At 47.6% G+C, this 274,305-nt stretch overlaps 2 protein-coding genes and 1 pseudogene across 3 annotated transcripts; 1 reads left to right on the forward strand and 2 right to left on the reverse strand.

Annotated features, from left to right (window-relative positions):
* Positions 1 to 84,228: 84,228 nt before the first annotated feature.
* CRTAC1 (cartilage acidic protein 1) lies at positions 84,229 to 213,420 on the forward strand. The gene is made up of 14 exons (XM_003408983.3): positions 84,229 to 84,820; positions 154,906 to 155,102; positions 169,946 to 170,082; positions 176,488 to 176,644; positions 185,944 to 186,078; positions 189,432 to 189,577; positions 192,111 to 192,247; positions 196,691 to 196,773; positions 198,107 to 198,207; positions 198,607 to 198,775; positions 208,491 to 208,636; positions 210,022 to 210,064; positions 212,543 to 212,686; positions 213,137 to 213,420. The coding sequence occupies exons 1-14, from the start codon at positions 84,621 to 84,623 to the stop codon at positions 213,253 to 213,255; spliced, it is 1,914 nt and encodes a 637-aa protein (XP_003409031.3). The 5' UTR covers positions 84,229 to 84,620; the 3' UTR covers positions 213,256 to 213,420.
* Positions 213,421 to 225,117: 11,697 nt separating this feature from the next.
* Positions 225,118 to 226,127, reverse strand: LOC135227858 (uncharacterized; annotated as a pseudogene).
* A 39-nt stretch (positions 226,128 to 226,166) lies between these two features.
* GOLGA7B (golgin A7 family member B) lies at positions 226,167 to 243,365 on the reverse strand. 2 transcript variants are annotated; one of them, XM_064269486.1, is made up of 7 exons: positions 242,948 to 243,365; positions 242,237 to 242,345; positions 241,902 to 242,042; positions 234,680 to 234,805; positions 231,009 to 231,161; positions 230,819 to 230,920; positions 226,167 to 229,608 (listed from the first exon to the last, which is right to left on the reverse strand). In XM_064269486.1, the coding sequence occupies exons 3-7, from the start codon at positions 242,007 to 242,009 to the stop codon at positions 229,498 to 229,500; spliced, it is 600 nt and encodes a 199-aa protein (XP_064125556.1). In that variant the 5' UTR covers positions 242,010 to 242,042; positions 242,237 to 242,345; positions 242,948 to 243,365; the 3' UTR covers positions 226,167 to 229,497. The 2 variants fall into 2 exon arrangements, with proteins under 2 accessions (XP_064125556.1, XP_064125557.1); XM_064269487.1 differs by lacking the exons at positions 241,902 to 242,042; positions 242,237 to 242,345 and having other exon boundaries at positions 227,578 to 229,608.
* Positions 243,366 to 274,305: the final 30,940 nt, after the last annotated feature.

The following is a 274,305-nucleotide window of genomic DNA, read 5'->3' on the forward strand; positions in this document are numbered from 1 at the left end:
CACATCCTATGACCTCAGCTAACCCATCTACTCTCTCGCCTAGACAACGATCAAGGGCACACGTGTCTCTTTAGATCTCACTTTGCTTACATGTGAAATGGAAACTACAGTAATAGTAGCTAATTTATAGAGTTGTTGTAAGGATTGAATGCAACAATTCAGAAAGCTCTTAACCTACAGCCTGGCACATAGCAAGTGATCAATAAATGGTAGCTATTATTAAGCCACTTGGCCAGGGTTAGGAAGGTGGGGAGTGCCCAAAGGAGAGGGGAAGGCCTTACCCTTGTGTTGTGATCCCAGTAGGAACTCTGAGAGTCCATGAAGCCATCTGAGCCCTGAAGTGGTCAGCTGGGGCCCTGGTGTTGGGGCTCTGCCCAGCCGCCCTGCAGTGGCTGGAACACCAACTGTCCTATCAATGACAGCACTGCCGGCAGTTTGGGGTGACCCTGTTGTATAGCCCCATCGATTTTCCCATTATCCTTTAATGCTGCGTATTAAAGGCTTTGCAGATCCACTCTGTTACCTTCCTTCTTTATGATCTCAAGGGCCTGCCCAACTGCTTGGGAGGATTAAATGGCCTGGATGCAGCAAACCTCTCCCCAGGGTGAGACACCTCTTCTTGGGTAGAGCTTAGAAGCCAGGAGCCTTGGATTCCTTCCTGGCATTCTCCTCAGGTCACACACAGACGAACAAGGACCCTGCAGGGAGTGCAGACTGTGCAGCTGGGGCTAACTTATAACCCATGGTCAGCTGAGGACGGATGCCAGCAGAGTTAGGTCCTTGCCCCTCTGCCAGAGGTCTCCTCTGGCCTCACCTGGCCTCAGCCTGGGAGGGCTCTTCTTCTGATCCTGGTTAGTAACTGTCTCTGCTTGATCCTCCCTGCCTGTGATTGCAATCTTGCTTCTGTTTTGCCCATCTGTCTTGCCCACATCTCCAGATCCCCCCACTGACAGTTCCTCCTGGTTGCTCTTTGTGTTCAGCGATTCATTTAGTATTCTAGACCCTAACACATATGCAGCTTCACCAAAAGCTTTATTGGGAACTTAAGTTTGATTTTCTTGTTTATGAAATGGGAATATGAGTTCTTTCATCAGGACCAGGATGAAATGAATTCCACATGGTTCTCTGAGCAAAAACTGCCAGGGGAACAAGCACTGCTGTTATTTTTGAGGTATGACCAAAGATAATGAGGTTGATATTTTGTCCTACAATTCATCTTTGCAAATTAATTCTCTCCCATTCACCTCGAAAAGCAAAACACCAATTCAGAGTTGTGCCTGCAGCCCACTCTTGGTGGGTGTCCCAGTCAGCAAGGCTGCATTCTTTTAGGTAGGTTAGAGCTTTAGATATGGTTACTCAGTGTTAAGTCTGGTGAGCAAACTAAGTGATTAAACAAGGTAATCTTCTCCACCCTCCCATGATATAAAGTAAGGAGATGACTTGACTGTTAAATTGGTACTAAGGGTTATCTCAATGAGTTCTAAAAAATATTTTGGAATAAATGTTGCTTACCAAGGTGACAGCTTTGAAGGGAAATGAACTTACATGATTAAGCTTTGATCTGCTTGTATATTCAGCAGGAATTTTGTGGTGGCAGGTGACGGAAATCCAACTCAAACCAGCTTAATGGGGAAAAAACAATTTATTGGCTCAGTGATTGCAACATCCACCGTTAGGTCAAGTTTCAGGCATCGCTGGACCCAGGAGTTGAAATAATGTCATCAGGACCTGGTCTTTCCCTCAAATTCTCATAAAAAGACCAGATTAAATGGTCTGACAGAGACTAGAAGGACCCCAGAGGTCATAGTCTCCAGACTTTCTGTTAGCCGAAGCCTGAAACCATTCCCAAAGCCAACTCTTTAGACAGGGATTGGACTGGACTATAAGATAGAAAAAGATACTGGTGAGGAGTGAGCTTCTTGGCTCAAGTAGGCACATGAGACTATGTGGGCAGCTTCTGTCTGGAGGGAAGATGAGAAGGCAGAGGGGGACAGAAGCTGGCTGAATGGACACGGGGAAAACAGGGGAGAAGGAGTGCGCTGACTCATTAGGGGGTGAGTGACTAGGAGTACATAACAAGGTGTATATAAATTTTTGTATAAGAGACTGACTTGATTTGTAAACCTTCACTTAAAGCACAGTTAAAAAAAAAAAAAAAAGACCTGGTCTTTCTTGAACTCTTAGCATTTTTTCTCTGCTTTCCTTTCACTCTCAAGCAGGTCCCCTGAACACGGTGACACCCAGCACTTCAAGGTTTACATCATCTCATCTTCAAATCCAATGGAAAGAGGACTTCTCTTTCCCACTTGTTTCAACAAAAGCCCCAGAATAAATCTCACTGGCCTTGGCTTGGGAGGCGCCCTTCACTGAACCAATCACCATGGCCAAGAAGATGGAATTCCCTGAGAGACCAGGCCTGGGTCATATGAACATTCTAGGAACTAGGTTGACTCCATATGGACCAAGAGTTGGAAAGGGGTGGTGTCACAGACAAAAAGTGAGGTGCTGTTAGCAGAGGAAGGACAAATGCTTGTTTGGCAAACAAAACAATGGATATCCACCTGTTTTTGTTTTTTTTTTTTTAATGAATTTCATAGTTACCATATTAAAATGATGGACTCCTGATTTTCTTTTAAATTTTTACTTTATTCTTGTATTACAGTTCATAAAATAAATACAAATGTAGATGCCCCTAAAAAGCAATTATACTTTAGCAAAATAAAAATAAATAAAAATAAACTGCTCTATTCATTTCTGATTGCATCTTTTGGTATCCTTGCACTGAAATGTCTGGAGAGGTTTTCAGGAAGTTCTCAAGATGTGTTGCTCAAGATGCTGGTCAGACACTTCAGATACCCAGGGTCTTGTCTTTGCCCCTTGCCCTGCCTGCACCCACCCCACGCCACCATCTCCTCCATTATTTGGCTTTTGTTTAAGGGCTCCACTCCCTCTCTGTGTTGGTTTGATGGCTTCCAAGGCCTTCTTGAGGATGAGAATGGAGCACTGGGCAAGGCATGGGTTCAGAGCCAGGAAAGGGGTAAGGAGAAGGACTGTGAGCTGATGAGGGTTGAAAAACAAGGCCTCCCCCAACATTATCAGGGCATTTTGTCTCCTGCCAGGAGACCTAGCTTCCACTCCCTCTTGTGCTCAGAGCCTCCTGGGGCAGTCCCCACAATCCCTGGAGAGTCCTTGAGGTGTCACTCCTGGCTATTCAGACCCTGCCTGGGTCCTTTGCCTCTTCCCTCATGCTTTAAAAGCAGCTTCTATTTTTAGGTCCCACTGTAAGGGAGACCCTGGGATTCAGGCCAGGAATCCAGGGAGCTGAGAAAACACAGTCCCAGGGGCTGGATCAGCAGCATAACTGAGTGGATATAACAGCAGCAGCCTTGGCATCAAATAGGTATAAATCTAAGTCTATGATGAATCACTGCAAGGCCCTGATCAAGCTCTCTGCTCCCATGGATATGTAGGGCCTGGGCTTGAGTTGGATTTTCAGGCCTGTCACCCTTTCCACTCAGATACATCCCTCATTCAGCTTTAGAGACCATCAACCCCAAACCCAAATCTGGTCACATCAGTCTTCCACTTAAATCCCTTTAATAACTCTCCCCCATCCAGTAGCAAAGGGTAACCTTCAGAGTTTATAGCACCAACAGAAATAGGTGCTGTAATAGAGTTGGCATTTGAGCAACTCTTGAAGTATGAGTGGGATTTCAGTTAGTGAGCAGAGGGCTCACTGAGATATGAAGTAGGGATGGCTAAGAAGACAGTTTCCCACTGGTGGGGCCAGGCTAAGAGACTTAGACTTCACAGCACAGACCCTGGCAATTGGTGAAGCTTTTCTAACAGAAAAATAATCTGGCTGTGGTATTTAAAATAATTATTCTATGTAGGATGATCCAGGGTAATCCCTGGGTGGCAGGATCAGTTAAGCACTTGACTACTAACAAAAAGGTTGGCAGTTCGAAACCACCCAGAGGCGCCTTGGAAAAAAAGGCCTGTGATCTGCTCCCAAAAGGTCAGAGCCTTGAAAACTCCAAGGTCACCATGGGTCAGAATCAACTCAACGGCAACTGTTTTTTAGGATGCTCCAGAAAGGTAAGAGGCTGGAGGTAGGGAGATCATTTATTTGTTCATTCCACAAGCATTTACTGAGCACCTACTATGTGCCAGGCATTATGCTAGGTCCTGAGGAAAGAGTGGCATACAAAGAAGATTTGGTTCTTGGCCTCCCAGGAAAGAAAAATATTGAAAAGGAAATTATCAATGTGATGTATGACGTGCAGAAGTACAGGTGGGCCTCACCAGGGAATTCTGACCCCGTCTGGGATGGTAGTGATGTTTAAACTGAGACCTAACAAGGAAAACCAGTTATGGTCAGTTGATTATGACTCATAGCAACTCCGTGTGTGTCAAAGTAGAACTGTGCTCCCTAGGGTTCTCAGTGGCTAATTTTTTTTTGGAAACAGCTTGCCAGGCCTTTCTCCCTGGCGTGAACTGAAACTCCTAGCTGTTTGGTTAGCAGCTGAGCACATTAACTGCTTGCACCACCCTTAGAGGATGGGAAGAGGAGGTGCAGGGTGGGAGGAAGAACATTCCCAGAAGAAGGAGCACATGCAAAAGGCTGGAGAGCAGCCCGCCCTCAGAAATTTTTTTTTAATTCGAATATGACTTGAGCTCAGCCTGGAGCGCAATCATGGTAGATGAGGCTGGAGAGGCAAGTCGGGTGGGGAGGCTTGAGCCAGAGTGCCAGTGGGCCATTTAGGAAGTCACTGACATGTCCAGAAGAAAGGTGATGGAGGCCTGAGCCAGGCTGTAGCGGGGGGTGGAGAGGAGTGGGTGGATTCTAAGGCCCTTGTGGAGACAGAGTCTACAGGACCCAGTGGGGAGGAAGATGGAGGAGACGGGATTCTCGGGTTTCTGCTTGGAGATGGCTATAGTAGAACAGACTGAGAAAGCCTCTTTCCCCTTTATCCTTCGTGAAAACCAAATAAGGAGCTCTGGTGGTATAGTGGTTAAGTACTCAGCTGCTAACCAAAAGGTCAGTGGTTCAAACCCACCAGCTGCTCCATGGGAGAAAGATGTGGCAGTTTGCTTCCGTAAAGATTGCAGCCTTGGAAATCCCATGGGGCAGTTCTACTCTGTCCTATAGAGTCACTGTGAGTCAGAATCTATTCAACTGACGAGTTTGGTTTGGTGCTCTGAGCTTTGCCCTTTAACTAAATCATAAGCTTCTTGAAGCCAAATACCAGGTGTTGGTTTGCCCTGACAGGACCTGTCCCGGGACCTTTCAGGTAACAGATGTTCAGTAAATAGCTGCTAAGTGAATGAGTGGCAACCGTTGGAGAAAACATTTGAATTGATCCTAACTGTGGCCAGTCATGGCCAGACCCCACTTCCCCTCCCCTCTCAGCCCTCTTTTCCCTCTTCCCTGTCCCCCACTAATGACAGGCAGAACTCCGGGGGGCAAAGGGGAGATGTGGCTTGTGGGTACAGTGCCACCTGGAATACGTAAAACATGAATTGCGAGTCAAGTGGCCCCTCTCACAGATAATCGATGGCAGCATATCCTGATCGCTTTCATTATTATTATTTTCTTATGCATGTGTGATCGGGAGATTTATTGTTGAGGCTACAGAGGCAAAATCAATTATTCATGTTATAAATTAGAAAATGATTTATGTCTACAGGAGACGGGGCCTCAGTGAGCCGAGCCCATTACAGATAAGCTTTGCTGAAAGGACCAAGATTTATCTGTAAACTTCACAAATTGCAGCTCAACAATCCAGTCCTGTTCTCAACCCCTCCCCCCAGGGCACCCATCCCTCTTTCTGAGTCATTTTGTCTTTCTGTCGTCCACCATCCCCTTGACTCCTATTTCCTTTCCCCTTATCCCCCTAACTTCTCTTTGTTCTTTCCTGCCTTTTTTTGCCTTTGACAAATGCCCAATCGCTTGCTTGTATCTCTTTTAGGGGCAGACACTCTTGAAGCTGCTAAATAAACTTTGTGGTCTCTAAGAATAGTCTGCCCTGTACAGGGAAGAGTTAGGTAACGGGTTGGAAAAGAATTCTCTTCATTCCGTTCATCTGCAAACCTGTCGGGAGGACAGAGGACCGAACCACGCTTCTCTGAGCAGCCGACTTCTGCCTTGGGTAAAAGACAACCATTACACAGCATCTGCGTTCTATCTTTCTAGGGTTCTTCCCAGAGAACACGGTGATGAGAAGCAATGTGAGGAAGTGGAAAGCCCAATGGCTCTGGAGTTAAAGAGACCAGGGACGAGGAGGAGAGGGAGAGAGGGAAAGTTGAGGGGTTTGAATCCTAACTTTGCTATCAATTAATGGTGTGATCTTAGGCAAGTCACTTACATTCTCTGGGCCTCAGTTTCTTTATCTGCAGAATGAGTTTCCAGCATCAGGCCTACCACATGGGATTGTTTAAAGACTGAAAGAATAACAAGGGTGGCAGCCCCAGCCCTGTGCCTTCCAGTGAAGGCATCATGGGCATAAGGAAGAAAGCACTGCCTCAGGAGTCAGAAAACCAGAGTTATAGACTTGCTGTCTCATAAAAGCCTATAACCAGGGCAAGTCAATCTACTCTCTGAGCCTCATTTTCCCCTCCTGTCGAATAGGGGTGATACTTGCCTTGCCTATGTCATGGGATGCTGTATTGAATGAAAGGACGGCTAGAAAGTTGCTTGGGAACTCTGAACCTCTCTACATAATCCCAATAATAATTATGACAGATCTTTACAGTGGTTCTTGTTGGATGATGTTATAGGGGAAAATTGGCAAAAAAGAGATTCGGGTCAGTGGGAGGGCAACCACAGCAGAAGTGCGCTTAAAAATCAGCCTATTCAACAATTGAGTAAATGCACTTTGTGATGCAATGGATCATTTTTATATGGTCTTTCTCACAATGGTCTTGTGATTCCCACCAAATGATTGGGTGAGACTATGCAAATGAGGTGCTTGTGGCCCACCAAGGGGATTGGACAGCTAGCTGATAATGCAAATAAGGTGCATGGTACCCTTGTGAGGATGGGACCATGCAAATAAGGTGTATGGAACCCTAATGAAGGGACTGGTCGGTTTTGCCATCCACTTAGCTTAAAGGGAGATGCGTGGGCAGGGGAGGAGTTGTAACATAAAAGACAAGAGACAGCAGCACAGCAGTGGCAAAACAACAGCAGCTGGAGACTGCCAGAACCAGGAGACTGACACAAGACAGCTGAAGTAGGGGTTGCCAACCCACGGAGCTAGAAGCTTTGTAACACTTGCTCAAGCAGGGCAGAGGTGAGGTTGAGAGGCTAGAGAGAAGCCTGCCGGAAGGCATGACTGAAAAGAAGCTTTCCTGATAGAAGAACTGTATCCTAAGTCATTTCTGATCCTGAGTTGTACCCTGTTACTTCTCTAATAAACTGCTTAATTGTAAGTATGATTCGTGAGTTCTGTGAGACGTTGCAGTGAATTATGGAACCCAAAGACTGGAGAGAGAGTACTGAGGGGAGGGGGAGTAGTCAATGTTAGAGATGACAGAGTGGTAGAGCAGTTTGGAAAAGTTGGACATTTGGGACATCTTTAACCTCCACCTCATAGGAGCCAGCTTTGTGCTGATCCTTACATAAGAAATTATTCATTTACACCTAGGATGCCCTGAAATGGCCCCAAAGTCCCCCAGGGGAACCACACACTTCACCGGGGGCTGTGGCAGCCCTACCAGCCCACTGATGTCTGAGCCCTGCCTCCACCAGCCTCACGGACCCAAGGCTAATCTGATCATGCAGGAATGATCTTGTGTCTGACTTGGTGTAGCAGTGGGAGTGCTGACCCTGGAGATTCTGGCCCTTCCTGAGTACCCACTGAGTGCCAGAGACAGGGGATTCTAGTGGGCAAAGCAGACATGGCAGCTGCCCTCGTGGAGCCTACACTCTAGTAGAGGAGACAGACATGAGACAGCCATACCCACACACATCAATCTGTAAAATACAAACTCGGAAAATTCTATGAAAATGAAGTACAGGATGCTATGAGATCCAGGCAAGGGGGGCTGGATCTAGTCCTGGGAGTCAGGCAAATCACCCATGAGGAAGCGGGTATAATTCATGACCTAAAAGACCAATGGACATGTAGGGCTTAACTAGGTGAAGGGGCAGATGAGGGGAGAGTGCACGAAGTCTCTGCTGGGAAGGGACAAGGAGTTAAAGCATTTGGCAACTGGTTACTGGTTTGGGGAGACAGGCTTGGGTCAGCTTTTGGAGAGAGTCCCAACCTGCCTCCAGCTCCCGTACTGAGAACTGCCTGCTTTTTAGTGATTGTTTTACTGAAGCCCAGGAGCCTGGTCCCAGGGGCATAGCCCTGGCCTTGGAGATTCAGCCCCACATCCTGCCGGGGGACTGAAACCCTGGTACCTAAGGCGTCTTCTCCTTCGATGGGTCCCATGTTGAAAGACAAAGTCCTCTCCTTCTGCCTCCTGGAAGATCAATCACTGGAGACCAGGCACAGGCTCCTTCCTGGCTTCCATAAAACCCACCCAGCACTGCCCCCAGCGCCCTGCACCTTTCCCCAAATCCATGGGAGCCCACCCCCCTGGGTCCTCAGGCCTCAAAGTAATTTTTCTCATCCCTTATTGCTAGTTCCTGAAGTCCTGGCAACTGTTCTTTCAGCTGATGGAAACCCTGTGAAACCCTTGTACCACATGAGATAGTCCTTAAACGCTCTAACCTGGCCCAGGCAAGAACCTCGTCCTCCAGAGCCAGCCTGCAGTGCCTCCTGGGACACGTGAGTCTTCTGATGCGCCCCCTACTGTTGACCAGAAGCCTCAGACTCCACCCAGCTCCCAAGATATTCTCACTGGACAAAGCACCCATTCCGCTTTAATTCTTTCATTTGATTCTCCCAGGACTGGTGTCAGCTATTTCCTTGGAGCATCAGATATTTCCCTCAGAAATTCCACCCACCTTAAACCCAGATAAGATGATCCCACTCTCTGCTTCAAAATTCTAGGGGCCCACCATTGGCCATGCCTGTAAGAAGATTCCAATTTATCAGCATGGCAGAGAAGGCCCTGGAAACAGGGTCCCAGGGCCCCCACCATGTCCTCCACCCTATCTGCCCTCCAGCAGCTCCACTTGCCATTCACTGTTCCCCTTCATGTCTTTCACATGCCCCTTCAACATGACATGCCCTCCCTCACCATCAGAATCCGCCTGTGCAGAGTGGCCCAGTCTAGACATGATCTCCCATGAAGCCCCTGAGGGAAGAAGACAGCACAGCGTAGCAGAGAGAGCCCTGGGCTTGAATCTCAACTTCTCTGCTTGATAACTGTGTGGTCTGACGCAGGACATCATCTCTTCAAGCCTCAGTCTCTTCATATCTTAAATGGGGGAAGCACTACTTCCTCCCAGGTAACTATAGAGTCTAAGTATTTGGGTATGAGTTAAGGCTTGGGGTTCCAACTTGGCTAAGGAGACAGATGAAGACTCAAACCCCGGCAAGGAGACAGGAAGCAGCATTTTTGAACGTGGTTAAGGTCCCTCAGGAGGTCACATAGCACGCATTGGAATAGGGTCTCATTACTAATGTGGATAGATTTCAATGTGCCAGATGAGATGACTCCAGGAAAAGGTATTGTAAGCATTGAGATAGATTGCTCTACCTACCGTGGTTACCATCATCTGTGAATTATCAACGAAGGAAAGAGGGTGCTTTGGAAAGAGAGGAGGTGACAGACACAGACTCATAGCAGGAACCAGCAGCTGCCCCTGGGACACCAGTCGGGCCTGGATCAGGCTAGGAGCTTCAGCGCCTGCTAGAGAGGGAAGTGCAGAAGGTTGAAAAACTAGCTTTGGCAACGCTTGGTTACCTCATCCTGCAGATAAAGTCACCAGGATTGAAAAATGGAACTGACTCCCTCCCTTGCCCTTGTCCTCGGGTGTTCTATGTGTCTGAGCTCTGTCCTTTCACTGCCAAATTATCTTTGCTTCCCCTTGCTCTGAAATGCTCACAGCAAAATGACCCCTGATGAGCTTAGCTGCTAGCCAAAACGTTGGCAGTTCGAATCCACCAGACGCTCCTTGGAAATTCTATGCTGCAGTTCTACTCTGTCCAGTAGGGTTGCTATGAGTCAAAATCGACTCAACGCCAATGGGTTTGGTTTGGTATGGTCTGTATGACCTTGGACAAGTTAACTTAATCTCTCTGAGCCTCAATGTGCTCATCTAAATGGGAAAAATAATATCTACTTTACAGGGTTGTTATACAGATTAAATAAAGTCATGAACATGATTTCTTTAACATAGCGTTTGCCATATTGCAACTGTCAGTAAGTGGTAGCCATTATTATTATGAATAACCCCCCTAGCTGGGCCCTCTAGTTTGATCTCAGACCCACATGAGAAAGTCTGGAATTAAAGTGAGCGGAGAGGAAGAAGAAGGTAGGATTGACACTAGGGAGATCATTAGGACTGAGAGGAAACTAGGTTTGTGTAGGATGTAGTCTCTGCCCAAGAACTTGGGAGCCCTGCTTCAACTCCCATTTGGCATGTCACTGGGTGTGGGGTGGGCATAAGAACAGAACAGGCATCAAGATTTAGCTGCTTGGCCTGAGTAGGGTGCACATGGGGTCTTACAAAGATTCTGGGCTGAGAGCCAGGTTGTGTGTAACTGTAACTGGGCCTGAGTGTTTCCTCTTTAAAAGGGATCTCTAAGCATTTATGCAGATGGAAACCTAGTACAGATGTAATAAATGCTTAATAAATGTTTGTTGAGTGGAAGGAAGGGAGGTGGGAGGGAAGAAGAAGGGAGGAGGGGAGGAGGAGAAAGGCAGACTCTGAGGGAGGAAGCCAGTGGGAGCAGTGCGGGGGTCTAGGCTCTGTACCTGTTCTCTGTCTGTGATACCTGCCAGGTAAGCAGTCTGCATCGGGCCAGTATCATAGTCTGCTCACTCCCCACGAAGCTTAGAGGCCAATAGCTCACCCACTGCCCAGCAGAGCCGAGCCTGGTAAGCCCTGAGGCTCCCTCACCTCCAGCACCCCGCCTCAGGCAGACCAGCATAGGTAGGAGTTAAGAACTCCCAGGCCACTCGCTGCCTCCCTCCTCCTCTGACCCCACACATCTTTTCAGCTGCCATCCCAGCTCCTTGCCTTGCTTCACTGCTCAAGCAGCTCATCAGCTTGCTGTCCCTTGGGCTCTGGAGTCTTCCACGCCTTTGCAGCGTTGGCTCGTTCCACCCTTCTGGAACAGCAGCAATGTCTGAAACCTCCCACACCCACTTGCTTGCTTGTAACTGCCTCTTCCTTTGCCTCCTCCTCTTGATGATTCTCCCCACCTCCTCCACCTTACAAAGGAAGCTTCTCTCACCCTCTGGGTGCTGCCACTGCTTAGTTTTGAATTAAATCAGAGTATCTGGTTCTGTCGTATGTGGGCACTTAGAGGCCCAGAGTCATCTTAGGAAACCTTCCTTCCCATTAAGTCACCTCCAAATTTAGTCATGCTCCTGGCCTAGAAATTCTCCACTCCCAGTGCCTCGCTCCATCCTTCTCCCCCTGCTGGAGCCTACAGATGATGCTTCTATAATCACTGCATTTAGATTACCTCTTCCATATTTTTTTTTCCATATAGACTGCACATAAAACCCAGCACAAATGCCACCACCTGCAGGAAGCCTTCTCAGATCTCTGTCATCAGAATTATTAATCACCCTTCCCTTTGACTACCATAGCCCTTGGCTCACAACACTAGGCACTAGGCACAGGCTGCCTGCAATATAAACAGTCATGTGTCTGCCTCTCTACCCTGCCCCTACTCTAATTTATAAACATGGACCCTCTCGCATTCATCTCTGTATTCTTGGCACCTAGCTTGTTGCCCAGAACATGGAAGGTACTGAAATAATGTTTACCGAGTTGGTTAAATGATGGGCACCCTGGCTTGGCTGGGTTACTAGGCACCCAGCTTCCTTATGAGATGAAAAACTGTGTTGTTAGGAAGGACTTCACTCCAGGTTCACAATGACCTGGGAGTTTTCTGCTCCCACCCTGTGGCCTCCAGGGCACACAGAGAACTGCATGCTGGTGCCATTGTGTGCTTCCAGACTGCGATCAATCTTTTCCTCACAGCAGAACTGATTTCTGGTTTGGAGTCAGCTTATTTTCTACTAGGACCTCTAGATCTTTTTCAGCTGTACATTTATATAGCCACTGAGGACTCCCCACCTCCCACACACCTCTTTATCTGTATCATTTATTTTTTCCTCTTTGGGGAAAGGGTGTTGCTTTGATCCGTTTCTCCATGTTATTATTACCAAGAAATAGTCTAAATTGAACGAGCATTCATCTTTTTCCCTTTTCCTTGTCAATGACACCATCAGGTTAAACTAGTTATTTTTGCCTCTTCCAATTCACTCATTTCCAATAGCCAATCAGTCAGTTCAGTCTTGTGAATGTTTCTGGATTCATCCCTTCCTTTCCATTTCTGAAGTTGCCACTAGTATGATTCAGGCCCTCATCACTTCATATCTGAGGGACAGCCCTCGGACTGCTGGAGCAGGAAGGGACCTTAGAAATCATGGTCCAACTTTCTCGTTTTGGAGATGGGGAAACTGAGGCTCAGATGTGAAGTAACTCCCAGTGTCATACAGAGAGTGAATGCCCCATGAGGGCAGGGGCCACGCCTTTTTATTCAGTGCTGCATCCCCAGTGCCTGGAAAAGTGGCACATAGCATTGTACTCAATAAGGGCAAGGCTTGACTAATAGAACTAGGTTTGGAGCCAGGTCTTCTGACTCCCAGTCCAGTGCTCTTCCCACCCTGGCAGTGTAATGGCCACCCAGCTCATCTTCCACACCCAGCCCATCCTTTGCAATCTAAACTGTGCTCTGAGACCAAACTCTTCTTTGAGGAGATACTCCCCTGCCTCAAAAAAAAAATTTTTTTTTTGAGGCAAGGGAGTAGCTCAAAAGGATCCCTTAAAATGGATCCTTACCCATTGCCTTGTAATGAAACATACTTTCCCTCTTCTCAAATTACATAGGCATTAATTTTTTTTCTTTCAGAAAAAAAGATTGCATTATATACATTGTTGAGGGTGATAGAAAGAAGAGAATATAAAGATGGCCATTGAGAACTTAAATTCGTGAAAATCCAGGCTTGATCTCCTGGCAAGTGGATTGCAAGAGAGAAAACAATGAACTGATTGAACTGGCCGGGTGGGGAGGAGGAGGGGAGGTGTAGAAGGGGCTGGATAGATGGTAAAGGAGCCAGAACGAAGGGAGCCTTAGCCTTGTCGTTGGGAAACCATGGTCAGGAGTCAGGATCTGTCTAGCACTCAGAAACCTCTGATCAAGTACGGAGATGAGGACATCCTTGGCCTTAAGAATGGAAACCAGGAGGTGGCTTCTCACAAATTGGTGCCTCCACTGAGCACTTCCCTGACTCAGGGTCTGAACTATGCTGCTAAAGGAGGACTATCTCCAAGCATCCTGATGTCTTTAGTCAAACATTCAAGACTGGGCCTTCCACCTCCCAGAGGACAGAGTACAAGGTGGTATGGGCAGAGGGCAAAGGCTGCAGAGACTCTGGCTGGTTTCTCCTTGATGTGTGTCCATGGGCAGGGAAGACTCAGAAGTGAATAGTAGTTGATGAATACCCATGGGTTTGGGGGTTTCCAGCTGAAGAGTTTTTGGAGGGCTGTGCTTCTGGGACTGTGGCTTTTGGTGTTTACATCACTGTCCTAGGAAAGACCAGCTCAGCCTAGAAGGGGATATCCCAAAGTCTACCTGGACAGAATCAGGATGTGAGACTCCCACTGGAAAATGGGCAGCAGAAAACCCTCAAAGCAGGGGGCTTGGGAGCCAAAGGACAAGCCCATTCAGGAAAAACAAGTTGGTGGGAAGTAGAACAAGGCAGCAAAGCCAAAGACCTGGGAACAGAGGTTTGGTAGATTGATTGAGCTAATGCCTCCAATAAATGGCCACACCAAATCATGAGCTTTGTGCTGTTATTTTGTGGTCCCACCCACTCTAACACTGAGCTCAGCCATGTAATTGGCTCTGGCTGATGAAATGTTAAAAAATGTGTTTTCAGACAGAGGCTTGAAAGCACATGTGTGTTTCCTTTCTTTGCACGGCTAGACTTGCTGGTCATGGCCTTCTGCTGTGCCATGAGAATATTCCTGGGATGGAGGGTGTGAATCATCTCATTCACTCCAGCCACCCAAGTCATCCCAGTCAAGGCCATCCTAGATCATCTAACAGCTAGCCAGCCTCCCCATAATGTGAAAGAATCCAGCCATAAATAGAAAAACCCAGCCTAAATCATCGACCCACAGCAAGCCAAGTAAATGCTTACTGTTTAAAGCCTCTGAATGTAGGGGTGGTTTGTTCGACCACATTGGTGTGGCCATAGAAAGGTGATAAGAGAAAGACAGTCAGTACCCAAGCACCAGACAACAGTCAGTGATGCAGAGAGCTTAGAATCAGAGGAAGCAGAAACCAGACTGCAGAAGATTGGAGGCCAAAGCAACAGCAAAGCTAGAACCCTGATACCAAGGCAGCTTCCTCCTTACATTGTGTCGCTGATTCTCCCTAAGTCCTGCTCTTCACTTTGCCTTTAACCAAGGTTGTTTGTGCACTTTTTGTATTCCCATACTAGATTATATATGTTTTGACTTATCCATCACTGTCTTTCCCTTTCTCTCTACCTCTTATGGGTGCCAGAGAAGCACAGGTCTAGGGTGTAGTCCTGGCTCCGCCAATACTACCTCTGCGACTTTGAGCAGTTCCCTCCCATTGCTGACGTTCACTTTCATTGTCTCTCAGTTAGAGGTGGGGCCAGATGCCATCAAGTTCCCTCCAGCTTTGATAGTTTAGGATTCCCTGTCATTGGTGAGTCCAGACCTTTAGGACCTTGCAGGCCCTTCCCCTCCCCCTCCACTGTCCAGATGTTTTCCTTGCCTTCCAGTCTGTATGCAGTTTGCTCCAGCTACCCGAGGAATAAAGCGTTAAAAACGTATATGCATTTCTGGTGTCATCTATTATCGGCTTTCCCCCATCATCTATTAGGAAGAAACATTTTCCCTTATCTTTCTCTTGTTCCTAGTGTATTTTAAAGAATGTTTTTCTATTTCCTTTTATGTGTTTTGCAGGTTGCATCTCATTTCTTTCTTTGATTTTTCTTTTCTCAAGCCTATAAATTCTGACTATTTCTTTGTTCTCTTCTTGGCCAGTTGGGCCAAGCTTCCTGTTTTTGCCTTTCCAACTACCAGATCTGTGCCCTGTGCAGCTTTTTATCTGGCCAGTGAGATTTCTCCTTCATCACTTACCAATCTTCTTCATGTTTGAGTTTTTATTTATTTATTATAGGCCTTTAATTAATTCTGTACTCTAGAGAGCGGGCTGACAGTCACAGCTCTGCAACTTAACTAACTGAGTGATCTTGAGCAGGCCACTTAGCATCTTAGAGCCTCAGTTTCCTCACCTGTGAAATAGAGAAGTAATACCTGCCTCTACTACCCACTCCCGTTGCTGTGAAGCTCTGAGGGAAAGATGGTCATTCAGTCTTTGGTAGACTTCAGAGCACTATATAAAGACAGACATTATTGTTTTTGTGGATATGCTTGATCTTCTGTCTTCTAAAGGTGAACTATATGGGCAAAACCAGGGACCAGAACTGCTTTTTGTCCCCAGGAACCCATGAGTGCAGTTCACTTTTCCCACAGCCTCTCCACTTTCCTCTCTGAAGATAAAATTATCTATAACAGCCACTGGCCTGACTGCCCAACTCCTGTAGAAGACTGGGGTATTTGAAAGTTTTGTTTGTCCAGAGTAATTCCCCATCATCTTTCTTCTGGGTCTTGAGGGAGTTCCTCTCTCTCTGCAGGTGGCCCCATTTGCGCTATCGTTCTCATGCTCTGTGTGCCCTTCTCCCCCACAGGGAGGCCAGGCAACTCAGGCTGGCCAATCAGAGTATGGGCATATGACCCAACATGACCAAACAGAATCTCCTATGTGATTTATATATGAAAATCAGGAGAGAGAAGGTACTTTTCTCCTGGTGTTGCTAAGGAGGAAAGGTGATTCTGGGATTCCTGGTAGTCATCTTGCCATCCCATGATGAGAGCCTGTCTTCAGAATTAAGCAAAGAGAATGAGGGCTAGAGAAAGGGACAGAGTCATAATGATATCATGTAATAACCCCCCCCCCTAAGATTCAACCATATCTGAAGTTAGATCCATATCTAGACTTCCTAGTCTTGTGAGCTTTTTGATGAGGCTTATTTGAGTTGGGGAAACTACGACCTTACTGAAAGATCTCTGACGAATACACTTCTCACACCTCAAATAGTTCTGGAGCCTCTCTGCTCCCCATCCCCACCAGTGGGCACTGTCCCAGGGCCAAGGTGACAAGGAGACAGAGGAGGAAGGGTAGCAAAGGAGCTGGTCTTTTCCCTATAAGCTCAACGAGTGAGCTGTGTGCGGAATGGAATGTTCCTTCCTTCCATGGTGGCCTTATGGAGGCATCACGAGAACTTAGAAAGAAACTAGGCTTTGGAGAGAGACAGACAAAAGTCTCCAACATGCGCCACTACTTATAAGGTAGTAAGTAAGCCTTAACCTCTCTTGTCTTGCAGAACTATTTAGGAATAATGTATGTCCAGAACCTGGCTGATAGTAGGCACTCAATAAATGATACCTCTTCTGAAAAGTTTCCTAATCTTTCTGAACTCAACTTTCTAAGCTGAGAGTGTCTTTGTGTTTCCTTTCCTGTTTTTCTTGGAAACCTATGTTAGAATAGTTTCCTGTCATTTCCTCTAAGGTTATCTTCAACTTTAAAATACCCAAAGCCTTTTCCCTTGTATTTGGATGCTGCTTACAGGTAATAGGTCCTCAGTGAATGTTTGTGGGTTGAACAAACCTGTGAACTCTGAACTGGGAAATGCATTCACCTCATTAGAGCTCTACCTTCAGCACCATGGAGCTGTTCACAGTACATTCTGGAACCAGGAAATGGAGCCAGAATTTGGGACTTTTTTTTTTTTTTTTTTTAACTATTTCGAATGTATTATCTCAAAGTAGGCAACAGGGAACTTTCCAAGAATTTATTTATTCTTCTTTCATCCAACAAAACTTTATGCAAGTTGCTATTCAAGGAAGGTACCTATTGTCCTCAAAGAGTCTATAGACACCCAAAAGTAACAATCAAAAAGAAAAAAACTTTCCTCCACAGATCCTAGCACATTTCTAGAGACATATTGTCTGTACCATGGGACTAATAATAAAAAAAAAATCCTACGATATTAAAGTTGGAAAAGTCCTCAGAGATCATTAAACACCACTCTCAGCACTCCATCCCACCCTCCTCACCACAGTTCATTTCTTTGTGGATGAAGAAACCGATGCCCCATGACTTTCCCAAGGCCACACCTCTGGCTCACTATTTGTTCATCAACCAATTCTATGCACCTCTATTCAAGTATGGAGTGCTCAAACTCCTCCTTAGTTTTTCCTTCTGGCCAAGAAGTCTCTGGCACCCCTTGCCGTGCCTCTACATTGCTTTCCTCTGCTCCATCTTCTTTATGGGACTGCCTGTGCTGTACTTCTCCTTGTTCATGTCAAAGCCACGCTGCCACCCCTCCCCCTCTTCGTGTATTCCTGATCTCTCAGAGTAGCCTGGCTGCAGAACTGGCCCAGAATTTCAATAGTGCACATCACATAAAGGCCAGCAGCACATTCAGGAACTCCTGTATGGGGGAAGATGTTTTGCAGATTGCCTCTGGGAAGTCAGGATTCCCCTGCCAGAGCGTACCATCCCCTCCAGATCACCTTTGGATGTAGAGTGTATTCACCATTTTCCTCTCCCTTGTTTAGAGCTGAAAATACCCACATCCCTCTACAGTTGAAGCCATTAAGTGAGAGATGTTATTCAGACATGGGGCATTTATCTGATCCCCAAAAAGAGATACAGGAATTAACTGGTGGGGTCAGACAAATGAGAACGCGGGTAAGATTTTTAAGACCCATTCCAACCCTTTAATTACCCATAGAAATCACCCATTATTCTCCCACTCCGTCACCCAAGGGAGGTATTCTTAGAGAATTTTTATATTAATAATCAACCCCCACCTCCCTATACCCATTTCTATCAGAGGCTTCCTGTAGGAGAGCGGTGCCTAGAGGAGAGGACGCAAAGGAGAGGAGGAGCATGTACATGTCAACTTATCGCTGACTGTCTCCCCCACCAGACTGTAAGCGCTATGAGAATGGAAGCCAAGTTCTGTCTTGTTCATGTTGAATATCCATCACTAAGCACATAGCAAGTGTTCAGTAAATACTTGTTGAATGAGGAAATAAATAAAAACAAAAGAAGAGAGAAACCAAAGAGGCAAGAAGAGGAGAGGCACTTACTTCCCTGCTCACATGTCTCTGTCTTGTAACTAATGGAATGGGATGGATGAGAGGGCAGTCTGTCCTCAGAGGCTTGTCTAAGGGGCCCACGTGCTTCCTCTCCTCACCCAAGGCCGGGGTTGCTTCCTGTGATTTCTCATCCATGGCTGACTTAAGTCCTTGGGGGAAGACACAATGGGCGCTGACTCTCTCTCTCTCCTTATCCTTGTTCAATCATCTGTGACTGCTACAGATGGTGGCCAGGGAGGGCTGCATGTTAGCAGAGGAAGAGGCAGGGAAAAGACCAATTCAGAGAAAGGAGCTGCCTCGGGGCTTCAGATTAAGGTCACTTCTGAGTTCTGAACAGGCAAGATGGGCAAGCCTTTGTTTGGTCTCCCAACACAGGCTAAGCTCTCTTCTTACCTTACAATGCAGGGATCTGGGGACCCAGGTGTTCTGGCCAGTCTGTACCAGTCTATGTGAGCTGCATTACAGCAAGATTCTTATGGGAGGGTCCTGGATGCCAGAAGTTACCTCAGCTTCTTTAGAAATGCCCAGAAGTGCTATAGGTTCTGCTTGCCTTGGCTTGACAATCTAAGCTTCCACTATTTGGCCTTCAAAATACTCTACCAACCTCATGATCCACTATACTCCCTCTACCCCTTACAGCATTTCCTCTATGCCCTCTATAAATTCTCAGGAAATTTGTCTACCAACTCTAAAATTCATATGGAGCAGTTAATGTTCAAGAATAGCCATAACTACTTTGAAAAAGAACAAAGAGACAAGGATTTTCCTATCACATGTCAAGACATATTACAAAGCTATATGAGTTTAAATAATGTCATACTGGCTCAGGTACAAACAAATAGGACAATGAAACAAAAAGTCGAGAAATAGACCCAAGTACTTAAGGAAATTTGGTTTATAAAATAGGTGTTGTTTTTAATTAGTGGGGAAAGGATTGACAATTTGTTAAATGATGTTGGGACAATTAACCATCCATATGGAGAAAAATAAAGTCAGATCCCTATCTCACACCATATGAAATATATTCTAAAGAGGTTAAAGACTTTTAAACAACCTCATTTCACTGTTCACATTTCTTTAAACATAGCATGCACTTCTAACATCTCTCTGCTTTTGTTTATCTTGTTCCTTGCCTATAGTAATACAAATCCTAACTCTGCTTCTCCTCTTCTTCAAACAACTGTCCCCTGAAGGCTCAGACTAAATGCATCTCCACATTGAGGACTTCCTGGCTTACCAATTGGATTGGAAGTTCCTCAAGGACAGGTCCTAGATCACATCTCTTTGTATCTATCCCTAGAACCTAGCAAAGTGCCTTGGAGGTAGAAAGAGCTCTGTTAATATACACTAATGATAATGATTATGGTGATGAGGATGATGAGGGTGGTGATGGTAAAGATGAACAAGCTTAGCTGAATGCCCTGAGATACAGAATGGGTGACTCATGGTTTGCAAATAGAATAATCCTCATCAAGCTTCCTAATTAGGCTGAGAGTTAGGACACCACATTCAGTTCCTTCTCTGACATCTATGTATTAATTCCTGTTTTGGAATCCAGACTTCAGATGTTAATTGTCACTCAAGGTCATCCAAGATCTTCAACCCCCTATACTCAAAAAGTTAAAATGCCACTATTTGAAAATAAGTAGTAGAATCATAGAAATCAGACCAAGAAAAAAAAAAAAAACCTCCCCATTAATCAATTAAGAGGCATTTATTGAGCTTTTTCTATGTGCCATTATCCGCAGAAAATACATAGATCCCAATTCAATACAGCCCATTACAAAGGATATATATTGGTGCCCTGGTAGTGCAGTGGTTAAGAGCTCAGCTGCTAACCAAAGGTCAGCAGTTCAACTCCACCAGCCACTCCTTGGAAACTCTATCGGGCAGTTCTACTCTGCACTATAGGGTCGCTATGAGTCGGAATTGACTCAGCAGCAATGGGTTTGGCTTTTTTATATGCCAAGTGTTAGTTCTGTGACTAAGAACATAGGTTATGAAGTCAGAAATATGTGGGTCTAAATCCTGAGACTGCCAGTTAGTATCACAGTGGCCTTGAGTGAATTATTGTATCTCTCTAAGTCTCTGTTTTTTCATTCGTAAAATGGAGACAATTAAAGTATCTATTTTATAAGATTGTTGGGAAAATCAAGTGGAATCGTATGTGTAAAGCACTTAGCATAATGGCAGAAATGTGGGAAACACTCAATGTGCTATTAGTACACTTCTTTGTTATAGAACAGCAGTTTCCAATCTGTGGGCACTAGACCTAGAAGGGCTCCCAAAATCATTATGAGGGAACCCCAAATCTGCATAGCTACTAAGAAAAATCTACAGAATGAATAAATAATATGCCTCTCACACATAAACCAGACCAAACCTGTTGCTGTTTTAAGTTGATTCCAACTCATAGTGACCCCATGTGTTATAGAGTAGAACTGCTCTATAGGGTTTTCTTGGCTCTAATCTCTACAGAAGCTGATCCCCAGGCTTTTTCTTCCACAGCACTGTTAGGTGAGTTCAAACCATCAACTTTTAGGCTAGTAGTCAAGCACAAACTATTCGCACCACCGTGCCTTACAATCTTTCAAATGGATATAAACACTGCTATAACGGAAAAATAAAAAAGGTGAACTGACATAATACAATAAAGAAATGCCATTGTTCACTTTATCACTTGACATTTTCGCAACTTATGAGCTACCAAATAAAATAGAATTTATACAAAGACAGCATGAAAGGGTTTCCTCCTTCTTCCTTGGGAAACTCAGACACATGCATGAGTGGTGGGCAAATGATTTCAAAAGACAAATCTTGGCAGAAGAGTTTTGAGAGAATATCCTAAAGTTAGAGATTTTAGCTGGGGGTTATGCATTCCTGTCGCCATCTTTCCTTCCCTCTGTAATTGTTCACAGGTGGGAACCAAACAACCAGGGCACTCCCAATATCAGTGCTCAGCACAGGGTGGCTGCACCACTGCTAGTCCTCCAGTTTTCCCACCACTGTCATCCCAGAAAAGAAGAGAAGCCCCGCAACAGAAGCAAGCCCACCTGGGGAAGGTGCTGGTGACCAGAGATCCAAGGAAGGGTTAAAGGGCCATTTCTTAATAGAGCATAAGGGATTCGGAATTCTGAAAGGCAACATTAAGATTGATTTCCCTGCAAAGTGCCTTTTTCGTAAATGCTATCTTTGGGTGTTTAAGTGGATAATCTTTATTTTCAGGAACTTTTCTGAGGGAATAGACTTGGATCTTTTAAATGCTGAAGTTCCATTTATTGAAACGCCTGTTGGTCTCTGGTGACCCAACATTTTGGTTTCCTCTAAAGTTATTTCCAACTTTAGATTTCCCAATAAAAAGAGCCCAGGCTCCTTCTGGGAGGTGGGGCTGAGAGGGCATGCATAGAGAGCAGGAGCAGCCCAGAGAGACTGCAGGCATCTCACAAGGCAAGACCCAGACACAGAGGTCAAGTGCTCAGCCTGCCCAGCCCTCCTCCATACTTCATTCCATTCATACCCACAGAGAGAGTGAGAGTGTGTGTGTGTTTGGGGTTTTGCTTAACATCAGTTCCCAGAATCACAGAATCAACAAGCCACTGAAGCACAGAGAAGACCCTTTCCCAAGACCAAAGAATAAATGTCTTGAACTGGGATTAGAATCCACATATCCTGTTCATTGGTTACATCCTTTGAACCTATCCTGTAGCCCTTTCCCATAGTGTACCATGGGGAGGGGGAGCAAGTATTCAGAGACCCTGAGAGCTGAAGGTAGGAAAAGAAGAGCTATGCTGACTCATTTTCTCCCATGTAACCCGACTGGTGCCAGAGTAAGGACTCGGAGGGATCATAAGGTGGAGAAGGAAGAAGACTGAACAAATTTTCCTATGGGAAGCAGTTAGGAATTCCAAACAGGACTACCATTGTTGGTCCCTGTTCCATCACCCCCAGCAAATTCTGATGCTCAAGCTTATTAAACGTTCAACCTACATCAGCAACAGAAACACCTTTTCCCTGCCTCTGTTCAGGAGCATTCCATCCAGACACAGAGTCTTGAGGACAGACTCAAGGAGTCTGATGATGGAAGAGTAAGTGGCTCCTGGCTCAGAAGTACTTAGATATCAGTTATCCCAAACTGGTTTCAAGTGTAGAGTGATCTCTTCTGATTGGTGTTTGGAAATGATTCAACCAATTGGATTTACTTTGGAAAAGGAGGCATCTGGACACAGGTTGCTCACTGGGGCCATGCGTAATTGTGCAATAACCCAGGATATACTGAGATGTTTCTCAAGTCCACAACTCCCTTCCCCTCAAGTTAGGTCATTTTTGTAAAAGGCAGTGTTGGAGGAGGGGCACCAACAACTTCTGTCATCAAATAAAAAAATTCCAGAAGAATAGTGAAAATGGCAATGTTGCCTCTGCTGTTCCTTCTAGGTCCACCCGCCCTAGAAAGCACCCAGTGTGCTCACACCTGCCTATCCCATTTTGCCTCCTTTGAATGGACTTGACTTCTCTATTAAATGCCAAGCCTGTTCCCAGAATCTGTCCAGCCACATCTCATTTGCCATTTTTTAAAATTTTATTGTGTTTTAGGTAAAAGTTTACAGTGCAAATAAGTTTTTCATCCAAAAAATTTATACACAAATTGTTTTGTGACATTGGTTGTAATTCCCACAATGTGTCATCACTCTCCCCCTTTTCCTTTTCCACCCTAGGTTCTCCAAGTCCATTCATCCAGTTTTCCTGTCCCTTCCTGCCTTCTCGTATTTGCTTTTGGCCAGGTTTTGTCCACTTGGCCTTGTATACATGACTGAACTAAGAAGCACATTCCTCACCTGTGTTATTGTTTGGTTTATAAATCTGTTTAATCTTTGGCTGAAAGGTGGAGTTCAGGAGTGGCTTCGGTTCTGAGTTATCAGGGCGTCTATAGTCTCAGGGGTTCCTCCAGTCTCTGTCAGACCAGTAAGTCTGGTCTTTTTGTGTGTGTGTGTGAATTTGAATTTTGTTCTACATTTTTCTCTGCTGTGTCCAGAACCCTTTATTATGATTGCCATCAGAGTGGTCAGTGGTAGCTGAGCAGTATCTAGTTGTTCTGGGCTCAGGTTGGTGGAGGCTGCAGTTCATGTGGTCCATTCATCCTTTGGACTACTACTTTCTTTGTGTCTTTGGTTTCTTTCATTCTCCTTTGCTCCAGACGGGATGGGATCAATCAATGTATCTTAGATGGACACTCACAAGCTTTTAAGACCCCAGAAGCTACATTTTACTTATGAACTATGTTATGTCAATTGACCTATATTCTCCCAAGACCATGGTTCCCAGCACTCAGCCTCAGTACTTCGGTCACTCGAGGTGTTTGTTTGTGTCTAGGAAGCTCCTGTGACTTTGACTTGGTCAAGTTGTGCTGCCTTCCCCTAAATTCTGTATTGTCTTTCCCTTCACCAAAGTTAACATGTCTACTATCTAGTTAATGATTTCTCCTCCCACCCTTCCCCTCCCTCATAACTATCGAAGATTTTATTTTTCTGTGCATAAGTGTTTTCTTGGGTTTTTATAATAGTGGTCTTATGAACATTTGTCCTTTTGTGATTGACTTATTTCACTCAGCATAATGCCCTCCAGATTTGTCCACGTTGTGAGATTTTTCTGTGGACTCATCATTGTTCTTTATCGTTGCATAGTATTTCGTTGTGTGTATGTACCATGGTTTGCTTATTCGTTCATCTGTTGATGGGCACTTAGGTGTTTCCATCTTTTTGCTTTTGTGATAATGCTGCAATAAACATGGGTGTGCATATGTCTATTTGTGTGATGGCTCTTACTTCTCTAGGATATAGTCCTAGGAGTGAGATTGCTGGATCATATGGTATTTCTATTTCTAGCTTTTTTAGGAGGCACCATATCATTTTCCATAGTGGTTGTACCATTTTATATTCCCACCAGCAGTGCACAAGAGTTCCAATCTCCCTGCAACCTCTCCAACATTTGTTATTTATTTATCTTTTTAGTGCCAGTAATGTTGGGATGAGTAGTATTTCACTGGAGTTTAGATTTGCATTTCTCTAATGGCTAATGATTGCAAGCATTTCCTCACATGTCTGTTGGCTGCCTGAATGTCTTCTATGGTCCATTTGCCAGTTTTGACCTCTATATATGCATTTTTACCTTTCCTGGCTTTCCAGCCCCCATTTGGTTCCACATCTCATCTGTGGATGCTAACTAACGTCCACACCTCCCCCCCCCCCTTGTTGATGATCATTGTGGACACCCTTTCCTGAACCAACCTCTGCTCTCTTCCTCATTCTCATTCTGATACTTTCCCCCAAGTCTCTTACTCAATGACCTAGGAAAGAGGCACATCTACTCAGCTTTCCTCTTCAGTAGGGGAGCAGGAATGGACCATCTTTCTGTTCAGAACACCTTGCTTACAGTGAACTCTCAGGGCCTTTTTCTTTGGCTGCTACAGTTCTACTATGCTAGATACTAAGGATACAAAGATGAAAAAGACAAAATTCCTACTTTTGGGAGCTTACAGTCCGGTGAGAGAGAAAGAGCAGTAAACAAGCAAAATATATCAGTCAAGATTCAGTTTCAAGTGACAAGCTTAAGTCAAATAAAAGGGGAGTAGGGAGAGCTGATTTATTAATTCATTGTATCATATAACTTGAAAGTTTGGGGGGTCATATAATCCAACGAAAAAAAATGGACAAAGGACTTGACTAGCTATTTCTCCAAAGAAGATATATGTGCCAATAAGCGTATGAAAAGATTCTTAACATTATTCATCAGTAGACAAACGCAAATCAAAATCACAATGAGATACTACTTTACACCCACTAGGATGGCTATTATCACAAACAAACAACAAGTGTTGGCAAGAATGTGGAGAAACTGGAACCCTCATCCATTACCGGTGGGAATATAAAATGGTGGTGTCACTGTGGGTGGAAAAGTTTGGTAGTTCCTTAAAAAGTTAAATATAGAATTAGCCCATGACTCAGCAATTCCACTCTGGATATATACCCAAAAGAATTGAAAACAGGGCTCAAGCAGATACTGGTACACCAACGTTCATTGCAGCATTATTCAAAACAGCCAAAAGACAGAAACATCAAAACGTTCAACAACAGATAAGTGGATAAACAAAATGTGGTACAATGGAATATTACTCAGCTGCAAAGAAAAATGAAGTTCTGATGACATGCTACAACATGGATGAACCTTGAAAACATTAGGTTAAGTGAAACAAGCCAGGCATGAAAGGACAAATATTGTATGGTCCCACTTAGATAAAATATCTAGGATAGGCAAATGCATAGAGAAAGTAGATTAGAGGGTGAGGGAAAGAGAATGGGGAGTTGATTCTTAATGGATACAGAGTTTCTGTTCAGGGAGATGAAAAAGTTTTAGAAACAAATAGTGGTGATGGTTTGTAACATTGTGTATGTGATTAATACCACTGAGCTGTACGCTTAAAAATGATTACAACGGCAATTTTTATGTTATGTATATTTTCCCACAAACAAACCAAAAAAAAAAAAAAAGTTGAGGGATCAACTGGCTTCAGGCATGATATAATCTAGGGCCTCAAATGATGTGCTGAGGAATGTCACCCTCTCTCCTCTCCATTCTGCTTTCCTCTGCTTTGGCCTTAATCTCAGCAAGCTCTCTCTACATTATGTCCTCACCCTCAAGCAGATGCTCTAACCTTGCTTCCTACTAGCTTAGCAACTCCCAAGGAAGGAATATAACTCTGTCCCAATAGCTCCAGCACAAGTCTAAGGTAGGCCTCTTATTGGCTTGATTCAAGATTTTTGAACTAATTACCGTGGCCAGGAGAATGCAGTGCTCTGATTGGCTAAGCCTAGGTTACATGCCCACCCAAATTACATGGACTAAGAGTGTGGAAGGATGTTTCTCCAAAGGAAAATCAGGATGCTGCTTCTAAAAAAAAGATGCTGGGCAGAAAAAACAACAAAGGCCTACTCTACAAGCAAACTGTACTTTCTTATCACCTGACCCCTACCAGCTTTTCCAGGCCATCAGCTGGCTGGAAATGACTGAAGTGTTATTGTGCACAGGTGTGTTAATATGTCATCACATATTTGTACACTTGTTCTTTAATGGAAGACCTAATGCCATGCCCTCTCAAATGACTGCTGGTGAAAAAAAATCACACACCCCCACAGCAGATCAGGGGCAGATGGTTTAGGGAAAGAACAGCCTTTGGTTGCCTCTCAAAAACCATACCCCATCTGCAGCTCTTCCTCTGATTCTCAAAGAGCTGACCCTGGCCAATGCCACACTCTACTTACATGTGACACTGTTTTAATCGCATCATTTAAAGGCACATGCAGCTGTTCATACAATAAAGACTGAAGGTTTTCATCACGGGGTGTTTGTGTATTCATGTGCATGCCTCAATCTTACTTCAAGCACAAACAGCCCAGTTTGAGTTGTGAAAAAGACTTCATCATTGGCAGTTTACAAATATACCCCCTCTGTCTTCCACCTACTTCCTTCCACTCTTGAGACTTTGAAAGCATTCCATGGGGATGAAAGGGCAGCCACCACTCTTTGAAAGATTGCCTAGAACAGGGTTAAGCTCTGTGCCATGTTTAAATAAAATCTATAGATTAGCTAATTAAGCCATTTGGCCTACATCAATTGTCACGACTGCCACAACATTAGCAATGTCCTACCAAGGAATGACTCAACACTGTCAAGAATTCAGGAACAGCTAAAAAAAAAATTAAGAGAGGTCTACCTGCCAGCCAAGGATGATTCACTCAACCTGGAAGATAATGGGTTGGCAATAAAAGTCATTGGGCTAAAGGCACGGTGCCCGTGAGGCCATGCTCTCCCCCATCACTGAAACTGAGTACCCTGGAACTTTTTCTATAATCAGGGGCCTCGATGAATCCTGAGACCTGGGCGCTCCCTCTAGGGGATATGCAAAAGAATCACCTTCCTCAGGCAACGCCGAAGAAAACTCTGAGGTGTTGGCATCAGACAGACCTGGGTTTAGTCCTGGCACTACCACTTATTTGCTCTGTGACTATGGGCAAGCTTCGGTCTTCATATTTGTAAAGTAGGGGTAATACTACCAACCTTCCAGATGTGATGACTTCACAACTATTTACTGCATACCGACTTAGTGTCAGACCCTGGGGGGTATATCAGGGGACTAGACACATGGCCCCTGTCTTCATAAAGCTCTAGTTATTTAATTCATGTTATAACGTACACAAAGTAGTTGTCCCATAGAGAAATGGTAGTTATTATTTACTATGAAGAGCTGGGGTTAAGGAATTCCAAAACCTAACCCTTATTTGGGGGGAGGGGTAGTGGTGGTGGCTGGAGATGGAGGAGCATGGGAAAAGACCCCAAAAGGCCTGGGGAAGTGGGCTGAGCTGAAGTTCTTCAACAGAAAATCTGATTTGTTGACAAATCATTAGTAAGAACTGACTTATATAGGAAAAGTCTTCTTCAAGGCTTAGCTGGGCCCATTACAGCCCTCTCAGCCTCCAAACCATCCTGACAGTGACTGATTGTTGTCGTTATTTCACAATGGGGAAGCTATGGCTCAGAGAGGTTAAGTGATTGCTCAGGGTCACACTGCTGGTAAGTGATGGAACCTGGACCAGTACCTGAGTTTGTCCAATGCCAAAGCCTTTGCTATGAGTCCCTGCACCACAGCACCTACCTCTCCAGCTCCTGGGAGGGGAAAGGAAGCCCTCAAACCCTAAGGATGCAGCCCTTTTCCTGAGGTCCACGCAGCTGCTGGTGACACTGAGCCCAAAGTTACTCTGAACAACAGTCATTCTTTTACTCATTTAACAAACATTTATCAAGTGCCGGGTACTGTTTGGGCTTTGGAGATACAACACTGAACAAGATAAACAAAAATCTCTGCCCTCAAGAAACTTATATCCTAGTGGGTCAGAGAAACAATAGACACAATGAACAAGAAAATTATCTGGTACTCTAGAGAGTGATAAGAGCTAGGGAGAAAGCTACAGCAGGGCAGGAGGAGAGGGAATGTTGAGCAGGAAGTTGCAGTTTTAGGTGGGGCGTCCCAGGAAGGCCTCATGGAGAAGGTGGTCACAGAAGTAGCCTGTGAAGATCTAGAGGAAGACCCGGGAAACAGTAACAGTCCACTGAAGGGTGGAATCAGTCTGTGACTCAGCTTTGCACATGCTAACCCAGGCAAGCTTAAGGTAGCATGAGAAATTGTTTCACATACCTCAAACTGCAGGGAGGGAAACTGACCAAGGATCCCAGTGCTGGGCTCTAAAATCCCTTGCCTAGTTTGCACTGAGGCCACGCTCCCACGGGCTGCTCCCCCAGCAGTGGCCCGGGAAGGCAGGGATACAAAGGCAGGCCCATTCCTAGGAGACAATGGCAACAGGCTGACGGGCAACTTTGCATCTAGGACTCACCAGCTCTGCTGAACCCTCTCCTGCTCCCTTCTTCCCTGGGGTCAGATTTGCAGAGCCTTCTCCATCTCCCATGCCAGTTTCTCTCACGCAGGTGTTTCCCCTAATAAGTCCGTGCTCTTTAATCCTGATTTGACCTCTGCTTCTTGGAAGACCCAGACTAAGGCAGGAGTGAAGGCAAAAAAAAGGAAAGGAAGGGAGGGACACAGGGAAGAAGAAAGGAATGGAGGGAGGGAGGGAGGATGGAAGGAAGAAATAAAGAAGGAAAGAAAGAAATGGAAAGGGGAAGACAAATGAAAAGAAAAGAAAAAAAGAGTAGGGTCTCGGTTTCTTGTTGGTTGTGCTCACTGAGCTGACCTCTGGTTATTTTGGGTTGGAGTTTCTCTGCTCTGCAAACTCATCCATTTCTAGGCTTTTGTACTTTCTTTTCCTGATTTGTTTTCATCATTTCCTAGTGGAGCTCCTTTTAAATAAACAGCAACAACAACAACAAAAGCTCAGCGCTAACCTAAGGGCGGAAGGCGCTCATCCATATCTCCTTGCACAGGAGTCTTCATGACAGAAGCAAGGGGAAACCAGGGTCCGGTGGTGATGGCAGCAGTCAGCCCAGTGGGACACTGAGGAAGACATTAACGCTGGGGCCGTCTGAGGTGAGGTGTGGGGGAGGGGAGTATCTATCCCATCCCCCAGACTGGGGTTTCAGCGGTGGTGGGTTGGTTTGGTGTGGGGTATGTCTGGAGGGGAAGAAGGGTGGGCACACAAACATCCTTTTCAGGGTTCAGCAAGGCCTATCCTAGGCTCATTGACTTCAGTTTCCCTATTGGTTTTGAAGCCAAGTAAGTCATTTCCGGCTGTTCTGCAAACATCAGCGCCAGTCAATAGCATCAGAATCGTTTCTTTGCCCCATTTGTTTTCAACAGCCTGCCACTGGCGGTCCCCCACGCTGACTTTCTCCAGTGGCAGCTGTGTTCTTGGGGCTCCCCGTTGGTGTTCAGTAGAGATCCCCAGCCGAGCAGCAAACACAAGTTCAGGCCTTTAATCTCTTGCTCAGAGGGATAAAGCCCCCGGTTCGCCTCCCTGAGCAGATTACAGGCACTTACTGCGCAGGAAGCAGACAGCCTTCCTTTCCTTGTTCTGTCTTGGCTCTTGAGAACAGCATTTTGGGGTTAAGCGGGACCTTAAAAAAATTTTTTTTTTTTTCCCTCACTCACAGGCTGTCTTGAGGACTTGGTAAACCTCGGCAGCTCCAGGGAGGCTAACGGCCAGGTTTCTAGGAGAAAGACACCCAGCCAGAAGAAAAGGGCCAAGCTGCATCCATTCCTTCATGTGAAGGCTCAGAACTCGGCCTGTTCTAGGAAAAAGCTCTGGCCTAGCCAGACATCCTGGATCAAAGCAGATCACTTGAATGCCTGGTCCTGCCCTCACACGGACAGTACCAAGAAGCTCCATTTATGCATTTACCCATTTGTCCACAACTAGTCAACAAATCTTAAAAAAAAAAAAAAAATTTTTTTTTTTTTTTTAAATCTTTTTAAGCCCCTACCATATGCCCAGAAACCCCGGTGGCGTAGTGGTTAAGAGCTATGGCTGCTAACCAAAAAGTGGGCAGTTTGAATCCACCAGGCGCTCCTTGGAAACCCTATGGGGCAGTTCTATTCTGTCCTATAGGGTCGCTATGAGTCGGAATTGACTTGATGGCAACTGGTTTGGTTTTAGGTTTGGTACTATATGCCCAGCACTTGGGGCAGGGGTGGTTCAGTGGTAGAATTCTCCCCTTCCATGCAGGAGACCCTTCCTGGCCAGTACACCTTATATGTAGCCACCACTTACCTGTAAGTGGAGGCTTGCGTGCTGCTATGATACTGAACGGGTTTCAGCGGAGCTTTCAGACTAAGATGGACTATGAAGAAAGCCCTGATGAGCTTCTGGAAATCAGCCAATAAAAACCCTATGGATCACAACAGTCCCATCCACAACCAATCATGGGGATGAGACAGGACTGGGCAGCGTTTGGTTCTGTTGTGCATGGGATCACCATGAGTCAGGAGCTGACTCAAAGGCTGCTAGCAGCCACACAGTATGTCCAGTGCCTCACAGGGAGGACAAGAAGCCCTGCCCCCAATGACTCTGCAGAACAACCGAAGAAAGGGTTGGGTAGACAGCCAACTGGCATTGCTTCTTTATTCAAACTGCAATGGTCTTCAAATCCTGGAAAACAGCCTGGTGAGCAGTGTGACTTGGGGAGGAGGTGTCGTTTGCTTTGCCACTTATGCTTTCCTTTAGGTATTGGTTTACATCCGAGTCTGACCAAGCCAAGCAACAGATTTCAGCCACGATGGGAATTGTTTTCTATGGAGGACCACTGACTTTCTCTCTGACACATACACACACACGCACACACGCACGCACAAATATCAGCCCAGGAAGAAAAGTGATAAGAACGGAAAGCAAATGTATTAAGTGAGGGTATGGGTGGAAGGGGGGTAATTACTCCACTAGAATATAAGCTTCATGTGGGCAGGCAATTTAGATCGCTTTGTTCACTGCTGTATCCCCAGCTCCTGGCACAATGATTGGCACGTAGTAAATGCTCAATAAATATTTATCGACTGAGTGAGTATTAAATAAATTGACAAAGAGAGAGATGTGATTTTAACATTAAGACTAGCAGCTATTCTGTATTATCCATTAAAAACAAAATATTGACATAGGTACTTCTATTTGTGGCTAATAAGAGTGGTCAAAGGAGGAGACACAGGAGGGAAAGTCACCAAGAGGGCAAGTGGGAGGCACTGAAAGGGGAGGAAGAAAGTGCAACCAGTGATTGGGGGAAGGTCCACATTTCTCTCTTGTTTCTCTTGCCCATCTGTGCTCCTTGTTGACTGCATCAGCTGTGCTACCGGAACACTTGCCAAAACCCATCCTCACAAAGACCCCAGATTATTAATATTTCTAGCCTCTAGATCCCCCCAGTGCTAAGGCCACCCAGCCTGGAAGATCAGTGTGTGCAGAGGAAGAGCACTGGACAAGGATAGGGCCCAACCTCAAAACAGCCTACAGGGTAAACATTATTATCGCCACGTTACAGATGGAGAAAACTGAGGCTCAGAGGGATAGGTAAGGTGTCCAAGGTCACATAGCTAGTAAGTGTTAAAATTGGAACTCTAAACCCAGTTCTAGTTTTAGCTCTACCACTACCCATGCAATCCTGGCCAAGCCATTTCACCTATTTCGGCCTCAGTTTCCCCATTTGTAAAAACAAAGCTCATGGAACACCCACCCAGTACAGTTCCCTTCGGATCTGACTTTCCATCAAGACTGTCTCCCACCAGTCGTCCTTTCTGCTGCTGAGACACCCCACATCTCTCTGTAGCTTGGACCCCTCATCCAGCAGACAGTGAGTCCACATTCCCACAACCCATCACCTTCCCCAATCCAAGACAGCCTGATTCCTACAGCTACCACCCCTGCATCAGCTTCCTCTCCTCCACATGCCCTCCTTCCCTGAAACTATTTCCCTTCCCTGTGTGGTACAAACGGTTAATGCGCTCAGCTGTAACCAAAAGGTTGGAGGTTCCAGAGGGTGCCTTGGAAAAAAAAGGACTAGAGATTTACTTCTGAAAAGCAGCCATTAAAAACTCAGTGGAACACAGTTCTCCTCTGACACACACAGAGTTGCTATGAGTCGGAATCAAACCAATAGCAACCGGTTCTCTATTCCTTAAACCTCAGCCACTAGAAAGCGCTTCTTTCTCTGGAAGGATGCTGGCTCAGAGTGAGTGAGGTATCCGGGGAGAGGGTGTGCCCTCCTCGAATGTGCCTGCCTTCCTTTGCCGTCAGAGTTGTCGGCCAGACAGACAGATGTTCAGTCCGTTGTTGCAAATAGTGAGAAGTAGGCAGGAAGGGACAATCTTAGAAATACAGCATAAGCCACCTATTTTTCTTCCTTTTTCACCACCTTTCTTGTACCCCACATTCCAGGACCTAGGGCTTGGTCTTCTCAGCAATGCAACGCAGCATCCATTTACAAGAAGCAGGATAGGATAGAGGGCAGGTACTCACGGAGATGGTAAGACTGCAGCAAGTGGCTGGCAGAGGCAGGAAATGATTGATTGCCAGTGTTGGGAGCTGGCCAGTACACCTGGGTGAATGCGTTGGCAAAACAGATGAGTGTCTTGGCACATCTTCTCCTCCTGGGATTTGGGTCGAGTTCTGGGCTGGAGGACAAAAGGCCTCTTCTGAACCCCTCTGAGGGACAACTGCAGGGGCAGGGAGGGTGCTGGGCGTTGGAGAAGTAGGTAGAGATGTCTTCAGCTACCAGCTGTAGCGGAATCATAGACTGCACTTCGCCTCAGCCAGCTGGGACAGGTAGAGCAACAATGATAATGGCGATGCCTTTTATTGGGCAATGCTCAGCATTTACAAAGCCTCAGCACCTGGGCCTATTTGATTCAGGCAATAATTTTGTACGAAAGTAGATTTTGAGCAGTCTCCATTTTATGCATGAGGAAACTGAGGCCAGATAGCACCATTCAAACCAGGAATACCTAAATTCTGTCCTTGGCCCAGACACCCCTCCTCCCAGCAAGGACCCTGAAGTGGAGATGTGTACAAATGAAGCAGGACCGGGGAAATGGTGATTTCCTCTTAGACGGCATGGTGCAGTGGTTAAGCGCATGGACTCTGGAGCCAGACTTACAGGGTTTGACTCCTCGTACCACCACTTACTAGCTGTGTGACCTTGGGCAGGTCATTTGCTTCCCTCTGTATGCCTCAATTTCCTTCTCTCTTAGATATACCATTGCCCTCGAGTTGATTCCAACTCATAGTGACGCTATAGGACAGAGCAGAACTGTCCTATAGAGTTTCCAAGAAGCAGCTGGTGGATTTAAACTGCTGACCTTTTGTTTAGCAGCCGAGCTCTTAACCAACTGTGCCACCAAGGCTCCTCTCTCTTAGAAGGCAAGGATAATAGCATCTATTTGACAGGTTGTTTGGAGAATGTAATGCATTTAATACCTGCAAAACACTTTGCACTGCACCTGGCAGATAGAAACTACTACATTCTGGTTGCCATTGAGTTGATTCTGACTCATAACGACCACGTGTGTGTCAGGGTAGAGCTGTGCTCCATAGGGTTGTCAGTGGCTGATTTTTTGGAAGTAGGCCACTAGGCCTTTCTTCTGAGGCACCTCTGGGTAAACTCAAACTTCCAACCTTTTGCAGTTGAGTACATTAACCATTTATTTGCACCACTCAGGGATTCCAACTGCTAGGTAATGTTAGCTATTATTGCCACCACTAGCTGAGACTTCAGACTCGTATTCCTGCTGGACTATGTAGGGATACTCTTTCCTGAACTTGTTAGGCTTCAATAGCCTTGTACCAAAGGAGACTGTCTACTCCCCTCAACATCCAAACTTGGGTCTCAGAACATGATGTCTTATGGGATGCAAGGCCACAATAAACCAAAGGAAGAGTGAGAGATCAAGAGAGGGGCCTATCTCAATGCTAAGTCTCCTCCCCAAGACTCCTTAGGTCTGGGAGTAACCCCAAGTCTACCTGCATTAAGGGGAAATGAAAGAGACAAAGAAATAATAGCATCTTCTCAAAAAGGTTGCTGGTGCTGGACCACAATCCAACTTCACCATCCTCAGGGGTGGGAAAGAAAGTGAGGTGGCCAGGATGAAATACTATTCTGGCCTTATCTGAAAAGGGCTCACCCTAACTGTCCTCTGCCTCTTCACCAAGCCTCCATAGTGGCCAGAGTCCCTGAATTAGTCCTTTCCAGCATCTCTCTGTCTTTCTTCCTTCATTTAGGCCTCAATGAAGGGGCATCGGCCACATGGCTAGAGGAGGCAGAACCTGGTTTATAACTCAGACGCTTTAACTCTTGTCCCGACAGCTAGTCCCACTCTGCATGTAAGCTCGGTTGGCCATTGTCCCAAGCATCTCTGAGCCCCTCTTCACCATTGACAAAATGGGAGTCATAATCCTAAATGTGCTCACAGGCTTGCTCAGAATTACCCCGAGAATGGCATGAAAGGCCTTTGCAAATGGGCAAGGCTGTTCAGAGTGAATGAGTAGCTAGCTCAGGCTCTTGTGCAGTGCTTCTAGAAAGATGGGTCTGGGAGGATAGGACCTTGGATTCCTTGGTGCTGGAGAAAGTCCCAAGGGAAATGGACCCATGTCTGAAATTGCCCTAGATGTCCATGGTGCTGATTCTATTCTCTCCACTCTGTAAGGAATTCCATACACCCAGATTTAACAGCAATACTGGGAAGCTATAGTTTTCCCCCAGGGCAGTAATTCTTGACCTTTTGGAGACAATGGACCCTTTTGAAAATATAATTAAAGCTCTGGACTCTCTCCCCAGTAGGTTATGTTGTGTGTGTGTGCTCAAACATTTTGTAAACTATTTCAAAGGGGTCACAGATGCCTTAGTTCTCAGAATAAATTAATACATTGCATTATGGTTTTACCTTCGGTTTCTTGTGAACTTTGTTTGATTGACATGAATCAGACATGCACTTTAAACTCAGCTCAACCATAAGCCTGAGCGCCAGGTCTCCTGGTGTCCTAAAGACTGCATGGAACCCTGTCCCAAGGCACCACCATATCTTTGGGTTTGGTGAGTTTATTTTAGAATAGCAAGGCTTTCCTAAGCTTCCTAAGCAACCTATAAATAATAATTTTTTTTACATTTATCCAGTACTTTACACCTTACAAAATGTTTGTCATTCCCTATCCTCATAATTCTTACATCCATTATATTCATGATGAAAATGAGGCTCAGCAGAGTGAAATGACTTTTGCCCAAGGTCACACAATGAATAATAATAGCTACAGTTTGACTGCAACTACCTGCCAAGTATTTTCGGTATGTTAAAAATCTGATTTCCCCAACACCGTAAGGTAGATATTATTATTATTTCCAGTTGGCAGATGGGAAAATTGGGGCTTGGGACAGCTAAGTAATTTACCCAAATCACACAGCTACAAGTAGCAGAGCTGCGATTTGAACCGAGGACTACCTGAGTGCAGAACCTGTCCTGGTCACGTCAGGGATCCTTGCAATACAAAGTAAACAGTTTTGTAATAACAGGCTGTTTGGATTAACAGAGGAAAGGACTGAAAAGAAGCATACTGGAATAGTGTGAATGTATTGGTGTTTCTCCAACACTGAGCAGGAAAAATGTATATTTAGATGCACTTAACTCATAAGAGCCCACCCAGATCCTGCTCTTTCAGCCAGGCTAAACCATTCCAAACCCTACTCAGCTGACTCCCAAAACAGCAAGCTTTGGGCACACCAGGTACATTTAAGGTAAGAGCCCTGGACCCTCTCAAAACATGCCCACTTTTGCTCCTTGATTTTTTTTTAGCACTTACTTGACATCTGCCCCGTTAGCTTTTCTCTCATGCCGAGCCCCATGCCCACCTCTTGGACTTGATGACGAACTGAACTTTACTTCATTTGAAGCCCTGACCTCTCTCTCAGATGCTGTTTGAGCGCATCCTCTGCCCTTGCTCCTGCCCTGGTCTGGGAGCCCCTGCCTCCCAGCCTTTGACACACTTAATGAAGCCTATTTGATCAGCATCCTTGAGCCAAATCTGTGCTGTCTCCCCTCAAAATCGGATAATAGTTCTCAGATGTTGCATTCTGGCCTAACCACTGGCCTCTTGTGAAGTTGGTTTGGTTGACATGAATCAGGCATGCACTGATTAAACTCAGCTCAACTGCAAAGCCGGGTGCCAGGTGTCCTGGTGTAAACATTCCCGTGCTCTTGCTATGTCTGCCCGAATGCCAGGGGGATGGGAGACATCCAGATCTGCTGGAGTCATTCAGGCATGTACATACCTACCTACACATTTATTGAGCACCGACAGAGTACAGGGCTCTGAGCTATATGCTGTGGGCACTCAAAGAGAACTAATATTTTTTGAGTTCCTACATTGCTGAAGCTCTGGGTTAGATGTTTTTCATATGTTATATTGTCCAATGATTAATACACCATCCTGATGTAAGGTGTGTATATTTCAGAACATTTAGTGACAAGAGACAAAAAAGAAAAGAGGTTCATGGAGGAGATAAAACACATATAACAATTACAATACATGATAAACTATTATATGAAAACTGGGGACCAGACCACCCCCCCAAAAAAAATGAAACAAAACAAACCCATTGCCATCGAGTCAAGCCGATTCCAACTCATAATGACCCTATAGGACAGAGTATAAATGCCCCATAGAGTTGCCAAGGCTGGCACTATTTTACGGATGGAGACTGCCACATCTTTCTCCCTTAGAGCAGCTGTTGACTTCAATGACCGACCTTTCAGTTAGCAGCCAAGCACTTAACCACTGCACCACCAGTGCTCCTTGAATATCTGGGACAGGCAGATAATACTCGCTGCTGGGCAGGGGGGAGATGTACTAACTCTTCAAGTTCAAATGGGCTTCTCTGTATTTTCCATGGTGAATCCCTGTCCTTTCAGTCACTTACACCCTTCCTTTTCTCCACCCCCCATACAGGTAAATATCTTCCCATCACATGTCAGCAGCAATTCCACTCATACAGGCAGCAGATCAGGGCAATGAGATGGACCCAATGCATCTTGACTGTAGTGTGGCATTTGACAAATGCTTTACCTGATGCCCTTGAGGATGTGATGGGGAAATGAGAACTGGGTCAGAGGAGAGGAAGTGGAGTCATAGCTGGATGAGCAAAAACAGTCAAAGAATGTTGATTAGTTTTTCTGTGTCAACCCGAAGGAGGTCTCTAATGGCATGCCGTAGAGCTCTGTCCTTGGCACTGACCTCATTGGTATTGTTACCTGTGACTCAGAAGATGATGTGCAAGGTGTTCTAATCAAGTTTGAAGCAGACACAAAGCTAGGAAGAATAGTCACCACTACAAATGGCAGAATGGAAGTAAGAAATGACCTCAACAGGAAGGAACACAGGGTTGAAACCAACATGATGAAATGTAACAGAGTGAAATGCAAAGTTCTGCATTTAGGTTAAAAATTAATCACATGAGTACCGGATGAGGTAGACCTGGTTTGGCAGCAGACCACATGAAAATGACCATTTACTTGTTATTCTATAAGTTGGCCAACTGTGTTATGTGGTTGATACATGATACGTAAAATGAACACAATCATGGCTATGTTAAGGGAAGTAAGATGTCTCTGGTCTAGATCAAAACATGGCCTCAATAGCTCAGAGTGAATCAGTCCTATCTGGAGTACCATTTTCAACCCTAGGCATTACAGGGTAAGAAGGACATTGAGAAGTTGAAGCACATCCTGAGAATGGCAGCACGATGGTGAAGGGGCTGAAAGTCGTGCCCATAAAGAAAGCGCGAGGGAGTTGGGATACTTTGGTCCAGGAGAAGGGGCAACTCAAGGAGAATGTGAGTGATGCTTCAAACATGTGATGGGCTATCATGTGTAGATTGGAGTAGACTTCTTCGGTGGATACCTCGAGACCAGCCATTCCCAGCCATCTTTATCTGATAGGACATAATGTGACAAATAATGATCATATGCTCAACACATTGCCCTGACAGACTCCTAGCTTTAAACACTCCCCACCCGTATTTATTTGCCAGAAAATAAAGAACTTAACGATAGCTTGTCATGGTCACAGCAATCCAAGTCCCATTAGTCATGATGACTCGTTGGCCTCCAGCAAAAGTCTGGTGGTTGAGGAAATGTCAGAGCTTCTCTTCCTGCTTCCCCACCCAGAGAAGGATGAGTGTTCTACAGACTACCAATTTTGAGAATGTTGCTGGGGCATGTTTCTAGGGGCAGAGTCTCAGTGGAATGGAGAATAAATACATTTACACTGGGCAAATATGCTCTTGGTCCCTTGTACTCTCATCTACGTCTTGCTAGCAAATATGGCCTTTCTTCAAGTTGAACTGTCAGAAACCAAGACTGCAGTATACAATTTGGCATGGAATTTGTCAGAGCAGACCTTTTGTCTAGCTTTGATTCTAGGCTGTCATCATTTGTATAAAAGAGTTCTCCAAGGAGCCCAGCACGGCTCCCTGGCACTCTGCTTTGAGAGTTGGGGTCAGAGTCCTGACAGTAATAATGTATTCCTTTACCTTGCCTTATTCTCTGTGTTCTGTACCTCTGAGGACCTCTCAGAGAAAGGTGGCAGGCTTCACTTACCTGGAGCCCTGACCAAGGATCATACAACTCTCCCCTGTCATCTCCAAAAGTCACGGAACAATTAAGATCTTCCAAGATAGAGAGACCTACCTGTTCAAGACTTTGTTCTAATTTTTTGTGAACTGGGTGACCTTGAGCAGATTACCTAACCTCTATATCTCAGTTTCCTCTTTTGTAAAATGGAGCTAATAATGGTTCCTAACTCCAAGAATTAGTGTAGGTTAGGTGAGATAATACGTGTAACATGCTTAGCACATTGCAGGCCACACAGTGAGCTCTCAATACTAGTATAACGGTTGAAACACCCTTACTGTTCCTTGATCACTGACATCCTGGGCAGAGATAAGACTGGATGTGTGTGCGTGCAGTGCCCATGGGAGGGCAGCAACACCACACCCTCCTCTTCTAACCAACAAATTATCCAGGAAGGCAAGCGAGTAAAAGGGACACTATTTACACTAATCTGTAAAATTTTATTTAAGTAAATAATTTGCAAATTTAGCCATTTTTAGGCTATGTATTACTGGCAGCATGTGTCACAACTGATCCCGGCACACCACTGGGCACTGTGACACCAAAACTGAGAGCCCTTGCTTATAGGCCTGGCTCTCACAATTGTGAGTATGTGTGAGTGTTTGTGTGTGTTTGTGTGTGTGTGTGAGAGAGAGAGAGAGATGCAAATTCCAGGACCCTACTCCTGGAGATTTTGTTTCAGAAGGTTTTGGGTGGCACTGAACCCCCTGCCATGTTTTCTGGAACTTTGAGAAGCACACCTCCAGAAAATAGAATCAAGAGTTATTTATGGAGTTTAAGCTGCCTGTAAAGGGAGGTGCAACAAAAAGAAGAGTTTTCTAAAAAGTAGAACTAACCAATAGTGAGCAGGCTGCCTTGTGGAGCTCTGAGCTCCTGACATGACGGTACTCATTCAAGACTCTACAAAGAACCATAGGTAGAGCAGGTCAGCTGATACCCTGAGGAGAGTGGGTACAAGGCCGCGCCTGCCTCCCTCTCCTAGCCCTGGTAGAAGCTTGTTGAGATGTCCGTTGAACTAGATGTGAGCCTTCGCCCCACCCTGGGGCACAGCGGAGAAGCAGAAATTTGTCCTGGGCAAGCTCCCTTTCTTTTCAATGCTTCCTCCAATTTGAGTGGCAGGAGATAGGTAAAGACTCAAGTTCAAACATTCAGTCTCTGCTAGGCTGTTCCTTGACTGCTCTGGAGAAGGTCTAGAACACTATTTCTCTCAAAGGTGTCTATACCTTAATAAGGGGCCTCTGGATGTAGACAAAAGGTCCCTAGGTGGTGTAAATAGTTTGCACTCAGCTACTAACTGAAAGGTTGGTGGTTTGAACCCACCCAGCGGCACCAGGCAAGAAAGGCCTGGTGATCTGCTTCTGTAAAGATTATAGCCAAGAAAGCCCGATGGAGCAATTCTACTCTGTAACACGTGGAGTCTCCATGAGTCGGAATCGACTTGATGGCAATTGGTTTGGTGTGGATTTTTTTAATATTGACCAGACTCCAAGAACTAGCAATTAGGAGTTGGTGGTCACTTTACTATTGTCTTAGTTATCTAGTGCTGCCATTACAGAAGTGCCACAAGTGATGGCTTTAATAAACAGAAATTTATTTTCTCCCATTTTAGGAGGCTAGAAGTCTGAACTCAAGGTGTTGGCTCTAGGGGAAAGCTTTGTGTCTCTGATGGCTCTAGAGGAAGGTCCTTGTCTCTTTGAGTTTTACACCTGGGCAATCTTCATGTGGTTTGTCATCTCTCTTTCCCCATCTCTACTTCTTTCACTTGCTTGTTTAATCTTGTTTATATTTCAAAAGAGATTGACTTAAAACACACCCTACACTAATCTTGCCTCATTAACATAACAAAGAAGAAACTCATCCCCCAATGGGATTATAACTACAGGCATAAGAGGTTAGTATTTACAACACATATTTTGGAGGGTGTCTTAGGCTGAGTTCTCTAGAGAAGCAAAACCAGCAAATCATATACATATATAGAAAGAGAGAGGGATTTATATCAAGGAAGTGCCTCACCCAGTTTTTAGAGGCTGTAACATCCTAAGTCCGTGGGGCAGGAAAGAGGCTTCTCCTGACTCACATAGCTGCAGGAGCTGGCAAACCCAAGATCAGCAGGCCGGAGAGCAGAGCTGCTGCTCACAGGCTGTGAAGACCTAAGAATCCCAAAATTGGCAGGCAAGACTGCAGGTAAGCTACTAGCTCAATTCCCAAGAACCAGAGGTCAGGTGAACAGGAGCCAGCTGCAGGATCTGGAACCAACAAAAGCCCCAGCAAGGCAAGCAGAAAAAGCCAGGTGGCAGAGGGCAGAGAGATGAAGGCTGAGGGGGCTGGTGAGCCACCACAGGTCCTGCCCCCACCAGTACCATAGCAGATCCCATTATGGGGGCGATCACGTATCAAATCTCAACAGGGAAGTAATCACAATATTATACAACCGCCAAAATACCGAGAACCGTGGTCCAGCCAAGTTGACACACCATCTTAACCATCACCCTTAATCCAAACCCACTGCAGTCAAGTCGATTCCACCTCCTAGCAACCCTAGAGGGCAGAGTAGAACTGTCCCATAGAGTTTCCAAGGAGCAAGTGGTGGATTCTAACTGCTGACCTTTTTTAGTTAGCGGCTGTAGCACTCAACCACTATGCCACCAGGGTTTCCATTAACCATCACAGGGGGACACAACTATCATAACACAACTATCTTACCACAACTTTGCACTCCAGTATTTACACATTCTCACTGCTGGTGAAAATGAAGTGGATGGTTGTAAGTGGGGTAGATCATATAAAAAAATATATATAATGTATCATTTTTAAATTTCAGTAGCCACATCAAAAGTTGGAAAAAGAAATACTTAATGTTCATTTTAATAACTATTTTATTTGACTCAATATATCCAAAATATTTCCATTTTAACATGTAATCAATGTAAAAAACTACTAATGAGCTATTTTACATTCTGGCTCCCTTTCTCTCCCTCTCTGCCTTTTTAGTACCAAGTCTTTGAAATCCAGTATATAACTTATACTGGCAGCACATCTCAGTTCAGACTGGTCACATTCCAAGGGCTCAACAACCACATGTGGCAAGGGGCCACATTATTGGACAATGAAGTTCTAGATCCTAAACTACCCTAAAAACCTCCTAGCCCTTCTACTTAGTACACATGACCTCAGGCAAGTTAACTTTTCTTTATCTGGCTCTCCTCCTATGTAAATGGTGGTGATAACATTAGTGTCACCACCGTGGAGTTGTCAGGAAGGTTCAACGCATTAACATGTTTAAAGCACTTACAATAGTGGTTGGCACACAGCAAGTGCTCAGAAATTCAACCTTCCCAGCTCTGTCAAGTAGGAAGGGCCAGAGTCGTCACTGCTTTTTATAGAAAAGACATGAACATTGATTAAGCACCTACAATATGCCAGGCTCAGACTTAGAGACTTCTTGACCTCACTAAATTCCCCAATTACCCAGAGAATGAAGGATTATTACCACGTTTTACTGTCAGAGCTCAGAGAGGTCATCTAACTTGTCCAAGACCACACAGCATGTAAATGGCAGATCAGGGATTCAAACTTGGGTCTCCTGACTCCAAAACCCTGTTCTTTTCACTGAACTATGTGGCCTGAGATGGAAGGAGGTGACCCCAGTTCTCAGAGCAGGTAGGGGCAGCTCAGGGCCTTGAGCTGCCACATGTCTCCTCCAGTGCTCTTACCCCTTCACCAAGCTTTCCCCCTAAAGGCAGAGTTTGTGGTACCTTAAACAGGAGGAAGCAGATATTTGGGGGGAAGGAGATTCTTTCAAATTTCATATCTTTAGGTGGTTCCCCATGTTTGCCGTGAAAACTGGGTCTTTGCCCCTGAGCCGAAGGTACAGAGAGAGGGGGGAGATGTGAGTTATTTAAGCTTATCTAAAACACTTTAGAACATTAGAACCTAGTTCCTGCCCTGGTTCTACTCAGCTTCTTTGTCCTTGAGTCCTCAACACTTTGGAAGAAGGAACCGGGCTCTCTGACCAGAATGACACAGCAAAAGGATGTGCCCAAGAGTCTCTCCCTGGCTGCCCCTTTGCCTTGGACACTCCAGCTCCCCAGCCTGAAGGTGAGAGGTGAGCAGAGAAAAAGCAACTAAAAGAAAAGCAGGAGACCCAAGAACTAGGATCCAGTTACAGAAAGAAAGGGGGGAAAAAAAGAGGTACTGAGAAGGATTGAGAACGACAATGCAGCAAAAAGGGCTTTTAGTGATAATTAATAATTAATATTCTAATGATGTCCTGGAGACAGGAAGAGGCCAGCTCAGGGCTCTGGGCATGACTGGGGTGACAGCGACCTCCAGGACTACCAGCAGTCTGAGCGTCATTAACCTTCATGAGCCCCCACAGCTGTGGACTTCGTTACAGAAGGCCACCCCTTTGCTGAGATGGCCTTTTGTCATAGTGAATCCAGGAGAAGAGAGAGGTTGGGGCAGCTGGTGGAAATAGCCTACAGGTATGAGAGGGCTCTAGAGAATTTGTTTTCAAGGTTTACAGATTCAGCTCCACGAAACCCAGGTATCTGGCTTTTCCTTGGCCAAGGCAGGCAGCCAAGGGAAGGGATGTTCAGAGACATAGAACATTCCTAGGGAGCGGCAAGGTGCTGGGGACCAAAGGAATGCGGGAAAGTGGTGAAAGGGAACAAAGGCAGGAGACGCCTGTGGACTAGAAGCTGCTCCAAGGACAGTAGAGGGACTGGTTCCGCGGTTGCCATGGTGATGGTCAGAGTGATAGTGGCCATTGAAAGACTAGTATTAGGCTCTGAGGTGGCCAGCCATTCCAGTTTGTCCAGGCCCGAGGGGTTTCCCAGGATGCAAGATGTTCAGTGTTAAAACCAGGGCAGTCCTGGGCAAAATCAGGATTATTGGCCACCCTCATTCGTAGCCATTGAATCAATTCCAACTCAAAGCAGCCCTATAGGACAGTGTAGAACTGCTCCATAGGGTTTCCTAGCCTGTAATCTTTACGGAAGCAGGCTGCCACGCTTTCTCCTGGTAGGTTCAAACCACAGACCTTTCAATTAGCAGTCAAGCACTTAACCACTGTGCCACCAGGGCTCCTTGAATTATGGTGTTGGTGAAGAATATTGAATATACCATGGACTGCCAGAAGAACAAACCAATCTGTCTTGGAAGAAGTACAGACAGAATGCTCCTTAGAAGTGTACTTTGGCCCAAATTCTCATAAAAAGACCATACTTAATGGTCTCACTGAGACTAGAGGAATCCTGGCAGTCATGGTCCCCAAACCTTCTGTTGGCCCAGGACAGGAACCATTCCCGAAGACAACTCATCAGACATGGAAGGGACTGGACAGTGGGTAGGAGAGAGATGCTGATGAAGAGTGAGCTATTTGTATCAGGTGGACACTTGAGACTGTGTTGGCACCTCCTGTCTGGAGGGCGGATGGGAGGATAGAGAGAGTTGGAAGCTGGCAAAATTGTCACGAAAGGAGAGACTGGAAGGGCTGACTCATTAGGGGGAGAGCAAGTGGGAGTATGGAGTAAGGTGTATATAAGCTTATATGTGACAGTCTGACTTGATTTGTAAACGTTTACTTGAAGCTCAATAAAAGTTAAAAAAAAAAAAAAGTGTACTTTGGGCATTTTTATTAGGAAGGACGAATCCCTGGAGAAGGACATCATGCTTTGTAAAGTAGAGGGTCAGTGAAAAACAGGAAGACCCTCAATAAGACGAATTGACACAGTGGCTGCACGACGGGCTGAAGAATAGCAACCAAGATGAGAAGGCAGAGGGGACAGGAGCTGGTTGAATGGACACTGGAAATACAGGGTAGAGGGGAGGAGCGTGCTGTCACATTATAGGGAGAGCAACTAGGGTCACATAACAACATGTGTATAAAGTTTTGTATGAGAAACTAACTTAAACTATAAACTTTCACTTAAAGCGCAGTTTAAAAAAAACAAGAATAGCAACCATTGTGAGGACCGGGCAGTGTTTCGCTCTGTTACACATAAGGTCTCTCTGAGTCGGACCTGACTCAATAGCACCTAACAACAACTTAGTAGTAGTGGCAGCAGTGGTAATAATAGTAGTGGCTGCAATCTAATAATTGGCTAATGTTTTAATATTCTATCTGCTTTATATTTATATGCTCATTCACTTTTAAGCTGCCTCGTTTCCAAAGGGTAGGGGATGATATAAGCCCTTAAACACATGCAGTGCTTTATGGATACAAAGCATTTTTGCAAACACATCTGCCCCCACCACCTTGAGCCAGCAACTTGGCCTGCCAAACCCAAACCTGGCCCATTTTACTCCAAAGGCCAGGGTGGACACAGCCAGCTCGAGGGAACCCTCTCCCGCCAAAGGCCCTTCAACCCTGGGGAGCGCTGGCTGCCTCATTGTGCGCCAAGCATATGCCCAAGGCCCCACCCCATGGAACTTCTAATGCCTTCAAGCCAAGATGGGGCCTCAGCTTTGGCAGCCTTAATAAACTCCCCAGGGGATTCGGAGAAAGAACAGTGCTCAGAGTCTATCTGCGGCTAGTTATGTTTATTTTACTTTTTATAAATTTTTATTTTGGTATAAGGTTAAACTTACAGAAAAGTTTCAAGAACTGTAAAAAAAAAAAACAAAAACCTTATATTCTCTTAACCCAGATTCACCAGCTGTTCACATTTTGCCCGTTTGCCTTATAATTTTCTCTCATTTATTTTTATCGGAGGAGCCCTCATGGTGCAGAGGTTAAGCGGACAGCTGCTAACCAAAAGGTCTGTAGCTCAAATCCACCAGCCACTCGGTGAGAGAAAGATGTGACAGTCTGCTTCAGTAAAGACTACAGGCTTGGAAACCCTATGAGGCAGTTCTACTTTGTCCCATGGGGTCACTAAGAGTCAGAATCAACTCGACAGCAATGGTTTTTTTTGGGGGGGTAGGTATTTTTATCTGGAAGTAAACCAGAAATTAAGCTTTATTACTGCGCGTTATACAGACTACAGGAGGACATACATAATTTGTAAGTAAATGCATACATATATTGAGAGACGTATTTTGGCAGCTCCATCACCGCTTACTGACAGATGTGTTATCATAACTTCTGGTGGCAAAGCTCAGTGGTCACCTGGGGCTCAGCTGGAGAGGCTGGCTGGAGGGGGGCACAAGAAAGCTTTTTAGGGTGATAGAAATGTTCTATATCCTAATTGTGGGGATGGTTACACAAATACATAAATGTGTCAAAACTCATCTAACTAAATGTACACTTAAATACATGTTAGTTTATACATACTTCAATAAAGTTAATTAAAAAATTATTTCCAAAATTTTTCATCACCCCAAACAGAAACTCTATACCCATTAAGCACTAACTCCCCTTAGTCCCCTCCCCCTGGTATCCACTAATCTACTTTCCGTCTCTATGAATTTACCTACTCTACATATTGCCTGTGAGTGGGATCGTTCATCATCTGCCCTTTTGTGGCTGATTTATTTCACTTAGCGTAATGTTTTCAAAGTCCATCCATGTTGTAGCATGTATCAGAACTTCATTTATATTTACGGCCAAATAATTTCTGTTGTATTCATATACCACATTCTGTATCCATTCCTCTGTTGATGGACCCTTGGTTTGTTTCAATAAAGTCCATTTTTTCAACCATAATAATAATTTTCAACCATAATCTCCATTTTGAAGGACCCAGCAGAGAAAAATTGATGCCTAGAGACACATGGATTTTATGTCCTTAGTTATCATACACTTACATCACATACCGTAGGCTTGTGTAAGTGCTATCACGGCTCCCGTTCTACAGAACAGGAATAGAAGGAATAGCTAGTTGCCCAGAAAGTCCTTGGGTAGCGCAAATGGTTAACGACCAGCCAGTGCACAGAGCAAAGCCGAGTGTCCTTGGGGTGTCTCCACTGAGCTCCCACACCACTGGGCTTTCCTCCATCACCGACACTCACTGGGCCTGCACCTTTCATCTCTGGCGCTTTCCAATTACCCAGTTTTAGGAACTGTCCAGCGGTGCCTTTCAGCCTAGAGCTTGAGACGGAGTGGTTGTCTGAGCCACTCTGTCTGTCCCTGTGAAATATTAACAGAATATAAAATATCAGTGTGAGATTTCCTGAAGTTCTATATTTTGGGAGCCGGGCTGGATTCCTCGTGATCCGCGTCCTTCCTGTAAGTCGGGGCTCTGTGGCGGAAGTGCACTGGGCCAGGTTTCAGGAGACAGGATTCAAACACAGACTTTGCTATGACTTGCTGTGTGATGTATGGCAAGTTACTTCCCTTCTCTGAGTCTCAGTTTTCTAACCTATAATTACAGGAGGTTGGACCAGACCAGAGGGTCTTGGCCTATGGATCCCCATGAAGTCTATAAAAGAGCTTCAAATGTTCTTGGAATCCCCCAGAATTTATATGCAAAATGCTTCATGTATATGGGTGGGTAGAGGGGCTTATAGACTTCATCCGATTTTCAAAGGGATTCACTATCTCTAAAATTTTAAAATCACTTGCCTGCCAAAGTCCTTTCCAGTTCTGAAATGCTGGGATTTCATGTCTTAACCTAAGTCTTTGTACTGCAAACAGCCTGGAAGCTTCACTTACAGAAAATATCAAAGGAGACCCAGGACATTAGTGACAGAGCCAGGACTCACATGAGAGTGTCTTGATTCTTAATTCAGTCTTTTCATTCACTCACTCATTTATTCATTCAACACATATCCATTATAATACATTCGTATTACTCAGTGATAACTTTTGACCAAGAGTCCTACATGTGCCCAGAGCCTCTACAATGCCCCAGGGCCTAACATCACATCTGGTACCTAGTAGGCACTCAGTAAATATGTGATGAATGACATAGTGAACAGAGGAATTGACTAGGTGCCGGGAGTAGGAAAATGAAGGAGAAAAGACTGAACCCCAAATCCGAAGACCCGAATTTTAGCCTCAGTTTGGCCACAAAGCCTCTTTCCTTTCTGGCCTCTCTTTTTCTATCTGTAAAATGAGGAGGCCGGACTAGCTAAGATCTAAGGCCCCTTCGGGGTTTAAGTTTCCAGGATGTCAAGGCTCTATCCCTGGCCATTCAGATGGGATTATGGGAAAAAGCAGGGCTAAGCCCTCCCCTCCCCACCCCCGTCCCACCTCCAGGGAGGTCTCTAGCCCACTGTATTAATCATCTATTGCTCTATAGCAAATTACCCTAAAATTTAGCAGCTTTACATAGCAAATGTTATTATCTCACATAGTTTCTGAGGGAGTGACTTAGCTGAGTAATTCTAGCTCAGGGTCTCCCATAAGTTTGTAATTAAGATGTAAGCCAGGGCTGAAGTCATCTGAAGGCTCAACTGGGGCTGGACGTTCCCTTTCCAGGCTCTCTTGCATGGCTGGAGGTCTCAGATCCTTGCCACGTGGGTGTCTCCACAGGGCTGCTTATGACATGGCAGCTGGCTTCCCCCAGAGCGAGTGATCCAAGAGAAAATAAAGAGTAACCAAGACAAAAGCTCCAATGTCTTTTTATCTAGAAAGTAACATACTATCGCTTCTGTTGTATTTTTTGTTTATACAGATCAATGCTGGAATAGCATAGGAGAGGACAGTACAAGGTGTGAGTATCAGGAGGTAGGGATCACTGGGGCCCCCATTTAGGCAGGGCCAATGCTCATCACTTTTCTGGGTGGGTCTTGGTAGGTAGAGTTTGCACATGAGCAACCAGTCATCAGTGGAATGCCCTGCCTGCTCCTTTCCAAAACAAGCCTAGGAACTCTGCAAAGCGACTCGCTGAAGCCCCACTGCCTGGCACAATCCTGCAAAGGCTGAAGGCAGAGTGGCACAGGAAGCTCAGAGAGACCATTCTAAATTACCCAACAAAATCTCAATTAACCAGAACCAAGTGAGCTGGGGCCCTCGCTTAATCAGATTTTTTTTTATATTCAGCTGCTTTACACTGATAAATTTAAATAATGTGACAAATAGCAGGCAAATACATTGCTACTAAAGACTTAACCCCATCAAAGGTCCATATTTATACGCTTGCCTGCCCTCTGCATCTAAAGTATTGTGAGATCTTGAAAGATCCGGAATTATCAATGACTGAACCATTACCTTTATTTTGCTTGCTAAGGCAGGGAAATGGAATCATACATTTGAGAAAGTTTTCTTTTTTTAAAATCAACATTCCTAACAAAGCAGCCTTGCTGCTGAACTTTCATCTAATTAGGAAATTAAATTAACCAGACCATTTCACATCCTCAGTAAATGGGATTGAATTTCTTGCAGCGACTTAGACGCCGCTCTCCATTTCCCTGACATATCTGGCACTTCCCCACCTCCTGCTTTCCATTCCTCCCTCATTCTGGAATTCTTGCAGAGCCTGGAGTTGGAGTCAGGAGATGTGGGTTCCAGCCCCTGTTCTGTCACCGACACCTAGGGCACCTGGCTTCTCTAAGCTCCTTTTTCCTCATTTACAAAAGGAGGAGGTTGAAATACATGATTCTTCAGGTCTCTTTCACTGATAACATTCTAGAACTCTTTACATTGGCCATTCCTCTACCCCCTCTGCTTATTGAAATCCAACTGCTTTTTCAGCATCCAGGCCAAACGCTATCACCACCATGGCGCTTCCCTTATCTCTATGAACTGTTGCCATCGAGTCAACTCTGACTCATGTTGACCCTATAGGACAGAATAGGACTGTCTCCTAGGGTTTCCAAGGAGCAGCTGGTGGATTCAAACTGCTGACCTTTTGGTCAGTAGCTGAATGCTTAGCCACTGCACCACCAGGGCTCCCCTTATCTCTATGGGTGGAAGTAATTTCTCTCTTCTCTATGGTACCACAACTAAGTTCATAGAAGGTAACACATTATCTAACATGTTGGGTATAATATATGGGCGCATTTTGTGTCTCCTGCCAGATTTTAAGCTGTTTGAGGACAGAAGCCTTGTGATGGTTAAGGTTGTGTGTCAACATGCCTGGGCCATGACTCCCAGTCGTCTGGCAGTCATATGATGTTGTGATCACTTCCTCAGTGAGATATTATAGAATGCGATCACCTCCATGATGGGATCTGCAGTAAGTAGCCGGTCAGTTGGAAGGGAGTTTCTTTGGGCATGTGGCCTGCATCGAATATAAGTGGACATTCTGGCAAGCCTGGTGGGATTTTCCTCGCTCTGGATGCTGCAGCTGGCTCCTGTTCGTCTGACCTCTGGTTCTTAGGACTTGAGCTAGCAGCTTACCTGCCGTCTTGCTTGCCGATCGTCAGATTTGTCCATCTTCAGAGCCTGTGGGCAAGAGCCCTGCTGTCTGACCTGCCAATCTTGGGTTCACCAGCCCCTGCGGCTACGTGAATCAGGAGAAGCCTCTATCTTGACCTACAGACTTGGGACTTTTCAGACTCTACAACCACGCGAGCCATTTCCTTGATATAAATCTCTATATATACTTCTATGCTTTACTGAGTTTGCTTCTCTAGAGAACTCAGCTCAAGACAGGCCTGGTCCTGCTCATATTAATATCCCTTAGCACCACACTGGTAGGTAGTAGGTGCTCACACCTGTGGTTTGAAGGGGGTCAAGTCTCGTGATTTTGTGGTACATAGATGTATTTGCAGCCCTCAACCAGCAGGGGGAGCACATTTGCTCCTTAAAAGAAGAAGCCAATTTTGAACTATTACACTCTTTGAAGAGCTGATGGATAGATTTACCTCTGAAAGTGAGAGAGACATAAGGGATTGGGATGGGAGCAGGGAGAGGGAGAACCTGTTATTTGTGACTAAGAACCCAGTACTTATTCTGCATCTTGGTAAACAGAATAACAACCCAAGAACAGTGAGCACCCTTTGTGATAAATTCTGAGCACTTCCTATCACTAAGGCCAGGAAACCGCATGGAGTTACAGCAGGATTACATTCTTGACTAAACTTGGGGCATTAAATCTACAGTAAATTGGGAGATAGGGAACAGTAACCTCATTTCTTTTCAGGAAATTTAATTATAAAATTCTGTAATGAAATCACACCTTTATTAAAATGGTTTGTCACTGAGAGAGAGTCTCGAAAGGTGAAAAGATGCTGACAGGATAGGTGCTGTGCCTTCGGGTTTTCCAAGAGCCCTCCTTGTGCCACTGCACTCTGTTCAGAGACCAGAAAGAGGAGAAAAGGCATCTACCTTCAGAAAACAGCCCCTTGAAGGGGTTGCCTCTCTCCATCTGTCTGTCCCCATGATCCTGCCCCCACAGAGCCTAGAGTTATGGATAGCTAGAGTTCTACTAGGGAAAGATGTCTGGTGGATAAGGCAGTTTCTCTCTAAAAGGATGGACACCTGCCAGTAATGGGCAGCTTATCAGTCACTCACATCTTAGCTTGAATTACACAATAAGCTATTTCAGTTTCCTAAGAAAGGAATAGGGGCTAGTTTAACCTGAGAATGTTCGGTTTGGCTGCAGATTTGAAGAAACCATTGTTTTGAAGTGTGGGATACTCTTGGGAAAGAAGACTAGAGTAATGACTCCTTGTGGGAGGGCTTTGGGCAGTCAGAGAGGGGGACATGGAACAGAAGAAGCACTAAGAGATAGGTAACTATGCTGAAAACCATGCCAGTAGCAACTACCCCTGGATTTTGAGAACAAAACCCTGCTCCCACCACTGGCCAATGCATCAGACCATGTGCCCCAGTTTTTCATTCAGAAAATATGGCCCCTGGGGTCGCTATCAGTCAGAATCAATTTGACAGCAGTGAGTTTGGTTTGGTTTGGTTTTGGCTTACCTGATGAGTTAAGACTTTCTCCACTGTATAGAAGCACAAACATGTCAACCCTGGCTGTTCAATCTTGGAGCACTTGTTTCACTACCTAGAAACTGAGATCCAGCTTCCTCAACCAGAAAATAGGGAGAGTCCTCTTACTCTTAGGTAACATGCTCGTAAGTATATTACTATGCCTGGTGCACAGTGAGCCCCAAAAAGGAGGTTGATTATTGTGGTGGCGGTGGTTGTCACTGCTGTTGTTAGTGCCTGGCGCATAAGAGGCACTCCAGAAACACTGGAAGTGCCATTACAGAATCGTTCTGTGTCCTGTAACCAAGGTCAGCCAGTGACACAAGGCCCGCTGCTCATTATTTACATCCAGGTCGGCTTTTCACCCACGAGGTGCCTAATTAGGAGCCAGAGCACGCTGTTGAAATAAACCAAGAAATCTGACAACCCCAGCTGAAGCCTCCCTTCCCTGTCACCATGTGGATTGGAGCAGTGCTCCTTAGGAGGTGAGTGCTTCTTCTAGGAATGAGAACTTCCAGAGCACTGGGTAGTGGTGGCTTTTGAGTTACCAGATGCCTTGTGGCAAAGTGGAAAGTGGTTGCATTTCCAGCTCCATCACCTTCCAGCTATTTTACTCCAGGCACGTCATGTAAACTCTTTTCTCCTCCTCACCTGCAAAATGGCAGCCATGCTAGTGAGGCTACTGTGAGGAGTCAAGGTGGTCATGCCTGATTCAGTGCCTAATGAAGAGCAGGAATTCAACGAACATTAGCCTCCTTTCTTGCCAGCCCTTTCTCCTGCCCCGCACCCCCAAGTAAAGGCCTAGAACATCAGAGCTACGGGGGATCTGAAAGACCATCCAGCTCTGTCTTATTTTTCCAGATTACAGAAGAACACACAGCAAGGTAGTGGCCGGCCCTGAGGACAGGTCAGGTTACATGGCTCCTAGTCCAAAGCTCACACCATATACCACTCTGCCACCATATCCCAGTCATGGGCTGCCAGTTCACAGCAAACTTCTCCTGGTTTCATTTAATTCAGATTGTGGCTCTCCTCATTCTCTGAAATGACATCAACAAAGCCTTAATGACCATCAGCCACTGTGGTTTTTCCTTTCTGAGGCCGCTCACGTCTTGGGCTGTAAATGCATCTATACGTATTTGGAGCTTTGCTCATATTTTTGGCAGATCTTAGGGACTGTCCCTGGGCCCGAGCCTGGGCTTCTCCTGAGAAACGCAGAATTCTAAATTCAAATTCAGAACCCAGAGTCTGTTTTCTGGAGCACATCCAATATGGGTGAGTGAGACCAGGCAGTTTATTATCCTGAGATGGTAATCTACCTTTCCAGGTTCTAAATGTGGTGGCAGGAGTAATAAAGTTAGAGAACAGAATAGGTTCCAGGCCTGAATGACCAATTAAACCTCCTTTTAAATGACCAAGAGCAATAGCTGTAAGATACAAGCTAATTACAAGAATTAACAACAACCGCTATCCAAAGAACCCAGACGCTTCAACCGTATCAAATACTGAGGATCAGAAACACAAGCCATCTTACTGCATCCAATATTTTACTGCCTATTAAAGTCCCTGGGGGACACAGTCTGGGATCAGCTGTTAACTTAAAGGTTGGCAGTTCAAATCCATCCAGTGGCTCCGTGGAAGAAAGGCCTGGCAAACTGCTTCTATAAAGATTACACCCAAGAAAAGCCTAATGGAGCAATTCTACTCTATAACACATAGGGTCTCCCTGGGTCAGAATCGACTTCACAGCAATGGGCTTTTTACATGTCAGAATAAACCAAGTCCTGGCTCTGAACTAAGTTCACCTCCAGCTCGTGAGCATACAGGGAAGACGTCAGAGGGGAAGGAAGCAAGGACAACAGGGAGCCTCTGAGTTAAATGGATACAATAGCAGTCTTAGGGCCCTCTCTCTCCTGCCACCTACCAAGCACTAATTCAGCAAACACTGATGGAGCAGCTACTACACAGACACTGTACTAGGTGCTGGGGGTGCTCCCTGCCCCCGTGGATCTGACCTTCTCAGTGGAGAACGCAGACAACAAGCAAGCAAGCAAACAAACAAATAAATAACATAATTTCCAAAAGTGCTAAGACCTGAGAAGGAAATGCGGTAAGTTAGTGGGATAGTGGGGGCTGCCCTTGAGTAGGTGCAACTTGGATGGAGGTTGGAAGAGCATCTTTGAAAAGGGGACCTAGATGAGCTGAGACCTGACTGGTGAGTAACTCCCAAAGGGTTGATTTGAGAGAAGAACATTCCAGGCAGAGGGCCCAGCAAGTGCAAAGAGCAGAGAGAAGGCCAGAGCAGCTGAGCAGAGGCTGTGGGTGAGATGGGCAAGGCAGACAGTGTCCTCACGGTGTACGGTCTCAGGAGACATGATTGGGGGGGCACCATTGAGTCGATTTCAACTCATGGCCACCCCGTGCGTGCCGAGCAGAACTGCCTCATAGGGTCTTCTTGCCTGTAATCTTTACAGAAGCAGATCACCAGATCTTTCTCTTGAAGAGCTGCTAGGTGGGTTCGAACCACCAGCCTTTCAGTTAGCAGCCGATCACTTAGCTGTTGCGCCACCAGGGCTCCTTCTGGAGGCAAAATAAGAGCAGTTAAGTAGAAGCTGAGAGTCCCTGGGTGATGCAAATGGTTAACGCACTGGGCTGCTGACCAAGACGTTAGTGGTTCAAGTCCACCCGGAGGTGCCTGGGAAGAATATCCTGGCAATCTAATTCTGAAAAAATCAGTGATTGAAAACCCCAAGGAGCACAGTTCTACTCTGGCACACATGGGTTGCCATGAATTGGAATCGGCTCAACTGGACGCCAGCTGCTTTTTTTTTTTAATAAAAGCAGGCCTGGGGTCAGATGAACCTGGATTTGAATCCCAGCTTCGGGACTTACTAGTTGCATGACCTTGAACAGGTGACTTAACCTCTGAACCTCAGCTTCCTCACAGGACCTCCCGATGTGGTTAACGTGAGGAATAAATGAGGCAAGCCATTTTAAGTGCCGAACAGGGCACCTGGCACACAGTCAGTAGCCGGTAAGTTCCAACTTCTACTATTACGGACTTATCATTCATTGACTCCCAAGGCCACTGCTCACGTGTCTGGGCCCCAGGCGCTACCACTGAGAAAGCCACCAGGTGGCGGTCTTTCAAGTCTTTCTGGTTCCGTCGGTACCTGATCACAACTGTTCTGTCCTCGTTTTCACTCAACACGAAAGAGCCAATCCTCTAAACACTGGTTGGGGTACAGGGTTACTGGTATAAGGCTATTGTATTCAGGGTATAGTTTCTGATTTCAGCATCAAAATGTAGTGGAAGGAACACCAGGCTTAGAGTCAGATCTGGGTTCTAGACTCCACTCTACCTACAGACCGATCAAGCCTGGCAATGCATTTGGTCATTCTGGGCCTCAATTTCCCCATCTACCTATACCATGATGCCATTATGAGGCTCAAATAAGGTACAGTATGTGGAATGGCCTAGAGGCTGTCCAGAGCGTGCCTGAGTGACAGTCAGGAGTCAGACCTGTGCTCAAATCCCAGCTTTGCACTTACTTGCAGTTTACTTAGTCTCAGGATTTTTTTTTAATCCATAAAATAATAGCATATTAATAACATCAAGGATTAATGCACTCTGCTGCTAACTGAAAGGTTGATTGGAGGTTCAAGTCAACCCAGAGGTACCTTGGAAGAAAGGCCTGGCAATCCACTTCCAAAAAATAGGTAACTGGAAACCCAGTGGAGCATAGTTCTACTCTGACACACATGGCCACAGTCAGAATCAACTCAAGGGCAACTGGTTCTCGGTGCATCGTACGAGAGGCTCGTGGGGATGAGGAAAGCAGTTGAGCCGTGCCTGGCACAGGTAAGTACGCTTCAGGTGTGCTGTGTCACCTGAAGCAGATCGGCTTGTTAACACGGGCCGTGGTGGCTTCGGTTGTGGTGCCTGCTGGGGTACCAGAGAGAAAGAAGAATGTTTGACCAAGGATGAGCTCCTGTAAGACCACGAATAAGAACAGAGAGGGGAGGTCCTCAGGGACACAGGGAGTGAAGGTGCCACTCACCAAGTCTTGGAAACATCTCCTGCCCCACAGTCTCAGACAGAGGTCGCAGGGTGAGGGAAGAGACGCATCAGCTGGTGGTGACATCTCCCCAGCCCCGGTCCATCCTGTACCTCTTTCAGCACGAGGTGGTCTTCCGTTCCCTGCTGTATTGTAAGCTCCTTGAGGGTAGAGACGATCCTATTTATCTTTGTTTCCCCACTGGCCTAACACAGAGCCCACACCTAACAAGCCTGGATGAATGTTTGCTGTAGGACAATCCATTCTGGACCACACAGTGAATTGATCACATCCCAGACGACCCTAGGCTACCCACTGAGCTGGAACTCAGTGCCAGCCCGCCTCGGAATCAGATGCTCTGCCTGTGACCTGGGGGTGTTAGTTCCTCAGTGCTAATGTCCCCATCTGTACACGTGTGCAGATGGTGTCATATCACAGGCTGTGCTTCCTATTGGCCCACGACCTGTCCCTCCTGCCTGGAAGGCTCTTAGAGGGCGGCACTTGTTGGTAAGTGCTGCCTAATTGCTTAATGGCAGGGAGTGGGCGTGAGGAGGAGTCACAGAGACAGAGGAAAGGCAGCAGGTGGGGCATGACAGAATGGGTGCTGCATGCAAAAAGGAACAGCTAGCCCAGCCTTGCCAGATGAGAACAGTGCGGGGAATCACTTCATCTCTCTGTGCCTGTTTCCTCACCTCTCCTAAGGGGAAATAGAAACACCCACTTCTTTGTCATAAAGAACATAGTGCCTGACATAGAAAAAATGCTTGTTGAATAGCCAAATGAGATACTGCATGAGACAATGCTTGGTAAACACTAAAGCTGCCTCGTTAAAATTTTTCTCCTCAAGTGCTCTGAAAGCAGAAGAATGGGTTATCACACCCCTGCCCTGGATGTCAGGGGCCTCACCCAACAGGAGCCTGAAAGGCCTTTGGAAGGCTCATGCTCTGTCTACATATGCAAGCAGAGTTTTTGCATTCCACTCCACCACATATTTAAATTTATTGAAATGAAAATTGTAATTTCGATTTTTTTTACCAGTTAGATTACCTACCATCCCCCCTCTTGCCCCCAGCCCTGAGAAAATATTCTAGTAAAAATGGATACTCTGGGAAGATGTGGCACTTCCATCCAGGATGCCTGTGCCCCTAGTTTACATCCAAGCATCCACGTTTGGGAAGCACTGCGTGAGACGCTCCTCGGGTTGGTTATTTTGTATTTAACATCTGCATCCTGCTTTACTCAGAGAAAATACTTGGCCTCGGTCCATTCGGACCCAGTCAACCGTTGAGGGACCAGAACCAGCTCCTTCCCTCCACAGCCACCCCTTCTCCCCTCTCCCACCTCCTACTATCGCCACCCTCCACCCCTACCCTAGCCAGCAGGCAGGAACTGGAGAGGTCAGACCATAAACAGTCTGCCCAGGCCTCCAGTAAGTTCCCAACAGCCTGTTACAGCTGTACTTGCTGACTGACCTTCTGACCCCCTGCCTCCTGGGGGCCCGCCCTCCCTGCCCAGCTCCAGCCCCAGCCCTGCAGTTGAGGTCTCACCTGCCTCGCCCAGGTGTGCAGCCTGCAGCATCCTGAACCCTCCTCCCTGCTGCCTGTGCCCCAGCCCTAAACTCACAGCCGTCATATCCACACCACACTGGCTCTGGCTCTTAAAGACCTCCAGGGGAGCAGTTTCTACAACCTCTGCAGGAATCTAGTTCTAACATCTCACAACTCTCACCGAGAAGAAAGCCTTCTTTTCACAAAATCTCAATTCCTTTCTGTTGCAATGAGCATGGAGTTGCTTTTATTCTCTGCTAGTTTGAGCTATACTTAAACAACATAATTCCTCATAATTTCCTCCGTGCCGGGTGGAACACTGACGTTGCTTCTGGTCAGCCCTCCTCTGCTGTGTGCAGATCTCCTGCCTCTGAGTGGGGAGCCCAGCACCACAACAGACTCTTCTACCACAAGGCACGGCTGAGCCAGGGTGTCCCTGTGCTCCTTGGGGTGTCTAGAAGTACATTAACTGGCCAGGCATTAAAGATGTTTATGGGGAAATATAAAACCAGGTTTCTATCCTCAAGAACAGCACCATGAAACAAGCAATTACTTACTCAACTCTGTGGACAGTGGGAAAAGCACTGACTTTGGCTCAAGAGACTTAAATTTGCATCCCAGGCCTGCCATTTGTCAGCTGTACCACGCTGGGCAAGCTGTTTTATCCGTCTGAGCCATCACTGTTTGTCTACCTTATAGGGAAGTCTCTGGGTGGCGCAAATGGTCTGCTCTGACTAACTGAAGGGCTGGCGATTCGAACCCACCCAGCGGCACCTTGGAAGAAAGGACTGGCGATCTGCTTCTGTAAAGATTACAGCCAAGAAAACCCTACAGAGCTCTGTTCTACTGTGTAACACATAGGGCCACCATGAGTCAGAATCGACTTGAGGGCAAGGGGTTTGGTTTGTTTTTGGTAGGGGTAAATGTTAGTGAGTTTTAAAAATTCTGTAAAGTGCTATACAAATTAAAGAATGACTATAGGTGATGGTTGGGGGGACCTGTAGATGTGCTATGGTAGGAATAAATGTGTGAGCTGAGGAAGGTCTGAGAGTGAAGAGAAAGGGATGAAAGTGAGTGGCACTTCAAAGGCAGGAGGAGGTTACAGGTTGGGCACAGAGATTGGAGGGAAGAGAAGAGAAGAAAGATAATAGTTATCATTTATGGAACACTCAGTATGTTCCAAGTGCTCTGCTAAGTGCTTTGCATACATTAGCTCATGTTTTCCTTATAAAATCCCTGTAATGAGATTTTATTGTCCTCGTTTTACATAGATATAGGAGCCCCTTGCATCTGGCAGGTCATAACAATACCTCTGGACCTTGCAGCTGAACCTGGGAGAAATCCATTCTGTCTTTAATGGAAGATGGTGTTAGGATGCGGGTAGAGCTTCAGGACAAGTCAGGAAAGAACCAAGAGGGACAGAGATAACAGGGGGCTGGGGGAAGGGACCAGTGCTCAACAAATTCTAGTTTATGAAGTCAGAATGGAGTCCAGAAATCATGTTCCTTGTAAATTTCAAGCATGAATGCCTTCTCCCAGATGCCATCCGTTTTTGTCCACCTATTCCTGTGAGCCTTCTACTTGTATCCTATCCACATTCTGGATAGTCTACCTCCTCGCTTTTCTCTCTCTCATTTTCCTGTGTCCTTCACTCATGTCATGTGTAGGAATCAACTTGACGGCAACTGGGTGGTGGTGTTCACACACATATACCCTGGCTCAGTTATCCTTTCCATCTTCTTTTGTGTCAATGCTTAACTCTTTGTTGATGACAAGAGCTTCACGCTTGGTTTAGACATTCAATACAGACAAAAAACATTCTCCCATCACCTTGTTTTTCCCTCTCCTAACATCCTCCATTCCCTTTCTCTCTTTCCTTGAGTCCTCCCTTTCCTACTCACCTTTCACCCAATTCTCTCTCATCCCTTATGATGAAGCTTGCTGGCAAGGGCACCCCTAGACTAGGAGCTCTCTGGAGTTTGCTGCTGGTAAATTTCTGCTACCCAACTGCTAAAGCTTTCTTCTTGTTTAAACCACTACCATGAGTTCGTGCCTGTCACAAACCTGGCTGGGTTTGCAGTTGGACATGCCAGATCAGGCGGGTTTGGAACCTAAAGCATGTTCAAGAGAGAAACTGAGGACCAAGTTGACAGCTTCTTCTGAGTGCACAGGAAAACACACAGAGGTCACTGGCCACCACGGAATATTCCCCCAAACAGAAAAACCCTCCAACGTCCGAAATATAGGATATACCCATAAAAAACCCACCACTGTTGAGTCAATTCTGACTCATAGCGACGCCATAGGACAAAGTAGAACTGCCCCATATGGTTTCCAAGGAGTGCCTGGTGGCTTTGAACAGCCGGCCTTTTGGTTAGCAGCCCTAGCTTTTAACTACTAGGTCACTGAGGTTTCCATAGGAGATACAGTGGCCATAAAATTGCACAGGTCCACCTTTGTGACAGAATATCTGTTAACCATAAACTGCCCAAAATTTACCTCATGCAAAGAATCCAAGATAAACTTCATGCCAAAGGTCAGCCAATGATTGTTTTCCAGTCTATGTAGTTGTTGCTAGTTGCTGTCAAGTTGATACTGAATCATGGTGGCCCCATGTGTGCAGAGTAGAACCGTACTCCATCGGATTTTCAAGGCTGTGACCTTTCGGAAGCAGATCATCAGGATTTACTTCCGAGGGTCCTTTGGGTGGACTTGAACTACCAACCTTTTGGTTAGCAGTCCAGTGCTTAACCATTTGCGCCACTCTATACTTCCTTCCCTTTCTCCTAAAAAATCCACCGTAAGTAGCCTCAGGTGAACCTTTCTGCTTTTCCGAACAGAAAGGCCTCCCGGTATGCATACAGACTGACGGCTTGAATAACCCTACGCGCTTTCATTCTTCTTGTGCTTCGATTATTTTAACAAGCAAGACCTGACTACCAAGGCAAGGCCAGGATCTGGGAAGGTCCTGGCATCTGGAGGTAGGAGGAAGTCAGGCCAGGTTGGGGGCATGTCAGAGGAAGCTGGCATGATGCAGTTGGTCCAAGAAGGCAGTTGATGTCAGGAATATAAGGCAGCGGATGGTGAAGACTCAATCACAGGGAGGGGAGTAGAGTATCTGCACGGCAGAATCCTAGTCCCTGAGGACCTGGGACATAACGTAGGGTGCTGGGATGGGAAAATGAGGTAGAGATCTATTTACTAGAGCTGAGGGTACCAGACAGGTGCTCTGTGAAAAACAAGAGTCAGGTACTAGCATCTGGGAACAAAGGCAGGTCAGGACCATGGGCAGCGACAAGGCTCACCTTAAGATTCAAGGTGAAGCTTCCCTGCTGTTGACCTCAGGCTACTGGACGCCCCTTACCATGAGGATTGCTGGCTGAGCCCCTCAAGCAAGAATAGAGAGTTGTGCAGTCAGGGGGCCACCGTAAATTTCCCTTTTACTGTCCTCTTCCCTGCATCAGACTCAGCCAGCACCTCAGATTCAAAAGCCACCCCATGACAGTGTGGGAAAACCTCAAAGTATACCCCACATCCAAGCAGATGAGTTCCTGGACCCAGGCCATTTGGGCACAGATTGACGTGATGGTCAGACATCTGCCTGCATCACCACCCCCAGGCTTCTCCCAGCCCTAAGAGGCTCTGGCTTTCTAACTGGGCTTCCTTAGGAGGCCTCCCTTTCCTGGGTCTTCCCGCTGTCTAGGTGAAGGAGTTTGCTTGTACCAAAAACCTGTTGCGGTGGTGTTGATTCTGACTGGTAGCAACCTTGCATTCCCACCTTAAGCCATTCTGAGCTAAGTCTGGCCATCTTGAACATCCCCTTTCTGTGTCTGCTACAGCCCTCCGCTTGAGCCATCCTCCATGGCTTGTGGCTTCTCTAGAAGAGTTTCTGTTCATCTCACCCCTACATGCCTCCCCTCAAAAGGCCACGCTGTAGGCTCCCATTTATTGTTAACACAAGGGCATCTGAAACCCACTACCATTTGATAAATCTGTACTCCGTGGAAAAAAGGGGCTGCAATCTGACCCAGCCTGGTTTGTGAGGGGTCACTCTTTCCCCCATACTCTCTTAAACCCCTCACTTCTTTTGTAGTTACGGGTTCTCCTTTTCTTCTGTTGCTGCTTTTCCACACACTCACAAAACATTAATTTCTTTTGGGACAACCAAGCCTAAAATATCATTGCACAATCCCTTACCTGCAATTCCCAAATCCCCAATTTTCTGAAAATCAAAAGGCTTTTTCTTTTTGTAAGTTTGGTGCCAAAATTCACCTGGTGACAAACCTCACCTAAACTGATGTGGCTACTCCTTGATCCTTCTTTATCCCATTTAGTGTGAACATTGATATATTTCACTGCAGACATATTAATGTGTCTGATTGTGAGAGGCTACCCCAGACCCCACTGGGGATGTTTCAAAACTTATGGTATATATTACCTGTCTCATTTCTGAAACACCTCTGGCTTTAAGGGCTCAGATGTGGGCCTGAGGAACTGTACCAACCTCTCTGTTCTTTTGCAACAGATTTGTTAGAACAGATCCATCTCTGAGATCTCAGGCTTTCTGGCATCTTCTCTCCATCTGGAGAGTAAGAAGACAGCCAAATGGATCAGTGAGGGTCACAAGGAAACCAAGGAGAGCAAATCCTCTGATTTGGAGAAAGAAGGATTAACAAAGTCACTTGGAAATGGAAGGGCATAGGAGGGGAGGGAGTCATCAGTGCTTAGTTCTGAGCAGGGCTGTTTTCTACAGTTTTTGGCTTGCTGTGTGGCCAAAAAACTTGCATAACCTCTCTGAGCCTGAACTAAAGGAGAGAACAAGTTCCGAGAGCTCCTGCTCCAACAGGCTTTGAAGACGAATGAGATAGAATGTCAGAAAATGAGGTTCTATGTAACCTCTCTAGAATTTTATTTTTGAAAAGTAAATGTGTTTCATCAGAATAAATAATCAGCAAACTGCATTTACTGTGTGCTTAATCTGTGTCCAGTTCCATGTTGGGTTCTATAAGACACAAACTCTGAACTTAAGGGTCTTTACACTCCCTGGTTCAAGTGCTCAGCTGTTAACTGGAAGGTCGGCAGTTCTAACCCACCAGCCTGCTCTGTGGGAGAAAGATGTGGCAGTCTGCTTCTGTAAAGATTTACAGCCTTCAAAACTCTATGGGGCAGTTCTACTCTGTCTCATAGAATGACTATGAGTTGGAATTGACTTGATGGCAATGGATTTGAGGGTTTTTTTGTTTTTGTTTTTATTTTAATACTGCCTGAGTGGCACAAATGGTTTGCGCTTGGCTACTGAAAGGTTGGCTGTTTGAATCCACCCAATGGCTCCATGGAAGAAATGCCTGGCAATGTACTTCCATATGATTACAGTCATTGAAAACCCTATGGAACACAGTTCTACTTTGACACACATGGGGTCACCATGAGTCGGAATCGACTCAACGGCAATGGGGTAAACACGTTTTATGCATAAGAAACAATTCAAAAGAAAACAGGACAATACATATAATCGAGTGCTGAAAAGACAAGCTCACTGGCCACAGCAGTTTTGGAAGGTTGTGTGGGAGGTGGGACTTAGTTTGGGTACGAAAAGACGAGAAGACATTTTAGGCAAGAGTCCCAAGTGAGACTGGATGAGGCCTGTGGGAAGAACAATCTAGAGAGAGATTTCTCTAGAGCAGAGAAGGCCAGAGTCAAATTATTGGGAGGAGGGAAGATGAACAAGATGGCAGGGATAAGGAGTGTGTTGAAAATCTGTGCATGCGCCCGGAAGAAGTAATGCGTGGTCTGGGCAGTTTGTGGGGCCAAGGTGTCTACCATGGGATGGGAAGGGCTACAGCTCTGTGTGGACACTGACATGAACTGAGATAGACACGGAGGACACACATTAGGACCCGGACGGCCTGGCCAGCTGGGCTCAGCCTTCACAAGTGTCAAAACCAGATTGCATTCCCTGGAAAACTTCCTGGATAGAATATCTCCATCACTTCCTGAATTTCTCTGTCGTTCCCCAGCACCTCTGGTTTGTTATACCCCTACCTGGCTAGCTGTAGGAAAGTGTGAGATCATTATAGAGTTGTTTTCTGCAGAAAGCCTATTCACATCTGGATGGCTAATGCTGATAATTACCATACTGGTTACTAAATCTGTCAGGTTTAGGTGAGGCAAAGCTCTACAGCTGGGGCTGCTGCTCACAGCTTCGCCAGCAGAGAGAGAGGTGAGAACAAAAATCCAGAAAGGTGTGCTCAGATGCTTGGGATTAAGTGAGACTAGTTAATTACCAGTCATTTGCTGTCTCCTTGACTTGGAGTTTCTGGCTAAGCAATGCTCATGGATCAGACAGAACATGACAACTTGCAACTTAGCTCCACAGCGAGAGGGTGGAGGGGGCCAAGATGCAGAGAGACAAGTGTGGGATGGTCACTCAGGTACCAGGACCATGGGCACATGGCTCAGATGCCCTCCAAACAGGGCAGTGGCATGATCTAGCTGGGGATCAGTCTATTTGCTGAGAGGTGAAGATTATTAACTTGGAGCCCTAGGTTGAGTTTTAAGGGATCAGTGAATCCCCATAATTGCATGTCAACATGGGTGTGAGTATGCAAAGAACCTTTTTTTTTTTTCCTGAGAAGCAAACATGCACCAGCTTCTCAAAAGATTCAGAAGGGCTCTGTGATCCCCACAAAAGGAAGGTGATTATAAACCATTACTCTAGACCCCTAGAGAAACAGGCTGCCATTTGGCAGAGACCTAAGACACTCAGGGTCCCTAATGATCCTGAAATTATACTTAAGAGGTATGTGTGTTTCCTAGAGGAAGGACCCAATAGCTTTTGCCAGATTCTCAAAGGGGTCCACAACCCTCAAAGGGTTAAGAACCCTGAGCTAGATGTTGTTGTGTGCAGTGGAGTCAATTCCGACTCATAGAGACCCCACGTGACAAGTAGACCAGAGTAAACTGCCGCCATAGGATTTTCTTAGCTATAACCTATATGGAAGTAGATTGTCAGGTCTTTCCCTGCCTGGAGCCTCTGGATGGGTTCCAACCATCAGCCTTTGGGATAGCAGCCCAGTGTTTACCCCTTGTGCCACCAGGGCTCCTTCCTGATTTACATTACCCATTGCCATCCAGTCAATTCTGACTCCTAGTGACCCTATAGGACAGAGTAGATCTGCCCCATAGGGTTTCCAAGGCTGTAAATCTTTATGGAAGCAGACTGCCACATCTTTCTCCCTGAGCAATTGGTGGATACCAACCGCCAACATTTGGGTTAGCAGTCTAGAGCTTAACCACTGTGCCAAGGGGCTCAAAAAGTTAGGATGAATACCCGTGCTTAGCTACTTTTTTCTAGAGGAAGATCACAAAGATCTAAAAACAGGGCCCAGAGCAGGTCTTGGTGGTTCTGCTCAAAATTTGGCCTAAAGTCTGGGGTAAGGGGCTGGCTGCCTGGGGCTTTCCATGAAAGAACACCCTGGAGTCATTTTAAGAGTCAAGCACCCAGAAGATACCCTAGTGGGTGATGGTCACAAAGGTGGCAGTAGATGGGAAAACAATTCTAGCCCCCTCCGTCTATGATGGTGTATTGCCCAGGTCTTTCTCTTCCAAAGCCCTGTACCCCAGCTTTCAGAGACCCAAAAGCCTCACTCAGGGAAGCACAAAATTCATTCAACAAATACTTATTGGACGTCTACTACTTGCAAGGCTCTGTTCTTGGCGCAAGATAAGGGACTTGACTTCAGAGCTTGATGGACCTAAAGCAGCTTCTGGCCCCGGACACGGGTATTTTGGGCCATTCTGACCAAGCGCCTTTGTCCCAAGCTTAGCCCCCCCTCCCCCTCCCCCGCCCCTAGTCCAGCGAGGCAGAAGTCACCCCACCCACCGCGGCGGGCTGGGGACGGGGGCGAGAAGCCGGGAAGCAATACCTGTGAGCAGAGCGGTGAGGGAGGCGGGTATACGCGCCAGGCCACAGCAGGTGGATCGGGCTCTGCCCGGGCCCTGCTGGGACCGGGGGGCGAGGCGGGGTGGGGTGGGGGCACTGCACGGGAGACTCTGCCCGCAGCCGCCTCGGCCGCCGAGCTCTGCTGGCTCCCTGCCTTCCCGGGCCGTCGCGGAGCTCTGCTCTCCATACTGAGCAGTCCCGGGGAGGCGCTCAGACACGTCCCCAGGCCAGATAAAGATCGGCTCGGTGCTCGCTCCGCTGCGCGAAATCTCGCCATCAGCGCGGCCCGCGCGGCCGCTCCTGCCCGGCGGGGCGACGCCAGATCGCTATCTGGGGGAACCGAGAAGGCAGTGCCGCTCGGTCCGCCCCCCCCGCGTCCCTGCGCGCAGGGGTGGCCGCGGGGCCCCGGGGCTCGCCGCCCTCCCCTCCCCCTCGCCTCCCTTCCCGAGGGCCCCCGCTCCCGCCGGCCCAGGGCCCCGCGCCTCGCCAGGCGCCCTCTCCCCTCCGCCAGGCCCCGCTGCCTCCTGAAGGTTACGCGACGCAGTGGCGGTGGCGAGGGGCGCCCGCCCTCGCCAGCGCCCACCCCTTGCCCGCCGCGCCGCGTCGCGCCGCCGGGCCAGCCGGGCTGCCGGCTGCTGCCACCGCAACCCCGGCTCCTAAATCAGCGCCGGGGCGCCCCTCCCCCACCCGGCTCCCCCAGCGCCCGGGTCGCGATTGGCCGCACGGGCGCCCCCCGCCCCGGGCCTCGGCTCCAGCCGCCGTGCCATTGGCTGCGGGCCTCCGCCAGCCTTTACATAAGCCCGCGCGCTCGAGTGGAGTTGTATAAAGCGAGCGAGCTGCGTCGGGGCGGGAGGCTCGAGGCCAGCCCGGGACTGGGGCTGGGGGGACAGCGGCGGCGGCAGAGTCGGCGGCGGCGAGCGCCCGCACTCCGGCGCCCCCAGGCTGTGTGGCTGAGCGAGTTTGAAGATGGCTCCGAGGGCAGACCCCGGCGTGAGTACCAGCCCCGGTGCCCCCACCCCCTCAGGCGGAGAAAGTTTCTCCCGCCCTCCGCGCCCCTCCCGAGCCTCCCGCAGGGGCGGCGGGGCTGCCGCCTGGGATCCGGGGAAGACAGGGACAGTGAAGGCGGCGGGGGCTTTGGCCCCAACTTGCCAAGAGTCGCTGGACTCGGCAGGCGCTAAGAGCCTCCCCGGCGGGCTGGGGGAGAGGTGGGCTCGGTTCTGGAAGTGGCCGGGAGGTGGGAGCGGAGGTGTCGGAGCGACAGCCCACAGCTGACAGGGAAGGTGTTGGGGGCGCGCTGGAGGTCAGCTGTTTGGAGAGGGGCACCGGAGCTGGGAGGGGGCGGAGCAGGTGAGGAGGGATGTGTCGGGATGTGTCACCCAGCTAGGCGAGCTCAGCTCCCAGCGGGGAAAGCTACTGGCCTCGGCCGGCCGGATGCCTAAGCTTCCAGGCTGGGGAAGAGCCCCTGAGGGTTGGCGCCTCTTCCCAGGGGAAGCAGAGCTTGCCGGCACAGCGCTGAGTGGCAGAGAGCTCCGGAGCCAGACCCGCGCGGCATAGCTGGTAGCAGCTTTTGCTGGACCGAGGTGTGGTCTTCTCGCTTTCAGCCTGCCTCAGGCGAGCCAGCTCCAGGCGTTGCAGAGGAACCGAGGATCCCCCTCGGCCCCCAGTGGGGGTATATAGAAGCTTCCATGGGGCAGTAGGCCGGGCTTTGGGGGCATGCCCAGCAATGCAGTGCACTTCTTGGCAGTACAGGACTTGGAAACCCTGGTTAGTCCTGCTTCTGCAGAAACTGACTTGCGAATCCAGAGTCATCTCAACCTGGATGGGAGCCTCCCAGAGTGGCTCCTGGGTTTTTTTGTTTGTTTGTTTTGGGGGGGGGCTCCTCTTCCTCTGGGAATGACTAATGAATATCGTTGGGGAGGTGGCCACCTCATGTGGCTTCTGTGCCTCTTAGGAGGTACTTCAATCCTCCAGGCAGAATGCATTCCTGAGTCGCACTTGAGCTGTCGTTTGGGATGGATATAGGACTTCCCAAGTGAAGCCTGTCAGAAAGGAAAGGAAGGAGGCCTCAGGAGAAGGAGATAGCTCATGGTGGTGTCTTGAGTCGGGGGAGAACTCATGTGGGAAGAGAAACGCTATTGATAGGAGATGTTAGGCTGATGACTTGGCCTGGAGATACCCAAGACTGAACTGGAGCTAATTCAAAGTCGCACTACCTCATTCTCAGCCATGGGGAGGAGAGGTGGAAGACGGAAAAGTGGGGACATGGCGGTTGTTCCAATGTGGCACTCAAGGAAGCATTTTCTCCCTCTCTAAACCTGATTAAGAACATCCTTCTGGCAGCAGATCCTAAAGTCAAATTTAGAGGAAACAAAGGGAGCCTAGGATCTTGATGCTGGCACAGTGGGCCCCAAGTAGAATATTGTGGTTTCTAATTGGTACTGATGGGCTCTGGAGAAGGCAGAAGGTGGGGTGGTGGTTACCTGCTCAGCAGCTGCTCACTTGGGGCTATGTCCTTCACCTTTACACCATTCCTGAACATGGGTGAGTGTTTTGAACTCCAAAGGCACATGCTTTGGCCTCCAGATCTTTTATGGGGCTGCCACTCCATAACCCCAAACCAGCTCCATCCTCTGCCTGCACTCAACATTTTTTCTGGTGCATTTCCCAAGACCTTCTCTCCACTGGGAATTTGTGAAGCAGAATACCTGCTCGTTGCGCTTTCTTTCCTTCTCTCCATCTGGGCTGCATCTGGTGTTCTGAACCCTGACGTTTATTTCTTGGTGCCTTGGTATTTGGTGCACAGGGGTGTCCCCTGTGAATGTGTGAACGAATGGCTTGTGTAATTCTAGGGGGTGAAATACCTCATAGAGAGAAGTCCACGAACCAGGAAGACAGATCTATTAAAAAAAAAAAAAAACAGCTTATGAAAGCCTCCTGAAAGCTTTTCTTGTTGCCTGAGGATGTGGTGGAAGCATAAAGGTGAAGCAGACTCCCTGGTGTCCAGTAGGGGGCGCCAAAGGCACCCAGCTCAAGACCATTGACTTCTCACTTATTGCCCTTCCCTGGCCCTGGCAACTTTACACTTTAAGCAAGCTCTGGCCACAGCCCCTAATCCTCACCTTCATGATGGAAGCCCTTCTACCATGTTTCCTGGATTTCAGGTGGTCTTGTGACCTCAGGTGCAATGGGACAGGTGCAGGCACAACTTTCCAAGGAAACAACTGATACACAACTCCACCCCATCTCTGAGGTCATCCCATTGTGCTTGGTGCTGGTGTATACCCTAAACTCATTAAGGGCTCATGGAGTCCAAAAACATTACAGCTACAAGGAAGGAGCCTTGCAGAGCACAGAATCCAAGCACATCCCCTAACACTCACGTGCACACACAATTTACTAAGGCCCTATAAAGGCAAGTATCTTGCCCAAGTCACACAGCAAGCTATCGGTGTGGGACTAGATCCTGGGACCCCAGTTCTCTATTCAGAGCCCTTTCCAAGCCAAGGACCTGCTTCCTCTTGACTATGGAGACGAACATGTGTTTGCTACGCAGTAAACCAAAAAAACCAAACCGGTTGCCGTCGAGTTGATTCCGACTCATAGCGACCCTATAGGACAGAGTAGAACTACCCCATAGAGTTTCCAAGGAGTGCCTGGTGGATTTGAACTCCCGACCTTTTAGTTAGCAGTCGTAGCACTTAACTACTACACCACCAGGGTTTAGTGTACTCATAATTGCGGACTCACCAGACTTTGGTAAATTAATAAATTTAGTAAATTAGAATAAATTTACTTCGGATCAATTATCCAGAGCAAGGAGCAGATGAAATTCTTGTAATTTCCATACACAGGTCATAGAAATTCCTAATTATTCTTTCCCCTTCCTCCACTAGCTTGTCCCATTATTCCAACTGGTGGTCTAGGCAAAAACAATGTAATTCCACTTTTCTGGCCATTATTCAGTGCCCAGTCCCTTGCTGTGGTCTTGCTCCTCATGAACCCAGGCCTGGGGCTCTTCCTTTGCCCCACTAAGGTGTGCTGGAGTGGAGTATCTCTTTCCTGCAGTCACACCTTTGCCACGGGACCTCCCAAAGTCAGACCCTGGGTGAAGCAGAGAGTTTCCAATCAGTGTTTGTCCATTTCTCCCATCTTTGCTGCCTCCAGCTCAAGGTCAGAGTGTTAGGATGTTCTATTTTTGCAAAATCCTTATGTGAGGGCTTCTTGAGTGACCTGGAAGATCCTGCCATTTACATTGCCCTTTCTTTGGTTCTGCAAGTCTGGCCATCGACATATGAGCTGGATTCTGGGAAGGAGGTTGCTGTGTAGTCTGTGTGCTACCCTCTCTGTATTCCTCACCCCACCTGGCTTCTTTGCACACTGCAGGGAGCTCTTTTGGGCTCGCCTTGGAGCCTTGACAGACTAGGCTGGCCCACCCTCATGAGAAACCCAGGAGCTGCCAAGCCAGAATTCTGAGAGGCGGAATTCTTTCTGTCCCTCTAGCTTACCTAAGAGGTGCTTGCTGCCAGGGATGATGCTCATCTCCTCATTTCCGTCAGGCAAACAGACAAGTTGGGTCTTCATCTTCTGGAGTGGAGGAGACTAGATAATATGGACCATCGAAGAGCAAGAGCCCCTTTCTTTAAAGTGGAGTTCCAAGAGGCTGTGCTTGAGATTCTCAGCAATTCCCAGGTTTAGCTAAAGAAATACGCCTGTGTTCTCTAGGCTTGGTCTAGCTCTGGATAAGGCCAGAGAAAAATAATTACATAAAATATAGCTACAGTACAGGATTTCTGGATTTTGTTTGCACATGGAAAAGGGAATAGAATTTGAGAAGCGCCATTAGGTCTGGGAGAGCAAGTCTTCCCATTCATGAGCCCTGCCAGATGGTTGACCCTTACCCTCCGACAGCCCAGTGTCTTGGAAAGGACACAGGGTTTGAATCAAGCCCCCCCCCCAGCTTATTGGCTTAGGGACCTTGGGCTTCACCTCTGCATGCCTCAGTTTCCTCCTGTGCTAAATGGTGATGCTGGCAATCCTTGATGGGGGTAGGGTAATGAAGACCTAGGGAGATACTCTTTAGTGTGTCTCTGGTAAGATGTAGAGGTATTCAGATGGAAAGGGATATTGCTGGCTCACTGGGAACCATGCAGGGTCTTCCTTTTCTCAGCAAGGAAGACTGAGTGTCCAGGTTGGCACATCAACCTCTGCTCGCAGCAACGGCTGGGCTGATGGACAAGCCTTCTTGGAGGGCTCCCTCTTTGCCTTCTTCCCTCGCCCACCTTAGGGTTTTCATTTTGGGGTTCTGCCATGCTTGGGAAAAAGAAATTTCACAGGTCCCAGGATAATTCTGAATGTGATGGAAGGCCCTGAGATATTGATTCCTAAGAAAGGATCTTTCTGCTGGGAGAAGGCTTCCTCGGAGCACAGTGATTTAAGAGTGCTGACAAATTCATGCTCACCCAGCCTCCTGCAGGCTGCAGATACAGGCGTCCAGGCCAGCCTGGGCTCTGCAAGGGATTTCTGGGGAGCCTGGCTGGTTGCTTAGGGGACAAAAACCTGTGAACTCTCATTAGGAGGAAGTATGAAATCAATTGGTTCATTATCACACCAAACATACCCTGGACCACTCAGGACATTTTAGAAATGGAAGTAACAAAGGACTGAGAGGTTGTGTTTGAAAAGTGAGCAGAAAGGTGTGAAGGGGTTGGGAAGAAGGAGGGGATAGGAAGACCTTTTTTCCACTGAACCACTCAGGATCTTGATCTTATTGAAGTCCTTGGGCAGTGACTGGAGCAGTGGTTCTCAACTGGGGGTTATTTTGGCCCCAGGGGACACTTGACAATGTCTGGAGACACTTTGGATTGTTACAACTGGGGCAGGGCTGCTACTGGCATCTAGGGAGTGGAGGCCAGGGATGCTGCTAAGCACCCTACAATGCACAGATCAGCCCCCAACAACTGTGCATTACCTGGTCCAAAATGTCAATAGTGTTGGGCTTGAGAAACCCTGGACTAGGGCATAGCAACACAGAATCACTGCATGCTAGAGGTGGGAGGGGTGTGAGGGGTCTTCGCGGCCAACTCTCCCATTCCACAGCTGACTACACTGAGGTCCAGAGAGGTGAAGGAACCAACGGCAGGATCACAGAGCAAACGAGTGGCAGAGCTGGGTCTAGAACTCAGATATGCTGTCTCCTGAGACTGACTTACCCAGACTCCCCCAGAGTAGTTGTGAAGATTAAATGTGAGCTGTGAAAACAGAAAATTACAAACAGACTATTATTAATATCGCTAAGACTATTGCTATTAATATAATTAAGAATTTGGAAGTTTGGAAAGTTCTATTTCTGGCTTTGCCACTGACTCATTGTATAATATTGGGAGAATCATGCCCCCACCCCCATGCATCTGTGTGAGTGCATATGGGGGGAGGGGCGGTATTAGCCAATAATAAGTATATCATAATCATTATCTTCAGAGAAAAATCCAAAGATCTGCCCTCCAAAATCCCTAGATACATTAAAAAAAGAAAGAAAGAAAGACATTTTCCTTGAAAGAAATCATGTTGACTTCATAAGAAGCAAAGCGTTTACTTCTTGGAAAAATTCCAGTACCCTGGCCCTGCAAGTTGGTTCCAGCCCAGGAAATCTGATCAACATCCGGACGAGAAACTGATAGCTCTACAAATGACAAACAACTAGATTTGTCCCCACTCCCTCCGGGAAAGAGAGACGATGACTTCTCCTCCATCCTTTCTTGCTCAGCCCTCTTGGCACAGCGAAGTTCTGCAAGGAACTGCAATGAGGAATGGGAAGGTGTGTCATTAATTAGTAAAACCTTGTTTACTTAACAGACATATTCTTAAAGATCTCTTCCAAGGGACGTTTTGACATATTACTTTAATTAGCCACAGAAGAATCCTGAATCCGGAGTGCAGAATGACCCTTCTTCTTGTTTTCAGTTATTCTTATCTTTGTTTGCACCCGAAAGTATGGTGACAAGGTCACAAGATCATTGCTGGGCTCAGAGAGTGTGCCATCAACTGGAAGTGGTACTACAGGACTTCATTGTCCCTCACTTAAGCCTGTTCCTACCTGGAGGGCAGGTGCCTCCATCCTCATCCCCATCCCGCCCTGCTTTGATGAGTATCTTAAGGAGCTACCAAGTCATGTGAATCCCGAAGTGGCTCTAAGGAGAGGGGACAGGCTTGGGAGCCCGAATTTCCCCTCCTAGATGGACAGAGATGCTCTTGTAGGATTGGTGGGAACAATCTTCCTATTCAATCTCTCTTGATGTTATTCGGGAGTCCCTGGGGGATGCGAGTGGTTAGGTGCTGGCTACTAACTGAAAGGAAGGTGATTCTAATCCACCCAGAGGCACCTTGGAAGAAAGCCCTGGTGATCTGCTTCCAGAACATCAGAGCCATTGAAGACCCTGTGAGGCGCAGTTCTACTCCGCACACATGGTGTCGCCATGATCTGAAATCATCTTGGTGACAACTGGTTTGGTTTTCTTCATTGGTGTTGTTTGTATGAGGCCCATTGCTGGTCTGTCCTGCTGGTGCTCAGGATTGGGAAGTAGAAGGTCATTTGAAGTACCTCTCAGGGGACTGAGGTTACATCCCTTCTTCCTGGCCATGAGGGGGCATCGTGACATATATTCTCATTCCTGGTCCTGCCAGGAACTTCCTGCGTATCCTAAGGTGGGTCCCCTAGGCTCTGGAGGCCTCCTTGTTAGTCCGTGTGATCAGAGGAGTTAGACAGACAGGCCCTTTCTAGTGCCAGCAGTGTCTATGTCTAAGTGATGTAATATTCTTCTGTACCCTGGGCTCTAAGAGCAAACTCTTTCTTGGAAATCATAATCATGCACCTTTCATCTGGCAAGTTATGTATATCCAAAGAGGCTTTTGCAGGTGGGGAAATAGACGGAGAAATCCTGCCTTGTAAGCAGCATGGGAGGAGGCACTGTGTCTTTTGTTTTTAACCATATATTCAGTGCCTAGCACAATGCTGAGGAGCCCTGGTGATGCAGTGGTTAAGAGCTATGGCTGCTAACCAAAAGGTCGGCAGTTCAAATCCACCACCTGCTCCTTGGAAACACTATGGGGCAGTTCTACTCTGTCGTACAGGGTTGCTATGAGTCGGACCTGACTTAATGGCAGTGGGTAGCACAATGCTTGCTCAATAGGTGCTCAGTGAGTGAACGGATGATTAGATAAGTGCAGGTGGCCATTCTGGGCAGAGGCAGTCCTCCGTATTAAAATGCAACTCCAGGAGTCCCTGGGTGGATCAAGCGGTTAAAGCGCTCAACTACTAGCCAGAAGGTTGGTGGTTTGAACCCATCCAGAGGCACCTTGGAAGACGGGCCTGGCAATCTGCTTCCAAAAGGTCACAGCCTTGAAAACCTCATGGAGCAGCTCTACTTCGCACATCTGGGGTCACCAGGAGTTGGAATTGACTCAATGGCAACTAACCACAACAAACAGAATTAAAAGTCCAGAAAAATAAAGTGCCTCTCCAAAGTGGTCTCAGTTAGTGAGGCCAGCTTTTCTTCTAGCTCCTTCTTCCCAAAGCTGGCACTTGGTAGCACCAGGGCTGTGTGAACCTCCAAAGATCCCCACCGATCGAGCAGGGCTCGAGGACCCGAGGCAAGGTCTGCCCCGTGAGATGGTGGCCAGCTCTGAGCCTTGAGCAAGGTCAGGCTTCTGAGCCTCATCGCCACCTTCTGACTGCTCCTCACTCCCCTCCTCTCCCCTTCCCACTGGCTGACTAACGCAGGAAGCTCGGTGCAGGTTTACCTTGTTTAAACTGATAGACTAGATGAAAACCTGAATTTCCACCCAAGACAAACTAAGGAGTGAATCATTGCTTCACAAAAAAGATTCTCCAGAGGATGTTTTTAAGTAGCAAGGTCCACTAATACACTTAATGTGATTTAGAGGGAAAAAAAATCTCATCCACAGACTCTTACACCTGGACGAGATTTTAGAGGTCATCCAGTGCCCCTCCACAGCCCGCCCCAGATGTTCAAATCTCCCCTGTGATACTCTCCTTCCTGCACTTTGCTGCCCAAACAAGCTTCTAAAATGCAAGTCTGATCATGACTTCAAAACATCTGCAACAATGGGACTCCGGGCTCCTTACCTTGGCTTCGCAGGCTCTGCAAGCCCCGACTGCTGCTTCCACGCAAAACTGTATCTCCAGCCTTCTGTGCCCCCTCCTCTCTCCCCACAGCCCAGACCCCAGACCCTGCACTCCAGCGGGGCGACACCTGCATTCCCCACGTGCACCGAGCTGTTGTCACATCTATGCCTTTGATCCGTAGATGCCTGTCACATGGAATGCCACTCCACTCCCATTGGAATGCCACTACCATTTTAATCCTGAATCACCAGCTCCTGAGAGCCTTTCCTGCCTGCCCACTGCCCACCCCCGCCCCCCCCATGAGGCAGTCCCTCCCTCCTATGGGATCCATCTGGACTTTGTACCTGTTGCTATTCTGAACTTATCCCACTCTATCGTATGCCTCACCGCTGGAAGATGGTAAGCTCCTTGAGGGCAGGGACCATGCCTTAGTCATCATTTCTAACGTGGTCCCTGAGTATTCAACGTTTAAAGAATAAATGTGTATATTAAGGCGTACTGAGGGATTCTGCATTTGGGAAGCAGTATTTAAAGCATCAGAGAACACCACTAGGCTCCCTAGACAAATTAGTAATAGAAGCAAGCCAATTCCTCAAAGTGTTGAAGTTCAGTGCACTCCATTCAATATCTGGCAACTACTCCTGGACGGAGAGTGCCTTCTGAGGTGTACTAATTCATTCCCGAACATTTATTAGTGGTAGCAGTAGTGTAGTTGTTGTTGCCATTACCTACCATTTATGGACTTTTATGTGCACTGTGCTTAGCACTTCACATGCATTATCTCATCTCATCCTCACAACAACCCAGGCAGTGTCAGTTCCCATTTTACAATCTGAGCAGTTTGTAATCCTTATTAAGGACCTGGAAACCCTGATGGCATAGTGGGTAAGTGCTACAGCTGCTAACCAAAAGGCTGGTGGTTCAGATCCACCAAACACTCCTTGGAAACTCTATGGGGCAGCTCTACTCTGTCCTACAGGGTTGCTATGAGTCGGAATCGACTTGATGGTAACGGGTTTTTGGTTTGGTGCCTTGCACATGGAAACCCTGGTGGCGTAGTGGTTAAGAGCTGCGTCTGCTAACCAAAAGGTTGATAGTTCGAATCTACCAGGCGCTCCTCGGAAACCTGATGGGGCAGTTCTACTCTGTCTTATAGGGTCACTATGAGTTGGAATCAACTCGAAGGCAGTGGATTTGTTTGTTTGTGCCTTTCACATAAGGCTAGGAAACTCCATTTGTCCTCTCACTTTCACAGCCACCATTTCATTAGCCCTGCAGTCTCTGTGGCACATCCTAGCCTGGGTGTGCTACAAAAACCCTGAGTTTTTGTCTGCCTTTTTCTGGAGCAGGACCAAGCCTCCTCTCTGTCTGCAAAGGAAGAGTGCAGCTGCAGGCAGGTACTCAAGTCCACTCCAGCTAGCGGGAAGGAGGAGGAAGCCTTATATTTCTTGGTGCTGGGGAAGATCCATAGGACATGGCGGCCTTCAGGGGGCAGAGTGGGGAGGCAGTGTGGAAGGTCTGAGGTTTGTCCAGAGGACCAGGACAGGGGACAGGGTAGAAAAACACAGATAACTGAGGCCTTAGGATGTGGGCACCGCGAGGGCAAGGACTTTGTCTATTTTGTTCTCACAGTGCCCAGAACAGCGCCTGCCATAAAGTAGGTACATAAGAAATATATTGAATGGATGAATGGCAGCCTCCAGCATTCTCTCTCACTTGGCCACAATATTCACCTCCTTATTGGCCTCCCTGCTTCCAGCCCAGCCCTTCCGGGGCCTCCTCCATACCATCCATACCACTCTGCTGCAGGTTCTCACCAACACACCACTTCCACCCTGTCATTCCCTAGCCCTTTTGGCTCCATTACTCGTGAAGGCCTCCGTGGTCTTCTCCAGGTTCGTTAGCAGCACCCCTCCCCACCATCTCTCCTACCCTCGTCTCATGTTCCCATGTGCAGATCCTCACCCTGCTACTCAAACCTGCACTTCCCTCTGACTCGACTTGCACATGAATCCCCTCAGACTAGAGCATTCTGCACCTTGTCTCTCTGGCTAGCTCACCGCTACCTCTCCCTTAGGCCTTCCCCACCTTCCCAGGCAGAGGTGGTTCTGACCTCTACTCACTTTAAGACAAGTTTGGTGTATTGAGAGAAGCTGGCTGGTGTAGTGTCTAAGAACACCAATTCTGGGGCCAGTTTGCTTAAGGGCAAATCCTGGCTCCACCATGCACTAGCTGTGTGACCTTAGACAAGTTACTTAACCTCTCTGTGTCTTAGTTTCTTCATCTCTAAAGTAGGGAGAATAGTAGTACCTTTCTCACCTAAAGTCAGCCAGTGAAAACCTTATGGATCACAATGATCCAACCCACAACCCATCATAGGGAAACAGGAGGAGAGGAGCATGAGTGCTCCCCTGACACACAGCCTGGGGAAAAAGGGAGCAGGGCTTTAAATAGAAGGTTCTAGAAGGGCAGGTTGGGATGAAGGCTGAGTCCCCTGACCTTTGTAGTTCTCCGCTCTCTGTTTTTATTGCTCTCTTCTTCCTGATTCTCCGTGTCTAGCTAACTTCTTAGCATCCTCCAAAGTTCAGCTAAAGCACCTTGCCTCCAGGAAGCATTCCCCTGCGCCACACCTCCCCACTGCTGCGTTCCTTCCTTGACAGCACCCCACACCCACATGACCAATGTTGAGTAGCTTTCTCCCTGTGGCCTCCACCAGGCAGGACACACCCCAGCACCTAACACAATTTCAGGCTCATGGTGAGTCTGCTGCAGGAAGTGGTGTTGTGGGTGGATGTTCCAGGGCAGGTTCTGTTAGCTTTTCTCTAACTTGCTTTAGTGCCAGGGGCTCTTTTGTAGGTTTCTTGTAAAGCCAGCGGCCCAGCCCAAAGGGGGCAGAGTGTCTCCAAAGCTGCCTCTCTTGTGTCTCTGCTGTCCTGCAAGGGCCTGTACTCTCAATATCTGAAGTATTTAAGCCCCTTGCCTTTGTGAGAACTTGGGGCAGTGTCCTTGGCTCTTGCAGTAATTGCTGAAGAACTTCGTGCCCTGAAAATTGCCCTGGAAGCCTCTCCCGACAGCTACCTGACCCCACACTGGAGAATACAGGTTGCTTGGTTACCAGTTTTTAGACCCAATTCAGGAAAGTCCCGAGGCCACAGAAAACTGAGTTTGGCCATAGCCAATGTCTAAAGACTAACCTAAGTACTGTTCTGTGTGAAAGGAAGGGGAACAAGGAGTGCTGCCTCCTGCCTGGCCCAGAGAGAGGTGCCTACTGTAGCTGTTTAACCCTTGCAACCTCAGCGGGTCATATTATCCTCATGTTACAGACAAGAACACTGAAGACCAGTAAGGTTAAGGAGCATGTCCAAGGTCAGAAGCTAGTGTAGGGTAGAGTTGAGATCCAAAGTCAGGTCCCTGACTCCAAGCTTTGGGTTTTAGTCTTGTTTTTGTTTTTTTCCTTCTCTCTCTTTATCCTGCTGAGGACTGTTCAAAAAGTTCACGTGTAGAGCTTTTTTTTTTTTTTTGGATTTAACAAAGAGAACTTTATTTTCTCACAATGTAGTAGGCTACAAGTCCAAATTCAGGGCACCAGCTCCAGGGGAAGGCTATCGCTCTCTGTCGGCTCTGGAGGAAGGTCCTTGTCATCAGTCTTCCACTGGTCTGGGAACATCTCAGTGCAGGAACCTCATGTCCAAAGGATGTGTCCTGCTCCCAGTGCTGTTTCCTTGGTAGTATGAGGTTCCCCACAGAGCATTTTTGAGAAATTATTATTATTGGAAACGCTGGTGGCGTAGTGATTAAGAGCTACAGCTGCTAACCAAAAGGTCAGCCGTTTGAATCCACCAGGCACACCTTGGAAACTCTATGGGGCAGTTCTACTCTGTCTTATAGGGTTGCTATGAGTCTGAAATCAACTTGACGGCAACAGGTTTGGTTTTTGGTTTGGCTTGACCCCCTCCCTCTTTAGGAGTAGCTCACATTCCTTGTTGAGGCACCTGGCACTGTGGTCATGCACCCCTCTGCCCATGCCCACCTTTGATATTTAGTCTCACCTCTTCTGTGCTGCTCTGCCCCTGGATCCCCTGCCATTGCACTTACATGAATGTTACACCTTCTTTGATTTTCTGGCTGCTCTCCTTCCTGCTGGGAGAACTCCTTGAGGGGAAGGACCAGGTTTTATTCATCTTTGTATTCTTAGAACCCACCATACCTCTTGTATATACTAGTACATATTCCTGTATAGAGTACTCTAAGTACTACTCCTGCCTGTGAGCACTGTTCACAGTACTATAGTACACAGTAGGTGCTCGATACACAAGCATTCAGGAAAACGAAAAGCTTAGCTCAACTAACTTTTCCATTCTATTTTTAACTTTTCTACATGCTCTCCCAAAAGATTCAGATGCTCACTATGGGGTGACAGAAGGTCTCCCGACCCAGCCACATAAAATGTGAGGCCGCTCCGGAGCCCACTGCCCTTCTGATTCAGGTGGAATCAGCCTGCTGTACTTTATTCCTCAAACTTTTTATCTCCCCTCTTTGACCCTCTCTGGCCAAATAGATTTTCTTTGTATACTCCAACAAGCTGGTGATGAATTTCAGTAGTAGAAACATTTTCACTTCAAATCGAATTGCACTTTACACTTCTATCTGGGGACTAGGAGTCTGGGGCAGTGGTTCTCAACCTAGACTGCCCATTAAAATAATTTAGATCCTTCTAAAAATACACAGCACCTAGGCCCCACCCCAGACCAATTAAGTCAGAAATAGGGGATGGGGCCTAAGCAGCAGTATACTCCTAAAAATTCCCTAGATGATTTCATTGGGCAGCTAATGTTTAGAACCACTGGTTTAGAGCCTTGTTACTAAAAGTGCAGCCTATAGACCAGCAGCCTTGGCATCACCTGGGAGCTTGTCAGAAACGCGAATCTCAGGCCTCACCTCAGACCTACTGAATCAGAGCTCTGCATTTTTAACAAGATCTCCAGGTGACTCGTAAGCATAATGCAGTTTGAGATGCCTTGCTTTAGGTAAAGAACAGTTTTTAACTAACTGTGTGACAAGTTGCAAGCAGTTTCTGCTGATTCACGTTATCGTTCAGACATATTCCTTCATTTATTCATTCACCAAATATTTATTGAGCTCCTACTAGGTACCAGGTCCAGGTACCATGATGGTTTCTGAAAACACATTGGGTTGCATCTCTACCTCAGCTGGAAACTTCCTGCCATGCCGGTTCTCTCTAGGCTCTGCCTTTTCATGGCACCTATCTCTTGTCTCCTTGACCTGACCTCCCTCCAGCTCTAACCCTTCCCCTCTTCTCACTTTTTTGCAAAGATTACAGTCAAAATCTCTCTTTGTCACTCTATCAATTATGATAATTTGACCTCGAGCTGAAGATGACATGTACTTTGAGTGTATAATGCTAAACTGAGCCCCGAGAAGCCCTGGGGAATGCATAGCCCTTGGTTGATTTCAGAGCCCTGATGACACTATGGTTAAGCACTTGGCTGCTAACCAAAATGCTGGCAATTCAAATCCACCCAGGAACTCTATGGGAGAAAGACCTGGTGGTCTGCTCCTATAAAGATTATAGCCAAGGCAACCCTATGGGGTAGTTCTCCTCTGTCACATGGGGTCGCTATGAATCAGGACCAATGTGACAGCACCCAACAACAACAACAAAATTGATTTCAGCCCCTTAGATCTAGAGCAGAAGGAGGAGGTTCTTGAACCAATTTCATACATTCATTGTGGTATACAGCCTGGTTCCATGACCCCGGGAGCCCTGGCTAGAGCCTTGCTATTCAATGCATAGTTTATGAACCCATAGCAGCAGCACACTGGGGAGCTTGTTAGAAATATAGAATTAAAAAAAAAAAAAGACTGGGTTGTTTTTGGGTACCACAGATCTAGTGAATCAGAATCTGCCTTTTAACAAGACCCCCGAGTGATTCATACACATTAAAGTTTGAGAGGGACAGAAACACTGGTATAGAACAGTGTTTCTCAAATGTTGCAACATATTAGAGTCACTTGGAGAGCTTGTAAAAATCCGACGCCCAGCCGGCGTCCTATACCAATTAAATCGGAATATCTGGGATGAGACCCAGGCATCAGTACTTTTTTTAAACCCCTGGTGATTCTAGGTCCCTGGGTGGCACAAATGGTTTGCACTTGACTAGGAGCCCTGGTGGCACAGTGCTTAAGAGCTCGGTTGCTAACCAAAAGGTTACCAGTCAAATCCACCAGCTGCTCCTTGGAAACTCTATGGGGCAGTTCTACTCTGTCCTGTAGGGTCGCTATGAGTTGGATTTGACTCAATGACAACGGGTTTGGTTTGGCTTCCACTAACCTAAACGTTGGTGGCACAAACCCACTCAGCAGTGCCACAGATCTGTTTCCGTAAAGACGGCATCCAAGAAAACCCAATGGAGCAGTTCTATTCTGTAACACATGGGGTCACCATCAGTCAGAATCAACTGGCAGATTTCTGGTGTAGCCACTGTAATCAGATTTGAGCAGTGTTTCTAATCTTTGATGTGCCTTCTAATCACCGGAAATCTTGCTAAAATGCACATTCTACTTTATTAGGTCAGGGGCAGAGCCTTGGATGCTGCATTTCTAACAAGCTCCCAGATGATGCCGATGCCCTCTCTCACCACCAGCCCCACCCCAGGGGAGACTATCCACTGGTCTGCCCAGAGTCTTGGGGGGTGGATCGAAGGGGACACTCCCGCGCTCCCGTGCAAGTATAAGGGGGTGCCAGACGAGGTGCAGAATGACATCCCAAGGTGCCACAAATATGAAAGGTGCCTCACTGAGGCAGCTGGACAAGAGGGGGGAAGGCGTTTCTGTTGGCATGCCACGCGCTACCAACTTCTATTCATCTTGAAATTGGGGTGGTGGGCGCAATTTAGAGATTGCCCCTTGGCACTGCTACTCTCCCTACACCTCTAGGTCTGCCCGTGCCGGTTGAAATCGGGTTCGACGCTAATGATGGCTTTTTCCTCTCTGGCCGTGGCCTTGTGAGAGAAGTGCTATAGAACTCTGCTGAAAAGCCATTTTGTTCAAAATGTGTTTAATATGCTCAGAAAGGAAAATGACACAGGTTAGTCTGGGGTTTATAGATGGAGCTTGGGGAGGGGGGAACTGCTGAAGGTTTGCTTCTAAAGAAAATCCTTTAATCCATCATAGAATTTTAAAGCTGGAAGGACCTTTAAAGATCTCCTCCCAGTCCCTCATTTTAGAGAAGAAAGCTGGGACCCAATGAGGTTGTGACTTGTTCAAGGTCACCAAGCAAAATAGAGGTCAGACCATAGGTGCATTATTTCTTTTTCATCTTGCTTCAGGTTATTTATCGGGAAATGGATAACAGAGTAGCTACTTCTTTCATATGGCTCCTTTAATTAAAAGTTCTACCTTGCAGAGAAAAAGTAAAACTCAACAGGCGGGGTCAAGGCTTTTGCCCCCCGTGGCCTTCATTAGAAAATTTCTACTAGTTAGACACCTATTAGCCTAATAGAGCCTGCCTCCCTGGTGCCAGTGACCCAAGTTACAGGCATGGTGTCTGAAACGAACTAGCTTCTAGAAGGCATGCCCAGTGCCACTTTTCTCTTCCGTGCCCATGGCCGGCATTGTAAGCTGATCACAGCAGTCCTTTCCAGCCACTGCCAAGCAGTCGGATTTGGCTCTCAAGTTGAAACTATTTGCTGTCCCTACAGTAGAGATTATGCCTTAAAGATCCATCCCTTTTGAGCTAGAGGTCCAGTGACCTTCAGATCCATGCTACATTGCAGCATGTCCACACCAGTTATTAAATACTCTTCAGCTTCCCATTTCTCCCCAGCTGCTCATTCTCCAGTTGTGAGGTCCCCTTTATCCAGTATAACTTGCTGCCTGCCAGTTGCAGAGCTCCCAGAGTGATGCATTCGCCTTTGGCGATTAAGACCACCCAGTAGAAGATGCTGTCTTGTTCAGATGTCTCAGTCATTTCGAATGTCCTCGCTCTAACAGTACAACACCCAACATGTGCCCCATGCTACAAGAGCCTCCTTCCCAGGGATGGCTCTCCGTGGGTAGTTTCTGCCATGCAGTTGGAGCCCTGGCTCTGCATCTCTCCCTGGGAAGCTGGCTGCCTCTCCCACAAGGCATTAGGGAAACCTCGGAATCATATTTGGCTCCCAAGGTGGTGTCGGGCTCTCCATTTTGGTCACCGGGTCCTTGAACTGGAGCAGGCTCATTTGCTGGCAGGAATGTCTGTCTCCATATGAGGAGACAGTCTTCATATCTTCTTTGCTCTTCCCTTAAGACATCAGTCTCACTCAGCCTTGCTCTTGACTGCCAGACGCATTGGCAAGCCAGCAGGAAAAGTTCCATCAGGAAGAGATTTGCTACTTTCTGAAGGCAAGAAGGTGCTGCTTTCCCTGCTGGGACTGAGCCCAGGCAGCCCCTGTGGGACTCGTTCCAGCAGAGCATCTAGAATGCTCTGTGGGTTTCAATTCCTGGTGTGCGGGCACAGGCTCAGGGTGGTCATTTGTAGTATTTTAAGTGTCTCCCTCAGAGAGGGCAGAGGCCTCCCACCTCCTTGGCCATTCTCCTCTGTCTGTTGGGTATGTGCCACTGGCTTCCGTGGCCCCAGGCTGGTTGGCAACACCCTGAGTTATGTTAGAGACATAATAATGAATTATACAATGGATTGTACATAATTAATTTATAATAAAACACACACACAATGGTTTAATTTCTCCAAGTGAATGATGCACTGCTCGCCAGATCCTGCTGGAATGGGGCCCCTAACTGACTGCTGCCTGGTCTGGAGGTGATGGCTGGCTGCCCTGGGAAGGGACGTTGGCTCAAAGAAGCTGCCAGGTCACAGATTCCCTCCAGGCTCCTTCTGGGGTGTGTTCCCCCAGAAGGACCATCCTTCACAGCCTCACCTTGTGGTTCTAGACTTGGCTATTCATTGGGTCTAGTCCCTACCTCTGGACTGTGTGGAGACCTGCTAGTTTCTTCTTTGTCCCAAAGTACGGAAGGGGCCTTCTTTTTCCTGGTATGTAATATGGAAAATGCCTCAAGTCTATTGTCTCCCTCTATGCGGATTAACAAGACATTTATTTACTGGGACTTACAAGAATGGTGATAGGTCCCTGCCTATACATTTTTTCAAGAAACCGTTGACCATGGTCTTCTCCCCCATAACTTAGTAATTATGGTCTACATTCATGTGGAGACTGAGGATCTCCTGCGCATTCAATAAGTTGCTCTTCTAATAATAGTTTTCGTTTACTGAGCACCTACTGTGTGCCAAACACTGAGCCAAGTTCTTTACATATGTTATCTTATCCCAGATAATAGCCCTACAAAGTATGTATTTCCCAAACTAGCTAGTGAAGACACTGAGACTTGGAAACATCATATACCTCCCTGGAGTGGCTAGAATTCCTTCCTAAGTTTGTCTGGCTTCAGTGCCTTGTGTTTGTACTGCACCATTCTTTCCTTCATTCACTAAGTATGTATTGAGCGCCTGTTACGTGCCAGACGCTGTTCTTGCCTTGGTCTGATCAGTGAACAAATCAGACAAAGATTCTTGCCTTCACAGAGCTTACGACCTAGCAGAGGGAGACAGACAATAAATAATAAGGAAATTATACAGTACATTATAAGGTGATAGGTGCTAAGAAGAAGAAAATGCAGACCAGGGTAAGGGTGATTATGAGTGATGGGTACAGGCGGTAGTTTTAAAGGGGATGGTCAAGGCAGGTGTCGTGGAAGAGTGGCAGGCCAGGCCCCTGGGTGTCACAGGGTTTGCACTTGCTTGAGAACTGAAAATCCACCCAGCAGTGCTGCGGAAGAAAAGCCTGGTGATCTACTTCTATAAGATTACAACAGTTGGAACCCTCTACAGCACAGTTCTACACTGAGGCACACTGAGTCACCATGAGTTGGAATCAACTCCATGGCAGCAGGCTTGGGTTTGGTTTAGGAATTGCCAAGCTCTCTGTGAACGGGGGAGAAAGGCACCACTGGGCTGACCCGGAGTAGATTTCCCTGGGGCCGCTTTGGCTATGGGGCCTTCCAGTAACGCTTATTAACTTTGGTTTCAGATGTTGGGGATGTCACTCTTCCTTCTGCTGCTGGGGCTTCTGCCCCCCACGGAGGGATCCCAGCGGGCTGAACCCATGTTCACTGCGGTCACCAACTCGGTTCTGCCCCCTGACTATGACAGCAACCCCACCCAGCTCAACTATGGTGTAGCAGTTACTGATGTGGACCATGACGGGGACTTTGAGATCGTCGTGGCGGGGTAAGTGGCTCCCACTCTGAGTTGGACAAATGTATTAGTCAGCTTTTGCTGCAACAAGGCTTATAACAAATAACTCCAAAACCCGCGGACTTAGGACCACACACTGAGTTTTCGTTCATAGGCCTGTGGTCATCTGTGGCTCAGATGCAACCTGGCTGGGCTCAGCTGGGGTTCTGGCTTACTCTGTCCTGCCTTTTGCCAAAGCAGCGAGTTGGATGGAAGGCAGTTTGAAGGAAGGATGATTGACTCATAGGCTTTCCAGGGAGAAATTTTGAATGCTCTGCCTCAAGGCACCCTCTTCTCTTCTTATTTAAGCCCCCTTAGTTATGTATATGTTATGTATAAGTCGGAATCGACTCAACAGCAACAGTTCAGGTTAGTTATGTAAGTATTACTTCTTACCAGTGGGGTCTAGATTTTCTAAGTAGGAGGAGCTTATAGGGTGACAGTCATGACAGACGGGGATGCGCAGAGCTGCGTTCACATAGCACTTTACATAAAACTATAAAACAGTACTTGTCCTTTTAAAAGAAGGAAGATGGAAATTAAGAGAGAGAGCTAAACCTCTAAACCACACCTTGGTACCCACCATTCCTTTCTGTCCTAAGAAGCAACATTGTATAGCAAGAAAAAGCATAAGATTTGGAGTCCAAATGTCTTTAGTTCATGCCTTAGCTCTACAACTACCTAGTTAACGTGACCTTGAGTAGGTTACTTACTGAGATTCAGTTACATCATCTGTACAAAGGTGTACGGCTGTAATGCCCTATTGTCCTGAAGCTTCAGTAGGCGATTGCATGCCAGCCACTATTGATAATTCTTATTATCGAGCACTAACCTGGAGCCCTGGTGGTGCAGTGGTTAAAAGCTACAGTTGCTAACCAAAAGGTCGGCAGTTCGGCAGTTCGAATCCACCAGCCACTCCATGGAAACCCTGTGTGGCAGTTCTGCTCTGTCCTATAGGGTCACTGTGAGTTGATATTGACTTGATGGCAATGTTTTTTTTTTTTTTAAGTATGTGCCAGGCACTGTGCTAAGCCTTTCACATGCATCATCTTATTTAATCCTCTTTCTTTTTAAATATGTATAGTTTTTTTTCTTTAAATTTTATTTATCTTGTTGATATTGTTGAGAATATACACAGCAAAACATACACTGATTCAACAGTTACTACATGTACCATTTAGTGACACAGAGTACATTCTCCGAGTTGTGCAACGATTCTTACCCTTATTTAGTCCTCTTGACAACACTATGGAGTAAGTATAGTATCATCCACGTTTACAGACAGGGAAATTGGGATTCAGAGATGCTAAGTGACTTGTCCAATGTCAAGTACATAGTAAGTGAATGAGTCAAGATCAAACCCCAAGGCTTCCTAACTCTAGAGTTTCTGCCGAACTACACTGTACAAAGTTTAGTGATCACTTCAAAATCAATCAATCAATAACAGCACCATGGGGCCAGTCAGCCTCATTCTGGGAGGCCTGTGCTTTTTTGGGAGCTCTGAGCAAAGTAATGGCAGGTAACATTATTTGTAGCAGTTGCAAGTGACAGTAGAAAGCATTTTGGACTTTGAATTTGAAAGACCTGGTTTTAATATGTCCCACTCAAAAATTGTGAACCTTGTGCAAGTTATTTAACTATGCAGACCCAGTTTCTGCCAAGACAGTCTCTTACAGTTTACTTTTAAGATTTTTGTTATCATTTTGTGCCTTTCCCTGGCATCTCTCTCAAAAGCATGCTGAAGTAGCAGTCATGAGCTGCATTGCCCTCCTCTTGGCTCAGCTTTCAGCTGCAAAGATCAGAGCTGAGAGAGAAGGGCTTGCCCCCAGAAATGGTCCTGACCTGGGGCTATTTGGGAATAGGCAATATTCTGTTTTCTGTGTCTCCCTGTTCTTTCCAGGTCAAAGGGAGTGACTGACAGCCCAGACAGACCCATTATCTGAGGTCAGTTGTCCGGGTACCGTGTCTAAACACGGGCATGGCAGGTCTCCAGCCCACCCATCCTTTGACGCCAGGGAACTGTCAGCTTCTTTCTCTCTGAGTGCTTCCTTTTCAATGAAGTTCTTTTTCTCTCTCTTCCAGAGAACTCACGAAATTTGTTGCTGTGTCCTCTAGGGTAGGGAATGTAGACGAAATAGACCATCCTCTTTGTAGTCATCTTGCAGCAGGTGTGTATATCTTATCTAACTTGTTGCTTACTGAGGATCCTGCAGGACTCTGGAATCACCCTTTGGAAACAAGAGTCAGACCACCCTGGGTCTTGACCCTGGATTAACCATTTGGAAAGACCCCTTTCTCTTCTCCGAGGGAAGAGCTGAACCAGGTAGCCGCTGTCTGAAAAAGTTTGGGCTGCCGGACATTATTCTGAAAAACGCTAGTGCTCACCCTCAGCAAAGAGTAAGAGTCATGCAGAAGGCAGGGTGGCAAAATTGGGCAGCCTCTCAGCTCCAGGTCAAGCTTTTTGGCTGTTGTGAAGCATTGTGAATTCTCAGAGTGTCAGAAAGACACATTCTAATTTAAGTACCAAAATACACTCCAAAGGCAAATATAGCTTTTTGTTGTCTTCGTCTTAGGATGATTTGTCACTGTCTTCTCCCTTTAGCTGGATAACCAAGAGTTGACTATACAGACATATTTAAGTCATGACCTTTGGAGGTCATTTGGTTTACCCTTGCCTTCCAGTAAGACCACACCTATACTGTTTGAGGAGCTGTAGTGGTGCAGTGGTTAAGAGCTACAGCTGCTAACCAGAAGATCTGTAGTTTGAATCCACCAGCTGCTCCTTGGAAACCTATGGGACAGTTCTACTATGTCTTTAGGGTTGCTATGAGTTGAAATCAACTCAACAACAACAGGTTTGGGGTTTTTTTGGTTATACTCTTTGAGAGTTCCACTTATTTAGAGGCTTACAAAAGAACGTGTGCAATCTTTTTGTAATCCAGCTCAATGGTTAATTATATGAAGAACCTATTCGATTAATCGAATGCTCTATGTTAGAGCTTAATACACCCATTTTCATTTAGTTTTTGTTTTGCTATTGCCTTTGAAATTATAAACCAAGTGGTCACCATCCTTTCCAATAATGACAGCTAGGATCGCTGTCCTGCCTTTCATCCCATGTGAGTGCCTTCGCACCTTTTCTGATTTTGACTCTTAACTCTATTTCATCCCCTCTGCACCCATCATGGAGTCCCTGAGTAGCCCAGACAGTTAAACACTCGAAGACTAGCTGAAAGGTTGGTAATTCCAACCTACACACAGGCACCTTGGAAGACAGACCCTTGCGATCTGCTTCTGAAACATCACGGCCTTGAAAATCCTGTGGAGCAGTTCTACTCTGCACACATGGGGGCCACCGTGAACTGTACTTAACTCGAAGGCAACTAACACCACCACCACCACGCGTCATATTTAACTCTGTTTCCTTCTGTGATTGTTGACTCTCCGTTTAAGAATCTTGTAGCAGGAGTTGAATTTTTTTTTAATTGAATTTGAATGTCTTTATCTGGTGCACCAGTGGTCCAACTCCTGACAGGCCTCCCTTCCTGTTATGTTATAGACCTGTCCATTATCTGGCCTGTGAAGACATTTACATTTGTAACCCCTGGTATAATGCCAGCCGTTCCGTTTATAAGGTGCCCTGTACTTGAACTTGTCTTTAGGTTTGTTGACCTTGTACCACATCTGACTCTAGCCTTGTTGTTTTGAGTATTTACTGTTTGAATAGGTTTGTTTTGTTTTGCTTTTTTGGTATCCTCATTCTGGGTATCGATGGCATTGATTTTGAGCATGTTGCGGGTGAGTTTGTGTTGTGTTTCAGATTCTTGAGTTAATTGTGATGGAAGGCGTGTGCGTGCATCTGACTGGGAGGAGCGGCAAATGACCGCCCTTTATTCTGCAGGGGTGGGGAGGGAATGGTCAGGCTGGTGCCTCTGTGCCTCCGCATATGGAGGGTTTATCTGTTAACTGGCAGGTGCGTGATTGCAGACTGCCCACAGCCTCCTCCCTGCAGGGTGAGGGGAGAATTTGATCACTCCTGGAGATGTCTGCGCACGCATAGACCGTTGAAGTCTTTAGGACTGGTTCCCTGGGTAAAGAGAAAGCCCAGTGGCCTCCCCTTTTCTCAGTGGAGCGAAATACCCAATCTATAGTCTCATGTAGTCTGGAAAGGAATTCTTGTTTCTGTCAATCTTGTACGATTCCTTTAGAGCAGCTTTTGTTTCCTGGGATATTCCCAGAGGCCTAAGATAACCCCGCTACCCTCTCAGTCTCCAACAGGAGATGTGCTCAAATGGAAAGACCGTAGTGGTTGTAAAGTTGAAATCCATGATTTAGATCAGTTTTTCTACACAAAGAGCATTCATTTGATAAAACCTTAACACATTCTTCACACTTGGAAGGGTTTCATTTAAAGGGATGCTATGTATTGTCAAGCAGTGACTTGTTTATTTTTCTTAATTTTGCAACTATATTGGGAAACTCTCTTTTTAATTTACTAAAATTAATTGGATTATTTAAAAGGCAAACCATATTCAATTACCAGATTAATCATGATCATATAGGAGATATTTTTGCTTGTATAAATAGTAACAACACTGATAAAGAATGAGATATTTACCTATGGTTAGCCAAAGCAGCACTTACGCATTTTATTATAAGCTATGTGTACCACATAGATATAGACATATACAGTAGATATAAGTAGATATAAGGTCCCTAGGTGGCGCAAACGGTTTGCACTCAACTGCTAACCTGAAGGTTGGCAGTTTGAACACTCCCAGTGGAACTGCGGAGGAGAAGGCCTGGTGATCTGCTTCTGTTAAAATTATAGCCAAGGAAACCCTATGGAGCATTTCTGCCCTGTAACACATGGGTTGCCATGAATCAGAATAAACTTGATGGCAACAAATAACAACAACAACAAATAGATAGCTATATGTAGTGTACATATAAATATATTTAAAAGTATGTGGTATATATAACTACGTGCATACACACACACATGCTTTTAACAAAATAGGAATAAATATTTTTGAACTTTCAGCATGAACTGTTGCTTTGTAAAATACATTTAATAGATTCAGTCATTGATTTTGACATTAACTTAAAATGTTAGATTATCCATTCAGTTTCTAGCCCTCTTGTTTTCACAAAAATGTATTTTACTTTGAATTACACTTAAATTTTTATTGCAAAAAAAGTATGCAATATAGATGAAGTGAAAACCTGTCTTTACTAACTCTCCACCTCTACTTTAAGCCCATCCTAGTCCCCTCCCAGAACACACACACGAACACACGCAGGTGGTTGTTGTTGTGGCACCGCCGAATTGGTTCCAACTAATAGTGACCCTACGTACAACAGAACGAAACACTGCCCAGTCCTGTGCCATGCTTTTTAACATATATATATATATATATATGTATGTATGTATGTATGTATGTATGTATGTATGTATGTATGTATACCCTGTAAACCCGCTGCTCTCAAGTCGATTCTGGTTCATAGCAACCCTATAGGACAGAGTAGAAGCTTCCCTGTAGAGCTCCATATATGTATATATATGTGTGTGTGTTGTTGCTAGGTGCTGTCATGTCAGTTCCAATTCATAGTGACCCCATGTGCAACAGAATGAAACACTGCCCAGTCCTACATCATCTTCACATTGGTTGTTATGTTTGAACCTATTTTTGCAGCCACTGTGTCAGTCCATCTTGTTGAGGGTGCTCCTTTTTTCACTGACCCTCCACTTTACCAAGCATGATGTCCTTCTCCAGGTTCTGATCCCTCCTCATAACATGTCCAAAGTACAGAGACAAAGTCTCACCATCCTTGCTTCCAAGGAGCACTGTGGATGTATTTCTTCCAAGACAGACTTGTTCGTCCTTCTGGCGTAGTATATTTAGCATTCTTTGGTGACACCATAATTCAAAGACATCAGTTCTTCGTCAGTCTTCCTTAGTCACTGTCCAGCTTTCACATGCATTTGAGGCAATTTTATGTATACGTATTTTTTTACAAGACTACATACTTTGTAAATAAATAAACATGTGTATATTATATATTTATTTACAAAATACATAGTCTTTTGAGGACTCAAACTGATACATATTGTTCCAAAACTTCCTTTTTTTGCTTAATAATATGTTCATTGTTCAAATGTATAGATCTAGCTTATTAAAAAAAAAGGTTGCGTAGTATGGATGTACCATATTCATTTTGACATCCCTCAGGATTGAATCTGTTTCTAATCGCTGACCATTGCAAACAAGACTGGAGCACACATTCTTATACACACATGCAAATATTTCTCTCAGATAACTACCAAGAAGCGGAAATGCTGGGTCAAGGATAGGTACATTGTAAATCTTAGTAGATATTGCTAAGTTGTCTCTAATCTCAATCTCCTACTCGTTCATAGCTGAGAAATAAAAGCTAAGCTCGTGATTATTCCATTCAACAGCTCTTCGAGCACCTACTACAGGTCCAGCCACATGTGCTCCAGGGGCTGACGTTTATCAATTTATATTTAACAATTCCAAGGCAGAAAAAGGGGCTTACTCTGTACCTGCAAAAGAAGCTGCTGCTGTTAAAAACTGGCTTGAGGAACTTCAGTACTTTCTGATTCAAACTGCTAAAAGACTTCCTCTAAAGCCTCCCCTGCAAAAACATGTATTTCTAAAATAGGTCACCCTTAACCCTGAGATTCATTGTCGTCGGTATCCTGGAAGAATGATTGCGAGGTGCCAGGTCTTCTGCTGTGGTTAAGCATGGACTGTCCCTGATTTTGAATACTAATAAGGCCTGAGTCGGAGCTGGAGCTAGGACTTTTTAACCCATTCTTATAGCTTTTCTAAAAAGGCTACTCAGGCATTCAGCAATGCGTGCCAGGTTTGCCAGAGATGTCCCATGGGTCCATAGCTGCATCTGTTTCTCCTTCTCCCCAGCCCTGTGCAAACCCTACCCTGGCCCCCAAATCAAGACCCTCCTGACCAGCTTAGAGGTGATTACCCTAGTCACACACGCATACACACACACACACCAAATCAAGACCCTCCTGACCAACTTAGAGGTGATTACCCCAGCCACACACACACAAACACATACACACACACACAATCAAAACCCCCCTGACCAGCTTAGAGGTGATTGATTACACTAGTCTTATACACACACACACAGACACACACACCAAGGCTGTAAGTAGGTATGGTAGGCAGAATAATGTCCCCCAAAGATGTCCACATCTTAATTTCAGGAGCCTATGAGTTTGTTACCTTACGTGGCAAAAGGGACTTTGCGGATGTGATTAAGTTAGGGACCTTGAAGTTGGGCACATGAGCCTGGATTATCCAGGTGAATCTAATGTAATCACAAGGGTCCTTTAAAAGTGCAAAGAGGTAGGCAGAAGAAGAGGCCAGAGGGATGCGATCTGAGAAGGACTCAACCCGCCATTACTAGCTTTGAGGATGGAGAAAGGGGCTGTGAGCCAAGGACCATGGGCAGCCTCTAGAAGGGAGAAAAGTAAGGAAGCAGATTCACCCATGGAGTGTCTAGAAGGCAGTGCAGCCCTGCCGACACCTTCATTTTAGCCCAGTGAGATCAACGTCAGGCTTATAACATGCATAACTGTAAGATAATAAATTTATTTCTTTTAGTCTACTAAGTTTGTAGTAATTCTGTTACAGCAGCAACAAGAAACTAATACAGTCGTTAGGAAGGATAGCCACTACCTCAGAGAGTTTTAACAGTATTATGTTTATAATTTCACAACAATAAAAGAAACATACCCACAACAAAAGTTATTCTTTAAAAGAACATATTTAAAATAAATACACCACCAGTAAAAGTATTATTTTTTAATCAGTATCAATCCCTGTCATAGGAACATGTACCGTTTTGGAAACAATCCCTACAAGCATGCTTTATTCCTTGGTGACCACCCAAATTAATTCACCCTGCACTGCACTGTCTGATACTGTATGCAGTGGGGTGATTGGAGGGGGGTGGAGTTCAGAGTTTTAAACGTCTCGCTGTCCTTGGTAGGGACAAACATACCCACACTGTCTGAGGATCAGCATCACCAGGGAGATGCAAGCATTCCAAGAGGTTGGAGATGGTAGGAGCACCTCTGCCTGGGAATCACAGAAACTTTGGAGATGGCATTTGCCTTGAATGGAGAGGCAGGAGGTGGACGTTTTAACAAGGGGGCAGTGGCTCTCCAAGTTGAAGATAGCTTTCAGCTTATTTGAATTTTTTTATTATTTGGTTTTAACAAAAAACGATTTTCACAAAGTAGTGAAAAGTATTTATAAAAAGCCATTCAAAAATAGTAATATAATTAAGACACTAAAATTGCCTCTGCTGAAAAAGGCAAAGCTACTTTTAGTAGCCTGAATTCCACATCCATTCAGAAGATAGATGTATGCCCTGTCTCCGGCGATTCTCCCTAAAGCGTCTCTTCTCCCCAGTTTTTAGAGCGGTAGGCTGGCCTGAAGGCCCTGTTTGTCCTGTGGGCCCCACTCTATTCTCCCAAAGGCCTGGGCACCTAACTGGCTGAGCTGAGAGCGGCCCTCCCCCTTCGTCCAGCACGTGGGCCTGCCCCAGAAGCACGCCTGAGCCAAGAGACTGGCCGTTCGTTGCCCTTCTCTCTGGTACCATGTGCTTTTCTGTTTCCAGAATCACTTCTGCTCTGGGGGCAGATCTGACCCAGCCTCTCTCTCTAGCGTTTTTTCCTCACAAACCCCTTCTCCTCCCCAGCCCTACTTATTTGATGAGCTGGGTAGTTTAATCATGTTGTTACAAGGAGGCTACGGTCACTGCTTAATTTTTCCTCTGGGGAAGAGGTTGCTCTTGAGGTGCAGGTATTGAGAAAAACACACAAGAATGTGAAGAAGCTAAAAACAAATATTCCCCACTTCAGAGTTTTACCATAATTTCTCCTTGATTACTTTCACCTGTTTGCAGACTACTAGCAAGGGGTGGAGAGCAGAAGCCAAGTGTGTCTCATATTCTACTTCTCTCATTTTAACCATCACTGCAGTCCATATATGTTGTATTTGATTCTAAGTCACATGTTTCTTTACATGTTTACATCACTAAAATCGGGATGTGACTTATATTTGGCACCTTGCATTTAATCAGCAGAGTTTTTTCTTTCCTAGTGATATGTAAAATAATGGTGAGTCTTACCACCAATGATACCTTAGATTTGATGAAAACACGGTAAGAAGTATTGTTCCCATTTTGCAGATGAGGAAACTGAGGCCTAATGATACTGCTTAGGCTCATAAAAAAAAAAAAAAAGAGATAGCAAAATGTAGAAGTGTTATTCTGCTTATGCCCACTAAGTTAGGTTTGTTAATTGGGTAGTTCAAATCAGAATCATTTTTTAATTTTCATGCTTGGCCTATTAATAACTGTGAGGCTTATTTTGAAATCTCCTTCTGTGGTGGTGGATTTGTCCATTTCTTCCTGTGAGTCTGTCAATTATTGTTTTATGTGTATTGAGGCTAATTTATTAGGTGTAACTTTAGAATTCTTATATTTCCCTGGAGAATGGAACCATTATCATTATGAAGTGAACTTTTTCATCCCTGATTATGCTGTTGGTCTGATATTATTATAGCTATTCCAGATTTCTTTTGGCTAGTGTTTGCCAGGTATATACTTTTACTTTGAAATTTTCAAAGCCCTTATGTTTTGCATGTGTGTCTTGTATGCAGCATACACATGGCTTAAGTTTTTCCAACTGTCTGAACATGTCTGTCCTTTTACTGATGAATTTAGTCCACTGACATTTAATGGGAACATTGATATGTTGAAATTTGTTTCCATTGTGTTACTTTTTCAATTTCTATATTTTCAATGTTTTGTTTTTTTTTTTTTAATTGAGGATTTTGAGGGATGGAGGGGAGGAAATTTTCTTTGTTCTAAATCCCATTTTTTTTGGCCTCTACTAATTTGGAATTTATGCCCTCTATTTCTGTTCTTTTGGAGCCCTGGTTGCACAGTGGTTAAAGAGCTTGGCTGCTAACCAAAAGGTTGGCAGTTCCAATCCACCAGCCACTCCTTGGAAACCCTATGAGGCAGTTCTACTCTGTCCTGTAGAGTTGGTATAAGTCACAATCAACTCAATGGCAATGGATATTTCTGTTCTTTTAGTGGTTTTCTTTTGAAATTTTATGATACATTTTTAACTTAACAAACTCCAGAATTATCTTAACCCTCCCCAAATCTATTGAGAGCCCAGACTTCTGTTTCTATCTGTATAAGACTAGATCCTCTAAAAAGCCCTTGCACTATAAAACAAGTAGATCCAAGTTAAAACATATTTTTAATGCATTACTGGGCTCACAAACTTCAAGGAAATCTCCAAGAACCACCCTCCATGGCCCCTAGAAAAGTAAGCTAAAACTTGACCTGGAACTTGTGAGCAGTAAACAACGGACTGTGAAGAGCATTACTAACCCTGAGCTAGGAGCAAGGTCAGGATGCTGAACCCTAGAATTTTGCATTAATCTAGGACCCTTGGAGAGAACTGCAGTATTCCTAGGTCAGGCAGGCTCCCTGGCCCTCAGCAGAGGTAGATGCAAATCCTCTCTGATACAAAGCTTCTGCAGTTCAGGGCCCCAGTATTCCCACATTTCAAGATCAAGCAAATATGATAAGGAGACAAGTCACCCTCGTTAAGAGACTGAAAAAATGACTAAGAACACATTTCAACCCCCAAAGTCTTCAGGTATTAGAATTGTCAAATACAGCATCTATCTATGTATGCAATGTTTAAAGGAACAAAAGATAAACTCACAAAAATGAGTAAGCAACAAAACATTATCAGAAATTACTAGGGAGATTTGAAAAAGGACCAAATGAAATTCCTAGAAATGAAAAACAATTTTTGGAATATAAACTCAGCAGTTTCGACAAAATTGAAGAGTTAGTAGATTGGATAATAGACCTGAAAAACTATCCAGTATACAGCAGCACAAAGAGACAAGAGATGAAATAATATGAGAAAGGCTAAGAGATTGGAGACGAAAATGAGAAAATCTGGTATGTCTGAGTGGAGCCCCAGAAGGAGAGAATGGAGAGAAGATAACTAGTTAAAAAGATGATGGTTTAAGAAAATGTATTAAAATGTTTTGCATCCCACTTTGGTGAGTGGCGCTTGGGGTCTTAAATGCTAGCAAGCAGCCATCTAAGATGCATCAATTGGTCTCAACCCACGTGAAGCAAAGGAGAATGGAGAACACCAAAGACTCAAGGTAAATATGAGCCCAAGAGACAGAAAGAGCCAAATAAACCAGAGACTACATCAGCCTGAGACCAGAAGAGCTAGATGGTGCCCAGCTACAATGGATGACTGCCCTGACAGGGAACACAACAGAGAATCCCTGATGGAGCAGGAGAACAGTAGGATGCAGACCTCAAATTCTCATAAAAAGACCAGACTTAATGGTCTGACTGAGACTAGAGGGACCCTGGAGATCATGGTCCCCTGACCTTCTGTCAGCAGAAGACTGGAACCATTCCTGAAGCCAACTCTTCAGACAGGGATTGGACTGGACTATAAGACAGAAAATGATTCCGGTGAGGTGTGAGCTTCTTGGCTCAAGTAGACATATTAGCCTATGTGGGCAGCTCCTGTCTGGAGGTGAGATGAGAAGGCAGAGGGGAACAGGAGCTGGTTGAATGGACATGGGGAATATAGGGTGGAGAGGAGGAGTGTGCTGTCTTATTAGGGGGAGAGCAGCTAGGAGTACACAGCAAGGTATATATGAGTTTTTGTATGAGAGACTGACTTGATTTGTAAACTTTCACTTAAAGCACAATAAATAAAATAAAATTAAAAAGTGACTGGTAACTTTTCAAAATTGATGAGAGACATGAGACTACCTACAGTAGTGAAACTACAGAGCCCCAAAGATGAAAAAGACAGAGACAAGAGATCCATCACCTACAAAGGAACGACATGTAGACTGATGATAAATAGACATGTCAACAGCAACAATGACAACCGGAAGACAGAGAAATAATAACTGTCATTTTGGAATTCTGAATGCAGAAAAATGATCTTTCAGGAGTAGAGATACAACAAAGATATTTTCAGATAAACAAATACTGAGTTTACAAGTATCTGGTATTCCATAAAGAAACATCTAAAGGAGGTATATCAGGAAGAAGAAAAAAGGTCTTTCTGAAATGAAAGAAGGAAAGATGAGCAAATAAAATGGTAAAAATATATGCAAATAAAAACAATGCCTTTATATAATAGTAAGAACAATAATAATATATAACTGGTAGGGTTAACAAAGGACAGGATTAAAATATTGGACAAACAGCATGTACCTCAAGAATGCTATTCATTGTTTAAAATATGTTTTATCCTGAATCTACTTGTTTTATAGTGGGCGGGTCCTTCAGAAGCTGTGTCTGTCATACAAATGGAAACAGAAATCCAGAGTTCTCAATAGATTTGGAATCTCTAAGACGCCAAAGCTTGTGTTCTTCCTGCTACCAAGAAGACACAGCAGGGCATATGCACCTAACAGAAGTAGTGCTTAAGAGGTTCTCTTTTCCTCAGCTGTTCAGAAATGGATGCACTCTCTTCCTGCAAAATAGAAAGAGCTCTACAGCATGGGAGATTTGGGCATAGGGTAGAGAAGAAAGGGGTGTGTGTGTGTGTGTGTGTGTGTGTGTGTGTATAGAAGCATGTGCAGTAACCCACGTGCACTTGAGTAGCCAGGCCAGACCCTTGGACTGTGCCTCTCTAGAGGAGCACCAGAGAGAGTCAAGATCAGAGTCTGTTGCCAACATCAATGATACCATCCAAGGTCACTGACTTTTGGCAGTGCCAACCAAGGAAGCATGTGACTGTGCACATGAAAAAGGACTCCCTCCCCCTCAGCAGCTGCCTTACCATGTTGTCGATAGAATAGTTACAGCCATCTGTGGTCAAGGTCAACTGCCCAGTATCTTTTGACATCCCCTCTTGTTGAGTCATTCTGTATGCTGGCCGTGAGTGGGCAATTCAAAGATGAGCAGGCTAATAAGGATTCTCCCAGTGCAGAGATGAGACTGACATCATTATTGAGCCTCCAATCCTGGTTATTCCTGGCTACTAACGCTTTGGAGAGGCAGTGAAATTCCCCCAAATACACCACTAACCAGAAGCTCTGCCTTACTCTGGAGAGCAGCATTGCGTTGGTGGGGTCCTTGGCACAGGATAGGGTGACAGAACCTGCTGTTTGCACCTCCACAACACCTTTACTCATTCTTCTGGGAAGAATACTTCCCGTCCTTTGGAGAGCTGTTCCTTTTCCAATTACAGGGTCCTGTGGGGCTGCCACTAGGGATTAGTCTGGGGTTCCCTATGACCTAATACTGTCCGATCAATGTCTTGATCTGAAGTTTTTCCTCTTGAATCCAATAAGGAAAATTATCCCTTTGTTCTTGGATCATGAGTTATAAGGGTGTATCACACAACTACCACCTGCCCTATCCCCCATCCCATGGAGGAACCTGAGAGAATGAAGATAACATCCAGAAAGAAGAGGAGACAATCCTGGGGACATCAGGGCCCAGTTTCCTGTCCTGAGATCCCCAGAGCTATGGGAATCCTGAAGCTCTCCTTCAATTCTGGGAGCATGCTTTCATACTTCCAGTAAATCTTTTTCTACCCTCTTTTACCTAGAATTACTGTCTCATCTGATACCAAAACAAATGGCTTGTAAATCAGAAGAGGGAAGTCCCTTTTCAGGCCAGAGCAAGCACCCTGTCTGGTGCTGTGCTATAGACCAAAGGAGATACGGAGGCTATCTAGTCAGAAGGAAGATCCTTAAGAATATGTAAGAGCAGCTGATGATCTGTGATCAATATTAGTCTGTGTTTCTGAAGGAGGTTTTGCTAGCTGGATCGGATTTGAAAAGAAACTTGAAGCAAATAAATATCACAATATTATCTAATTAAATAGTAAATGTTCTATAGACACACTTTGATTAATAATTATTTTTTAAATTCTCCTTTCATGTTAGGTTACAGACTCCTAATGGCAGGAACTTTAGCTTTTTCTTCTGTGCATTTACAGTGCCTAGCACATAGTCGATGTCCAATGAATGAATGAAATGAAATGAAATAGGCAGGGGTCTGATGAAGGGATAGAGGCTCTTAGGTAAGGGGGTTAATAAAAATAATAAACATTATATATTCAGAAGTGATTGATCTAAAGACATTAGCTTGATAGCAACCTCACTCAATTCAATAAACAGCTTCTACACACTTACCTATTGTATGCATAGCTGTGTGCTCAACACTTTGGTGGGTACAAGAATATGGCTCCTTTATTCAAGTGATCTTAGCCATGAGAGAGATACAGCATATGTGCGGTAGTAGGAAAGACTGTTACATGTGCTTTAGACACTTGATCCATGATCAACACACTCACCAGGTTCATTTCCCCAGTGAATCCTCCAGTTTCTTATAAACACTCAATTTCATCTGAGGTTGTGGTAATATGGTTTTTTACCCTCTCTGGAATTCCTCTTATGATGTCACAGTGTTTGATCTTCTCTTACTCGTTACAGCCAAGGTCCCTGTGTACATTTCCCTTTCATTAAACCGTAATAATTGTTGACTGAGCAGTCCTAAGAGACCGACAATATCATTGAGTCTCCAGTCCTGGTTACTCCTGGTTACTAACACTTCAGAGAGGCAGTGAATTCCCTAAATTGCACCACTAACCACTTGTACAAATGCCAGCTTTATTTTATGAACATACGTTTTTCTATCACAGACCTTCCCTCCATATCCTTCCCTCCAGGCTAAAGCAGACTATGGAAGAAGGAGAGAGAAAGCTGTCACTTCCCCCAGTCCCCTCCAAATAAGATGGGTTCTAGTTTCTCCAACATCTTTTAAAGTTGTCCCCTCTCCAGTGAAGCTGCGGAAGCACCAGGCTATAGCTGGGTCTGCACATACCCACACCCCACTCCCATCAGCCACTGCTCCACCCGGCTGATCTGAGAGGGCCTTGACTAAGCCACCAAGACCTTTCGGGTTCCTGGACAGCACCAGGGCCATGAACAGGCCCAGAAACTGAACCTCGTCCTTTCTTCTCCTACATCCCCACACGCATTTTGCTTTGACAAATTAGGAAGACTCTGACAAGTATGGCAAGTCTCATTATAAAAGTTTCCTTTTCAGATAATTTATTAATGTCAAAAAGCGGGAGCTAGTGCAATAGTAACATATCTCAAAGATCCCAAGGACGTATCTAAAATCTAAGTCAATCTTTCGAACATACCTAACATTTCATGGAAAAATAAGTCTTTAAAAACTAGGAAGGCAAAAGAAGACAAGTTCATTCTTGGCTCAAAAAGCTGGAAAGCTAAACAAATTTTCAAGGGACCCTGGTAACTTTCTGATATCTATTAGATAATAGTACGTCCTAGGTTGTGTTGAAGACAAATGAGAAAAGGCAAGTATATTCCTTAGCACAGCATCTGGCAGATACTAAGCACTCAAATGTTAGTGTGTGAGGGGTTATTATGTTTTTTTTAATGCCTAAAGGGAAACCCTAGTGGCATAGTGGTTAAGAGTTTGGCTGCAATCCCAAAGGTTGGCAGTTCAAATCCACCCGGCGCTCCTTGGAAACCCAGTGGGCCGTTCTACACTGTCCTATAGGGTCACTATGAGTTGGAATCGACTCAATGGCAATGGCAAAAAAAATGCCTAACGTAACAGGAGCAGTTTACCCAAACCAACTCTTGTATCTCAGAAACCCCAGTATCTCTATCCCTCCTTCAAATCAATGGGAGACATGACACCATGGAACATTTCTTTGTTATTAAATTAGGATTATCCTCTGTTGTTAATTTTTAAAGCAGCCATTTAAACATTTTATATTGTGTCATCTTCAGACATGCAATCCTAAAATAAGTTGTCTTATAAATCAATGTACCACCTAGGAGAAAGTTTATTTACCCCTATTTTTTTTATTATGTTAGTCAGATCTTATTCATTCATTCTACAACAGATTTTTATTAAACTACCATGTGCCAGGCACCTTGCTGAGCCCTGGAGGTTAATGGTGAATGAGAACAACTCCTGCCTTCTCAGAGCTCAGAGCGAATCACTATGCCCCGCGAATTAAAGAAATTCATACTTCGGAAATAATTTCGGCTTCCTCCAACCAAATCTTTTATCAGAATTCTTAATTGGTACCCGCAATGATTTCTCACTCCCACTGTCCATTCTTGCTTAAAGATGCTAATAAGAACTGGAATGATAAAACAATATGGGATAGAAAAGAGGACATGACTTGGGCAGTCCACGAATTAATCAGCCCCTGAATAATCAAGAGGTGATACATAAAATGTAAGTATCATAGTTCATGCCTTCTTAAATAATTAAGCATATTAAAGGAGGGACAAAAAGACCACATTTCAGAAGAAATTAGTAGCCTCAAGGCAGAGGGTGAGCAAGAAAAAGCTCTGTAGTAGCATTTATAAGCCTTTTCTACATTGTGACAAACCAGGCTGGTAGCAGGAAGAGGGATGGTTATATGGATTCTCCCATATATTCTAAAGTAGTGGACGCCTACCTAGGGGTCGCAGAGTTATTAAAGGCAGCAGAGAATCCATCTATGCAGGACATTTTATCAATAGATGCTCAAGTACAGCTACTATTATATGGAGATTTTTTTTTAACCTTAAAAAAGGTATCTTGATACTTGAAAAGAGCTGAAAAACACGGTCTTAAAATATGTGCTCATGTACAATCATGAAAGTGGAGTTAAAAGGAACCAAAAAAAATGGTCATTTAAAGGAGAAGAGAGAGTGAGAAGACTTCAGAGAAGAGGCTGAGAGAGGGAGAGAGAACAGAGGAGTGTGGAAAGGAGAAAAAGAAGAGAGAAGAAATATACACGGAATGTAGGAGGAAAATTATGGAGACAGGTAAACATATGTTTAAACTCCAGCTCCTTCTCTTCCTAGTTGTGTGACCTTAGAACAAGTTCCCTAACCTCTCTGACTTTTGGCTTCCTCATCTGTAAAACAGAGATAATAATACCTGATAATGCCTACTTCATAGCTCTGTGGTAGGGGTTGAATGAGATAATGCACACAGAATGTTTGGTCCTGTATCTGACACATGGTCAGCACTCATATATTAGTGATATCACCACCACCATCATCATCATCATTTCTTACTGCCCTACCTTGTATCTACTCCGTGAGATCTTTCAGAGTCTTACCTGTGAGCAGGTGTCCGGGTGCTACTCTGTGATAATTCTCCAATGAACAGGATGAGTCAAAATTCCTTCGACTGCATTAGAAGCTAACCCCTGCTAACACACACCACTCCCCCGCCCCCATGAGAAAGAGAATCTGTTGGAGGCACACTGGGGTAACTCACGGAACTCAGAGAAAATATGATCAACTGAACCCTGAGAAAGCAGGCACAGGGGCAGCAGGGGGACATCAGTACTGACAGGAACCTGAGACCAAACGCAGCCAGGATCTCTCTCCCTGTCTGTCTGCCTCCCATTCCTGCATCTGCGTCTTGGCCTGCCAGTTTAATTATTTCAGAGCATCTTTCTCTATGGCTCTGGGACTAAAACTGCCAGTAGCTCCTGGGCATATACCATCCAAGCCTAACTACAAGAGAGAAAGCTTCAGTTCCAAGAAAAGGATTCTGGGTGGCCACATACCCATCTCTGTGGTCTAGAGAGGCCATACAGGAAAGGGGGAAGGATTGATCTTCCCAATAAAGGGGATTCTGTTCCTAGATCCAGTGGAGTCCCTGGATAGTGCAGATAGTTAAGCACTGGGCTACTAACTGAAAGGTTGGTGGTTCAAACACACCCAGAGGCACCTTGGAAGAAAGGCCTGGAGATCTACTTCCAAAAGGTCAGAGCCTTGAAAGCCCTGTGAGGAGCAGTTCTACCCTTGACACACCTAGGGTCACTGTGGGTCAAAACGACTCAACTAGGTTTTGGTACCTAGATCTAAGAAGGAAGAATGCTGATCAGACAAACAAATTTTATGAAACAGTCAGTCAGCAAACATTCATTGAGCACCTGCTGTGTGCAAACTCTACTGGGCACTAGAGACCCAGAGGAGAACAAGATGCATATGGTCCCTGCTGTCATGGAGCTGATATTATAATGGGCAGACAAGGAAAAAGCAAAGAAACAAGAAGTTTGAATCTCTCTGGGGAAACAAGGCACACACAGAGACACACGCATGTGCACACATACACGCGACTCTTGGGAAATCTCATAGACCCTTGTGCTGGTGCGCCTTCATCACCATCCCCGGGATTCCAGCACAGACCCCTTCCCTGATTACCCTGCAGTCTCCCAGTTAAACGATCCACCTCAGCACCCATTTGTCTCCCCTTCTAACCCTCAATTTTAGTCCCTTTGAAACCTATTGAGATCCAATGATGCAAAGAGACGCCAGCTAGGTCTCCAAGAAAATTTGCGTGCTTAGAATTAGGAACTAAAAGATAGGGAGGTCTGAAGAAATGCTCTAGATGAACTCCCGTCAGGGAGAAAGGACAAAAGAGAAGAAAGATGAGTAAAATCCAGGTCTCAGGCTGTGATCAGCCATGAGAACCGTGGCTTAGAAAGGAGTTAACCAGGACCTATTCACAAGGCACTCAGGAGCTACTGGGCTCCAACCTCACTCTCTGAAGTGTTAGATTCATGAGGTTATATATTCAGCCATTGTATTTGTGTGTGGATGTGTTTCAAATCTTTTTTCTAAAGTGAATATTTTTAAATTATGTGAATAACCTTGGCAACCCTGTTTTGACATGTTTTCATTTTTTAATATACTGAGAGCCTCGAAAACTGGAAGTGACCCAGACCTCTCTCAGAATCTGGAAGGCTCTGGCATTAGCATTTAATGAGCATCTACTGTGTGCCAAACTCTGTGCTCCACCCTTGTCACACGTTGCCATTCGTAAAGGAGGTGCTGTGGTTTCCAGCTTACAGAGGAGGAAAGTGAGGCTGAGCTGGCAGGTCTCCTGCTGAAGGCCATTGCAGTTAGTCAGGGCACAGCTGGGAGCAGACGATGGCCTCTTTGGCTCCAGGCTCCAAACTCCTTTCCTTCCGGCCTCTGGTTCCCAAATGCTGGTTTCTGGATGGAGTCAGTCTGGGAGGAAGCCGTTTTCACTTTGTAGCCAGAGTCACTAAATAAGGATGATGCAGTTTTTTCATAAAGTTAAACATATTCCATTTTAAAGGACTGCTTATTAAATTCTATAATTTTATCTCTCCTGCCTTTTTTTTTTTTTGGTTAAACTTTTATTTTGTTACGGTGATCATAGATGGCAGTTTTGTGAGTTGTTTTGTTTGTTTGTTTAATGCCCTTAGTTGGCAAAAATAAAACATTGGCAATCCTGTGTGAGAGCTCCAAAGTTTGTGTTCTGAAATTTTATTGTGCCGTGAAATCTGTAAGTCCAGAAAGCACTGCTCTCTTTAAATGTTGGCGTCCCAGAAGGGAAGAGTCGCCCTTCCTGCCACGTGTGGGCGCTGGGCTGGATGGTTTTCATACCTTATCTTTGATAGATCAAGCCCCTAAAGAGAGGCATCACCCTGGTTTTACAGACAGGAAACTGAGGCTTAGAGAGGTGAGGGTCCTTGCCGAGGACCCGGGGCTCAAACCCTCCCCCGCCACACACCTCCACTCTCCCTTGCCTGGTGGCTAACTGCCCTCAGTGCGTTTCCCCCAAGCAGCCCTCCTTCCACTCCTGGGGATTATCTGCAACAGTAGAGTCCCCAGCTGAGGTTACAGCCTCTTCTTCCCTTCCCACTTCCTCCCTCCTACAGCCCAGCCCGTACCCACACACTGGAGCCTTGATAGCCTTCAGAGCCCCCATCCACAGCATTTTAGAAGGCTGAGGCAAGCTTTTGTGATCTCGCATTCTGGCTTGGTAAAACTCCCTAGAGAGCCTCTACAGGTAGGTAGTGAGCTGTGTGCTTCTGTCCCTTACTAGCCAAAGGCACTGAGGTCAAATGAGCTCCCTGGAACTCTCGTTGGTTTACAAGGAGGTCTCTTATTTCCGTGCAGGGCATGCTGGGATGGATGGGTCAGCTGCTGCCCAGAGGGCCTCAGGGCCTGCCTTGCGTGTTAGCAGTGGTCTTGGTGCATGCACATGGCCTCCCTCTGTGTGCAGGGGTTGGAGAGTGGTTTTCCCTCAGGACAGGCTGCTGGCTGGTTTTCTTGGAGTGTGCACATTTTTTCCTCACAGGGGCCTTGGCACTTTGCAGAGACATGTGCACCCCTGGGCTGAGCAAAGGCCATTTTCTCTCAGGCCTCAGGTCATCTGCAGTGACAGAGGCACAGAGCAGTCTCAGTGTGGCTGACAGATGTGACTTGTGCAGACATACATGCAGATGGGAAAAGCACCTGATGTTGTCATTAGGAAGAGGAGAAGAACAGAGCTTGTGCCCTAGACTTGGAAGAGCTTGGAGGGAGAGAAACAGGGTCTGGCACTGCATGGGGAAGATGGATCAGGTGACTTGTGCAGACATACATGCAGATGGGAAAAGCACCTGATGTTGTCATTAGGAAGAGGAGAAGAACAGAGCTTGTGCCCTAGACTCGGAAGAGCTTGGAGGAAGAGAAACAGGGTCTGGCTCTGCATGGGGAAGATGGATCAGGCTATAGGCCAATGTATTTTTAGGAGATAGAAGATAAAGGGAAAGCCTTCATCAGCCTATGGAACTGGAGGTGGCTAACGAGGGCAACATAATTTACAAAGTGAGAAAAATGTTGATAAATAGAGTAAAAGTGAATATTATACAGAGCACTATACGGTACAAACAAAAACAAACCCATTGGTGTCGAGTTGATTTTGACTCATAGCAACATAGGACAGAGTAGAACTGCCCCATATGGTTTCCAAGGAGTGCCTGGTGGATTCGAGCTACCAGCCTTTTGGTTAGCAGCCATAGCCCTTAACCACTATGGCACCAGGGTTTCCACTATATGGTAATGGTAATAATAATAGGAGAGCTTAGTTGTGGTACATATCTGTCATTCTTTGGTGTATAGCATCTACTCCCCCTTCCTAAAAACACCTTTCTTTCTTTGTTGACAACTGTTCTTCCCTTGTGTAGGCAGTTTTGGAGAAATGGTAATCAAGGAATACTGATTCTACAAAACCCGAAGAATCCCTGAAAGGTTTTCCATCAGATGCCAAGGCGTAGAGCCAAGGAGTAGGCATGAGCCCTAAGCGCATCCAATTGCAGTCTCTCCTAGGACTTTCATTTTGGGGCAGAGCAATGCAAGATGGAAGAAGCATTTGGAATGTAATCGTCTTAGCTGCAGCACCTGAGCTAGGCTGTCGGCGGCTTCTGGCTCCTCCTGGAGCTGTCTGTTCCAAGTCTGGTCCTTTGGCCTTCCCTTTCAACCGGCAAGCTCCCCCATAGCCTGTCAATCAAGTTCTTTCTCACTTAAGTTAAGCAGAGTCAGTTTCTGTGAGTTACAACCAAAAAAGGCATCCCCAGCCCGAATTAGAGTTGTCCTCTGTTAGGGATTGAACTGTGTGTCCCCAAAATATGTGTTGTGAATCTCAACCTCTATGCCTGTGGTTATAATCCCATTTGGTAATAGGTTGTCTCTGTTATGTTAATGAGGCAGAATTAGTGTAGGGTGTGTTTTGAGCCAATCTCTTTTGAGATATAAAAGAAATTAAACAAGCAAGTGAAAAAAGCAGAGATAGGGGAGGAGAGATGCCAAGCCACATGATGATTGCCCAGGAGCAGAAGCTCGGAAGAGATAAGGGCCTTCCTCCAGAGGTGACAGAGAGAGAAAGCCTTCTTTTAAAGCTGGTGCTCTGAATTTGGACTTCTAGCCCCTAAACTGTGAGAAAATAAATTTGTTTGTTAAAGCCATCTGCTTGTGGTATTTCTATTATAGCATTACTAGATAACTAAGACATGCTCGTCAGGGTGGCATATTAGAAGGTCATATACCTGGCCCAGTGGTATATGACCACTCAAACAGTGCTGGGCCTCCATATTTGAAATGACCTTGAAAGCCTGTCTCCATACCACACGAGAACATGTGACTTTTTAACCATGCCTCAATTTGGACCCAAAGCAATATTACAAGCTCAATCAGCTGGTTATTCACTGGAGTTGGCTACAAATGCCAAAAAAGCCTCTTGACGGTTCCCAAAAATAAAATCCAGCCTCACAGGATGGGATCTGCCACCATTGTGCTTATTCCAAACAATGTGGCACAGGTTTGAAGAACATTCTCAAGGGAGTCCCCAAAGTGTTAGGAACAATAGCGGTGGCCTTGGGATAATTACCTGGCATCTCTAGACGACTGCTCAAAAAGGGAAGGGATACTTGTTTGGATGAATACATTCTGATATATTTATTAAACAGCCCATCTCATTGTCTAAAAGTCACAGTCCGTGGTGAAGACATGTTTCTAAGCCTGAGAATTAGATCCTTTGGAAAATCTCCTACATGTGGGCTGAGACCCCCAGATAAGGCCATTTAACGATTTTCCCCTTCACATGGAAAGCAGATGTGGTTTAAGACAGTGGCTATTATCTGTTGTTCTTAAACAGGCTTTATGTCTTCTGCCCAAGAATGGCTGCAAATCTAAAGCAAGAGAGCATGTAACATGTCTTTGCAAGACCCTCCCTTAAAGCTCTTGCTTAGGCATCATGCTTCCTTGAGTTTTAAGTTTCTCTTAGATTATGGACAAGCTTACTCCTAAATTTCTTAAAATAAGAATATGCGTGTCTATGTGTGTGTGTGTGTGTGTGTGTGTACAGATGTTTGGATGACACTCTATGGGCCCGAAATTCAAATAGTAGAGTGGGTGAGAACACTCCCTACCTCACCCTACCCCCATCTTGATACAGTCACCTGCTTGTGCCCACAGACAGGCAAGAAGAGTGAATAAATCCTCTGTCATCCACTCCCAACTCTGTCAGATCCTGGCTGCTGAACCTTTCAGACAATTGAAGAATCCCACATTCAGGCAGGGGGCAGGAGAAATGTGGTGGTTCTTGATGTTTCTTTTGATAGGGAAAAAAAGAAGAATCAAACTTCTAGAACTGGCTTCCATCTCTTGGTGTCTTGCAATTTCCATCTCTTTGTGATCAAAAGATCACAGCCCAATAAGGGGAGGGAGAGAAGGAGCTCACCTTTTGGTAAGCTGGAAGACAGTTCTGGATTATTTATTTGTTCTGTAACTCATTTCTGTCAAACATTCTTTTTCTAGCTCTTGTCATAAAAAATTGAAATGCTAGTTTTTCAGTGGATGTCTTGACTTTAACTATCTGTCTGACCTTGGGCAAATTACTTAACCTCCCAGAACCTGTTTTCTTGAGTGTAAGCACAGTGCCTGACACAACATGGTACTCAGCGAGTGTTTGGGTGTGGGCGAGATGGTTCTTAGGTGCTTCCAGCTCTAACTCTCTGTGGGTCTCTTGTTATTCAAGAGAATCTAACAGTGGACTCCCTCTCCATGGTGAACATCACCATTGTCCCTTGGCATATTTCATATTCATTTTGCACTTATTCTCAAAAACATTGTTTGCCATTCTCCTGAGCATGCCCAGTCACCACAGTAGGTATTTGGGGTTTGTCTTAGGAGTCTAGAGTTGAAGGTCCACTGGCTTACCCATTAGAATTGCTGTTGACTTACCATGGCTCAATGCTTCTGGCTTTTGCTTGTCAAAAGTCATTTGTTCATTTACCCTTTGTATTTGAAAATTTTTTCATAGGGAACAACTTCCGAATTTCTTTCAACTCTTAGTGGTAATATATCTTGTCATCCCCATACAGATAAGCTAAACCATAAACTTTGTTTAAGTGTTATATTGCTCTTTGAATTCGTATTTCTCAATTGGCCAGTGCCTGAATTTGCACATTTGAGGTGTTTCTGGGGTTAATATTGCTCTTTTGTGAGATTGATTTACAAAGTGTGTCCCCTAGAGGCTCACCCCTAATCTGAATTGTCAACTGGGGACTTCTAGAGATTGATGACGGGGGATTATGATTGTCTACGTGTAGCTCTTTCATCCAATTTTCTGATGTGTTTTGGTAATGATGTTGACAGTTCTGTGAAGATCTGTTACTGAAATTAAAGCACCAGCAGCAGCAGCAGCATTTTTAAGCTTGATGATTAGATTTGATTAGATCAGAGTGGGTTTTCCTTCTACCTCAGAGTCAGCAGAGATTTACTGTCCACTGGCTGATTTAACTTCACGCTGGAAGATGGTTAGTGACATAACTTACCATCGGAAACAGAAATGTCAAGAAGCGTTAGAACCAAATCCCAACCTTGTTTGACTTTTGTGTTGACCTTGAAGGGGCTGAAAGTGTACACATTATCAAAGATGTCTGCCTGTAGAGGATCATAAATAAAATAAATGTTGACACATTTTGGGGGACATTTGTATTGATGAGCATCTTCCAACAGTAGCTATCATTTGAGAGAGTCAGAGGCTTTCATGAAATCAGATAAGGTAAAAAAGAATAGGATTACAGTTTCTGAATTTTTCTTGCCACTGGCAAGAGGTGAAAGTAGCTGGTTATGAGTCTATATCACTGAAAGCCACAGGGAGATGCTGGAAGGAGACAGCCCATGAGTGCTCCTGCACGGGGGCGTTTTCTATAATGTGATATGTATAAGTTCACTCTGAATATGACTTCTTAAAGTGATCGTAACAAAAGTTTCAACAAAAGAAAAGATGCAAGTGGCCAATATAAAGGACAAAAAAACATACAACTTCACTAAGAATGTTCAAGAGGTAGCATAAAATCAGACTCTAGTTTTCACTTAGAAAACTGGCAAAAATTTAGACAAACGATACTACTCAGTGCTAGCAAAGGTGTGGTGAGATGGATGTTTTTATGAACTACTAGTGCGAGTGCACCCCACGTGTCTGTCACTTTGTCATACTGTGGGGACTGGCGTGTTGCAATGATGCTGGAAGCTGTGCCACTGGTATTCAAATACCAGCAGGGTCACCCATAGTGGACAGGTTCCAGAATAAGAGAGACTAGGAAGAAGGACATGGCGGTCTTCTTCGGAAAAAAATTAGCCATTAAAAACCTTATTTATAGCAGTGGAAGACGTGCCTGATATAGTGCCCGAAGATGGGTCCCTCAGGTTGGAAGGCACTCAAAATATGACACAGTGGCTACCACAATGGGCTCAAGCATAACAACAATTGTGAGGATGGCTCAGGACCAGGCAGTGTTTTGTTCTGTTGTACTAGGGTCGCTGTGAGTCAGAGCCAACTTGATGGCACCTAATAGTGGGAATGCAAACATCTAGAAAGAAATTTGTCAAAAAGTCCTAAAAGCCTTAGAAATACTCATGCCTGGTGACTGTAATTCTACTTCTATAACTCTGTCCTAGGAAAATAATCAGAAATGTGGTCAAAAATTATATGGAAGGCTATTTTTTGTGGCTTTTTATAATAGCAAGAAACTAGACACAGTTTTAATGTCTATTGTCCTAATTTTATAAAACATTTAAATATACGCAGAAAAGGAACTAGAAGGAAATACGCCGAAGTATTAACACTTATTCTAGGTGGATGATATAGAGGTGCATTTTATTTTCTTCTTTATGTCTTTCTGTGTTTTGTCAGATTGCACAAAGCACATTATTTATAATCAGGCAAAAAACTTAATAATCATACCCACAGTATTCATAGGGGTCACCCAAGAATGTTTTCAGCATCTCAGTTTTTCAGGATAAGAACCGGTAGAACAATTAAGTGTTTCTCTGTAGCTAATTTGGAAAATTTTAGCACAAGTCCCATTGGCTCCAGATACCTCGTTTTTTTCCAGCAGCTTGATGATTTCCTGCACCTTGTCAAAAATCAGAGGATTCTGCAGGTTCTTTTGTCTGATATTGCAGGAAAGAGTTGAAAATCTGTTCCTCAATAATTGTCTTAACTGTGAAGGTTTCTGAAATGCTCTTTCCAGAGCTTGGCAACGGCATCATTCTTATTTAGCATCTCTCCATCCAGGAATGACAGGGAAGACAGCAACTACTCCATGTATAGGGAGCTTAAATCTATACATGTTATGAAATGTTGGAGGAATACTAGACACTCTTCATGAGGTCATTTTCCTACCTCTTCTGCATACCAAACTTCTTTGAGCCTCTGCGCTGGCTTATAGATGCCTCTATTTCTCTCCCTCTAAGTTAGTTCAGTGTGCTGGAAATTAAATGCTTTCAACCTCCTAGCTGTGACATAAGGAGGTTGGACTACATGATCTAAGGTGTCTTCCAACTCTAACCTGGTTTGCTTCTATGACACTTGGAGTCAGTTACTTCCTCTATCCCCTCATATATTCTTAAGAACTGATTTGCAACCTTTTGTGGAAGTGAATCTTGGGACTTTCTTACAGGCACTACTGCTGGTAGATTAAAGCATGTCTTTCAGTTGGCACATTATGAAGTTCTCAGAATGAAGAATACAGTATTGGAGGTTCTATAGGCTTAAAAGCAAATGTAGTTACTGAACATTTTGATCAAAGATTCCATAGAAGAATTCTGATCAAGAGGGGGGAAATGCAGAACAGAATTTAAAATTTTCATGGACTTTAGACTTTCTGGAGCCATGGAGGGTGAATGAACCCCAAAACTATTCTCCTGAGATAATCTTTGAACTTTAAACCAAAAATATCCCTTGAAGTCTTCTTAAAACCAAATAATAGTTTAGCTTATCTAGTAAAAAAAGGTCTGTCTTAAGCATTATGCTGTTTTAAGAACTGTCTATATGGGATCAAAGTGACAATAGCAACTTGAAAGATTGGATGGAAACCTTAGGAGGCAGTGAGTTTATGTTAATGAGGTAGGAACAATTCAGAAAAGGAGGGTGAGAATGGTTGCATAACTTGAAGAATGTAATCAGTGTCACTAAATGGTACATGTAGAAACTGTTGAACTGGTGTATGTGTTGCTAGGTATATTCCCAACAAAACAAATAAAATTTAAAGGAAAAAAACCAAATGGTAGACATTGTCTCTTATTTAAAGGGGAAATAGGACTCAAATATTTGCTCAAAACCAAAATAAATGCAAATGCATTGCTAGAAACAGCTTCCCAGAGCCCACCTTACAAGAGAAGAGGGTGGCAAGTAATTTTTATTGCCCACCTACTGTGTGTGTGGCATTGTGCCAAGCACTTTACATGAATCTTCTCATTTACTCCTCAACAATCCTCAGAGATAGATACTATTATTCCCTTCATTTTACAGATGAGAAAACTGAGGTTTAAGAAATTTTCTCGAGGTCAGTTTAAGTTGCAAAGCTAGAACTCAGTTCCATTTGACCAGTTTCCCCCAAGTTTGCTGGGAAGAATCACCTGGAGTATTTGTTAAAAACAGCTCCCCAAGTGAGAATGAAGAAAACCAAAGATACAAGGGAAAGATTAGTCCAAAGGACTAACAGGCCACAACTACCACAGCCTCCACCAGACTGAGTCCAGCACATATAGATGGTGCCCGGCTACTACTACCAACTGCTCTGACAGGGATCACAATAGAGGGCCCCCGAGAGAGCTGGAGAAAAATGTAGAACAAAATTCTAACTCACAAAAAAAGACCAGACTTACTGGCCTGACAGAGACTGGAGAAACCCTGAGAGTATGGCCCCAGGACACCCTTTTAGCTCAGTAATGAAGTCACTTCTGAGGTTCACGCTTCATCCAAAGATTAGACAGGCCCATAAAACAAAACGAGACTAAAGGGGCATAAAAGCCCAGGGGCAAGGATGAGAAGGCAGGAGGCGACAGGAAAGCTGGTAACAGGGAACCCAAGGTGGAGAAGGGAGGGTGTTGACATGTTGTGGGGTTGTTAACCAATATCATAAAACAATATGTGTACTAGCTGTTTCATGAGAAGTTAGTTTGTTCTGTAAACCTTCATCTAAAGTACAGTTAAAAAAAAAAAATTAACCCCCCCACAAAAAAAGACAGTGTCCCAGGTTGCTGGAACTTCCCTGTTGGGGTGGTCTGGAAGAGACTTGGGGATCGGTAGTTTTAATAAGTGCCCCTCTCCGTGATTCTTACCATCAGGCAAGCTTGGGAGAGACAGTGTTTCACAAAACTGCAGTGGTTCTCAGCCCTGGTTGCAAGTTAGAAACACCTGTAGAGGTTTTAAAAAAATACTGGTACCGGGCTCTACCCCAAGACATTCTGAATTAATTGAACTGGGGTAGGGCCGGGGCATCAGTATCTTAAAGCGCTCCACGTGATTCTAAAGTGCAGCCAGGGCTGAGAACCACTGCTCTGCTGCCTTGGTTGCCTAAACTTAAATCAGCCTGACTCAACGCTAAACAAACACTAGTACAAGAAGAATCACTTGGTGCCAACCAACTGTCTCTAACTTCAAGCCCAGCAATCAGAGAGAGTCATATAAAAGCTGAAGAAAGAAAAGCAAATAACCAGCAGGGTGTGACATCAGGCCTCTCATTCGTTCCTTCCCCAGCTCCAGACTGAACACCAAAATCTGATGCCCTTAGGTGCTTCACAGGCCAGAGCACAGGCGAAAAGGGGACTTCTGTTATTCCTTTATCACCATGGTTCTCATTTGTCAGTGTCTATGGGAATCCCCTGGAGGGCCCTAACCCCATAGACTCTGATCCAGTAGGTCTGGGGTGGGGCCTGAGAATTTGCATTTCTAACAAGTGCCCAGGTGGTGCTGATGCTGCTGGTCAGGGGACCATGCTTTGAGGACGACTGCTTTAGCATTTTGGTTGTCACTGAACTCAGCTGCCACATGGGCGTAAGTATGGACCCGGCCCTGCTTCCTGGTCAATGCAAAGCTGTGTTTTGGAGCACAAATTTCTTTGTGAGGAAAGGATCCATACAAATGAGTCAAAGACCATCTCCACCCTGTCATGGGTTCTTACACACATTTCCATACATAAATGTTAATTTATCAAATCATTCAACAAAAGTTATTTAATACCTACTGAATGCCTGGCAGTGTTCTCATAATTAGAAGAATGGTAGACAAGTCAGACCAGGTTCCTGGAGCACACATTCTCATAGGGAACCACCGACCAAACAAAAAATGGGCAAGACCATTTCAGAGAGTGGTAAATGATATGAAGAAAATTAAGTCAGGGTGATGCAGTAGAAAGGTAAGGCTTTAGATGGGAAGGAGAAGGAACACCTTTTTGATGGGAAGAGATTTGAGCTGAGACTTGACTGATAAAAGAAGCCAGTTATGCAAGGACCTGGGGGAAGATCCCCTTTATCAAGAATGTCACAACTGAGATCTTGCAAGAATAATGAAGGGATTACCCATTGCCGTTCGGTCAATTCCGACTCCTAGCGACCCTATAGGAGAGAGTAGAGCTGCCCTATAGGGTTTCCAAGGAATGGCTGGTAGATTCAAACTGCTGACCTTTTGGTTAGCAGCCAAGCTCTTAACCAGTGCACCACCAGGGCTTCTAATGAAGGGATAGAGGAAGTGATTGACTCCAAGACAGGAATTAACTTGGTGCACTTGAAGAATAGAAAGCAAGCGGAGATTGATATGTGTACAATCATCACTTGCACTTACCTAGCACTATAAAGTTCTTCATGTCTGTGGGTGGTGGAAATGGTTTGCGCTCAACTCTATCCTAAAGATTGGCTGTTCAAACGCACCTAGTGGCACCACAGAAGAAAGGCCTGGCGATCTGCTTCTGTAAAGAGTACAGCCAAGAAAACCCTATGGACCATTCTGCTCTGTAACACATGAGGTCACCATGAGTCAGAATCCATTTGATGGCAACGGGTTTTGGTTTGTTTTTTGGTATAAAATTCCTTACCTCGTTGTCTTATTGGAACCTCGTAACATCCCTATGACTGAAGATAGAGAGAGGTAAAGGGATACTCCCAAGGTGACATGGTTAGTAAACAATGGAGCTTAAGTCAGTGCTTTTCAAACTCCAATGTGCACACAAGCCAACTAGGGACCTTGTTAAAATGCAGATTTTCATTCCATAGGTCTGGGGTGAGGCCTGAGATTCTGCATTGCTGACACACTTCCAGGTGATGTTGCTGCTTCTGGTTTGAGAGACATACTTTGAGTGACAAGGTGGTAGATCATCATTAATGTCAATATGGCTATTTAGGCAGAATTGGGCTTGGAGTGAGGATTATTTCATGTTCTGGCTATATAATCAGATGGATTACATCCTCGGAATTAACCTTCCCCTCCCTACCCAGTAATCTAACATCAGAAGTTGAAGTCCTTGCAGACGCTGGTGTAAAATCCTAGAAAGAGGCAGTGCAGACCGCCCCTCCCCTTAGAAGCACCAGAAAGGCTGGCATCCTGGTATAAAATCCCTCCTTTGTCTTAGGCGCAGCCTCTGGGTCAGGCCATACATACTGATGATCACAGCATATTGGTTCCCTGCCACTTTGATTTACACTCATGAGGTGCTCATCAATTCCGATAGAGAACTTGTTGAGTTATTCTAGGTTTTCAATCTTGATAGCAAAAACCAACTCCATAAAGCCAATATTTCTCCCCTTGGATAGCGTAGCTGCCTTCTGGTTCTCCAACTGGCTGGCTAACCAGATCTTTTTCCTATCAGGTCCTCAGAGCTGATTGAAATTCTGTCTACCCCTCCCCAGGGTTCTCCAGTCGCAAATTTGGATTGGTACCCTGGAGAGTCGCCATTAAGATTATCCCAGAAAAAAAAATTAGCATAGATGGTAAACAGCTGGCTTTCTTTTTAACAGCAGGAATGTCATTCATTGCTCTAGCCACTGTTACCTAGAGAGGCAAAAAACTAATAAGACTTGACTGGGGGGACCTTTCACAGCACCCTGCCCCATTGGGTGAGCAGAGAGGTCCTAAAAAAAGACCATGAGCTGCAATTATGACTCCCGGGCCTTGCTCCCGTCTCATTCCTGGAGCTGCTGTTCTCCTCCCTACCACAGCATACCAGACATCACAATTCAGCTCTTGTCATGGTGAGCGCTTGCCAGAGAACTTATAGAACCTGTCACAAAAGATGCCTGAGTGGAGGAGGTCCCTGTATCAATTACCCTGGGCCCTGTGGCTGCCAGGGGCCCACCTGGCCCAGATGTTCAGAACTTACCCATAAATTCCAGGCAGACCTCATACTAATTTGACAGTATACTGCAAGTGAATACCACCTGCTTAGAAATGCTCAGCAAACAACCCTACCTTTCCTGTGATATCTTGAAGGTCCAGCAAAGACTCTGAGGCACTCAGGGAATATCTAGCTCACACATTTTCCTGAGATGATCCCGAGGCCTAAATGAACAAAGACGACTACGCTGGGCTTTATTTGTCTACATTTAATACAACTCAACAAATACTTATTGAGCTGTGTGAAGGAACTTTGCTAATCACTTGAGAAGAAATAAAGACGTATAAGGTACAGTCCCTGCTATCAAGAAGATTGTAACCCATTACAGTTGAGCCAATAGACATATCCGCAGATATCTGACAGGCAAAATAGAATGTCATAAACTCTAAAGTAGAGGCAAGGGGGAAGTGTAGCGGGAGCTGGGTGAGAGAGGACATTCATTCTCACTGGAGAACTCTGGAAAGATTTTGTGGAAGTGTTAGCAATGGAATTGGCTTGCTCATGGAAAAGATAGAATTTCAAGCAGGGGACAAGCATTTTTAGCAAAAAGAACAATCACTCCCATTTGTTAATTAAGCTCTTACCGTGTATCAGACATTATGAGTGCCTTACATGTGTTAGCTTCTTTGATGTTATTAACCCCATGAGGTGGGTACTTACATTATCATCCCTGTGTTACAGGTGAGACGGGAAGCTCAGCAAGGTCAGGTAACCTGCCTCAGGCCAAATGCTAGTGAGTGGGGAGCTGGGATTTGAACCCTGGCAGCCTAGAGCCAGCGCCCACACTGGTAACTACTAAATTCTATTGACTGTGTGTAAGACATTTAGTTTGCTTTTTTTATCACCCTCATTTTTAAATCACTAATCAACTCTGTTGAGCTTTGTTAGAAGCAGAGTAAGCACTGAGGACCCACTAAAGATGCATGTTTATTCCCTCACTATGGGCTTTTGAGCCACCTAATCAGCGAGGCCCTCAAGGAGAGCAAGCTGCAGCCGCTTGCTTTTCTGAGCTCTAGAAAGCCAAGAATGGCTCTCCAGACCGCAGCCTCCCCCACACCCAGTGTCTTTACAGTCCTCAGAGGCCAGCTAAGCCTTTCTCTGGTCCTCTGGGGCTTTGGACTCGGTGTTCGTGGTCCCTTTAGGGACTCTGATGTGAGGTGTAGGGCGGGGACACACTGGGAAGATATTTCCTCTTTCTTCCATGGTTTCATGAGTTGTGACTGTTCACAGCCCCAAGAGGCAAAAGGAGCTGGTTCCTCACCCATCAAGCTCAGGAGCAGCGTCTCCCAAGTGGGAGAGGCTCTTGGCAGGAGGGAAAGCTGTCATTTGAGCAGGGTTTCTGCATGCAGGCGTCCACTCAGTAGGGCATGGTGGAAGGGGCACATAGGTGGGCACCAGAAACCCAGCCAGTGCTCTACCCCCAAGCCTTGCCCACTGGCTGAGAATGTGTGGGTCTGGAGGAAGGGGTATTTTTTGTCACCTGCACAAAGGGTCCATCTAGGACCATGCAAAAGTGATGGGGCCAACAGGTATAACAGAAATGGTGCCACCTGGCCGGAACCGCAGCTCCTCAGGAAGAAGAAATGAAGCTCCCACCTGACCTGGACCAAAGTACTGACAGGGTTAATGCGCTCTCTTCTCCTTGATGCCAAGTGATGTGGAATCTTTCAGCTATTCCCCCCCCAGCCCCCAGCCCCCCACCCTCCTCAAGCAAAGGGAGAAAGAGGTCTGCAAGCTCCCACCCCCGCCCCCTCCACGCTGGAATGGCCTACGTCTCTGTACACAGTCGCTGGGAGATCTGGAGCCTTTGAACCTTCCAGCTGGTAGGCGGGTCAGGAGAGGAGCCGACCGCCTCCCCCAGTCCTGCTCCCTCGCGCGGGGAGCGAGGCGAGCCCATTCCGTCAGCCAGGCCCCAGGTCCCTCTCCGCCCTGGGATTGGTCCAGGAGCATTTTGTGTTAACTGCCGGCGTATAAATTTGTAGACGATCCTGGGGAGCAAATTGGATTCCTTCGCAGGGCCCTTAAGTGCTGCCATTTAACCAGATTTAACAGGAGGCTCTCGGCCCCGCCGCCGCGCCCTCTCTCCCGGGCTGACCCCCCACTGGCACCCTGGAGTCGATCCCGAGCTGCCCGCTGGCCGCGCCCAGGCTCGGTCTCCTCGTCGCTCCCTCGCCTCGCCTCGCCTCGCCTCCGGCTCCCTCCCTCCCGCACGCCACCGCCTTCTCTCTTCCCCTCCAGCCTCTCCCTCCTCCTGTCTGCGCAGTGGCAGCTGCTCCCAGTGCAGCGAGATGCACCAATTCATTCAGCCTCGCAGACTCTTTAAGGTCGTTACTAAATATATCAAGCAGAAGAAAAGGGTCTTTTTTCCTCTCTCTGAGCAGGGAGCATGAATGCCGGCCTTAGGATCCGAGCTCGTCCTCCCTGATCCAAAATGAGAGACCTTCCAGAGCCAGCCCGGGGACCTCAGGCCACCCCTCCCAGGCAGCTGCCCGTCCAGGCAGGGAGGGTGACACCGGGGAGGGAAGGGGGAAGGCGGGGCGGGGAGGTGCATGCCAGGGAAGGCCGGAGAATTAGAGCTCAAATCCATTTTATATCCTGCAAGGAGTTACACAGCTCTGGAGCCTTCGAGAAAACAATCCCCACCAAAGCGATTTCTCCCCCTTTTAATTATTTTTATTTATTTATTTTTTAGCGAAACTGGAAAGTGTTGAAAGGGGCTGACTTGACAGTCCCTGAGATGGAATTCTTTTCAAATGCTCTGAGCACTGTTGTCTCCGATTTGTTCCCTGAGTTGTAAGCAGATGGGCCTTGCTGTTCGGCAGTAACGGATGGTGCCCAAGCTCACGGGAAGCACCAGACTGGGGTGTTGTAATCAGACGAAACGTACAACAAAGTTAGGCTGCGGGTGACACAGCCGCCCGACGCCCGGCGGTCCCGCGCGTCTCTCGGTCCGGGTTTCATGGCAGCTTCTTGCTGGACGCAGCCCTCCCGACTACACACCCACACCCCCTCCCTGGGAGGCTCTGGGACTTTTTCTTCCCTCCTCTTCTGTGTAGGCAGAGCGGCTGAGTTGTGATTTAGAAGAAACGCCTCCTCCCCAAGCAGAAATATCTCCGCACACAGCGTGCAGTGCCCATTCTTTAGAAGTCGGAGGGGCAGGGGCGGGGGCGGGGGCGGGGGCGGGGGCGGGGGCGGGGGCATAAAATATAAGTGGTATTTTATCTTAAAATCAAAAGTAGTGGAGGTCACTCAGAGAATGAGTAGGACAGTCTTTTTTAACCTTTTTTTTTTTTTTTTTTGGACCATGGACTCTTATGAGGCAAGGACTGCTGTTACCCACCCCCCACCCCCACCCTGTAAGATGTGCACATTCCCACAATCACAGAAGTCTGCATACTGTTTTGGGAGGTTCATGAACCCCTACAGCCTGTCCACAGACTGTCTGACCCCCTAGTAAAAACCAAGGGGCCAAAGAGGAAGACCAGGGACACTGGCCTCTTGGTCACTGTCTACAAAGAAGATCCAGTGACAGGCCAGGAAAGAGAAGTCAGATGGAGGAGAACCTCCCAGGAAAGTGAGGGTCATGGCAGCCACAGGCCAAGAGGGGCTCAAGGTGGAGGATGTGGTCCCAGCCGAGTGGATCAGAGAGTTCAGAGAAGGTAAGGATTGAGAAGTGCTCATTAGAATTACAAACCAGCAGGTTGGTGGTGGTGACCTTGGAGAAAAGTTTCAACTGGGAGCGGGGACCAGTTGCCCTCGAGTCAGCTCCCAACATGGCAACTCCATGGCGACCCCATCTGTGTCAGTGTAGAACTGTGCTCCATAGGGTTTTCAGTGGCTGAGTTTTTGGAAGTAGGTGACCAGGCCTTTCTTCTGAGGCACTCTGAGTGGACTCAAACCTCCAACCTTTTGGTTAGCAGCCAAGACCATTTGTACCACCCAGGGAGTGGAGAGGAAGTCACACAATTTCAAGATGTAGCCCAGAGGACAGATGGTGGGAGTGGAAAAGTAGACCCCCTCTTCCAACACCTTGAGCCAGAAGGGGAAGAAGTGGCATCAAGTGCTTTGGAAACGCAGAAGACCAAGTTCATCCTTTCTGGATGGGGCGTTACCAGGAAGTGTTCACAGAGGAGTTGACTTTTGAGATGGGTCAGTGGAAACTAAATAGAAACTTGCCAGGCAGCAAAGGGGGGCAGGCAGAGGAGGGCCTTTCAGACAGAAAGAAGAGCATTCTCCCAGAAATGGAGGCATGGAAGACTGTGTCATGTTACAGAAGCCAGGAGTAGTTTGTTGGTGTGTAGGGTAAGGCCTGGTGGTGCAACAGTTAAGTGCTTGCTGCTAACCCAAAGGCTGGTGGTTCAAACCACCTCCGTGGGAGAAAGACCTGGCAATCTGCTCCTGTACAGATTAAAACAAAAACTAACCCTGTTGCCGATTCCAACTTATAGCAACCCTATAGGACAGAGTACCAAAACCAACCAAGCCTGTTGCTGTCGAGTCAGTTCCAACTCATAGCAGCCTTATAGGACAGAGTAGAACTGCCCCATAGTTTCCAAGGAGCACCTTGTGGATTTGAACTGCCAGCCTTTTGGTTAGCAGCCATAGCTCTTAACCACTACACCACGGGTTTCCATAGGACAGAGTAGAACTGCTGTAATCTTTAGCCTAGAAAGCCCTGTGGGGCAGTTCTCCTCTGTCACATGGGGTCACTATGAGTTGAAATCTACTTGATAGCACTCAGCAGCAAAAGAGTGCGGGGAAGGGTGGGAGGGAGATTAACACTGAAAGTGAGGCAGGAGCCAGAGGGCACGAGGGCAAGAGTTTGTGCTTGACCTATCAGGGAAGGAACGGCCACTGAAGAGAGATTTTTAACATACTTTTTTTTCTCCTGATTCTAAAAGTAATACAAGCTCATTACAGAAAATGTTTTTTTTAAATATGGAAAAATACAAAGAAAAACACACAGACATAATTACTGTTAACATTTTGGCGTATCACTTTTAGTCTTCTTTCTACACACTGTATGTCGTTAAATCTAAGGCACCATGGCTTGAGAGCACGCCGTGACTGTTTGTGCCTCTAAGAATGGGCAGTTACACTTGACATGATGTTTCTTTATCAGAGGGAGTGAGACATATCCCATTTCAGAGAGGTGAAAGTGTGGAAAAAAATCTGTGTCTTGGAACCAATGTATCTTTTTTCAAACTTGAGTTCTCTTCCTGTTTCCAATTTTGTATCTTGCTTCTTTACTCAAAATTATACAAAAGAATTTTCCAGGTTATAGTAGTATTTGTAAAGATAATTTTAACGGCTGCATAATATTCCATTACATAGATAGTCCACAATTTACACAACTATTTATCTAGGAGTCCCTGGGTGGTGCAAACAATTAATGTGCTCGGTGGCTAACTGAAAGGTTGGAGGTTAGAGTACACCCAGGGAGGGGTGCCTTAGAAGAAAGGCCTGGCAATTTACCCAAAAATCAGACACCGAAACCCCTGTGGAACACAGTTCTACTCTGACACACGTGGGATCACCAGGAGTCGGAGTGAACTTGATGGCAACTGGTTATTAGTTCCTCATCTATAGATAATGCAGTAAAACCTATGAAAGCCGGAACCTGTGTAAGGCAGGTTCTGTCAGAGAAACAGAATTCAATTATTTTCTACTAAAAAGAGAGATAAGGAGGCCCGATGACACAATGGCCAAGTGCTCAGCTGCCAACCCAAAGGCTGGCAATTCAAATCCACCAGCTGCTCTGTGGGAGAAAGATGTGGCAGTCTACTTCCATACAGATTACAGCCTTGGAAACCCTATGGGGCAGTTTTACTCAGTCCTATAGGGTTGCCCTGTTGGCGCAGTAGTTAAGAACATGGCTACTAACCAAAAGGTCGGCAGTTTGAATCCATCAGCCACTCCTTGGAAACTTCCTTGGAAGCTGTGAGGGGCAGTTCTACTCAGTCCCATCGGGTCGCTATGAGTCTGAATCAACTTGATGGCAATGGGCTTGTGTACCTCTATGAAAAATAGTGTTCATAAGCTTTTGCTGTATCTCTCTAGAATAGAGTCCTGATCACGGATGGAAAGGCATGAGAACATTTTAGTTCCTTGATACACATTGTCAAATTGTTATCAGTGTGTAAGTGTGTGTGTCAGCATTGGATATTGTTATTTTTTGTTTTTTTGTTTTGGTTACTGTGATAATAGAAAAATAACATGTCATTGTTTTAATTTGCACCTCTTTGAGCATTCCTAATGAAGGTGAACCTTTAAAATCTTCATTAGCCATGTGTGTGTCCTCTTCTGTAAGTTGTCTTTTTGTGTCCTCTGATCATTTTCCTGTTAAAGATGTAGTGTCTTATTTATTACTTCACGTAACCAAACCAAATCCATTGCTATCGAGTCAATTCTGACTAATAGCAACCCTATAAGTAGAACTGCCCCATAGGGTTTCCAAGGTACGACTGGTGTATGCTCCCTGTATTTAGTGATTCATTCAAACAATCACACATATTCTTGGAGTGCCTCAGGCACTGTCTAGGTATTGGAGATACTGATGTGAACCATCAGACAAAACTCCCTGCCCTCAGGGTGTATACATCCTAGTGAAGGAGAAACATATTAAACAAGACGAATAAGTAAAATATAAAATATGTTAAACAAACCAACCAACTAGTTGCTGTCAAGTCTATCCCAACTCTCGGAGACCTCTGTGTGTCAGACTAGAACTGCGTGACATCAGATTTTCAATGGCTGATTTTTTGGAAGTAGATTGCTAGGCCTTCCCTCCAAGACACCTCTAGTGGACTCAAACCACCGCCCTTTTAGTTAGCAGCCGAGTGTGTTAACCATTTGCACCACCCAGGGATTCCATACAGTATGTTAAAACCAAAAAAACCAAACCCACTGCTGTTGAGTTGATTCCAACTCATAGCGACCCTGTAGGACAGAGTAGAACTGCACCATAGAGCTTCCAAGGAGCGCCTGGCGCATTTGAACTGCCGACCTCTTGGTTAGCAGCTGCAGCACTTAACCACTACACCACCAGGGTTTCCTACAATATGTTAGGTAGCAGTAATTGCTAAGGAGAAGGGAGAGAGGAAGTGGTGGAGCCAGTGAAGGGGAAGGCCACAGTAAGAACTAAGTCAAATCCTGAGGGAAATAAGGAAGTGGGCCGTGTGGTTATCTGGGGAAGAGTGTCCCAGGCAAAAGGTAAAGCACATACAAAGGCCCTGAGGCAGGGACAGCAGGGGAACCATCCCAACACTGGCGCAGAGTGAGGAAGGAGAGAGAAGTGGGAAATAAAGGTCCCAGGGTGGTCAGAGCAACAGACAAATAAATGCCAGCTCTGATGGTTGGTCGCTCGGACTTTTTCTTTGTTACGTGAGTGAGAAGACGGCCGTTACAAGCGGGATTTTGAGCAGAGGGATGACGTGATCTGTCTCGCACTTTAAAAGGATCACTCTGATTTCTGTGTTGAGAATAGACTAAAGAGAGGAAAGGAGGGTAGCCGAGAGAACTGTTGGGAAGTTCTTGCAGTAATCCGGATGAAAGATGATGGGGTTAGCAGAAGTGTGAGACATCACCACATTCTGTGTATATTTTAAGGCAGAGCCGATAGGAGTTGCTAATGAATTGGATGTGGGTGTGAGAGGAGTCAAGCAAGACTTCAAGGTTTTGGCCTGAGCACCTGGAAGCCTGGAGTTGAGAAAGGAAAGACAGCAGAAGTAGGCTGAGAGGGGCGATGGGGAGCTCAGTTTTTGACAAGTTAAGTTTGAAATGTCTATTAAACATTCAAGAGCAATGTCAAGTAGGCAGTTGGATATACGAGTGTGGAGTTCAGGGAAGAGGTCTGGGGTGGAGATGTAAATTTAGGAGTTGTCAGCGTAGAGATGGTGTTTAAAGTCCTAATGCTGTGTGAGATCACCAAGAGAGTGAGAATGGATAGAAGATAGAGGAGAGGCGCCAAGGCTGCACTTGGCGCCTCCAGGGTCAGGAGAGATTTTGACCTTTGGCATGATTTTGGCACCCTGTGGGTTACCAGGCTGCGTGCAGGCAGAGATGGGGTACAAAGACATGATCAGATCTGTATTTTGGATCGATGGCTCTGTAGGGTGACCTGTGGTTTATTCCATTTCTCCTGAACGTGGAGCAAATCTGAGAGCTTCCCATCATAGGTCCCCAGCAGGCAATGGTTAATGTCTCAGATTTCCATGGTTACTTTTGACCAAAGATGAGCAGACTCTTTAATCTCGAGAGTCATCATCGACAGGGGGAAGCACACTGGCAGCCCTTTGATATTGACAGGGGAAAATGCAGGCTTGGGAGAAAGAAAAGAGGAGAAAGAGAAAGGAAGGGCAAGGGGCCCAGAGGGAGGCTTAGGGCTGGGTCCCTTTCTGCCAGCTTCTCCTTTAAAGTAGTGATTCTTAAGGGACATGGCACCAGGGGTATGAAAAGACCTGGAGAGCCTTATCAATATGTTTTCCCATGGTCCCCAAACCCCCTAGCCCCAGGAGAGTCTAGAACCCTTTCCTGCCTCAGCATGAACCTGTCCCCATTCCCAATGGAAAGCCATCACACTGGACGTTGAATACACTCTCAGATTGAACCTGGGATGGAATGGCAATGTTTGGCTGAGAAGAACGTTCCGCAGATACATGACTCCTTCCCTGCAGTTCAGGGACACATCAGTATTAAGTGAAGTGACCATATAATTTATTGCCCAGACCAGAGCACTTTGATATTGGAGGAGTGGAGGGTAGAGCTATTAATAATTACCCAGGACAACAAGCATAAACTGGGACTGTCCTAGGCAAACTCTGGTGTTAAGACCACCAGCATAGCTCCAAATGTGGTTTAAAAATTACAATATCAGCATCACCTAGGGGAGATCATTTTAAAAATAAAACCCTAAGCCCATCTCCAGATGTATGAGATCAAAACCTATGGGGACGGGGCTCCTGGTCTGCATTTTTAGTGAGCATCCTTGGTAGAGGAAGTCTCTCTTGTCCTTCATCTCCTTTCTTTCCTTGAGAGGTCTTTCAGATCAGGCTTTGGCAGGAAGTAAGAACTGCTAGTTGGGAAGGAATTCCTCTTTCCTGCAGTAGGGTGACCATCCTAAAACCGAGGTACTACTGCCTTCCTGGGGAACTCAGCCCTTTCCACGTGTTCAGAGCAATCAATCCCTTGTCTCTTTCTCTGGAACTCTGGGCTGCCCCATTTTCCCGGACTAGATCCTCAGACACAGTAGTAAAACATAAAGACTATGCATACCCAGGACTCTTGAAGGGACAGCAGGATTAACTCCTTAAATGTCAACCCCCTGGAAAGTGTCCCTCCCATAAGCCAGCATCATTCCCCTTTCATAATCCATTCTGGCTGTCATTCGTGAATTTAAAACCTTTTTTGAGCCTCATTTATATTTTAAGCTTGTTTTTCCTTCTTTGTGTTGCAAATGCCATAAATTTCTTACCTGTTAAATAGAGTTTCCTTTTTTTGTCCTAAATGCAATGCTGAAACACTAGCTCTTTCTCCTTGCCCGGATCTTAGACTTCTGAAAGCTAGAAGACAATAAATCCTCCTGGGAAGCCATATATACCCTTTCCTTACATGGCATGTCCGTTCCAGCAATCATAGAGTTGGAAGGGACCTTGAACATGGTCAATTTGTAGTTACTTTTCAAATTCCACCCACCAAATCTCCCCTTTCCTTGTAACTGCCCTGTCTGCTTGGATCAGGGCTTTGAACTGGTTCAAACCAGTTCAGCCATGGCTGATGAAGTGAAACCAGAACAGACCTGAATTTTGACAATTTGGGTAATCCAGAATGATAACTGAGATAGCAAAAATTACAGGTCGGAGCCCTGAAATGGGAGACATGGAAGAGCTGTAGTGAGCCCTTTCAGGAGACTGATGAGTGAGATCGGATTATTGGCAGGACTGTAGAGAGCAGCACGCATTCAAAGTGGCGTAATCGGCTGCCATCTTTGAGTGGGGCATCGTTGTTTCCAAGTCTGCTCAAAATCAGAAAGGCAAGAGGTTTGGTTGCTATGCAAAACGTATGCTGCCCTTGTTTTCTAAGAGGGAGATTAGGTTTCTAGCAGGGCTTCAACCTATAATTTTTCCCATTTCAGTTAGCATTCCAGTTCACTCAAATTTTAAAAACTCGTGTCTGTTCCATTTTCACTTCCTTGGCCATGACTGAACTGGAAAGAACCGCTTCAAAGCCCTGGCTTGAATATTTTCAGTGACACAACACTCACTACCTTGAGAGGCAAACAGCTCCAAGGTTACAGAATATTTTTTAGGTTGTTTAAAATTTGGTTTTACCTAGAAATAGAATAATTCATATGGTAATGGATTAGAGTTGGAGACATTAGTATGAACTCATGCTTTGCTTAATGTAGATATAAATGATTACAGATAAAAATAATTATAGACATATATATACATAGATTAGTATACACCCATATATATCCTTGCTCTATCAGCTGAGAGAGCCTAGAAACAACCGACACCCCAGTACCAATGAGCACACCTAGAGCTCAGATCTTGGTTTCTAATACCATTCTCCAATAAAAGGAACCAGGGCTATTTGGAGAAGTGGTTGAGTCTAGGACTGTGGCAGGAAATATACAAGATAAGCTTGGGGCATCTTTAGTATCAGAAAGTAAGGAGGTGTTCAGACAGAACCACAATGGTAGGGGTAGCCCAAAGGGACACAGGAGGCAACTGAAAGAGATCCCAATGGCCAAAGCTGGAGCAACTTTACCAACAGCATAAAGAAAGTAGTATTGGATTATAACACAAAGTGTAAAATAAACATCAATGGGTCCATACTGATATGAATATTTAATTGAATAAATTCCACCCACCAAATCACCCCTTTCCTTGTAGCTGCCCTGTCTGGTTGAATCAGGGTAAATGTGGTAGAACAGACAAATATGCCATGTAGAAGAATTCCAAACAGTGTATAGAAATACTCCATACTCAAGGAGGTGGAACATAACTCCCTACTCCTTATGTGTGGGCAGAGCATAGTGAGTTTCTTTTGATGAGTTCAGTATGGATGGGGGAAAGAAGGAGTAACTTTATAGAGGAGAAACCTGACAGATACTGCCTCAGCCAGGTGGTCAAGGCCAACATCAACAGTGATAAGTCAAGTTGATAGTATGTACCCTTGATACGATGAGATGAGAATGGTACCTTATCTCTGTGGTCTTCCTTCCTAAAAACATATAACCCCAGTCTATTTGTGTGAAAAACATCAGACAAATCCCAATGGAAGGGCATTCTACAAAACACCTGATCAGTACTCCTCAAAACTATCAAGGTCATCAAAAACCAAGGGAAGTCTGAAAAACTGTCACAGCCAAGAGGAGCCTAAAGAGACATGATGACTAAATGTAATGTGATACCTTGGATGGGATCCTGGCACAGAAAAAGCACATTAGGTAAAAACTAAGGAAATCTGAATGAAGAATGGACTTGAGTTAATAACAGTGTATTGATATCGGGGAGCCCTGATGGCACAGTGGTTAAAGCACTCAGTTGCTAATGGAAAGGTCTGCTGTTCAAACCTACCAGCCGCTCCATGGAAAAAAGATGTGGTGGTCTGCTTCTCTAAAGATTTACAGCCTTGGAAACCCTCTGGGGCAATTCTGCTTAGTCCTATAGGGTTGCTATGAGTCGGATTCGACTTGACAGCAATGGGCTTGGTTTGGTTTACTGATATTGGCTTGTGTGATGGCTAAGATTGTGTGTCAACTTGGCTGGGCCATGATTCTCAGTGTTTACATGTGATCACTCCCATGATTGAATCTGCTTTGAGTAGCCAGTCAGTTGAAGGGGAGTTACTTTGCGGGTGTGGCCTGCATACAACTATAAGCAGAAGTTCTGGCTTCTTTGCTTGCTCTGGATCCTGTACTGCCTCCTCTTTGTCTGAACTCCGGCTCTTGGGACTTGAGCTATCAACTTAACTGCAGATCTTGGAATTCGTAGATCTTCACAGCCTGAGAGCAGGGCCCCGGCTCTCCGACCTGCCAGTCTTGGGTTCACCAGCCCCTGTGGCTATGTGAATTGAGAGAAGCATCTATCCTCCTGATACACAGACTTGGGACATTGCAGCATGAGCCATTTCCTTGATATAAACCTCTCTCTATATATATTTATATGCTTTACTGGTTTTGCTTCTCTAGAGAACCTAGCCTAAGACAGCTTGTAATTGTGACATATGTACCATATGTTACATATGTAAGATGTTAATAATAGGGGAAACTGGTTGTAGGGTAAATAGGAACTCTGCAATTTTTCTGTAAATCTAAAACTGTTGTAACTAAAACGTTTATTTAAAAAAAAGGAAATCAGCCTTCCCTGACTACCTGATGGCCTTAGCTCTGTCCTCAGCCTGAATCAATTCAATAATGACTAGCACAGGTCAGCCCTTGATCCCTCCAGGCCACTCTGCAATGGCAGCCATCATACTCACTCTCTCCCTGCCCCATCTGTTTTCTCCTTTCTAAGTCATACGTCTCCATTTTCTTCATCAGATCCTCTGGGTCCTGGTTTCAGTCTCTCACTGATCAGATTCTCCAGACACAGCTCAGCTTGACGACTGCCTGCCCAAGTTAGTTCAGATGCCAAGAACTGAACACAGCACTTTGAGTCTGTCTGCACAGCCAGAGAAGAGCACACCTCCTTCAGTTCATACGCTATATCTCTATTAGTATAGCCCATAGCGACTTCAATGACTTATTTTTCAGGGAATCCACTTCACACTAATATCTCCAACTACACAATTTTTTTTTCCCCAAACCATTTCACTATGATAACATAAGGAATAACTGTCCACAAAGGCAAAGCTTATAAACAAAAGGAAACTCACTTTGGAGATAATGAGTGCTCTGTTGTTGGGAGTATTCAAGTACACTTGGCATCTACAAAGAAAGGAGAGATCTGCTGGGTGGAATCAAAAAAGGATGTTCAATGTACAGTCCCCTGGGCAAGTTATTTAACTGCTCTTGCCCTAGTTGCCGCATCTTCCAAATGAGGATAATAATGGAACCTACTTCACAGGATGTGGAAGAGTAAATGAGTTAATATGTATAAAGTTACTTAGAACAGTTTCTGGCGCACATACAAAAACCAAACCTATTGCCGTCAAGTCAGTTCTGACTCATGGCAACCTCATGTGTTACAGGGTAGAACTGAGCTCCCATAGGGTTTTCTTGGCTGTAATCTTTATAGAAGCAGATATCTAGGCCTTTCTTCCATGGTGCAGCTGGGTGGGTTTGAACCACCAACCTTTTGGTTAGTAGTCGAGTGCAAACGGTTTCTACCACCCATGGACCTTTCTGGCACACAGTGAGCACTATAAAAGTGTTTATTATCACTTTAAGTTACAATTTAATATTTGTTTTGAAGGTGGAGACAGTCTAAAGGGTAAGATTTTCCAGCATCCCATAGTAAATCGCTCCTGACTCACATGTCGCTTTTGGATCCTGGCTCTGACACCAGCACCCTGGCTTCCTCTCCCAGCTTTATGTCATCTACCTATTTCATCAACAGGCCACGAGTGCCCCTCCCGATTCATCTGTGTGAACATTGAATAGAGGGTCAAGCCTGGTGGTGAGTGCGATGGGTTGACAAAGCCAGGTTTCCTACCAGCTGGGCTGGTGCTACTCCAAGTAGAATGAAATACCCTCCATCTCTGGGCGCCAGATCGGTCTTACCACAAATCACAGGGGCGCCTTACACATGCTAATGACCAACTTCCTTTGGTTTTAAAGACCAATCATTTCAGGAACATCAGGGTAAATGATGGGCTCAGTAGCTATCGAAAAAGAAGTTAGAGGTGCTGGCATCTGAACTTAATTAGACTGCTGTGCTCTTTATACGGCCTGATAAGGTCAGGCAAATACATTCAGCGTTAATAACATTATCTGCACTGCCTGGTCGGCGAGCCTTGCCAAAGTCGATACGTCAAGTTTTTGTGGCTCAGAACATGTGTCTTCTCTTCCCACTCAAGCTTGTTTCTTACATGCCAACAGCTGGTGCCACATCTGGAAAGGCTGTTTCTGCTGCGGCTTCTTTTGTCTTATGAGTGTTTTTTGGGACACCCCACCCCACCTCAGTCCTTTTCAGGGAAAAAGGTGTATTCATTCATTTTCTGATGGCCTGTCAAGTGGCAGTCCCTGTGCATTTGCTGGGGGTGGAGGGAAGCCATGTGAATAAGGCGAGCTTGGGATCCAGGGCAGTGGTCCTCAGACTTCAGAGTGCAGAAGAGTCATGGGGGAGGTGCTTATGAAAGAGGCATTTCCAGGCCCAGCTCCAGGTCCACTGGGATTAAGATTAAACAGGTGGGGCATGGCCTGGGGACCTGCATTTCTCACATGCTCCACAGGTGATTCTGATGAAGGTGGTCTGAGGACCACACTGTACAAAATAAAGATCTAGGTTTGTTTTTTTTTTTGACCCTATAAGGCACCTAATGAGCCCTGGTGGTACAATGGTTACAAGCCCAGCTGGTAACAGAAAGGTTGTTGGTTCAAACAGTAGCCACTCCACGAGAGAAAGATGTGGCAGCCTGCTTCTGTAAAGATTCCCCATTGCTGTCGAGTCAATTCTGACTCATAGCAACTCTATAGAACAGGGTAGAACTGCCTCGTAGGGTTTCCAAGGAGCACCTGGTGGATTTGAACTGCTGACCTTTTGGTTAGCAGCCATGAGTCTTAACCACTATGCCACTAGGGTTTCCAAGGCTGTAATCTTTTCGGAAGGAAACCCCAGTGGCGTAGTGGTTAAGAGCCATGGCTGCTAACCAAAAGGTCAGCAGTGGGTTTGGTTTGGTTTATAAGGCACCCACTGTAATGCACGGGCTCCTTAGTATAATTAGCACGGAGTTCATTCTGTCTTGTATGAGGACCAGGTGAGAGTTCACAGAGGCCATGGCATTTTAGCTGGGCATTAGATGACTGGGAGTTCTTCAGGTAGGAGAAGAGGAAAAGGTGTGCCAGAAAGAGGGAACAGCACAAGCAAAGGCCCCGGGACCTGAGAGCACGGAAGAGTACAGAAAGGTCATCGAGGTTCGATTTTTAAAGGAATAATATTTAAGGCTTGGGACTGGCTACCTATATGTCCTCAGGCAAGTTACAGAGCCTGAGCCTCAATTTCCTCATCTGTAAAGGGCAGCTACCAACCTCTACCTCTGAGACGTAAAAAAAAAAAAAAAGAATAATCATCATGATACATGGTGTTTACCAAAGAGCCTGGAGCAATGTTGGTGCTCCATAAATGATAGCTATTAATAAAAACAGTACTAACAAGAAATAGCAACCAGAAAAATACTCTTCTACCTTTCTGAAAAGTTAGAACTTTATATTTTATAGGCCATGAACAGCCATCAAAGTTTTAAAAATAGGAGTCATATTTTACTTAGTCAATCAATATTTATTGTACACCTACTATGTCCTGGGCCGTGCCAGGCACCAATGTTGATTAGGTTTGTGCTCTAGAAAGCTGGTGCTGGTGGCAGGGTGGGGGACAGATTGGAGGCATAAGACCATTAGAAACTGTTGCGATAGCCCAAGCTGTTAGTTCTCAGACTCTAGCCTGTGTTAGAATACTCTGGAGGACTTGTTAAAACACAGATGGCTATGCCTCAGCCTCAGAGTTTCTGATTCAGTAAGTGTAGGGTGAGGTCTGAGAAATTTGCATTTTTAACAAGCTCCCAGATGATGCTGCTGGTTAGGGGGGACCACACTTTGAGAACCCCTGGTCCAGGCAAAAGAAAAGGGCATAAAGATGTAAAAAAAGATGCAAGCACTGACTAGGGATGGTGGATGGAGCCCTGGTAGCGCAGTGGTTAAGCATTCAGCTGCTAACCAAAAGGTTGGCACTTCAAATCCACCAGCCACTTCTTGGGAGAAAGATGTGGCCGTCTGCTTCCATAAACAGTACAGCCCGGGAACCCCATGGGGGCAGATCTACCCTGTCCTGTAGGTTCGCCATAAGTTGGGATCAATTTGATGGCAATGGATTCGGTTTTGGAGGGATGGTGGAGGTGCTGGCTCTAAGCTACATTTTAGGGGTGGAATCTATGGGAGATGGTGACAACAAGGGAACCAGGGACACTGAAGTCACCTCTCTCGGTTTGGCCTCGGGGATGCTTGTCCTGGGTTTTCTATGTACCTTTTGGGTCATGAGATCTTCCAGCTTCGGGGCAGAGAAGGAGCTATTGTCGTGTGGGTCTGGCTTGTGCCTTTGGAACGTTTGGTCCTATTGGCCCAGCTGGGGGTTTTCAGTGTGGTCTTTGCTTTTATCTCAGTCTGTGTTCAGAGGAGAGGCTTTTTTGCTTTCCTATTCCTCTCGGGATGTTGATGCCACCGAGATGTGCAGGGACCGTTCCGCAAGAGTGCCCAAGGTGTGTATTGAATTTCGGTCCCGGATCATTTAATGCGTGGTGACAGAAGGAGCGGATGTTGTTTGGATTCATGGGGAACACTCCGCCTTTTCTATTTTCTGTACTGAAAGACCGCAGAGCTTCACTCAGCAGCCAGCACCTGCATTCCCCGCCAGTAAGAACCTCGTGGCACCAGGAGACTCTGGTCCCCACAGCATTGCCTTAGCACCTTGTGAAACCCAGTGGAAAAGTGGAACATTTGTGCAGGTCTTCAGAGCACCCATTTCATTTAAAGCTTTCCACAACTCGGGTTGTTACTGAATTAAACATCGAAACCAACAACAATCAATAGCCTAATAATATTATGTTCTGAAATGTGTTCTTTAATGATTGTGAAGCTCTTTGAGGATGGAATGGGTGTGTGTGCACTAAACGGTGATCTGCGTTAATTCCTTTACAGCTGCTAGCTTTGAAAAATGGGTCTGGGCGTTTCTTACTGATGCAGAGTGTCCTGTTTTCTGTGGATCAGAAACTTCTCCTCGGTAGCTGGCTGGGATCCCACCCCTCTTGGTCTTGCTCGAGAAGGCTGCTTCTGACTTTCCTTCCTTCTCCCACCTCTCCCTTACCTGGAGTGTTGACTTAGAAACTGGACAGAGACCTAGTCCCAGCCCTTGTGACATGTGGCCCAACCACAGATGGGAAATCGTGAAGAAGAGAAACAACAGGCGTGAATGTGACACATGCGGGAATAGGGATTTTCTTGGTTCTTGAGCACAGTGGTGTTCCAAGGCTTTCTGAAACAAGGTAAAGGCATGGAAACTGTCTTCTGGTAGCCCGTGTTCTAAAAAAGACACCATCAAAGAGCGTAAGCTTAAAGAAGAAACAGTCACTAACTACATATGGAAATTAACCAGTTACCGTTAAAATTAGGTACAAGCCTCAGGTAGGTGCTCATTGTCGGGGAAGGCATGGAATCGATGCACAGGAGCATTGGGGTATTTATGTTTAAATGGAGTTAGAAGTCCCTTCCTTAGCCATCGCCACTCAAAGAGGAGGAAGAACTAGGAAAGAGTACATTTTGGCTTTTGGATTTAGGTTTGTAAGGCCCTAGAGAAGTTAATAGAGGCCAACGGTGGTTCAGTGGTAGAATTCTCACCTTTCATGCTGGAGACCTGAGTTCAATTCCTGGTCAATACATTTCATGCACAACCACCACCCATCTGTCAGTGGTAGGTTGCATGTTGCTCTGATGCTAAACAGGTTTCAGCAGAGCTTCTAGACTAAGACAGACTGGGAAGAAAGGCCTGGCTATCTGCTTCCAAAATCAACCAATGAAAACCCTATGGATCGCAACAGTCCAATCTGCAACCAATTGTGCGATGGTACAAGCCTGGGCAGCATTTCCTTCCATTGTGCATGGGGTTACCATGAGTCAGGGGCGGGCTTGATGGCAACTACTAACAAGAGAAGTTAATCATTTCTCCAAGACCACTGAGTCCCTCCCTGCCTTCCCCTCTGACCCAAGACCCAGACTGATAATTTGTGTCTTCTAATATCATGGACAGTATTTTGATTTTTGAAAAAAATTATATCGAAGAATTTTAAACATGTACAAAAGTAGGCAGGATAGTGTATCTTGATAACAGTGGCTGACTGTGCCTAAACTATTGATACAAACAATGTGGTTTATGCTGAACACCTGCTTCCTTCTGGGAGTCTGGAATTTTGGTATGCGCTATGCCTACGTGACCAGCCCCAATGAAAACTTTGGGCACTGGGCCTCAGATGAGCTTCCCTCGTAGACAGTATTTCACACTTGTTGTCACAACTCATTCTGGAGGAATTAAGTGCATTCTGTGTGGTGCCAGGGGGAGAGGACTCTTGGAAGCTTGCACTTGGTTTCCTTTGGATTTCATCCCATGAGCCTCTTCCCTTTGCTTCTTTTCCTTTGTATCCTTTTGCTGTAATAAATCTTAGCCATGAGTGTGACCAGATGCTGAGTCCTGTGAGTCCTCCTAGTGAATCATCAAACCTAGAGGTGGTCTGGGAACCCCCCATCTGCAGCCATTGGTACTCATTATATCATGTCGTTCTATAACAGTTCTGCACTTATCTACACTGGTAACTCGCAGATCCGGGACTTGAACTCAGGTCTAATCTAAAGGCTCACTTGTTCCATGGAGTCACATAATGCTTATACTCACTGGTAATACAGGTCTCGAGACCTGAACACAGGGTCCTGCTGTTCTCAGATGTCCAGACAGAGCCCCCAGTCTCATCTCATTGTATTCTGGGGTGAGAATAAACCCCCGAACAGACCACCCTGAAGCAGCAGGGGCAGGGGGTCCCTATTTTTTAGGCCCCGTGGAATGTATTCCTGTGAGTTTCATCCCTGTGGATTCTCTCTGCTTCTTTTATGTGTTATCTGCTCCTTGGGAGACCAGCTGGTTGTATTTTCTGGCAATGAAGTGTGGGTAGGAGGGCTTACCAGGGGTCAGGGGCTGTGGCCACAAGCCAATCACCCGTTCTTTTTCCTGTCAGATAAAAAAGGACATGCTTTAGCTCTTCAAGTGTGGTTTAGGGTATAGATCAGAACAGTAGGAGATCGCTGCTTTCTTAAAAGGGTGACTAATTTCTAACATTCCCCACTGCAATCTCCATTAACTGCATGGAAATGTCTTTGAAAAAGAAGAAATTGTCTCCTTTCTCTTGCCGACTGCCAGGTGATGCACCTACCCACTTTCCTGGTCTGAGAGGCACATGAGCCCTGTGCTCTGTGTTTAAACTGTATTCTTCACCTAAGCTGCCTTGGAGCTCAGGGAGCCAGAGTTTTATCATGGAATGATCCTTTTTCTCAGGGAATCTTTTTTCCAGTAGCCCCCACTTTTCTCCTAGGGCTATACCAAGGCCCTTGAAGAGGTTAGGGGAGGCAAAGAAGGAAGAGACGTCCCCCTGTGTAGCCCTAGAGGGTAGTACAGAAACAAGAGGAAGGAGGGCAAAGATATCAGCCCCAGTCCCTCCATCCCCACGCCCATGCCCTCCAAATTCAAGTCAACTTCTGATTGACAAAGGAAGTGGCGCCATCGTCTCCCCCCAAAGATTACAATACGTGTTAACAGATGCCATTGCCACTTCCTGTTTCTAAGCCTCCCATGTAGCATCTCCTCCCTCCACTCAGTATACCGGTGACTTCTCACACACTTTCAGTCCAACCTCCTGGGTGTGGAGGTTCCATTGCAGCCTAATACAATAGACACAGACAATGCCAGGGGACAGTCCCCTTAGTTTCTTCATCAGTCAAATGGGTATAATAACAGTTCCTACCTTATAGAGTTAATGTGCAAATCAAATGAGGTAATTCAGGTGAAGTGCATGTAGTAGGCAGTCAATGAACTGCTGCTTCTGCTGTTGGTAATGTGGCTGCTGGTGTCCTTGTTGATGCTGCTAGGAACAAGCCCACCTTCCCAAGGTCACGATAAAAACACAGGAGTCCCTAAGTGGTACAAATGGTTCACGTGCTCAGCTGCTAACCAAAATATTGGAGGTTTGAGTCCACCCAGAGGTGCCGCGGAAGAAAGGGCTGACGATTTACTTTCCCAAAATCAGCCACTGAAAATCCTATGGAGCATGGTTCTACTCTGACACACGTGGGGTCACCGTGAGTTGGAATCGACTCGATGGCAACCGGTTTGGTTTGGTTTGAATTATCAGTCACTCCCTTTCTCTACCACCCAGTCCTGTGCCTCAGTTCTGTTAGCACTCCCTTCTCATTCTAAGAAGTCCACTAAGACCTCCTACAAGGAGCCGGCCACCGCCAGATGCCCTCTTGTCTTTCCGGAGCGTTGCCTTCTCCCCCCAAAATGGTGCCTCTTCTCTTAAAACCAGTGTCCCACTTCTTGATGTGCACCTTCCAGAGGGCTCTCCCTGCCCTGCTTCCTCCATCTGACAGCATTCCTGTTGCCCTAGCATACCGCTATGCCTCTAGGGAAACAGTCTAAGTCTTTGTTAGCCTTTTGTTCCTTTGGAGAGCCTATAGTTGTGGATCTCTGTGATTTAGAGGAGAGTCAGGCCCAAAACAATGTTTCATTTTTGTTCCTTTGTTTGGGTTTTGGTGGTAAGCTTTTTTTTTTTTTTTTGTGGGTTTTGCACAGTTACCACTGCTACTGAATATAACATTTATTTTTAGTGAGAAGGACAAGATCCTGTCAAAAATAAAGATGCACAAGAGCAAGAGCACTGACCCCAGAGCTGGACAGTGTGCTGGGTTGTGAGCCCAGCCTCCGGAGACTCCCCCAACCCCGGGTGGAACCGCGTGCCACTTTACAACTGAGTGGCCTTCAGCCATGCGCCGGACCTTCTAAGGTTCAATTTCCTCATCTGTAAAAAAGGATGGTAGACTTATTATGTGCGTATAAAGTTCTCAGCCCAGTGCCTGGCATGCAGAAAGCCCTCAACAAATGCTAGGGTGTCATTAGGACACAGCCTAAAATCCACTCTGAACCTGAGGTTACAGCCGGGGTTTTGGAATATATTGCAGAGGTTTGAGTCAGTCAACCTGCTTCTGGAGCTCACCTGTTTCATTCGCTCTGGAAGCAAATGTGATCATTGGCTCTTAACAGAGGCAGGCTGTGGCTCTGGCAATAAGCATAAGCTTCACTTTGCCACTTAGGTGACACCTGATGGTGAACTACGCTGGCCACTGAACCAGCAGTTGCCTACTATAAGGTCGTTCAGAGCCCCACGGATGTTGGTAGATAAATGCTGTGGTTATCAAAGATATCAAGAAAGTCCCACACCTCCCTCTGTGGCCTACCATTGACAAGCATAGTCATCACAGCCTCTTTGGGGCCTCCTTTCAAAGGCAATGACCACCACCTTGAGTTTATCCATGCATATGACGTGGGCCGCTAGCGTGCAGATGGCAGACAGTGCACTCATACACGAGCCAGGAGAGCCGATGTTGAACGTCATGGCCCTGGACTACCAGCCATCACAGAACCCAGCTGACATCAGCCCTCTCCTCCAGAAGCTCTAGTGAGGGAAAAACAGCCCAACCCACCCGTGCTGGATAAACACTTTTACTTGAAGAGGTCCTGTATTGAATACCAAGAGGACTGATCAGTAGAGAAATTCACAAACCAGCGAAGATCACAATGAAAATAATAACTATTCGTGATTGAGTGTTTTTGTAAGCACTGTATAGAATTATCTCATTCAATTCTTACAATAGTCCTTTGAGGCAGAGCTATTGTTTCCATTGGACAGGTGAGAAGCACAATGCTCAGAGAGGATAGGTAGGTAACTTGACCAAGGACACAGAACAAGAGTGGAGAGGAGATTCGAGTCCAGGCTTGTCTGGCTCCAGAGACAGGGTTCCTGGACCTGGGCTTCTGTAAGGCATCGGAGTGCATAGCTACGGCTTTCCCACATCATTTTCTCACTGTCACCCTTTGGAACAACAACGAAAACCATATGCAGCACCCTAACGCAGAAAACATCAGCATGGAACCGCTGTGGTTGAAGGGGGATGGGGACCAGAGCCCTACTTTTCCTCCCCCTTGGGATCCCTGAGGACCCTCTGGGGAACGCTTGGGCTCCATGGGACACAGACCAAAAGCCTCTGGTGAGGCTGAGGAAGCGTGGCCTTCAGAACGTGTTTCTTTCTTTATGAAAGGAAATGCAAATATTGGCCTTGTTGGGCAGATTAAACAAACTTGTAAAGCACCCAGGTACTAATGTTATATCCTAATGGACATCAAGGAACCCTGGTGGCACAACCATTAAGCGCTCAGCTCCTGACAGAAAGGTTGGCGGTTCGAACCCACCCAGTGGCTCTGTGGGAGAAAGACCCGGCTGTCTGCTTCCATATATATTACAGCCTAGAAAACCCTACTCAGTCACATGGGGTATCTCTGAGTATAAATCAACTTGATGGCACCTAACAACACCTTTTGTGGGAAAATAGTGTTAATCCAGGGGGATGTACAGTGGATTGAATGCTGTTCCCCCAAAAGATATGCCCATGTTTTATTCCCCAGAACCTGTGGGGATTACTTTATATGGCAAAAAGATATAATTAAGTTAAGGATCTTGAGAGGAAGAGCTTAGCAGGTATTAAAAGGTGGGCCCTAAATGCAATCACCTATATCTTTAGAAGAAAGAAGCAGAGGGGGTTTTGAGAGAAAGGGATACAGAGTGACCACAGAGGCCGAGGTTGGGGAGATGCAGCCACATGCCAAGGAATGCCTGCAGCCACCAGAAGCTGGAAGAGGCAAGGAACAGATCCCCCCGTGAGCCTCAGGAGGAAGCACAGCCCTGCTGACACCTTGATTTCAGACTTCTGATCTCTAGAATCATAAGGGAATAAATTTCTGTTGTTTTAAGCTACCCAGTTGGTGGTAATTTGTTACACAACCCTAGGGGGCTAACACAGGGGTCGTTGCACCAACATGGCACCAGCCCACGAGCTGTAGAAGGCAAAGGGCACGTGCTAGAATCCTTGGAATAACACATCAGAGGTGCTTGCCTCGTTCTAGGACAATGCCACCAGGCTTTACCAGGAACCTGTTTGCTCTTTCAAGACCCTTTGAAGGGCAGGTCCTCCTGACCACTGTAGATTCCTGCTCAGACTTTCGCTTTCTTCCTAAACCTCGTCTCCAGCAAGCACCACATCACATCAGTTACTCGTAATATCCAGATTGTCATTTCTGACAAAAGGTCTGCATTTATCGTTGAGTCTAATGATCGTGTGGACAGGAGCCTTATTTGTGCTGTCACCATCACACTCTGTCACCATCTACATCCAGGCCGGGGGGACGCTCAAGATGAGCAGTAATGCCTCCTAGACTCTGCTTGTGCTACATCTCCTCTTTCCTCACTTCACTTTAATAATTAGCATCTCCCAGGGAAGCGGAGCTGAGCCAAGTTAGGTCTGTGCTGCCACAAAGCAGCCACGGGGTTTGTGTGGCCTGGGCTCCATCATGGCACTGCCATGTCCCTCAACTGCAGAGACATTCCTCCCAGAGTGACTCCACAGCAGCCGAGCTGTAGAGACTCCTGCTAAGAGCCATCTGGCATTGATTTTTCAGCTCTACTCCCGAGAATTTGCTACAGCCAGGAAGTAAAAGAAGCAGGAACTCTTTTTTTTGGCTACCACACCTGCTGACGGTATCACATGTCAGTTCTACACCCACCGGTATAATTCGGAGAGGGCTTTGCCAAAAGGAATCCCTGGTCTAGTTAAAATAATACATTAGTTCAGAAATAGGAGGAAAACAAGGCATTATGGTTGGGTAGGGAATCTCTGGGTGATGCAAACGATTAATGCACTTGGCTGCTAACTGAAAGGCTGGAGGTTCAAGTCCACCCAGAAGTGCCTAAAAGAAAGGCCCGGTGATTTACTTCCAAAAGATCAGCCATTGAAAACCATGTGGAGCACAGTTCTTTTCTGACACACATGCGATTGCCATGAGTCAGGATCTACTGAATGGCAGCTGGTTTTTTGTTTGTTTTTTGGTTTATGATTGGGTAAAAAGAAACTAGAAGTTAGAGTTAGAGGACCTAAATTCAAGGCCCAGCCCTGCCCTTCCCAGCCGTGTGACTTGGGCACATTACTAACCTCTGGCCTACATTTCTCATTTAAGTTAGGGGGAGAAGGATAAGTAATTACCCTTCACTGGATCGCTGAGAGGATCAAATTGTAAATGTGGGTACGCCATAAAGCGCTATGCAAATCTAGACACTGACAGTGAGGACAAGAGGACAGAAGTGAATGTTTGGTTCCCTTTTGGTTCTATATTTTGAGTCCCAAGATCTAGGACGGGTTAGCCCACTAAAAGGATCGTTGTCGAGGTCCAGCTGGCCTCCTGGCCGATTATTAAGTCTCCAAATCAACAGAGACCTCCGGCTGCATTCCTGTCAAACGTTGCCCCATCTCAGCTTGTCGTACATTGAATTTCAAAAGATGCTGGATGCCTTCCCCTTACCTCTAAAAGAATGTTATGGTTCACGCATCAAAAGGAAAAGAGGAAAGCTCACGTCATCCCTAAGGATTGAGCGCCTGCAGATGCCCACACTTCATCTGACCCCACTTCTGACCTGTGTTTTGGGAATGGACTTGGGCAGAGCTGCCAAGGTATGGACCCTACTGGCCCTGGGAAGATGCAGTGGGCGCCAGGAGGACGGGGAAGAGTTTATAGGAAAAGGCTAATGAAATCAATCGCTGGTTTCCTGTCTGCTCTGAGCAGGGAGCCAGAGTAGTTGAGCCATGGGCAGGGCTCTGCCCAACAGCTGGAAAGAATGTGTTTCCTTGGAGTGGGAATCTACTCCACTCAGAGGAAACAAGAGGACAGAGTGTTCTTCGCCACCTTTAGGGAACATGTGTATTCAAGAATGGGGAAGGGAGATTTGAACGTGTTATGAATTAGCCAATAAGATCCTTCTAGGCATGTATACCACGGCTGGGTCTGTACGCGCTCGACTGTAGCAATGTTGTTATAAACCCCTAAATGGCAGAGACAAGATTCATCCACATCCTTTCAAACTGGACTCAGAACACAGCATGTCAACTGGTACCTAATGGATCTTGATAAGACCGGAAGGAATAGGGGTGGGCCTCACATCTTGGTGAACATAAAAACCATCAGGGAGTTTGTTTAAAATGCTGATCCCTCAGTCTCACGTCTAGAGATTCTGATCCCAGAGTTCTGGGTGGGGCTCAGGAACGTACGTTTTTAACAAGCTTCTCAGGTGTTTCCAATGCAGGTGGTCTACAGGCCCCTCTGAGATATGCTTAATACAGACCAGGCGTCTCAAGCTTTAATGCACACATGCATCACCAGGGTATCTTGTTAAAAGGCAGATTCTAATTCATAAATCTGGGGTAAGCCCCGAGATTTTGCATTTTTTAACACGCTCCATCCCATATTTTGAGTATCAAGACTCTGCTTGCTATGCTTTTCCTGCAGTCAAACAAACCACCTTCAGTGGGCCTTTGATCTAGATGGATGGTTCAAACCATAAAATGTCAGCTTTACCCAATATCTTAAATTATAGTCATGTACCTTTTACTTATTAATAGCTGCAACAATGGACTCAAACATACCAGCGATCATGAAGACGGCACAGGACCGGGCAACGTTTTGTTCTGTTACATGTGAGTTCTCCATGAGTTGGAGCTGACAAGATGGCAACTAACAACCACCATCACCACCTTTTATTTGTAATTTAAAATAACTTTTTATTTTAATTGTCAGTCAAGCGGTTAATTTTTTGTACAGCAAGCACTTTAAAGAAATAAACGTCTAGGTATAATTTGGTGCTTTCTCACTAATCCTGAACATACATTTTCTGTCCCTAAACTTTAATACACATTTTCTGTGATTGCCAGAGTCTGATTACCATTAAAGGATGGCTAAGGGAATCCAAGCCAGCTTGGCAACCAAGACCCCTCTGAGTGTCTTTATAGTTGACAGCTTTATATTTTTTTTAGAGCAAGAGTCTTTTCTAGGACTATTTCCTTCAAATCAAAATGAAGAATTTAATTCATCAGTTAACACTCCATAGCAACTAGAAGGCTTTTTGCTGCTTCTTCCAGCCATTGTTTTTCAAGACACATCCTCCTTAGCTGCAGCGCAAGAGGGAAAAGCAGAAAGAACTTGATTTTCCCACTGGATGGGGTAGGTAGGGTGAGCAGAGGGTCAAGACCAGCAATCAGAATAGCATGTCCACAGGATATGGGGACAATATGTGGAGATCCAGGCAAAGGGAGTCAGTGTCCAACACAGTGTGGCATGTGTGTCCTGCGAGGCACAGGGACTCCAACAGCAACTTGTATTAGACATTCCAAGCTAATCATCATGGAGCGTGGCCATCCACCCAGCTAGAGGCCTGGGCTGGGACTCCAGTTGGACAGAGCCCAAGGCTAGAAGGCCTTTCTCATGTGAAGATGGCCATCTCCTCTCCCCATCAGCTGTGACCAACAAGAGGCCACCTGGTCCTTGTTTTCACATGACAGCCCTGCCTTTGACAGCTAAGACTTCTGAAGCTGCTCTCTGCCCCTCACCAGGGCCCGTGACCTGTGTCTAGTGACCTGTGTCTCCTTGCTTGTCCAGCCCAGACATCAGCCCAGCTGTTTCCCAGTGGCCTTCAGTGTCCAGTACCCCAGTGGACTTACTCACTGCTGGAGAAAACCACAGCCACCTGCTGACCAGGCCCTCAACAGATTCCTGTCATCTCGCTTTACCAGGGCATTCCTGCAGCTCAATGGTCTTGTCATTCAGCTCCTGTCGATTTGGGTAGAAGAGCTAGGGCTCCCCAGGGGGAACCAGTCAGCTGCCTCTGCTGCAGACAACAGCCATATACAGTGTGTGTGTGTGTGTGTGTGTGCGTGCACGCGTGTGTGTATGTGTACACATGAATGTGCAAAGCCAACAGCTGTGTCATGGTTTGCAAGGTCTCGCTTGACCTTGAGGTAGAGCAAATATTATTAGCCCCACTTTATAGATGAGGAAACTGAATTCTAGTGAATATAAGCAGCTGCTTTTATCAAACATTGTGGGAGAGCATAGAAGAATAAAATATAGTCCTGCACTCTGTGGAGCTCACAGTCGGCTGTGCTCAAGGCTACACAGGTAATAATAATAATAATTCATTCTTTCAAAAATGTTTACCGAGTTCTCATTATGTGTCAGGCACTGAGGGTATAACGGGGAAGAAGACAGACAGACTAACTGGTGTTTATTGAGCGTTTTGCTCTGGGCCAAGCACTGCATTAGGTCTTTTACAGGTATTAGCTTAAGCCCCAGCACAACTCTATGGCATAGGAGCAGATGTCAGCACCCTCACTTAACACATGAGAAAACTGAGGCTTGGAAGGGGTGGACGACCTGTCCAAGGGCCCCCACACAGCTAGAGCATTGTAGGGCAGTAATCTGCCCTCAAGTGGTCTGACTTCTGGGCCAAGCACCTTACCACTGAGCAATACTGCCTCTGGCCCTTGATGTTCTGACTCCAAGTCCAGGGTGTTTTCTGCAGCCCCATGTTGCCCCCATAGAACCCACTCAGTCCGCAGAGCAGACACTCCCCAGGCCTGAGGGCAGGCAGTTCCGTTCCCAGATCCTATGACCCAGAAGGCCTGCCCCAGTTTCTGCGGGGCCGGCCTCACCCACCCCCACCCTGAGCATGGTGCCCTGGGGCTGCCCTGCCTGGGCCTGGAGCTCGACCTCGGGCAGTGCCTCTTGTCCAGGTTGGCTCCCTGGGCCCTGCTTCACTTACCTGCTCAGATTTCTCTGCTCCTGGAGTGGAGCTTGTTTTCTCTACATGGACTGACCCCAGTCCCACCACTGCCCTCAACTGCTCACCATCCCCCCAGGCATCCTGACCTCACCCTCAGAGGTCGCTGACCCTGCACCCCATTTACCATGGTAACCGTGGTGTAAGCCTCTCAATTGCTATTCCAACTTCTTTTTCCTTCCTTAGGCCATGACTTCCACACCCAGCAGAGAACTTTACCTCTTACTTACCTATGCAAAGATCAAGGTCTCTGGGCAACATCTTCCTAGTCGCTCCTTTCCACCTTGTCCTTTCTTCTGACCCATTCTAGCACCCTTTCCTCTTCTCTTACTGCAGCCCTAACCCATCTGCCAGTACCTTAGTCGTTGTTCCCCACCTCCTCCTACACATCTCGCCCAGGTATGCTTAGAACCCACTGGCTTTCTTTGGTCTTTTCATTTTGCCCAAAAACATGCACAGGCCTCAGAAATTGGGAAAACTCTCACCTCACCCGTGTCCCCTGGCCAATATCCTGGCATTTCTGTGACCTTTTTGCCCTTGATATGCTGCTACCCCCATCTACTCTCATGTGCCTCCAACCACCTCGCCTCTCTCTAAGGAAACAACTTCCTCGAAGGTGATCTGTGGCTTCCCACTTGCCAGTTGCTTTTTCCAGTCCTTGGTCTTTTGTTTGAACATTTGTTTGCTTGTGTAATTGAGGTGAAATTCACAGAACATAATATTAACCGTTTTAACTACATCAGCCTGAGACCAGAAGGGCTAGATAGTACCCAGCTACAACCGATGACTGCCCTGACAGGGGAACACGACAGAGAATCCCTGATGGAGCAGGAGAGCAGTGGGATGCAGACCTCAGATTCTCGTAAAAAGACCAGACTTAATGGTCTGACTGAGACTGGAAGGACCCCAGAGGTCGTGGTCCCCAGACCTTCTGTTAGCCCAAGACAGAAACCATTCCCAAAGCCAACTCTTTAGACAGGGATTGGACTCTCACACCATTTCTTTTGTTACCACCCAACCAATACATCTCCTTTTGAAATCCTACCTGTCTTTCAAATTATAGATCAAATGCACCTTCTTTGTGAAGACTTCACCCCAGCAGAAGTGATCTGTCCCTCGCCTGGAAGCTTGGGACTCAGGGCCATGCCTTACTTGTCATACTAGACTGGAGGTTTTCTGAGCAGAGGAATTATGTAATATGCCGTGTATCCATTCATTACAGTACCTAGTGGTATTCCTGGCCTACTAGTAAGATCCAGAAGGGTAGAATGAACTAATTAGATGAATAATTGACTTAAGTTTTTTACTCTTAAAGAGAGTGAGGCACCCATTTGGCTACTTGCCCCACCATACCACCCCTGATTTGGTCCACCTCCTCAACCTAAAGAGTGACAGGAAAAATAAATAAAAACACCAAGCTTGTTAGGAGCTTCTAGTTACTTATGGCACAAAGGAAAGAAAGTTTGAGCCGAGATTAAAAATATTTTGTGACCCATCAGTTAAGTGATTTGGCTGAATCCACAGCAAGTTGGTCACAGACTGGGGTTGGAGCTCACCTCTTGTACCCCACACCCCACACTGGTCTTATTGCTGCAACTCTCAGTGCCCGCAGCCTCCCTGGAGCCCAGCTCTGCTCTGGAACACAGGCCTTAGGAGCCAAGAACCAGACTCATTTCCAGAACATAATAAGTCAAATAGTTGTTCCACTTTCTGTGTTTACCTTTCTGTGAGGACGGTGGGGGACCTTGAGTTGTGTCTGGAGGACACAGGGACTCTGATGCCAGAGAAGCACTGTTTTCCATCAGTAGGCCCTGGCAAGTCTGTCTTCAGAATGCCCAGACCCAGATGAGTCACTGTCTATCCAGGGGCTCATCCTTCATCCTTCCTGGCACTTCTCTTCCTGAAAATACGTGGCTCCTGAAATGCTGCTCTCGTTCAGCATGGTACTAGTTAAAGGTGTCAGTCATTGGCTTCCAGCTCCTGGTTCCAGAGATGGACGTGTGACCCAACTAGGCCAGTCAGAGCCTTTCCCTGGGGTTTTTCACATTCGAATGAGGAAAGAGAGCATCTTCTGCTCTAGTGCTGAAGCTGAGATGCAAGGCTAAGAGTGCCTCCATGGTTCAAGTCTTGTGAAGGATGGCGTGAGATAGTGAGGCTAGCAGACAGAGAAAAGAGGAAGAGGGAAGGGGAAACAAAGTCCTGGCAACTTCCTGGTTCATAGCCCTGAGTCTACCCACCTCTACGGCCCAGCTGTGCCCTTGCTGTTCCTGCCAAGTTTGGACAGATGAGTCACTAAAACTCCTTCCACTAGTTCAGGTTGAGTGTTTGTCACTTTCAGTCGAAGAACCCTGATTAGCACAGCCTTCATCTGTCATCTGAATCCGTTCTCTTGACAGTTTATAGAATTTCTTCCTCCCTGCCTTCTTCTTTTCCTGGGAGACATTGAGAAATGGAGTCATGATCTTCATCGTCATCATCATCATCTTCATCATTACCATCTACAACGTCATCATCAACATCATCATCTTTGTCATCATTGTCATCATCAACAGCAACATCCACATCAACAACCATGGCTGAACACCTGCTCTTTCCTGGCATTGTCCAATGTATGGTGAGGAATAGAGCTGCATATGATAGTCTCTGCCTTCTGGGTGCTTCCATGCTCATCAAAATATAAGTGATTCCAAGGGCACAGAGCATGTGCTGAGCACACCTTTTTTAGCACAAGGCATAAATCAGTCAGTCTGCATGGAGTGTGTACAGAACACAGACGCTATCACTGCAGATTATTCTGACCTTTTGGTACCAAACATCCCTTTCTTGAAAAACATCCACCCCTTAGGACAAAAGGTTCTTTTCCTTCATCTTAAAGTTACTTTCTCTAACAGAACACTCTTAGTCTGTGGCTTTTCTTCACCCTGGTCAGCTCCTAATTCAGGATGAAATCTGTTTTGCTTTTTTTTTTTTCTGGGATGCCCTTTCTAACCTTATCCAGTTTACTCCCCCTTAAGGTCCTCTTCCCAGATTTCTTGCCAGGCCCAGAACCTTCCCATTACCAAAGTCTCCATTCCTTTAAACTCATTTCTGGCCTCTGGATACACCCTGTGGATCTCCTGTTTGAATACCTTTCCATGTGTTTTCTGGTCCTGTTTAACTGCAATGGCTTTCAAAGAATTAAATATGTAAGAAGGAAAAAGAACATTATGCACATTTCTAAAGAAATAATCTATGCTCTGTGTCATGCATTCAAAATGGGAAGCATTTAGATATGGCTAGAAAGGAAAGAAGAATGAGGAATAGAAAACAGGGGGTTCTGGAATCTCTGTATTCATTCTTGCCCTTCCGCCCTCAGACTTCACACCAGATCCTCAAATATTCTGAGATCCAAGTCCTAACCCAACTAGATCCAGGCCTCCCTTGAGGAGACCCACTACTGTGAATTCAAATGGCTATGTGTGGTGCAGTGAATTACTTAATATGGCCCTTCTAGCTGTAGTCTTTGTGACTCCCACACAGTGATTGGGTGGGACTCTGCAAAAAAGGTGTATGGCACCCTGTGGGGGTTGGACCATGCAAATAAGGCATATGGAACCCTAAGGAGGGGATTGGTCAGTTTTGCCATCCACTAGGCTTAAAATGAGCCACCCCAGAGGCGGACAGGAGGGACCTCATTATCACCAAGAAAGAAGAGCTAGGACTGGAGTGCATTCTTTGGACCTGGAATTCCTGCTTTGAGAACCTCCTAGAGCCCGGAGACAGAACTGTAGCACCGGCGATGGTGAGAGACAGCAAGAAGTAGCGGCAGAGGCAGCAGAACCAAGAGACCAGCAGGAGATGGCGTGGTGGGCTTTCTGGCCCACGGACGGAAGAGCAGCGCACCTTCAGGCGGGAGGCTCTCTGGCATTGTTGGGTGCCTCTGGGCACTTACTGGTGGAGCTAAAGAGCTTTTTAACACTTGCCTGAGCAGGGCAATGGCTGATCCACCCCAAGAGGCCTGAAGAGCTGAGGGCCAAGTGGTCAAGGGCCAGGGAAAGTCCTGCCTATAGGCACGGCTGAGAAGAGTCTGTCCTGATCGAAGACCTGTATCCTGAGTCATTCCTGATCCTGAATTGTAGCCTGTTACTTCCCTAATAAACCCCGTAATTGTTAGTATTGTCTGTGAGTTCTGTGTGGCTATTGCAATGAATTATCCAACTCAACAGAGAAGTAGAGAGTGCTGTTGGAGGAACAGCCGATGTCAGAATTGGTAAAAAGGTTGGAAAGAGGAGGTATGCCTGACCTCTGCGTCATAGGAATCAGCCTTGGGCTGATGCTGAAGGTGACTCTTCCCCTTGTGAAGTTAGAGGAGGTTAGATGCCTCTGCCATGCTATTTTTTACACCATCCTAGAGGATTCCGCTGATTTATGAATAATCCTTTCTCCTAGTTTCCAGGGGTAAATTCCTCTTCTCCTGAGGTCTGAGATGATACATCATCCTTATCTACTCCCTTTTCCGAAAAGTGTGTGGCTTAAAAATATATTATTTCCCACAATTCTGTGGGTCAGAAGTTTGGGCAGGGCTCAGCTAGGTGGTTCGTTCTTCTGCTCCACGTAACATCAGCTGGTATCATTCACTTGGCTACAATAACCTGTTAGCTGGGCTGGGATGGAAAGTCCAAGAAGGTGTGATAAGGGGCCTGGGTTTCATTCCTGCACATTGGGAAACCACCAAAGGGTTTTTGGCAGGACAGTGCCATGATCTGATTTATGTGTTAGAAAGATGACTCTGGCTACAGTGTGGGGAGTGAGATTGGAGGGAGCAAGTAGGGAAACAGAGGAAGGAGGATCTCTAGCGACAGTGGTAGTCAAGGGAGAAAGAAGAGAAAGGGTTTGAAATATTTTAAGAGGGAGAAATGACAGGATTGGCTGATAAATTAAATGTGAAGAGAAGGGGGAGGAGGAACCAAGGCTGATGCCAGGGTGCTGGCTTCGGTACAGGGGTGCCCGATGGGGAGGGATCAAGCAACCAGTAGTTCCATTTTGGACATATTCCACCTGAGATGACTGTGGGACATGGAAGAGATGTCAGGTAGGCAGTCAGATACACCAGTCTAAGTTCGGCTGGAAATTTGGGTTGGAGAAATAAATCTGGGGTCATCAGTCATGGATATTATCCCCTAGAAAAAGAGGAAAGAGAAGAGGACCCAGAACCAGGCGAGGGGACTCCAACATTAAGAGGGCTAGGGGAGGAGGGAGAACTTGCAAAGGGGAGAAGGAAGGGAAGCCAGAGAGGTAGAGGGAAAACCAGAGGTGGGTGGCTTCTTATGAACCAAGAGGGGAGAGTGTTTTCTCCTAGTTTCCAGGAATAAATTCCTCTTCCCTTGAGGTCTGAGATGATACATCAACCTTGTCTACTTCCTTTTCCAAAAAGTTAGCAGCTTAAAAAAAAAAAAAAGTGATTATTTTTCACAATTCTGTGGGTCAGAAATTTGCGCAGAGTTCAGCTAGGTGGTTAACGTGACGTCAGCTGGTGACTGGGCTACAGTCAGCTTTTGGCTGGTCTGGGCTGGAAAGACCAAGAAAATGTGATAAGGGGGCCTGGGTTTCATTCCAGCACAACAGGAGGCCATCAAAGAGGAAAGCAGTGGGGCCAGGAAATGGTAACAGACAACTGTCCCAGATACAGCTGAGAGGCTGGGGGAGCTGAAGCCAAAAAGGTGTCCCTAGGTGTGGCCACATGAACGTCACTGGTGATAGGGACAAGAACAGCTTTGGTAAATTTGGGGGGCGGAAAGTAGATTGGGTGGGGTAGATGGGTGTGGAGAAAGTGGAGACAGCTTGTGGAGACAACTCTACTGAGAAGTTTGATTATAAAGGGGAAAAAAGAGAGATACCCACAGAGGATGAGAGGTCAAGGGTGGGATTTTAGGGGGTAAGAAATACTAGAATGTGTTTGGAAACTATCAAAAATGATCCGTGGAGAGTGAGAAATTGCTCCTCAGTGTTTTGAGTTTTAAAATAATGATGTGAACTTAAAGTTGTGTAACTCTTCACGGTTTACCAAGTGTTATCACATACACTGTCTCACTTCATTCTCACAGCCACCCTGTGAGGTATGTAGCAGCCCAAGTTACCGATGAGGAAACTTGAATTAAGCATCAAGCTCAAGGTCAGAGTCGGGAAGTGGTGGGTCAGGAGGCCCCCCCACCAGGTTGCTCTCAATCTAACCCCAAGGCCTCCTTCCTGTCCACAGCGGTCCTGTACGGTGGACTGGTACCCGACCTGGCCAGCCCTGGGACATGTATCACCATGGTGTCTCTCAGGCACGTTTTACAATGTCCTCCAACACAATCACCTTTGTCCACTGGCCCATCCTTTGATACTATGAAGTCACAGCAGCTTTTCAGAGATATGGAACCCTGTCCCACATCCTGGCTCTGTCTAACTAAATTTCACAGAGTTCTTCTGCTCCTGAATTTCTAGAAGTGCCTAGCAATCTCTGGCAGGTGTCTGAGAGAGGGAAGTATAACCCCATGGACTGCACATCCAGCTCCCCAGGCCATCACTGTGCCTGGGATTGAACACAGATGCCACGGAGTGGCCGTGGGCAAGTCCCCTAGCCTCTCTGCCTGTTGGTCTCCATATCTGTAAAATGGGGATGTTAATAGGACCTAATTCCTAGGATGAAATGAGATAATGGGTGTAAAGTGCTTAGAGTAGTCCTTGGCACATGGTGAGTGCTCTATTAATGCTACCCAGGGTTGTTTTTCTACCACCCGTCTGTCAGTTTGTTGTACTATGGTGGCTTGTGTGTTGCTGTGATGCTGGAGGCTATGCTACTGATATGTCAGATACCAGCAGGGTCACTCGTGGTAGACAGGTTTCAGTGGCGCCTACAGACTAACACAGACTAGGAAGAAAACCATGGCAATCTGCTTCCAAAAATTAGCCAGTGAAGACTTTATGGCTCACAACAGCATAATGTCTGATATAGTGCTGGAAGATGAGCCTCCTAAGTGGGAAAGCACTATGCAAGGCCACAACAATGGACTTGAACATCCAGTGATCATGAAGGTGGTGCAGAGCCAGGCCACATTTTGTTATGTTGGATGTAGGGTCACTATGAGTTGGAGCCAATTCATGGCAACTAATGACAGCAACATGATTATTTTTATTCGTTTATTCATTCACTCACTAATTCTTGCATTAGATGTAAATGCAAGACAGCGGTTGAACACCAACTCTGTGCCAAGCATTGCTGTAGGCACAGCAAATATGGAGGTGCATCCACATGCTTCCTGGGCCCCAGAAGCATATTTGTTAATGAGGGAAGTGATGCTGGGACACAAACAATTCTGCTCTCGGCAGGAGGAAGAGAGATATAAAGCCCTGTGGGCTTTCAGAGAGAAGGTCACATCTGACTGGGGCAGTCAGTGCAGACTTTGTGGGTAGGCAGGAGGGTGGTTAGTGGGCCAAGATTGCAAGTGGGAAGAGCCTTCCCCAGGGGTGGGCGGCTGCAGCTGAGCAAAGTCACAGAAGCCAAAAAAGGCCAAGGCATAGTCAGGATGGTGAGGAATCAGATGGGAAGGGGGGATTAAGGCTGATTATCCTGGGGGAAAGTGTGAGAGTCTCCAGATGTCAGGCCTGCAAACCCTGTGTAGGACAGCATGGTGGAAGGAAGGGGTGGCAGCCCTGTGCACTGCCCACTGGCCCTCTATCCCTGACCTTGCGCCACAGGTCGTCAAGAGGTCTGATGGAGGAGCCGTCGGTCTGGCTTCATGTCTGTAGGATCTGAGGGGAGGGACAACAGGTTCAGGGTTCATCCCAGGCTGCCATATAGGTTTGGGGCAGCCCCTATGGCACTACTCACTCTATGACAGATGGCAGAATTTGACCCAGCCTAGGAAACTCACCCCCTATTCCCCTTAGGGGACCTTGGAGCCCGCACTCCCCCCCCCACCCCAGTTCATCAAGAAAGGCCATCCAGAGCCTCCTGATCCCCCAGGGCCACCACCCATGGGAACAGGGACATTGTGTACCCCACTCTACCGGTCCAGGGTGAACAAGAAGGTTCAGGGTGAAATGACTGGCCTTTAAGATGTAGGGAGGCCACAATCCCTCACCTCCCACTGGGAGCCAGCTCCAGGGAGTGTTACAGACGTTCCCGGGAGTTCCCAGGGGTGTGGGAGGGGTCCAATGCTGGACTTTATTTGGTGGCTCCTCAGCTATGAGGGGGAGGAGATGCCTACTCTGTCCATCCCAGAAGGTCAGAGTTAGACTCATGGGCCCAGAGACAGAGACCAAGAGGGGCTCTCACAGAGCTGCTCATCCAGTGGCTTTAAACTTTGTCTCTGGAAGAGCTTGTGCAAACATTTTTTGGAATGTGATGCGTCAAATCAAATATATCAGTGTAGACATGCTGTGGTTGAAACTGAGAGGGGAGGGCCCAGAGGCCTCCCTCCACAACCACACCTGGTCCACACCTTTGCAACCCTCTGATTTAGTCCAACTCTCTCACTTTACTGAGGAGAAACAGCGCCTAGAGAAGGGAACTGGCCAGCCCATAGTCACAAAACTAATCTCTGATAGAACCAAGACCCGTAAGAAACAAATGAGATCAAAGATGAAAAAGTGCTTTGTCAACTGTGAAGTGCTGTGGACACGTAGGGTTATCATTATCTCTGCCGATTACATGAAGTTTCAGGCATTTCTCACAGTTGGTACTTTGGGGAAGGCTGCTAGAAACTAATACATAGGACTAAGAGGGTGCTGACATCCTAGGCTGCAGGGAAAGAACACCAGGTTTGGATCCTGGCAATGTGGTTAGAGACCCAGAGCACCACTTCTGAGCTGTGTGACCTTGGACAGCTTGCTTTGCTTCTCTGACCCTCAGTTTCCTTTTCTAGAAAAAACACCTTACCTACCTTCTCTCTGGAATTATGTGGGGCTCAAGTGAGACAATGTATAAGAAAGTGCTTTTAACATGGCACACACTCTACGAATATAGAATCCAAACCCCATATTATAGGGCTGTCGTGATGGTAGTAAACAGAAGACCCGGAGGATTTCAGGACTAGTATTGGGTACTCAGAGGTACTTCCTGTCCCTAAGGGCTAAAGCCAGCTGCTGACAGTGCTGAACCCAGGTCTTCTGTCTCTACTGCCTCAACGCATCTCCACAGGTCACGCCACACTCTCAACACACAGCCCTCAGACACTCTTTGTCAAGGGGTCTAAAGCATGACCTTCCATCACTGGGTGGCTAACTCAGTCTCAGTGATTGCCCATCTTCGCTTTCACACACTGTGGGTGCCAGGAGGCACCCGGCCAGTTGCTCAGCATCCCCTAAACTTCACTGGCTCTGCATCTTGGTGACAGAAGAGAGGGCCAAGTTGGATCTGTTTCAGGAAAGCAAGAAGTGATTTCTCTCAAAGACCTTGGAGAGCTCTTTCCAACCTCCCCCAAGTGTTCTCAGCTGGGCACTCGAGAGGCCAGCAGCAGAACTTCGCTTGGGATATTCGCACCCAGGTCAAGACAAGGGCTGGGGACTCAGTAAAGGGGGTTTAACTGGGTTCCTTGGAGAGCCTGGCAGGCTGGTGGACCCAGGATGGAGAGGAAGCCTTCAGACATTCAGGCTATGCTGTTGGGGGTGACCTGGGGTGCATGGCTTTCCTGTGGGGCCTTCAGGGTGGGAAAGGTGATGGGAAGAAATTGATAGTGGGACACGTAAGCCCCTATGACCCAGACATGACTTCTGAGGCGTCATTCATTCAGTTATTCAACAAATATTTACTGAGAACCTAGTGTGTGCAGACACTGTTCTAGGCACTGGGGAACAGAATAGACAAAAGACTCTACCCTTGTGGAGCTGGCATTCTAGTGGAATCAGACAGACAATGAACAGATAATAAGATAGAGGATTGAACCCTGGTGGTAAAAGCTGCAGAGAGACAGCGGGAATGATGGATGAGGTGTACAGGGTGGTGGTGGTGGTGGTATGTGCCACGGAGTCAGCTCCAACTCATGGTGACCCCATGTACAACAGAGCAAAACATTGCCTGGTCCTGCACCATCATCGCAATCGTTGGTATACTCAAGTCTGTTGTTGTGGCCGCTGTGTGTAATATTTTGAGTACCCTCCAACCTAGAGGGCTCATCTTCCAGCACTATATCAGACAATATTCTGTTGTGATATATAGGGTTTTCATTGGCTAATTTTTAGAAGTGGATCACCAGGCCTTTTTTTCTAGTCTGACTTAGTCTGGAAGTTCTGCTGAAACCTGTCCACCAGAGATGGCATTTAAGTATCTGTGGCATAGCTTCCAGCATCATTGCAACGTGCAAGCCACCACAGTATGACAAACTAACAAACGGGTAGTAGGCAGGGTAGCGGCAGTTGCAAATTTTGGGAGTGTGGGCAGGGAAGTCTTCACTGAGAAGGAACAATTGAGCAGGGCCTGAAGGTCTGGCTGTCTGGACGAACAGCATCCTAAGCAAAGAGAACAGTAAACACAAAGTCCCTGAGACAAGAACAGGCTCCAGGGCTTCAATGAAGCAAGAAGGCCACTGTGGCTGGAAGGGGTGAGAAAAGGGGAGAGTGGTGGGCGATAAGGATTGGCGAGTGTTTTAATCTTTTCTTTTGAGCTTCTTAGAGGGAAGAGGCAAAAAAAATCCAGTAGGTCCACTTGATAACTTTAGCTATGTTCATATTTTCCCGCCTGAGTTCCTAATTTCATACCAACCCGTTAACTGCTGGAACTTTCTATCAGAAGAAGGTCCTTCCAGACCTCAGCAACTAAGGCTTCTGCTCCTCCAGGGCTCCTTCATGCATGGTCTTTTGGGAGAGTGAAAAAGGCCTGAGTTCAAATCCCAGCACATGACAATTACTACTGTATGACCTTGGGAAGGAGACTGTAAGCCTGTTTTCTTGATAAACCTCATCCGTTACTTCAGCTGTAAAATGGGTTGATGATAATACTGTCTCCTACATGAGGGAATTTTTTGCTTTTTTCGGTGAAATCTGTGTAAGGGAGTTGTCTCAGGCTGCCACTCCTCTCCACCACGCCACACCTTATATTGTATCCCATGTGGCCTGGTTGACTTTCACTCTGGGTGGCGTGGATCAGATTCAGGGACACCTATCACACACCCAGAGAGCCCCAAGGTGAGACAGGCAAGGGTCCTCTCAGACAGCTCTGGGGCTGAATTGCCCGTGGTATGTGTGGTAGGACTTGGAGCCCATTGCTCTGGTCGGCTGGCCTCCCCAACATACCCTCCCTCTCCTCCTCCAGGTACAATGGCCCCAACCTGGTTCTGAAGTACGACCGGACCCTGAAGCGGCTGGTGAACATCGCCGTAGATGAGCGCAGCTCACCCTACTATGCACTGCGGGACCGGCAGGGGAACGCCATCGGGGTCACTGCCTGCGACATCGACGGGGATGGCCGAGAGGAGATCTACTTCCTCAACACCAACAATGCCTTCTCGGGTAAGGACCCAGCCTCCGGCCCTCCTCTCGCACCTTTCGCCTTCCTCCTCCCACACCAACAACTGAGGGCAGGACCTTTGGGGACCTGGCCTTGCTCAGACCGTCCCCAGGCAGAGACCCCTGCTGCCTCCAGGACCTCCCGGTCCCCAGCAGATGAGCCCTTTCTTCTCTCGTGCATGAAGCTTGTAGCTCTCATCTCCCAGACCCTGAGCCTGGAGGTGAAGGACGTGGACAGAGGAGACCATTCTCCCCTTAGACTGTGTCCTCTTAGCCCCCAGTCCTCCTAGCCCCACCCCTCCTCTCCATCTGCCTGCTCCTGCCCTGGTTCAAGCACTCGCCACCTCCCACCTGGGTCACTACCAGAGCCCACAGACCAGCCTCAGGATCACCCTCTATGCTGCTTCTAGGGAGGCCTTTCTAACGTGCACTGAAATCTTCCAGTGGCCCCCACACTTACAGGATTTCACCCAAGCTCCTGAGCTGAACTCATTAATTCATTCCCCAAAGTCTTGCTGAGCACCTAGTCTACACCAGACCCTGGGTGAGGTGCTGGGGATACATCTTTGAAGAAGACAGTCCTTGAGTTCATGGAGCCTTCCCTAGACCAGCACTTCTCAAACTGACATGTGCCTAGCAGTCACCTGGGGGCCTTGGTAAATGCAGAGTCTGACTCAGTAGGTCTGGGTGGAGCCCCAGAGCCTGCATTTCTAACCAGCTCCCCGGCTATGATGATGATGCTGGTTTAGGGACCACACTTTGAGTAGTAAGACCCTACTCCCTAAGGAAGGGGTGAGGGAAATGATGCTCAAAAGGCTACATTATAGCAACAATACTAGCCAATACTTAAGTGGCACCTACTATGTGCCAGGCCCTGATCTAAGCACTTGACATTAATTGCCTCATTCAAGTCTCACAACAGCTCTGTTAGGCATGTGCTGGTATATCTCCCTTATAAAAAAAAAAAAAAAAAAATTTTCTCCCTTATAGTTAAGGAAAAAAAAGAAAAACTGAGGCACAAAGAGGTTAAGTAGCTTGCCCAAGGCCACACAGCTTGAATGTCCCAGGATCCAAACCCAGGGGTCTGACTCCAGATCCCTCCTTTTAATCAAGACATTCTATGACCTTTTCAGCGTGGTGTCCCCCGGGCTCGTGGAGAGCCTGGCAGCAAAAGAGGACTCAGTGTTTCTCAATTTGGGGGGCTGTGTTCTTGGGGCTGCAGTTGGAGGTGTGTCCCTGCCCTGGCTCTTCCCATTCCCTCAGGCCTGACCACAACCCACTAGAATGAAGTCCACTTCTGGGTGGGTGGAGGGGGGGTGCTGTAACATCTGTGGGGAGCTCCCAGGCCACAGCATCCACCTAGAGGATACAGGGTCTAATGTCCCTGTAGGGCCAGATTGGATGCGCTCTGGACTTCCCCAGATGGCAGCAGCCTCTTGGGTTGACCCTGGATGAGACCCTGTGGTTCAGACCTGTGCATTCATCATCCTGAGCCCTCTCATCTTCCTGGAGGCAGGTGGTTGCCTAGCTATGGGGACCACCCTCCCCTCCCCACCCCTGCTCCCATGCACTGGCTCTCCCCTGGACCCATAATGTTGTCCCTGCTGGTTGTCAAGATCAAGCCAGGACCCAGCCCCTGGACTGTCCCTGCCAGTTGCATGGATGGGAGGGGAAGAGGTTGGGGCCTGTGCCAGGGGCAGGAGGGGGCAGTGCCACCTGGCTAGCTGCCAGCCTTGTGCAGCCAAGAAACAATGAGCCACAGCCCCGAGTGATGTTTTATGGGTTTTCATCTCATCTTGCCACCAAGTGAGGCCTGAGAGATAGTAATTATCCCTACACAAATATCAGGGCATGATTACCCAGCTGGATTTACTGCCTTCTCCAACCAAGCCGAGATTGGACTAGGACACAATTAATTGATGGGCTGATCAACTCTTTAATGTGGGACAAGGTCAGGAAGGGAGCAGCATCGAGGGATGGCTGTGGAAGGGGTGAGCCCCAAGGAAGATGCTGGAGGTCAGGCAAGCAGCAATGAGGAAAACTGGAGCAGGAGGGTGTTCAAGGTAGGCTTGGCAGGCAAGGTGCCAGAGGAAAGGAACAGACTCCACCCCCCACCCAACTCACCAAGCACAGAGCACTTGGGATGGGTGTCTCTGATGCAGCAGCCCCTCTCACAATCTTTGAGTAGAATGTTCCATTGTGAATTCCAGAGCAGTGGTTCTCAGCCCAGGCTGTGCATTATAATCACCTGGGGAGCCTTGAGTAATCCCCATTCCCGGCCCAATTCAATTAGAATCTCTGGGGACAGGTCCCAGTCATCAGATTTGAAAGCTCCTCAGGGGATTCCCACATACAGTCAAGGTTGAGGGTCACCACCACCACCACAGAGTATGTTAGCTCTGTAGTCAACCCAACTACAGACCCATTCACTGGACAGATATTTATTGAGCACCTACTATATGCCAGTAGGCACTGAGTTTATCTCCGTGAATTAAAGACAAAAATCTTGCCCTCATGAAGCTTATACTCAACATAACCTTGTATTTCTCTAGGCATTTGACTCCCTGTGGGCAAAGTTCCCCCACTGGTCATTTTTAACCCCGCTCTGGCCTCAGCCAGACCTTGAACATGCCAAGAGCTCACTTAGAACTTGCTAAATCAACCCCAGGAAGAAGAGCCATCAGGCCTTCTTGCCAGTAGAGAGAAGACAGGGGAAGCAGGCAAAACGGAGCCCCAGGCAGGGGCTTTGGCTTCCTGAATGGAGGGCACAGTATTTGTCTGGGAGAGGCTGGGGTGAGAACAACACGCCTGGCAGCCTTGGCCCCAGGCCTGCAGCTCCCTGTGACCTTCTATGGGTTTGAGGAATGTCTGTAGGTCTGAGTTAATTTTTCGGTCGAGTGATCCAATTGATTCATCAACGGTGGACGGATGTGAAGCCAAGACAGTTGTGCTGTGTCAGCACTTCCCGTGGGCCAGCTGGCACAGCCGTTGCCACCCTGCCCACCTTGGGGAACCTAAGAGTCTCTCTAGGAGTGGCCAGCCAGCCCAGGCCTGCCCATGGCATTTGGCTGGGCCTCATTTAGCTTGTGCTGAGGTGTTGGAAGGATCTATGGAAAGGCAGCCCTCTCCTCTCCCCCAGCCAGCCTTTGGGATGTAAGCATTGGCATCCCGGGAAGGGGGCTGAAACCCTGCATCCAGAGAAAGATTAACCAATTATCAAGGTACACACAGGCTTAATTGTACTTACTTAATCTGTAGTGCACAATTTCACCTGGTTTTTACCACGTCAAAGATGTGGTGAAACCTATCTGAAGTTATGCACTAAAGATTAGTAAGTAAGCACAATTAAGCCGGTGCATACCTTGCTTACTATAAACTGGTACATACTATGCTTACTGGCTAATCTGCTCCTGCCTGCAGCCTGACAGCTTCCCGTGGGAGTCAGCTTCTATAATCCTGGGGTGCCTTGGGCAAGATTCTTGGCCTTTCTCAATCTCAACTCCCTCGTTGGTAGAACAGTAACAATCACATCAGCTTCATGAACTCAACCCTCCAGTTGCTCCTTAGAGGATGTTCCAAGTTTTCCGTCGCCTGTAGCACCCTTCCTGATGTGAGCCAGGCTGCCTTTCTGACCTCGTTTCTTTCACTCTTTCTCTTGCTTACTATATTCCCACCAGAGGCCTTCATATTTGCCGTTCCCTCTGCCTGAAATGCTTTTCCCACCAATGCTTTCAGGGCTCATTCCTTCCCTTTATTCAGGCTCCTCTTCAGATGAGATCTTCCCTGAAGACCTTACCTAAAATTGTACCCCATCACTCCCTATGGCCTTAACTTGCTTCATTTTTCTTCATAGTACTTGCCACTGTTGGCCGGTATATGTTCATTTATTTGCTCTTCATCTCTTTTACTAGAATCTAAGCTCCATGAAGGTAAAACTTTGTCTTGTCCACAGTTGTATGTCCAGGACCCACAGCATTGCTTGTCACCTCGGAAGCATTTAATAAATACATTTCAGAATGAACAACTGAGATCATGGATAAATACTTATTATGATACCTAGAACGTAATAAGCACTATAGCTGTTGTCATTCTATGGCTAGGAAGAAAGACAGAGCCTTTAGGGTCCTGGGTAGAAGGAACCCAGGCCTCCTCCCAGGCCGTGGGAAAGAGAGACACTAGAAGCAGAAGTTAAACAGTAGCGTGAACAAGACAGCAGCACCCAGTTGGGGTCACCAATCAGGCATGGGCCAGGTATTAAGAACTGTGATTGTTGTTAGTAGCCATTGAGTTGGCTCCAACTAGCGACGACCGTATGTATAACAGAACAAAACATTGCGCAGCCCCAAGCCATCTTTATCATCACTAGCATGTTTGAGTCCATCGTTGTGGCCATTGCATAGCGCCTTCCAAACTAAGGGGCTCATCTTCTACCACTATGTCGGACAGTATTTTGTTGTGATCCATAAGGTTTTTGTTGGCTAATTTTTGAAAGTAGATTGCGAGGCCTTACTTCCTAGCCTATGTTAGTCTGGAAGCTCCACTGACACCTGTCCACCATGGGCGACCCTGCTGGTATTTAAAATACCAGTGCCATAGCTTCCAGCATCACAGCAACACGCAAGTCACCTCGGTACAGCAAACTGATAGACAGGTGGTGGATCAAGGATTGAAAAGTAGGTAAGAAAGAGGGAAAGGAGGAAGATTTACCACAATTCTAAGAAGGCCTGGACCAGAAACCAGCTTATAGCTTAAATGGCCTGGAAAAATACAAGACAGTGTATTTCATGCCACTTAGAGAAAACCAGGTGGGAGAATATGAAGGGCCAAGGGGAGCAAGAGGCAGGTCCTGGCACCTCCCCCCACATCCAGGAACCCAGGACCTTCTGCAGCTTCTGGGCAGAGCCTATCACCCCAAGGGTCCTCCACTGGGCCACCCCTCCTGCTTCCTAGCATGACTCTGAGCTCTCCTGTCCATGGGACCTGGCCTGAGGTACCTACCAGGAGCATGGGTACTGTGAGCCCCACCATCGACCTTGTTTTTATTTCATTTAACTCAATCAAATGATCACGGAAGATCAGTTATGTGCTGGCGCTATTCAAAGAACACTTATGCCTCCCTCCTTCTCTACAAACAGTAGCATACTCTACTCACGATTCTGCTCCTTGCTTTTTTCATTTAACAATAAATTTTGAATATTATTTCATGGTAGAATATAGAGAGCTTTGTCATTCTTTTTATGGCTGTATGATACTCCATTGTATAGATTCGCCATTAATTTAATTGGTTCCCTGTTGGTGAACATTTAGATTGCTTACAATCATTTGATATTATAAACAGTGCCACAAAATTAATAACCTTGTACCACTGGGTTTATCTGTAAGATAAGTTCATAGAAGTGAAATTGCTGCATTGAAGGAATATATATGGGTGGAAAAGTAAAATGGTGCAGCCACTATAGAAAAGTTTGGCAGTTCCTCAAAAAGTTAAATGTAGAACTCCCGTATGACCCAGCAATTCTGCTCCTAGGGATATAGCCAAAAGAATTGAAAGCAGGAACTTAAACAAATACCTGTACATTAATGTTCCTTGCAGCATTATTCACAATTGCCAGAGGTGGAAATAACCAAAGTGTCCATCAACATATGAATGGAAAAACAAAAGAAGGTATATAAATATGATGGAATATTATTCAGCCATAAAGAGAAATGAAATTCTGCTACATGGGTGAACCTTGAAAAATTGTGCTGCATGAAATAAGTCGGCCATAAAAGGACAAATATTGTATGATCTCATACAATATTTATATGAAATATCCATAGAGACCAAAGTTTATTAGTGGTTACCAAGGGCGGGTAGGAGGAGGAGGTGGGGAGGGTATCACTTAAAGGGTACGGAGATTTTAAGGGTGATTTAAAAAAATGGAAATGGATAGTGGTGATGGTTTTACAACATGATGAATGTGATTAATGTCACTGAATTATACACATAAAAATGGTTGAAATGTTTTGTTACATATTTCACCACCATAAAAAGTTTTTAAAAAGCACTGGAAAACTAGAAAAAAAAAAAAGTGCAGTTTTGATACCAAACCAAAACCAAATCCATTGCCGTCAAGTCAATTCCAACTCACAGAAACCCTATAAAACAAGAGTAGAACGGCCCCATAGAGCCTCCAAGGAGCACCTGGTGGATTCAAACTGCTGACATTTTGGTTAGCAGCCGTAGCACTTAACCACTACGCCACCAGGCTTTCCGTGGTTTTAATAAGCATTGCCAACTTGCCTTCATAGGGACGGTACTCATTACTATCGGTCAGCATATACGTGAGGGTGCCTTTCCCAACACTCCGATCAACACAATGAATCCTCGATTGTTTTTTAAATATTTGCCAATCGGATAGGTAAAAAAAAAAAAAATTGACTTGTAAGTATAGTTTTCATTTTCATTTGTTTTTAATGAGCAAGCCTGAGCATATTTTTACGTATTTGAGCCTCTTGTCTGTTCATAGCCTTTGCCCATTTTTCCATTGATTACTGTTTTTTTTATTGATTTGTAGCACCTCTTTATAAATTTGGGAAATTAGCCCTTTGTAATACAAGTCGCAAGTAGTTTTTCCCTTGTTTGTCATTTTTCTTTTGTCTTTGCTCATAGTGGCAATTGCAATGCAGAAAATTTTTATTTTTATGAACTCGAACGTATCAGTCTTTTCTTTAAGGCCTCTGGGCTCAGCCTTGCTCGTTATAAACAGGGGCTTTTGTAACCTCTCAGAGAGGAGGTGCCAGTCCTGTGCCGGAGAGAAGGATGGGGGCTCAGGGCCCACACAGCTAATGAACCATCTGCCCTGGAGAGGAGCACCACTTGTCCAACAGCGCCTTCACCCAGGCCTAGTCCGACTGCACCCAGATACTCTAGATCTCGCCACCCCAGGCGTAATCTGCAGACCACAGCTTTGGCATCAGCTGGGAGCTCGTTAATATGCAGAATCTCAGGCCCCACCTCAGACCTACCGGACCAGAGTCTGCATTTTAACAGGACCTCCAGGAGCTTCCTGTGTCTATAAAGACTGTCCTGAGTCTTGACCCTCTTTTCTGGGTCCCCTAGACCCTAAAGTGGATGCTAGGGTCTCCTAATCCCCCCACAATATTTCCCTTGGATGCGAAGCCCTAATTTTCAGCTCACTCGGTGTGGCTCCATTTGGAGAGATGCGCTCGGGAGCTGCTCAGGCTTCCTGGCCCTCATGAAGAGCAAGGATGGGGCAAGGCTGCCAAAGCAGCAGCATAAAGGGTATGGGGCCCTAGAGGCCATTTCCTCAGTCCTAACACAGCATGGGGGGCAGTGGTGGTTGAGTGGTAGAGTTCTCACCTTCCACGTGGAAGCCCTGGATTTGATTCCTTGCCAGTGCACCTCAGACACAAGCTTGCATGTTGCTATGATGCTGAGGAGGTTCCAGTGGAGCTTCCCGACTAAGATGGACTAGAAAGAAAGGCCTGGCAATCTACTTCCAAAAATCAGCTAATGAAAACCCTATCGGTCACAATGGTCCCATCCACAACCCATCATGGGGATAGTGGAGAACTGGGCAGTGTTCTGTTCCGTTGTGCACGGGGCTGCTATGAGTCAGAAGCCGACTCAATAGCAGCTAATGACAGTAACACAGCACCAGGGTCCTTGGGAGCCCAGGGCTGCTCCCCCTGGCCCCCGCCTCTGCTCTTTAATGCCATGGGAGGAGCTTTGCAGTCAGACAGACCTCAGTTGAAAGCTCAGCTTTTCTGCTTAACGACAGCTGTGCAACCTTAGGGAAATGATTAACCCTTTGAGCTCCAATTTCTCTGTAAACTGAAGAATCTAGCCTCTCGACAAGGCCATGGAGAGGAATAAATGAGCCGATGTGTGTGCAGCACCAGGCAGATGCTAATGGAATTCCCTCTCCACCCGGGACGGAGGAAGGAAGGCTGGGGTCAGGAAGTGAGGGGCAGGGGGAACCTGGGTTCATTCTTTTTAAAAATGTCCTTTGCCTGAACTGGTTCTTTCTTCCCCTGGGATCATGACTGCTTGCTGGTCTTCCACAAGCTAAGTCTTGTAAAGCATATTATACTTAATGTCACACCTGCCTCCTGGGATGTAGCTCTCTGAGGACCTATTGCCTTGCTCTGCAATTCCCTGTCTGCTGCTGCTGCTGCTGCTGTTGATGATGATGATGATGATGTTATTTATTGAACTTATCAAGGGCCAGGCATTGTCCTAAACACTTTTATATACATTATATACATTCATTCAGTCTTCACAACAATCCAATGGATACGTGGCTGTTCTCATTATTCCATTTTACAGATAAGAAAAAGGAAGGTTTGTGACTTGCCCAGGGTCATACCAAGAGGAAGGGATGTTGCTGGCTACCTCCCCAACCCTGCTGCTTGGCAGTAACCTCCTTGCCTTAGGAATGAGGTGGAGGCTGAGCCCTTCACCCCACCTCACACACCAGCTCACCCTTGTCTTTGCCACCAATCCCAGACCACAAGTCAGGTGATACCTTGGGATGGGGCATGCCCTGGAGGAGGAGGCGGCATTCAGGCCCATGACCCTTAGGAAGAGCCCTCAACAACCCAGACTGGTCCTCCCAGTGACTCCAAGGGCCCTCTGGGGGCAGAGCCAGTATGGGGGGATGATGGAATGGTAAAGTGAAGACCATAGTGCAAACAGTTAATTCTGTTAACCAAAAAGGTTGAAGGTTCAAGTCTACCCCGAGGTGCCTCAGAAGAAAGGCCTGGCAACCTACTCAAAAAAATCAGCCATTGAAAACCCTATGGAGCACAGTTCTACTCTGATACATATGGGGTCGCCACGGGTCAGAGTCAGCTCAGCAGCATCCGGTGTACTTGATCGACACTGCTGCCCTCGAAGCTCTAATCTGCGTTGACTCAGGACCTTCACGTTTTCTATTTCTTGGATGATTCCTCCTTCTCTACTCCTTCCTCCTGTACTCCAAATATGGCTGCTCGCCAGCCTCAGTTTCTGGGCCTGGTCTTTTCCCTCTCTCCCCACTTTGCAAGCTGCCACCCTGTGTGGCCAGTAACCTCACAGACATGCTGTCCTGGCCACCTTGCAACTGACTCAAATGCAAACTGCTGAAGCCAAGCTCCCACTGCCTGCTGCCAGCCAGCCCAGTGCCCTGCTTTGGTCACTGTCCCCATGTTGTGGACCACTCCCTTGCTTGGGCTCTCCCCCACACTGCCAGGCCCCCTGCAGTTCCTGCTGCAGCCTCTTGCACCTTCGCTTCCTCCCCACTCCCTGTTGCCACCCTCCATCAAGCCTGCGCTACTACAGCAGGGGCTGCCCACTCCATTTCTCCGTCACTAACCCACCCCTCACTCCACTGCCAGTTAATCTGGGAACACTGTCTTCCCTCCCTGTCATTCCCCATGAGAAGCCACCAATGGCGGCTTCACCCCCAGTCCTGGAATTCCAAGGTCTCTCCACACCGACCCTACTCCCTGCCCTCCCATGTTGGTCCTCTTCCACCTGCGCAAACCCTCCTCTCTACGCAAATGGCACTGCCTGTCTGTGCCATTCTTCCTGCCTGGAGCAGCACCCCTTCCTCTCTGCCAGACTAGGCCATAGGGCTCTGAAGTCAGAACAACCTGAGTTTGAATCTGTCTCTACCATTTACTAGGTCAGTCACCTTGAGCAATTGACTTAGCCTCTCCGACCCTCAGTTTCTCCATCTGTAAAATGGGGCTACACCACCTCTCCAGTGGCAATGGGGAGAATCCCAAGATGATAGTTGTAAAAAAAAAAAAAAAAAAAAGGGCTTCACACAGAGCCTAGCCATGCTAAGTACTCCATAGATAGAAGCCATTGCTATGGCTAGTCTGACCCTTCAAGTCCAGGTACCTCCTCCTTCATGAAGCCCTCCCTGACCACTGCGGCCTCTGTGAGCTCTTCCATCCTGATTTCATGGCATTTCCTGGATGCACATCCTGTCCTGCCCTGCTGGGCTCTGCTTCCTGTGGGATCTTAGGCAAGTCCCTTTATCTCTTGTCCTTTAAGTGCCTCATCTGTAAAATGGGCATGAAATTAGTACCACCTTGTGGGGTCATGGTGAGGACTAACGAGTGAATATATGTGAAGTGCCTGGCACATAGAAAATGCTATAAAAGTGTCGGCTCTAATTAATTTTAATACTAGCCCATGACATCTCCTCTACCGGCTCCTGTGTTGTCAAATGGACTGTAAGCTCCCTGAGTCAGGGTCCGCGACTCCTGCTTCCCTGTGGCCTCCCACAGCACCACGCACAGTGCCTGGCACCCAGCAGGGGCGTGGGGGACACCTGAGCCTCACCCACTGGGCCTTCCATTCTGGCCACCGGGCAGCAGCTAGCATTGGACTCTGACACCTTTGAGGCTCCTTGAATGCCAATATTAAACCATCATCTCGGGGTTCACCCCACAGCCACCCAGTAGCCCCGTTTTACAGATGGAGGAATTGAGGTTCAGACAATTGCTCAAGAAATGGGAGTCCACAGACATACCTATCATAGGGGAAGTGACCTCCAGAGCCTCCCCTCCCCCCCCCCCCGCCCCAATCTCCTTCCTATTCCTCCCAGGCCTCCGCCCTCTAGGACTCTCTCGCAATGACTCAGCCCTCCCTTCTGTTCCTAACAGCCTCTCCTCTCCCCAGGCAGCCGCCCCGACTCAGTGAGGTGCCCCAGGGCAGAGTGCGCTACAAGGAGCCCGAAGGCGGGATCAGGCGCTGACATGGGCCAGGGGCCGGTGCTGGGTGTTCCTTGCCTGTGCTATCAACCCACATAGCTAGCTGTTGACCTGTCTTCCTGACACACCTAGTTACCCAGGTTGCGGCTGCCAGAGCGTTTGCACTTCCTAAGTCACGGGCTCCCATCCCTCCTCTCGCCCGGCCCCGGGCCTCTGCCTGCAGAAGGGCTGCCATTGATTTTACCGTTCCTGTTTCTGATCTACAAGGCTCTGCACCACTGTTGCACATCTCACCTTAATTAGTTTATTCTTCTAGGCAGCCCTGGTCCGCTGGAAGCCTGGAGGCTGGAGGTGGGGAGAGGCCAACAACGTACCACGCCCTAACCCCTCTGGCAGCAAAACCCAGAGCCAGACAGGACCTTTCCACCCTAGGACAGTGCTACCTTTACGGGAAGCTAATAGGTGATCTGCAAAAAGGGCTTCCATGGCTAAGTAAGTTTGGGAAAGGCTGGGCTAAATAAAATTGTTGTTGTTATTAGTTGCCATCAAGTAGGTTCTTACTCGTGGTGACCCCATGTGTTCAGAGTAGAATTGCTCCATAGGGTTTTTAAGGCTGTGACCTTTCAGAAGCAAATCACTGGGCCTGTCTTCCAAAGCACTTCTGGGTGGGTTCAAACCACCAACCTTTTGGCTAGTAGTTGGGTGCTTAACCGTTTACATCACCCAGGGCCTAAATAAAATTAAACCCCGTAAAAAACCCATTGCCATCAAGTCAATTCTGACTCATAGCGACCCTATAGGACAGAGTAGGACTGTCCCATAGGGTTTCCAAGGAGCGGTTGGTAGATTTGAATTGCCAGCCTTTTGGTTAGCAGCTGAGCCCTTAACCACTGCACCACCAGGGCTCCAAATAAAATTATGCAGGTAATTTACTGGAAGACATTTCAAAGCTTTTAATCCTTCGAGAATCCCCATGAGGGAGAAAGTGTGTGCAGTCTTTCTCCAGGCAGCTCACAGAGAGCGGGTCCCACAGAGCACACTTTGTGAAATGCTGCCCTGGGTGAGCAAGAGGAATTGGAGGTGATGAGGTGAGCAGAGGTGTGTAGAGTCATCTGGGCCTGTTTTCTTCCCTTGTCTAATTGAGGCAGGAGCTCAGGGACTTGAGAAGTTTCCCCTGCAGAATCCGAAGGGGCCACCAGATCTCTGCAGAAAACAGGGAAAGCAGCTGCTTTCTTGACCTGGCCCAAGCTTTGGTGGAGTTTAACCGAGGCATTTAAGAAAGGGCCTGGGTTAGCTGGAGTGCAGAATCTAAAGGAGCCCTGGTTTGACAGAGAAGGGCAAGGGTCTCTGTTGGTGAAGGCTGGAGATCTAGAAGTATGTGGGGGCCAAGGGTGCCCTCAGAGACCCTCCAGGCTCCAGGAAACAATGACATGGCAGCCACTTCTCTCCAGTCGCAGCAGCCATCTTGAACAGTGGTAATGATGGTGGCCCCTTCTCTGCAGCCCTGAAATCCAAAAGGCTCTCAGAGCCTCAAGTGCAGTTTTTAAGTTTGTGAGAAACTCAGTTGATGGGAAAACCTGTCCTGAAGCTGACGTGAGCTATTTATAGGCCTTATTTGTACCACTTCGTGTGAATATTCATGTTTCCCTGCAGAAATATTAATGTGTTTAATTACGGGGTGCTGCCCCCACTTCCTGCTGGGGTGTTATGTAATAAACGGTGTGTGCATGGTGTTACCTTTCTTAACTATGAAGGGGAAAAATCTAAATTTCCAAACACATCTGGCCCCGAGGGGCTCAGGTGAGGGCTGCGGGCAGGGGTGGTGTGGAGTGGTGGCAAGCCCTGGGGAGGGTGGGCCTGGCCTGTGGCCGGCTTCATTTGCATCCTCTCACTTAGTTCCCACACAGCACTGGAGGGAGCACAGTTGTTATTCTGGGCTTTCAGATGAGGAAACCAAGGCTTGAGGATAGAGGATAAGTACTAGCAGGAGGCCGCGTGGCTAGCAGGAGTCAGATCTGGGAGAGAGCTGGGCCGTCTGAGTGGGTGCGGTGCTGTGATCCAGGGAGCCTTTTTCTCAGTTTCTCCAGGGAGTGGGACTGCCCCCCATCCCCTGCCGGAGGCACAGCAGCTCAGTGAGGACTCCCTGCTCCTCACGGGCCTGAGCGAAAACCCACCCACACAGACGCCCTGCAGGTCCCTCTTGATTCATGAAGGGCCTTTCCCTCCTGGCCGGGGCCTCTGCTACCCCCAGGAACCCCAGGCAAGGACAGATCTGGCAAGCATCCCCGGGGCCAACTCCAGACAGCCAGGTGATGCCTCTGCCCCCGGGGGTCCCAGTCTCAGGAAGTCCCAGCATGATCAAGCTCATCGGAGACCCTTTTGTCCCCTCCTGGGTATAGCCACCTGAGGGATGGTTTGTACACTGCCCTCACCTCCACACACTCACTTTCACACACACACACTCATTCACTTGTTCACATACTCACTCTTACTTTTACTCACATACTCTCATTTGTACACACTCTTAAGCACGCTGTCACATAGTCACACACTTGCGTTCATGTACTCACACTAACACACAACCTCGCTCTCCTCACACACTCTCATTCCCACATACTCTTTTCACACATTCAAACACACTCACTCTCACACACTCACACACTGTCTCTCACACACAGTCTCTGACACTCACCAAGCCCCTGTAGTGCAGAGCTGATGTCTCTAAAAGGACCTTAGCCAGTATCTCATCTATAAAATGGGAGTAATCATTTTTATCTAATAATAGTTGCCACTTTTGCAGGCTTAATGTATGCCTGGTGCTCTGCTAACCATTTAAAGTGCATCATCTCATTTATTTTTCACAGTAAACTTGAATGTGGTTATTATTTTCACCCCCATTTTACCAATAAGAAAACTGAAGCACAGAAATGCTAAGTAATGTGCCCAAAATCAAACAGCTAGACCCTAGCACTAGAATCTAAATAGAACCTAAATTGGGACTCGGGCTTGTTTTACTCTAAACCCTGCATCCTTAACCACTTTGCCGTGCTGTCTTCCTTCAGTCTAAGCAAGTTGCGTCTCCCCTAGGCCAGCAGAGGGTCAGGTTCAAGGGTTCTGTCCCCAGGTCCACTCCCCTTCAAGCTCACCCTCATCTCCATTTATTTCCTGTGCTGGGCCCTGATGGTAGAGCATGGCCCCTCCTGAAACAGAACACTCTGGATCTCAAGTTAAGAAGAAGTAAACTAAAGGTGAGGGCAGAGGGACTGCTCTGCCTCAGTGGCCACTAGGAAGGCCTTGAGCCCCAGCCGCCAGCCATTCTCCCCCATTTCCCCAGAACAAGACTTCTTAGCCATGGATGAGCTTCAGAAGCCCCAGCCCTCCTGAAGTTACATCTGGCATGTGATATGGTGCAGATGTGCGTCTCCCTGAGCCAAGGGCTCCTTAGCCTCCATCCCATTCTCGAAGAGTCAGGAATCCAAAGGAGGCGGAGACCACCACTTCTCCTGAGAGCAGGAGTCCCCCTGCGCTGCCTGAACCCCTCATCATGCTTCAGGCAAAACAACCCCTGATTCCACCTGAGGGCTGACCCTGCTGCCCTCTCGTTCCCCTGGGAGTGGAAGTGACAGACCTCCTACAGCTCAACTTCCAGCCCCTTCATTGGCCTGGACATAGAGACCTGCCCACCACCCAGGACCATTTGTTCTGAGATCCAAATCAGGCCCTGGGGTCCAGCAGAGAATTTAGGGGGGAGCTGCCTGGGGAAAGAGGCATCCTGGGTTGAGTTTGGATGCGGAAATACTGGCAATCCCAGGATTCTGGGGATTATTTGATTTTGAATTCCAGCTTTTGAGGGTCATCCCAGACATGATAGCAGTAGCATTCTTCCCTAGTTCCTGAAGTCTGGACTGGCCACTTTCCTAAACCTCAGAGTCTCTTCTCTCAACTGAAAACATTTCAGTGCTCCCAGAGAGGACTCTCACCTGGTCTTGAGGTCTTTCTGCAGCAGATGACCCATCCATCTCTGGCCACAGCCACAGGCCCAGCCACCTTGCAGCAGGTAGCACCAGGCATAGCCAGAGGCCGGACATGTGCCCCGGCCCCTGATCCACCAGGCCTCCCTTTCCTCCCCTCTCCAGGAGTGGCCACATACTCTGACAAGCTGTTCAAGTTCCGCAATAACCGGTGGGAAGACATCCTGAGTGATGAGGTCAACGTGGCCCGTGGCGTGGCCAGCCTCTTTGCCGGACGCTCTGTGGCCTGTGTGGACAGGACGGTGAGTGCAGGGGGATCTGGCTGCCTGGGGAGAAGTGGAGGGCGCGCAGCGACGTGAGAGACAGGAGCGGAGCCACCAGACAGACATTCCCTGACAGTGGAGGCTCTCAAGGGCAGAGCTGAAGGCTGCATTGTCTCAGCAGCTTCCATAGTGTCTTACATATAAAACGAAACCAAACCCACTGTCTTCGAGTCAACTCCAACTCACAGCAACCCTATGAGACAGAGTAGAACTGCCCCATAGTGCTTCTAAAGCTGTAAGTCTTTACAAAAGGAAACTGCCACATCTTTCTCCCGAAGAGTGGCTGGCAGGTTCGAACCACCAACCTTATGGTTAGCAGCCAAGTGCTTTAACCACGATGACACCAGGGCTCCTTATCTTGCACACAAACCAAACCCATTGCCGTGGAGTCAATTCCAACTCACAGCGACCCTATAGGACAGAGTAGAACTGTCCCATAGGGTTTCCAAGGAGCCCCTGGTGGATTTGAACTGCCAACCTTTTGGTTAGCAGCTGAGCTCTTAACCACTACACCACCAGGGTTTCCCATCTTGCACGTAGTAGGTACTAAATTCTAACAACCAAGACTTGCAGGATGAGTTACAATATACCAAGCCCTTACACATTTTTCCTTCCATGCGACCCTCCCAACAACCAGTGAGGAAGCAGGCCAGTTGTTGTCATCATTGCATCCATTGGACAGATGAGGGGACTGAGGCCCAACTTGGAGCAGTGACTTACCTGAGGATTAATGGTGTACCTAGGACGTGAATCAGAATCTTCTAGCTCTAAATCCTGTGCACATTCATTCACTTGTTCAACTAACACTTATGTTCTAGGCATTGAGCCATGTGGCCTTCCATAAACGTATATAGAACAAATGAAGGCAATCAAAGGGGTCTGTGGGTGGGTGGGTAGAGGGTGGCCAGACTGTACTCTAGCCCATCAATAGCTTCATCGAATGGTGCCCTACTAGATTACCCTGCACAAGGGTGGCCACCAAAGGGGGGGGGGGCAGGAGAAAGTGGTGTGGGGTGAGAGCAGCTGCAGCCATCTGCCTGAGGGACCGCCGCCCAGGCCCCATCTCAGCAGGCCCAGTCAGAGCCAGGAAGGCTTGCTGGAGAGGTGATTTATCCCTCCTGTCACCTGCTCCCCTGCCACCCACCTCCTTGGCTTTACAAACAGTCATCACTAAATCAGGGACCCAGCTGCTGCCCAGCTTCCAAGGGAGCATCCCTGGGCCCCATTCTAGGGGCAGGGGCAAGGGGGCTGGCTCACTTCAGACTGAGATGGCACCGAGGGGATTGGGGATTCAGCGTGAATCTTCACAACAGGGACCTCCAGGCCTTCAGAGAAGGCAGGTGGCAGGTATAAATATTTATTTCTTAACAAGCTGGTGCTGGGAAGAGAAGCCAAGCTGGGCTGTGAAGCCACATTTAGCCCTGACCTGAATCTGTGCCACCTGGACTCCAGCCTGGTGGGAGGGGATGGGGAGGTGGCTGTGAACAGCCCCAGAAAGCGGGGAGGATCTGGGGGGAACCAGGCCGAGGTCATGGCAGGGGGCCTTTCCTGTCTCCTTCCAACTTCCTGTTTCACTTGTTCAGGACCAAGGTGTCCTACACTCTGCTCAGGTGAGAACTTCCTCTGAGAGCTGGTGGGAGGTGCATGAAGGTTAATCAAAAGGAGACCCGCTTTTTATCCTAGCAAGATCATCTGCACACCCACACGTTTAACCACAGGACAAAGGCACTATGTAAAATCCAAAAAAACAAAAGACAATTTGGCACTACAGCACAGTAGGCAGGCACTTAGCAGCTTGCTCTCGCCCGCCCAGTCCCAGACCTCAGTCTCCTAAGCCTCAGGGAACCAGAAAGAACCCCTACAGTCCATCTGCCACCAGGAGAGGGCTTGCTTTCTGAGTCTAGCCTCCACTTGGCCCTCCCTGGGGCCTGCGAATTGTGGAGGGCAGGGGGCATTCTGGGGTAGGAGCCGGGGAGGTCAAGGCCAGCCCGGAAGTTGAGAGACAGGAATGAATTGTGGTGTAGGAAACAACAGTAGTAACAATAATAACAGCTAACACTTTTTAAACTAACAACATGCCAAGCAATGTGCTAAATGGTTTACATGCATTATTTTACTGAATGACTAATTACCTCATAATAAGTCTATGAGGTAGATGCTATTGTTTCCCCCATTTTACAGATGTGACAATTAAGGCTTTGAGCAGTTAACAACTTGACCTTGGTCATGCAATAAGTGGTAGGCTATAGCCAGGAATTGATCGCAGCCTGCCTGAAAATGAAGCAGAAGCCTTTACCCCTTTGCTACCCTGCCTCTGGGTGAAACGGTATCAGACACAAATTTCTAACAAGTTCTACTACGGCATTCACTCTATTGATCCTCAGCCTCACAGCTCCTACCTGGGGCCTTTCAGTCTGTCTGGTCAGTGGTTCTCAAAGTGTGGTCCCCAGACCGGAAATCATCAGCCTTGTCAGAAATGCAGATTCTCAGACTCCATTCCAGAATGACTGAGTCAGAAACTCTGGGAGTGGGGCCCAGCACCCTGCACTGCAGCAAGCCCTGCAGGTACTTCTGATGCACCCAAAGTTTGAGAGCCACTGCACCAGGTAAATTTCTCCACCCCAGCCACCGCCCATGTGCTCTTCTCCCCCTCTTCCCTTCCAGCCGCTCAGCCTCTGCCCCAGACCTGGAACACCCGCTGCCCTTTACCTTCCGCCGCCTCATCACTCACCCACCTTTCTGGATCCAGCTCAAAGCTGATCTCTTACAAGAAGCGTTCCCTGATCAATAATGATTATACCTCATGTTTGTATAGCATTTTTATCTTTTCAAAGACCTTTCACATATGCTGTTTCATTACATCTTCTCAACAACCCTGCCAGGAAGCAGGGAAAACATGATACCCATTTAACATGTGAGGAGAGGCAGCCTGGAAAGGCTGAGGAACCTGCCCAAGGACAGAGCCAGGTAGGGGCGGAGCCTGGCCTATCACTCGCACTAATACCGCTAGACCAGACGTCCTCAAAGCGTGGTCACCAGACCGGCAGCATCGATTCTCAGGGTCCACCCTAGACCTACTGACACAGAAACTCAGGGAGCAGGGCCCGGCATTTGTGTGTTAATAAGCCCTCCAGGTGATGCTTTGGATGCACAATAAAGTGTGAGAGCTACTGCCCTGGACCCAAAGCTTCAGAAACACCTCCCTTCTGGAATCATCTCACCCTCCCAGAATTATCGTGGTCAAGTTCATATGTGAATATATGCAGTCTTCTACAACTGTAACGTGTTATGTTTGTCAGTTTTATCACCCCCAATAAATTGAAGTAAGGAATTAGGTAGGATGGAATTTTGTAAATATGCTAATTTCCAGCAGAGTGCATTTCAGTCCATTTGGGCTTAATTGCCCATTTGTTGATAAGATTGCTAACAGCTGGTAGGGTCGTGCGTGGTTACAGAGACGGTGCACCTTCCCCTTTGGCCCCATTCATTTGCTTTTCATCCAGTCATTCCACACAATATGCTGAGCTCCTGTGATGGGCAAGAACCTTGCAAAGTCCCCCCACTCCCCAGTCAAGAAGCCGTGTTGTAAAGCAGGGCTTCTCAAACTTTCATTTTGCAGAGGAATCATGTGGGGGCTTCCTGTTAAAATGCAGATTCTGATTCAGTAGCTATGGAGTGGGGCCTGAAATTCTTATTTCTAACATGCTCCAGGTGACGCCAATGCTGCTGGTCCAGGGACCACTTTGAGTAAAGCACAGGTAGCAGGATAGAGTCTCAGACAACCAAAAATGAAGGGATGCAGAACTGGGCTTCAAACCAGTTTGAAACGGTTCAGTCATGGCTGACAAAGCAAAACTGGAAGAGACCTGAATTTTTACAATTTGGGTGATCTGGAACCATAACTGGAATGGGAAATTTTACGGGTCAAAGCCCTGGAATGTGAGACCTGGAAGAGGCATAGTGAGCCCTTTCAGTAGCCTGATGTGTGAGACTGGATTACTGGCAGGACTGTAGAGAGGGACATACATTCAAAGAAGCACAGTCAGCCGCCATCTTTGAGCAGGACATCGCTATTTCCAACTTTACACAAAATCCTAGGGGCAAGAGATTTGGTTGCTATTCAACACGTGTGCTGCCCTTGTTTTCTAAGAAGGAGATTAAGTTTCTACTGTAATTTCTCCCGCTCTGATTGTGGCTCTGGTTCAGCCAAATCTTTAAAATTTGGGTCTGTTCTGGAGTTGCTTCCTTGGCCAGAATTGAATCGTGAAGAACCAGTTCAAAGCCCTGCTACAGGAGCCTTTAGGGAACAGCTCTGCTGCCTCCTCCAGCTTCACCCCTTGACCCTCCCTGTCTTACACTTTACATTCTAGCAACATTGAGTGAACTGGCTGTGGTTTCCCTGTTGTTGTTGTTGTTAGCTGCCATCAAGTTGGCCGCTGACTCATGGCAACCCCATGTACAATGGGATTGGACCATTGTGATCCGTAAGGTTTTCATTGGCTAATTCTCGGAAGTAGATCAGCAAGGCCTTCTTCCTAGTCTGTCTTAGTCCGGAAGCTCCACTGAAACCTGTTCAGCATCACAGCAACATGCAGGCCTCCGCTGACAGATGGGCGGTGGCTCTGCACGAGGTGCATTGGTTGGAAATCCAACCCAGATCTCCTACATGTAAGGCAAGAATTTTACCACTTAACCACCACTGCCCCCATACACCGTTCTGTTTCTCATTTCTGCCTAGAATGTTCTCTCCCCTCTACTTCACCTGCCTGAGAAAAGCTGTTTCTGAACTTGCCATGATTAGAAGCCTCTCTTCTGTGCACCCAGGACATCCTGTACATATTCTCTCCTGTATTTTTTATTGTACTTTAGATGGTTTACAGGACAAACCAGTTTCTCATCTAACACTTAGTACACACATTGTTCTGACATTGGTTAACAACCCCATGACATGTCAGCACTCTCCCTTCTCAACCCTGGGTTCTTCTCTGCCATATTATTGTAGGATTGTTGATGTGTCTGCATCCCCCAGGAGACCCTGAGCTCCCTCTTCCTTGACCTCATCCACCAGACAGGCAGTCTAAAAAAATCAAACCAAATTCATTGCTGGCAAGTCAATTCCAACTCATAGCAACCCCGCAGGAGAGAGTAGAACTGCTCCATAGGGTTTCCAAGGCTGTAACCTTTCTGGAAGCTGACAGCCACATCTTACTCCCGTGGAGCAGCTTGTGAGTTCTCTTTCGGTTAGCAGCCAAGCACTTATCCACTTTGCCACCACCCACCAGGGCTCCTTTGACAGACTCAAGTGACTCTTAATCAGCTTCCACAAAGAAAATATAATAAAGTCAGTGGCCAGGTGGGGCCATTGAATAAGAAACAGAAGCAAACAAAGAGGGCCAAGAAGGAGGGGTGACAGAGCACACTTGTCTTGAGCTCAGCTGTTTCTCTTGCATCGTGTTGTAGTTATGGCTTGCCGGTCGCACTAGACTATAAGCAACCTGTAGACAGGGGATCTGCCCTAAGTGCATTTCTAGCAGAGTGCCATGCACATAGAGCTTAAGAAATATTTACTGTCTGCTTAATTGGAAGGAAGAGAGTAAAAGGATGCAAAGAGCTAGAAAACTGATGTAGAAATTGAGTGAATCTCCTGGGAAAGAGGAGGCATCCATTGAAGAAGTAACACCATTATGATAACAGGCAGAAAAGAATCTTTCATCAGCAGCGTTTTGGACTCGAGAAGAGAACGACCACAGCAAAGAGGAGCTAGTGCCTAGGGCTTCTCTCAGATGCAAAGGGAAAAAAAATACTTGAGACAGTGGTATAAAGGCAGAAGCAATATAATATTTCTTTCTGGGGTTAAGGGAGAAAGAAGTGAATGAAAGGGGGAAGGAAAACCCCTGTGAACCTGTGCCTTCTGTGCTTCCAGAGTAAAGGAATGAAGTGTAGAATGGGAAGGGGGTGGTGGCTCAGGAATTCGCTTGTCATCTTGGCTGGATTGAGCTTGAATGGGAGACAGAGAGACTGAGAATAATGGGAATTGGTAGATCAATCAATCAGCAAATATTTATTGAGCAGCTACCCTGGCTGGCAGCTGGAGAGAGCTCAGCTGGAGGGAGGCACATTAGAAAATTGTCTATAAAAGGATGGTGGTGGGGAGAGGGAGCGATGTGTTCTTCTGGAACAGGATGGAAGGAGAAGCAGGCCTGCTTTGTTGTACAATTCCAGGGAGCATCATTCACATTGTAGCCTTTGTGAAAGCACCTCTGGAGTTAAGCCTGGGAGAAGAACCCAACCCCGTGAAAGAGCTGTGGTCCTGAGACAGGAGGGGGAAGACCAGGACAGACCAGTAAGGAGCCTGCTCACTCACCTCCTTCCCTTCCTCCTCAGGGCTCTGGACGCTACTCTATCTACATCGCCAATTACGCCTATGGTAACGTGGGCCCTGACGCTCTCATTGAAATGGACCCTGAGGCCAGTGACCTTTCCAGGGGCATTCTGGCACTCAGAGACGTGGCTGCTGAGGCTGGGGTCAGCAAATATACAGGTATGCATAGTGGCGCGAGAGGCTGTGAGCTGGAGGGTCTGGGACCCTGCAAGTCCAAGTGTAATCCATCAGAGGCCGCAAGGAGAGGATGGCTTGTGTCCCCAGGGAAGGGAAGAGGTTGATGTTATTCTATCCCATCACCCACAGGAAGCTTCTCCAATGCTGCCTTTCCAAGGGTTGGCAGGTGTGGCCTTGGGGGCCTCAGAAGGGACCATAGGACATAGGGGCCTGCTGGCAAATGGCGTGAGAACCCACACCACCATCTTCTCCCTGGAACCTCTTGCCTCGTTCCCTGCTATAAAACCCAGATGATGGGTGAATAGGTTCTGTAGGAGAAAAGTGACAGGTCACAAAAGCCGAGATTTAAAGCATGCTTTATTGCTAAACAGCAGATGAAATTATTTACTTACACGTAAGTAGCCAGGAATTGAGTCCTAAATCCCTAAGCTTCAGCTGGGCCCTGTCTCAGATAACTGAGCTCAAAGAATTGTGTTCTTGTTCCAAAAGCTCTCCAGCACTTTTTTTGAAGGCACGCTACCCCCAGCGCCCCTCCATACCTTTCTGGATGGAGGACCTATTGTCTGAATCTCTGAGAGGGAGATCTTTCCGGGGAAGGCTGTTTTTCTAATTCCAGCAAGGCTGCTGACTAAACCCTGATAATCTGCCAGTAGACTGCTGATGGCAGAGCAATCCAGTTCCTGTCTGGGGTGCCGGGAACCAGGAAGCTGGAGCCCTGCACAGCAGCTTCTCAAGTGAGCTTCGGCCTAATTCACAACCTACCTGCACTGGGGACAGGTAGATCTCTTGTAGGTTGACCTTTCCAATGTATCCATTCCAACTTGTACTACAGACTTCTAAAGTGGCAGCCAGACCCTCAGGCTGAGAGGACACTTGAAGGGTCATCCCCCTGCCTCTAGACACCTGGGTGGTGGCACATTCTCAAAGTCCTATCCAGAAAGGGTTGTCACTGCCTTCCCTGAGTTTATGCTGCTGTTCAAGAGCCAGCTCTCCACCTCGGTGAAAGGGGGAGATTAATGCTGACCTGTCTGACAGAGTTTGTGGGGATAAATGACTAGACAATAAAATAGTTTGCACAGTTCAAGCCCCATCAAAGTCCTCGAGAGCCAGGCACATGAATGTGCAGCAGAAAGGCTGAGTGTCGGTAATAAACCACGTTTCCCCGGGAAAAGGAGTAAACACTCAGGAGCTTCAGCCTAGATTTGTACAGTCAATTTTTCTGAATAGTTCCCAGTCCTGTGCACGGGGCTGACTTGGCAATTAAGTTCCTTGATCTGCAGGAAAAGGGAGGTGGGCTGGGAGGGATGAAGCACTTGAAAATGCTGAGATGGAAGGGAGGCAAGGGCTGGAGAGAGGGTTATCCACAGAATAGAAGAATTCAGAAGGTTGCGGCTGGGTTTGAGCATGAGCTGGCTATGCTGGCAGAGAGGCTGGCACAGAACTGAGGAGAGGACCAAGAGGAGGCAGCTGAGGAGCACGGATGGGGGTGGGAGCACCAGCCAACTGGGCTGGGCTGTGCTGGAAGGACCGGGCAGCTCAAGAAAGGGACAGCAGCTTCTGTGGAAGCATGGAGACAGGCCGGGGCAGCTGGCATGCCCAGAGGACACATTAGAGCAGCTTTGCAGGTTTCCAGAAGCCGTTTGGCTGACAAGAACCTATTTGGCCCACCAAGTTTACTGTTCTCTCTGCCCGCCTTCTCCAGCCTATCCTCTCCCTACCCACCAAGCCCCCCAACGCTACTCTGCAGCCCCCCTTGTCACTCAGCTAACAACACATGGACATCTGGCTGGAAAACAAGCCGAGTGCGCCCTGAGCCCCAAGAATGGACCCTAAGTGTAAGAGCCACCACACTGAGCCCAGGCTGATTGCTGAGGCTCTGGGCACATGGCCAGTGCTCAGTGCCAGGCCAGTGCCACAGTGCCTGGGAAGAGGGAAGGGAAACAGACAGGGTGAGCTGGCCCTGAGCAGACTGAGAGGAAGCAAGCCATGGCCAGGTGTGCAGTCAGGGATCTGGGGGTCCCCAGGGCTGAGTCACCTACCCACTAGACCAGTAGTCTTTATATAACCCAAGGCTCCCATGTTACACAGGAACAAACTGAGGTCCAGAGAGAAGGGACTTGCCCAAGGTCACACAGGAGGTTTGTAGAGAAACTAGAACTTAGAGCCCCGCGTCCTGATGCCTAAACTGCCACAACCAGCTGACCTTTCTGATGACCTTCAGCTTGAGAATCCTGCTCTGTTCCAGCCTGCAAGACAGGGAGGAGCTGTTGAAGGAGGAAGGGACACGCTGGAAGGCAGCTCCATACATTTGCACCAGGACTTTAATTGCAGTCCTAGATTTTGTGGCTGAAGCAGCTGCTTGGCCCAGGGTGATCAGGGCAGCAGGGGCAGCCCTGGTGACAGCGGAGCAATGGCGCTGGCCTCCGCACGGGCTGTCCGGCTCTGTGGGAGGAGGAGGGGAGTCCGCCTCTCCAGACACTATTGAGTCTGATGGCTGCAGCTGCTCTGCTGGGTCACAGTGCCATCTAGCGGCCAATGCACCCGCTCTCAGGGGACACAAGGGCCCCTGGAGGCATCAGAGCCTCTGGCGCTGAGTTGGGGTAGTGGGAAAACCACTCCCTATCCCCTTGTTCATAAGCATCCTGAGCCCCAGCTTCCCCAGCTGCCCCTCAGCATCTTGGAGGCAGGGTGGCACAGGGAGCAGCCCTGCCTGGAAGTCCTGAGAACTGGGTTCTCGCCCCACAGAGGGTCTGGCATGGAACCCAAGGAGGGGGAATGTGGGACCAATAGGCATGCACTGCCTCTGTGGACCGGGTAGCCCTGGGCACATCTCTCTGCCTCTCTGGGCCCCTTGAACTAGCCGTCCAGCAGAGCAGCTAAGAGTGCAGGGTCTGGAGCCAGACTGCCCAGTGCAGATCCTACCTCCACCAAGCTGTGCCAAAAACCCATTGCCACTGAATTGATTCTGACTCATGGTGACCCCGTGTGTGTCAGAGTAGGACTGTGCTCCGTAGAGTTTTCAATGGCTGTGATCTTATGGAAATAGATTGCCAGGACTTTCTTCCATGGTGCCACTCGGTGGATTCGAACTACCAACCTTTAGGTTAGCAGCCAAGCACAAACTGTTTGCAGCACCTAAGGACCTCTGGTCTGTGCCCCAGTGGGCAATCACTTAACCTCTCTCAGCTTCGGTTTTCTTACCATTAAAATGGGGTGATTTTGAGAATGAAAGGAGATAAACATGTGACATAACTGGCATAGGGCCTGGCATACAGGAAGTGCCCACTGGGTTTAGCAAACATCAACGTGCTGCTCCTCTGAGGCTCTGACAGAGAGGGATAGAGGACCCTCTGCTGGGCACCTGCTGGATGCAGGAGCACTGTGCTCGGACAGGAGGAAGCCCAAAGCAAGCGGAGCCAGCTGTGCCCTGGGGCGTTCTCATGTGTCCAGGCCTGTCCCCATCCCCCCCAGAACCCATCTCACTTCCCTCCTCCTGTCTGACTCTGCCTTCCACCCCTCCCCAGCAACGCTGCATTTGGGCCTCACCCTTTAAGGGAGCATCTGTCCAGGCTGCAAGGTGATGATTAAAGAAGCCTTAAAAGAAATTTAGAAAGAAAATGAAGGTGGATTTATGATGTCGGATGGGGAGTTTTGCTGTTGGCTGGGAGCAGTGTGGAACAAAGCGGAGGGCAGATCTGATTTATAGGAAGTCATTATCGGAGGAGACGGAGATGCTGAAAGCCCAGCTGAGGCCTTCTGGCGGATCCCCACAAGCAGGCTCAGGAGAGGTGACCAGGGGGCGCAGAGTGCGGGCTGTGGAGCCTCCCAGGGTTTGAGGGGGCGCTGGCCTTTTGGTGGGAGCACAGCCAGGTCTGGCAGCTGGGGAGGCTGGAATGACAGACCCTTCAGCCCGGGGCCCAGGACCCCCAGGGAGTGCTTCCACAGGCCTGCCAGGGGCCCCCAAAGCCCCAGCGCAAACAGTGGCATTTTCCTGGGGTGTCAGACACATAAGATGAGTGTCAGGAAGGGACATAATTTTTCTGTTAAAACCAATGCAGATATGTTACAGAATAGGATTGCAATTCTTATGTGCATATTTTTTAGCTAAAATAAGAGATTTTATAGAAGTTCCAAGCCTGTGGCTGGCCACTCTGGGCTACACCCCCAGCCTCTGCCAAGAGGAAACACTGGTAGAAATGTTGAGCAGTGTGCTATGGAGATGGCACTGGCTCTGGTTTGAATTGTGACTGCCACCACCTGCTGGCTGTGATTGCTCTCCCCAAGCCTCAGTTTCCTCACCTAGAAAGTATTGGCGGTAGAGCACATCTTAAGAGTGGTTCTGAGAATGAAATGGGAAGACACATGGGTGATACCTGGTACCCAGGAATGAACAGTTGTTAGCCAGGGGGTCATTCCTGCCTCCTGAAACAGCTTCTGCCAGCCCCTCACAGCTAGAGGTAGGCTTTTAAAGGGCGCCTTCCTTCCTGCACGCCCTCCAGGTGGCCCAGGTTGGAAATCTCCCACCCAGTGAACAATGCAGGAGACTGTCCTCCTACTCACCTCCCCCCACCCCACGCCCTGCAGAGAGGAGGTAGGCAGGCTGGGGGCAGGAATGCCCTTGTCTAACACCTTCCACCCAGGCATTCAGAATCCTGCGCAGCATCTGGACGGTGCCCAGAGGGCTCGGGAGTGGCAACACCAGCACCAACACAATGTGATTCTGTTTAATATTTTTCTGGAAATTTGGGAAGAGACACCCTTTATTCTCAGCAACCCCTTTACCAACATTCACGTGTATACACACACTCACACACAGCCCCCTCCTCTGCCCCCTGTGTCTTCTATCACCTTTGCCCTACTCATTTACAATACCTTGGATGTTCTCGGCAGCCTGCAGGCCTTGGCATTCACCAGAATCCTATTTCTCTCAAGGTCTCAGCAGATTAATCCCATAGGTCCAAGCTCCTCCTTGGCTGATGGGCCTCACCTCAGAGCCTTCCTTGGGTGCAGTGTCGATGGCCCAGGAACCGGCCCCCAAACACGCTTATCCTGTGGTCACCGTGGCGGAGGCACTGAGAGGGAGAGCTGGAAGGAGCCTTGGAGATCTCCTCATTCTCCCACCCATTTTACAGGGAAGGAGACTGAGGCCTGAAGAGAGGCACAAGCCAGGCAGGAAACTAGAGGCTTTTCCTTAGCACCGTGAATCCCTGTGCCTCTTTGTCCGGGGGGCCCTCATTTTGGGGCAGTTCAGCAGCACACCTTTCCCCCGCAATCTCCCTCTCCCTTCTCTCCTCTCCTGCCCCCACTCACCCCCAAGTGTTGGCCTAGACTCTGCCTGGGAGACAGATACCTGTATCTGAACTGGACTTGAGTCTGCACTGCTGAGGTGCCAGGGTTCCGAGGTCTAGGGGTACAGTTCTGGAGAGCAAGTGGGACTGCCCCATAGGGCTGGGACCCAACAGACAGAGAAACCCTGGGTCCAGGCAGGTTGTAAGAGGGAGCACCGGAATGTGGCAGGAGGAAGTGGGGACCCTGGGGAGAAAGGGCATTTTCCCCTGTAATTCCACCTTCCCACCAGCCTGGTGGGCAGAATGAGCCATCTGGGAGGGACAGGCTGGGAGGGGCATTCACACCCCAACAGCAGAACAAGGAGGCCTTTGAAGTTTGAAAGTGCTGGGGAAAAATAAAGGGATATTATTCACCCAGCAGGTGGTAAATAGTCCCAGCTAATGAGTATGTGGCACCTGACATTTTCCAAGGTACCTTCCGAAAACCAGCTCACTTAATATTTACGACAGCCCTGGGAAGGAGGTATTGTTATCATCAGTCTCATGCAATAGGTGAGAAAAGAGAAGCCCAGAAAGGTTTGGTGATGTGCCCAAGGTCACACAGCTTAAACTTGGACATTCTGCTCCCTAGGCCCATGGTCTTTTCCATTCCCAGGGCTGCCCCTCCAGCCTCAACTGGGGAACTGTTCAACTCCAAAAGGAGGTGCTGGCCTCAAAGAGAAAGTCATTAATTGATGCACAGTGTCCCTGTTGGGACAGCCTTCTCCAAGGCTAAAGATGTTCCTAGCTGCCCGCTCCTACCCCCATGTTGTTGTTGTTGGATGCCGTTGAGTCAATTTCAAGTCATAGTGAGTCCATGTGCCAGAATAGAACTGCCCCATAGTGTTTTCTTGGCTCTAATCGTTACAGAATCAGATTGCCAGACCTTTCTCCTGCAGAGCTGCTAGGTAGATTCAAATTGCCAGTCTTTCGGTTAGCAGCCGAGTGCTTCACAGTCACGCCACCAGGGCTCCTTATGATGTGTGCTTAGGAGATGGAGGAGAGGGTAGATGAGATGGAGGAGGACTAGGAGGAGGGTGAAGAGCAGAGGGAGGTAAAGAGCAGAAGGAAGCAGGGAAAGGTCCTGGTAGAAAGTCCTTGCTGAATAACGGGCCTTTGTCCTTGACTGGGAAGGGCGTGGGAGTGTCAGGCTACATTGACGATGGATGGATTTTATTGGTTTCAAGAGGACTTACATGTTCCACGTGGGATCAGAGTATCCCTGGCAGCATCAGTGAAGTGTGCAGACACGTGACTGCCCACCTCAGACCCTAAGTTAGCCCCACATCCTGAGGCTTCAAGGGCCCGTGCTCAAGAGGCCAGCTCCCCGAACGTCAGCACACCTGCTCCCCAACTGTGTAGCAAACTTGCCAAGAAGGAGTTGTGGGTAACATCTCTGTTATGGTCCGGTTTCCATGGCAATAAATTGTCACTAATTAGTAGTGTGGTTACCATGGCAATTTTCTAGTAATTACAGGTTACAAATGGTGCAAGGCTTCAACCCAACCCAATTAGTTAATTAGAAAGATTTAGAAATTTGTCCAAAAGGGAAATAACCTGCTTTGTAGAAAATGAAGGGAATGTGTCACAGCTTGGGGGCCAGAGGCAGAAAGGAAATTGGAGGATGCCGGAGCGGGGGAAAAAGGATGGAGTTGAGTGGCGGCAAGTCCCTGAGCCCCAGTTGGGATTTCCGGGGGCCCAGGCAAGACCAAGGGCTCCTCACTGAGGCCGGCTCCTGGGCTAGTGTCTGGCAGGACCAGGCAGGACAGCTGCCAGCAGCCACTGAGTGGCTCCTTTCTTAATGGGCAGGGGCGGTACCCAGGTTATGGCCCAGCACCCTTCCCTGCTGGCTTTAGGAGTGGCATCTGAAGTCTCCCTGTGACTGTCATAATGAAAAGCAGATGCTGTGTCTTGGATAACACTCCCCAGGAGCCATGAGAGTTCAGTGGCTCCATTTTCACATGGCTTGAACTCTTCTTAAGACCTAATTAGATTATCTGGGAGGAATCTGGGAGGCGTGGGGTCCAGATTGTGTTAACATGGTGCTCAACCAGGAGAGCAATAAGGGTGGTGATGCCAGCTGCCCCCACCCCGTCCCCCCAGCCCTGAACACCAGCTCTGGTGGGCAGACTCCATTTGCTCAGGTGAGAAAGGCCCCATGACCTCCTCCAGGGGCATCTCTCAGACGTCTGCCTGGAGGAGCCTGGTGACCAAAAGAACCGTTCTCAAATTAGCAGAATAGCTTTGGGGAACCTTTGTCCCATCCAGGAGAGCTTGGCCCAACACCAGTCGGGTCTGCAGGCTGCCTGAGCTCTCATTTTCAAACAAATCCAGCTCTTCTGGGGTGCTCTGGTAACTACTCTCATATTGAACAGCACTTTAGAGTAATCCTTTTCAAACTAGATGTGTGTACAAACCACCCAGGAGTCTTCCTATAATGCAGATTCTGATTCAGTAGGGGCCAGAGAGTCTGCATTTCTCACAGCTCCTGCATTTTGTCCACAGACCTGACTTTGAGTAGCAAAGTTGTAGCGTTCGCAAAACCCTTTCACCTCATTTGTTCCTCTGAAAAACTCTGAGGTGGAGGAGGCAGGTCAGATTATCCTCATTGTTCAGATCAGAAAACTGAGGCTCAGAAGGGTAACATAAATTGCCCAAGGACACACAGATTGTAAAAAGCTAAGCTGAGACTAACATCCATGTCCTGGACCTGGTCAAGCTGTTTCCTGCACTGTATTTCCAACGTTTGGGGGTGTGGCCAGGCAAGGCTTTCATGCAGGTTTGTTTTCCTGGGGGTGGGAGGTGGGACCTAGCAAGCAGAGAGGCTTTATTTGAAACCCACCGGCTGGAGGTGGTTTGTTCAAGACATCTTAAGGTTAGACTTCTTGACATGGGTAGCTCCTATTTGCTCTTGGAGACTTCAAGCCCTAATGTAGAAAATGTAGAGCTGGCTTAATTTTGTTCTTTCTTTTTTAAATATACACTTTATTGGATTTTTTTCTTTCAAGCTATAGAAGCAATTCTTGTTGCAACCAACCAAACAATACAAAGACATTCAAAGAAAAGGCCAACCACCACCCCTCCTTCCTGCCCCAAATCCTACCCATCAAGGTAGCCAGTGTTCACAGCAGGGGGTGTGGACTTTCTCACTTTTCTCCAAGCTCGTACAAGCGTGCATAAATATGTATATTCAGAAATATGTATTTTCCTATTTTTTCTAATAAAAAATAGGGTTACATAATGCCATTACTTGGCGAATTGTTTTTTCATTTAGCAGCATGTCACGGGCACTCCTCCCAGTCAATACATATGGATCTGTGCGGTCTTTTTAGTAGCTGCAGAGTGGTCCATCGTATGGATGTACCACAATCCATTCAGCAGCCCACTGTTGATGGACATGCAGGGTGTTCCCAATTGTGTACGACATCAAACAAAGTAAGCAGCCTTGTACCAAGAGTGGTGCTTTTACTCCAGTAGGTCTTTAAAGCAGGAACATCCGCAGTGGTTTTGACCAGCATGTGTGTGACTGGGGCGGGGAGGGGGTGTCAGGGAATCTGCGACATGAACAAAATGGTGTGGGGTGGGTAGAGCTGGGTTGAGGGTTACTGTAATTCAGCCACTTTTCTTAGAGGGGAGGGAAGGCATCTGTGTGGTATCCTCTGAGCCCTCGGGCTTGCTTCGTGCATGGAATCATCGAAGCGTTCCTTGGGCACATGGTGATTTGGTCCTGCTCCTCGCCTGCCTCATCATCAGTATTGACACCCTCCACACAAGTTTATAGAGAATGTGGGCCCAGACTGAGGCTCAGGGAAGCATCAGGAAGGTCGAATTTCTCCCCGAGGCTCTTTGGAAATGTCCCCAGTGCAGCTTCTCCTAGGCCTCAGGGGCAGCCCCAATCTCGGGACAGCCAGGGCTTTGCTTCTGCCCTCACAGTGGATCTGTGTCCTCTTCTAGGGGGCCGGGGAGTCAGTGTGGGCCCCATCCTCAGCAGCAGTGCCTCGGATATCTTCTGTGACAACGAGAATGGGCCCAACTTCCTCTTCCACAATCGTGGTGACGGCACCTTCGTGGATGCCGCGGCCAGTGCTGGTGAGTGAACCTAGCCACTGCCCTGTGCCCTCACACCTGACCCACTGCAGAGGCCAAGAGCTGGCCCTGTCCAGCTCCCCCAGCACGGTCACCCAGGTCATTGCCTGTACCACACAGAGAAGCATTGTTGACTCCCCAAGTTCCACTTCCCCTGTGACTCTAGCCAGGCCACGGGGGATGTTTGCTGCGGTGGGGCAGGGGGGCCTGCAATTCCTGATCATTATCTATTTTCCAGCAACTAGAACTGGCACATATTCCTCTGAGTCCTGCCTACCGTGCTCTCTCAGCATCAATTTCCCCTCCAAGCTGCCTCTCCTTATCTTGGCCCCCCTCCCACATTTACCTAAAACATTCAGTTCAATTCAATAACCATTTGTTGAGCCCCTGCTAAATGCCCGACTGCTGTTTGGAGCTGAGGATGCTGACCTGAATAAGGCCAAGACCCCGCACATAAGGCACTGGCATTCCAGAAGGGGAACAGACATATAAACAAATAGCTATAATAGGAAGTAGGATAAAATCCATGCAAGATAGTGCCCCCAGGCTCTCAGCTCTGCCTCTCCTTCTCCCTTTGTGCTCATCCCTCATCTGCCTCAGGGCCTTTGCACCTGCCATTCCCTCCGCCTGCTCTATCTGCAGACCTTCTACTTACCTTTCATCACTCAGCTCAAGTGTCACCTCTGTACAGCCTCTCCTGATTCACCCTCTGTACGGGCTGGCTGAGCCTGGACTTCCTTCTCCTTGTTCCCACTGCCCCTTACGTGTATGTATGTCTCACTCAGGCTTCTACATTGACAAAACGACTTACCCGTGAGCTCCACAGAGCCGAGGGCCTGTTCTATTCATTCTTAACACAATGCTCAGCACGCAGGGCTCACCCAGTAGTTCTGCTACATTTTCTTAAAGTGTGTAAATGTAATCAAACTATTGATCAGGCTGCCTTCCAACCGCTTCTCCCTACCCATTTCCTCCCCGTCTTGCCAACGAATGGAAGGTTTGATTTTACCTCCTCCTTGGAGGCATTGGGAGGGGCTCTGAGCTCCAGAAGAATAGGTGAGTGGGACCTGGACTCAGATTAAGGTTCTAAAAGCTCGTGCTGACAGGTACCATCGAATCCCTAAGCATATGCCAATCCATTCTCTTTGGTGTAAGAGCACTTACTCCCCTAGCTTTCTGCTCTGGAGTCCCTACTTTGGTGAACCCCTGGCCCAGGACCCCCAGCCAGCACCCATTCCTTGTTTACCCTCTTTACCTTCCCCGGCAAAGCCAAGGTTGGAGGCAGCTCCCCTGTCTGTCCTCCCACTGACTCATCTCCTACTGCTATACTCTGGCCGCAAATTTTCTTACTGCTGAAAAATCATAAAGCGAGGAGAGGGTAGGAAACCTAGAGGATCTGATAAGGTGTTAAAGAGATAGAAGCAGAGGCGAGTGAACAAGTTGGAGCCGGAGAAAGTACCAGGCGGGAGGAGAGAGGAAAGGTGCTAGGCCCGTAATTGAAAGTCAGAATGATTGCAGGGGTTTAACAAGACATGTCAAGAGGGCATTCATCACCCAAACAGGTGCTGCTGTGAAATGCAGCTTGGCACCGATTATTCCTGAGAAAGGGAACCAGCTCCTTGTCAAGGTGCCTCATAGATCGGAGAGAAATGGGCCAACACAGAAGGCCACCGACATTCGGGCTGAGGGGCTCGCTGAGAATGAGCGGGGTATTAATCCTGGAGGTTGCAGGCTGCCCCCCCTGCTTTGCAACCCCTTTCTCTCAATCCTGGGTCTGACTGCATCTTCTCTGCTGCACATTCCTAGATCCTTCCCTCCCCCTAGAGGATGCTCAGCCTCTGAGGTTCTTATAGGCCACGCCTTCTCCCACTCGCACCCTCAGGATACCCATGTGTGCAGCTGGTAAGAGCTCCCTGTGCCCCAGTGTCTGATCCCCACTCTTAATGTATTGTCCTATCACTCACCAGCTCTTAGGGCCTGACAACCAACAGCAGTTTGTCGTCATAAAGAGTCAATGAGGAGCAAGGGGATTTAGAGCCAGTCTCCGCGCCTCTCAGCTCTGTGCTTGGCCTGAGGGAGCATGTCTGCCTGGGGTAGCTGGGGGCACAGGCCATTGCTCTAGGCAGAGCCATCCCCACTTGCCCCCAGGATGGGCTCAGTCCCGGGACACTGGCAGGTGCAGGGATGGCATAGGTGTTACATCAGTCACACAAGCTTCCTCCTGGACCTCAAAAGGCACACTGCTGGTTTCCCTGTCACAGCTGCACTGTTTCCTCTGCCATCACCGACGTCCTCAGTTTGCTTCTGTCAAATTATTTGTGTCTGTTAGTGAGAACTGCGAGGTGACAGCAGACCCTGAGACAGAAGTTGAGTGGACACGGGTGAACACAATGACCAGGCCTGACCTCATAGAGTATAAGGTCTGGTGAGAAAATCTGGCCCTAAACAAGGAAACCACAGGGAACAGAATTGCACTTTGTCATAAAGGCTATGGAGGAAAAGGACAGGAGGCTATCAAGGTGCGGTGAGGCTGTTTGAGCTGAGAACAGAATAACTCACAGCCAGCTAAACAGGAGCTGGGGAGGAACATTCCAGGTGGAGAAAGACCAGTGTGACGAAGGAAAGAGCTTGGTTCATTTGAGGAATGAAAGGGACATTGGGTGACCAGAACACAGTGAGTAAGGAGGAAGGGTGCTGGGTAATGGAGAGGTAAGCTGGGGTGCCATCAGACAAGGCCCATGATCCCCAGTCAGGAATTTGAATTTGTCTCAAGAAAAGAGCACTGGGGGGCCATTGGTCAATTTAAGCAAAAGAATGGCACCATCCAATTAACATCTCCCTAGTGGCAGACAAGGGTGGCTGAAAAGGGCTTTAAAACCTAAAACCGAACCCATTGCCCTCAATTCCGACTCATAGCATGTAGGACAGAGTAGAACTGCCCCATAGGGTTTCCAAGGAGCACCTGGTGAATTCAAACTGCTGACCTTTTCATTAACAGCCAAGCTCTTAACCACTGTGTCACTAGGGCTCTGCAAAGAGTTTTAATCCTCCTGAATTTGTACCAGTTTCCTTCCCCCCACCATGCTACCCCAAAACCTAGCAAAAAACATTGTGGTTGCTGGGCAAACACAGTTAGAGGACAGTCTCTGGTCCCATTTGTGACCAGATGGCCGCTCCCCCTTATACCCTATGGAGAAATGCTGAGACCCTGGCTGCGTCTCCCTCATCTACTCCCAGGAGGGCAGGGACAGTAAAGGGCCACCCTCCACTGTTGCTCTTTGTGGAGCTTGAGCAAGGTGAGTGTTGGTGGAGAGTGCAGGGGACAGTGCCCTGAGGGCTCCTGCTGTTACCTGCAGGTGTGGACGACCCCCACCAGCACGGGCGAGGCGTTGCCCTGGCCGACTTCAACCGTGACGGCAAAGTGGACATCGTCTATGGCAACTGGAACGGCCCCCACCGCCTGTACCTGCAGATGAATGTCCATGGGAAGGTCCGCTTTCGGGTAAGAAGGAGCATCACCCTTTTTCCCTTCCCACACCCAGCTGCTCTCACCCCAGCCCTGCGCCTCCCACCAGGCTGAGAATGGGCTTGTGGCTCTCCAGGGCCCCAGGGGCAGGTAGAGGGTATGTGACAATGAAGGTAACCTCATGGGAGGTGGCAGACTTCACGTGGTCTGCTATAGTGCCTCTAGTGCGTGGAGCAGAAAGAGCCAGTGAGCACAGCAGGGAGACCCTCTCCCACGGTGGGCGGGAGCAGGGTCCTGTGAGGCCTGGGCTTTATCCACTGGATCAAGAGCATCCTTCCTGATGGCTCCTGGAAATCCTGATGCTGTAACCCTGGCCAGAGCTTTCCAAATTGAGGTTCAGGCCAAGGGCATGGTGGTGAGAGAACAAAGGAGCTTGAAGCCACAGAGCTCCCAGCAGCTGTCCTTAAGGCCAAACAGATGGTAGGCAAGGGGCTTTGACCTCAAACCCCTCTCAGTGCCCACTCCCTGAGTTGTCAGTGGGATATAATGCCAACAATCTTTCAGCAAGGCTGTTTGGTGGCAGTAATGGAGGGGTTCAGTATGATGAGCTTGATTTTGGGCTTTCTCAGTGGAGGGCAATGCAGGGCATGGGGCCATTGAAGTTGACCTCAGGGAGTCAAGTGGTTCTGGAAGTACCTAGGTTTTGCCAAAACCCCCTGAGGGATTAAGAAAGCTCCAGCCTTTGCTATTTGGCCTGTGTGACCATGGAGACACCACCGCTATGAGCTCCCTCCCTGGGAGGCAGCCACTTTGGGGTGCTCAGGCCCGGCACTCCCTCCCCATCTCTGGAGCGGGAGGTGCATCTGAGCTCAGGGCAGTGGATCCTGGATGACTTCCATCTTTCTGTGCCTTTTTATTTTAACTTTGTGGTTCTCAGCCAGGGGCAATTTTGCACACACACACACCCCACCAGGGAATATTTGATAATGTCTGGAGACATTTTTGGTTGTCACACAGGGGTAGGGGATCTACCGGCATGTAGTGGGTAAAAACCAGGGATGCTGCTAAACATCCTACAATGCACAGGACAGTCCCACACAACACAGACTTATCCAGCCCAAAATGTCAATAGGAGGGAGGTTGAGGAGCCCTGTTAATCCCCCGAGGGCCCACCCCAGAGCTCACAGGAACAATAATCATAATCATAGATGCCTCATTTATCAAGTGCCTTCCATGTGCCAGGAACCGCGCTAAGTGCCATCCATATATTATCTGGGAAGCCCAGGCATCCAGTGAGGTGACCCCAGGGAGCTCTGTAGGTTTCCATTTTTATAGGATCAATAGAATAGGAACGAGTTAGAGATCCTGAGGTCTCTTTGTTCCCCAGCTCTTAAGGCCCAGCTCAGGCTAGCCAACTGATCAGGCTCTTAATCGGCTTTATTACTGCCCTGATGGGGACAGCCTCTCCCTGGCTCCCCCAGAACAGGCAGCCCACCAGCCATCCAGGGCCAGCCCATTCCTGCAGCAGGAGGCCCAGGGGCAGGGCCAGGCCAAGGGGCAGGAAGGCCCACCCAGAGACACTGACTGTCCCCTTCTCAGCCCTCCGCATGTGGGCCACGGGATTTGGACAGGCTCCTGGGGTCTTTAAGGGACAAGCTCACCTATAATGGGGATATTCTCAGAAAGGACACCCTGCACAGCTCTCCTTTTGTTTTAAAGGCAAACCCCACACCTGGGGTCCTTTGCTGGGTCTGCCCAAAGCCCTGCCAGCACTTTGGGGTCCCAGCTGGGCTATTGTGGGTCCCCTGGACAGGTACATCTGATACTCCAACCTCCCAAAGCAAATGTCTCAAAAAGTAGTGGGCGGAGGCTCCTATAAAAGAACGTAAGGTAACAGAGACAGCAAAAACCACAGCTAAAGGCAGCCATCATCATTTCTAGATTGCCAGATTGCTCAGGTTGCAATAGAAATCTACGTAGCCCCCATCAGTGCCAAGAGTTTTACATATATCACCCCATGCCATCCTCACAGGCTATTATTATCCCCATGTTACTGATGAGGAAAGTGAGATTCCAGTGGCAGAGTAACTGGCCTAAGATCACAGCCAGCCAAATGAGGAGCCTAGATTCAAATGCATAGCACCTGTGCCCCACCAGGCTTCCTGCTCTCAGGGCCCCACTTGTTCGCTATGACAATGGACAATCCCCCTCCCTCTCGAGGACTCAGTTACCTCACCTGTAAAATGGGAACCCTAACGTCTGCCCTACCTCACAGGACTGATGGAAGGGTTAAGTGATTAGGACTAGTGAAGGGCAAAGAACTTCACACTGATGTGATTTGTGACAGTTACACTTACCTCTTTGTTCTCCTACAAGCAGCCTGAGGTACATGTGGTCCTAAACACACCCACCCCAGGCCCCTTGCCATGAGGTGAGAGAGGAGGTGCTGGGTGGGCTCTATGTTTTATCTCTGAGCACACCCCTGTTCCCGGTAGAGGGGACTCCACCCCTTGCTCACACCACTCTCCTCCACGTCCATCCACTGACCAGCAGCCCTCTCTCCCGCCAGGACATCGCCTCACCCAAGTTCTCCATGCCCTCCCCGGTCCGCACAGTCATCGCCGCTGACTTTGACAACGACCAGGAGCTGGAGGTCTTCTTCAATAACATCGCCTACCGCAGCTCCTCAGCCAACCGCCTCTTCCGGTAGATGTTCAGCCTGGCTCCTGCTGTTGTTAACTTTGGCAGCTGGGGGAGGTCGGGGAGGAAGGGTTAGGAATCCAAAGAGGAGGGTTCCAGGGGCCAGGGAGTCAGTACTGAGGTGGAAGGAGGTCCCCTGATGGAGGAACAGAAAGGAGAGGGAGGAGCAGAGACTGGGCTGCAGGGGCACGGAGGGAGAGTCCTGGACAAGGAGCTGGCCTCCTGCTGGGGCAGGGAAACAGGGAAGGAAACATGGTCTGAAGCGCGCCCAGAAGCCAAGATCCACAGGCCATAAATCCACTGCAAACGGGATTACAGTGCCAAATCTGTTTAGGTAAACCCAAATTACGCAAAGTTAAACAGGTTTATTTACTGTGCAACTTCTCAGAACCTTTAAAATGCCCATGAGTATTTTTACCTTCCAAAAGGAAGACAGAGTATTGCAAATGGATTGGATCACAGGACACTTCTTTCAACGATTGTCTCTTGGGATTGACGTTCTGCAAAATATCCTTTGGGGACCACTGGATGAGACAGTGCAGTGATAGACAAGGAAAAGGGCGATATAGAAATGGAAGTCATCTGCAAGCAACTACTGCATCCAGGGAGGAAGGGCTGGGTTTTCTGAGGCAACACTGCATCAGAATCACCCCAAGTGCTTATGCCAAATGCAGAGTCCCAGGGCCCACCTGGGATTTCCTGAACCAGACTGTCAGGGGTCAGGACCAGGAATCTGTGTTTTTAACAAATGCACTAGGCACCAGGTGATTTTTATCTCACTGGTTTGAGAACCTCTGTTGGGGAAAAAACCTCAGGGCCCATGTGGCTTAAGACTTCCCTGTCCCTGGCCTACAACATGCTGATGGGATGGTTTGAGACCAGGTGGGGAGAGGAGGGTGGAGCAGGCACTTTGGAGCCAGGAAATGGGCCTGCTCACCTGCTCAGCTCCCTAAGGCCCCCGCCCCTATTAATAAACTGCGAGAGCTGTGACTCAGTGTGTTTTAAAATATAATTATTAACAGAGCATCAATCCTGACTGGATGTAATCACCCCCTGAAGGCACCAGATTTACTAATTAGGTGCCTTGCAAAAAGCTTATTCACAACTTCCAGATTAATTGCGGAAGATCAATTGCTCGTTAACAGAGACACTGCTTTCCTTCTCTGGCTGATAAAGTGTCACTCGCCAGGACCCCAAGCACCAAGGAGTCTAGTGCTCTTGCCTCTGCATCCTGAGCCCCAGGCACTGCTCCGGCCTCCTTCTACTCAGACACTGCCCACGGTCCCTGGAGCAGGCCTGTTTATAACCTTCGGTCGCCACAGTGTGGGCTGAGAGGACAGGTTCACCACGTGGTTAGTGTGTTGACTTATACACAGCGATGCAGAAGCCACTTCCCAAGTACGTGCTCTGCCCCAAGTCCCTGTGGCAGATGGCTGGGTCCTGGGCAAGTGGTAGAAAGTGAGACAGTGGTCACAGCTGGGGCTGCCACTCCGCTGCAGCTCTAGAAGCCATAACTCCACCTGCCCCACACGGCAAGGGCTTTGCACCTATTGCTGAACAGAACCTCGTGGACTCCTTGGTCCTGGTGCTCCTGGGGCACCCCAAGCACTAGGGACTCAAAGCCTTCATGTGCTTGTGTCTGTAAATCTTTTAATGACACCTAGGGTAACCAGGGAGTCCTAGGATGGTGCAAACGGTAAACACACTCAGCTGCCAACCCAGTGGTTGGAGGTTCCAGTCCATCCAGAGGCACCTTGGAAGAAGAACCTGGTGATCTACTTCTAAAAAATCAGCCTTGAAACCCCTATGAAACACAGTTCTACCCTGACATACATGGGGTCACCATAAGTCGAGGTCAACTCAATGGCAACTAGTTAGGGTAACCAGAGAATTCGTCACCCAAACCAGGACACTTAGGAGAGGGAAAGGGGGCCTATTAATAATAACAGCAGGACAGCAGGCATGAATGGACACCGTCCCAGGCCAACCAGGATGTGGACAGTCACCCCACTTACGCATCTAAACTTCTTCTGATCTGTTCTCATCTCCCCACCTTGTACGCTCCCGATTCCTGCACCCTGGAAAGGTCTCCTGTCTCCCGTACTGCAGAAAAAAAACTAAAAAAGAGTTTGTTTTTTTTTTCAGCAGAGCCAGCTGCTAAACATGCAAATCTGGCTGGCCACACCCTTCTCTCACTTAAAACTCTTTAAAGCTTCCCATAGCCTTCAGATTAAGCCCAAACTCCTTTACATGACCCACAAAAAACAGTTGTCTTCGAGTCAGTCCAGACTCATGGGGACCCCATGTGTGTCAGAGTAGAACTGTGCTCCACGGGGTTTTCCATGGCGGATTTTTCAGCGGTAGATTGCTAGGCCTTTCTTCCAAGGCACCTCTGGGTAGACTTGAACCTCCAACCTTTCAGTTAGCAGCAAAGCAAGTTAACTGCTTATGCCACCCAGGGCCTCCACAAGGCCCTGCTATTGTTCCAGCCTCATCACTCTCCACTTCCCCCTCTACATCTAAGCACCAGACATACTGAACTGCTTTCAGTTCCGGCTGCAGGGCCTGGACCTCACACTGCCCACACTCTCTACCCCTTCATCTGAGGAACTCAGACTCACTCATCATTCTGGCCTCAGTTTAACTGGCCGTTCCTCTCAGAAGCCTTTCCTAATTGCCCAAATCTGGATGAGCCCCCCAGTTCCGTGCTCCCCTCCTGCCCACTCTCCCTGTTGGCCATTAGCACTCTGCGTTGTGATCCCCTGTGAACCTGGCAGCAGCCTTCCAGGACTCTGAGCCCATCCTCCTTGGTGCGCACCATACCACAGGCCCAGCACAGCGCCCAGCACCCAGTATTTGTTGCATAACAAATTACCAGTACCAGTTACCATCAAGTTGATTCTGACTCATGGCAGCCCTGTGGCATCAGAATAGAACCGTGCTCCATAGGGTTTTCAATGGCTGATTTTTTGAGAGTAGGTTTTTTTTTTAGGTCACTAGGCCTTTCTTCCAAAGTGCCTCTGGGTGGACTTGAACCACTAACCTTTCAGTTAGCGGCCGAGCATGTTAACCATTTGCACCACCCAGGGACTCCTGGGTTTTGTCCTTCAGAACTCAAGACTCTCATAACTGCATTGTCACCTGAACCAAGAGGTGTCTCTGCCCAGCTGTGGCAGAGTCTGCAGGACAGGCATGGTCAAAGGAACTGTGGATGTTAGAAGGCCTAGGCTTGCACACCTGCAGCAGGTGTGTGCACACGCAGGCACACTGTCCCAGCTGTACACATGGATATGCTCAGCATAGATGTCCCACATGGACAGAAGACACACTCATGGGCATCAGCTAAACCCTACAGACACCCTGAAGTTCTGCAGTGCTCTCTGCCCTCAAGCCACTGGGACTTCCAGCTCAGGGGATCCCAGCTCAGGGGAACCCAGCCCCATCCTGCAAAGCACTGGCCACATCACAGCCATCTGGTGGTTCTCTACGATTGGAATGTACAACAGCAACCTGCAAAGATGGTAGGGAGCTCCATCACAGCTCCATACATCCAGGGCAGAGCACCCGAGGCTGTGAGAGGATAATGAGAGGGGAAAAGTTAGCGGAGGGGAAGCAGACTCACCACATCATTATCATTAAGCTTGGCATGGAGAAAAGCAGGACTTTTCTGGTGGACTTTTCTGAAGCAAATATTACACAGATTCAGAGTTCAAAACAGACAGGACCCCTGCAACCCAGAGGGATCCCTTACCTCCCTTTTGCCTCTGGAATCCATCCATGCATCCCACAGACATATGATACGCTTGGAGCTTCGGAGAGCCAGGCACTGTGTTAGATGCTGTGGGTGATGCAAAAATGAATAATGCATGGTCGCAGCCTGCAACGAGCTCACAGTCCACCCGGGGAGATAAGAGGCATTCATACAGAGTTTTAACACAAGGTAGAAAGTGATAAAGGCAGAGCAGGAGGGATTGCTTCTAGCAGGACAATGAGAGAGGGCTTGGAGGAAGTGGCATTTGAGCAGAGTTTGAACCCTGGGTAGGACTCAGAACTAGGAAACCTGGGGCCACTTGGAGGAAAGTGAAGGTCAGTTGAAAGGAGTTCTGTCCCCACCCCTTCTCCATCCATCAGCTGCCGTGGCCCAGGCTGTCTATAATTCATCCATTAAAAAAAAAAAAAAAAAAAAAAATTTTTTTTTTAATCCATTAGAGAAGGAAAAATCAATATCCACCAACATAAATTAAAACCTGGGAAGGGAATGATCAGGGGGTAGGCAGGGTCTGTGAGCAGAGTGGCTCCATGGGCATTCAGGAGGCAACCTGGGCACAGCGGGGCCTGAGAATGCTCAGGGGACAGAGGATGGAGCAAGTGGGCCTCCAGGTCCGGGGTGCACTGGAGCCTGGCCGGCATGCTAAGAATCCATGAACAGCCTTGTCTCCTCTCCCGCAGTGTCATTCGCAGGGAACACGGAGACCCCCTTATCGAGGAGCTTAACCCCGGTGACGCCTTGGAGCCTGAGGGCCGGGGCACAGGTGAGGGCTGGGGGCTCTGGCCTGTGCTCCCCCTGCCTCAGCGCTGTCCATGCCCTGGGGTGAGGGTGGGAGGAGTGGGGCGGCCACCCTCACTCCTTCTCCTGTCCCTGCCACCCTGAGGGATAAGGGTAAGAACAGAGATGGGGTCCTCTGAGGGGCTGCTGGGGGCATGGGGACCCATGGGCTTAGCTCTCTGGTGATGCCTTGACAGTGAGGTGGACAGGGGTAGAATGGCTCCTTCTGCTCCCAGGCAGGAAGCCCTGCTGTCTGACCCTTCCATCTGGGCACTCAGCTTGGTGTCAGAGAAAGAGCACTGGACCAGGAGTCACAAGACCCAGTTCTGGCATTGCCTCACTTCCTGGTCTTGGAAAAGTGACTTCATTTTCTGGGCCTTGCTCTCCACATCCATAAAATGGGGATAATTATATCTGCCCTCCTCAGCTCCCTGGGTTGTAGTGAGGCCCAAAAGGAGACCATGTATTTTCAAGCATTTGATAAATTAACAAAAGCTGTGCATATATAACTAAACCCACTGCCGTCAAGTTGATTCTGACTCATAGCAACCCCATAGGGTTTCAAAGGCTGTAAATCTCCATGGAAGCAGACTGCCACATCTTTCTCCCACAGAGCCGCTGGTGGTTTCAAACCTCCAGCCTTTCAGTTAGCAGTCGATTGCTTTAACCACTGTGCCACCAGGGCTCCTTGTGCAAATATAAACCAAAAAAAAAACCAAACCCAGTGCCGTCGAGTCAATTCCAACTCATAGCGACCCTACAGGACAGAGTAGAACTGCCCCATAGAGTTTCCAAGGAGTACCTGGCTGATTCGAACTGCTGACCCTTTGGTTAGCAGTCATAGCACTTAACCACTACACCACCAGGTTTCCATGCAAATATAAGGGGTGGTTTATTATTCAAACCATAATAGAAGGACCAGAAATCTCATGGTCTGATCATTTGCCCCCACCCTCCCTGTGCAAAAGCCTAGGAGGAGGGAAGGGAACTCCTCTTGCAGGCATTCCTGTTAGGAGCCAGAATCAACGAGTACTTGCCAGCTCATTTCATGCTCACAGAGGTTCTAAGAGGTAGGTGATGTTCAGGCATGGAAACTGAGGCACAGAGACTAAGTTTAGTGACTTACCTGAACTCACACAGTTGGAAAGGAGACAGACAGGCTTCCAGCCCCAGGCTCCCTACCCCCACCCCCCAGCACCATCCTGTTTCTCTCAGCCCACCTACCACACTCAGGGCTGTGGACACTGCACCTGGCCAGGAGCCCCCTGTGCCTGTGGGTTTCCTGGCCCGTGGCAGGACTGAAATCCATGTTGTTGCAGGGGGCGTGGTGACAGACTTTGATGGAGACGGGATGCTGGACCTCATCTTGTCACATGGAGAGTCCATGGCTCAGCCGCTGTCCGTCTTCCGGGGGAATCAGGTGTGCTGTCCTAGCCGGAGGTGGATGAGGCAATGGAAATCCCAGGGGATGTGGAAGTGAATAAACTCCCAGAGCACAGGAAAGCTCCGAGAAGGCTGCCTTCCAGGAGGAGCCCTTCACCCCTCTGTCCTTCACTGCCACGTCTCCAAAAACTGGTTTTCCTGAGTCTAGCAACTTTTCCACCCTCCTTTCCCAGGGCCTTGCTTTCCCTCCAGCCCATCTGTCTTTGCTTAGCTCACTTCCCTGCCTGGCTTCCTCTTCCTCTGTCTTTCCTCTGCCCTTCTCTCTTCTTTCTCCTTCGCTCCCTCCTTCCACCACCCCCCCCAGCTCTCCCTCCCTTCCCTCCCCACCTTCCTTGTCCCTACGCTGATGCCGTGTCTACATTTCCCCTCCCTACAGGGCTTCAGCAACAACTGGCTGCGAGTGGTGCCTCGGACCCGGTTTGGGGCCTTCGCCAGGGGGGCTAAGGTCGTGCTCTACACCAAGAGGAGTGGGGCCCACTTGAGGATCATCGACGGGGGCTCCGGCTACCTGTGCGAGATGGAGCCTGTGGCACACTTTGGCTTGGGTGAGTTGGGGGTCTTGGGGGGCAGGGAACTGTTATGGCAACAGGGGTCCTGAAACTGCGTCCACAGTGCTGAGTGGTTCAGGGAGCCGTAGCCTGAGCATCTTCCAAAAAAAAAAAAACCAAACACATTGCCGTCAAGTCGATTCCAACTCATAGCGACCCTATAGGACAGAGTAGAACAGCCCTATAGGGTTTCCAAGGAGCGCCTGGTGGATTCGAACTGCCAATCTTGGTTAGCAGCCGTAGCACTTAACCACTACGTGACCAGGGTTTCCGAGCATCTTCCAGGGACCACTTCATGTGGACACCCACGGCCAACACCAGCAAGCCACTCCCTGCTCTGAGGTAAACCTGAGCTCAAAGTGAGAAAACCAGTTGCCATCGAGTCGACCCTGACTTGTGGCGACCCCATGCTTGTCAGAACAGAACTGTGCTTCACAGGGCTGTCAGTGGCTGATTTTTCAGTAGATCACCAGACCTTTCTTCCAGGGTGCCTCTGGGTGGACTCAAACCTCCAACATTTGGGTTAGCAGCTGAACACATTACCTATTTTTACCACCCAGGGACTCAAGCTCAGTTGTTAAATTAAAGTGTCTCACCAAACCCCTGCTGTTTTCCCTTGGACAGAAAGTTGGGGAAGCCATGTGTTCTCAACGAGAGTGATGTCACCCCCAAGGGGGCAAAACTGACTCTTGGGTGGGGAATGAAAAAATCTTACTCTTTTGTTAATATGTGTAAAAGCACAGATATACATACAGTACATAAACAGATCCACAGTATATCTGTGGTATTAACCACTACACACTTATTAAACCAGACCAAACCAACCCCACTGCTGTCAAGTCGATTCCAACTCATAGTGACCCTATAGGGTTTCCAAGGCTGTAAATCTTTATGGAAGCAGACAGCCACATCTTTCTCCTGCAGAGCAGCTGGTGGCTTTGAACCACTGACCGTTTTGAAGAACAAGAACCTGTAAAGATTATAGCAGTCAGTCACTTTACGCACACACTTATTAGAACAGCTAAAATAGTGACAATAGCAAAATGCCAGCAGGATATGGAGAAACTGGGTCGCTCATACCTTGCTGGTAGGAATGTAAAATGATACAGCCATTCTGGAAAACAGTTTGACAGTTTCTTTAAAAAACAAAAACAAAACTAAACATACAACTGCCATGTGACCCAGCAAATGCACTCCTGAACATTTGTTCTTGTTGCTATTAAGCACCGTCGAGTTGATTGCAACTCATAGCAACTCAGCGTGTCAGAGTGGAACTGCCCCATGGAGTCTTCTAGGCTGTAATCCTTACAGAAACAAATTGCCAGGTCTTTCCTCCCACTGAGCTGCTGGTGGGTTCAAACCACCAACCTTTTAGTTAGCAGACAAGCACTTAACCATTGCACCAGCAGGGCTCCTTCCTAGGTATTTATCTCAGACAAATGAAACTTACGTCCACACAAAAAGCCCTGTACACAAATTGTCATATGTTCATATCAGCTTCATTTTTAATAGCCAGAAACTGAAAACAATGAAAATGCCCCTCGGTAGATGAACAGTTAAACAAACTGTGGTGCCTCCATACCACTGAATAGTACTCAGCAATAAAAAGGAACGAACTATTGGTACACACAACAACTTGGGTGGATCTCAAGGGCATTATGGGTGAAAAAGCCAATGGTGAGGCTGGTGCTGGGGCTGCGTTCTCCTCCCCCACTTCCCATGGGCTGCCCCTGCTATTTTAAGGTGTGCATTATGGTCCTTACTGGGTCCCCTCTCTGGTCAAAATCTGCCTCTGGCAGGAGAACAGATCTGCTTCCTCAACTGGGCAGCTCGCTGGATCACTTGGTGGGACAAGGGCCTCCAGAGCTTCTGCGCCCTGGAGCCTGCCTGCCTCCCATGCTCTGGGTTATGGACGCTGCCCCTGGTTGGGAGCCCCTCATGACTGCCAGTCTCATTGTTTTGCAAAGCCACCAGATTTGTTCTTGATCTGAACGCTGGCTCAGACTGCTCCAAGGGGCCCCCTGCGAGATCCACTCCCAGAAAGGCCCTCCGAAAGCTACTCTTGGAGACAGGCCCTGCGGGTCAGCATGAGCGCCAGGCCTAGGCAGCTCAGCGGATGGCAGGGTCAGCACGCCTGGGACACAGCAAGGGGTGCGTGGGCGCCATTCCTGCAGCTCCAAGGCCTCTTGCAATCCCCAAGTATTCCCTTCACGGAGGGAGCGTGGCACAGGCCTCCCTGATTGGTGGAGAAGCCTGCAGTGGAGCAGGCAGGGACAGAGATGCAGGGATGGAAGGAAAGATTGATCAGAGAAAGCAGGCAGGGAGATAGACAGAGGGAGACAAAGAAAGCCAGAGAGATGTGGGAGAGAATACAGATGGGATGGAGAAGAAATGCTGCCACGCCCCCAGTCTCACAGTCCAGTGAAGGAGGCAGGTCCACATAGTAACTCTGACACAGGCAGATTTGGAGGCCTCACCATCCTGGCCCAGTGGCCATGAGAGGATAAGGTGGGAGAAGTTTCCCCAGGAAATGGGACTACAGCTAGGCCTGGGAAACCAAACCAAAACCAAGACTGTTGCCGTCAAGTCGATTCCGACTCATAGTGACCCTGTAGGACAGAGTAGAACTGCCCCACAGAGTTTCCAAGGAGCGCCTGGTAAATTCAAACTGCCAGCCTTTTAGGTAAGCAGCCATAGCTTTTAACCACTATGCCACCAGGATTTGGAGGAAGGTAGGAATTTAGAAGGCATGGGAGGGAGCTAGGGAGAGCTATATTCAGTGGACCAAGGAATGGAAATGGCCTGGTGGGAGCAGGCCTGAAAAGGAGGCCAGGAACAAGCTGTCCAGGCCTTCAGAGCCAGGCTGGAGAGGGCAGGCGGAACTGAGAGGGGAAGGGGGTTTTGGAGGAAGCCCGGAAGCCACCAGCCGGGGCTGTGCCCTGGAGGGAGGGCAGCATTTGTGATTGTCTTCAGAAGCCCTTATTTTTCTTCTGATTGCAAGAGTAGTACATATTGTTTATAGAAAAATAAGAAAATATAACAGAAATATAAAAAAAGCAAGTAAAAATTGCCCACAGTCTCACCACTGTGTTTGGAATATTAAATACAGAGTAAATATGTCTCCCTTCTCCCTCCCCCCCAACACCATTGATTCATTTATTCAGTATATATTTACTGAGCACCTACTATGTGCTAAACACTAACTAGTCAAAGAGCTTTGCCACTGGTGATCGTACATTCTAGGGGGAAGAGGAGAAACATGTAATACGTCATCACATGGCAAGTAGGTAAATATATCAAATGTTAGAAGGTGGTAAGTGCTATGGAAAAAGCAGGGTAAGGGGATTAGGAACATGGCAGGGAAGGGGCAGGCAGCAATTTAAATACAGGTAGTCCTGACACGCACTGGGTTCTGTCCTACAACACCATCCCAAGTCAGCTCTGACATAAGTCAGTTTTCATTATTATTGCCCTTTATTATCAGTATCTTTATAAATCATAACATTGAACATCTTTGAGTGAACATCCGATAAGGATAACATCAGCAAATGACTTGCCGCGACATTGTATGCAGTACATATTACTAATGATAAGGAAAAAACAAAAAAAACACGGTCATAAGTACACATCAGGGTAACTCAAATACACCGTAAATCGCGGACTACCTGTACAGTGATCTGGGTTGGCCTGTTCCCAGTTCCGTGCTTTTTAATATGCTTTTATTACCTGCATGTATACTCAGGAATACATTTAGATGTATACTATTTGGGATATTTCTTAACCAAAAGTGATTATACTCTTCCTGTCGTTCGGAAACTTGCTTTGTTCTCTTAAAAATACACCCGGGTCACCACTGGCTCTCATTTTTAGTGCTGCACAGTATTGCATTGGGTGGCTGCATTCTCTAGCCTGTTTAGCAAGTCCTCTATCCATGGGCAGTTAGATTGTTTCCAAGTCTGAGCAGTTTGTTTTGTATGTCGGGGTGGGGAAGTGGGGCGTCGGAACATGAACCCTAGACAGGCATGCCAGAGGTTCAGCAGGACTGAGAGGTCAGGTGAGGCCCCGGCCGCCCTGGGCACTCCCGGTCCCCACTGCGGCCTCGTGGCTGCTCCCTATCTCCCTCCCAGAGCCACTCCCTGCCGCCTCCCGACTTTGCAGCAAGGTGTGGTAAGCGTGCACCCATACATGGACACCTACCTGTGTGAGTGTGAACGCGTGTGCCTCTCGGCACACATCACCCTCAGCCTGGCCTTTCCCCACACACACCGCGTCAGGCTCATCCCTGCACCTGCTCGAGAACGCCTCCTAGCGGTGCCTCTGAGCACGCCAACCCTTGTTGGGTCAGCACAATCAGACCCAGAAGGTTCAGACCCCATCCCTCGGGTAGCAGAGCATCCGGCTGCATCGAATCACACAATTAAAACTCAGGGACCTTGAGGGTGCCTTGTCTTCTGGAGGCTTCCTGAGGGCCCCACTATCTTGTGCAGAGCATCTCACCTCCGCCCTGGGCCAGGTTCCTCAGCCCCTGTCCACCTGCCCTGGCCTTTCCCTACTCCCCCGGGGCTGCCCAACCCCCAGGCTCACACATAAACATTTCTGCTTATAGCCCTTGCTGAGGGCCCCCTGCCCCACGACCCCAGTCCCTGCACACCCACCGTTCATCCTGGCTCTCCTTTTCCTAACTGGTTGCAGACTGAGGGAGCTCACTATCAAACCCAGCAAATAAAATCAAGCACCAATAATCTACAGTAATCTACTTGCTCGGCCAGCCGACCCAGGTCTTGACAGCCACCCCCCTTGGCCCCCACCTTCCTTTCAGCTCACTCGTTGCCAGCGACTCAGCTGCCTCCAACCCGGCTTGTGCTCATTTAGGGAAGGAAAATTCAGTGGCCCACATAAAAATTGCTTTATTAAAGTGCAAAAATATTCCACCAACTGGATTCTCACCATCTGTTTTTCTTGTAATTCTTCTGAAAAGCGCAATTCTCTGTGCCTCCTTGGCCTTTGTCCTTTAAAAGCTGCCAGAGCAGACTCGCTACTGCTCTTGACCTCCTGTCTCTGCTGGTTAATATGGGGGTGGGGGCTCCTCTCTTCGAGCCTCCCCCTCCCGCACAGACTTGGCAGATGAGCCAATTTAAAGGCTGCCATCGTACAGTGTCTGGGAGCATATCTTACAGGCAGCCTGGGACAGAGGGAACAGCCGGGCTTGAGAACAAGCAGACCTACTTCCAGTCCTAGCTCAGACATTTTCGAGTCACTTCACCTCACCAAGCCTCAATGTCTGCATCTGGAGAATGGGGATAAAACACCCACCTCGTAGAGTCGTTGCAAGGATTAGAGTCTGCCACACATGTGAAGGCTGCAGAGTACCTCCCCAGTCTCCTCTCCCACCCCCCACCTAATATACCTTCTCATACTCTGCTTCCCCCACTTTCAACTTCTCCTTGATCTTCAAACACACGGTTCATTTCACATACCTCTGACCCTGGGTGTCACAAACAGTTAAGCACTCAACTATTAACTGAAAGGTTGTAGTTCAAACCCACCCAGAGGCACCTTAGAAGAAAGGCCTGGCAGTGTGCTTCCAAAAGGTCACAGCCTTGAAAACCCTGTGGAGCACAGCTCTGCTTTGTAACACATGGGGTCGCCATGAATTGGAATCTACTCAACGGAAGCTGGTTTAGTTTGGTAGCGTGCTGTACTGCCCACCTGGGATGCTCTTTTCTCCCCGTCTCTGCCTCACAGACTCTTATTCCACCTGCAACACCCAAATGAAATGCAATTTTAGCACCCTTCTCTCTCACCAAGTGGTTCCAATGCTATTGCGTGTCTCCAGCTTACGGTAATATGATCGCTTGGTTCATTGCCCCCATGGAACTCAGTTCTTACAGGCTGGGAGGGGATGTCCCATTCACTGCTGAATCCCAGACCCCAGCCCAGTGCTTGGCCTGTGGTAAGGCTGAACATTTGGGCAGGGGTGGGCAGTATAACACAGGGGTATAGCAGATGTGAGCTTTGGGATCAGACAGAACCTCACTGGGTAAAGGTGGGCCTTCACTTCACCTCTCCAGTCTCAGCTTTCTCATCTCTAAAATGGAAATTATAAAAATAGTGCCTTCCTCATAGAGGTGTTGTAAGGATTCAGTGGGCTAACACCTTAAAGCACTAGGTACAGTTTGGGACACATAGTATTCACTAAATGGTCATTATTATTACCAAGGACAGAAAGCCCTTTGAGAACTGCAAGGTGCCTCCATGTCTAAGAGATGCTGGAGGCGGGATGCTGGTGACAATGAGCCAGCTGGTACAGGGCTCACATTCTGGTGAAGACCGGCTGCCCTCCCCAGGATCGTTAGATGTCTAGGCCAACACCTCCATTCTACAGATGAAGAAACCGAGGCCCAGAGGAGTCAGCCAGCTAATCAGTGGCAGAGGACAGACCATCTCCTCTTGAGATGTACTTTCCGGGCTTATTTAGCTAACAACCCTGACAGCTCCCTGGGTCTGGAGGAGGGGAGGAAACAGGACTTGGAATAACAGAGCCTCAAGTGCAGGATGTAAATTTATGATTGTCTATGAATATTCGGCGACTCTTTTGAGTTATTTGTGGCACTTTAGTCAGACTGGAAAATGTATTCATGCAACTGTTCTGTTGGCCTAGGTGAGAAACATTTGCTTTCTTTGTCTCTCTCTTTTTTTTTTTTTTTTCTTTTATGGGATGTTTACTGAATGCGGGCACTGTATACTTTAAAAATGCCAGATTTCTTGGCCCTCATGATACTACTTCCAAAGGGAAAAAAAAATCCATAATTGACACCCTCAGCCCCATCTCTACCCTCCTTTCTCAAAAGGAATTATTGTGGATTGTTGGAGTGGGGCATAGGAATTTAGGAGAAATGTGGCTTATTAAAGCACTATCCAGAAGCAGTGAGACTGCGCCTGGAGGCGAACGTCTGCGTGGGAAGAGCAACTGAACCTGTGTCTCCACCCACCCTCGGAGCCTCTCCCCATTACTGCCCACCACCCCCCAGATCCACAGGGCCAGGGTCTGCTCCCCCTTGAAACTTCCAAGTGTGGCAGCTGGTCCCTGCCTCATTAGCTCACAGCACAGCAGCAGCAAGTCTGGCACGTTCAAACAATGTTTCTCTGGGTGTCAGGAGAGGAAAGCAAAGGGGAGGCAGACACAGCCAGGAACGTGGAGCTGGACAGTGCGCTCACAAGGTGTGACTTCTCTGCAAGCCCCACACTGACATCCTGGGGCTTGGAAAGAAAAGGGAAGCAACAGGGTCCTTCCCAGCACCCTGGCTCCCTCCCCACCAGGCCATCTTAGCCCCCACCCCCAGAGTGGAGCTGTCTACACAGAGAAGTAGGAACCGTCTACACATCCTCCTCTAAATCCAGGAGTGGTTTCCACCTGTCCTAGTCTCCCAGTGCTGCTGTAACACAAATACCACAAGTGGGCAGATTTAAAGGACAGAAATTTATTTTCTCACAGTTCTGGCAGCTAAAAGTCCAAATCAAGATCTCGGCGGTATTGATTCCTTCTTTACTGGTTGCCCTGTGTTCCTCCATTCCTTGGCAATCTGCATGTGGCATCTACCTTCCCCACTCTGTGCTTGCTGTGCTTCACCTTATAACTCAGAGCGATTAGGTTTAGGACACGCCCTCCACTGGTCCTTCACTGATAGGGCTTCGTTAACATAACAGAGAAAACCCTATTCCACACAGGATTACACCCACAGGTATAGGAGTTAGGACTCCAGCACTTATTTTAGGGAGAACACAATTCATTCCATAACCCCAACCCTTTTCTAAAATACGAGAATCCCTTTTTATACATCAAAATAGTTCAGACTACACTCCGCATTAGATAGTAGCTACCATTGTAAACCACTGGTTGATAATAATGACCCCAAAAAACAAAAAACAAACCCATTGCCATGGAGTTGATTCCAACTCATAGCAACCCTGTAAGACAGAGTAGAGCTGCCCCATGGCGTTTCCAAGAAGCGGCTCGTGGATTCGAGCTGCTGACATTTTGGTTAGCAGCTGAACATTTAACCTCCGCTCCATCAGTACCCAAAAGCTAGTATAAATTCAACAGCACTTTAAAGCTTGATTTGTTTTCTAACAGTATCTACGTACATTAGGGAAAAAATAGTACTTACAGGTGGGTGGCATATCCTTTATTCATCCCACGAATGGTGCTCAGGAGTATATGGATCTGTGGACCCTCCTCAGGACCCTGTGCCTGCAGAGCACCAGGCCCATCATGCCCCCAGGGGGTGATAAAGAGGAGGCTGCACCCTCCCATCCCCCTGCACTGAGACCGAGGTCCCAGGCAGAGCACTGACCTGCTTCCCAGGTGACTGCCTGGGAGAATGGTATCTCCCAGCAGGTGAGCCCCCCTCAATCCATCACCATTAGCCTGACCTTGCACAGTGACAGGCCCTGTTTCCTGACGCAGGAGCTGGGGCAGGCTTTGACAATGCCTAAACACCTGACAAATCTTTCCAGCCAGCTTTCTGTCAATGGTGCACACGCTGCTTTAGGAGGACGTACCAATGGATTCACCGCGAACGTTCTCTGAGCGGCTCCAGCATCTGTCGTAAACATCTGAGCTTTGTAGAATGGTCTTTCACCTATGTCCTCCATCTTCCAGTCCTTTGTCACCCCAAGTTTTTATTTAGAGCTCAGCTTCAAGCCTCCTCCTCAGAGATGCTGTTCCTGACCACTTGAATGAACAAGGCCCCCAGAAACCCCACTTCCTCTTTATTTCATGACCCTACTTTTGGTTTCTTTTCAGAGCTTGTCAGTATCTGACTTTCCTAATTTGTTCATCAGCTTGTCTGCCACCCCCCACAAGAGTGGAAGCTCCATGAGAACAGAGACATTCCCAGTGACAAAAGAGAGCCTGGCCCCTAGCAGGGTCTCAGTAAATATGAGTGACATGCCCAAGAGTACACAGCAAGTCAACCACAGGGCTGAAATTTATCCCCAGTACCACCCCCCACCCCACAAAAGCCCTCACGGCACAGTAGTCAAGAGCTACACCAAGCTATGGCTGCTAACCTAAAGGTTGGCAGTTGTAATCCACTACCGCTTCTTGGAAACTCTTTGGGGCAGTTCTGCTCTGTCCTATAAGGTCACTGACTCGACAGCAACAGGTATGCGGTATACCACCCCCACCATGTTTTTTCCAACATATCAGGTAAGTGGCAGAGCCAAGATTTGAACCCAGTACTCCAAAGTAAACCTACTTACCACCAGGCCTTGCCGCCTCCCCCAAATATAGCCTCGTGCTGGTTGGCCTGTCGACTTAGAATGTAAGTTCCAGAGCTGCACTGTCCAAAAAGGTAGCCACTAGTCACATGTGTGGTTAGTTAAATATAAATGAATTAAAATTAAATAAAATTTAAAATTATGTTCCTCACTCACACTAGTCACATTTCAAGTGCTCAGTAGGCCCATGCGGCTAGTGGCTACCGTGTTGGACAGTGCAGATACAGAATATCTCTTCATTGCAGAAAGTTCTGTTGGACACTGCTGCTCTAAAGGGCAAGGACCTTGTCTGTCGTGTTCACCATTTCCCTAGCACTTAGAGCAGCACTCAGTATATTTTATTAAATGGATGACCAAATGAATGACGGTCACTTAGCTGAGAGGCACCTGCTTCTTCTCTGATGCTCACCCTTTCTCCTCCCTCCCACAGGGAAGGATGAAGCCAGCAGTGTGGAGGTAACGTGGCCAGACGGCAAGATGGTGAGCAGGAGTGTGGCCAGTGGGGAAATGAACTCTGTGCTGGAGATCCCCTACCCCCGGGACGAGGACAAATTTCAGGACCCAGCCCCACTGGAGGTGAGGAAAGGCCTCATATCCCTAAAAGCCAGCACTGCCCAGGGCCCCATGGGCTGAAGGTTCCAGGCTCTGCACAGTTAGCCTTTAGAACAATGGAAATCTTAGCAAAGGGCAGGCCTCATAATGATCCCTCCAACACTATCATCCCGCATCTCTTCATTTCCTCACAGAAACCCTAAGGTATTATCGGAAGGGCAAGTTATTTTTGTACCCATTTCACAGAGGAGGAAGCCAAGGCCAAAAAGGGAGCCCACCAAGGCCTGCCAAGGTTGCACAGCCAGTATGAGCAGAGTCAAGAAGTGACCCGAGCCTCCTGCTACCCTCCTGGTTCTTTCCAAGGCCTCCTGTTCCACCGAGGATGGGGCTCAGACCCCATGGCAGGACTTCTGGGGGCTCTCTGAGGAGTGGCTCTGGACCAATATCTGGAGCGTCCTTCTAACTGTGACTTGGTTGGAAATAATAGGAACCCATACAGAAAGAGGAGACTTATAAGCAGGCTGCTAGCATAGCTCACAAATCGCAAGGGAAAGGGCGAGTGAGCTCAAAGGGCAAGGACCTTGTCTGTCATGTTCCCCATTTCCCTAGCACTTAGAGCAGCACTCAGTATATTTTATTAAATGGATGACCAAATGAATGACCTCAGGAGCTCAAGGACCTTTACTGTAGTGCATCAGTGCAGTGGCTGGTGGGGTGGGGGGAACCCTTCCCCAGTGATCATCAGCCCTTCTCATTCATTTCTATGGACAGTTGACTTTTTTGTCTTGTATAAAATGTTATGCTCTAAGTCCTCCAACCTGCCACCAGCCTGCCATCTCTGAGACCCCCATATAGACATTATAGAGCCCCCATAGTATTGGGGTTACCAGGCTCCCAACTCTGTCTCGGCATCAGTGAGTTCAAATCCCAGCCATCAAGCCTTTGTCTCAATCCTCTGTTTGGATGTCCACCCCTTGTCCCAGGAGCCCTGGCCGGAGAGCTGGGTCACAGTGTGGCTTGCAGGGGCCCACCCTGTGAATAGGGTATGGGTAGTGAGCAGACGCCTCAAGCATCCCCTGACCCTCATCACACTTTGCCCGGACTGAGACCCAGCCTCAGCCCCAGGGCCCGGCTACAGGAGAGACAGGCTCTGTTAGGTGTCCCAGCTCTGGCAAGTGGATCCCATGTGCAGGGAAGTGGGCAGGAGTTTGAACCACATCCGTTCTTGGCTTTCCCCAGTCTCCTGTTCTCAGTACAAGGGTAGGGGTCCTGGAAGCGAGGGAGCTCCCCCCAGGCCCAGAGCTAAGAGTACCCCTTATTCTGGGGTCAGGGTGATAGCCGCTCTGTGGCTGTGACTAGGAGGGGATCTTCTCAACTCACAAGTGTCTCTGCTTCTGCCCACCTTGCAGTGTGGCCAAGGATTCTCCCAGCAGGAAAATGGCCATTGCATGGGTAAGTTACCTGCAGGCACCAGGGGCTGGGACAGAGGCCAGGATCTCCTTGGGGAGTGTCAGCTAGAGCCTTGGCAAGGCCCAGGTTGCAGACAAGGGGGTGGAAAGGTGGGAGGGGAGCATGCTGTTTTGTCCCTGGGGCTCCAGATGCCAAGACAGCCACCATGTGACTCAGCAAGGTAGGAGTGATGTTAGCAACCAGCGGGCTGATTCATCACCATCCTGGGCTTGGCAGTGCTTCCTTGTCATGAATGCAGAGAGAATGAGTGTGGCAAGAGGACAGTGCGTACAGGGGGACCTGGCTATTGGGCCTGCCGTCACAGGATGGGCACGCACCCCCACAGAGAGCTGGCGGTTTCAGCCTGGCCAACAGTGGAGCAGCAAGCACAGGGCTGGCAGGCAAGGTTGGATGTCACCAAGGGGCATATGGGTGAAACAGGAAGTGGCATATGGTCACAGTACAGAAGGGAGATCGCAGCCTTGTGCAGTGGACAGAGGGAGCCCGGGGTGGGGTGGAGTGGGGTGCTGCAGTACTACCAGGACAGCAGCTCTGTGAGGGCCCAGTGACCTTCTGGAAGTCCCTAAGGACCTGGGAAGGGAAAGAGCAGCCTTGGAGAGACTCAGCATCCAGGAGACCTTCAGCCGAACGGCTTTCATCCCAGTGACCAGCAGGGAGGGGGCAGGGCAAGGACATCTGCCTTCCTTTAGACCCTCCGGCTCTAGACAGATGGTCAGGGGAGCTTCTGAGGAGTGGCCCTTAGAGCTGAGATCTGAAGGAGGAGAAGGACCCAGGCATGCAGGAACTGAGGGAAGAGCTTTGCTGGCAGAGGGAAGAGCAGGTGCAGGAAAAGGCCTGGTGTGTTAAAGGAGCAGGAAGGAGGCCGTGTCCCTGGAGAGGAGGGAGAAGGGGGCCAGGCCAAGTCCAGGAGGGTCTTGCTGGTGCCAGTAAGAGTCCAGATTCTATTCTTCGGAACATTAGAAGCAAGAGACTGACATGATGTGATTCACATTTTTAAAAGCTCACTCTGACTGCTGAATTACAGAGTGGATTGGAGGGAAGAGTGGAAACCAAGAGACCAGGCAGGAGGCTGCTGCAGCAGTCACTAGGTTTGGTGTCATCCAGTGCAGTAACTCATGGTGTCACCCTCCTCATGAACCTCCTTCTGTACCAGGCCATACAGAATCCTTAATAATATTTATTATCAATTTTAATCATAGAATAATACGTGATATGGTTATAAACAGTTTAAATGTAATACTACTTAGATTATCTGAATACTAACAAGAAAATCGTTTTTGTGAAGTCTTTCTACATTGAATTACATTATTTGTTACATTATTAGTAACTAAGTGAAAGCCTTTATTTTTCTCCTCCTTTTCCTTTAATTACTACGTCGTTCTCAAGAAAAGTTATTGATATAGGTTCACAAATACTAATTACTATAATTTGTAGCTAAAACACCAGAAAGTTTGATGAAATCAGCAACTATAAAAATACTGGCAGCAAGGAAAACAACAATGCATGCTTGTAACGCGTGCAGATAAAACCACTGGATTGGAAGTGTCACTGTAATTGGGTAATAATGACAGCTCTGACAGAGAGCATCAGAAGGTTCAAAAGGTAAATTAGCATAGAGTTTTAGCTTTGTAGGTGTATTGATACATGTAAAGTGGGCTTATGAAAAACGTTTTTGTTCTTATCACTAACTACAGGGATATTTTCATTAAAAATAATAAATTTCTGCTGAAACACTGCACAAAAATTTTATAGACAGTCATTTTGGTGTTATCCCCTCTGACAGTGTCACCTGGTGCAGTCCACACCCCCTGAATTCCGTTAGTGACACCATCGCACTGCAGAAATCCAGGCACGAGAGGGTGATGGCCTGGAATAGGGTTGTGGCCAAGGGGTAAGAAGTGGACAGACCAGAGGTGTACTTCGGAGAGAATTGACAGGACCTGTTGTTTCATTGCATATGGGTTTAAGGAAAGCACAGGACTCAAGGATACCTGGATTTCTGGCTTGAGCAGCTACGTGGATCAAGGTGTCATTCGTTGAGTTAGGGAAGACGGGGGCAGGGGATGGAAGAAGGTTGAGGGCTGTGGGGAGATCCATTTTGGACGAATTAGTTTGAGATACATATTAGACATCCAAGTAGAACTGTCAAGTAAGCCGTTGGATAGACAAGTCTTTGTGGCTGGCAACATGAAGTTTGGAATCATCTGTGTATATCGAATCACCTAGAGAAAGTGTGGTAAAGAGAGAAGACCAATACCAAGCCTGAGGTTCCCAGCATGTAGAGGTCAAGTCTAGGAGGAGCCAACAGAGGGGACTGAAGTGAAGAAACTGAGGCCCAGAGAGATGGGACATGCCCAAGGTCACAGTGTAGGTGGCGCCAGCAGAACCCGAGCTAGAACCCACTGTCCCACCCTCCAGCCTAGTTTGGCGCCCCTGGTGAGTGGCTCCCTCGCCTTTCAGACACCAACGAATGCATCCAGTTCCCATTTGTATGCCCTCGGGACAAGCCTGTGTGTGTCAACACCTATGGAAGCTACAGGTGCCGAACCAACAAGCGGTGCAGTCAGGGCTACGAGCCCAACGAGGACGGCACGGCCTGTGTGGGTGAGTAAGACCCCAGCCACAGTCCAGCAGCAAAGGGAAGTTGCCTTCCATTTTCCATTGGTGAGCCCCAGGTGGGCCCCAGATCCCCAGCCCCGGCCTTTTCCTGGCTGGCTGGGGTCTCCTTAGGCCCACCCTGGGTCTCCAGGGAAGACCATGGCCGAGGCTTGGAGAAGCCCCACCACCACTACCACCACCTGAAGGGCCCCCAGGATACTGAGTCCTGGCCTTAGGCTCCCCCTCTTCTCATTTCTCCCCTTCCCACATTTCCTAAAATAAATGCTACCTAAGGGCAGCCTGTCTTTTTCTACCTGGGATATCGGCTAACTCCTGGTTGTCTGAATTTCTGAATTGGTATTTGTCTTCTTCCTCCCAAACTCCTTCCTCCACCCTAACCTCCCACCCCTTTCTCCTTTTCCCATTTTTTATCTCCCTCCCCCATCCTCTTTGCAGCTCAAGTGGCCTTTTTAGGTGGGTATCCCTCTGCCGCCTTTAGACTCTCTGAACCTCTCTCTCGGGCCTCATATCTTTTTTTAGGCCTTGGACTTTGCCTTCAATTATATGCACTTTAAATCCCATCAATAAAAGAAAAAAAAAAAAAAAAACTAATGACCTTTGTGAAAAACTAAATCTCTGTCCGGTTGCCTGTCTCCAAGCCCGGTAGATCCTGCTGCGTACTCCCTCTGAATGGACAGCAGGGGTGGCCATCTTTGAAAAGGGAAGTTTGGGAGATACTGACTCTTAGTTATTTGTGAAACCATTCTTTGCATGTTTTTTTGAGAAAACAGAAAAGGAAAGTCTCCCCTAAACCCCATCCAGCCTCCTTCACCCCTTCAGAAGAATCAAGATAGACCTGTCTTTTCTGAATCCTCCAGTGTCGTGAGCGTCTTATTTTGCCCTTAACAAAGATGGCTCCCAGGTGGCGCTTGCTCGGTTGATTTAACGATGTATCATGTGCCTGCTAGTTTGGCCTGTGCTGTTTTGCTTTGTGCACCCTCACTCCTTGTGCCAGAGAAAGCCCTATGTGGGTTGGTGATGATGCTGCGAGGGGAAAAGGGTGGCCCTTTGGGACTCATGATAAAAATGTTAAAGTTTGAACTTGCTAAGTCTTCCAGCCTCTTTCCTGGAGAAATTATGCCAATAAACTCTCTGCTGGATATGAGTGCCTAGCTGATGAAAACAAATGCGTCTGGGGCAAGGAGATACTGGTTGGAACACCGCATTAGCTGTGGCTCTTCCACCACGTGGCACTTAGAAAGCAAATCATTATACAGGGAAAATACCAGCCCTGCGCGTGAGCAGTGGTTCGGGTGTAAGTGGCGATGTTCACGTGTGGGGAACCAGGATTTGGATCGGTGAGGGGCATGGGGCGAGCAAGGGGCAGACATGGAGGGAATAGTCTTGGCCTTTTACCTGATAGAGGTCAATTCTCCACTCTGGGCCTCAGTTTCCCTAATCTAAATAATAAGAGAGGTGGGCTGGCTTACCCTAGGAAGGGTCCTCTCCTTTCTAAGTCCCCTTAATATGTGGCTGGACGTAGGCATGGCCAGTCTCACATTACCCAGATTTTTATAAAGAACCTTGCAACTTGGTCTCCCCTGCAATATGCTCGGAAACCTGGAGCCAGCGCACCCTTCGGGAATAATGTAACACCATAGAATACTTTCAAGACCAGCCTTGGTATTTAAAGTTCCCACCTTTGTTATAAATTACAGATCTATTCTTCACGGGGGAAAAAGTTGCCCCAAGATATAATAAAATCACATTTAAGAATGCAGCTAGCCTTTTAAAAACGTATTTAACAACAACAACAAAAAAAAAAAACCTTCCACTTTCTGATGCAATAATAATACTCTAAATAAATCACAAAATATGAATTCATCATAGCGAGTGCTGCTTTTACACTGGGAACAGGAGCCTAAATGAAAAGTTCTAAAATAAAAACAGCTACAATTTCACTGAAAAGCATCGACCAGCTAAAAAATCACTCTACTCTGGGAAGCCCATTCCTGTGTGTCAACGTAGAATTAAAGATCTGAAAGGGCCCCAGGAGTGAGGCTCAGAAAGATGAAGTGATTTGCCCAAGGTCACAGAGCCAGCTGGTCCCCAGGCCGGGGCTGGAACCCTTTGCCACCACACTGTCTTGTCTCTTTTCAGCTGGGTAATAGGCAGCTCTGTCACCATTCAGACTCTAGACACTTGTCATTCTGGAAGCTGCTGTTTTTTTAGAAGTCAGCAATTGGATCTAAGATAGTGAGATAGTAAAACCCCAAACCCACAGAGGCAATGGTTTCAAACACAGCAGTAAAGGATAAGATAACAGTGTCCATTGGTGGGCTACCCACAACAGTACAAGAAATCTGTGGCTGGGACAACTAGTGAGATACCCTGCTGAGACATCAGGAAACTCAATATGACAGCAAACTTCGGAGGATGCCTTATAAGTAATAACCATAAATCCCTGTACATTGAGATTCTTATAACAGGGTATGTGTGTGTCAGTTTATTTGGTGGGTGGGCAAAGTTACAAAGAGGCGTTCAAAATGCCCCCAACTGTGAAGAACACACTATAATTTCCAACTCGAGGGTAAGAAGGCTTTCTATTAGTTTCAGTCATTCATTCGACAAATATTGGTTGAGCACCTACTATGTGCCAGGTACTGAGCCAGGCTCTGGGCATACAATGGTAAGTGAAGGCAACATGGCTGCCACCCCCACTGCCTTCCCTCCAGCCAGATGATGGAGCCAAGAGCGTGGGATGAGAGTGAAATGACGGAGGGGCTTTCTGAAAAGTCTAGCTAAATTCTTGGGCTGCCATCCTAGAATGTAAGCTCTTTGCATTCCTTCATTCATTCATTTATTAAGCAAGCAAGTATTTATTAAGAGTCTACTGTGTGCCAAGCACTAGGTCCCTCCCATGAAGAAGTCAAGTTCTCTGGTCCCAAGATACTTGTGTTGGACGAAATGCAAGCCTACAAGATATAAGGGCAGACAGGCACTGAACCAACTCAACATTGTTGTTGTCATTCTTAGTTGCCATCTAGTGAGCTCTGACTCATGGTGACCCCCACCTACAACAGAACGAAACACTGCCCAGTCCTGTGCCGTTCCCATAATCAGTTACAAATCGGACCACTGTGATTCATAGGATTTTCTTTGGCTGATCTTCAGAAGTAGATTGCCAGGCCTTTCTAGCCTATCTTAGTCTGGAAGACTTTGCTAAAACACCACTGACATGCAGGTGGTGGCTGCAGGTGAGGGGTTTTTGGCCAAGAATCAAACCTAAGTCTTCTGCATGAAAGGCAAGAATTCTAACCACTAAACCACCACTGCCTTCGTAACTCAACGTTGTTGTTGTTAGTTGCTATCGAATCAATTCTGACTCTCGGCGACCCCACATGTGCAGAGTAGAACTGCTCCACAGGGTTTTCAAGTTTGTGACCTTTCGGAAGCAGATTGTCAGGCTGTCTTCTAAGGCCAACCTTTCAGTTAGGAGTCGAGCTCTTAACATTTGCGCCACCCAGGGACTCCAACTCAACATTGCTTGCCTCAATAACAGGGCCTCCCCAGTGGATAAGGAAGTCCAGGCTTTCTGAGCCAAATCCCTCAAGTTCAGCCCACTTATTGGTTTGTCCTATATGAATCGGAATCAATTGGACGGCAGTGGGTATGGTTTTTGGTTTATACCAGCCCACAGATGGGAGGGAACAGAGCTGCACCTGAGCTAGCCAGCCTCGAGATTCAGAACCAAGAAGTGGCTTTCCATCCCCATCTTCTAATACCTTTTCCTCTGATGCCCACAGGGGCTCCAACCTCGTTTTCCCAACCCTTGCCCTCCGTTCTGAGCACAGACAAGTTGGTCTTTTCTGTGTCCTCCAACCCCACTTGGGCACCTGCATCTTTGTTCATTTATACTCAGCTTGAATCTATAACAGAAACAGCAAGTGCCTTCTTGAAAGGGCAAATAATGCAAAAGAATGGAAGGGTTTATGTAAATGGGGGGGCTGGTGCCCCAAATGAAGGGGCAGCCGGTACTCACTACAGCCAAGCAGCAGCGTGGGTCAGTGTTGCCAGAACTTCCTATTCTTTCAGTAAAAGCCAAATAAGAATAATATTGTTTTTATTCTGCACAGGAATACACACTGTTCCCAGGAATGTACCCCTTAAAATGACAATATTAGCTTACATTTGGTGAGGTTGCCATGCCTGGGTGAGAGCTGAGCTCTTAACAAGAATTAATTCACTTAATCCTCACAGCAATCCCAAGAGGAAAGTGCTACAATTATCCCAATTTTGCAGATAGGTTAAGTGGTTTGTCCAAGGTAACACAGCTGGGAAAGATAAAGGCAGGATTCGATCCCCAGCAACTGGGCTCCCCAGCCTCTGCCCTTGACCACGCTCCTTCCTTCTTCATTCGGGGTGAAGCCACAATCTCACGCTACAGAGTCAAGGACTCGGTGTGGTAAGAGAGAAGCAGCACTACCTAGAGGGCCAGGGAGCTGAGGCCACCTCCCCAGGATCATGTTCTAGCCTACAAGAGATGGCAGCTCCGCAGATGCAGAATTGTGACTCACCCACTCAACCTGTTGGAGCATCTACTCCTGTTGTCAGCCCTGCTCTGGGAAGGTGCCATTCTGAGGGCCAGGAGTTTGATTATGTGTCACTCTGGCTGCTATGGCCCCCTCCCAGGGTCTGGGCATCACACCTAGACCAGCGCCACAGGCTGCAGCCCAAGCAAGGACTCCGCTCCAACCTCCCAACAGAGAAGCTGCTCGTCCCTCCAGAACCACCCTGAGAAAGGAGGCTGAACACTCAATTTTCTCAGGCAGCAAGCTGAGTTTTTCCAGCAGATTCGGGACTGATACCCCTGCCCAGAGCCCAGGAGGCAAGCTGAGTCCCTCATGTTCTCTCCCTCCCCAGGGTCATGCATGCTCTCTTTCTTTCTGTGTAGGCCAGACCCCAGCCACAGCCTGTCAATGGCTGATGTTGCATCTCCTTAGCAACTAGCTCATCCCGGAAAGAGGAAGAAGGAGGGCAGAAGAGCGTGGCTGGTTCAGCCCACAGATAATGCCAATCGCTTCCTTCAGCGGCTTGTTCTGTTAAGGAACTGCTGTTGAACAGTGAATTGGTCAAAGGGTAGGCCATCAGAGGGAAAATGAGAAGCAAGAAGAGAAAAAAAACATTGTCTGGGGAAGGAGCTAACATTTATGGAGGTGCTACCATATGCCAAGAACTTGACGTAAGTGTCTCCATTAATCCTCATACCCACCATGTGAGATAAATGTTACTAGTCAGTTTTACTACCAAAGAAACTGAGGCTCAGGAAGAATAAGTTACCCAAGGCCGCATAGCTAGTTAAGTGGCAAAGCTGTAATTCAAACCCGTAACTCTCTGGCTCCAAGGCCTGTGTTCTCCAGCATGGTACTCTGTAATCTCTGGGTTATGGACACTTGGACAAATTATTTAACCGGTTGTTCACTCGGCATACACTGATTGGACACCTACTATGTGCTGGGCACTGTTCTAGTAGCCTAGGATATATATCAGCGGACAACACAGGCAGAGATTCCTGCCCTGGTAACACAAGGCAGGCACTAAACCGTAATCATAATAAGTACGGTGTGTATGTTAAAAGGTAATACAAGCTATGTGAGGAAAGAGCAAATTGGGAGTGCTGGGATGGGGGTAGGATGTCATTTTAAATAGGGGAATTCAGAGTGGGACTCGCTGAGAAAGAGGCATTTGAGCAAAGATTCAAAGTAGGTGAGGCATCCTTGAGTCTCAGTTTCCTTAACTGTAAAATGGGGATACCACCTACCTAACTAAGTTATTGTGAGCATTAAATACGATCATTACAACATTAACATGGTGCCTGGCACATAGTACCAAACCAAACCAATTGCCACCGATTTTGACTCATGGAGACCCCATGTGTTACAGAGAACAGCTACATAGAGTTTTTGTTTGTTTTGGCTGCAATCTTCGTGGAAGCAGATCACCAGGCCTTTCTTCCAGGGTGCCACTAGGTGGATTCAAACTGCTAACCTTTAGATTAGTAGTTGAGTGCAAACTGTTTGCACCACTCAGGGACCTTGGTACATAAAAAAAAAAAACATAGTAACCAAAAAACCAAACCCGTTGCCATCTAGTAGATTCCGACTCATAGCAACACTACAGGGTAGAGTAGAACTGACCTGTAGCATTTCCAAGGAGCAGCTGGTGGATTCGAACTGCCCACCTTTTGGTTAGCAGCTGAGCTCTTAACCATTACAGCACCAAGCGCCCAATAAATTAGAATTATTATTATTACTAGGTAGCAAAGTTCAGGATGGAGCCCGGATCTATTCATTGTGGAAGTTCACATGTGCCCCAACACACCCTGCTGCTGTCTGACAAGCCCAGGACACCGGGGAGTCCCCCAGTGTGGGAGATGTGGGGTACGCCAGCCCTACAGGGAGCTCAAAGCTCAGCAGAGAGGAGGTGGCAAGACCACAAGTGGCCATAAGGGGGCAGAGCGAACCTTCCTGGAGCCTGTCTGTGCTGATGTGTTCAGCTTGGTTCTCTGACACAGTGCGGTTCCCAAAGAGAATAATCCTGAAGTAAAAGGGTCAGCAAGTGAGGGGATGAGGTCAGCAAGTGGGGGACAGAAGGAGAAGTCGGTACCACCTCTTCCCAGGAAATGCCCACCCAGAACCTGCCAAAAGCAGAGCAGCCTGGTTGTTGTTAATTACCATCGAGTCATAACGACCCCATGTGAAAGAGTAGAACTGCTCTATAGCGTTTTCTAGGCTGTAATCTTTATGGAAGGAAATTGCCAGGTCTTTCCCCCCAGGAGTCACTGGGTAGGTTCAAACTGCAAACAGCTGAGTGCTTAACCATTGCACTACCAGGGCTTCTCGAGTTGTCTGGGGGCCCAGAAATAATGCCTATAAAGGTAGCTCATTCTCCTTCATGGCCAGCCCCTGGGCATCTATGAAGAATTTTATTCCCTAGAATCATTTAATGCATCCCCTCCCCCCACCACAAAAATATGTAAGGGCCAACTTTCCTCCCTCCACCCTGCATCTGGTTGCAGAGCTCCTTGGGAAGGAGAGGCGCACAGGCAAGTTCCCCAACTTCTTGTGGAGACTGTGGCAGACAGACAAGTTTCGGCCAAAGGGACAATGAACCCAGTACAGTCTGCAATTTCAGGCCTCAAACTCAAGATTTACAACCCGAAGGCAGACTCAGAGAGGAACAGGGAGAAGGGAACCTGGGGCTGTGTTCAGTGTACCAGGCCCTGGAAAGGTCTCAGTGCCTTACCCTGCTGCAGAAGGTGTCTGACGTATTCCAAATGCCACCTTCTTTCTTAGAGAGCTGGTGCAAAATCCCTACAACCCTCCCATCTCCCTTCCTTCCATCCATCTTAAAATTCTCTCTTCACCTTGAGTCTCTGAGACCAAGCAGAGCCAGGCTTGAATCCCAGACATGCCATCAGCCCCCTCTCTAAGTGACCTTGAACAAGTCATTTCATCTCTCTGAGCCTTAGTTTCTTTGTCTACAAAATCAAGGAAGTGATAGCCACCTCCTAGAGTTTTTGTCCACAATCAATGGCCACGGAAGCAGCAGTTAAGAAATCAAATGATGCATTGCATTGGGTAAATGTGCTGCAAAAGACCTCTTTAAAGTGCCCAAAAGCAAAGGTGTCACCTTACGGACTAAGGTGTGCCTGACCCAAGCCATGGTATTTTCAATCACATCATATGCATGTGAAAGCTGAACAGTGAATAAGGAAAACCAAAGAAGAAATGATGCCTTTGAATTATGGTGTTGGTGAAGAATATTGAATATACCAGGGACTTCCAGAAGAATGAACAAATCTGTCTTGGAAGAAGTACAGCCAGAATCCTCCTTAAAAGTGAGGGTGGCGAGACTTCGTCTCACATACTTTGGACATGTTATCAGAAGAGACCAGTCCCTGGAGGACATCATGCTTGGTAGAGTAGAGGGTCAGTGAAAAAGAGGAAGACCCTCAACGAGATGGATTGACACAGCGGCTGCAACAATGGGCTCAAGCATAACAACGATTGTAGGATGGCGCAGGACTGGGCAGTGTTTTATTCTGTTGTACGTAGAGTCGCTATGAGTCGTAGCTGACTCGAGAGCACCTAACAACAACAGAGGTGTTGTTCAGAAGAAAGGCCTGGCTTCCAAAGTCACCACTTTGAAAATCCTGTGGAGTGCAGTTCTACTCTGCAATGCCTAGGGTGGCCTTGAGTCAGAATTGACTACACGGCAATTCGTTAGAGATATTTTAAGGATTAGTCGAGAAAAAAGCATGTAAAGCGCTCAGCTCAGTGCCCAGATGAATAAAATGCAGGTATTGTTATTAAAACTTGCTCCAGGGCCTTCAACTTCCTGCTTTCACTTCTAGCAGTGCCTGATTTTACAACAATCCATAAGTCATTAACTAGGGCCATACTAGACCTCTAAGAATCCTTCCCAACAAGACACATACATCACTCAGAGTTACAAATGTGGAGTTCATTTGGGGACTGGATGAACACAGCCTCTTCTCTTTGAAGAGCTCCAGCCCTGTATTTAGATCTGCACTGGGGAGAACAGGGCCGATCCGAACCCATCCATTCACCTGCCTCTCCAGGGTCTATGAGCATTCATCTCAAGCCAGGCAGCTCTCTTGCTCAACTCCGACCCATCGATCATCTTCTGCACCCATCTCCTCTTTATCCATCCATCCATCCACTGTGGCACTTTACCCACCAGGGTCCTCAGGTCCAGACTTGCCAGGCAAAGTACCCAGCCCCAGAAGGGTTTACCTGCATCACAATAATAGGGCTGAGCTGGGTGGAGAAGCACGCTTCCTCCCTCCTCCCCAGGACAGGCAGAGATGGTGAGCAGAGCCATAGGACACAGCCAGGCAACATTGCCGACAGCTGCTGCCCAGCACAGGGGTCACCTAGGGTCACTGCCTTTACTCTTTAATTTAGTTATTTAGTGAGCACTTGCCCGTCTAAGTCTGCCTAAGCTGCTTCTCAGTGGCACGTTGCCCCAGGGACCTGAGGATCTCATATTTCCAACTCTTCCCGCCAACCTATGGTCAGCTACGTTTCCTATTCACCGGCCAAGCCCAAGGCACGTGGGGTAGAGGAAGGGAGGTGGGGGAGTGAGTAAGACAAGATCTCCAACCTCAAAGAGCTTCTGGATTAATCGGGGCCAGCAGGGACCAGGACAGTGCCCATAATGTGAGGTCGTGTAGGCCCTGTGTAACATTTCCTGTTTCCCAAGGCTCACTCAGTCCTGTGCTCAGGTGGTAGCTAGTCCCCAGTCACTTTTCCATTACAGAAATCAATAACTTGAATTACTCCAAAATAACTAGCACCTTCATGCCCCTGAGAGCTAATTTTTCTGTATCTGCATCTGCCCACATGCTCTCTCTGGGTCTGGAATCTGTCTTTATGAGTCAATCCAGGTAGAACGGAGTCTTTGTCTGACTGTAACCTATGGTGGCAGAAGGAGAGCAGGGTTTGGAGTCAGAGACTTCGGCTCAAGCCTTTGCTCTGACACTGGCCGTGGGCCCTTGTCAAGCTGCCTTACCACCTGGAACCTCACTTTCCTCACCCACAAAATAAGAATTCAAACATAACCACCCAACAGGTGTTAGAGGACGAAATGGGGTAATAATGCACAGTACTGTTCCTGGCATACATCAGGGAGCCAGTGAACCCTCGGCTAACTATCCGTTTATTCTGCACGAGAATCTGAAACCTGCTGTAAATCCGTGTCGTGAGGCCACTATATAATGAGGTCCTAGTGTAACTTCAGAGTCCCTGGGTGGTGCAAACGGTTAACGTGCTCAGCTTTAACCAAAAGTTTGCAGTTCAAGTCCGCTCAGAGGCACCTTGGAAGAAAGGCCTGGCAATCTACTTCCGAAAAATCAGCAATCGAAAACCCCATTGAGCACAGTTCTACCCTGACATATTCGGGATCACCGTGAGTCAGAATTGACTCAGTGGCAACTGGTTTAGTGTAACTTCAGCAAAAAACGACAATACCGTACATTGGATATCTTACAAACAGAGAGATTATCATTCACAAAGATGCATTATTCCCACAATGCTCTCATTCTACAAATGACAAAGGTGAGGTTCAGAGAGTTTAAGTGAGTCGCTGGGGATCCCCAGCTGCTGCAGCCCTTCACACTCTTGCACCTCCTCCATCATCCCTGATTCGCCGTGGCTCCAGGGGAGCTGCTGCCAGCTCAGCTCTGCCGTCCAGCAGATGCAGAAATGGCAGGCTGTTTGAATGACCTCTTAGAGGAAGAACTGTGAGCCCGGCACAGTCTGCCTTTCACGCTACCAGGAGAATAAATTCTCCTAGAAGTCACCTGAGAAGGGTCACATGGAAACCCCCGAAAGCTGGACTCTGGAAAGGAAGGGACAAAACTGACCCTACCGAGCCCCTATTTCATGCCAGGCACAGTCACAGACAGCTTCTCACTGACTCCTCAAAACGAGTTGTTCTTAACCTTTTGGGGAGGGGGGTCACATACCCCTTTGAGAATCTCCTGAAGGCTGTGGACTCACTTCCCCAGATAAAGGCCGATCGTTTTCCATACAAGTGCAGGGGTTCAAGATTAAGAATTCCTCATGTAAACCTGGGTAGTTCTAAGACTTTCTTAGGCCCCAGGGAGACTCTCTTCTGGAGGTCCCACCCCTCATCATGCCAGACATACTCAAATACATCCACAACCCCCACTAAGTATCATACATACGTATCTATCTACATACAAACCGAGTTGAATTGCAGTTGACTGTGTGACGTAAATGTTACATTTTATACATCTTTAATAAAACATTCATTTCAATTTGTGCTTTCTTTTCCTGTTTTGGAGCCAATAAACTTTTCTGTAAATTCTATTGCAGTGACATCGTACGTACAGAAAAAGACACAAATCATAAGTGCTACAGCTCAATGAATTCTCATGAAGTAAGCCTGCTTGTGTGACCAGCACTCTGATCAAGAAAAAGAACAGTATGGCCCCACAGAAGCCCCCCAGATCCCGTTCCAGGCAGTACCTCCCCCCTCCCAGCCAGGGTATCCGTTATCCTGACTTCTAACGTAATAGATTACTTTTGCCTATCTTTGAACCTGTTATAAATGGAATCATACAGTTTGCACTCATTTTGTGTCTGGCTGCTTTCATGAAACCAATTAGCTTTTTATCCAGGACTCAAACATTTTCAGACGCCTGTGGAAATCTCATTGGCACTTGTTATTTGCTGTCAAGTTGCCTCCAACTCATGGTGACTTTGTAACAAAAGGAAAGGTTGCCTGGTCCTGCACCATCTTCATGATCCTTGGTACATTTTAGCCCATTGTTGCAGCTATTGTACCAACCCATCTCGATGAGGGTTTCCCTCACTTTCATGGACCTTCTGCTTTACCAAACATCGTGTGCTTTTCTAGCAACTGGTCTTTCCTGATGACACATCCAGTTGAAGTCTCATCATCCTCATTTCTAAGGAACATTCTGGTTGTATTTTTTTCTAAGACTGACTTGTTCTTTTGGCTGTCCACGGTGCATCCAATATTCTTTGCCATCAACACAGTTCAATCACATCAAATGTTTTTCTGTCTTCTCCTTGGCGCTGTGGTGGTGCATTGGCTCTAGGTACTGCTAAACCAGGGGTTCTCAACCTTGCCTTCACATTAAATCACCAAGGGAATTTTAAAAAATCCTGATGCCCAGGCCTTACCCAGACCAGTTAAATCAAAGTATCTGGGAAGAGGACCGGAGATTTATAATGTTCCCAGGTGGTACCAACTGAAGCCGAAGTTGAGAGCAGCTGATCTAAACAAAGTGGGTATTATTACTCTTATAGCTGAGGTAACTGAGTCTCCAGGAGTCTCCATTATGCGCTAATGCCTTGAAGATGTTGTTGTTGTTGTTAGGCGCTGTCGAGTTGGTTTCGACTCATGGCCACCCTCTGTACAACAGAACGAAACACTGCCCAGTCCTGCACTATCCTCACAATCATTGCTATGTGTGAGCCCATTGTTTTAGTCACTGTGTCCATCTATCTCATTGAGGGTCTCCCTCTTTTTTGCTGACCCTCTGCTTTACCAAGCATGATGTCCTTCTCCAGGGACTGGTCCCTGCTGACAACATGTCCAGATACATGAGATGAAGTCTCGCCATCCTCACTTCTGAGGAGCATTCTGGCTATACTTCTTCTAAGACAGATTTTTTTTCATTCTTCTGAAAGTCCATGGTGTATTCAATATTCTTCACCAACACCATAATTCAAAGGCATCAATTCTTCTTCGATCTTCCTTATTCATTGTCCAGCTTTCACATGCACATGAGGCAACTGAAAATACCATAGCTTGGGGCTGGGCGCACTTTAGTCCTCATAGTGACTTCTTTGCTTTTTTTAACACCTTAAAGAGGTATTTTGCAGTAGATTTGCCCAATGCAATACAAAAATGTCATGAAGGGGGAGCTCAAATTCAGGTCTGACTTGGAGTCATGTTCGCATTGCCTTCACCCTGGGGGAAGCAGAAAAAAATAAAAACCAAACCCATTGCCTTTTAGTTGATTCTGACTCATGGTGACCCTATAGGACAGAGTAGTATAGGACTGCCCTATAAGGTTTCATCTTTCTCCCACAAAGTGGCTGGTGAGTTCAAACCACCAACTTTTCAGTAAGCAGGCAAGCTCTTTAACCGTTACACCACCAGGGCTTCTTGGAGAAGCAATAGTAAAGCCAAAGCCAAGTGGGGATACCTCTAGCCAGGCAGGACCCTAATTATTTTAAGTGCTTCCAGGGATTTGGAGAAGGGAGGTGGGGAGACCCCTAGAGAAAGGCTGTCGCCTAGAAGGCAGCACCCCAAGGGCTTGCTGCAGGGGAAAAGAGTCAACACCATTGGACGCCACCTTCTCCCTGTGCTCCTGGAAGCCACAGAAAATCTCTTGCTAGTTGGGAGCAGCTGCTGACTTGGGGTGATGGGGGAAGCTTCACCAACAGCCAAGTAGCTCTGCCCGGGTTTTCTAATTCCAGGTGCAGTGCATGATTCCACCACTCCGCGGCGCCTCGAGCTTCTGTAAACCCTCTGGTTTCACACATACCCTGACTTTGACCAGAAACTGGAGTGCTGGTGGCAGTGAAGGAGAAGGGCCACTGAGGGCTGCCTGGGGGATGCCTGGCTGGCTGGAGCCTTCAGGCGGAAGCTGGGGGGACAGCAGGCCAAGGCAGGGGCAGGGTTCCTCTGCTCCCCGGGCCTGATGGGGCCTGTGCCAGGCTGGCAAGGGGGATGCAGGACATGGCTGTAAGCAGAGAGAAGCCACAAATAACCTGGCCTGCAGCGAGTTTGGTTTCTCCCCATCACCCTTCACCAGGCTGTCCTCGTGGGCCCCGCACACCCAAGCAGAGCCCACCCACATTCCCGTGATGCTCTGGGTTTGGAGATACCAGCCCTGCGATGGAGCCCAGACACGGCTCTATGTCCTTCCTGAGAATCTGCCAAATCTTAACCCTCAGATGGCTGAGGACCTCAAGCTGCTGATAGGGGTCTCTAAAGCTGAATCTATCATATTCCTTGCAGTTTGGAGTCAGACTACCTAGGTTCAAAGCCAAGCTCTGCCACTTTCTTAGTCGTGTGGCCTGGGGCAAGTTACTTCCGTGAGACTCAGTTTCCTCATCTGTAAAATGGAAATATTAGCCCACACCACAGAGGGCTGTTGTGAGGGTTAAATGATGTTATACATAGAGCCTAAACCTAGTGCCTACCACAGAGCAAATGCTATGTATTTGAAACTAGGCTGTTATTTGAAACTAGGAGGATTGAATGCCTCCCAACCCGGTAGCATTCCAAGTTGGCTTTACCAGTGTGGAAGTCCTCAGCCTTCACCAGAACCTCCTCTCCAGGACACGTGGGCTGGGATTCAAGTCTGGCTTGGGGACAGAACATATTTGCTACCCCAAACAGGTCAGACATGTTAGACAAGAACCTCCCTGTACGAGCCCCAGGTTTGAGCAGAAGCAGTCGAGCCCAGGCTGCACCCATGGCTCAGGCAAAGCCCTAGCTATCCCCAGGAGGCAGAAAGCACCCATGTCAGTGCCACCCAGAGAGGACCTCCTAGTCCCCACTCAGGCTGAGTGGTTGTTCCTACAGTCTGGTGAGAGCCTCTCCAGGAACAGACCCTTGGCCCACTGACCCGAGTGTGTGTCCCTGGCCACCCTGCAGCCTTAGGCAACTTCCCATCTGGGTGCCATGCTCATGGTGTCACAGAGTACGTACTCAGTGAGGAGACCTCAGCTCTAAGTCTGGCCCTGTCATCCTCAACCAGCTGTGTGACCTGGGGCAAGTGACTCACCCTCTCTGGGCCTGTTCCACCTCTATAAAATGAGAGAACTCAGAGGATCTTTCAGTTCCCTTCCACCTCTAGCATAGGGTTTTAGCAGTCTCTGGCACACAGCAGGTGCTCAATAAATGTTATCTTATAAAATCCAAGCCACAACTCGGCTGGGTTCTAACACCTACCCATCTTCTAGTCCTCAGTGCTGACTGACCCATGTGGTCCAGCCCCTAAGAGGACTCGATCCAGAGTACAAGCTCAAGAAATAGGTAATTGCTTTTGACCTGGCCTTCAGACCAGCTCGTTCCCCTACCCAAGGCTGTAAGTACCCCATAGAGTCCAGATTAGGGGGTCTGGAATATCTGCCTTCCCACACTAGAATGTAAGCTGGGAACAGAGTCATCTGATTCCCCTGTGCCCAGTTCTCTGGCTCATAAAGAGCACAGTGGCTGGCTCAGCCCCATCGCCCACTGCATGAGGTGGTCCTGGACATGGACACCACCCCATCGCCATGGGGAGCAAAAGCAGAACAGAGCCTCGAGCTGGGCAGTCCTTTTATTGGAAAAAAATAATAAAAGGCCATCCCGTTGCCTGCGCCCAGCCACCCCTCCACCCCGGGGTGATACACTGGTCAGACACAATGCCCAGCCACACAGTGGGGCCAGGGCCAGCACAGGCCAGGGCCAGGGGTCAAGGGCTGCAGTAGCTCCAGGGAAATCCTTGGACCAAGAACTCCCTGGGGCCTCAGGGGTTGGGCCAACCATCTCCAGCTCTCTGGGTTGGCACCTTATTCTCACACGCTGCTCACATGTCCAGAAGAAAGTTAGGCCCCTCTTTGGTTCCAGAAAACCACCTGCAGTAGCTGGGCTTTCAGGTCCAGTTATAGCACCTCCTGCTGGCTGAGGTAGGCAGCCTTTCTGCCCATCTTCAGGGCACCAGGGCCAGGGCTGCTCCCTTCCAGTCAGGCCTCCCTTCCCAGCCTGAAGCCAGAGCATGCTCGGCTAGATGGCCCTTCTTCCCTTGGGAGCGAGTTTGCCTTTCCCCTGTAGGTTGCAGGCTCTCTCACACAGCCTTAAAGAACCCTGGAGGCTGGGGGCGGGGGGGGCCCTGAAAATGCAGCAGCTGTGGCCCCACTGCCCTATTGGGGGCTGGGAGAGGGGCACAGAAGGCCCTGGAAGCTCGGCTCTGCCCTCTAAGAACCCCAACTTCTCTTCTGCAGAATACACACAGTAGAGTCTGAAGGTGAGGCATGGGGGAACCCCGAGGGAAAGGGAAGGCCAGGAAGAAGTGCCAAGCTGGCAGCCGCAGGAAGAGCAGTGAGGGGCCCTAGTACATTTATTTACAGGGGCCAGGCTGGACCCACAAGGGAAGAAGCCACAAACCCATTGCGTAGCTAAAACAAGGCAGAATGCAGAGAGAGGCAGTACTAGCCTAGCAACCAAGAGGAACACACACATGCACTGACGCACACACATATTCACATACGTGCACTGACACACACACTCACACATTCACACAAATAGACTCACAGACACAGATTCACACTGACATGAACTCATACAAACATGGACTTACACTCATACATGCACTTACACTCATACTCACACACATGTCCACACACACAGTCATTCTCACGTATAGGCAGGCTCTAATCCCAGGAAGATGGCCCCGGCTCAGGAGGTTCAAGGTTCCCAGGCCACATCTTGCCATGAAGAGTTCCTCCAGACCCCCCACATGATCTCCCAGAGCCCCAGTCTGTGTCCCACGACCAGAGCCTGGTGGCCTGCAAAGGCCCAGGACTTGGACACTTCTTCGCAAGGCCAGATAGCCCCAGACTCAGGGAGGAGGACAGGGAAGTCCCAGGACCACCACGGTGTTCATAAGCTGACCACTCCCATCTCCCCAGGCCTCAAATTGAGTGGAGGCAGGGTCACAGACAGGCAGAGGCCAGAGGCGGCATAGAAAGGCCAGCTGCTGCGAGACAGGCATGGGGAGCAAGGTGCTGGAGAGAGAGTCCCCTCAGCCAGGCCTGGTGGAGTGGGGTTTGGGATGAGGAGTCATGCATGAAGGGAATTCTCTAGGTGACAGGCCTGGCCCCCCTGCTCTGGGGTGACGAAAGAGGAGCTGCCAAGGAAAAGAGGCTTTCCGGACTGGGTCCTCCCCACCCCAGCCTACCCTAGGAGGGCCTGGCTCCACATGACCCAGACCCGCCTTACGGGGAACGAGCCAGTCAGGAAGTGGACCAATCCTGCTGTGAGTGGCAGGGAGCAGGGAGGGGCAGGGGCATGGGTCAGAGGGCCGTAGGAAACACAGGCCAGCCACCCTCCCTCCCACTCTTGGCAGTAGGGTGGACCCAGAGAATGACTCAGAAGCGGGTGCTCTGGTAGCGCAGCCGTCGCAGGTCTGAGAGGCCCTCGCTCCGGCCATACGCCTCCCTGCAGGGACTTTCGGCCAGTCACCGGGTCGCCGCTCCACCACCCCCACCACTGCTGCTGCCGCTGCCGCTGCTGCTGCCGCTGCTGGAGCTGCCACTGCTGCACCGGTCCTCGTAGATGGAGATCTCGATCTGGGCAGCGGTTAAGGGAGCTGCACGGCTGCCTGCGCAGGGCTCGACCCAAGAGCAGGGCTCTACCGGAACCGGTCGGTGGAGGCCGGCAGGGGAGGCGGGCGGGAAGCTGAGCCTGTGGGCCTTCCTAGACAGTAAGGCTGCGGGAGGCCTGAAAAGGGGGACCACCCAGTCGCCAGCCTCCCCCTCTCTCAGCTACAGGTGATGGAGACTTTGCTGTCCTGAGTTCAAATCCTGGCATGCCCACTCACAAACTGTAACCTTAGACAAATCACTTAACTTGTTAATCATCAATTATCACTACTATAAAGTACAGGTAATAGAAATCTTGCAGCTATTGTGAGGATTAAAAGAAATAATGTGTGTAAAGCACTAAACACAAAGCCCAGCACATAATAAAGGCTCAGTAAAAGGAAGCGCCTCCCATTGGGCTTTGTAAAACATGTGATTCTGGGAGTCTGTTTTTTACAGAGTTTTCCAGTTTAAAAAACAAAAAAAATAGCAATTCTGCTCTGGTTGCTGTGAGTAAGGAGGAGCGGTGTGTGTGCAGCTTGACTGCACTATCCCGGGTGGAAGGAGTGGATCTATGAGCCCCCTGACCCAGCCTGGCACCAGGATGGAAACTTTGGGAGTTGCCTCATCCTAGACCTCAATTCCCTCATCTGCAAAAGGGGGGTCATGGTATCTCCCTCACGGAATTAAATGAGGACTATAAGAGATGGCGGACATATAAACACATGGTAGATTTGCATACTCCTTGAGGGACAATACTGCCTCAAGGTTAGGGCTGAGCCTGAGCCCAAGTCCTGGCTCTGACCCTCACCAGCTAGGTGACCTGAGCCAGTGATTTCACCCCAGTGTCCTCACCTATAAAGGGGATAAGAAGAGTCACCCACCTCACCGAGTCGTTATGACAATCAAGTGAATTCAGATTTCCAAAGCACTTAGCATGATCTCTGGCATATATTAAACACTGATTAAATGTAGCTCCATAAATGCAAACCCTGAAGCTCACAAACAGGAAGGATAACTTAATGGGGGCAGGGGGGGAGGATGGCCAGCGATGTGAGGAACCCTGGGGAACCCTGAGTGAAGGCCCCTGGGGTGGTCCCCATTTCCTGGCAGCCTCACACACAGGCAGACAGACTGCCCCAGAGACCCCACTGGTTGGCTGCTCTAAGCCCTCACACAGAACAGCCAGAAAGGATACAACCCTCATGCCACGCTCCACGGGGTCGGTGAGCAGGAGACCTCGAGGGGCAAAGACCTTCTCATTCTGCTCCTGGATGTAACGGGAGATCTTTTTGAGAACCTGCAAGGAGAGGGGTCAGTTGAGGGTGAGCATGCAGGCTGGAAGCCCGGAGAGAGGGCGCACAGGGCAGGCCAGGGAGGGAGCCCACCTTCTCATAGTGGGTCTCCATGCAGAGGAAGATGAAGTAGGCTGTGGCACAGGCCAGGCAGCCCTCGAGGTAGGAGCTGCCCCCAATCTTCTCGGCCTCCGCATAGAAGCTGTTGAGGGTCTTCACAGTCTCCTCAAAGAGCTGCCGCTCGATCTGAAGGGAGAGAGGGAACAGGGAGCCAGGCTGAGATTTTACCTTCCAGAGAGCAGTCACAGGAGTCACAGAGGTAGGGCTGTGGGAGCACTGGCAGGGACGCCATGGGGTGGCGGGAGACACCTGGGTTCACAGGCCAGACCAGAGAGGCTGCAGGTGCAGGTGGAGCAGAAGGAGCACTGAATTGAGAGTCAGGAAACCTGGGTTCCAGACCAGACTTGAACATCAACTCGCTGTGTGACCTTGGACTAATGGCTTAACCACTCTGGGACTCGATTTGCTCATCTGTAAGATGGGAATAAGAATAACTGTTTGGACTCCTTCAAAGACAGGAAGCTCACATGACATCCTAGGTGGGAGTGCTTTCTGCAGAAGATCAGACAAGACTTCTGGGGACTTTGTTACCCCTCCTTCTTGATGACAGCAAAAGGGCTCAGTACTGAGTCAGTGGGACTCCAGTTGCATGAAGCTAGGGGGATGAGACCTCAGGAGTGTCTCTAGGAGGGGGCATTTCTTCCTAGCTAAGAGGTCACCCACAACATTACAACACTGTGTGTTTGGACAGCTGAGAAGCTGACCTGTTTGCATCCATGGTAAAAATAATAAAATTTATTATGTACTTTCTATGCGCCAGGTGCTTTTTATCCATTATTTCATTTAACCCTCATAGCAGTCCTATCAGAAAAGCACTACTATCGTCCCCATCTGCAAGTGAGGAAACTGACCCTACAGCCGCACTATGGTCCAAGCCACCCTCCCCTGTGGCCTCTCAGCTGGTCTCCCTGCTCCCAGCCTGTCCCCTGCCTGAGTGGAAAACGTATATCAGATCCTGTCACACCTCTGACCAAGAGCTTCCAAAGTCTTCCCATCTCTTCCAGTAAAAGCCAAGAAGTCCTTCTAGTGGTCTGCTCGGCCCTAAATGGCCTTGCCCTTCTGCCCCTCTGAGCCCATCTTGTGCTCTCTTCCTCACTCAGCTCCTCTCCAGCCACACTGGCCTCTCCACTGCTTCTCAAAAGTGCCAAGTGTGCCTGTGGCCTCAGCTGGAACTCTCCTCCCCCAGGCATCCCCATGGCCCATCCCTTTCTTCTCTCAGGTCTCACCTTATGCAAGAGGCTTTTCCCAACCATCCACTTTCCCCAGTTCTCCCTCTCCCCCGGCCTCCCCCTTAGTCTTCTCCGTAATATTTGTCACCACCTGAGCTACTACACATGGACTTGCTCGTTGGCTCCTTTTCTGTACCCGCTAACAGAAAATAAATTCCATGAGGGTCTGTTCCTCCTATATCCTCAGGGCCTAATACATAGTAAGTGCTTAATAAATACTTGCTGGAATGCTGAGTGGACTTGTCCAAGTTTACACAGCTCTGACCCCAGAGTCTACGCTCTTTACCACATAGCCCTACCCCAGACAGCCTAAAGGTCATGTTCCAAACTCAGCAGATGTCAAAGTGTCTGTGGACCCGTCCACATTCTTCAGAGCACCCCCTCCCCAGCCACACTCCCATAGGACCAGAACTGGCCATCATGCAGGTTAGGGGCCTCCCATGCCTGTCTAGGGCAAAAGCTCTCCCCAGGAACAGTCAGAAGCTTTGGAGTTCCGAGCCTCTGCCCCTACACAGATCCGGAGGAAACACAGAGAAAATTCTGTCCACCTGGTCTATGGTTCAAGCCCTGCTACTCTGCCCCAGGGATCACCCCATCCCAAAGGATGGGCATAATAAGAGAAGAAGAAGACCCACACTGCTCCCCAAAAGCTGGTTGGGGTCAGGTCAGCCAAGCCCAGGTCTGCCTGCCTGGGCTGTTGAACGGAAGGATCAGAGTCTTTCCTTTACCCTCCCCCAACTCTGGATCAGTTCTAAGGCGGCCTGGAAGGAGGGCTGCGTACACCAAAAAACACAGTAGGAGCTGACTCCCTGCAAGAGGTCTCTAGATCAGGAAGCACCCAGGTAGCTGAGTCTAGAGCCCTTCACACAAGGTTTTATCCACTGCTTTTGATGCCACCACCAGACTCTAGCACGGAGCATCGGGCTCCCCCTGTGCCCAAAGCAGGGGGAAGGGGGGAAGAGCAGCCGCCAGCCACACCCTCTAGGTCTCTAAGTTTCCCTGCCACAGAGGCATCCAGTTTCATCCCTACTTACCAAGGATGCAATTGCGTCAGTAAGAAAATATGAGCCCTAGGCAAAAGCCAAGATCCGGGGCACTGAGGCCCTTCTGCCACTGTTGCTAGCTTGCTTTAGACCATGAGTAGGTCACTCTCCCTTCCTGGCCCTCAGTTTCCTCTGTTAAATGAGAGGGGTAGACTAGTGCAGTGCTTCTCAAATGAATGTGTACACGAATTACCTAAAGGTCTTGTGAAAATGCAGGTTCTGATTCAGTAGATCCAGGCAGAGGCCTGAGACTGTGCATTTCTAACGAGCTCCCAGGTGATGCTGATAATGCCAGTCCACAGACCACAATTTTATTAAGAAAAGCTTAGTGGTTCTGGACTCCAGCTGCAGACTCTGGCTGCACACTAAGCCACCTGAGCAGCCTTTAACACCAGCATATGCCCAAGTCTCACTCCCAAGAGATTCTGATGTAGATGGGGAGGGGTTATAAGGACAGCAAAGGCCACGTCTGCCCTACCCTACCCAAATGGACTCCTTGCAAAGTAAGTTTTTAAAAAAGCTTCCCAGGTGATCGGAATGTGCAGCCAAGCCTGAGAAGACGCATGTACTAGAAGACCTGTGATTCTCAAACAGTGATCTCTGAATCACCTGACTCCAAATCACCTGGAGATTCTGCACTAAAAACCGAAGTCCTCTGTGCTGGCTTCACATTGGAATTGCCTAGGGAGATTTAAAACAATACTGATGCCTGGGCTCCAGGCCCAGAGATTCTGATTTCATTGGTCTGGGATGCAGCCTGGACATCAAGATTTTTTAAAGCTCCCCAGGGAATTTTGATGTGCAGGCAGTCAAGGTTGAGAACTGCTGCTTAAAAAATAGACATTCCTAGATCCCAGGCCACCGGCTGAGTCAGCATGGAACCTCACTGCCATTGAGCCCATTCTGACTCATAGCGACCCTATAGGGCAGTGTAGAACTGTCCCATAGGGTTTCCAAGGCTGTAAGTCTTTACGATGAATGCTGCCACATCTTTCTCCCATGAAGTGGCTGGTGGGTTAGAACTGCCAGCCTTTCAGTTAGCAGCCAAGCACTTTAACTACTGGGCCACCAGGGCTCCTTGGGCATGGACTAGGGCTCAGGGATTGACATTGTAAATCAGGCTCTTCAGGAGATTCTCATGCAACTGAAATTTGAGAGCTGCTGGCCTAGAAGATCTCTGAGGTTTCGTGAGCTCTAACTTTCTATGAAGAGACACCAAGACAGCGTTAAGGATATTTTTTATTCTTCCACGTGAAGTGGCTGACCCTGTTCTGTGTCTTATATTACTTTTATCTTGGAAAAAAAATACCTTCAAGTAAGCCCCTCAGTTCTATCCTGGCCTGTGTTCCAAGTATAGAGAGAGATTTCTTACCCGGCTGTCCAGCTCTGGGGGGAATTTGGTCTGGAACTGACAGATGGTGCCTTCGCTGTAGTCTCTCTGGATAAAGACCTTGGTGGCCAGGGAAGCACTTCGTCGGAGTTCCTGCAGGTTGTGGACCTGAGGAGACATAAAGGAGGTACATGCTAAGGGTGACTATTCCTCTCCGATTGCCTGGGACTGAGGGGTTTCCCAGACATGGGACTTTCAGTGCTAAAAACCAGCAAAGTGCCAGGCAAACTGGGACAGGAGTTGGTCACCCTGCATGTGCTCCAGGAAGGCTGGGGGAAGGAGAACTGTGGAGATTATCCAAGATAAGATGCCTTGAGCTATCCCAGAAAGTTCTAGAAAAAGCCTGAAGCAGGGCCAAAGCTGAACCAAAATAAGAGGTTCAATACAACTAGAAATGAGCTCTAGCAAGAGGAACAGGACATTTTGGTGCCCAGTCTAGACCCTTTCTCCCCCCTCCCCGCCCCCTTTCATTCATTCAGCAAATATTGAGTGTTTACAACTTGTCAGGCCCTGCCTTTGATGAACAAGACTGAAGCCTCAGGCCCTGCTGATTAGAACTTGCAGTAGGGTTGGGGTGGGGTTTGGGAGGTGGGGAACAGGTGGAACAAAGGAGTACCTGATATGCCCATGACCTCAGGGGGAGATTCAGGTTCAGGCCAAGTTATGGCTCAGGCCAGAGAGAACCACAGATGGTTTCTATGTCCAGCACACGTCACCGTAGGAAAGCAGGGGTCCATAAGTGTCCGAAATCCCCCAGAGAAGATTGTGGATTAAGTGAACTGAGGCCAGAAACTGAAGAGCTACTCTGCCCTGGTAGGAAGGAGTGGGGCAATTCCTGTCCCTTGTGCCCACCTGTGGACTTGACATTGACACAAACTCCAGTGTTTGAGGAGAGTAGGCTCGACTTTGCAAGGGAACAGGCCTCTTTGTTCCACTTTTCCAGTCTTAGTCACCCACATTTGAGACAAGCATCCCACTGGGTGAAAGATGCTAAACACTGGAACCACAGTGGAGACTGAGCCTCAAAGGCACAGTGAACAGTTCATTCTTTGTAATTAAGATGAATGTGTAATTAAGGTGAATCCATTCCATCACTCAGCTGTCATTTATTGAGTCCCTACCATTGCCAGGTTCTGGGGACACTGAGCAAAAGACAGTCTGTGAGCTCCAGGGAGGAAGACAAGTAAATATATAATTAATTAGACTGTGATAAATGCTACAAAGAAGTAACATCTTGCCCAGAAACACTTACTCAGAAGATGCTTCCTGAAGCCCGTGTTAAGTCATAAAGGTAGGCCAGGAGTTACCAGTGGCAGAAGATAGACAGGAGATGGGGAAAGGGAAGAAAAGGCAACCCAGACAAAGGGAGAAGCTTGTGCAAAGTAATGATAGCAGAGAACATGCTCCAATGGCTGGAGGCAGATTTCAGTGAGACTGGAGTTGGTTTGCGGATTAGCTGACAACAGTGAGAGACGAGAGGTTAGAGGAGACAAATGATAGATCACAAAGAGCTAGGATGGGTTTCTTCTGGGGCCAAGATTTAAGACGGAAGGTACTTGAACTTGCTTAAAAGCTAGGGGAAATAATAAATAGAGGAAAGACTGTCGATGTAGTAGAAAGAGCAGATACTTGGTGGATCAAGGTGGTAAAAGAATGGGAAGCAGGGGAGCACAATATGAGACTTTCCTAATGCAGGCGAACCTTGTTTTTTTGTTTTTTTTAATTAACTTTTATTGAGCTTCAAGTGAACGTTTACAAATCAAGTCAGACTGTCACATATAAGTTAATATACATCTTACTCCTTACTCCCACTTGCTCTCCCCCTAATAAGTCAGCCCTTCCAGTCTCTCCTTTCGTGACAATTTTGCCAGCCTCCAACTCTCTCTATCCTCCCATCCCCCCTCCAGACAGGAGATGCCAACACAGTCTCAAGTGTCCACCTGATATAATTAGCTCACTCTTCATCAGCATCTCTCTCCCACCCACTGTCCAGTCCCTTTCATGTCTGATGAATTGTCTTCGGGGATGGTTCCTGTCCTTTGCCAACAGAAGGTTTGGGGACCATGACCGCCGGGATTCCTCTAGTCACGGCCAGACCATTAAGTATGGTCTTTTTATGAGAATTTGGGGTCTGCATCCCACTGATCTCCTGCTCCCGCGAACCTTGTTTTATGTAAGAAATGTGATTCCAAATATTGTGACTGGATTAAATAATCTATAAATGTTCTTTTAGTCTTAATATTCCTTGATTCCTCTAATCAGGGTTTTAATTGAAGTCCTATTGACATCTACTAGGATCCCATGATAACTGAAAAATAAAGAATCCTTTGGTAATATAAATAAATCACTTTTTAATGTATCTGCTGTCTGCTTAAGGTTTCATTAATTTTGTGTTTTCAAAAGAAAAGGATCTGTTAGCCCAAGACAGGAAACATTCCCAAAGCCAACTCTTCAGGCAGGGATTGGACTGGACTGTAAGATAGAAAATGATATTGGTGAGGAGCGAGCTTCTTGGCTCAAGTAGACACATGAGACTATGTGGGCAGCTCCTGTCTGGAGGGGAGATGTGAAGGCAGAGGGGGACAGGAGCTGGCTGAATGGACACAGGGAATACAGGGTGGAGAGAAGAAGTGTGCTGTCTCATTAGGGGGAGAGCAACTAGGAGTACCTAGCAAGGTGTATATAAGTTTTTGTACGAGAGACTGACTTGATTTGTAAACTTTCACTTAAAGCACAATAAAAATTAAAAAGAAAGAAAAGGAATGGGCTACGGCCTCACTCCACTTTTCTAAAACCAGCTTACAAGAGCCAGTTGATTTTGAGGATGAACATTCATGGCCCTAGAAAGATCATTCTGGCTGCTTCGTGGGGGGTAGATGGGAAGTGGGCAAGACCGGGTCAGGGGTTCAGTTGAAGGGATGAGTATCTTTGTAGTTGCTGTCGTTGGTTGCTGTCAAGTTGATTCTGACTCTGAGTGGGTCTAAACCAGGAAAAGTAGTGGTGAAACAGAAAGAGATGAACAATGCTTTAGCCATTCTAACATAGACACAGCTTCCTCCCTCCAACAGCTTCAAGTCTCTGCCTGAACACACACATGCACCTATGCGTACACACACATGCATGTGTGCTTCCGTGAAGGGATGGGTGTCTAGAGACTCCCTGGCTGTTCACAGCCATTTCTTCTTCCCCCAGGCACACAGCTAGATTAATTCCCAGCACCCTTTGTCATTAGATGCAGCCATGGGACTGAGTAGAATAATGTCAATGAAGCAATCAATGTCACATATAGGCTTGACTCACAAAAATCTGCCACTTCTCTGTGCTCTTTCCCCCTCAATGGGAAGAGGAAGCCATGTGTTGAAGATGGTGAAACCATAAGATGCAAAGAGCCCGGGTCCCTGAATCACTGCCTGGAGAACCACCTCTGATCAGGAACACCTGCCTGGGACCTTGCTGAGCAGAAAATAAACTTCTATTGTATTAAGCCATTAAGATTTGAGCCCTGGTGGCACAGTGCTTAAGCGCTTGGCTACTAAATGAAAGGTTGGTGGTTTGAGCCCAAAGATGTGGCAGGTTGCTTGCATAAACACTTATAGCCTTGGAAACCCTATGGGGCAGTTCTACTTTGTCCTACAGGATTGGTATGAGTCAAAATCAACTCGATGGCAACGGTTCACCTAAATAATACAGTCCCATTTCCTCTTGGCCTTGTTTGATCCATGGGTTCTAAAGTAGCCAGAGTGGGAGGGGCCAACATCTTTCCCCACCCCAACCATGTCCTTACTTAGAACACTGTCCTGGCTCTGGGTGACTAGGGATCTGCTTCTCTCCCTGAAGAGTGTTTGTGAGGTCTTGATGAGTTGCTAGAGTATGGTATCAGACACATTTTATATGCCAGAGCCTTGGTCTCCCAGGTCTACATAGAGCACACATATCACAGACCCATCTGTAGTTAGTGAAGAGCTGGACTTAAGACAAGGCTGGCTCTCCTTACCCTCTCAATCTATGGCACAGTTGTGAAGTGCAATGAGCCCTGATGCAAGACTTGGGAGCAGGAGACCTGGCTGCTAGTCCAGGCTACGTGATTCTGGAAAACTCTTCCCTTCTCTGGGCTCCGTTTCCTCAACTGTATAATGAGAAGTTGGAACTATGTAATCTCTGAAGCCCCTTCCCAGCTCTGACATTCTAGAGGCCTTGTCAGGGATTATGAATGCAAATGTTTACAGGTGCTAAGGAGTAAGTGGGCCAGGCGGGGACTGCAGCTAACTAGAGAACTCATGCCCTGTCTTGAAAAGGCAGCCGATCATTGTCACGTGAGAATGTGAACCCAGGTTGCCAGCACTTCTGGTTTTTCAAGAGAAGCTATAAATCCAGGTTGTCCTCATGTGAAATGTCTTGATTTTTACATGTATCAAATAAATGTTTAAAATTTGTAAGCACTAAGAAGACAAAAGAAGGCATGCTTGTGGACAGGATTCAGCCCTAGAGCTGCCAGTTTAGGACCTCCAAATAAGGAATCTCGTGGCAGGAGCCCTTGGGCCAGAGCTCGAGCCAGGCTCCAGGCCCCCTGCCAGCTATTTAGCTTTCGAGAAGATCCCAGAACATGGGCACACCTCTCTCGGAGGCTTCAGTTCCCCCTGAGCCTCTCCCCAAGGGTTTCTTAACTGACCCAGAGACCTGGGCTTCTCTTTCACATCTCACCTTCCTCAAGCCTGCCCCAATCTTCCATCACCATCTGCTGACCTATTGGCTGCTGTGTAAGGACAGGACCAAGAGGCATTTCATGAGGAAAAAAGAGAAAATCAGAGGTGAGATCTGCTGGCACCACCTTTCAAACTCCAGTATGGCAGGGAGGGGGAGGCTGCCTGGATGACAAGTACTCCCTGTCAGACATGTAGACCCATGCACTCCACAGAGTCAACCTGGCAGGGGTGGGGAGGAGCAAGCACTGGAGTGCAATGAGTATTCCCAGGCCAGTATGCCCAAGACATACAGGAAGTCACATCTGGGCCCACACCATCTCCATTCTCATTAAAAACCACCTAATTCCACAGGATGCATTTGAGGCTCAATTCAAGAAACAGATTCAGTTGAAGAGCCCACCATGACCCCCTGCCTGGGGCGTGGAGGAACAGTAAGGCTCACGAGTCACAGGTAACCAGACCAGAACTAAGGATAGAAAGCCTGGCAGAGCCTCCCTTCTCTGCCTAAACCAGGAGCCAAGCCTGACCCATTGTCGGCTGGCTGTTCGTTCCACACCTGAGATCAAGCCTCCAAGTGTCCTGCTGGGATAATGCTGCTTGGGTGCGTTTAGAAATCTCTTAGGGGCCAAACTCCACCACTCAGAAAGCCCCTCCCAGACAGGCACTTCCCAGTCATTCTTGGCCATCTGGACTGCTTCCTGGGGAGGCCCCTGCTCCCAGTGACACACATTCACACAGGCTTGCCACTCAGGAAATGGGCTTATTGAAGCCTTCCAAATGAGGTCAGTGTATCACTCAAGAGGCCTTGTCCCTCCTTTGAGTTCCTCACACACACTCTCCCCTAATGCTAATTCCTAAACAGAAATTTAAAAAACCGTTGCTCTCGATTCCAACTCATAGATTCTGACTCATAGCAACTCTACAGAACGGAGTAGAACTACACCTGTAGGGTTTCCAAGAAGCAGTTGGTGGATTTGAACTGCCAACCTTTTGGTTAGCAGCCGAGCTCTTAACCACTATGCCACCAGGGCCCCAAACGAAATTAGGGAGTAGAAAAGATCCAGTGTTCATGCCTCACATACAAGGATTTTTTTTCATCCATTCTCTCTCTCCTCCCATCAATACACCTTCTACTGGAGCTGAGGACTTTCCATTCAGAATTCTAAAGGAATAGCCACAGGAGTCTGGAGTAAGGGTTTGCTTCCCCTAACAGGTGTTTCCTGGTAATTTTAACCCAGTTCTAATAGTAAAAACAGGCCAGGAGAATGATTCAAAACAGCCCAGGGAGAATGATTCACCCCATAGCCCAGATAATGTAAATGTCCTGTGCCTTGGCAGGGCTAAGGCTTCCTTCCCCGAGACTGCCATCAGTGTCCACCCAAGGCCAAATTCCAAAACAGGCAATGCTTTTCCTTAGTGCCCATTCCTTCTGGGCCTCTGAACCATGACCTCAAGCTGATCCAACCAGGCCAGTCGGGGGGCCCGAGTCCCCACACTCCAGCCCTTCTGCCCTGACCTCCTTTGCATCCCTTCCCCTGTGAAAGTCCCATGTCAAGACCCCTAGCACCATCCTCTCTATTAGGCAATACAATTGCCTAATTGAATACACTAACCCTGGGTGCAAGGGGAAAAAATTACAAAGTACTGTCCAGGGAAGCAGAAGACTCAAGTTCCAGTCCTGGCCCTACCACAATTTAGCCATATTTTCTTGAGTAAGTCTCTAGGCCCCAGCTGTATCATCTGTAAAATGGGATAATGATGCCTTCCTTGGCTCCTTCACAGGACTCGGGCAAGCTTCTGAGTCTCGGTAGTCTCATCTGATAACTGGGGGTAATAATACCATCCTTGCCCACTTTACAGGATTGCACTAAGCCTCAAAGGAGATCACACGTGTGATAGCGCTTTGTACGCAGGAAAGTGCTGTATCCACATTGGTGTTACGAACAGAGCCTCTCCCAGGGGAAAGTTATGCACGCCTAACAGCAGCCTCCTGGAAACAATGCCTCGACCTAGAGACGTGAGCCTAATGGTTGGAATCTGTGGACCATAGCGGTCCCAAGAGGGAGATATGCTGGAACAGATGGGCCTCTTGCAATCTGTCAGATCACATCACAGAGGGAGCTGCCTTCTCTGCCCACGCTGCTGGCCCAGCCATGTCTGTGTGACTGAAGTTTCTCCTTCCTGTCCAACACCAGCAGCCTCTGCTGCAGTCTGGCAGCCTTATCTGGAAGGTGACCAGCTCCTTGGCCATTTCTCTTTGTTCTTCCTGCTCATCTCAGTATCTTTGGCACTTTCTGGGCATTCTGCATTCCTCCACCCTAGAATCCAAGCTCCATGGGTCTCTGGGGGTCAGCGCCCTCACAGGGTCTGGGGGTGAACTGTCCTCCTAGCTAACCCACCTTTTAAGGAAGCACAGTGATGCCAAGAAACTGCACCTTGTTCTGTGGTGACGGCAGCAGAATAATAACAGTAACATTTGGCATTAATGTCACACTGCTCACCAGGATGCCCAGAGCCACTCCATAGAATTGTTGAAAAGCCTTTACTCTTCCTCTGTCTTGAGTTTCAGATGGGTTGGAAATGGGGAAGGCCACAAAGGAGATCCACATCAAAACTGGGGAGACCCGGTGCCCTGGGTTTCACTCCAGAAATAAAAGAAACTTTCAGTTCTGTTGCTGACATGCTGTGTGAGCATCAAAGAGGTCCTCCCCTTCTCCACAGGTTAGTTTTACCACTCATAAAATGGGGACATAAAGAATTCCCACCTCCCTCACAAAATGAGGTGGTGATATTGACTAGACCAACCATAGGGGCAGAGAGGGAATTCTGCTCTCACCTAACAGGTTCCTTGGTTTGATCATCAAGTCCTTTGAAGGTGACACACTCGTAGGCACAACCTGAAGAAGGTAGCACCTCCCATCAGACACAGGGGAAAAGTGGACACCCTGGGACAAGAGATTCAAATGGGGTGAAAAAGCAAGAAAGGGGGATGTGCAAAAGTGGGGGTCACTGCAGGCAGCCTATTAAAACCAGTCATTTGGTTCTTGGGCTGAAGACATCTTTTTCCCCAGAAGGAAATGCAGATGTAGAGGTAGGTCTCTCATCACTTAGCCAAGCTTTTGGGTTCAGAAGCTGGATGACTGCACCGCACAGCAACAGTGGCTGGCCCGCCTTCCCTTTCCTTTCCCATCCCCAGCCCTCTAGGGAATCAGTTCAGGACTTGCAGTCCAGGGACAAGGGGAAATCTCAGCCTGGGGCCCTAGAGGAACCTTGGCTCTAGTGCCAACAAGTGGCACGGGCCACTCTAGGGCTCAGGTGGGGCATGGAGAAGAAGGTTGACGCACCGCGGTCAGAGAGAAGCCCTCACGAGGAGCCCCTGCCACTATACCCCCCACCCTCTCCCTCCGGATCCAACCCAGGGAACCGCCCCATTCCACCCTCCCCACCCCCGCCTTCCTCTCCTGCTCAGTTCTCCCGGTTTGCCCCTAGCGGGGATTTGTTCCCGCGGTAGTCAGCACTGCCTGCGGGCCAGGTGCTCACCCCCTACCTCGGTGGCCATGTTCTGGCTCGCAGCCTGCGGCCGGCTTGCCGAGGGGGGCTGTCCGTGGTGCTGACTCTGGGAGCCGGTGGGCTGGCGGCGGCCAGGTGGGGCCCGGGCGCTGCCCGCGGTGCTGATGCGAGTGCCGCGTGCCAGGGCTTAGGTGGACTGGTGGGCTGTAGGGAGGCTAAGTCCTGGGGAGGCGCGCTGTGCTGTCCGCGGTGCTGACAACGGGCTGGGGAGGCGAGGCCGCACCCGAGGCTCTTCACGGCCCGATCGCCCACTGCTGCTGCTCCTGCAGGCAACGGCCCGGTTTATCTTTGACAGCAGCGACAGGGGTGGGGGCGGAGAAGGGGCCAGGCGCCTCCGCGGGTGGAGAGGGGGAAGCCGCGGCCCCCAGACTCCGGCGCCCCGCCGGAGAGGAGCCCCGCCCGCGGCCGGAGGCTGAGCTCCCGCCCCGCCCGGAGGCCCCGCCTCTCCCGCCTGCCCTTCCCCCTAATAAGAGCACCAGGAGTTCTGCTTTCTCTACCAGGGCCTCCAGCCTCCGGGGAATTCTCGCTCGGACGTGAGAAAAGCTGGGAAGTTCTGGGACAAGATACTCAAACCTGTGGGGCTGATGGGTCCCCGACCCGATCACAAGCCCCAGGTGCAGCCTGTTTACCTCTTGCCCCTCCCCCACCCTACCCTGGGGCTTCCTTTTTTTCTCTTCCCGTTTCTGTGTACACCCCTCCACACACACACACACACACACACACACACACACACACACACACACACACACTGCCTTGAGCCCCGTGAGCTAGAAAAGGATGCTGCAGACCTGAGAAAATAATTTTCTTCAAATATATGCCTGCATTTCAGCCGCAGTAATACTCTGGGGTCCCTTCTCAGGGAGCTCCAGAATTGAAGCTGTTCTCTCCTTGCTGTGCCTTCTAGCCTTGCCCCCACACTTTTTTTCCTCCCTCTGTCCTTGAAATCCAAGAGTTTACACACACACACACACACACACACACAGCAGCAGCAGCAGCAGCAGCAGCAGCAGCAGCAGCAGCAGCACCACTGCCACTCAAAACCACAAGCAGGTGGTGCCAAACCGGTATGCTTACTTTCAGTGATGGAGGTCTGGCCTTGGTTGTCAATGGCCTGAGGAAGTTGCTTCCTTCATATTTTTGACATTATACCTTCCATCCAGGTTACCTATTTGCTTAATAAACAATAGGAAATCCCAACACGAGTTCCTTTTTACATATCCAGAATACCCCTTTGTCTCTTTGTGGGGAAGCCATGTGTGTTCCTCTGCAGCTCACTGGTATCCAGGGGTCACCAGCACCAATCCACACAAGGGAGACATGGAGAGCCAGGACCCTGGCTTCTCACTCTGGCTTCTGCAGCCACATGACTCAGGCAAACATCTCACCTCTGGGCTTCACCGTCCTCTTCTATAAGAAAGAGCACTGGACTTCACCAGACTATTTCTATGGTCCCCTCTTTTTTTCCTTCAACCTTTTATTTTTTTAATTCTCATACATACAGAAAGTTGAAAGAATAGTACAATAAACACCCTTATACTATCTACCTAGCTTCAAAAATTATTAGCATTTCACCATACTTGTTTTATCAATAGATGAAAAAAGTCAATAATTTTAAAAATAAATTTTCATCTAATCTAATATTCTAGGGTTGTTTGTTGCCCCTCAAAACAGTTTAATAGCAATGACTCTTTCAAACTTCCCCCATAATTTTTAATTTTTAATAGCTAACATTTATTGAGCATTTTTATGTGCCAGGGGTATGCTACACATTTTATTTGTATTATCTTAGGTATCCTCACAATTACTCTTTGAGCTAAATGCTATTATCCTTTTAGTATTCCCATTTTATAGACAAGGAAATATTAAGCTGCCCTAGGTCACATGGCTTCTGAGAAATGGAGGCACCATTCAAAACCAAGCAGTCAGGTTCCAGAGCCCGTGTGGTTGATTCTCCTAACTATACAGACTCCCTCCAGCATTTTACAGACCATAAGCTGGCAGAGCAGTGACCAACTCTCCAACTGTCTATTTCACAGATGAGCACACTGAGACCCAGAAAGGATAATTGGCATGCCAAAGAAGTTGAAGGCAGATGTTTTGTTCCACCTCACAGTTCAGCAAATGACCTGGCATCAAGGAACAAACTGAAAATATCTGTGAGTCCCACGATGGTCACTGGTAATAAATGAATGCATAACCTGAAAGATCACAAGCACACCATACACCGTCCCTCCAACTTGATTTTGATCATATTATTTAGACAATCATCTGAAAACCACTTTCTTCACCTGATGACTAGAGACCTGAATGAGTCAATTTGATAAATTCATTCATTCAACATATATTTGTTAACACCTGCTATGTGCCAGGCACTATTCTTGGAATTTGGGATACAGCGACGAGCAAATATACAAAGGCCCTGTTCTTATGGAGCTTACATACTAATGGAAAAAAATGGAAGGTGTCATGAATTGAACTGCATCACCCCAAAATGTTTTGATACTTTGGCTAGGCCCTGCTTCCTAGTATTGTGTGATTGTCTACCCTTTTGTCATCTGATGTGATTTTCCTACCCCACCCCAACGCTGTCAAGTCAATTCCGACTCATAGTGACCCTGTAGGACAGAGTAGAACTGCCCCATAGAGTCTGCAAGGAGAGCCTGGTGGATTCGAGCTGCCAACCTTCAGTTAGCAGCAGTAGCACTTAACCACTACACCACCAGGGTTTCCATGATTTTCCTATGTGTTGTAAAATCTCTCTCTATGATGCTGATGAGGTAGGATTAGGGGCAGTTATGTTAATGAGACAGGACTCAATCTACAAGATTAGGTTGTGTTTTAATCCAATCTATTTTGAGATATAAAAGAAGCAAGCAGAGAGACAGGAGGATCTCATACCACCAAGAAAAAAGCACCAAGAGTATAGAACATCCCTGTGCTGAGAAGGAAGATTGATGACAAAGGCCTTCCTCCACAGCCAACAGAGAGAAAGCCATGCCCTGGAGCTGGCACCCTGAATTTGAATTTCTAGCATCCTAGGCTACAAGGAAATAAACTTCTCTTTGTTAAAGCCATCCACTTGTGTTATTTCTGTTTATAGCAGCACTAGATAGATAAAACAGGGGGTAACAACCAATAACAAATAAACAAAAAAGTATAAAATGTGTAGGCTTGTGATCATTGCTAAGAAGAAAAGTGTGGTAAGGAAATAAGAGAGTGGCTGTGGATGGGGCTATTTTAGAAAGAATATTCAGGAAAAACTTTTTGATAAGGTGAAATTTGGGTAGAGGCCTGAAGAAAGTGAGAGCGCGAGACACACAGATACCTGGGGAAAGAGAGATCAGGCAGAGAGGACAGAGCGCATGAGGGCCCTGAGGCAGGAGTGGGCTTGGTATGTTCAAAGAATAGCAGAGAGACCAGTGTAGTTAGATTGGAGTGAGCAAATGAAAGAAAGAGGGCAGCTGAGATAAGATGGGTAGCAGGAGCCAGGACTTGTCAGGCCTCGTAGGCCCTGATAAGGTCTTTGGATTCTTTTCAGAAAGTGAGATGGCAAAACTTAGAAGGTTTAGAGTAGAAGTTGCAGTTTTTTTAAAGATTATTCTGGCTGCTAAGGGTGGGGAGTACGCAAGGCTAGAAGCAGGGAGACCAATCAGGAGGCTTCTAGAGTAGTCCAGGTAAGAGATGGTGGGGACTTAGACTAGGATGGTAGCAGCGGAGGTGATGAGAAGTGGCTGGTTGCTGGGAATGATTTGAAGGTAATGCTGACAGGATCTACTGATGGATTTGATGAGTGGTATGAAAGAAGAATCAAAGATGAGTCCAAGTTTTGAGCCATTTACTGAAAGGGAAGACTGAGGGCTGAGCAGGCCTGGAGGCATGGAGAACACGGTGTTTTGGATGTGTTTAGTTAATTTTGGTTGAAGTTTGATGAGTATATTATACATGTAAGTGGAATAGGCAGTTGGGGTTCAGGGAAGAGATAGGGGTTGGAGATATCTCAGAAGTCATCATATATAAGTGGTATTTAAAACCATGGAACTGGATGAGATCATCTAGGGAATGGGTGTAGCTTGAAAAGTTGCTCAAGGACTGAGCCTGAGCACTTCATCACTTACAGGCTGGGACTACAAAGAGACTGAGAAGAGTGGCCAGTGAAGTAGGAGACCTGAGAGAGTGACGTCCTGAAGACAAGCAAAGAAAATGTTTCAAGGAAGAAAGCATTACCAGATATGTTGAATGCTGCTTACAGTTAAAGTATGATGAGCAAGATGAGGACTGAGAGATGACCTTGGCCTTGGCAGGAAGAAAATGGCCTAAGAGCTGTTTTAGTGAAGTACGGGAATGAGATTACTGATTAAAGTGAGTTTAGAGTTAGGATGGAAAGAAAGGAAGTAGAGATACTGAGAGTGCAGACAACTCTTTTGAGGCAGTTTGCTATAAAGGGAAGCAAAGTGTAGGGTGGTGGCTTGAGGGGGAAATTCAAGAAAGAGAAGGTCTTGTCAAGGTGGGAGATATTTACAGCTTGTTTGTAAATGATAGGAATAATCTAGTAGAAAGGGAAAAGTTGACGGTTCAGGAAGGAGGGGTTAATTGCAGGAATGAGTCCTAAAAAGTTGAGCAGGAGATGAGATCCAGCAGAAACATGGAGGAGATGACCTTGGAGAGGAGCACAGACAATCTTCCACCACAGTAACAGAAGAAGCAAAGTAAGTGGCCACAAATGTGAGTAGGTTAAGGAGAATTCATAGTAGAAGCAAAGACCTGAGCTCTACTCCTTGCGCTTCAAGTAGCCAGTACCATTCACATATCATGATCCATCTCAACAAGCACATTCAATCAGTATATACAGAAAGCTTGCTATGTACCAGGCATAGTCTGGCACTTTCCTGTGTAGCCCAGAGAGAGTCTTGCTTCTCATTGACATTACAGGTCTAGGACATGACAGAGGGCTTTGAGATCATCCACATAAGGATGAATGGTCCATTTCAATGTCCAGCTCTTCTGCCAGGAGGGAGACTTTAATAATCTCAGCCTTTCATCACTACATTACCTCCAGGGTTGTTGTAACAACCTTGACAGACCTCAAGGATTGGAGGCACCAAAGTAGAGGACATGGAGAGGGATCTACATTCGGAGTGGGAGGAGTTTCGCACTGTGCCGACTCAGGCTGTAATGGGGTGTTATAACATGGGATGTCCTCACCCTCCAAACACATGGACTTTTAACTCTTGAGGCAGCAAGGACTTGGAGATTTAATCTAACTAATGATTATTATCCAACTGCCTAAGGACAACCCAGTCCTATGCAAGAGCCTAGCCCTTTGATGTTTTTGTCATAAATTAATGAGTTTGCCCACAAAATGACATCAAAGAAAATCCACTAACTAATTCACTGTTATCATCCCCCAATCTGCGGCTGCATTGGAACGTTTCAAAAAAAAAAATAAAAAGACCACAGCTGGAAAAAGAAACCAACTAAAAGATTTAGAAATCGTGATATCTGGAAAGAGATGACAGAAAAATGAACTCCTGCAGACTGCAGAGGAGACAGTTAGTAAACCTCAGGGAAATGAAGAAACAGCAAGGGTGACAAGGAGATTTTCAGCACTTGGGTCTGGAAGAAAAACAATTGCTTGAGGGGAAATTGTGGTCTGGACAGCTTTAAACAGTGTCATCTCACAGCACTTTGCAGAGACTATGAGGCAGCCTGTGGTAGGAAACAGTATCCTTGGAGTCAGGTGACATGAGTTTGAACCTCAGCCCTCCTACTTTCTATGTGATCGTAAGTATCTCGATGAGCCTCAGTTCTCTGATCTGTAAAATGGTGGCAATAATTCCCCCCAAAATACAGGGTCCATCCAAGTATAGAAGGCTTTTTCTAGATGTTACCTGACTCACTCAGATCTGATCTTTCAAGAGGAAAGCAGGACCAGATTTATAGAGCTGCTTCTCTGGAGATATTCCCATGGTGACATTTTTTCCAGGCCCAGCAAGATTTCCTAAGTTATGGAGAAGATGTCAGCAAACACACTCCATTTATCTCAGTGAGCAGTTATTGAACACCCACTGTATGTCCTAAAGATAACTATGAGGTATTTCTACCTCCCCCTCCCACAAGGACATCAAAATCTAATTAAGTGATGACCAGGCTCAGTGATAGTTGCTAGGGTTAACACAGGTTCCTCAGAGTTAAGAGTCCAGGAAAGGTTTTCCAAACAAAATGACATTTGAGCTGGGGCTTCAGGGACAACTGTCAGTTTCCCTGTCAGGGGATGAAGGACCAGGGTGTACAAAGGCAAGAAGGCATGAAGGGGGCCTGGAGATCAGAAGCTCTGGAACCTCAAACTCAAGAAAGCAGCTGCCAGGCAAAAACAAGAGACATCTGCAAAGCCCTCAGAAACATGGAGGGGACCTACCCTGAAAATAGTACTGTAGCAGGCAGACCATGACATATGTCTGAAAGTGGCATCACTGGGAGGTGACTAAGCTAACGATGGGGGAAGGGGTGCCTCCTTTTCTTAACATCATTCATAGTCTCTCTCTCCTCTCCCTCTCCCCATCTCTCCATCTCTCTCCTCCACTATGATAGTAGAGTTAAGAGGCAAGGTTCTGTAAGTGAAATTCACAGCTGTCCAGGAGAAATGACAGAGGCTGTGATGATATCAGGTGACTATTGGCCAAAATGTTTGTCTGGCATTACAATGGCCACTATGCCAAGGACCCCTGTCCTAATAGAGGCTCCAGAGAGGACCCACTGAGTGATTGACTGTGGAATCTCACTTCCATAGCAAGCAAACTGGCAATAAATTCACCAATCACTTCAAACCATAGCCAACTGGGAGACATGGGCAAGGCTTGTGAATACATTATGGAAATTCTTAGAGGAAGTAAATAAGCAAGAGCATAAAGAGTGACAGGTGTTTATAAAGCATAATTATGACCGCCAAAATGGATCATGGAGTTCAAACCAATTTCAGCTGCAGAACCCTTTGTTCAAATAAAATCTTGCATGAAAGCCAAGATACATAAAACAGATGAAAGGGGGTAGGCTTGGATGAGGGGTGCAGAACTTGCCGGTTGTATCAGCCCCTCATTCCTTGAAGAAGCCCCCAAGGCTCCCTCCCATGGACTCCCTAGGGCTATGTTTTATCAAACCACCGAAGTAACACATGATGATTTTTTTAAATCCAAATGTACAGAAAGGCTTGTAATAATAGGTGAGCATCCCTTTGCCTACTCTATCCTGTGCCTTCCCACCCTCAGTCATTTCTTTTCCCCTAGAAGAAACGGCTTTTCACTCTTTTAGCTGTTTGCTTTAAATTCTTCTAATAGTTATCTTTACACCATTAAATGATCTGCCTGTACTTCTATTTCTTGATTTATTACCTTTAGGAGCCTTGTCCTGTCATCTGCAGTGACAAAAGAGAACTTGGTTCACACTGCCACCCTCACCTCCCAATCTAGTTATGTCACTATTTTAATTTTTATCAAAGTAATACAAGTGATTAGTTGATAATTCCAACCAGGAGCAAAAGGTTTATAACAAGAAACAGGACTCCTGTCCTATCTCTTCCATGCTCCCCATTCTCCTTCCTTCTCCTCAGGTAGGTGAGCTTATGAATATTAGAAAGGTTGGAGATTCAAGTCCACTCAGAGACACCTTGGAAGAAAGGCCTGGTGATTTACTTCCAAAAATTTAGCCATCGAAAACCCTTATGGAGCACAGTTCTACTCTGACACTACACATGGGGTCGCCATTAGCTGGAGTCAACGGGCAGCAGCTGGTTACTGGTTTGGTTTATTGTTTGTATGGCCTGCAAACTGTAAGCTTACACAGGGATCTTGGCTGTGTTCACTGACGCAGTGAAACCAGTGAGAGCCAGAACTCGATGGAACTGCCTTATTTTTCCGGGTCTTGCAAGTCTTCCGCCTTTGACAGGGTACAGTTGTACCACTGTTCTCTCTCTCCTTTTAGTAGAAAATGTTTGAGTTTTCTTTCTCTGACAGGTTTCTGCCTTACACAAAACCTCCTGACTTTTGCAGGTTTTACTGTTTATCCCAGATGCCTAGAATAAGGTCTGGTTCAATAAACATTTGTTGAGTTAATTAAAGTAAAATTCTGAGGAAAAGGGAGAGAAAAAAGTGGGGTTCCTTTGAGGTTGTGTTAGAACCAATCCTTTTACATCTAATTTGTTCCATGAAAAAGAGCGTAAATGAACTTTTCAGTCTGTAGGTGATACAAAATTCTTCTGGACACTGAGAGATATGATATAGTGGGTAAAGACCTCATTTCAAACTCCACTTATTGGCTTTGCATGTTTGGGCAAGTTGGCCCAATTGCCTTGGAAAGAAAGTATCTGTTTGCTCAGGTTGGTAGAGACTGAGTGGGAAGTGCGTGTAGATGAAGGGACCTTTGCCAATCCCACTCTCCCAAGGACAGCTCCTGCTGTGGAAATGGGAGGCAGGGGTGCTTCCTCCAGGGGCAACTGGTCCACCATGGGTCCCAGAGCTAAAGGCCGTTAGCCAAGAGCTGGGTGCTGGTGGGAAGGAAAGACACTGTCCTAAGCCCACCCACCCCAGCACTATGAGTTCCACCTCCCAGATGCATCTCAAAGTCCATCAGTTCCAGGAAGTCTTTCTTGAACCATCCCACTCCAAAACAGAGGACTTTGTAGGAACTTCCCTTATGGCCTTTATCTTACCATGCTTTTCCTGGTAAATTCCATCAGGCTCCTGGAATTCCTGACCATTGTCCAAGTCACAGGGCAGGTTCCAGTGTTCGGAATGTTTCCATGGTATTTGGAGCTCTACCAGCCATTGCACCATTCCCTGCCTTCATATCACCTATTCCTCCTCCTGGGCTCCCCAATATTTCCCTGTACCTACAGCCAGAGTGCTCCTTGGAAGCAAGGATGGTAAAACTTCATCTCACGTACTTTGGACACGGACATGTTATCGGGAGTGACCAGTCCCTGGAGAAGGACATCATGCATGGTAAGGTAGAAGGTCAGTGGAAAAAACGAAGACCCTTGACAAGACGAATTGCCACAATGGCTGCAACAATGGGCTCAAACACAGCAACAACCAAGGGTGGCGCAGAACTGAGCAAGGTTTCATCCTGTGTACATAGGGTCTGTATGAGTCAGAACTGACTCAATGGCACCTAACAACAACAACACAGCTACCTTGGCTAAGAAGTGTCACCCCCTCCTCCCCAGGCCATAATACCCAGAGCCCCTATTTTTCCTGGGTTCATCCCATCTGGCAACTGCTTATCCCTCCCAACACTTGCCTTCCCCCCACTTCTCTCCCTCACACTCTACATGCCAGCTGCAGCCATATTGGACTCTTTTTTTGTCCAGTTTCTCAAATGTGCTATGCCGTTTCCCACTTTTGAGCCTTCACATATGCTGTGCCTGGAACATTCTCTGCCCTCCTCTTCACCCGGCTAAATCTTTTCAGGTCTCAAAGTTTACATCCTTGGGGAAGCCTTCCTTGACACTTTAGCCTAGGTTAAGTGCCCTTTTTATGAGCACCCTATACTCACCCTGTAATAATAATCATACTTCCTTAAATACATGTGTCATTTCCCCCATTAGACCACAATCGTCTTAAGGGCAAGAACTTTGTCTTCTCAGCTGCATTGCTAGTACCTATAATAGTACCTGGAACATAGTAGGTAATTAGGCAATATTTGTATATGAGGGTAGGTTGACTTACGGGTGTGCGAATACCCCCATTCAGTTCCCCAGTATTGAGCCCCATGTAGGGAGAGAAGTATGGTTTAATCTTAAATGACTTTATAGTCTTGTGGTAGAAACCAGGCTTGGACACCAGGACCCAGTGAGCAACTGACAGGTGCTACAGTGACTGTAGGAACAGCAAGTGCTGAAGGAAAGCTGGGGAGGATGCGATCTCAGTGGTCTGGTGACTAGAGTCTTTCCCTAGCCCAAGGGACTGGAGGTGGGTTCTGAAAGACAAGGTGTTCTACACTTAGAAGAAGAGGCTAGGCAGGGTAGGGTGGGTGGGCATCTGGAAGTTAATGAAGGCCTCACTGAAAACAGCAGACCATGCTGGCCAATTCAAACTATTCTACAGAGAAACAAGGCTGGGACCAGGTAACGAAGAGCCATCATAGCCAGGACTTGGTTGCACAGGCGATAAGGAGCTGTGAGAGAGCCAAAGCAGTGAATAGCATGAGAAAAGCAACGTATTGGAATGTTCATCCGGGAGCAGTTTGAGGGATGGATAGAAGGAGAAGGGCCAAAGTTATTGTGATAGTCCAGGTGGGGGGCATGGGTCATTGCCTAGAAATGAGGGCAAAGGGACAGATTCAAAAAACATTTAAAATGGAGGTGCCAGGGGCTGCTGCTTCTGATGGGGCATATGAGATTGAAAAATAAGGAGAGCTAGACAAAGAGGATGCAAGGTCATGCATCCATCTCCATGGCTGGGAGGTGCCATGATTAGAAAGCATAAAGGCAGAAGATTAGCTTAACTCTATACAGGCCAGACGTAAGGGGTTAGGAGAAGGTGTCAGCGATTTTTCAGGACTAAGGGGACAGTGCAAGGCTATAGGTAAAAACTTGGGAGATCTCTCTAGAAACGTAATGGTTGATGCCATGAGAATGAGTCACTTGACACTGACCCTGGGAGAGAGGTAAAGAGAGATGAGAAAGGGACTGATTTATCCTTGGTTAAGATGTCATAATTCAAATCGAAGATACTGTCCCTTACTAACTCAGTGGCCTTGGACAAGGAACATAACCTTTGTAAGTCTTAGGTTCTACATCTATAAAATGGGGATAATAACACCAAGGGCACAAGATTTTTGTAAGAAGCAAATAAAATGACTTTCGTAAAAAGCCAAGCTCAGCTCCTGGTCCATGGCAGGTGTTCAGCAAGTTGTTAGCTCATGGTTAGAAGGAGTCAGTGTAAGGAAAAGAGAAGGAAGGCAGATGGAGATCTATGATCCTGAAGCATCACGGAATCCCAGGGAGAAGTCCTCCAGAAGGATGGATGAACTTGTCAAGTATTGTAGAAAGTTCAAGAGAAACTGGATTGGAGAGAAATTATATTACGTAGTCTTGGAGAGCACAATTTGGATGAATAGTACTAAACGGACCAGTGAACAGAATAAAAGAAAAATTGAGAGAGAAGTTATCACAAATGTACTTCTATCAGTCAGGATATTTGGCTGCAAATAACAGATGACCCTACTAACATGGTCTGAGTGATTTAAAAAAAAAGTTGCTGCCAAGTCTATTCCAACTCATGGTGACCCTATCTGTTGTACAGTAGAACTGTGCTCCATAGGGTTTTCATGCCTGTGATCCTTCAAAAGCAGATTGCCAGGACTTTCTTCCAAGTCATCTTTTAGTGGGTTCAAACTGCAAACCTGCAAATTTGAGCAATAAAGACATTTAATTAACAAAACAAGAAGTCTGGAAGGTGGCAGCTCCAGGACTAGCTCAGTGACTCAACAGTGCCCCCAAGATCCTAGGTTTTTTCCATCCTTCCCTGTAACAACCTAAGCATATTAGCTTCTCAGCCTCAGACTTATTGCCTCATGGTTGCAAGATGGCTGCCACAGCTCTGAACATCATATTCTCATAGATAAACAACCATGGCAGGAAGGAAGAGAGAGAGCTTATTTCCCTTTCTCAAGGAGATAAATTTTTCCCAGAAGCCACCTAGCTGATTTCCTCTTATCTCTCATTGGCCAGAACTGGGTCATATGGCCACTTGTAGATGCAAGAGAAGCTAGGAAAGTGTCTGGCATTGCCAGACTCTACAGAGGGAAGAAGACAAGGAAGAAGTTGAAAATAGCCAGAGGTTGAGTGTACAGCCAACATTGTCTGCCACACTACTCATTTACAAAGTCTGCGGATAAAACGGACAAAGAGACAACAGGGTCAGTATTTATAAGGATATAGGGAAAGAGCTTATAAAGAGGGGGACACTGTAGATGACAAAGGAGAGAAGGAGTAGGATCCTAAGGAGAGAAAAAAGGGCTCAGGCTTGGGAGAGGAGAAAGGTGGTGTCCTTCTCTGCCATAGTAAGACCGGTGGGAGGTGGGCACGGAAACAAGAGTCCGGAGATAGTAATAGGGCCTTTAACCACAGCAAAGCCAAAAATGGCCACTTTGGAGAATACACTAGAAAATCCAGGGGAGCACAAGGAGATACCACCCTTCAGATTAGCAGGTATTAAAAAGGCTCACAAAGCAGGCATCAGAAAGGCTGTGGAGTAACGCGAATACTTCCACACTGCTGACAGGAGTTATCAGTAGGTTACATCCACTTTGAAAAACAAGTTAGCATTATTGCATAGCCCGGCAACCCTACTCCTAGATTTACACCACTGCATATGTGTTTCCAGCTATGAACAGGAACATTCATAGTAGCACTATTTATAAAAGAGAAAGCTGGAAACAACCCAAACATCCTTGGACTGGAGAATGAAGAATTAAATGGCAATATAGTCCTATGATGAAATGCTCTACAGCAGCACCACCACCAGGAATCCCAGAAAAATCATGTTGAACAAAAAAGCAAATGGCAGAAGAACGTACACAGCATGGCTCCGTCTACATGAAGTTCCCAAATATGCAACTAAAACAATATTTTACTTAGATGTAGAAACATAGGTGGGAAAACTATAAGGAAAACCAAAAAGTGATAAACGCAAACTTTGAGAAAGTGGTTAGCTCTAGGGGCACAGGATGCAGGCGACTTCAAATGGAAATGCGATGTTCTTATTTCAAACTGAGCAGTAGGTACACAGATGTTTGTTGTGTTCTCATTCTTTATACTTTACACATATCCAGAAATACTCTTTGGTACCTACTGAATATAATGAAAACAATTTTAAAAGAAGAGAATTAAGGGAGATGAACACATGCCTGCCAGCCCACAGAAGACCCACCATTTCATCATTACTTGGAGCCTGCAAAGCCCAGACAAACCAAAAACCAAACCATTGCCATGGAGTCGATTCTGACTCACAGCGACCCTATAGGACAGAGTAGAACTGCCTCATACAGTTTCCAAGGAGCACCTGGTGGATTCGAACTGCCGACGGCTAGCAGCTGTAGCACTTAACCACTATGCCACACCCAAAACTTGCTATGGGTGAAGTCTCACCAGCTCTGGGAGTCAGTTGGGAGAGGGAGAGCCCTACCTTGGAAGGAAGTGTGTATTGAGTGCAGGGGTGGGGTGGAGAGGGCATCAAGATTTCAGGATGTTGTTCTTTGAAGAACTAGGAACGATAATAAAAATAATGTTGAATAAGAATAGTAATTAACAAGAAGAAGAATTGTTCCCTTTATGGAGGTCTCGCCATGTGCCTGCAAATGGTTAAATGCTCAGCTGCTAACTGAAAGGTTGGAGGTTTGAGTTCGCCCATAGGCATCTCAGAAGAAAGTGCTCGCAATCTGCTGCCGAAAAACTGGCCATTGACAACCCTGTGGAGCACAGTCCTACCCTGACATGCATGGGGTCGCCCTGAGTCAGAGTGGACTTGGTAGTGGTAGTGGTAGTGGTATCAGATGCCAGGCACAAGTGTCTTACATAGATCACATTTAAGCATCCTGACAAGCTTATGAAGGAGAAATTATCTCCATTTCACGGAAGAGATGACAGAGGCTTAAATTAGGTCATAGAGTGAGTTGAGTCCAAAAAAAGCCAGGCACTTAGAATAATCCAGAAACTCACCCACCATGCCCTGAAGGTCCCACACCATCTGGGCTCGCCTCCCCCTCCAACCTGTCTCACACCCAGGGATGACTCATCCAATCAGCCTAGTATGCACAGGCTTACTTGTGCTTACTTACTAATCTGTAGTGCACAATTTCATCTGTTTGTCAACCCATGTGAAAGTGTGCACTACAGGTTAGTAAGTAAACACAATTAAGCCCGTGCATACCTTCTTACTGGTTAATCCACCCCTGCTCACACCTGATGGCTTCACTCCAGCCACACTGACCTTCCCTCCAAGTCTTTCCTGGTCAGAGCCTTGCCCATTCTGTCCCCTCTCCCAGGAACCCACTTCCCCACATCTTTCCCTGCAGGCTCCTTCCCCCACCCTCCAGGTTTCAGCTTCTGTGCCAGCTGCTCAGAGAAGCCATCCTTACTACCCCAGGTGGGGCTCTGTCCCTTGACCTCATTGCACTTCAGCTGCTCACATTACTCTGTTGCTTTGCCTGTTTGCTGTCTTTCTCACACACTAGAACATAAGCTCCCTGAGGGCAGGGACTATGTGACTGCTGTTCACCACAGTATCCCAGGGCCTAGATCTAGGCCTGGCATGCAGCAAGTGCTCAATAAATGTTTGTTGAATTACTAAAATGATGGGCCAGGGTAATTAGAGGCAGCTGTGCCAGAAGCATGCAGATTTAAACCTCACACTTGCTCAGAGAAGTCTTCATCTGCTCCTCTACCCAGGAGGGCATTTGGTGTGGCCCACTGCCTCCCAGACAGGGTCTGGGCAGCCCTGGGCATCTGGGAAGGGAGGAGGTTAAGACCTTCTAGATGGCCCTGCTATTGGCAGCCTAGACATGACTCTGCCCAGTGGGGATGCTCCCTCCCTCCCTATCTGCTCCTAATGAGATCTTTCCTGATGGCGGCATTGGGTTCTTGGCAACCACCGTTCCAGAAAGATACCCTGAAATTGGAGGATGTTCAGAGACAAAATATCTGAAACAATGAGGGAACAGAGGAAATGGGATAATTAGAACAGATGAAAAGACCCACACTCCGGGCTTTGCCAAGTTGAACGGAATAGGATAATTGCGTGCAAGGCTCTAAGGGGTGTTGACGCCCACGAGGGATGGGAAGTGTTGGAGCTGACATGAGAGGTATAATTATGTGAAATGGAAGAAGATGAATCCCTGGGAATTTTAGGCTTAGTGGCAGGAGCCATTGCCTCCCAGAGAAAGCTCTCAGGTTGGGCAACAGTTTCCTAACACAAGTGGGGTACCACCCCTAATGGCATTTAAGCCGAACTTAAACCAAGCCCAGGAGACTCTACACTTATGGTAGCCTCGTTCTAGAAGGCTGAGATCAGGTGTTAGAGGGGCAGAGGTAATCTGATGGCAGTGTGGTGCAATGGTCACTTATGCAAGCTGCACAGCCCGAGAGCTGGCTTCCAGTCTCAGCTGTCACCTTTCTAGCATTATGAGCTTGGCCATATCTCTCCATGTCTCAGAGTTCCCGCACCTTTGAACAGCATCCCCAGTATTAGCAGGTTATTGTGAAGATTAAATACAATATACATAAGCTGCTGTCTCAGTGCAGAGTAAATAAAGAATATAGTTAAGTGTCAACTCAAAGTCCTCTGTGGAGAGGCTCATGGGATCTTGCTGGGATATCTGGTCCATGCTGGGGGAGAATAACTGTCAGACCCCTGGAATTCCCGGCTGTGATAGGCTCTGAGGTGCAACTTCACACAGGAACCAGGTGGGAAGTGTTGCTGTGAAGCTAGAAGCAGGCTGTAAAGCAGATATCCTAGTCCTTGGCAGTGTGAGATGTCTGAGAGCTGGAAAGCTTGGTTAGGCAGGTTCAACAGCGGAAACCAACCAAATGCCAGCATTTTGTAGGCACATTGGGCTCCAGGCCCTCAGGCCTTGGGACCTCTTGCCACTGCAGAGGCGAGGGCTTGTTTTAGATGGTCTGACAGAACAGGTTTAGAGAAACAGCCAGTCCCTGTTAAAAACTATGTGTTAAGATTTCAGAGATGGACGAGATCTTCCCCAGCAGGTTGGGACAAAGGTGAGAGTTTGGCTGAGTAGGATGGCAAAATGTGGGAGGAAGCCAAGCCTACCAGGCCAGCAGTGAGGTCAGGCCCCAGGCTGGCAGTCAGGACATAGATGACACCTGGTTCCCTCTCTGTGAGTCTGAAACCAACTTGGCTCCCAAATGTCTTGGAATGAAAGGAAGGCAGTAGCCTTGGTGGGGACTGGGACTGGGGTTATTGCATATCTTAGAGATGTCAGAGAGGCTCGGTTATTGTCTGCCGTCAAGTCGATTCCGACTCATAGGGACTCTACAGGATAGAGTAGAACTGCCCCACAGGGTTTCCTAGGCTGTAATCTTTACGGAAGCAGATCACCAAGGCTTTCTCCCAAGGAGCCGCTCAGTGGGTTCGAACCAGGTTTCTCTTAGCAGCCGTGCTTATCTGTTGTGCCTCCAGGGCTCCTGAGAAAGGCTCTAGAAGGTCCTAAAACAGGGCTGTTTTTTCAAGAACTTTGCCAGGGAGGAAACCCTTGTGGCATAGTGGTTAAGTGCTGCAGCTGCTAACCAAAAGGTAGCAGTTCGAATCAACCAGGTGCTCCTTGGAAACTCTAGGGGAAAGTTCTACTCTGTCCTATAGGGTTGCTATGAGTCAGAATTGACTGGAGGGCAACAGGTTCGGGGTTTTGTTTTTGTTTTGTTTTTTTTGGCCAGGGGAGGAAACTAGCCCAGAGGAGTGACCAAATGACTAAGATACCTCACTCTCATGTGTGGAGTCAGCCCAGTGGTAGACAAAGCAGCTCCCTGGGGCAGGGATATACAAAGCCAGGAAGGCTTTGGAGAGAGGGCCTGGGAACAGATCTAGCTGAATGGGAGGGCATCAGCTGGGACCCTGCTCCCAGGATCTAAGTCAGGCCACACAGGCTCCAGGGATCCCAGGCGTGGGGCTGCTGTGGGAACCAGGGAACTTCTATGGAATGAGACTGCCAACAGGCTGCCTGCCATCCTTCCCCAGTGCTCACTGGGTTTCCCAGCAAGGAGGTCTGCCCCACCCCCAGGCAGGCTGAGGGGGTCGTGTGTGGAAATAAACGGGGATGCCTGCAGGGAAGGACTGGTCTGTCAGCTAAAAGCCTGCAGCTCCTGGGTTTCTGCTGCAGAGACAGGAGGCACTGGAGGAAATGTCTTCGTGAAGAAGCAAGGTGAGCTCCAGCTCAGAGGGCCCTGGTCACACCCAGCAGGGGAAAGCTGACCCAACCTGTCCTCCACAACCCAGAGATAAGAACATAAAAATCACAGATTTTGAGCATCAACTGTGAGCTCCCTGGGAGCTGGGGATACAGCAACAGAACACAGAAAAGAAGTCTCTACCCTGACGGGGGCTTCTATTCTAATGGAAATGACAAGTAATAAACAATGCAAACATGTAGTATGTTAGAAGGTGATAAGTACTGAGAAGAGGTAAAGAGGGGAAGGGAGATGGGGAATCCTGGGGGAAGTGGGGAAGGCCTCACTGAGGACGTGGCATTTGAGTAATGACCCGAAGGAGGCGGGGTGGGAAGCTGTGTGGATACCTGGGGAAGAGCACTCCAGGCAAAGGGAACAGAAAGTACAAATGCCCTGAGGCAGGAGTTCCAGGAATGGCAAAGAGGCCAGTGTGGCTGGAGTACAGTGATGGAAGGCAAGTGAGTGGGACACACAGTGAGAACGGTTAGGGAAATTCAGGTCATGCAGGGCCATGAAGGCAATGCGAGGACTGTGGTTTTGACCACGAGTGAGATGGAAGCCCTGGAGGCTGTGAGCGGAGGAGGACTTGATTTGCCATGTGTTTTCACAAAACCACTTTGCTGCTGTGTTGAGAATAAAGGGGAATTAGGAAGCCCAGTTATTATTGTTACCATCATCATTGTCACCAACAACTATAATAGCAACCACCAGGCTCTGAACTGCCCCATTTTCACCAGCTAGCTTCAGTCTCACAACAACCCTGTACAGAGGGCCTTATTTTCCTCATTTTACAGCTGAGGAAACTGAGGCTCAGCCAAAGTCAGAAAATCACACAGATCCCCTATCCAGCCCTGCTCACCTGTCCAGTCCCCAATCTCTTCCCACTCATGCTTCTCACCTGCCCAGGTCACTACTCACAATTTCCTCCCTTCCACACATCCATTCAGACCTCTGAGCTTTTTTTGTATGCTGTTCTGGCTGCCTAGAACTCTCTTCCCAGTAGTCCTTTGAGAGATAGCTCCAGCTCTGCCTTTTCAGGGGGCCCTCCCTGATAGCTGATAGCCTCCAGCACAGCATTCAGCCCTCCTCCCGGGAACAGGAGCGTCACAATGATCTACAGCGGAGCCCGGAGCCCGCACAGGCAGGGCACCAGCTCAAGGCCAGGGGCTAGAGTGTACATGCCTCTGTTTCCCCAGCAACCCATTTTGGAACCAGATAGGCCTCAGATTCAAACCCTGCTGATGACGTAGTGAGTTATCCTAGAATATTTCAAATTTCTCCAGTGAGATTTTAATTTCCATTTCCTTCATACATGTTCATTTATGTGTATATACACGTGACCTAGAATCCCTGGTGGCACAGTGGTTTTAAGTGCTCGGCTGCTAACCAGCCACTCCACAGGAGAAAGATGTGGCAGCGTGCTTCCGTAAAGATTTACTGCCTATGGGGCAGCTCTACTCTGTCCTATAGGGTCACTATAAGTTGGAATCAATTCCACTGGCAATGGTTTTTGTTTTGGTTTACACCTGATCTTGGACAGTTATCACATGCAGAGTTTTGGGCTGATGGGTGAGATCACACTTCAGGAGAATGATGCTGCTCATAACAGAAGGGAAATGCATGATAGAGAGGGAGCCATGTGGGCCTTAGAACCAGCCAGACGTGAGTTCAAATCCTGCTCTGCCTCTCACCAGCTGTGTGGCCATAACTTATTTAACCTGGGCCTTACTATCTCCATCCGTAAACTACGACAGGTGGTACGTACCTTCCCTCATGGGTTCTGTAAGACTGAGAAATAGTGAGTGCAGAGACTGGCACTACGTGTCCCTCAGGAGATGCCCACACTCTAACCCAGTCCTGTCCTCAGAGTGTCCTGTACAGTCACCTTGACCACTACACTCTTAGGAAGCCTCATACTCCTCAGGGACCATAGCAATAATTAACTCGAAATCCCGGGGCCTAGTTCTGAGGTGGGGCCTGCCACTTCTTGACAGGGCTTCCCCTGCCCTGGGGTACCTCACTTCAGCTCCCTACCTTGCAGTGGGCCAATACCATCACCTGAGGGCACAGCAGACATCCACATGCTCACGCCCCCCTCTCCGCCCATGACCCTGGGTCCTTGCTATGAGGTCCTCCCACCTGATGGTCCAAGCCAGCCACACGTCCAGCAGAAAATGGGAAGTAAAAGAGGGGGAGGGCACCATGACCCCAGAGGAGACTCCACTGCAACAAAATGGGCCAGAACATTTGACGCTAGAAACTAGGTGTTAGGGGTTAAATTTTGCCAGCCCCCACCCCCTCCCAAAATATGCACTGGAATTCTAACCCCTATACCTGTGGATGTAATCCTGTTTGGAAATAGGGTTTTCTTTGTTGTGTTAATTAATGCATACCCCAGTAGGGTGAGCTCTAAATCTAATCACTTCTGAGTTGTAAAAAGAACAGACTAGACACAGAGACAGGCACACACTGGGGAAGATAGATGCCATGTGAGAAGATCACCAAGGAACCAAGAAATATCCTGGCCTACTGACAAGGAAAGAATCAACACGCTTGGGACCCTGGTTGGGACTTTTCACCTTTAGACCTGTGAGAAAATTAATTTCTGTTTTTTAAAACCACCCCCTTGTGGTATTCGTGTGACAGAGCACTAAGAAACTAAGACACCAGGCAAATATCCCAGCTTCTGGTCTTTCAAAGAATTAACATGCAGGCCAGGGAGACACAAAGGTCCAATTCTCTCACTTTAAAAATGAGAAGCCCAGAGAGGGGAGGGGACTAGGTCAAGGTCAAAAAGCAAGCGAGGAGAGGCAGGGAATCAGATTTGGGCTGCAGACTTGCCAGTGATCACTGCTCCCCTGGGCTCCAGGCTCCCCTCAGCAAGGCCTAAGCCTGAACTGCACTAGCCAGCAGGAGCAGAGCAGCTTGTTGAGGACCCTCTAGTTCTCTTGCTTCAAGAGATACCAAAACCCTCTCAGCACAGTGGTCCCAAGAAGCATGGTGCCTATCCCAGTTTCTTCAGTGACCTCCAAGGAAGCCATTTGTCCAGGCTTTGTGGTGGCTGCCAAGGCAATTGATTACCCTTCATAACCACAGTCTCCTGAGGCAGTTGTTTGTTCTTGTCTATTGATTGTTACTATGTCAGTAGTTACAAAGTGCTTGAAGCCTCAACAGTGATGTGACGCAGGGGGTGAGGGTAAGGGAAGCTGGGATGTATTTAGCCCCCAGCATCTTGGGGTCCTGGTGGCCTAGTGGTTAAGAGCTACAGCTGCTAACCAAAAGGTTGGCAGTTCAGATCCACCAGGCACTCTTTGGAAACCATATGGGGCAGTTCTACTCTGTCCTATAAGGTCGCTATGAGTCGGAATTGACTCCATGACAATGTTTTTTTTTTTTTTTTTTTTAATTCTGAGGTCAGCACCACAGAATCACGGAAGCTAGGGCCACATGAAACACGGAGGCCACAGAGCTGAGACATTTGCAGCCCTGCCCCCAAGAGTTCCATCCAGGGAGGATGTGGGGGGAGACTTGGCAATCTGTATAACAAACTCCTCGAGGGATTCAGAGGCACTAGCACACACTGGAATGACCAATCTATGCAGCCCTCCACTGGACAAGGAGTCCCACCCACCACCTCCTTACCAGGTCATTCCTTCAGGGACAGGGAGCTCACTTCCTCACAAGTTACAAATGTTCTAGCAGTAAAGAGCACAGGCTATGGCAAGCTGAAAACAGCCTCCCAGGTCCTGGTCCACCTTCTATGACTTGTTGGTGGGTGCTGCGGTGTCGACTCCAACTCCTAGCAACCCCATGTGACAGAGCAGAACTGCCCCATAGCGTTTTCTTGGCTATAAATCTTAATGGGAGCAGATGGCCAGGTCTTTCTCTTGCAGAGCCACTGGGCGGTTCAAACCACCAACCTTTAAGTTAGCAGCTCAGCACTTAACACTTATGCCACCAGGACTCCTTCTGTGACTAAAAAAAAACAAAAAAAACTAAACCCAATTGCTGTTGAGTCAATTCCAAGTCACAGGGGCCCTGTAGGGCAGAGTAGAACTGCCCCATAGGATTTCCAAGGCTTTAATGTTTACCAGGGCCCCTTCGCTCCAGGCTAAGGGCAGGGAATTCAGACACCTCTGCTAACTACACAAGTCAAATGCCTCTTCTTCCTCAGCAACACCCTTCCGGCCCTACCCGAGCATACCCTTCAGACCTTCTGGCCTCCTAGTCCTCGCCCTGGGGACTCTCAGGGTCTACCTGGCCCTAACTAGTGAGAGTTTTCTTGTCCAGCACGCTGGGCTCGCGTGTGGTTAACAGCTGCTCCTCCTCCTGCACCCCTCAACACTCACCTTGTGGTTGTGGGAACACCTAGCTACTCATTCACATGATGTGCCAGGCCCTGAGCTGAGTGGCAGGGGGACAACCTCCTCCCCCAGCCTGAGATCAGGTCCTAATTAGAAGCAAGCAGGGCCCTGCTGTCCTTGCCCAGTGCCATGTGGCTTCTGAAGCCATCTTGCCAACTTTAGCTCTTTCTGACAAGTTCCAGGCGACGCTAATGCCGTTGTTGGTTAGGGACCAATTCTGAGAACCATAGTAGAACAGTGGGTCTCAAATTTTATTATACATAAGAATCACCTGAGGATCTTGTTAGACTGTAGATTCTGATTCAGTATATCTGGGGTAGAAATGCATATTCTCAGCAGGGGTTTGAACAGAAACCAACCAGTTGAAAGCTCTGTTCCAAACAGAGAGAAATAATGATCTCTCCTCCCAAGGAGACATCAGAACACCTGAGTTCTCATTTGGGCTTCACACACTTCCCAGCTGTGTGACCGTGGGCAAGTGACTGGGCCCATATGGTGAGTTTGAGTTGCTTGGGGAAAAGTGAAGCAAGCATCACAACTCACAAGCCTTTACCATCAGCGCTGGGCTGTTTTCCACCTTGGTCCTGGCCCCTTCCCACACTCCCTTCTCTGGTCCTTTGGCCAGCTGGCACACACAGCTGTGGCCCTGGCACAGGACCCTGACATGGCCTGACCAGCACTGGCCCCTAACCGATGAGCTATCTAACCAGCAGCAGACTTACCTAATTTTTTTTTGGCATGGGAGTGCTTTGCAGTGTCAGGTACACGGGTGCTCAACGTTATCAGTGGTGTCTGATTTAGGAATGCCAACATACACCCACCAAGTAGAATCAAAAATGTAAGCACCACAATCAAATATCACTTCATACTCACTAGGATGGCTGTCATCAAAAACAGAAAACAAGTGAGGATATGGAGAAATTGGAGTCCTCATACATTGCTGGAGGGAATGTAAAATGGGTGGCCGCTGTGGAAAACAGTTTGGCAGTTCCTTAAAAAGTTAAATATAGAATTATCAGATGACCCAGCAATTCCACTCCTAGGTACATACTCAAAAGAACTGAAAACAGGACTCAGATACTTGTACACCAAATTCATTGCAGCGTTAATCAAAATAGCCAAAATTTGTAAGCCACACAAATGTCCATCAACAGATAAAATGTGGTATATACATACTTTGTGGATTGAATTTTATCCCCCAAGAATGGGTGTCAACTTGGCTAGGCCATGATTCCCAGTAATGTGTCACTGTCCACCATTTTGTCATCTGATGTGATTTTCCTATGTGTTGTAATTCCTCCCTCTATGATGTTAATGAGGCAGAATTAAAGGCAGTTATGTTAATGAGGCAGGACTCAATCTACAAAATTAGGTTGTGTCCTGAGTCAATCTCTTTTGAGATATAAAAGAGAATCAAGCAGAGAGACAGGGGGACCTCATTACCACCAAGCAAGAATAGCCAGAGCACTGTCCTTCGAACCCAGGGACCCTGCGCTGAGAAGCTCCTAGACCAAGGGACAACGGATGACAAGACCTTTCCCCAGAGACGGCAGAGAGAGAAAGCCTTCCCCTGGAGCTGGTACCCTGAATTCAGACTTCCAGACTCTTAGACTGTGAGAATAAATTTCTCTTTGTTAAAGCCATCCACTTGTGGTGTTTCTGTTACAGCAGCACTAGATGACTAAAACATACAAAGAAATATTCAGCCATAAAGAGAAATGAATTTCTGATACATGCTATAACATGAACTATGAAAACATCATGTTAAATGAAATAAGCCAGACACAAAAGGCCACATAGTATATGATCCTATGTATATAAAATGTCTAGAAGAGGCAAATCCGTAGAGACAAAGTAGATCAGAGGTCGCCAGACTGGCAGAAGGGAGGAGGGGTAGTTATTGCTTAATGAGTATGAAGTTGTTCGGGGTGATGAAAACGTTTGAAATAATTAGTGGTGATGGTTGTACCATACTGTGAATATAATTAATGCCACCGAAATCGTACACTTAAAAAGGCAAATTGTATGTTTTATATATTTTAGCACAATAAAAAGAAAAATGTAAACATTGGACAGGACCTGAGCACTCAACCCCATTTTACTGAGGAGGGTCCTGAAACCCAGAGAGGAAACGGGACTTCTCCAGGGTCACACAAGTGAGTTCAGCCAATATTGGCTCAATTTGCCTGGTCAAAAATCCCTGAGGCTTCCCCAGAAGGCCAGGGCACTGACATCATGGCTAAGAGGAGGCCCCCTCAGTGCCCCAGAACCTCCGCCGAGTCAATCACTCAAGCTTGACAACACCTCCTCCCAGCATCCCTGGCCCTAGCTCCTGACCAGCAGGTAGGAGCATCTGCCCTGGACATCTAGGAAGCTCTCAGGCCCTCGGTGCCCACCCCCTGCTCGCAGAGCATGGGGAACGTGGGAGCGGACAGCCTACTTCCCTCCACCAGGTTATTTATAAAGCGTTCCTGGATGAGTCAGGAGTGGAGCTGCCCAGCGCTGGCAGGGGCTGTTCCTGTGGAAATGCTGGAAATGATCCTAGGCACTAGACTCCCACCCCAGACCCCTAATGGCCTGTGCTTCGTGCAAAGGTGGAGGCAGGAAGCTGGGACTGGCAGCGTCTGTGGTGCTGTTGTGATGCACCTCACTAGTGGTCTGAGCCCCGAGCCCTGGCAGGCCAGTTTGTGAGGGCAAATGGGGGAGTCCCAGGGAGGGTGAGAAAGAAGGGCCTCAGCCAGACACCCTCCCAGCCACAGACCACATGCCCAGTCCCCACCAGTCCCAGCTCCCCTTCACCTTCCCAAACCAGACTGACAGACAAGCAGAAGAGGATGGCCCCCACCCGCACACCCCCAGGCACTGGCTGCTCCCACCTCCATTCCTGTGTGTACTGCACGCCACTTCCGCCAACAAACCCACCAGCTATTTATATCTCTCTGGAACAGGCAGGGCACCAGAGCCTCCCAGCCTCTCCCCACTTCCTGCGTCTGGCAGCACTAATTACTTCCTCAGCTGGGTGCTGCCTGCCTCAGCCCCCTGGCCAGGCCACCATAAATAAATGCACCTGTGTTCAGACTCAGCTTCCAGGGTGCCCCAGAGCCAGAAGCCCTGCAGGGAACATGCTGCCCAGGGCCTGGCCTCAGGACCTGGATGCCCCAAACTACGCAAGCCCTTTTGTAAGCCTGAGCTAAGGCACTGAGAGTCTTTGTGACCCACTCTACCCAGGGGCCACAGCCACAGCTCTGGAGGGGCTACTTGTTTGTTCACAAACCTTCAGTGTGCCTGGTGAGGGCTGGCTCTGCATGGCGGGGACTGGGGAGGGCCAGGAGGTGGATAAGAGCTGTCTGCCCTCAAGGGAGGCAAACATGTAAACAACTCCTTGTGCAAAAAGGAGGAGTGAAGTAAGTGCTAAATTAAGACACAGGCTGTGCCTGGGCCTGCAGGCCCTCAATTATTCTTGCCTGAGGGGCTTTCTATTATTATAAAAGTGATTCATAATCATTTTACAAAAATTTGTAAATGCAAATAAGAAAAACGACAATACATTCATGGTCCAACCACCCAGGGACAGCTCTGTCTATACCTGAGGGGCAGACTTCCAGACACTTTTTAAACAAAGCAGGGTCAGGCCTCAGATCTGAGGGTCCTCCTCCAGAGACCCTCAGCCTGGCCCTGGAACAGTCTCTGCACCCATCAAAATTCACAAGAAATAGAGAGGAAGATTTCACAGCAAGATGATGCTGATAGTATGATCTGTTGTGTTTTTTTAAAAAAACTCAAGAACTGTGTAAGTGCCTGGGAGATGTCTGGAAAGATACACACCAAAAAGTTAACGTTGGTCAGCCACAGGGAAGGGTGTGTAGGATGGGAGTGGGGGGAGCAAATGAAAGGAGATTTTTTTTCTTCCAGAAATTTCTTTATTTGAATTGTTAACAACAAGCATGTATTTATATCTAATTTTTAAAAGTTACTTTTAAATTTTTTTTAATTACTTCAATAATTTCCACATTGTCTATGGTATTGCATTATCTTTGCACCGAGAATAATATAATATTAAAACTAAAGGGACCCCCCCCAAAAAAATAACTACAGGGACCCACCAAAGTCAGTCTCACTCAGCCCTCAGGCCTCCCCCACACGAGGCCCTACCCCCTGACCACCAGCACCTCCTTGAAGGGTCATGAAGCAGAATCCCTGTACCTGCCCCATGCCAGAGCAGAGCCACCGGCTCCAAGGACGCCACGAAGAGGCGGGAAAGAGTATGAGGGGAGAATATATCAGAGTGAGAAAGGGGACATACAGGGACGGGAGTTGGAGCAGGGCAGAAAAGAAGGACAGAAGTGATTCCGCCTCATATGTCAGCACTTCGTTGAGAACTGCCTCACTCTCATTATCCCATTCTCCAGATGAGAAAACCAAGGTTCAGTGGGACTCGGAGGCATGGCAGGGACTGAAACCCAGACCTCCTGCCTCCAACGACCAGACACTGAGGATGATGGTCAGGGGGACCTGATGCAGCCCCCAGGTCTCCCCAGTCTGCTCCCCAGCACTGCCCAGAGCCAGCTCCTTCCAGCTGGCTGGTCCCCAGGGGGTGTAAGGACACCCTGCCTGGGATGGAGAGTGAAGGAACTTGTCCTACCTCAACCCCTCTCCTTCACTTCTAGATGGTGCACTCTGGCTGGCTGAGGCCCTTCCCTGTTCCTCACTTTGAGGTTAGGGTGTGTTTAGGACTCCGGCTCTGGCCTAGACTTGTGAGCTCAAACCATGACTCAGTCGTGTGATAGCTCTGTAACGCTAGGCTTCCATTTCCTTGTCTGTCCCAATTGAATAAAACAAAGAAATGAGACAGCGTTCAGAAAGAACTTCACACAGTAACTGCTCAGCATGTTGCCTTTATTTTTAGCTAAGCATCTGCTGGGATTACCACAGCTCCTAGTTCATGGGATTGAGGCTCAGTCAGCCCTGTTTCTCCTCCAGCAGCTGAGGGAAAGCCCCCTTGTTACTGTCGATTCTGCAGAACTGGCCAAGTCTAGGAAGCGCCAGCCTGTTGTGCTGGTGTGTCTGGGCCCCGGCTACTCCAGCTAGCCCTGCCCTGCCTTCCTCAGAGCCCGTCTGCATTTCCTTTTCTTCCTTGACAACTAAAAAGTTTAAAAACCCTGCTGCCCAGCTCTTTGTAAGGGTTCAATGGACCTGTTGTTGTCATTGCTTTTAGTTGCCATCAAGTTGATTCTGACTCATAGTGACCCCATGTGTATGGACTAGAACAGCTCCATAGGGTTTTCAAGGCTATGCCCTTTCAGAAACAGATTTCCAGGCCTTTCTTCCAAAGTGCCTCTGGGTGGGTTCAAACTGCCAACATTTTGGGCAGTAGTCAAGTGCTCAACTGTGCCACCCAGGGACTCCTATTCAAACAGCCCGACTTCTAATAATTAAAGTTCACTTATACCTGTACCATGTTTTACAGTCTACGCAAAGCACTTTCCCAGGTATTACCTCACTTGGTCCTTACCAAAATCTGATGAGGCAAGCATCGTTGTTTCACAGATGATATAGATTACAGATATAGATATCTCCCTGGTAATATTCTTTGTTCTGAAGCCTACTTTGTCTGATAGCAACAAAGCAAATCCAGGTTTCTCATGACCAGCATTAGCATGGTGTATCTTTTCCCATTCTTTCACTTTTAACCTATTTGTGTCTCTGTATTTAAAGTGTGTTTCTTGTAGGCAGCGTATAATTGAGTCTTGCTATTTTTGTTATCCAATGTCACAATCTCTAATGGTGTTTAGACCATTTACATTTAATGTGATTATTGTTGTGGTTAGGTTTGTGCCTATCACCTTGCTCCTTGTTTTCTATTTGTTTGATCTTTTATTTTTTTTTTTTTGCTCCCTTCTTCCTCTTTTTCTGCCTTCTTGTGGATTCTTTTTCGTGATTCCATTTTATTTCCTTTGTTGGCTTATTAGTTACAACTCTGTCATTTCAGGTTGCTTTAGAGTTTATGAGGCCGCTTGAGTTGGAACCGACTCAACAGCAAGGGTGTTTTTTGGATTTTTAGAGTTTATAGTGTACATCTTGAACTTATCGTAGTCTTCCTTCAGGTGATAGTGTGCCACTTCACATAGAGTATAAGAAACTTACTATAGTATCCTTTTCCCCTCCCAGACTCAGTTTCCCTCCCTGTACCACAGCCTGCATGGAAATCCTGGTGGCGTAGCAGTTAAGAGCTACGGTTGCTACCCAAAGGGTCAGCTTGTTCAAATCCACCAGGTGCTCCTTGGAAACTCTATGGGGCAGTTCTACTCTGCCCTGTAGGGTCGCTATGAGTCAGAATCAACTCAACAGGTTTGGTTGGTTGTCTGTTTTTTGTTCCCATAGCCTGGAAACTCTCTAAAAGCAGTAAGCAGGGACAGTCGATTTGGCATCTCAGAACTTTGGTGCCTGCTGCCCAGTGTCTTGAAAACTACTAATTCATATATTTTGTCTGGTTTTTTGTTTGTTTGGGGGTGTTTTTGTTTTGTTTTGTTGCTCTTTCAAGGGAGAGAGTGTCTTAGTTATGTATTGTTTCTATAACAGAGATACCACAAGCGGGAGGCGTTAACAAACAAAAATTTATTTTCTTACAGCTTAGGAGGCTAGAAGTCCAAACTCAAGGAACCAGCTCTAGGGGAAGGTTTCCTCTCTCTTTTGGCTCGGGGGGAAGGCCCTTGTCTCTTTTCAGCTCTGTTTCTTGGTTCCTCGGAGATCTCATGTGGTATGGCATCTGTCTTCCCCCATCTGCTCTTTTATATCTCAAAAGAGATTGACTTAGAACACACCCTACACCAATACTACCTAATTAACATAATAAAGAAAACCCTATTACCAAATGAGATTATAACTACAGGTGGAGCCCTGGTGGCACAGTGGTTAAGAGCTAAACTGTTAATCAAAAGGTCAGCAGTTCTAATCCACTAGCCACTCCTTGGAAACCCTATGGGGCAGTTCTACTCTGTCTTATAGGGTTGATGTGAGTAGGAATCAACTTGATGGGAATGGGTTTTTTGTTTTTTTTTTTTAATAGTAGGATTTACAACATATTTCTGTGGGACACAATTCAATTCATAATAGAGGGCAAATTCAATCCCTGTTATTCCATCTTGGCCAGGAACAGAAGTCTCCAATATATACATGAGGAAACCAGAACTGAGGGGCTAAGCCCTGTCCCCAGGGTGCTGTAGCCAGCAAGTGGCCAGAGAAGGCCTCAGCCAGGTCTTCCAAACCCCAGGCCTGGTGCTGTCTTCCCTGGGCCCCTGCTCCTTCCTGACCCATCCTGAGAAAGCAGAAAAAGCTGTCAGCAGAGCAAAGCAGACTTTTGCCACCACTGCAAAAAGCTGCTCACAGCATTGTCACCTGCCTTGGAAGCCAGCGTGACAATTATTTTGCATAAAGCTACCCAGCAAGTAGCAACTTTCAGCATCTTTCAAGTCTCCGTTTAAATGCTTCTTCTGCATCTTCAGAAGCTTTGGTGGCATGTTCCTGCAGTGGCTGCTGTCTACCAGGATGCCAGGACCTGCCAAGGATGCTGGGATCCTTCCCCACGAAATTATGAAGTAATCTACAACATGACATGACTGACTCAACAGTCTCCCCCATTTACCCTTCATGAGTATTTTCTTCTTGAATCTAATATCCAATTGGTAGAATTGCAGCAACTCTGTGTAAGTATTGAGTGTGTGTGTGTGCATGTGCACACACACATGAAGGGGGTGGTTTGGGGGCAGGCAGGGTGCCCCTCTTTTTATCACACAATTCTGTTTCAGGTCCAGAGATCTGTTTGGCTTAGAGGAGAGATAGCAGAGACTTTCCTTAAAAATCCCTTAGGACGACTAGCTCTAGCCAGGCTCCAGAGAGATGGGGGAGAGGAAACCAGAATAGTCTTTGCTTCTTCCCATCGTCTCTCCTGCAGGCAGAGAGGAGTTGGGGGCTGGATTCTTCCCAAGACCTCTCCTCTACCAGCTGACCCCAGAAATATTTTGGGGGGGCGGGGGGGAATCAGTCTGAAAGCCACCAGCTGCTTATCACATGTCAATTTCATTTAAGACCACCATCCCTTGACCCCCCCACCCCCCCACCCCCACCCCCCCCCCATCAAAAATCTGGCTCTGCTATTCCACAGCTGTGGGGTGCAGGCAACGGCCTTAACGTGGCCAAGACTCAAGTTCCTCACCTGTAAACTAAGCCTAATGCTATTGACCTCCCAGGGTTGTTGATTGTTAAATAATCTTGCACCGATTGGAAGCTTGAATGTTAGGCTTCTTTCCATTATCCCCATATCCCATCTCCTTTGCTGTGGGTTTTCTCTTATTACCATAGAAGTCTGTTATGCTTGTTAGCCTGTTGCTCTCAACTGAAACCTATAAAAGGAAAACCAGTAAGCAGAACCACATCCTGCACCAAGGTTTTCCAACCTTTAGCTGCACGCTAGACTCACCAGCGGAATTTATAAATCCCAACGCCCAGGCTGCATCCCAGACCAATGAAATCAGACTCTGGGGCTGGGGCTCAGGTGTTACCATTTTTAGAGTTCTTCAGGGGCTTCCAATGTGTAGCAAAGCTGAGAACTGGTGATCTTTCCAAAAAGGTCCCTACATGTTCTCAAAGTCCCATTCTCTCCTCCTTTGCCTACAATGCCAGCACCATCTCTCAGGCTCCCTGAGGTGCAGTAACCAGCGGTGCAGGGCTGGAACTAAGGTTAGGGGAGTGAGGCAGGGTGGGCTCAGCACCTTGTTAAACTATGTTTCCATCATAAAAGCTTATAAGTAGCCATCTAAGATACATCTATTGGTCCCATCCTACTCCGAGTAAAGGAGAATGAGGAAAATCAAAGGCACAAGGAAAATACTAGCCCAGAGGACTAAAGGACCAAATGAACCAGAAACTCCACCAGCCTGAGACCAGAAGAACTAGATGGTGCCCGGCTACCACCAATGACTGCCCTGACCAGGAAACAACAGAGAGTCCCGGACAGAGCAGTAGAAAAATGCAGAACAGAATTCAAATTCACATAAAAAAAAACAGACTTAAAGGTCTGATAGAGACTGGAGGAACTCCTGAAATTATGGCCCCCAGATGCTCTGTTAACCCAGAACTGAAAGCATTCCCAAAGCCCACTTTTCAGACAAAGATTAGACAGGACTACAAAACATAAATTAATACACATGAGGAACAGGCTTCTTAGTCCAATCAGATATACGAGACCGAATGGGCAGCTCCTGTCCAAAAGCAGGATGAGAAGGCAGGAAGGGACAGGAGATGGTGGAATGGACACAGGAAACCTGGGGTGGAAAGGAATGTGCTGTCACATCGTGGGAATTGCAACCAATGTCACAAAACAATGTGTATAATTTTTTGCATGAGAAATTTACTTGAGCTATAACTTTCGCCTAAAGCACAATTAAAAAAAAAAAAAAAAACTGTGTTCCCCAGGCACCTCTCTCTTAAGGAGGCCCTCACCTGCCCACCCTTCACCTGCAAGAACCCAAGAAGTGCCTCCTTACTGAGCCATCTCACCCTAGTCCCAAAGATGAAGGTTCCAAAGGGAAAGGGAGTCCAAGAGCCCCAACGCCCACCCCACACACACCACTACTCAGGGAGGCACCTTTACCTTGGAACAAACCAACAAGTCCTCCTCTTACCCTACACAGGGACGTGGTTCCATTCCCCTGGCCAGAGCCCAGTAACTGTCAGGCCACCTGGCTAAGGAGGAAGCAAACCGATTAAAGGAAAGGGGAGACAAGGTGGCCCTTAGCTGCCACCCAGGCACTGTCCCACTCCCTGAAACTGGCCCCCTGCCTGGGTGACAGTTCAAAGATTCTGGGAAATGACAAGGCTTGGCAAAGGCAAACCCGACCTTTCTTCCAGGTGCAGGGGCAAGGGCGGGAAAGTTGGAGAAGATGTTTCTTGTGCCCTAAGCCTGGCGGGGGCCTAAGCTGTGCCCGAGCTAAGAACAAGGCTCTACCGGGGGACTGGAAG

Source organism: Loxodonta africana, chromosome 16 (genome assembly GCF_030014295.1).
Source record: "Loxodonta africana isolate mLoxAfr1 chromosome 16, mLoxAfr1.hap2, whole genome shotgun sequence".
Lineage (NCBI taxonomy): Eukaryota > Metazoa > Chordata > Mammalia > Proboscidea > Elephantidae > Loxodonta > Loxodonta africana.

What these genes read in the sequence shown, in the direction of transcription:
- GOLGA7B (XM_064269486.1), bottom strand. Translation starts at nt 242,009, where the DNA reads ATGTGGATCTCCTTTGTGGCCTTCCCCATTTCCAACCCATCTGAAACT. An exon ending in GAGTGGCTCTGGGCATCCTG is followed by an intron (nt 234,806 to 241,901) that starts GTGAGCAGTGTG and finishes ATGTCTCCTCAG; the next exon opens with GTCCACAACCTGCAGGAACT. An exon ending in CCCCAGAGCTGGACAGCCGG is followed by an intron (nt 231,162 to 234,679) that starts GTAAGAAATCTC and finishes CTCTCCCTTCAG; the next exon opens with ATCGAGCGGCAGCTCTTTGA.
- CRTAC1 (XM_003408983.3), top strand. Translation starts at nt 84,621, where the DNA reads ATGTTGGGGATGTCACTCTTCCTTCTGCTGCTGGGGCTTCTGCCCCCC. An exon ending in TTTGAGATCGTCGTGGCGGG is followed by an intron (nt 84,821 to 154,905) that starts GTAAGTGGCTCC and finishes CTCCTCCTCCAG; the next exon opens with GTACAATGGCCCCAACCTGG. An exon ending in AGGACCCAGCCCCACTGGAG is followed by an intron (nt 208,637 to 210,021) that starts GTGAGGAAAGGC and finishes CCCACCTTGCAG; the next exon opens with TGTGGCCAAGGATTCTCCCA.